The 277,787-nt window shown below is 43.0% G+C and overlaps 2 protein-coding genes across 3 annotated transcripts; both read left to right on the forward strand.

Annotated features, from left to right (window-relative positions):
- Nucleotides 1-5,726: 5,726 nt before the first annotated feature.
- Nucleotides 5,727-45,587, forward strand: DGAT2 (diacylglycerol O-acyltransferase 2). The gene is made up of 8 exons (XM_048839996.2): nucleotides 5,727-5,942; nucleotides 22,255-22,374; nucleotides 23,627-23,734; nucleotides 25,041-25,111; nucleotides 38,324-38,528; nucleotides 41,311-41,485; nucleotides 42,599-42,801; nucleotides 44,073-45,587. Exons 1-8 carry the CDS (start codon nucleotides 5,900-5,902, stop codon nucleotides 44,225-44,227), a joined length of 1,080 nt encoding a protein of 359 aa, XP_048695953.1. The 5' UTR covers nucleotides 5,727-5,899; the 3' UTR covers nucleotides 44,228-45,587.
- Nucleotides 45,588-70,541: 24,954 nt separating this feature from the next.
- UVRAG (UV radiation resistance associated) lies at nucleotides 70,542-234,868 on the forward strand. Of its 2 annotated transcripts, none has more exons than XM_048839927.2 (15): nucleotides 70,542-70,782; nucleotides 89,296-89,413; nucleotides 90,426-90,460; nucleotides 95,629-95,790; nucleotides 97,620-97,694; nucleotides 109,878-109,963; nucleotides 138,563-138,668; nucleotides 144,838-144,964; nucleotides 149,535-149,619; nucleotides 150,139-150,226; nucleotides 151,203-151,263; nucleotides 161,110-161,275; nucleotides 187,077-187,155; nucleotides 206,668-206,759; nucleotides 232,984-234,868. In XM_048839927.2, the coding sequence occupies exons 1-15, from the start codon at nucleotides 70,702-70,704 to the stop codon at nucleotides 233,684-233,686; spliced, it is 2,064 nt and encodes a 687-aa protein (XP_048695884.1). In that variant the 5' UTR covers nucleotides 70,542-70,701; the 3' UTR covers nucleotides 233,687-234,868. The 2 variants fall into 2 exon arrangements, with proteins under 2 accessions (XP_048695884.1, XP_048695894.1); XM_048839937.2 differs by lacking the exon at nucleotides 70,542-70,782 and adding an exon at nucleotides 75,075-75,201.
- Nucleotides 234,869-277,787: the final 42,919 nt, after the last annotated feature.

A 277,787-nucleotide genomic window follows, 5' to 3' on the forward strand; every position in this document is an offset into this window, starting at 1 on the left:
TTTCTTGCCTGACTTCTGTTGTTGTTCCAGATCCCTGCTTCTATGCCTCACCTCTAGCTAGTGAGTCTGGCTCCAGCCCTTGGTTTGACTCTGTCTCTGACCCCCTGCTCTGGTTTCTGACTCCTGGTCTGCCCACCAGGCCTGACTTCCTATATCCTGGTCCATTGCAACAGTTCCCAGAAAGCTCACAGGCTAGGATTAAGCAGACCCGTACTAGATCTGAGGCCAAATTTTCAAAAATTGGTCTCACATTTTGCAATTGCAATTACAGGTGGAGTTTGGTGCTGTGTTACTCAGGCCCCCCACTTACTGTCACTTGACAATCTAGTTACCTGGTTTGTGGCTGCAGATTCTTAATTTTAAGGGACCAAACTGTTTCTGCAAATAAACAGGGGTGGAAAATTATACTCATATAATTAATGGGGTGCAGTGACCGAAACCTGACAAAGTTAGCCCTGGAACACCACATCTCTATCCATTACAATTATTTGTATCACTGTGGCACCCAGAAGCCCTAGTTATGGACCAGGACCCCATTGTGCTAGGTGCTGTACAAACACAGAACAAAAAGACAGTCCCTGCTCCAAAGAGCTTACAATCTAACTCAGTGGTTTTCTAACTGTGGGTCATGACCCAGTACTGGGTCGCGGAATGGAAGGCACTGGGTCATGGCAGCTCTGGTCAGCACTGCCGACCGGACCATTAAAAGTCCCATCGGTGGTACTAGCTGTTCTGACACTGCGCTGCGGCCAGAAGCCGGACCTGCTGCTGGCCGCTAAGACTAGGAGCCGCACCTGCTGCTGGCTGCTTCTGGGGCGCAGCGTGGTCAGTGGTGCCAGGACAGGCAGGAAGCCTTCCTTAGCACCCCCACTGTGCCACTGACTGGGAGCTGTCTGAGGTAAGCCCGAGCCCCAACCCCACACCCCAATGCCCTGCCCCAGCTCTGAGCCCCCCAAACCCAAAGCCCCTTTGTGCACCCCAAACCCCTCATCCTTGGCCCCACCCCAGAGCCCTGACCCACTCCTGCACCCCAACCCTCTGCCCCAGCCCTGAGCCCCCTCCCACACCCCAAACCTGGCATCCCCAGCTCCATTGGGTCGTGGGCATCAACAATTTTCTTCAACTGGGTCGCCAGAAAAAAAGTTTGAAAATCATTGATTTAACTACAAAACAAGACACCACAAATGGATACAGACAGACTGATGGGGGGAATAAAAGGAAACAGCATGGTTAGCCTGATAGGCAGTGAGACTACCAGTAGCCTAACTGTTGTCAAGTTTTTTTCGGCATCATGGCAAAGAGGAGTTTTGAGGAAAGACTTGAAGGAGGATACAGAGTTAGTTTTGCAGATGTTTATAAGGAGCTCCTCCCAAGGGGAAAGGAGTCCAGGAGAGCTGGCTGTATTTCAAGGAATCCCTGTTGAGGTTACAGGGACAAACCATCCCGATGAGTCGAAAGAACAGTAAATATGGCAGGCGACCAGCTTGGCTTAATGGTGAAATCCTAGCGGATCTTAAACATAAAAAAGAGGCTTACAAGAAGTGGAAGGTTGGACATATGACCAGGGAAGAGTATAAAAATATTGCTCGGGCATGTAGGAATGATATCAGGAGGGCCAAATCGCACCTAGAGCTGCAGCTAGCCAGAGATGTCAAGAGTAACAAGAAGGGTTTCTTCAGGTATGTTGGCAACAAGAAGAAAGCCAAGGAAAGTGTGGGCCCCTTACTGAATGAGGGAGGCAACCTAGTGACAGAGGATGTGGAAAAAGCTAATGTACTCAATGCTTTTTTTGCCTCTGTTTTCACTAACAAGGTCAGCTCCCAGACTGCTGCGCTGGGCATCGCAAAATGGGGAAGAGATGGCCAGCCCTCTGTGGAGATAGAGGTGGTTAGGGACTATTTAGAAAAGCTGGACGTGCACAAGTCCATGGGGCCGGACGAGTTGCATCCGAGAGTGCTGAAGGAATTGGCGGCTGTGATTGCAGAGCCATTGGCCATTATCTTTGAAAACTCGTGGCGAACGGGGGAAGTCCCGGATGACTGGAAAAAGGCTAATGTAGTGCCAATCTTTAAAAAAGGGAAGAAGGAGGATCCTGGGAACTACAGGCCAGTCAGCCTCACCTCAGTCCCCGGAAAAATCATGGAGCAGGTCCTCAAAGAATCAATCCTGAAGCACTTGCATGAGAGGAAAGTGATCAGGAACAGCCAGCATGGATTCACCAAGGGAAGGTCATGCCTGACTCATCTAATCGCCTTCTAGGATGAGATTACTGGTTCTGTGGATGAAGGGAAAGCAGTGGATGTATTGTTTCTTGACTTTAGCAAAGCTTTTGACACGGTCTCCCACAGTATTCTTGTCAGCAAGTTAAAGAAGTATGGGCTGGAAGAATGCACTATAAGGTGGGTAGAAAGCTGGCTAGATTGTCGGGCTCAATGGGTAGTTATCAATGGCTCCATGTCTAGTTGGCAGCCGGTATCAAGTGGAGTGCCCCAAGGGTCGGTCCTGGGGCTGGTTTTGTTCAATATCTTCATAAATGATCTGGAGGATGGTGTGGATTGCATTCTCAGCAAATTTGCGGATGATACTAAACTGGGAGGAGTGGTAGATACGCTGGAGTGGAGGGATAGGATACAGAAGGACCTAGACAAATTGGAGGATTGGGCCAAAAGAAATCTGATGAGGTTCAATAAGGATAAGTGCAGGGTCCTGCACTTAGGACGGAAGAACCCAATGCACAGCTACAGACTAGGGACCGAATGGCTAGGCAGCAGTTCTGCGGAAAAGGACCTAGGGGTGACAGTGGACGAGAAGCTGGATATGAGTCAGCAGTGTGCCCTTGTTGCCAAGAAGGCCAATGGCATTTTGGGATGTATAAGTAGGGGCATAGCGAGCAGATCGAGGGACGTGATCGTTCCCCTCTATTCGACATTGGTGAGGCCTCATCTGGAGTACTGTGTCCAGTTTTGGGCCCCACACTACAAGAAGTATGTGGATAAATTGGAGAGAGTCCAGCGAAGGGCAACAAAAATGATTAGGGGTCTGGAACACATGAGTTATGAGGAGAGGCTGAGGGAGCTGGGATTGTTTAGCCTGCAGAAGAGAAGAATGAGGGGGGATTTGATAGCTGCTTTCAACTACCTGAAAGGGGGTTCCAAAGAGGATGGCTCTAGACTGTTCTCAATGGTAGCAGATGACAGAACGAGGAGTAATGGTCTCAAGCTGCAGTGGGGGAGGTTTAGATTGGATATTAGGAAAAACTTTTTCACTAAGAGGGTGGTGAAACACTGGAATGCGTTACCTAGGGAGGTGGTAGAATCTCCTTCCTTAGAGGTTTTTAAAGTCAGGCTTGACAAAGCCCTGGCTGGGATGATTTAACTGGGAATTGGTCCTGCTTCGAGCAGGGGGTTGGACTAGATGACCTTCTGGGGTCCCTTCCAACCCTTATATTCTATGATTCTATGAACTGAAGGACAGCATAGGAGAAAGCACACAGGCGTGATCTCATTGATACAGTTAAGTCAGTCAGCGCCAAACAAATGGCAATAGATGTTCATAGATAGATGATCATAGATTCCAAGGCCAGAAGAGACTATTGTAATAGTTTAGTATGACCTCCTATATAATGCAAGTCATAGAACGTACCATAGCACTGCTTGCTTCAGGAATCCATACTCCTTGCCCATCCTCTTTTCTATATGATAATATTAAAGTATACTGTAACTATGGGTTTTTCCATCCAGGACACATCGCTGTAGCTTACACCCAGGAGTTGCTGGGCAAAACAGAGCTTCCAGACAGACTGTTGCAATATTCCTTTTTGGTACATATTACAACAGAATATTGGGACTGTCAACAGGACAGTTCAAATGCTCTTTTGGCACCGAATGGTTTATACAGTAATGGCTCAGGGGATTGCTTATGGGAAATCCAAAACCTTTCACCTCTAGGTCACTGATTCGAGTCCAGCACAGGCTGGTAGCGACCAAAAGCTATAACCATCTGTTGACTCTCTGGTCACTTTATTGTGAAATGAGTTGTTGATCTCACGCCAGATCCTAACAGATGGGTATCCCCATGCCAGAAAGTTATTGTTTCAGCTTGCCCTCCTGCCAGCAGGGATGCTATGATTGCATGGGCAAGAACATAACTCAAGCTCACTCCTAAAGGTAGTTGCTGCTAGGTGAGGGTTGAAGTGGCTCGAGGAAGCTAGCTAGCACTGCTGCAGCCCATGCTAGAAGTGTGGGGAAAATACAGAAAAATAATAGCAACGTTCAGCACTAACATTAGATCTCAAATTGCTTCACAAAGTTGGATAAATATTATCCCCAAGTCAGAGAGATGGAGTGAAGGGCCTGAACCTGCTCTCTCTAAAGTCAATAGCAAAAACTCCCCTTTCAGTGCAGGATCGGACTCTAAGGACCTGACCCAACGCCCACTAAAATCAATGGCACATTTCCTACTGGAAGCAGATTTGGTCCAGATTTTGAAAAATATGCTGGTGCTTAAAGATGCACCTACTAGGATTTTCAAAAGGCATCTAGCTCCCCTTGAAACTCATGGAATTAGGCATTTGGGCACTTCTGAAAATCTCACTAGGTGCCATCTGCATCTTTAGGGGCCTAAACACCTTTTGCCCAAGTTGCCCAAAGAGTAGTTAATGCCAGTGAAGGATCAAACCCTAGTAGAGCTGGGAAGATAACCAAGGTCTTCTAACTTCTAAAGAGCACTTTGAACTCTAACACAAAATTAGCGCGCACACACACAGAGAGAAAAGCAAGAAGCTAAAAAGTATAAATAGATTCCTCATCTGGAATTAAATCTGTACAGCATCCATAAAGGATTTCAGAGTAATATTTTCTTAAACACAGACTTAGTACGGATCAGAGGAGGAAAAAAAGTGTGCCCAACAGCAGAAAAATATTCACTATTTGGCACGTATTTTTTCATCCAAAAGCTTTGTGGGGAACATGAGAGGTACTCCATAATCTCCAGGCTTCTGTAATGCTGTTCTCCCAACGCTCTGAAAGCCCTTTACATAACACATTATACAGCGCCTAGCACAATCGGTTCCTGGCCCAGGGCTAGAGCCCCTAACGATACCGCAGTAATAAGACGAATGATAAACAATACCGCACCGCGCTCACACCAGCCAGGGGCTGTTCCTCCCATTCCATTGCACATTAAACCAAGGCGCAGGAAGCGGCTAGTGCCCAGTCACACCGGTGTGGCTCGATCCACAGAGCAAGAGTTCGCCCTGCACCCCTGGGCCCGCGCCACGAGTCAGCAGCAGGGGCAGGGAGGACACCCACGCGCCTGGCTCCTGCTGCCTGCGGGCCACTCCCCGGGGGGGGGGGGGGGGGGGAAGGGGAAGCCCATGAAACTTGCCTGCGGTTCGGGTGGCCCCCGGGGCCGCCCGCGGCCATTCCGCCGGCTCCAGGCACCGGCCACTGGGGACGGAAGAGCATTTCCTTTCGCTTGCAAGAGCTTGCCACCGAAATTGCACACTCCTCCCGCCCTTGCAACACACGGGCTCTTTTTGCAACACCATTGTTCGACATACCTATTTTTATAAAGCGAACTCCCCCCTCCCCCACAGCACATCCACACACACACACACCCCGTGCAACACCCCCCCGTGCATCCCTGGCGAGCAGCCCCTGCCCCCGCGGCTGCATCACAATCCCCGCGGAGGGGCGGGGGGACCAGGCAGGGCGCCTGCGCGCCGCCTCCCTCCCGGCCGGCCGATATAAAGCGGTGCGGGGCGGCCGGCCGGGCTGTGCGGGGCTGCGGGCGGTGCACGGGAGGGGCTGCGCTCCGCTCGGGTCTCTGCCTCCCACGGACGCCCCGGCCCCAGCGGGGCGCGGTTATGGACCTGCCTGGGGGGCGCCGACGCTGAGCCATGATGAAGACCATCATCGCCGCCTACTCGGGCGTCTTGCGAGGTAACCGCAGCCTTCCTAGCGGCCGCTCCCGCGGGGCCATACGCCTCTGTATGGACCAGCCGCCGGCGAGCCTCTGCGCAGACGACCCAGGGCGATGGAGTGGGCCGGCCTCGGCTCCTGGCTGTCCCCTTCTCCCCCAGCCCCGCAAAGTCTGGAGGGGGCTGGCAGCCGCATTCGGCATTCTGCGCCCCCCCCCCCCCCCGCCCGCGCCCCCTGCGCTGGGTTTTGTTTTTTTTTTCCTGCCTGTTGACTGTGTGACTGACTAACATGCCTGCTGGAGGGGTGTTTGGAGCATGGCTCTGGGGCAGGTGCACTGGCTGGCTGCTTGGCTTTTCGTTTGGGGAGGGCTGCTGGGGCCAGAGCCTTGGAGCTGTGTGTTGTGAGGCTACTGCTCCCTCTCCCCCAGTAGCAGCGTGGCTGTATCTTAAGGCAGTGGGTCTCAACCTGGGGTATGGGTACCCTGGGGGTACACAGAGGTCTTCCAGGGGGTACACCAGCTCCTCTAGGTACTTGCCTGGCTTTACAGCAGGCTACGTGAAAAGCACTGTTAGTACACGCTGAAATTTCATACAGACAAAATGATCAAGCTGGCCATTTTTCAGTAACCATGTGGCTGTGACACTTTTGTGTTTTTATGCCTGATTTTGTAAGCAAATAGGTTTTAAAGTGAGGTGAAACTTAGGGACCTGTAAGACAAAGCAGACTCCTGGAAGGGGCACAGTAGGCTGGAAAGGTTGAGCGCCACTGCTTTAAGGAAAAGAGAAATACTTGGAGCATTGTTTGCAGCTTTGGGAGGCTTCCCTGGGGGGGGGGGGGGTCTGTTTGGGGTCGACTCTTCAGCGAGCCTTGGAAAAGATGCTGGGTTTGTCAGACTCTGATGCCTCACAGCCTGTCGCAAGAGTCTCTTTCTGGGTTTGATGTGTTCCTGAGGTTCTCATTTTCCTAATAACGCATGGGATTTTGTGTGCGAGGGGAAGATGAATATAATAGCTTTTATTATCAGCCTTGTGGATGCAAATGACCATTTCATTGGAAACTAGCTGTGAAAACTTAATTTAGTTCCTTAAATGCTCCTATTCCTATACTCGTGGCAGGAGGAAGAAGCTGGAAAGAAGTGACTGATGTCCATCTCCCTAAAACATCTTAAAGATTAAGTTTTTAAAAATAGGCTTTTATCCAGGGCAGCATGGGTTAGTGGCTAAGACTTCCTTTCACCTTTACCCACCAATACAAAACTCTCCTCTCATTTCTGTAGTGAAATGGGGTTGGTGACCCTCAGCTGTGGTGAGGAGAGAGACCTGAAGGAGACTTCCAGCTTGACAAACTATTGGTTTATATGTTTCAGAGTAACAGCCGTGTTAGTCTGTATTTGCAAAAAGAAAAGGAGTACTTGTGGCACCTTAGAGACTAACCAATTTAACACGGCTGTTACTCTGAAACCTGTCATTATGCAAGGCACTGCATTTAGCCGTATGGAGTGGAAATCTATCAACTGCATGAAAATATTAAATTGGTTAGTCTCTAAGGTGCCACAAGTACTCCTTATCTGTTTATAGACCCTGAACACTCCATCTAGGGAGGGTCGAACCTTTACCTCAGGGTTGAGGTCACTGGACGGGCAATGTGCTGAAGCTCGTGTTATAGCTGCCTTGGGTGTCAGTAAACAAGGCCTCTGAAGGTACAGCAGCAATAAATTAGCAAGTGCAAATGTTTACGCCTCAGAGCCTGTTCTCTCCTCTTTAGAGAAACCGGTTTACTGGCGTTTTAGCAGTGATGCGGGGCTTCCACACAGGTAGTTTTACATAACTTTGTTAAACTGAAACTTTAAAAATCACCCACACTTGATGATCTGTACCACAGTGTGGCCTGGAGACCCCCTTGTGCTGTACACGTACCTGTTGAGATGGCTCCTGCTCTGAAGAGCTGAGTAGACACTGGACAGAGAGTGGGAAAGGAAATGGCAGCCCTGAGGTAAAGTGACCTGTCCAGGCAGGGTTTGCCAACATGAAGAGCTGTGTGGGAGGGAACTCCCACTCTTCTGACTTCTATTCCAGTGCCCTGTCCACTAGCATGCACTCCCTCCACTACTGTCCTTGCCTCTGGATTTCTGGTCTTCCATGTGTCTCTTGGGCTCCCATCCTGCAAATAGCTTTGATGTGGATGCCTGTGTAACACCGACAGACCCTGCTTGTTGGTGGGTGGGATCGAACCTGGATGCGGGGAGGGATAGCTCAGTGGTTTGAGCATTGGCCTGCTAAACCCAGGGTTGTGAGTTCAATCCTTGCTATTTAGGGATCTGGGGCAAAAATTGGGGATTGGCCCTGCTTTGAGCAGGGGGTTGGACTAGATGGTCCCTTCCAACCCTGATAGTCTGTGATTCTGTGATCTCTGGAGCTAAATGCTTGAGCCTCTACTGCATGAGCTAAAAGCCACATGGCTCTTAGCTGAGGCTGTAGCAGACTCATTAATTCTAAGTGGTCTCAGTGCCACTAGAGGGGACAGAGTGCCACACGCAGGAGGTGTGTGGAATGGAATCAGGAGGCACCTACACAAGGCTCTGTGTGAGCAGTTCTGATTGCAGGGTCTTGGAAAAGACTGTATTTTGCTCTCCTGGTCAGCACTAAGAACACTGTTGGCCCTTAATAAATAAAATCAAGAAGTTGTGGTAAACTGACAAAAGCAGAGATTTTCCCTGGTGCCATTTGGAGATGAGAGCCTGTGACATGAGCTGACAGTGCAGTGTAAACTACACTACTCCACTTTTGGACTTCACTTACTCTGTTAAGAAAAGACTAAATCATTCATGGAAGGTATCAGATATGTAGCACTGACCTGATAGACCACAATGGCACCTCCTTTGTGAAGCCCATTCTGAGCCAATATGTTATTAATGTATTTAGGGCATGTGCATATTTTAAAGTGGCCTGTTTACGTACAGTGTAGTTGGCCTTAACTCAAAATAATCTGATGTAGAGATGGAAAGCTGTCTTAATTCTCCACGCAGGTGAGTTTCCCTTCAGGCCTGCACTGGTGCATTTGCAAATTCTCTTCTACAAGTATGACTTGTTCATCTTGGAAGGAAGGTATTGCTTTGGTAAGTGTAGCTTCCTTCCAAGGTGAAGTTAATTAAATGTCGCCACTTTCTAGGCTTGCAAGCTGTTCACAGCTCTGTAATTAGTCAGAAGTGACTGATACCTTTGTGGGGGGGGGGGGATTTTAAAAGCCTGTCTGTAAAAAAACAAGGAGGACCTCATCCAGAGAAAAGCTGTGGAACCTTGATTCCTCCTGTACCACTGGAATGAGTTTTGTCTTTTACAGAAACTGTTTGGTGGGATTCACCTGGCAGAGCACAGGGAATTTAGAGGCAGTGTGACTTAGTGGGTAGTGGACTGAGCTGGTAGTCAGGGGTCCTGGATTATATTTCCCAGTTCTGCCATTGATCTGCTGCGTGACACTGGGCAGATCACTTCACCTGTCTGCCTCTGGTTCCCTCTTATCCTCTGACTTTGTCAATCTAGATTGTAGCCTCATTAGGGAAAGAACTGTCTCTCACTGGGTGTTTGTGTAATGCCTAGCATAATAGGACCCTAGTCTGCCATAGCTTCCAGGAGCTGCCCTAATACAAATAGTCACTTGGGGTCTCCAGGCTTGTCCTCTGAAAAGAAAAGTTACCCCACTCGAATAGTGGGATCAGCAGTGATGCCCAGCACTGAGTCTGTTTTTGTTTTTTTCCTTCTGCTCCGGAAAGAGGTGGGCAATGGAAGTTTTTGGAAAATGTAGGGGACAATTTCCTGGTGCAAGTGCTGGAGGAGCCAGCTAGGGGGGAGCTTTTCTTGACCTGCTGCTCACAAACCGGGAAGAATTAGTAGGGGAAGCAAAAGTGGATGGGAATCTGGGAGGCAGTGACCATGAGTTGGTCGAGTTCAGGATCCTGACACAAGGAAGAAAGGTAAGCAGCAGAATACGGACCTTGGACTTCAGGAAAGCAGACTTCGACTCCCTCAGGGAACTGATGGGTAGGATCCCCTGGGGGAATAACATGAGGGGGAAAGGAGTCCAGGAGAGCTGGCTGTATTTCAAGGAATCCCTATTGAGGTTACAGGGACAAACCATCCCGATGTGTCGAAAGAATAGTAAATATGGCAGGAGACCAGCTTGGCTTAACAGTGAAATCCTTGCGGATCTTAAACATAAAATAGAAGCTTACAAGAAGTGGAAGATTGAACAGATGATCAGGGAAGAGTATAAAAATATTGCTCGGGCATGTAGGAATGATATCAGGAGGGCCAAATCACACCTGGAGCTGCAGCTAGCAGGAGATGTCAAGAGTAACAAGAAGGGTTTCTTCAGGTATGTTGGCAACAAGAAGAAAGCCAAGGCAAGTGTGGGCCCCTTACTGAATGAGGGAGGCAACCTAGTGACAGAGGATGTGGAAAAAGCTAATGTACTCAATGCTTTCTTTGCCTCTGTCTTCACAAACAAGGTCAGCTCCCAGACTGCTGCGCTGGGCATCACAACATGGGGAATAGATGGCCAGCCCTCTGTGGAGAAAGAGGTGGTTAGGGACTATGTAGAAAAGCTCGACGTGCACAAGTCCATGGGGCCGAATGCATTGCATCCAAGAGTGCTAAAAGAATTGGTGGCTGTGATTGCAGAGCCATTGGCCATTATCTTTGAAATCTCGTGGCGAACGGGGGAAGTCCCGGATGACTGGAAAAAGGCTAATGTAGTGCCAATCTTTAAAAAAGGGAAGAAGGAGGATCCTGGAAACTACAGGCTAGTCAGCCTCACCTCAGTCCCTGGAAAAATCATGGAGCAGGTCCTCAAGGAATCGATCCTGAAGCACTTACATGAGAGGAAAGTGATCAGGAACAGTCGGCGTGGATTCACCAAGGGAAGGTCATGCCTGACTAATCTAATCGCCTTCTATGATGAGATTACTGGTTCTGTGGATGAAGGGAAAGCAGTGGATGTATTGTTTCTTGACTTTAGCAAAGCTTTTGACACGGTCTCCCACAGTATTCTTGTTAGCAAGTTAAAGAAGTATGGGCTGGATGAATGCACTATAAGGTGGGTAGAAAGTTGGCTAAATTGTTGGGCTCAACAGGTAGTAATCAATGGCTCCATGTCTAGTTGGCAGCCGGTATCAAGTGGAGTGCCCCAAGGGTCGGTCCTGGGGCCGATTTTGTTCAATATCTTCATAAATGATCTGGAGGATGGTGTGGATTTCACCCTCAGCAAATTTGTGGATGATACTAAACTAGGAGGAGTGGTAGATACGGTGGCAGGTAGGGATAGGATACAGAGGGACCTAGACAAATTGGAGGATTGGGCCAAAAGAAATCTGAGGTTCAACAAGGATAAGTGCAGGGTCCTGCACTTAGGACGGAAGAATCCAGTGCACAGCTACAGACTAGGGACCAAATGGCTAGGTAGCAGTTCTGCGGAAAAGGACCTAGGGGTGACAGTGGACGAGAAGCTGGATATGAGTCAGCAGTGTGCCCTTGTTGCCAAGAAGGCCAATGGCATTTTGGGATGTATAAGTAGGGGCATAGGGAGCAGATCGAGGGACGTGATCGTTCCCCTCTATTCGACATTGGTGAGGCCTCATCTGGAGTACTGTGTCCAGTTTTGGGCCCTACACTACAAGAATAAATTGGATAAATTGGAGAGAGTCCAGCGAAGGGCAACAAAAATTATTAGGGGTCTGGAACACATGACTTATGAGGAGAGGCTGAGGGAACTGGGATTGTTTAGTCTGCAGAAGAGAAGAATGAGGGGGGATTTGATAGCTGCTTTCAACTACCTGAGAGGTGGTTCCAAAGAGGATGGTTCTAGACTATTCTCAGTGGTAGAAGATGACAGGACAAGGAGTAATGGTCTCAAGTTGCAGTGGGAGAGGTTTAGGTTGGCTATTAGGAAAAACTTTTTCACTAGGAGGGTGGTGAAACACTGGAATGCGTTACCTAGGGAGGTGGTAGAATCTCCTTCCTTAGAGGTTTTTAAGGTCAGGCTTGACAAAGCTCTGGCTGGGATGATTTAATTGGGGATTGGTCCTGCTTTGAGCAGGGGGTTGGACTAGATGACCTCCTGAGGTCCCTTCCAACCCTGATATTCTATGATGGGGGTGGAATGAATTCAAAATGTTTCCTCTAAGCATCTTCTGTGCAACGATTTACACCAATGCTAGGAATGGGTTGAAGCCCAGCTGAGAGTTCCCTGCATGGATTTGTCTAGTATAGACACACTTCCTGTGAAACTGCCTTTGGGCTGAGGAGCAGTACCAGACTGCTGCTGGCACTGAAGATGCTGCAACTGACTGTTCCTCCCCTGCTGGTTTTTGGCCCAGTGGAACTGTACTGTTGCTGGGTCTTGCCACGCACATGCTTACCTGAGTGGTGCGTTGCACAGCCCTACGACCCTAGAGTGTGCAAGTGGTGCAGAGCCCTGGACAATCCTGATAAGCTGAAAGTCCAGGATATGGGGGCCTCTGAATGCGGCAGGGTCATGTGCACATTTTGTTGCCTTTTGGGTTCCTGTCTTGGAGAGGTAGGAGGGAACAGCCTAATGTTCACAAGAATGCATAGATTGCCTCAGGTCTGCATCTAGGGGCTGCTGCTTGGGAACCGTTGGGGAAAAATTGCTTCCGCTTTTCACCCACTGTCTGTTCACTTGCCTCCCGCAGGGTCCCCTGGCCTGTGCTGGGTGCTGTTATTTTCAGCAGGCGCTAGATTCCATCTGGGAAGTAGCAGCCAGCAAGAAGCTGGGAGAGGTACAGCTGTATGTAGGGCGGAGCGGCACTGTAGCACAGACTATCTTGTTTTTCAGCTGCATCTCTTCTTTTCTCCTTGCTCAAGGAAGGGCCCTTGCTTCCCAGAACTCCTCAGTGGGTCCCCTCCAGCTCCTTTCCTATCCTGATCCTCCTGGCCAACTCCATCTTGACCCTGTGTAACCACCTTAGCTCCTCTCCTGCCTGAGCCCTTCCCTCAGCTTGCCTCTCTGGTTTCTCCCCCTCAGGCAATCATGCCTTTGGGGGTGCAGATCAAACAGGATTAGTGAGAGCTGTGCTGCTGGGGTATATGTGCAAATCGATGGGCTGCCTGTGAAGTCTGTGAGTGTTTGTACTGTGCTGGTCTGTTGCGCGCAGGCAGCGCTCTAGAGCAGGAGGTGACACTGTAGCTGGACTTGAAGCTTAGTTGGCTTGGGCAAAGTTTCATTCTAGATCCAGGCTCCGGACATTTGCCCCCAGGCACTATAGGCTAATCTGGCCCTGCTTAATGCTGTGTCCTCCAGCAGCCCCTTCTTCCTATAGTAATTCTCTGGCTTTTAGCACTGGCTGCTGCTGGACTGAATCTGTTCAGAGCTAAAAGTGGAACCTATAAAATAGCTGTGATCTGCATAAGTCTAGCAGTTTTTTCTGTTGTGGAGTCTCTGGCTCCTATCCCTTTTTTGGGGGTGGGGGGTATAAATTCTGCTTGGGGCAGTCTGTTCTATAAGGGCACCAATGTAGAAGACTTAAAGGTATTTACACTAGTGCAGTTTACCCAGGTTCAGCACCAGGATAAGATGCACTAGTACAAATGAAAATGCACTCTTGTCAATTGTGTCTTCACTAGAGTTTGCACTGGTGGCTTAAAAGTCACTATAGGACAAGGCTTAAGGATCAACAGCTCTTCTGCTTGTAGTTTCAGATACCAAGTGTGAATGGGAAGAGGCTGTAGTAGGAACCAGAATAGGTGAGTGATTTGACTGCAGAGAGGGAAGTGATGAAGCCAGGCAAAAAGGCTCTAGCAACTCTGTATCATAGATCACTTTAAGATTTTACCTGTTTCTGTCAAACAATCAGTAATGCCACTGGAGTTCCTTATGTGTCTGTCCTTACTATTCTTTGCCTCCACTTAAAGGAATAACTCTCCATCACTACTGTCTTCTAGAAAATACACTTCAGTGCCTGCTTCCTTACAGGATGGTACTATTCAGGAAGTCTTTAAGATCGACCAGTCTGTTTCCAGGTCTGAGCAGCATGCAGTACTTGAGGCAATATTGCAACATATCTACTCTCCAAAGCTCTTTGGATCCTTCTCACCAAGGGAATTCCGTATGAAGGCTATACCAGCTGTAGATTATAGTCCAGCACAGTTCATAATCCTGCTGGAAGGCTATCTTTCAGAAGCTTAGAAATGGGCAGGCTGCCACAGAGGATCAGTGGCTGTATAACTGCTATTCAAGCTCAGGCTGAATTAGAATATACAATCTTGTGGAACTTGCCAGAGGAGAAAAGGAGGACGGGGTGGAAAAATGGTGTGGAAAAATCTATCCATAAGTACCTATGAATCACTGAGTTCAGTGCTGCTGGTGGTGGTCTCCCCAGTCCTTCTGATTTACTGTCATGGGGTGGGGGTGCAGGGTCTTTGAGCCTCATGTGATCTTTACAGAAAGTCTACTGCATACATATTCAAGCCTGAAGGGAATCTGTTCTTCCTCTTTAACTTTCCTTCAAGTTGACAAGCAGTGTGGTTCCTTAACTGAAAACAGAGGTGCCTGGTGCTTTTTCTGCAAAACTTTCAGCTGTTCTTGGCCAGAGATAAAGCAAGGCAGATGCATCTAATTTTTGTGCCCTTGATAAAAATGCAGAAACTGTCTTGTTGCCTAGGTAATTCCCAAAGTGCTAGGTGATATAGAGAAGTGCTTCAATTGTTCCTGCAGTTGGGCATGGGCAGTGGTGTAGATCAGTGTCCTGACCGTGTCACCTCAAAGAGCTCTGCCTGCTAGACAGGATTGCTAAGAATGTGCTCCATATTATTGAATGGGAGATTGTGCTGTTGGTAGTCCCATTCCTGAAATGGTGTTCTGGAATGGGCGGCCATAACTGCAGCCAGTAAACATTCCAAAGTGGAGCAGATAGCGAATGGGACCAAAGAACAGTTACTAACTGTCTTATTACTGCTTCAGTAGAAGATGATAGCTCCTATTTTTGCAGGATTAAATTTTGGACCCAGGGAAGAGATTAATGTAAATGGTGATCAAAGACCAGGTCAGTCCATATCTTCCTTGCTTCCCCTCATAAATGGGCTAACCCTGGATGTCTAAGTAGAACCAGTCTCATTCTCTTCCAGACATGGAAAGGGGATGCTGGGGGCATGTGGGCTTTTTTCTTAAATTCTAGGGAAATACATTCAGACTATACACTAGTAGCTTAGAATATAACACTTATGGCTGAACTATGAGCAGTCCTTCTGATCAAGTCAAAATTTGTCACCTCTGTTACTCATGTAATTTGCAACACCTAGTACTTGGGTTGGGGGAGGGGACTCCTTGGCAAACTCCTTGCAATTGTTGAGAGATTCCCTGTGAAGAGAAGACAAGGAAGACTTACACTTAGTTACTGGTGGCACTAAACTGTGTAGAGTAGCCAACTTGGAGGTATGTTGTAATTCACCTTTACAAATTATCTAACCTCCTCTGGGATCTCTTAACAAACCTAGTACTACCAAGAAGTCTTACCATGAACTGCAGTATCTCTGATATCCCAGAATACATCATTCTGTCCCACACTAATGGACTGGAAAGTACTAAGTCAGAATTCTAAATAAGTAATCTAAAGCTTTCCATGCCAAAAAGCTGGTTAAGCATTCAGCACAAACTTGAGTTTACAGTTCAGGTTATCCCTCTTGAAAAACCCTCTGAATTACTTCTGATTAAACACTTCATAATTGGTTTTTATTTTGTTGGATTAATGTTTGTAATTGAGTAACTTTCAGAAAACCAAACACTTAGCAACCTGTTAAATCTCCTTCTGATAAATAGCTTTTCATTGCTGTGCATTTGCTCTGGAGTATGTATCACTTCACCGTGAAGCAGCAAATCCTAGCATACATGATGCATAGTGCAGTTTCAAGCATGGGTGTGTTGGTGGTAGCATATTACCAATCTGCAGTATCCAATATTAGGGGTTGTCAGTTAAGTAAATAGCCCATCTGTTTGTTAGTATCCAGGAAGAGCTGAAGAAGTCTACAGGAGATTAAACAGGTCCTTGGTTCAGGAGAAAGAGGGTAGGACCCACTCCAAAAGTGGAGTGTATAGAGACTTACTCAAGGTAAGTAAACATACCTCTGAATAGCAGCACCTTCAACTATACTGTGATAAAATTACAAGGATTAGGTTTCCATGCTTCTGGTATAAACTAATTGCTGGCCGTCTCCAGAAGGAAACGGTCTCACAGGGTAAGGTATTGTGCACCTATGTCTTCCTCTCCAGTAACTGGCATTGAGCACTTTTGGAGGCAGGATGCTGGACAAGAGTGGTCTGTACCACTCTGATGATTGCAGAGGAGCTGTTCTGTTAAGGCTTACACTAAGGCAGTTTGGCTTTTGCAAAAACTACAGCAGTAGGAATTCTCCTGGATCTGGATATGCCAGCAGCCATGCTCCTGGGGAACTTTGCTGGATGGTATAAGGTATACCCTAATGCCGAGTTCTTCATTGTTTCCAGGTGTAGAATCTTTCTCTTGTCTCAGACTTGAAGATGCCTTTGGTTTAAAGGATTCAACAAAATATCCTCTGACACAATATGGCTACTGCAGCGGGCAGTGTAGTAGCCTGGCTTGCAATTCCACAATGCATTTGACTTATAAAGACACCCCCCACCCCCACCCTCTTTTTTTTTTTTAAATTTTGCTGCCTTCATCTCTTTACGATTGTGTTGCAATTATCCCTCTTAGCAAGCTAAAACAAAACCAGTCCTGAGAAGCAGTGATAGTCAAGCTATCTGTTTTAGATGACTGCTACCAAAGGTTTCAGAGTAGCCACTGTGTTAGTCTGTATTCGCAAAAAGAAAAGGAGTACTTGTGGCACCTTAGAGACTAACCAATTTATTTGAGCATAAGCTTTCGTGAGCTACAGCTCACTTCATCGAAAGCTTATGCTCAAATAAATTGGTTAGTCTCTAAGGTGCCACTAGTACTCCTTTTCTTTTTGCTACCAAAGGAAGATCATTCCCCTAATTTTAGGTACATAATTATCTCAAACTGTAATCCTAAATCTGCATAGTTTCATTCACTCCCCCCGACTTCTAAATGCCTGTGATTTATTGAATTCCTTTACAGACTTCAGTTACAATTCAGCAGATGCTAATCATGTACTGTTCAGCCTCCTTTTCAGACAGGGGGCTGGTTCTTATTTGGATGTGTCCGCTTGAACACATGGCTGTTTATCCCCAGCTAGGAAAGTTTCCCCCTCCTCTTGGGAGGACAGGTTGCTAGGCAGACTTAATGGAATTTCCTTCAAGCTGATAACCGTAAGGAATAGCTACATGTTTAACTTTCTTCTAGGGTTTGGTATTGCTAGCATCAGAAGTGAGATGAATATCTTGCATCTCAACTATAATACAAGAATCCAACCATACTAATGTTACTGCTAGAGGCTCTTTACAAATATTAATTCTTGCAATGCCATTACATCAGGAAAGTATTTTCCCACTTCTGTAAGCAGAAACCTGGTCAGCTCCCACTTAAGGCAGAGTTTTTCTTATGGACTTAAATGGAAGCAGGATCACATGCAAGATAAGCAAGATGTGTGGGGGAAGGGAGGCTAAATAACATGTTGAAAGACATGGTCATCATTGTTGGAGCTGAGCCTCAAATTAGCATTTACCTCCAGTACAGTGCTGCCTCTCTTTCATACTGACTTTATAACTAAAATAGTGAGGGGACACAAAGGATTACTGCAGAGTTGCTGGTAACCTTCCCCACCACCCAATACTAGCTGGGAGTCTTGTGTCTTTAAAGGGGCACTGCGCTTCGCTTTGACTATCTTACTGACTAGCCTTACTCGCAGCAGCTGAAATTACTCCAAGGTACTTTCAGTTTGTTTATGCACCTTCATCAAATGCACCCACCAGCTCCTCAAAACAAGAAGCTGTGAGTCTTTGACAGCAACAGGGAGAGAATGTAAAAATGCAGTTCTAAAACCCTGCCACGTTCTGTTGGATTTGGGGGTCCAATCTTGTATTGGAGACTACTTCAAATTCATTTAACTTCTCAATTAAACCTAACTACTACAAAACTGGCATCCCTCACAAAACTGGCGACGCTGTCTTCCCTTCTCTTGTGCTGCCTCTAACATCCTGTCTAGTATGCTTGCAATGTCTCTGGTTAGCTACTTGCAGCTTCTGTCCTCTGAATTTGGACCTGCATCTGACTGTTGTATTTGCATGTGAATTGTAAGTGCAGGGAGCCCCTGCAAGTATGACAGGTAGCAGTGTGCTTACTGCAACTCTTAGAAGGTCTGCATGCTCACACCAGGTCAGTCACATTCCAACATAAGGATTTCCTCAGATTTGCCTAGTAGCAACCTTCAAAGGAGGTGGGTGAGGTGAATCCTTTCCCCACAAAGCAGTGTCACCCTCCCCACAGTCATGTAGACTGAAGAGGATTAGTAGCACTTTTCTGGGTGGACCATCCAGAGGCAAGGTGCTCCAGTGGATTGAATTGGGAGTCTATTCCCAGCTTGATCACTGACCTGCTGGGTGACCTGTGGCAACCTCTCTGTTCCACTGTTTGCACACCACCTATTGCAGTGGGGCCCTGACTGGAACCTGGGTGCTGCTGTAACACAAATAATGGGAGGCTCTACAGAGGCTTAGTTCATTTGGGCTGGGGAGGGAGGAGAGACCCAGTTAGGACTTCCTCTGTCCCTGGGAAGTGCCATTGACACCTTAGTGACCTCTTCATAGCCCCCGTGACACTGGAGCACATGCTCCATAACCAAGCAAGGGGCTTTGTTTCCTTGCTCCTGGTGCCTGCAGAGATCCTATCCCCCAGTGACAGCTGCAGAGGGGGGGAGGAGGAGGAGGAACCTTGAGAGTTCAGTGGCCTCCCAGTACTATATGAGAATGGTGCCCTGTATGGGGAGGAGCTTGTGTGGCTGGGAGGTGTCCTAGACAGTAGATGTACTTCTAGACCGTATATATGTGATGTTACAAAGTCATATGCCTATTGCCCTGTCAGTGACACTTCTGTTGAGTTCTGTTCCCCCCCCCCCCGGCACATGTCTTTCTAGACAAAGCTCCCAGTAAATTGAGAGATCCCCACAGATCTTAGATAATGAGTGGTATGAAGTTGTCCCCATGGCCTTCCCTGTGCTGTTCCATTGATGTGCCTTAATACTCTTTCAGTCCTTAATGCCTCTGCTGGGACTGTCAGCAAGGGGACCAATTAGTATAGACTGAATTTAACATGTCCTAGGAACTGAACTGAGACTCCTCCCTCAAGCTAACAGAGTGCTTGTCTGCCTTATGACCATCTTGCGCTAGATTGAGGCCAGTGACCTGCCATAGGAGGAAAGCTGGTAGGAGGAAAGCTACCTATCCAATTACTAAAAGAAAAGGAGGACTTGTGGCACCTTAGAGACTAACAGATTTATTTGAGCATCAGCTTTCGTGAGCTACAGCTCACTTCATCGGATGCTCATGCTCAAATAAATTGGTTAGTCTCTAAGGTGCCACAAGTACTCCTTTTCTTTTTGCGAATACAGACTAACACGGCTGCTCCTCTGAAACCCATCCAATTACTAACCCTTGTACTAGTTCTCCCTGTGGAATAGTTCAGTGCCACCAAACACACTTCTCACCTCTTGTGGAATCTGACTTCACATAAAATTGCATGGCTCATTTCAAAGGAAAACTTAAAAATGCTTGTGAGCTTCTGGTTGGACTTATGCATTAACACTGGCTTCTAGCTAACCTTGGTGAATAGAATTTGTGGTTTAAATCAAACTAATTGAAAGGTTACATCTCAAACTTCTAGTGAAACAGGGCATTTTTTATCTAAATCCTATTAGAAGCGAACATCTTCTTGCACGAGAGGAAAGTGATCGGGAACAGCCAGCATGGATTCACCAAGGGAAGGTCATGCCTGACTAATCTAATCGCCTTCTAGGATGAGATTACTGGTTCTGTGGATGAAGGGAAAGCAGTGGATGTATTGTTTCTTGACTTTAGCAAAGCTTTTGACACGGTCTCCCACAGTATTCTTGTCAGCAAGTTAAGGAAGTATGGGCTGGATGAATGCACTATAAGGTGGGTAGAAAGCTGGCTAGACTGTCAGGCTCAACGGGTAGTGATCAATGGCTCCATGTCTAGTTGGCAGCCGGTATCCAGTGGAGTGCCCCAAGGGTCGGTCCTGGGGCCGGTTTTGTTCAATATCTTCATAAATGATCTGGAGGATGGTGTGGATTGCACTCTCAGCAAATTTGCGGATGATACTAAACTGGGAGGAGTGGTAGATACGCTGGAGGGGAGGGATAGGATACAGAAGGACCTAGACAAATTGGAGGATTGGGCCAAAAGAAATCTGATGAGGTTCAATAAGGATAAGTGCAGGGTCCTGCACTTAGGACGGAAGAACCCAATGCACAGCTACAGACTAGGGACCGAATGGCTAGGCAGCAGTTCTGCAGAAAAGGACCTAGGGGTGACCGTGGACAAGAAGCTGGATATGAGTCAGCAGTGTGCCCTTGTTACCAAGAAGGCCAATGGCATTTTGGGATGTATAAGTAGGGGCATAGCGAGCAGATCGAGGGACGTGATCGTTCCCCTCTATTCGACATTGGTGAGGCCTCATCTGGAGTACTGTGTCCAGTTTTGGGCCCCACACTTCAAGAAGGATGTGGATAAATTGGAGAGAGTCCAGCAAAGGGCAACAAAAATGATTAGGGGTCTGGAACACATGACTTATGAGGAGAGGCTGAGGGAGCTGGGATTGTTTAGCCTGCAGAAGAGAAGAATGAGGGGGGATTTGATAGCTGCTTTCAACTACCTGAAAGGGGGTTCCAAAGAGGATGGCTCTAGACTGTTCTCAATGGTAGCAGATGACAGAACGAGGAGTAATGGTCTCAAGCTGCAGTGGGGGAGGTTTAGATTGGATATTAGGAAAAACTTTTTCACTAAGAGGGTGGTGAAACACTGGAATGCGTTACCTAGGGAGGTGGTAGAATCTCCTTCCTTAGAGGTTTTTAAGGTCAGGCTTGACAAAGCTCTGGCTGGGATGATTAATTGGGGATTGGTCCTGCTTCGAGCAGGACGTTGGACTAGATGACCTTCTGGGGTCCCTTCCAACCCTGATATTCTATGATTCTATCTGCAAGTGTATTCCTTCAGACTAGAGGCTGCTTGGCAAGCCATGAACAGCTGGCCTTAATTTAAACCTGCTATGATGTAGTTAGCAGTACATTTCTTGTCACTTGTTCATGCTACGTTTTATCTTATAAAAACTAATCAGGACTTGATGTTTGGTTAAAGCATCCATGTTGCTGTAGGGTAGAACTCTCTCCTAAATTCATACTATACCAGTAATCTGTCACTGACTTCTGCAGCTTTTACACTCCTGGTCAGTGCTTTGGATACATATTGGTACCTACTGCAAACAGAAGATTTGAATGCTGACAAATAGCATTGTATACACTTTTAAAGCTTGTTGTGAATTTTTAACCAGAAGCCAAATTCCTTTTACACTTGTAATTTCCTGTCTTGATGGATCTGTAAATGTGTAACTTTCCAGCTGTCATCTTCAGGTCAAAAAACTTCTTGTAAGTAATCAACAAGACTTTAACTTCCAAAAAATCTGGAAGAGTGTCTGAATGATGGTGATCAATGTAGTGCAGTTGTTTGCTTTTTGTGGTTTGGTTTATTGGTCTGTTTGCAAACTTGAAGTTGACATTGTCTCTTTAAGAATAATTCTCAGTAGTTTGATCTAGCATAGGATTACGAATATGGATTAGTTTTTCAAGTTGTAAACTGGGGAAACTGAGCAAGTTGCCTTTGGCCTCAGGGTGTCACTGCAGTTGGCAGTCAGGTATGGAAAAGATTCCTGGGCAAACCGCTGTACGTGTTAGTACACCTTGCAGTGTGACCATCACTGGCTTATAATGTAAACTTCAAAGTTCAAGGGAGGCTGAAAGGACACTTGGAGTTTTAATGTTTACTATATAGGTTTTTGGTTGTATGCTCCATTACTGCACTTGGGAGCACTGAAGAGGATTTCTGCTGCTTTGTAGCAGTAATGGCAAGTATTTATAAAACTGCTCTGGTTAGTTCTAATATAACAGGTTTCCCCTTCAGGCTTTTTTCTTAATGAGATGACATCCAAGAGACTAATGTAAACTACATAAATCCTGTTTAGTCATCTTAAACCAGAAGTGGTTCCTGTAATCCAGCACAGACTTCAATGTTCTATGACTTCTGTTTTTCACTTCAAATGAGGCTTTGTTCTAAATGCATGTACAGAGTAACTTTCTTTTTATTTTTCTGTTCTTAGGTACTGGGTCAAGCATTCTCTCTGCTCTGCAGGATTTATCCTGGTTGTCCAAGTCCAAAGTAGAGAAGCAACTTCAGATTATATCTGTGCTGCAATGGATCCTTACTTTCCTTGTCCTGGGTAAGAAATAACTTTCATTCAAAAATGAAGGTTCTTGATTAAAACTGTCCTGGCAGAAATCAAATCATGGTCATGAACAGCTAAGGTAAAACCTATTAGGTCTCCCTCTGTTGCTTAAGAACAGGGTGTTACTATTGCTAGATAAACAGAACACATAGGAAGGATTACTACACACATGTAAGCAGGGCTGATCTATAGGTACTGGAGCACAAGGAAGCAGATTTATTTTAAAATCCTCCCTTCTGTACAGTATGTGCTCTGTAGATAAACGTATGTGTTGCCATGAATGCTCCAAACATCGTTGAGAAAAGTAACAAATCTGCATTTCTAGTGGCTGCTTCTTACAATATATTCTGAGCTTTGTTCGGTCTAGTTTTTAATCATCTCTCGCAATGTGACTCTTCTCTGGAGATTCCAGTCTAGTAGAACTCACTGTTGGGGAGTGCTTCCAGCTAGCTGTCTTATTGGTGACACTTGTGCACCTGCCATGTCAGTTGCAAAGACTCTTCCTTACTGCTTTAATACCTTCTTAGTTAAGTGGAGCTCTGAGTAGGAGGAAGAGAAGCATTTTAGTTTTTTGTCTTGATTAATAATGCTAGTATTAAAGTAACTCAAAGTTGGCTAGTCTCTCTGAGCACCTGGATTGCATTGTCCATCTCACCAAGTCCGATTTGAGCCACTATCAGCATGTCTGTTGTCAAATAATTCCTATATACTGCCTGTTGGGAGTTTCCAGCTGAATTTCCTCTTGTTTCATCCCAGACATGTCAGTGGGACATAGGGAATTTTTTCCCCCTCTCCTAAATTAAAATCAATGCTAGCTGCTTTTATATGAGAAGTCCCAGCATGGTGCAAGGGTGTGTGTGAGGAACTTTTGTGATGGGAGACATCCAGTGCACTGAGAGTCTTACCTGTGATGCAAGAAAGTTGAGCCAGCAGCAGAATCTCCTCCACATGAGGCCCAGTGACCCTGCTGCAGTTAGAGGGAGAACCTGTGGACTCTGAGGTAGGGACAGGGAAATAACTGCTCTGAAGTAGGCTGCTCTGGATGAAGCTGTGTCTCAGCCCTACTGAAGGCTTAGTCTCAATGTGATGTCACTAATCTGTAACCACTAAATCTGATTTAGTTTAAAAATTCTTAAGTATGGCAGGGTCAAAAGTCAAGGGGTGTTAATGCTGATCGAAATACCCACTCTGCAAAAATGAGACTTTAATGCCATTTCCCCTCTTTTTATCCCTCTGGCAACTCCAGGTGTGGCTTGCACTGTAATCCTCATGTACATACTCTGTACAGACTGCTGGGTGATTGCAGCTGTGTACTTGGCATGGCTGGTGTTTGACTGGAATACACCAAAGAAAGGTAAGTTGTCGAGACTGCAGTATGCTGACTCTTCTTAGAGTGGTAGAGGCTTTACATAGGACATGCAACCAAATGTGCAAGACTCCCCATTATAGAAATTATGGAAACATGTATGTGTTGGGGGAGAGCGGGAGGAATAGAACACTTGTTGGTTTGTGGCTGGCTTGCCGTCTAATGTGGCTTGTCTGTCCATGGCGGGGGCAGCCTGCAGTTACTCCACACGATCTTTGTGTGGACGCTTACTGTGCCCTGAGCGCCTTTGTGTGCATCAGCCTAATGCACTCTGGAAGTGTGCAAAACTAAAGCACATGAGAGCACTGTTAGTGTGCAGCAGTGTTCACACAGGGAATTAGCACAGAGTGGCTAATGCACTTTAAACTCACACCCTAGCTTAGTGCGCACTGGCTTCCCTGTGTAGACTAGTCCGTGTATCCTGCCTAACTGTCCTAGGAAGTGACTGCAAATTTTCTTATCCTTATAAATGTGTAGCCCTTCTCTAAATCCAACAAAGACCTTGTAGCAATGTGTTCCACAGGCTAATTACTTGTCTCTAAACTTTCTTACAAGATTCCAAAGTCCTCTGTTTGAATCTTGCAAGCCAAATTTTCCCTGCGCTTTTGCCAAGTCAGGTTTTAATTTGAAGTCTTTACAGTTAAGATCAAGTGGCTGCTTTGGTTAGTGATGCACATGTCAGGGGTTTTGTTTTGAGTTACTATCTGATGGGAAATGTGTATATTGACCTACTGTTCTCTGGAAACTAATTGAGAATGATCAGCTCTTAGTTCGGTTGACACACTTGAATACAGTTTCCCTCTGCTTGTAAGCTTTCTTAGTAGAAAAAAGGGCTTTTGTAAACAGAGGGCAATTAGGACTTAATGTCTCAGCCAGACTTTAACTCTACATAGCTTTCAATGCAAAAAGATCCTGGTTGAGCTAATGGGACTTCTTCAGCTGAAGAAACTGAGGCAAAAGATGGTAAACATGGATGTCTTGACACTACAAACCCCTGTGTTCAGTTCTTCTGTTTACATGGCACTGGAACTTGGGGACTTCTGGGTTCAATTGTTAACTCTGCTATGCTGTTGTTGCTTGAGGCCTGACTCTCTTCAGAAGTGCGGAAGCCAAGGAGAGGTGCAGGTGTTCCATACCTCTGAAAACGAGGCCTGAACCTGCTTTGTGCAAGTCTCTGCCTCCCAGGGCTGTAGGGCATCTGTGCTGTCCTGAGATCTTCTAATGGGCATCAGTGGTGTTGACCTTCCAGACTGCTACTGATATTCTCAACTGCACTTTCTTCCCTTTTTTCAAGGTGGAAGAAGATCCCAGTGGGTCAGAAACTGGGCCATATGGAGATACTTCAGAGACTATTTTCCAGTACGGGTAAATAACCTTTTCTTGCTCTACTCCTGACTGTACAAAGGGCTCTTCTTCTGTTCCTCTTAAAAATTTGTCTTGTGATAACCTCTTGGTGGTTGTGTGTTTTTTTTTAAAAAAAAAAACAAACAAAAACAACAAACAAAAGAACAACCTCTTTGACATGAGGAAACTAGCTCTTGTTCTGTACACAGGCCTTATTTTATCCTTATCTGAAACTGAAAAACCAAGATAGGAAAATGTGCTTTATTTAGGATCCCATCATATGATGTGTGTCTCTGAAACAGTCTGTTTGCACTGCAAACTTGATGCATCCCTAATCGATTCTGATAGGAATGTCGTTTGTTTGAGATGACTCTCCGTTGACTCAAGGCATCAATTTGCCTTGGAGAAATCTGGTGGTACAAGATTATCCTATAAACAATGGATTTTCCTGTTCACACGTGTTTCGCTGGTGGGGAGGGGTGAAGTGAATGCTATCCTCTCTGCATCTTGTACTCTTAATTTCAGAGAACACTACCTAAGACCAAGATCTAGTCCATTGCCTATAAGGCTCCCTGGTGGAATAGGGGGTGATCACTTCTAAACTTCAATTTTATTTTTAATATGCAAAAGCCCTTGGAGGGGGGCAAGAATCATTTTTATTGCACCTGCTTGATGGCATGGTAGCCTCAATAAATAGCTGTTCTGTCTCTGGGCTCCTGAGATGCTGTTCAAGTTATTGGTAGCCAGGGTTGAGACTTAACAGTTTTCATTAAGCTAGAGCATAGCACTTTACAACTAAAGAATTCAAGGCTTCCTGTATGCCACTTGGTAGCACAAGACCTTGGAATTAGCAGGATTCCACTTCACAGCACAGTCAGCAGATGTCGGTGGTAGCTGTGGAAAGGTCTTGGAGTTAAAGGTCTTTATCTCTAACAAAATGGACCTGCACCCCCTGGAAATAGCAGCCTGCTCCACTTCAGCAGTGGCCAAGTGTTTGTAGCTAATTTGGGAGGGACTCCAGCACTGGGGAAGTGGATGTGACGTGGATGTGGAATCCCTCTCCTCTTTATCTTGCAAATGCTCTCTGATCCTGTAGCCTATGCTCCTCCCGCCCCGTGCAACCAGTTTCTCAGCTAATAATTCTGACCCAACTAGACTCCTTGCTTGCGGAGAGGAAGGACTGGCAAGTTCATGAGATGGGGAAAACATACATGGAAGTAACCCTGCTGTGCAGCTAAGGACTCTTCAGGGCTAGTTAGAAGGCTTGGAACTGGGAAGAGGTCTGTTCTCAGAATGCCTGTTGGAGGAAGGGTATGTAGTTCTAGGTACTTATTCTAGGAATGCAGTGGTAGCTATTAAAAAGTCAGTATTTGCTTACAGATACTATAGATCAATAATATCGAAAAATGCTGCCCCTATACTTTGAATAGATGATGTCTGTTGGCTTTTCAATGGTGAGCCTTGCTGGCCTTGGCAATCAGAAGCATAGCTCAAAACTAAGCACATCAAACAACAATAGCTTGTCAAAACTGTAACGCCCAGGGTTTTCTACTGGAAGCTTGTTGAACACTTCCTATGGGATTTCTTAAACCAAGGTGACTCCCTGCTGACTTGCCGACTCCCTACAGCTACCCTGGAGAGCATGTACTGCTACTTCACTGATCCTTGGGCCTTGCACATAGATGGTGAATCTAGATAAACATTTGTCTATCAGCCACATAAACAGTGGAATGTGAAGTCAGCAACTGATTCAGCACAGAGTTGGAACATCTCAGCAGCAGGCAGGCATGGGGGAAGAGGATATTAAACAGAGGAAAAGCCATGAGCTCGATGCTTCCGGCTGTCCTCCACTGGCTGTGGATTCAGTCTTGGCTAGGTTATCCTCTCACCCTGAAGTCTCGGCACCAGACACCTGCCTCTTTGACTTGTGCAGAGAGCACAGCTCTTACGAAAAGCCAAAGTGGCAAATGGGCAGGACCCCTTCAGGAAGGGCTGTCAAATCTGTGGCCACAGATCCCTCTTGCTGGATCATGCAGGAATGCTGGTGTGATGCCTGCTACTCGGACTGCAATACTGCAGCATGTGTAGTTCTCATCCTGGGTTCTCTTGAGCGCTCTTGTGTATCCAGATGATTCCCTATCTATTGTCTTTGTCATGTAGCTCTGTCTCTGTCCTCTGGTCTTCATTCCCTCCATAAGGACACATGCCTGATCTAGGCATGCTACCCAGCCCTGTCAGACTCAACACTCCTGGTATGATAAGGGTGTAAGAAGGCTACATGCAATCCTGAGCTTTCCCATTGGTGGGGTCCCACTTCAATGGTAATGCAGGGGTCACTCTATAGAGAGCTGGGGACAAAGTCCTGCTTATCTAGAACTGTGCAGCATCACATAGCTAATGACCATGGCTGTCCCATGTAAGGAAACAAATGGGGGCACCCTGGTGCCTCGGCTGCCAAATGGCCCTGGTACATTTAGAAGCATGTTTGGAAAAATGCCTGTTACCTACATGACTGGGTAAGGCGTTCTGGGGGTGGGGGGAAGAGCTACAGGCAGGGTGGGGCTATCGAACAGCTAGCAACACAACTAGCCCTTTCTCTCCAGAGTTTGGAAGCCATGTGTACCTTTTTAAGCAAGAACCATATTCCTGTACTCCTGGTACTCTGTGGCCTTGTCCATGCTAGGAACCTGGCTATAATGTCCCGCTGCTGATGGTTTAGCTCCACTGGTGATAGCAAGTATCCTTCCCTCCAGGCTGAGCATTCCCACTTCCCAGAAAAGCGATGTTCTGTGCACAGCCCCCAGAATGTTCATCATGTGGACCTGCTCTGAGAGTGGCTGGAAGACACTGGCCTTAACAGCAGAGCCTAGGAGTGAAGCTGAAGCTCTGAGCACTGGTGGGAAAGCTTTCCCAAGGCTAGTGCAGACATACTCCTAGCTACTAACGCTGAGAGGCAGGAGCATGCTATGGTGTTTTAAACAGCTAATATTGTAGTGGCCTGATCAACTTCAGTGGGGAAGAACCACCCCGGTTCTCTCCTGAGTCTACTGCCTAGAAAGTGTCCACTTTGCCAACAGCAGCCTATCTGCTCTCTGATGGGAATGGTGACAAGCCAGCATGGGCAGACTTAAGGTGTTAACTACGATGTCATAAAAACTTGCTTAGGACAGGCAGGGATTGGTTGGTGTTTTAAAATCAGCCAGATGTGCACCTGGGTGTGATCCGAGACTGGTACTCTGCAGAAGTCCGTATCAGTGACTCTAATTAGAACCTGGGTTAATCTGTGCTGCCATCAGCTGTGGGGGAGTTCAGCAAACTCCAACCTTAGGCTGGAAGGGTTTATATAAATGTAAAATATATGTATTAAAGAATTGCTGGATGCTGATTTGGGGCAGGGGGGTTACCTTGGGTATGGAGGGACTGAGACCAGTTCCTCTAAGTATTGAACAGCTAAACATGCCATGAATAGCAGGACTCAAAAGTGTTATGGCGTTCGCTTTGTCATACATGGCTCCTGTGTAAACCATACTCTCTGGTCTGCATATGGGTGATACCAGACCAGCTACTGCCTCCTCCTAAAATGCTGGCAGGAGCCAGCTCTGACTCTGATCACATTCTCTGGAATCAGATTAAAATTTGCTCAGTGTTTGTCTAGGTCCCACTGCGGCCACTGAAATACTTCACTGGGCTGCCTGTCACCACATGGCTGAAAAATCATGACAGTGAGCTTGCTCTACTGATCCGGACAGCAGACTGAATTTAAAAGGCAGAAATGACTCTGTGAGACGGAGCTCATACCTGTAGGGAGAGGTGTGTGACCAGGGAGAGAGCATAAATAGGTGCCACCAGCTAGGCTGAGTCCCTACACGTAAGGGATGTAGGCTTGGGAAGAATCAGGACCTAGGACAGCGTTTGATCCCATGGCTGCTTGGGAGTAGGAGGAAGCACAAATATTCTACGGGAAGGTGCTCAAATCCTACAGCGAATGCAGTATTAAAAAACCTGTCCACAAGGTTGCTAAATGGCTTGAAAACCACCTACACAGGCTAGTGACTCCCTAAACCGACCCCTGACTTGTGAACTGCTTTAGCTAGTTCAGAGGAGGGACATTGGGGTGGCAAATATGCTATGAGGACGTGCCATCTGTTTTTCAGCCCTTGCACAGCCACATAGTGGGTGAAGTGCCCAAGGGAGATCATATGGGTCTGAAAATCCCTTGTGCTGTTTAAGGTGGAGACGGGAGGGGAAATCACACTGTGATGCAGAACTTTGCCCTGTATGAATCATTCCCATGATCACTGAGCAACAGTGTAATCTTCAACGTCTGCCTCCAGTTTACAATCAGTGTTTAATTCTCCTACTGCATCTCTGCTGCTCTGAGCTACACAAACTACCAACATGTTTGTTTTGTAATAGCAAACGGTGTGGTAGTACTGAACAGATTTAAAAGCAAACCTGCTTAAAGTGCATAACCATGTAAGTGTTTGCATTCCCATAGGGGAGCACTTACTGCCCATCCCACCACCATCACACTTGTATCTCTGCCATAAGCAAACTGCTATGAATGATGTATTCCTAAGCTGGGTATCTGGCACTAGAAACAAGGTATAAAATGGAGTGATTCAGGTATAGGACTGAGTCCAGAGATCTAGGCTTTACACCCAGCTGTGTCATGGCCCTGCTCTGTGACCTTCACTGTGTCACTTCAGCTCCGTGCTTCTGTTTTTTGGCCTCTCCCTTGTTACACTCTCACCCCATTTTTTTCATATCCTGTCTCTTTAGGTTGTAAGTTCCTTAGGACTGGGGTTCCTCCTACCTCCCACTATGTATGTACAGCACCTAGCACAATGGTGCCTCTCGCTTCTACTGTAATCTAAATAACTCTTAAATCCAAACAGTTTAAAACACATGAACACTGCTTGAAGAGCTGACTCGGCTGGGTCTGCAAATATGCAGGAGCATGCTATAGGAGAACCTGGCTAACTCCAATAATGATGGGGGTGGGGAGTAAAACCTTTTGTGACTTAGTAAGGAAGCCAGCCAGAGTAATATTCTCATCAAAATGTACAAGTTGGGTTTTGGCAATCCCTGTAGCCAAGCTTGCTATGCTGCGGAGTGGAATACTCATGGATGTGGACTGTTTCATTTCTTGTGTAGCACTTATGAAGTCTTATGCCTAAGTCTCTGAGAAGTGAGGCTTGGTTACTAGGCTGTCTGTGCTGCAAGGTGCATGTAGGGGAGGTTGTACTGTATTTTGAAACTTCCAAGGCTTGAAACAGAGGATGCTGAACATGAATCCTGTGTCCTCTCTCTCCTCTTTCAGTTAAAGATCATGCCAGATACAAAACTGACCTGCTGCCAAAGGTGTAGGGAATATATTTAGTGAGGTTAGCATGTAAGGGAGCAGAATAACATGAGTTAGTAGGGCAGTAATAAGCTTAGGAAGCTGTTGGCTTAGTAAGGCTTATGTCTGCTACGACTTAGTGACTGGCCCTGGAAGTAGGAGTTCTTTGAGCTTAGCAATGTAGGTAAACTGCAGTCCTAGAACAATTTCTGGAGTTCTGCAGCCTGAGGTGTCTGTCAAGATAAGGTCTATACAAGGCCTAACCTTTACTAATGTCCATCTAGACCAGGTGCTGTGACTAATATTTACCTGTATCTGTTAGTCTGTTGCGGTCTAGAACCACTAGACTATGCTTTGTTGGATTCTAGAATCCACTTACCAAGCATGCTCTGCTAATCCTTGCTTATCTATTTATGATAATTACAATCTACTGATGATTGCATAACTTTGTCTTGTGTCATAAAGTAAAGGCCTTCATTTCACTCGGGAAAATTCTCCGTAAATCAGCATTGGTGCACATCAGCACTTACACTGTTTATCTCTCTAAACCAGTGGCTCTCAACCTTTCCAGACTACTGTACCCCTTTCAGGAGTCTGATTTGTGTTGTGTACCTCAAGTTTCAGCTTGCTTAAACTACTTGCTTACAAAATCTGACACAAATACAAAAGTGTCATAGCACACACTTACTGAAAAATTGCTTACCATATAATTATTTAAAAAAAAAAAATCGTGACCCTCAGGTTTTGAAATCCTGATGTACTATGTAGGGAACTATAAACACAGTCATGGTCTGTATGAAATTTTAGTTTTTACTGACTTTGCTAGTGCTTTCATGTAGCCTGTTATAAAACTAGGCAAATATCTAGATGAGTTTACATATCCTCTGGAAGACCTCTGTGCCCCTGGTTGAGAACCACTGCTGTTTGTGCATGTGAACCCTAAAGGGCTCAGCTTTATAAAGTGCCTGCTTGGTCATAAGAGATGCACAGTCAAAACTATGAATGGGTGTAGCTTAATGCTGGCAATTTAAAGTTCTGCTGAAGCTATTCAAGAGACAAGATTGCCGCTGCAAACAGCCTCTGCTTAATATGACTATTTTAAATAAGCACCCGACAATTATCTTGCTAGAAAAGTCAAAGGTGGCTGCAGGCAGCCTTGCACCATTTGTGCAAATGAGGCTTGTAAGAGCTTTTCCAGCTTGCTCCCAAATCCCTTTGATCTGGCTGGCCTAGTTGGCATACAGAAGAGTATTTTCCTTCTAAGCTGGACTACTGCAGCAAAATTGAAGCAGGGGCTCATGCATCCTGCACTAGATGTAGCAGATCTCCTTTACTCCCTAATTTCAATAACTTTCAGCCACTCTGCTGAGACAGAGTAGATGGGTGTTTCTGCTAAAATGGTAGCCAGACCCTGGGTCTTAACACTCTGTCCCCAGCTCGAGGGATTGGGGTATGGAAGAAGCAAGGCAGGACAAACTCCAGCCTCTGGGGATACAAAGGGCATTCACAGCACCAGTGAGACGGGGAGCTGCCTGGCTGGTATTGCTTGCTCCAGACACCTTGGACCAGAGTGATGTCAGCAACCAGCGTGCGGCACTGGGAGCTCTCAGCCGGCTTTTACTCTCTGCTCGTCGGCTGTTTGCACCAGCCCCTGCCTCAGTCCTCTCGCTGCCTGCACTGTTCTCGCTGTCCCCACCAACCCTTGCTCTCTTCGCTTGTTCTAACGCCCCACACCCACACTTACCCAACTCTTTAGGCTGGACCAGCATAAAGAGGAATAAATACGAACAGGAACTAGCTCTGTGCTTGTGGCTGCGTTCCTTTCTTTCACTTCTGGGGTATGTCTCCATGTGGTGCTGGAAGTGTAAATTCCAGTGCTAGCAGATGTACCCACATGAGGGGTAAGACCCAGTGTCTGGTCGAGTGGGTTAACAATAGTGTATGGTGGTGGGAGGGGCCAGCTGGCCCCAGCCGGTGTCTGGCTGACATGCTAGGGGCAGACGAGAGGCCTCTGGCCCATCACACCCACACTAGCAGGAGAGCACAGTAGCAATGGTATGTCAAGCTGGAAACTGCACCTCCCACTCAAGGGTTAGATGTACCCTTGGTCCACAAATACCTTTGGACAGTAAATGCTTTGGGGATAGCCCTGTTTCTTCCTAGGTCTGGATAGTGTTCAAACCTTTGGACCCTAGGCTGTTCAGGCTCTCTGCTTGGACTGTGTCCTGTTAGTACAGCTACTTCCACTTCTGTTTGTGCACGCTCTGTCTTAGTGTCAGACTCATCAGCTCCCCATGCACCCAGGAGTGCCGTTCACCCCAGTTTTATTCACTACGGGGAGGAAAGTCCACCCTCAGGGCACTGGGCTGAAGGTCGTAGCTTCAGTCTGGGGGTAACCCTTTTTAGATATCACTCGTTAGTAACCGCTGAACAGCGTGAGGCAAGGGGAAGCAGGGATTTCGTGCTGCTGCACTTTGCATTAGGGCACCTTTCTCCTAGTGAAGGCTGTAAAATAAGGGGAGGGGGAAGGTTTCACAGGGAGTGGAGAGTGAGGTGTTGAAGTGGGAGCAACAGGGAAGCTTTAGGACAGGGGTGGGCAAACTTTTTGGCCCAAGGGCCACATTGGAGTGCAAAACTGTATGGAGGGCCAGGTAGGGAAGGCTGTGCCTCCCCAAACAGCCTGGCCCCCGCACCCTATCTGACCGACCCATCCAAACCCCCTGTCCTCTGACCGCCCCAACCCTTATCCACACCTCTGCCCCCAGACAGGCACCCCCACCCTGGGACTCCCACACCTAACCAACCCCCCTGTTCCCTGACCACCCCCCACCCCAGAACCTCCACCCCATCCAACCGTCCCCTGACGGCCCCAGCCCCTTTACCATGCTGCGCAAAGCAGTATGTCTGGCTGCCCGGCCGGAGCCAGACGTGCTACCCTGCATGAATGCGCAGCCCCGCCGCCTAGAGCGCTGCCTGCACGGTGGTGTGGCTGCGGGGAATGGGGGACAGCAGGGGAGGGGCCGGGGGCTGGCCAGCCTCCTGGGCCAGGAACTCGGGGGCCAGGCAGGATGGCCCGTGGGACTGTAGTTTGCCCACCTCTGCTTTAGGATCTCTATACTAAAGTAATATTGTGTGTACAGGGGAAAACAAAACCATGGGCAGTTATGTATTACTCTCCCTCTTAATCAGTAGGCAGGCCCTGTAGGCCTTTGTGGGAAATGCCATGCTCAGAGCAGTGGTCCATCTAGTCCACGGTCCTGCCACTAACCGTGGCCAATGGTGGCCTTAAAGGAAAGTGCAAGAAATTCCTCCTGGGTAACTTGTGCCCAGGGAAAGTTTCCTTCTAGCCTGTGCCAGGTACAGGTTTGGCTGAAGCCCTGACACGGAGCATTTATCATGCTTCCAAAGCTCTTGTTCTTTTAATTATTATAATTTTGGATTTTCTCCCCACCCACCCGAGTGTTGCTCTCAAAAAGCCCCCTTGCTTTGCTAGAAATGCCACATTACTCTGGGGTACAGCTTTGAAGAGCATCATGGTCATGGGCTGCTCAGTGATGAACTCACTAAACCGGCACCTACCCCCTCAGCAAGTACTACAGAAATAACTGACTGGCCTGTCCCATCCTTCTGGGATGCTGTACAAAGGAAGGGCAGTGGACTGTGTTAAATTGAGGCGAGAAGGGGAGGATGTAGTTTTCTGACTCTGACAAGGTTATCTCATGTGCCAGACATCCACCAGGCTGGAGGAGTTGTGGGGAACACCTGTCCATCTGCTGCACATAAAAGCCACACGTGGTGCCGAGATCCCTGTAAATGGCACAGCAACACCAAAGGGGCCTTGAGCTGTTCAGCATGGGGTTGCACACGTCTCTTGGCGGCCGTTTACACTGCTGTCGGGAGGTGTGACTGCAGAATGCATAGGCCTACCAGCACTAGCTTGGATTGAGCGAGCTTGGGTAACGCGAGCACTATAGATGCAGGGGCATGGGCTAGCTGTCGAAGCGTGTACCCAGAGTACTAGGTGGGACTGTACTCCAGGGGCTAGCCGGTTCCACCATAGCCCTGCTGCTATTTTTAGCGAGCTAGCTCGATCAAAGCTAGCTCGGGCCTGTCCACACATGAGGCAATCCCACCTCACGACAGCAGTGTAGACCTACCCGTGGGGTTTCTGTAGGCCATTCACAATTCTCTGAGACGGGGTAATGGAAGACTCCTCATTGCAGCTTCAGCCTCCAGAAGGCTGGCAGGGTTGCAAAAGGGCTTCCTGTCCAGTGGAAGTCCTGACAGTTTAGGGTCCAATGGCAAACTGACACTGCTGTAGAGTGTGGCTTTCAGAGCCCCTGAAGGGTGTGAACTCCCTCCTAAAGTAACCTCTCGGGGAAAAACAAAAGCACGTGGGATTCAGGGTGACAAAGTACAGCTGCTGGGATGAGCTGGCTCTCTTCCGCCTCTCACTGTGTGGTCACTGAGGCATACAGAAGGGGCAGGCTCTGCATATGCATTGTTAGAATTCAGAAATGTAACCCAGACCTTGCAGCATCTTTAATTAGAAGGTCTCTGAGCTGTAACCCCCAAGCAGCCTTACTCATGAGAGAGGTATGGCCCCATCCCTTCACAGCTGCGGAAACTGAGCCACTGAGATCAAATAACTTGCCACAGGTCATACAGAAAGTTCGTCACAGAGCTGGCAATGGAAGCAGCACTTACAGGTTCCCTGTCCTTCTCTATTATCTAGACTACTCCAGCCATTGGAAAGCTGTCCTTAGTGGTTTGTACTGCTAGTTTGTCCCTTTGCCGTCAATCAGATTCACTTAAGTGGATGTTTTAAAGCTCCTTCACCCTTTTAACTGCAGAGTGCCTAAGGCTCTAAGGCTATGAATAAATGTACTACATGTAACTTATAGACTCTGGGGCTGGTTAAACCAAACTGCAGGTGTACTGTGGCCATCTTCCTTGCCCAGGCCTACTAGTCTCTTCTTGCTACCTGTCTCCCTCCCCCAGTACTAGGGCAAGAGAAATCAGGTACTGCTATTTTACCCATAACTGAATTTTCAGTCTCTCTCTACCTATTCCCCTCCATTTGTTATCCCTACTACTCCTGAAAAACCGTCTCCATTTCTAGCCACGTGACTTTTTCTTGCTTCCCAAAGCCATAAGGATGTGGAATGTCCTTCCTGCTATGACCAGGTGGTGGAACAAAGCAAGGTGGCAAACAGGCCCTACAGTGCCAGTTAATGACGCACAGCAGTTTGTTTAGTAACGGAGTTAAATGCAAAAAGATTGCATCTGTTTCTTTTTCTGCTGATGAGACATGAAACCGTTTAGCTTTAAAAACACATGGCGCCTGATTCTCAAAGATTGTGAGCGCTAGAATATAATCTTTGTTCTAGGTTTGTACAGTGCCTGACACAATGGAATCCTGGTCTGTGATTGAGGATCTTGGGTATTACTGCAGTACAAACCATAAATAATTGAGCTTTTTCAGAAAGCTCATCTAGAGCTTATTGTTCTGGGGGCTCAAAATCAGACCTTTGGGGTTTCTTCCTCCGGAGAAGGAAAACAGATTTGCTTTGTGTCATCTTGCCCGGCTTTTCTTTTCATGAGATTAGGGCAATATTTTTTTCAGAGTTTTAATTTATAAAGCGATAAGCTTGAATCTTGGCATGGGGGTGGCACTTAGCAAAACAGGGTCCCCTCCTGCTCAAGAACTCTGGCTGCTACCATATTGTAAAAAAGTCTCTGGGCATCTTAAAAATGCTCCTGGGATATTAGTCAGACATAATTTATAACCATGTAAATCCCTGGGGAAGATAATAATCCATGCATTTAACCTGCTGAAGTATCATTCATGTGCTTTTTCAGAACAAATGTGTTACTGTGCGGTATATTGTTTTTGAGAGTACCTTCCTCTGTTTGATTCAAACTCCTGGGCACTTGATTAATTGCAGAGTATTAGGTACTTTTTGGTGACCTGTAATCTTGGCAACTCAGGACAACATGACTTGATTTCTGTTGCCTGGAAATCTTTGCTTAAAATGTGTTGTGATGGTGCAAACCTACTTTCACCAGATATTTGAAAAGTTTCTGCATTCTTTCAAATGCAACCTACTTCATGTGCATACAAACGCCAGGGCACTAGATTTATTACAACACATTAGGCCCACAGAGATGCGTTTCGGTGCTTTGTAGTTTTGTCGAGTCATGTTGTCATCATCAAGAAACTTCTTGGAGTAAATCAGCTATGATGGTGCAACATTGTCAGTTTTTTGGAAAGTTTCTCTGCTCTTTCAAATACAGCTTATTACATATTCATACCAAGGGCCATATTCTGCCTTTAGACATGTGAGAGATTTGTAAGCTCTTTGGAGAAGAAAATGTACAAACACATAACAAAAAAGATATCACCTAGCACAATGGTATCCTGGCTCATGACTGGGGTTCCTGAGTGCTACCACAAACCTACACATGAGTGCAGCTCCCACTGAAGTTAACCCATTAAACTGACTTGAATGCAAAATGCATGTATATATCTGAGGCCAAAATTTAGATTGTGATGTGTTGTATTGTATACGACAACACAGCAGCTAAAGTTTCTGCTTTTTTGGAACTCAGCAGAATCTGTACAGTCTCTTATTCTGAATGCACCATCTGAAACTAAGCAAATCTCTCTGCTCCTGCATCCACCAAGGAATTCTGTTCAGTGATTCCTGTTTTTGCCTTGTGAAAGACCAGTTGATAGCTTGTATAAGGTATGCAGGCTTTAATGGCAGAAGTCACTCACAGATGCAAAGCCATGCAGTACTCGTATGCTGTGATTACAGGTACAATGAACTGCGTGACAATTATTGGATTTCCTTTCCCAGTCCAATGGCTTTTCAAGGGGTTTTTTGGTGCGCTAAATATTAACAGGTATTTCACTGAGTAAGTGAAACCAGTTTGCAACTGGCACAGCTTTAGACAGGATGTGGATTTTTCTCTGCACTTTGCTTGCTATGTGTGCCGGAGAACTAAGACGCACTGATGAAATTTGAATTTGTCTGGGAGGGATTGATTCTGTGCCAGTCTGTCTTCTCCTGATTTTCAAATGGCCAGAAAACTCTCAATCTTGAATCAAAAAGGTTTGTCACTTGGATTCCTGTACAGTTCCTCCAGGAACTGAACAGTACCAGCCACTGGTTATGAAGGCCTTGTGCATTCACTTTGGGCACTTTAGAAGAGTTGGGGAAGGATGGGATCGCTTAGGAAAGTAAAGATCTCACTAACGTGGGAAGAAAAAAGATACAGAAATTGTCTGCTGCCAGTCAAGTGCAAACCATGTTGAGGCTGCTTATTTGGGGAGGTGACTAAATCTAAACTGCTCTAGAAGCACAAAGCAGCAGATGTGGGTTTCAGGGAGTCACAGAGCCTGCATTCGGGTACTCACAAATTTTAATTTTGCATTTCAGGACATGAGGGATGGCAGGAAGGGCATTGAAGGGAAATGGTTTTTGCTGAAACCCAGTCGGTCCCTTAAACATGGCAAAGTGAGTGTGTGGTCCCATGATAGGGAACACACATTCATTCAATATTTGCCTCTTAACTGTAGGGAACCAAAAGGATTTTCTTGTTGAATCTTTCATTTCCACCATCCTGACTAAATTCAAGATGGTATGTCCTGTATTTCCTTGGTGGTTGGTGATGGGAGGTAAATTTCGGGTCTGGGATAAGATGATCAGCATTGGTGAACTGGACACAAACGCTTTTGAAATTTTGCAGATTTCAAAATTTAGTGTCAAACTTACTTTTCAAAACCTCCTTTTTCTCTTGGCCTTAAGTTGTCTCATGCAAGAGAATTTCTGCATGCAATTTCGCTGGCGTTCTAACTTTGCAACCCTTTCTCTCTTTCTCAGCTGGTTAAAACCCACAATCTGCTGACGAACAGGAATTACATTTTTGGCTACCACCCGCATGGAATCATGGGCTTGGGGGCTTTCTGCAACTTCAGCACAGAAGCCACTGGTGTTGGCCAGAAGTTTCCTGGGATCAGACCGTACCTTGCTACGTTAGCTGGGAACTTTAGAATGCCTATTTTGAGGGACTACTTAATGTCTGGCGGTAAGAGCTCCTCTTCCTCTATCCCTCTTCCCCACCTAGCCGCCCTCCAGATTCTCTCTTTTCCCCCTCCCCCATATCTTGCCATAGTTCTAAGAAACGTTGCCGGTGAGCAATCTAGCAGTGGCACTGATGGATGTGGGCTAAAGGATACAATAAGCCTCTTCCATCTCCTAAGATCTATTGAGCATTTGGAGGTGGCGAGAAGAAACAGGCCAAATTTATGTCTAGCAAATGTAAGTGTTCTCTTTAGTGCTTGATATTTTAATGCTGTGGTTAACTTTGCTTCTCAATCCTATTGTATTTACAGTAATTACCAAAAAGGTTATAGAAAATTGGTAGTTAGTACAAGTTTCCCCCTTAAAGACATAAACTCTGATGGCCCGGAAAGGAATGTTAGGGTAGGTCTGCGCTACAGAAATTACATCGTTGCTGCTGCCCGCCTGTAGGGCTTTGATGAAGAGTGCTCTCCCATTGGCTTAGTAGTTACTCTACCTCTGCGAGACACGGTAGCTATGTTGGTGGGGGAAGCTCTCCTGCCAGTGCAGCGCTGTCTCCGGAGGGGGCGAAGGTCAGTATAATTATGTTGCTCAGGGGTGTGGATTTTTCACACCTCTGAGCAACGTACTTGTACTGAAATAAGTGTGTGGTGTAGACTTGGCCTTAGGAAGGAGACTTATTAGCTCTGGAATGACTCAGACCTGCTCTGTGTGGCGATAGGCTGCGGTGAGGTTACGCTCTGGGCTTGACGACATGAACACTTAGTTTGTGGCGAGCTGGAGGCGTGGGTCTAGCCTGCCATGGACTGTCCGCGTGCAGTGTGATGCTTCGCATTAATAGTCTGCTCATGTGCTTTTATCTAGTCTGTCTTTTTTTTTTTTTTCCAAAGAGGGCTAGCTCCAAGCACTGTAACAAACTCTCTCTCTCTCTCTCTCTCTCTCACACACACACACACACACACACACACACACACACACGCAGAGTGTGCGCAGACAGACAATGACAGCACCCTGGGGTAGAGTGTCACCAAGGAGGGATGGTCTCTTGTTAACCTGTGCGTCAGATGCGCTAGTTAGCGACCCACCACAGATAAAGACGAGGTAATGGTATTGTTTCAGCTTGCAGCTGTTCCATAAAGTGCTTTTTCCTTCAAAAGGAAGCTGTCTCTCCATTTAGATGGGGCTGGGGGGATTAACCAATGAAATTGATCTTTAAATCATGTATGTTGCAGGTTCTAGTGAAAAAGCGGTCAGCGATTTCAGGAAAATTACGAGTCATTTGACTGTGTACTGTTAGTGTATCTGAAACTGAATTTAGGAACAAGGACACTTTTTCTAGGCTATTCATGTTTGTGAGAATAACCTTACCATAAAATCCCTGTATTTCAGGAATCTGAGAATAAACTGCATTTATTTTGAATGTATTTGGCATTGTCAATTAAGTGATACTTAATAAAGCTGGAAAATCCCCCTTTTCTACTTCTGATTGGAATTTTAAGCTCCTTGGAGCATGATGCCCTCCTGTAGGGCTGTATAATGGATGGTATTCACCTACTCTCCTGCAGACTGTACCCTCATCTTTGTCAGTGCAGGGTTCTTAGGAGAATTATGCTGAAGTAATCAAGGCACCACCAGAATACGTTCTCACCATACGTACTTTCTGGTTTGAGAACAGAACAGAAAGTGTCTAGCTTGCCTTAACTAACTTCTAGCACTCTCCACTCTGAAGTGCAGTGTCGAAAAATGCACTCGTGCTTTAGCTAATCGGCTCTGGGATAAAGAGATCCCAGTGTGAAGGTGCATTGTGCATTTCTTGCTTTCCACCCCAGAACGCAACACTAAAGCATCTCTCCAGGGAAATGAGATTTCTTCCCCCACTATTTCCTTCATGGTTTCACACTCTGTCCCCCAGCTAAAACCATCCATGACAATATTCAGAAAATCCTGCAAAATTGACTGAGCACTCGAGAATTTTCTCCCTTTAATAAATGTAAAACTACTCTTTTATTGCCACAAAATTTTGGGGGCAGGATTTGTGCCTTAAATTAGACAGCCCTATGGCTCTTAGACAAATGGGCATTCATCTCTGAGTGCAGAAGTGAGCCCTTATGTGCTAGCAGTTCCAGCACTACACCAGTGACAAATGCTACGAACTGAAAGGGTAAAGTTCAGTGCCTATGTGCCAGAGCAATTATGTGCTAGAATAGCAAAAGGTCATTGGGATTAGGGGCCTTGTACTGATGTAAGACTAGTGCTGCATCTATAGATTTTAGGCCCGTCTTTTTAAAGGTGTTTGGGCATTGCTGTGCCCTGTGTTGCAGCACCTAACTAATTTAGGAGTGAAAATATTTTCAAAAGGGATTTAGGCACTTAGGAGCCCAAATACCATCAGGTATCAATGAAATTTAGATGCTTAAGTGCTTAAATTCCTTCTGAAAATGAGATTTAGGCTTCTAAATCACTTAGATGTTGCAATGCTGAGCTCAGCATGCCCATATGACTTTAAAAATCTTTGGAGAGCCTTTTGGGCTCTGGGGATTTTCATTCTAAATTAGGAAGATGCTCAGCCTACTTTGGACCATCCAGCTGGTCTATAATAGCTGGAATTGAATAAGTGCTGTCTCTCACCCTGGGGGATAGGGGGAAATACTCGTTAAAAGTTGGGGATTGTGCAGAGCTTTGTTTTCAAAACCAAGTGTGTCTCCCCCCACCCACTCATCTTCTGCACTGCAAACAGCAAGTCTTCAGTAATTTCCAGCTAGATTTTTCTCTCCTGCAATGCTCAGGTATCTGTCCTGTGAACCGCGACAGCATAGATTACATCCTGTCCAAGAACGGCAGTGGAAATGCAATTGTCATTGTGGTGGGAGGAGCTGCGGAGTCCCTGAACTGCACACCTGGGAAGAACTCGGTGACTCTGAAAAATCGGAAGGGATTTGTGAAGCTGGCTCTACGACACGGGTAAAGGAGAAATCCGCTGTACTCCAGAACACTTTTTAATTTCCAGCACATCTATGGGAGTAGATTATAACAGCCCCTCCCCCTATGCTCTCCCTTGGTCATTACATGAAGCAATGAACTCTTTGGATTCACTCTTTCCATATTGTGTATGAGATTCTAGGATTTCAGGCATGAGAGCTTGTTCTTGCCTTTCCCTTTGGGGCTGTGTGTACATGGAGCAGTTTGCAGTGGAAGGAACTGACCTAGAGTAGTGGAGATCTTTCACTTGTAGTGTCAGTTTCCCTCGTTATTTCTTTGATATAAAACAGCTTTGGCAACATCTACAGTTACCGCTGCCATCTGCACAAATGCGGTAACACTCTGCTGTTCCAAAGCCTGTATTGTCCTTTACTTTGTTCCACTTCCACGGTATTGTTCTGCCCAACCCTGAAATAGGAACCAGATTAACTTTTTGTTCGTGCACACCTCTATGAAACTGGCAGTGCCAGTGCTTGCTTCAGTCCTTACACAAACAGAGCTGCATGGGAAGTGATTTGTGGCTAGCTCACCATTTTTTTTCTAATTTGGGGGTTGTTTTTTTCACATGTTAAGTACTTGTATTATGCTAATTCCTAGCGGAGATCATTGTGCTGGGCGTTCTGTGCACTGTACATAGACATGGGCAGTCCCAGCCCCGAAGATCTTGCCAGTTGAAGACAAGGCAAAGTGTGGTAGAAAAATGGGGGAAATCCTTCCTTACAGATGAGAAATAGAAAGATTTAAATGATTGGCCCAAGGAATCTGTAGCAGAGCCAGGAATTGAACCCAGATCTCCTGAGTCTGTCTGTCTCTGCCTTAATCACAATCCCATCCTCCCTCTCTAGTTGATTTGTACACCTGATGGGCACCCACTGGAGCTTATTGCATCTTGCAGGCATCGTAACTCCTAGCAATAGGGAAGGCTAGTTTCGTCTGTTGCAGGCAAAGTTGCAGTGAATACAGCGTGCAGAAAATCAGCAGGAGCCTCTTCTGCAGCTCTTCTTTGTTCAGGCATGTGCCTGTTGGCACTGAGCCTAGAAGCTGATCTCCAGACTCGGGAAGGTTTTGACTCATGTCTGGTTTTTTTATTTGTAGAGCGGATTTGGTCCCTGTGTATTCATTTGGCGAGAACGAGGTTTACAAGCAGGTGATCTTTGAGGAGGGCTCCTGGGGAAGATGGGTCCAGAAGAAGTTTCAAAAACACATTGGTTTTGCTCCATGCATATTCCATGGCCGTGGCCTCTTCTCTTCCAACACCTGGGGATTGCTACCGTATTCCAAGCCCATCACCACTGTTGGTAAGCACTGGATTTGAACATGTACATGACATACAGCACCACACTGTTCTGTTGGGCTGGAGAAGAGGCTGGTTTAGTGGACTCTGAGGTTTGGATAACTAGACTCCCTGGATCCAAAGGCTCAGATTCAAGCAGGATGAACTTAGCCCTTTATCCTTCTAAGAATAACTGAGTTTCTTGCAGTTACCATGTTATTTAGCAGAAGTTGTTACACTTGGTCACTCTCTAGAATCCAGATCTGTGTTGGGATCCCACTCCAGACTGAGTGTTCTGACACTGAGCTCCCTCTTTGTTCTCACCTCCCAAAGCACCAAGCTTTTCAGGAGGGAGAAACAGCCCAGTTCTATGCAGGGTTTCTTTTACTGCAGCTTGTATGTTAGGTCTCTAATTCATCAGTTTTAAAAATTACAGCAGTTACTTGGACCTACCAGAAACTGAGACTCTTGAAGTCAGCTACAGGATCCACAGTGTATGAAAAATCCATCCTACGGCAATTGGCTAAGCTCTGCAGACAGTCCAAAGTTATCATTGTTTCCCTACTCTGTCCCCCTTCTCTCCATGTGGATCCTATGTGAATATCCTATTTACAGTATTGTAAAGCCACATCTCCCTTTGTGACCCAGATAAGAACAGCACAGGACCAATAGCCAACTCAGCAGAGTGCAGAAGATCAGTATATTTGGCATGGACCACCCAGGAACAGTTCAGTGAGCTAGATTATTATACCTTTCAGCACAGGGTAATGCATAAGCAGCACTACCCCAGGCATTTCACCAGGAGGCGTTGTATTCCTGAGACATCCCGCTAAGATACAATTCCTCCTCCTTGCTCTTGAAAGGGTAGTAAGTTACCGCCAGTCTGTAACTGCAGAAGTTACTACACCCTTTGGTGCAGTGGCAGCAAAATTTGCACTGATGTAACTTTGATTCTGCTACAACCACTGTAACTGGCGACTGAAGACCCGCTCTGCACCACTGGAAACCAGGGATGTACCAGTGTGACTTGCATTCTGATGCAGAGCTCGCTGAACGTTGTGGGAATCTCCAATAACTGCAGTGGGCTTTGGATAAGCCCCTTAGTGTGTTAAATTGTTCTGGTGCAATCCCTGTCTTACACCATTGCAGGGCATCTACACCGGGGGCTGCACAAACGTAGCTACACCAGTGCAAAACGCCAGCGTAGACAGGACTCTAGACAATGCAGAAACCTCAGACACTCTGTTGGGAGAAAAAGCTAATGTTCTGGTTCAGTTTTCTTTTTTTTCTTTTCAGTTGGGGAGCCTATCACCATTCCCAAAATTGACCATCCGAGCCAGAGGGAAGTAGACTTTTATCACCGCATGTATGTGAGCTCTCTGATTAAACTCTTTGACAAGTACAAGACTAAGTTTGGCCTGCCAGAGACTGAGGTATTGGACATCAACTGAGAGAACTACGTTTGACCTGATGTTGACCTGCTCGAAATCAGAGTTGGAGATGAGGTCTCCAGAAGTCCACATTGTTTTTTGTTCTATAAATCTGAAAGCATGTGTGGATGGGTGTCTGTTTTTAAAGGAAAAAAGTTGTTAAACTATTCAAATGTTAGACCTTTTTAAAAATAAAAAAAATCTTGCTTGAGATGCATCCCATTACAAAGTGCTATCACTATCCGGAAGAATATTATGATTCCCCACAGCTGTGGCAATGAGGACAGAGGAAAACATGATACCCATTGGAATCTGCTATATAATATTTCTGATGGTGGACTTTAAATATTCCCACTGCTACAGGTTCTTACCAGCAGTGGCACAGATTCTGCTGGGAGAGAAGGGTCCATTCATTTTACAACCCAAAGAAAGCACTTACTGATTTGATAGTGAGCCCAGTATTGTAGGTCCATTGCACAAGAACTGCTTTTAGATGTAGTTACATAGCACAAGGGTGTTTCTGGTTGGGAAAAGCCCCCTCTGAAAGCACAAATAATACAGTTTGATGGTTGGACCCAGTTTTATAGCTTCTGCTGTGCATGGTGTTGGAAACCAAAAGAACTTGTAACTCTAATGGACCATGTTATTTCCATACTGTATACTTAGCTCCCTATTTTTAATTTTTGAATGTCTTTATAAGCAGGTCTGACTTTAGATGGTACTTGAATGTGTGTTGTATGAGAAAATGTTGGAAGCGCTCAGTATTAGCCAGCAATACTTTAAACAAACTCTAGAAGTATTGGGAGGTGCAATTTTATGTGAATGTAACAGTGGCCCTGATCCTGCAAACACTCAGGGATGTGCAGTGGGGTGAATCTGATGGGGCTGTTCACATGCATAAAGTGATACATGTGTTTGCAAGATCAGGGTCCAAATGTAAAGTTGGGAATGAATTCTGCTGTTTAAAGAGGAGTTTATAAAAAATTATAATATATTCCATGCTATGAATGTGAGAGAGTAGCCTTTCTGCACAGGATATACATCTGACTGTTTTTTTTTAAATGTTTGTTTACATGGATGTTGACACTTATGCTTGTAGGGAGATGTATTATTCAGAGTACAGTGTGTGTGTGTGTGTGTGTGTGTGTGTATAATTTAAAGCATTGCACTACTGCATGTGTAACCTGCCTTCTTCAACAGTTAATTGTTGAGTGTATTGAAGCTCTGAAACGTGCCTTTGTATTATGCGAGAGGACAGTCCTGGAATCTTGCATCACACCTAAATGTTCCTCCTTTCCTATTTGATGGACTATTGTACCACATCCAAACTTTGTGTACAAATTTATAGAAATAAATTTGAGCAAAAATAGTTCATACCCTCCTCTCCTGTGCCATGGCTCTCTTTTGCATCATCCAGATGTGTAGCTGGGTTCCTTAAATGTTATCTGTGGCTATTTGGTTTATTTTATTTAGACTGTGTTGCAAGTGCTCCTCCAGGTAACTCTCTGGTTACCTGTGCATTAGGGCAATGACAGCCTAGAGATTAACCAGTAGTAAATCTTCCCCTCTCAACTGCTCAGAAATTAAACACTTACTTCCCAGAGATCCTTCATGAGCTCCAGGTTTGGAGTTCAGCCCTGCAAAGTGTTGAAACACCTCTCGTGAGGATCTTATACATCAAGTTACTACTTCAAGTCGTGTCCTGATGGGTGCTCCACTGTAGGGGTCTCTGGATCCCTGTGCTGCTGATTGGAGAGCTTTGGGAGCATGCACTGCTCCTTGCATGCAAACCCTCCTCAGGTCCTTCTCAACCATGCTTGGCTAGAGAGGGAGCTATAGCTGTCCATTCATGGCTCATTAATGCTTTTAGAATTGCTCATTTTTAGCTTCCCCAGAAAGCCTCCTTTCTTTACTTTGTTTACACTTTATTTTAGACATTGCCTTTTTAATAATAATAATAAAAAAAAATTCTTTCACCAACCCCTTGGTATGTCCAGCACCCCCGCTTCCCCCTCCCCGCTTCAAAAAGTGTCTCAGTCGCAAGGAATCTATCCCAGTGACTGATGGACACTCACAAGTGTGTTCACAGCCTGGGAGAAAGACTTCCCACAGAAGTGTGGGTGGCTTGTGTCAGCAACTGAAACCCTTATCCAGGGAAGATGGAGAAGTGAGGCTCAAACTCCTACTCAAGGAGTCAGCCCTTCAACTTCCTGAGCCCCAGTGGGAGCCCTCACCACAACCCTCCACTTCTAAGGGAGGTGAGCGCAGACACCCACAAGCCACTCACGCAAGGCCTCTAAGGCAAGGACTAGGAGTCCCCACGGAGAGCCACAATCGAATTGAAAAGAATCTGAGGAAGTGAGCTGTAGCTCATGAAAGCTTATACTCAAATAAATTTGTTAGTCTCTAAGGTGCCACAAGTCCTCCTTTCCTTTTTGCAGCTCAGTCGGTATCATTGGTATGGACAGAACCAAAGCCATCTAAATCTGGTACCCAGGGCAAACGTGGTACCAGACCAACAGAGCTAGTTAACTCTCTTAATGCCCAAACACTGTATAAAATGTACAAATTATAATGCACATATACACACACCTAATATATAGAACTATAATAATTTGTCCTGGACACTGAAGATGGCTGCCTTGAGCCCTTGAAGTCCTAGATTTAGATCATTCAGGTGAGAGAATATATCGGACAAGTAGCCCAGCCATGAGAGCCAAGCTGTCATACAGACAGTGAGAATGGGAATAGGTGGTCTGTCAAGAATACCTTGAACTGGGCATGAAGTTCAAAGCAATGTGCCAAGGCCTTGCCCTGTGACAGGTGTTAAACCTTGTGGAGCAATAGATTAACCTGCTTGCTTCCCATCTCATTACATAGAGTGGAACAGATTCTGGAGTTCAGTGGTTGAGCTTTTATAAAGTTTACAGCGCTGTCCCACACCTTCCAGTGGTGTTTTGTGTTTTTTTTGGACAGGAACCATGTTTATTTCATGGGATACTGACTTACACTGGTCGATTGATTTCTACACGCACCGGGAACACTCAGGCAGCAACCCCCTCTCCCCCACCTGGCTGGGCTGACAGGAGGGAGCCGAATTCACACACACATGATTATTTCCTCCAGTGGGCAGGAGATCAGCAGGGACGGTTCTATACACCTAGGCTTCTGCGCCCGAGGCGGTGAAGCAATGCCCCTGATCAGGAAATAGAAACATTAAATAAATATGTACAGACGCGCCCGCAGGGGCCCAGGCCGGAACGGGCAGGGGCTCAGTCCCCCATTCCTACTTTAGATGTCTGCAGGATGGCGACTATGACCCTGAAGAGCCCGATGGCGTTGGTGGGCATGCTTCTGGCAGCAAGTGCTTCCCTATGTATACTACAATGCACCCACATCGCATTGGGAGTGACTGCTCTGATTCATGTCACTATTCCCCTGTGCTTACCAGTCATTGGTTTTGTGCCATTGGTGCAGATGCCAATACATTGTGACCTGATGATATCACTTTGATTTTGTGACGTTGTCAAGCAACCAGAAAATCTCCTCCACTGTTCTGGAAGGCAGTGACTGGCAAAACACAACATCGTCCTGTATTGCACCTTTGTAAATATACCACACGTACACGAGAAGGGGAGCGAAGCCTGCCTTGTCCACGGATTCGTCCAGCTGCAGAGCAAAGTGCTGGCTACTAGTAATTGAGTTAGGAGATCGTGGGCCATGTCATCAATGCTGCTGCTATTTGATAATGGCAGGAACTGAATTAATTTTGGGGCCTAGTGCTTACCATGTCTGCAGCCACACGCAGCAGTAGTTCCTCTGCTACGGTGTGAGATTTGCCTGATTTTGCAACATGGACGCTCACTACCTATGGCGCTTCGAGGGCTTTACTGTTGTCAGCAGCAGCCGAGGGCAAAACTTTCTTGTTCACCATTAACTGTGCCGATGTCTGCTTGAAAAATTCTGGTGGTTTGTCCTTTGTGTTCATGTTTTGTTTCCGAGGGTCTGCGTAGAAGAGATGGTTTTAGGCTGTTGTTTGATAGGACTTCACTACGTCCCACACCCTGCACCTGAGGCTATTCGCTGGCTGCAGTTCAGAGGTGGGCAAACTACGGCCCACAGGACCCTCCTGCCTGGCCCTTGAGCTCCTGGCCCGGGAGGCTAGTCCCCGGCCCCTCCCCTGCTGTTCCCCCTCCCATCCGCAGCCTCAGCTCACTGCGCTGCCGGCGCCATGCTCTGGGCGGGGGGCCGGTGAGCTCGTGGGGCAGCGCAGTGATAGAGCCTGGCCTGACCCGGTGCTCTGTGCTGCAGGGTGCGATTGTAGCGCCGCCAGCCACCAGTGCTCCAGGCAGTGCGGTAAGGGGGCAGGGAGTGGGGGGGTTGGATAGAGGGCAGGGGAGTTCGGGGTGGTGCTCAGGGGCTGAGGGTGTGGATAAGCATCAGGGCGGTCAGAGGGTGGGAAACAGGGGGGGTTGAATGGGGGCAGGGGTCCCGGAAGGGCAGTCAGGAAGGAGAGGAGCGGTTGGATGGGGCAGTGGGGGGCAGTCAGGGGTGGAGTGTCCAGGGAGCAGGGGGGGTTGGGTAGGGCAGGGGTCCCGGGGTGGGAGTGGGGCAGTCAGGAATGAGAGGAGGGGTTGGATGGAGCAGTCAGGGCTGGGCTGTCCGGGGGCAGTCAGGGGACAGGGAGCTAGGGTGGGTTGGATGGGGTAGGAGTCCCAGGGGCGGTCAGGGGGAGAGAAGCCGTGGGGGGGGGGGTCGGATAGGGGGTCGCACAGCCTCCCTTAACCGGCCCTCCATACAGTTTTGGAAACCCAATGTGACCCTCAGGCCAAAAAGTTTGCCCGCCCCTGCTCCAGTCCAAGTAAATCCCATGTTGATGTACTTTTTACCATTTATGTCTCTTTGATATAGATCCTGTTTTGTGACTGGTGTCGGTGTTTCGCATCAGAGGCTGAGATCTATATGGTGAGTAATTAGTCAGCGTCTCACTGGCGATTTCAGCAAGTGCACAGATACTGGCAAAAGAAATTTCATCACTTCACTTCTCATCGCTGATACCTTGTGTGTTCTTACCATTACCTCTCTTTAGCCGTTGTCCATATTTCACTGTTACGGACAGATATAGTGCAACACATACAACCAGCCCCCCCCCCCCACCCCCTTAAGTTCTGAGCTCAGTGAGACTGGACAGTTGCTGGACAACTGAACCCGCACTGTGTGGTGATTCGGAAGTGAGGGCTCCATATGCCAGCATCTCTGTGTATCTGTTTTCGTTGGTACATCTTGAAGTAACGACTGTATTTATACAACAAATTCCTACAGAGTTTTAAATCTTCATCTCAGTAGCCTATTATGAAGATGCAATAAATAAAAGAGTTAATAAAATCCACCATTACGCAATTTCCCCCGGCAGAGATGTCTTGTGTACTCCCAGCGATACACATACCGGTTTGGGAACCCCTGCAAGGCTAGACACTGTGCGGAAATAAGAGAGAGCTGTCCAGAGGTGGCCAGTTGCATCTGTGCTGCTCTTTGGCTTGGTTATTGGTTTCTACTTTTGTGTGCAGCCTAGTTAATCCTCATCTTTGGTTATTCGGGGAAACCTTCGGGAAAGAGATGAGTCATGCAGCATGACCTGAAGATGACAAGGGCTGAGCTTGTGACCACTCTCCAGGCGAGGGCAAAGAAAATATGCATCATTGTGGAGTCCTCACTGTACCAAAGACAGAAAGTTAATGCTGCAAGAAATTTGTCTGCAAGCAGGCTCAAATACTATATATTAAAACCAACAGACTGGGGAGCTGGGACTTAAATCACTGCTCCTTCAACACAAAAGAAGACAAGCCTGTCATACTTCAGAAGTCTATCCCACAGTAGTAGATGGCCCCAGTTCTCTAGCAACATCACCAGCTCACCTAGAGCCTGTGTGTGAATGACCTGCCCAAAGTATTGCAGATCTGGGATTAGGAGTCAAGCTCTTGGCTTCAAGCCTTAGCCGTGAGGCCTGGCTGGTCCTCTGTGTACTTTGTTCAACAGATACTCCATTACCAAGGCTCTGAACAGGGAGGAGGCGGCGAACTCCTAACTAAATTCCAAAGCAGGGAACAAACAAAACTATTCCCAGGTATGAGAACTGCTTAGGAATGCTGTAATAGCTTAGGGGAGTGCTTAACCAGCCAGGAGGGAGTCTAGTGAAACCTCAGGTTTCAGAGTAGCAGCTGTGTTAGTCTGTATTTGCAAAAAGAAAAGGAGGACTTGTGGCACCTTAGAGACTGACCAATTTATTTGAGCATAAGCTCTCGTGGGCTACAGCTCACTTCATCGGATGCATCCGATGAAGTGAGCTGTAGCTCACGAAAGCTTACGCTCAAATAAATCTGTTAGTCTCTAAGGTGCCACAAGTCCTCCTTTTCTTTTTGCGAAACCTCAGTAGGCAGGTTGGCTGTTAGTACTAGGCAGGTGATAAAAAGGATTCTTTTCCCCTAGATCAGAGGTTCTCAACCTATTTACCATTGTGGGTCGCATATGCAGCTCTCTGTGTGTGATGTGGGCCATATCCACACTATATACTACCTCTATCCTACAAATAGTACCTGTATGGCCCCAAGGCTGTCACATGGGCTGCAGCTGTGTGCTGATTGGGTCGCAAGCAGCCTACAGGCTGCAGGTTGAGAACCACTGCCCTAGATGATCAGGACCAAGACACCAGACAACATCCGTATCACTCTGCTCTAAGAAGCAAACACGTGCTGTCCGTGAAGACAGTCTGATGGGGCAGCTGATGTCTCGAGGCTAATTCAAAGTTAGGATCCCGGAATGTTTGAAATCACATTCCGTCGGATTTACAGAAAAGCTCTACCAGACCCGTGACAGGCCTGAGTACTGGGGCTTATGGTTAACATCTGATCTGTTGCAGGGGTTCTCTGTTATAACTCATGCAGTGATGGGGCCAAGAGTCCCTGCAATTTGGTTCTGGACCTGGATCTGGGCTTTCCATCTCATGTCCACCTCTGCTTCCTGTATCCTGGAAACAGAAATGGTCAGGGCTGGTAGCCTGGTGGCTTCATGTACAGAGAAGCAGGGAGCCAAATGACTCATCAGTCAAGGATAACAGTAGCTAAGGACCAGCCTGCTCACTTCCTCCTGCTTTACTGACAATGAAGACTATCCGTTCCAGTGTTTGCTTTGCCAGTGAGCTCACCTTGCCCATGAGAGATGAGATGCTCCACGCCCTTAACATGGCTGCCCTCTTGGAAAGGGGGTTTAGATGGATGTTGAGGAGAGGCCCTTTGGTGGTCCTGGATGGGAAGACAGCACCATGCTGGGGCTGCTGAAACATATTGCAGCTTCCTTCCTCTCTGAGCACCTGCACTCCGTGCAGACACCAAGGCTGCTAACCCTGATGGAAGCATCTGAAGGACACTCCACAATGAACCTCACAGAATCCTCCTCCCATGGCTTTTACTCTGGGAAGGTACAGGAGAGCTCCGCGAGGCTTCTGCTTGGTTCTGCAGGATAGCTCTGCGCTATTGTAAGAGCTAAATACTGCACCTGGCACTCACCTGCCCCATGATCATGAGCAAGTCACTTCCCATCTCTGGGCCTCTGTTTCCTCCTCCCACTCTTGGTCTGGCTTGTCTGTTTTAATGGTAAGCTACACTGGGGCAAGGGCTGGCTCTGACCACGCATCTGTACAGCATCTAGTGCAATGGGGCCCTGATCTCAGTCAGGGCTTCTGGGCACAGCCATCATACAAATAGTAGTAAATAGTATTGCTATCTATGGTTTCTGATTAACCCCTATTGGCTTCCGTTATCACCTTATTTTCCTCTACCGCTTTATTAATTGTTACAGCAAATGTCTTAGTATTAAAGGGAAACTTCTTGGGCTCCCCCTCTCTCCTGCAGTGTGCTTCCCTTTCTCCAGTCCACTGGGCCTATATCTTTCCCTTTAGGTCTTCTCAGAATAACTGCTAAGATTATTTCTGCTACTTCCTTTAGGTTAAGAGGAATCAAACCTTTCAGGTTTCATTATGTCCCCATTCCCTAGCTGGTCTCTAATCTGTCCTTGAGGCCTCTCTGTCCCCTTTTAGCTGGGATTGCATTCCTAAGCATTTCAACCTTCTCATTGTCACCTGTTACTTGTTCACCCCAGTGGGTGTGGAGGAGGTGGGGTTGTGCGGGGTTTACAGATCTGGATCAGAGCTACTGCCCCACACAGCACCCCACCCCTACTCCAGTCCCCCATGGGCAGGCACAGCCTACTCATTGGCCCATCTGCACACACAGGGGAGCCCTAGATCTAGCTTTCCAGGATTCCAGCCCTGGCACAGCCCAGGTGCCACAGAGAGGCTGGGAGGGGCCGGGAGAAGCTGCAGGAGGTGCTGACCTTCCTCTGCTGGCCTCCCTGATAGGCTCAGAGCTGAGGCAACAGGGAGGGACAGGATGGGTATGGGAGGGAAGAGGCACCCTGGGAAAGGCAACACCTCCAGCAGGGGTTCCAGGGACTCTCTGCACCCCTAGAGAGACCCCTCGGCCTCAACCCCACTGACAGTCACTGTACCCCTGGCCCAGAGAGACCCCAGTTCTAACTGCACTGATCGTCACTGTACTCCCAGCCCCAAAGAGAGACCCCCCACTGATTCTCATTGTGCCCATCAGCTCCCAATCCCCAGAGAGATCCTCCAACCCACTGAAGCTCATAGACTCCCTCCCCTCAAATTCTCCATCCCCCAAACTCACAGGATGTGTAGAATTGTAGGATTGGAAGGGACCTCAAGAGGTCATCTAGTCCAGTCCCCTGCACTCAAGGCAGGACTAAATATTATCTAGACCATCCCTGACAGGTGTTTGTCCAACCTGTTCTTAAAAATCTCCAATGACGGAGATTCCACAATCTCCCTGGGCAATTTATTATAGTGCCTAACCACCCTGACAGTTAGGAAGTTTTCCCTAATGTCCAACCTAAACCTCCCTTGCTGCAAATTAAGCCCATTGCTTCTTGTCCTATCCTCAGAGGCCAAGAAGAACAATTTATGCATTTTATTTGAATAATTTGTATGAGGCCTATTGCCTCACTTAAAAACAATACCAAAAGGCATCAATAAAAACTACATGTGCTTACCTAGTATATATATAAAGACATTGTGAAATATCTGTATTAAATGCATGAACATTTATTTCACATGTGTGTGTGTGGAGGGGTGGTTATACTTGATCCCAACCCTCTGGCTTCCAAACCACTTGAAACACTGGTTCACCCTTCTTACTAAGTAGCAGTCAGAACTTTCCATTGTCACCTCTTGCCTCTCATGTACTTATTCAAAGTTTGCTCATCCCATTTTGCCACCTCATGCTAAAAGTACAGTATCTCACTTGGTGCCTGGCTCCTACAGTCACGCCCTGAAATTTCTTTAGTTATCGTGGGGAACGCCCCGCTCATTTTTGCTTAACCTTGTAAAAGTAGAATTATCAATCCGATGAGAGTGGCTGAAAGAGTAGGCGGAATGGTCTTGTAGGTAAAGAGAAGACATGGGATGCCAGACTCCTGCATTCTATTCTTAGCTCTGCCACATCACTTAGCCTGTCTGTGCCTCAGTTTCCTCCTCTGCAATATGGGAGATGTAGTCGTAGCTACCTACAAGAGTGTTGTGAGAATGAATTAACTGATGTTTCCTAAAGGCTCTAAGAAAAGGAGTACTTGTGGCACCTTAGAGACTAACCAATTTATTTGAGCATGAGCTTTCGTGAGCTACAGCTCACTTCATCCTAAAGGCTCTGAGATCCACAGAGAGAAGGGGATAGTATTACATTAACAGAAACAGGGAGACTCTCAGGCTATCATATGCAAATATAGGAATAGCGAGTGATTTGTTTATTTATTTTGGTCTTTACAGAAAGAATTGTCATCTCAGTTCTACCAAAAGAGACCAAACAGTAATCATGTGCTGCCCCCCAGTGGTCAATCAGTGTAATGCCACAATAGAATATCTGGTTTTGTGTATGTTTCTGGTACTGAGAGTGGGAAGTACCGGGAAGGTGTTGTTTTTGTTTATTACATGTATTGCAGTAGCACCTAGGAGCCCCAATCACAAATGGGGACCCCATTGTGGATGGTGTCTGACGAACACAACAAAAAGACAGTCCCTGCCTCGTGCGTAAAAATGCATTGTCGTTTTATCATCAACAGTGGGGCTATAATAAGGAATTTCTACAAAGAGAACTCTTCTAATCTTCACTCAATAAAACTGTCCTTCAAAACGCCTGTTCTGTGTGAGTCACCAACACCTCAGTTTAACAGCGTTATGGGGGCTACCGTAAAACAGCACCTTCTTACCCAGAAGACATGCCCCATGTCTGCATTCCAAGCCATATCTGCTTATTTGTCATTTAAGCAATTTTTTAAAAACTAATTTTCAGTCCTGTTAACCCTAAAGCGTCAATACAGCTCTGGGAGAGTGCGATGGCTTTGATTTTGCAGCCAGACCTATATCGGAATAAGTAAGTGGCTCAGGGGTGTGAAAAATCCACCCCCCTGAGCGATGCAGTTATGCTGACCTCCCCCGCCATGTAGACAGCACTGTGTCAATGGGAGGCTCTCCTGTCAGCGTGGTAGCATCTTCACTGAAGCACTACAGCGGCGCAGCTGCATTGTTTTAAGTGTAGACCTGCCCTGGCTCACACATGGTTAACAGAACTGTTCATTAAATTCCAATTAGAGTCTTAGAGGGTAAATGTGCAAGGCTGGCTAAAGCCATTTCTTTACTTATAGACTGAGAAAATTTGATCTGGAGTCACAGTAACCCACGACTATCGTTTTAATGAGATACCTTCCAGACACTTTAAAACACTCTTCCAAGCCAATAGGTTTTACTGATGTGTAGCAAGAGGTTCATGTGAAGGTTGGGTGCATGTCTTGATTGTTAAATGGGTTGATCAACTCCACCTCTCATTGAGTTCAATGGGATTTGTGGGCACTCAGCACTTTGGAAAATCAGGCCCTCTGCTTATATTCAGCAGGACCTCAGTCTGTTTCATGAACTGAGTTTAGTGTGGATTTCATGTCAGGAATCCCAGAGAGCATCAGAGGTTACTTTTTCCAGCTGAAGGGGTGTGAGGTGAGAAGGGGAAATTTAAACAAGCACCTAGATTCTTACTCCGATTGATGACTCATGGGACAAGATGGAGAGATTTTAGTTACAGATCATCATATAAAAGCTATTAAAAACCAAGTCTCTCTGGTCTTATAAAACATGATTTAATTCACACTAGGTTACAGTTGAAAATATTTTAACCCCCTCTGCCAAGCGGGCTGATGTCAGAGTCTTGCAGGTCACTTTCTTGTTGGCGGAGAAATCAGCGACACAAAGGCTGGATATCTTTAGCGTCTCTTGTTTTCTTTACACTACGTTTACCTGTCTCTGAACAGAGGTGGTCACAAACAGCAGGCAGGCAATCCCATTTCTCAGAACTCTTAACTGAAGCCCAGTTACCCACTTTGCTCCAAGAATTGACTCTAGTTAGATTAAGGCTGAATGCCTCAGCTTCCCTCAGAAGAATATCCATCATAAAACTGTCAGCATGGACCGACCATCCCGTGCATGCTAAGAAAAAGAACTTCTAAGGCTATGTACAACGTCATCTGGTGACTCTTGCCGTAACAAATACCTTTTAAAAACAAATTGAAACTGATCCACAAACGCCAAGAAAACAGGCGGAAAAGATACCTCCAGCTATTCATACCAAAACAAAGCACACAGTGTCTATGCCCAGGATTGTTTTCTTTAGTAAAAGTTTCCACCATTCTAGTTTCCTCCTTTTCCATGAATCATCTATTTTATAAGATTCTGGCCTGGTAAAGACAATGATTCCATACATGCAGCAGAACTGACACCTGCTAATGTGTAGGAATCACTCACAAGGTTGGATTTATGGCTACAGAACTGCCAACCCTAAGCATTCAAAAATCAGGAGCCAGACCTCAAAAAAACCATGAGGTTGACTGAAAAAATCATTAGATTTTTTCAAAAATAATACATTTGGGGTTTTCTAATTATTTATTCATTCCTTCCTTCCGGGCTTTCAAGACTTTAGGGTTAATGTTTTCAAGCTTTTCTCTGCAATCTTGACAGCTAGATATCTACTTTTTTTTTTTTAATGAAAGCTGAAATTCGGGTCTAGTCATGTGACTGCAAGAGCTACTGAGTAGCACAAGAGTTGGCAGCACGATGGCTACTTTAAACACAGGATTGAAATGGAGACCTGTCATAAGGAAAATGGAGACCTGTCAGAGGGACACCACTGAGCAGCATGGTTTACCTTATCAGGGGAAGCAGAACAAGAGGCCGACACAGAGCTCACATTACTCCACTTTGTGGGTCTACAGAATAACAAAGCTTGTTACTTCATTCTGTTTGTTATGAAAGAGGCAGTTGCTGGTTAACTGGACTTCCAGCTGTGTTGACTTGGCTAACTGGTAGTCTTGGCCTGTAGCTAATCTACTCCATTATTTCTGTCAGTTCACACACTGAGACATTTTCCAGAGAAAGTTACTGGACTCGTCCCTTCTTCCTACTTCCCTTTGACTCTTAGCAGACACAGGGTAGGACAGGCCTTGAGTCTTCTTCAGCCCCAGGCTGATGTAGGAACTTCAGAAACTCATGTGCCAGATCTCAAATTCCATTTGTATGGCCTTCCAAAAACTCAGTCACTCAGCCTTCCTGGGCACCTGCCTCAAATTCCTATCCTTGTCTCACCAACTTCTTGGGGTCTGACATCTTTGCAGAGTCTCAGGCCAGGTCTACATTAAAAAGTTAGATCGACTGAACTACATCACTCAGGGTTGTGAAAGATCCACACCCCGGAGTGGTAGAGCTGAGCAGACCGAAACCCTAGTATAGGCAGCGCTAGGTTGACAGAAGAATTCTTCAGTCAACTTAGCTACTACCTCTCAGGGAGGTGGATTAACTATAGCGATGGCAGAACCTCTCCCTTCACTGTAGTGAGTGTCCGACTGGAGTGCTACAGCGATGCAGCTGCAGCGATTTAAGTGTAGACCTATCCTCAGCAAGGAGTGGGCTGGTATTCAGTGCTCTTCTCCGTGCTGAAAGAAAAGGAGGACTTGTGGCACCTTAGAGACTAAAAAATTTGAGTATAAGCTTTTGTGAGCTACAGCTCACTTCATCGGGTGCATCCGATGAAAGTGAGCTGTAGCTCATGAAGGCTTATGCTCAAATAAATTTGTTAGTCTCTAAGGTGCCACAAGTCCTCCTGTTCTTTTTGTGAATACAGACTAACACGGCTGTTACTCTGAAACCTCCCCTTGCTGAGTGTACTAGCTGCCATAGCAATAGCTTGGGAACACAATCATTTATTATAGCATTGGGGTTCTTTCTTTGGGGAAAGTCGCCCTTGGTTTCTTATAATGGGCAGCAGGTTTAAAACAAACAAAAGGAAGTATTTCTTCACACAAAGCACAGTCAGTCTGTGGAACTCCTTGCCAGAAGATGTTGTGAAGGCCAAGACTATAGAAGGGTTCAAAAAAGAACTAGATAAATTCATGGAGAATAGGTTCATCAATGGCTATTGGGCAGGGATGGTGTCCCTAGCCTCTGTTTGCCAGAAGCTGGGAATGGGAGACAGGGGATGGATCACTTGATGGTTACCTGGTCTGTTCATTCCCTTTGGAGCACCTGGCATTGGCCACTGTCGGAAGACAGGGTACTGGGCTAGATGGACCTTTGGTCTGACCCAATATGGCCGTTCTTATGCTCTTATAAGAGGTATAATTTATTTTCCTCTGTGCATGAAATGCTCTTTGGAGTCAGATGAGCATGTTTCTGTGTGGATGCAAAGTGTTCTGCCAGCATTCTGAGAGCTTTAACTGATTGAATTTCTCTAGTGCAGACCACGCCTAAGTGACTGGCACAAAGTCACAAAAAGAGCCCGGGTCAGAGCTGGGATCAGAACGAAGAAATTGTTTGTTCTTAGTCCTTTGTCCAGAGCACTAAATCATGCTCTTCTCTAAATAAGATGCACCGAAATTACATGAACAGCTGATCCCAAAGGAAAATATTAAACGATGTCTTCCCCATCCCATGTGCTGAAACTAGCCAAGCATAACAGTTAAGCCCAGGGCATGTCTGTATAATAGATTTTCCTATTTACCTGGAAAGTTTCTGCAATGTATTGTTTCAGGAGAACTTGGAAGGTGCCAGTGAAAGGTTGTCATCCAGCCCAACATCACCCAAGAGGACAAAAGCATGGAAATGAGCATTGTTGCAGCAGGAAGTTCTATAGAAGGGCGCACCCAGTTTGCTCTGCACAGCATGCAGAGGGATCCCATCGGATAGAATTCAGCCCTGTGTAGAAGGCCAGCACCTCTTCAGTTCCATGTAAGCCCTCAAGCATGCACCTCATTGAGTCCTCCCATGCACAGCGCCCCCCCCCCCCCAAGAATTTATAACCACTGGAACTGTGAGAAGGCACCTTGAGGAAAAATTCTTTCCCAACCCCAAATCTCGCCCTCCCTCCTGCTCTTTTGGATTCTCTTTGGATCATGAAATGGTTAATTGTCAATTTATTCAGTAAGCTTAATTACCACGTTGAGCTGTATGTACCATCTAGTGGATGTCTGTATATTTACTAAAAAAGAAAAGGAGTACTTGTGGCACCTTAGAGACTAACCAATTTATTTGAGCATAAGCTTTCGTGAGCTACAGCTCACTTCATCGAAAGCTTATGCTCAAATAAATTGGTTAGTCTCTAAGGTGCCACAAGTACTCCTTTTCTTTTTGTGAATACAGACTAACACGGCTGTTACTCTGAAACCTGTATATTTACTAATGAGCTATTCATTTAGCACCACTTGTCCTGGAGCATCTTTAGTGACTATCCAGAGTTAGGATCTCAGTTTTACACCTGATCCAAAATGGTGCCTTCCGCAGCACGCAGCCCCTAAAGCCATGTTGTAGCAGTGTTTCAGGGGGAAAGGGGGGGCAGAGTGCCACCTAGTCAGGCCCTGAGTCATTTGTTAAACTTTTGAATGCCTTATTTTTATTGCATTTTTAGCCCATTTCATGACTTTGATGCACGATTTGCATGCATGATTTATCCCTGTCATATAAGACAATAAATGTGCACACTAGGATCTATAAATCTGTATTTATTCATGCCATACAGAAGCAAATTAAAAAAATCATTTCTTCTTATAGTAACTTTTTAATCTGAAGAATAACTTTTTGCATCTGAAGAATAACTGAAATGTACTAACATCAAGAAATTGACCTGTGCACCAACATTGGGTGGACCAGTATTAAAGAGTGTTACAGTGGGTGACAGCCGTAGAATGTTTACCTTAGTCCTTTAGTTCAAAAGGTCGCTTTTCTTGCCTTTGCCCTCGCAAACTGAAGCACAGCATCGGAGATCCAAAGACTGGCCAATGGCATTTTCAAGGAATAAAATAGCCAGCAATGTGAGTCTCTTCTCGGCCATCGTTGATCGAAGATATGTGTTAATGAGCCTGACCTTTGAAAAGCTGCATTCACCTCTCGCAACTCTGGCTGGCAGCGTGAGCAGATTCCTCAAAGCTATCCACACATTAGGAAAAGTGTCCTTCAGCTCTCTATCCTGAATTAATTGGAGAACTTGGAATGGAGAGTGCTTCCCATGCAAAATGTGATGGATGTTGTCCAATTCAACATAGAGGTCTTTCTTTCTTTATGATTTATGTCCAAACATTCCCCATGTGTCAGTGTCCGATGAAGGTCCATACAATCATTCAAGGGTGTTTTCCTGTCCACTAGAAGCTTACTAATGTCCTACATTCCCCGCCCCTGCCCCAGGTCTTTTTGTGGTGCTTAATTTGTCTAAACCTTTCTTCAATGGACATTCAAGCAGTATCAATGAGTGAGCAAAAAAACTCCCTCTTGAATTTTATTTCCAAGCTTCCGATCACCTCATCTCTGCCCTCATAACCAAACTGTCTCTTCTTCCAATGAATACGAGTTTCTTTGAAGACAGACTCAACTTCTAAGTTTTCTGCCATTTCTTTAGTAGCAGTGATGGCCTTTTCAAATACATTGTCTCTGTAGGCCACAACGAAATCAAGCAGCTTCTCATCAAAGTAGTAGTGGTCGTGATGTCCATCGACTGAGTTTGTAATGCCTTCCTGAAAATGTGTATTTGGAACAGGATATCATGCCAAACCACAACTGAGACCAGAAATTTGAAGTCATTGTCTGTGAGGATCTTCCACATGACAGTTGATGCTGAAAACAGGACGTATATCCTTTGCAGTACTCCACAGAGAGATACTGAATCAAAAGATAATGATGCTGCATCTGACACAACCAGGTTAAGGGAATGGCAGCCACAAGGCAAAGCTCTTGGATTCAGTGCAAGGATCCTTGCCTGGATGCCACTCTTTCTTCCCTTCATGTTCACACCATTGTCATAAACATGGCTGAAGCAGTTCTGAAGCTTTATTTTATTCTCATTCAAAGAATTCATAAACAGTTCTGCTAGGCCTTTTCCAGTAGAGTCATCCACAGACAGGAAACAGATAAAGTGTTCCTTTACTTGGATACACCCGTCCTTGTCGTCAACAAATCTTACTATAAATACCATTCAGTTTCTCACCATTCTTGAGCACTCTTTCACAGTGTCACTTTGAGAAGAGTTGCTTCTACTCATTTAGTGGAAATGTCATATCCTCGATTTTGCCCAGCCTGTTCAAAATTGTACGATCAATATCAGCAGAGTTTAGGATCACCAGCCATAAAGCAAGACCTGATATATCGATTTGTGGTGTGCAATTTTTCTCACTGCTGTTTCTGTCATCATGCAAGGCTGATTCTTCTTTATCATTTCTCTCCTTTTCATGTAAACCAGATTTTTCATTGTCATTAGTTTCCTTTTCATGTGAGCCACATTCTTCTTTATCATCATCCTCCTGTACGCCACCAGGAAAACTGGATGAGTCTCCATTACTTTCCTCACATTTCCATTCCTTATCTTCAGGTATATCACCTAATTCCTTAGTAATAGGACTTCCATCATTTACTCTTCGCTTCCCAATTTTTTCTGCACTGGGACAATTGCTACTGCCTAAAGCCTGGTCTATGTTGTTCTGTTTCAGATATTTTCCCATCAAATTTGCCTTGCTTCAAATTGAGCTTTTTGTTTCCTATACTGAGCTCCCGAAGGCTTCTTTGGGGGCATCTTTTATTTTCTAAAGGGTAAAATAGACAGTATAGGGAAAGCAAAAGTCTATGTTCCGCAGTCTTAGAAAGTCATCAAACATTATGTGTTAAGCATGGCAAAAGAAGTAACAGTATTTTTTTCACATTGTTGCATAGATAGGGGTTTGATAGATATCTCTGGCATCTCATTAAATATGTCCTTTATTAGTTGCTACTTACACTCTTCAAGTGTTAAAATACAAGTACACTTTCACAATTTCACAATAAAACAAGGTTCATGATATTGCAGCTGGGCTCTCACTGCACTTAACTTCGTTCTTATATCTCATTGACTGACTGGTGACACCCTACCCCTTATATACCCGCGAGGGCATGGCTGACAACATTCTAGGAGGTTCAAGGAAAATGTAGTTTTCAGAAAGTCTGGAAGGTCCCATGAGATTCTACAAAGGTCCAGAACATTTTAGGAGGTTAGTGAAAAATGAATCCACATATGGAATACCTGAAACATTTTACTTCCAACATTCTATTTTCCTTTTTGTAGCTAATAATAAAAACAACACCTGGAGCCTGGCTCCCCCCAAGCCCAGCACCCCAGATGATCGCCTGAATCAGGACACCCTAAATCCAGCCCCGGGTGTCCTGATTCAGTTTCACTTGTGGAATCTGGTAAGATTGCAACACACCAGTATATGATGGCAGGAGCTGTCATTTGCCCTGTGAGAAGACTGAAGATTTTTCAGTTTTCTTGTTCTGTATGAAATGCGGGAGTTTTGTAGGATTCTTTAAGAATTAATTTTTTAAACTTTCCTTTGTGGGTTCTTTTTTGTTTTAACAATTATGAGAAAAAGCACACTTCTGAGTACTATCTTATAGACTTCCTGTCACTTCTTAAAACAAAAATCCCTCAGAGACCTTCACATGACCATAAAATGGTCTGCTCTAACTGGAACAAACAAAATCCAAAATAATTGGCAATTCTTCAACCTTTAAATTAAAATCACATTTCCGAAGGGAACTTTTTCAGGCTAGCACACGAGATGGTACCTGTTACATTTAACAAGCGGGTGAGTCTCTCTTAACAAGTCTGAGTTCCAGATTGCCCACTGGTGTCAACCCGCATCATAGCTCCATCGACTTTGGACGATCTCTGAATCTAATGCCCCGAGCACTGAGGAGTGACCCAGCACATGAAAGCTCCTGGGTTTTCAACATTCGCCGTGTAGAACATTCTGATGACAATTCCTGAACACTAGTATAATCCTGATCTACCTCCCATAATGCCCCAAGCTTTCCAGTAAGATAGGTCTGCCCACTATCGTGGACCAGCTCTCTGAAATATTGCAGAATCATTCCAAATTTAGGAGGCTGGTTCCCCCCTTCATTAACAAAGAATGCTTCAGAATAACTTTACTACCTTAAAAATATCAGCCCTGAAAAACTGAACTGCGCTGTATTGCCGCTGTGATGCCATGGTGATTTTACGTAATCTTTTACATAACCCTTATGTGACACCGCATCACAATATGATGATGTTTTTTACGCAGCCTCACATCCCTGGGGGCCTGATCCAAAACCCAAAGAAGCCATGAGGGGTCTTTCTGTTGACTTCAGTGAGTTTTGGATAAGGCTGTGTGTCATGATATGATCACTTTATCCTGCAAACAAATTTCTCAGGCTACTCCAGTAAAAACATTGATTTAACATATTTAGGGCTCCAGAGAATTAATCTTGTTTAAAAAAGTAATAAACATCATGCAGATACAATGTTTATTCTGTGGTCTGTCACTTAGTTTTCTTATTTGTATTGCAGTAATGTTTTGAGGATCCCAACAGGAACCGATGCCCCATTGTGCTAAGCAACATGCATGCATGTAACAAAAAGATGGTCCCTACACCAAAGAGCTGAAAATCAAAGATATTCTTGAGCAACCTATCCAAGTTTGGAATAAGTCAGATTTTTACTTTTTGATGCAATGCTCATGCTCTTGTGAGATTCTGCTCTTCTGTTTAATGGGACATCTCGCCACAGATTTTTGTCTTTTATATTTTGTAAGACCCATACGCTTGTTCCGGGGCTATTGAAGGAGACCTCTTCCATGCAAAATAACAGATACTTTATGTTCTAAAGCACTCAAAAATCTTGTACACCAATCCCCTGGAAACTTGCTAGATAGCCGTGTAGTATTGTTATTTTATGTATTGTAATGTGATGGCTGGTGTGCATGTGTACCACTGCCCTCTACTGGTTGGAATTGGAATGTCTCAACTCTGTGCCAGGTATAATGCTATCTCTACCCATCCATCCACCTTAGAGTTTTCTATAGCACCTATCATCATTGCTGAACTGGTCAGGTAGCTGTTAGCAGATGCAGATCTAAAGGAGACTCCTCTTTTAGTTCAATGACAGGGACCTATGTTTCTGGAGCAGGATGATCTGACCTATCTTTCTAATCTCACTGTGAAGTTTTGAGTGTGTGTGGTGTGCAGATTAATGACAACTACGGAGTCCTCGGTGGTCTGAGGTTTGTTACAACATTTTAAAATCAAACCAGGAACCTTGTGCTGTGATCTTGTCAGGTCTCATAAATTCGCCCTACGCCAACGCTTCTAAAAGCCAGACTGATGCTTTTTCTTAATGTTCCTAATTCAGGTCATTGCTCTGGAAGTTGCAAGAATTGATACAAAGACATAAGCTCAAGAATGCTAAGAGAGTAAACAAAGACTAATGGGCCATTTCCCTTTAGGGCTCTAATTTCAATAGCCAAATATTTTCATTAAGCTACAGCTGTTAATCTAAATGCAATCCAGATAAGACAAAATCCAGAACCTCAAATCTGAAATGTTTGGGATTTTCAGGGGGCTTGGGACTCCATTTCCAGGATCAGAACCTGTGCCTATGGTTTTGGTTCCAGATTGCATCTAAAACTGAAAAGGGCCTATTTTCACCTTCAGGTCTGTGACTGAAAATTATACTAGCTCATAGCTGTTTAGCAGCTTATGTGATATGAATTGGTGGTCTCTGTCTAGTTCCTGGTGGCCACGTGTTGACATCACATAAATAATACTACCACAATTGTCACCTTGGTTGGTAGTTGCACCAGAGAAGCCAGAATCTGAATGGGAGTGGAGACTGAACTATTCTCTTACCCTTCGAGGTGGTGCATACAAGTCAGGCATGAAGCCATTGCCTGTACTGACTGTATTTATGCAGTACTGCCAACCCCAAGCATTCAAAATTCATGAGTCAGGACTCGAAAATCATGACAACTGCTTAAAAATCAGAAGTTTTTAATAATAATCTTGTGATCAAATCAAGAGAGATGGCAACGTTGCTTACGCTGTAGAATAGTTTGGGTTGGATTATCAGAGGAACAGTCCCCTGGATTTGAACTGGAGTCATGGGTGATCAGCACCTCTAAAAAAAGCAGTCCTTTCATCATATAGGATTGCCATTCCAGATCAACAAAGCAAACATGTCTTAACCAAATAAGACATCTTTACTTTGGGAATTTATACTGTTACCAGAAAATGATAAGATTAGAAGTGATTCTGAGGATAGTATAAAGAAAAGGAGTATTTGTGGCACCTTAGAGACTGTGCAACAAGTACTCCTTTTCTTTTTGCGAATACAGACTAACACGGCTGCTACTCTGAAACCTGAGGATAGTATGTGTGACAAAGGAATTAGAAAATATCCTTATAAATTACCAGTACATTATCTCATAGAAATTTAGGATTTTCCAGATTTCCAGGCAAATGAATACACAGGAGAACATACAGGGACAGACTTTCAGAACTCTGCACGTACTTTGCCATGAGCAAACGTGTATTTATTTGTGTGCCTAAATTGTGCATGCAATTGCAGTGACTGCACATACATTTGAGGGAACTGCATGCACGAATGGCTAGGGTGGGAATTAGACTGAATGCAATCACCTGATTTGGAATTTGGCAAAAGCACTGTCATTAACACATCTAATCTTGCAAAAAATGCCATGGAATCTTGATACAATCAGTGGTCAGAGCTCCTGTTCTACATTTCATCTTAAAGACAGCAGCCTGTACAGCAAAGCATCCCCTAACAGCATTGCATTTGATTCAATGCCACCTAACTGAAAGGGCATTGATATACTAATGATTCAGAAGAAAAATACATAATAAATTAACAACCACTTCTATCAATGCCTGCCTACTTCTTAGTGGCCCCCCATCCAATTTCCTTGAGCAGTTTTTTGAGACATGAAATATATTTTTTCTAAAGGATGGTTTGTTCTATTCCATTAAAAATGCTTCTTAAAATTCTCCTAATAATCATTCTAATTTTTTCTTGGCCTTATTTTCCAAAAAGTGACTGGAAGAAATAGTTTCTGGCCAGCCTTAGTATTGAAATGAATAGCCCTCTTATCACGGGGATTTTGTGAGCTTAGTTCTTACATGAACACAAGACTCATAAGCTTGTTAAATATTTACATTCCCTGCCTGAAAGCAAGTTGATTATTCTGAAAACATTGTTGCTGTAGCAGTATATTGGATTCACATGAGCAGAACTGAGGATTTGTTGATGGAGTTATGAGTACTACATATCTGTATATTTGCTGCAGCTACAGAAATGTTACCTGAAGAGTCCCTTCATGATAAAAACAGATCAAGGACTATTCCTTCTCTTGGTATTGTCTCACTCCTTAATTTAGGTAACTCTAGAATCATCAAATGTGCACAAATAGACATCATTATTGGTAGAAAATTTCAAATTACAATTTGCTAAGTCTTTAGCCAATTACAAAGGATCTGATGTAATTCCCAGTGCACAGCTGAGATTTTCAGCACTGTATTACCGTTATTATTAATAATTTAAGTGCCTTCAGAGTGGTTGGTACTATATAAAACATAAAGGAAGTCACAGTCTCTGCCCAAAAGAGTTTATAAATTCTACGATGAAATATATTCAGAATATGCTATTATTATTCGCAGGCCACATACAATCTACAGATCCATATTAAACTATGTAAAGTTCACACTTAAGCTATCAAAAGCAAAGAAATCCCATCCTATCATCTTGTAATAAATACCTTGGTATTACAACACATACGGAACTGTAGGTACTGACTGTTTTGGTGCCTCTGGCAATAAATTCCTTCTCACAATGAGTTGGAAAAGGGCAAAATTCTAATCTGAACTATGAATTAGGATAGGGTCAGCTCTTCAACTGATATAAATTGTATAACTCCATGAACTTCAGTGGAGTTATTTTGATTTACTTTAGCTGAGGATCTGGTCCATTTTCTTTATTATGTGGACAGAGGATTTGTTGTTGTTGGCTGTGTCTTAATTTTCTTTCAGAGGGAGAATTTTAGTTTTTAATGGTTAAATTGTTGAATAGTTCTCCCAGTCTCTGTTTAGCTGTAAACAAACTCCTTCTCCAGCTACGTATTGTGTTAGAGGCTGTAAGAAAACACCTTGTACCTGAACCTTTCCAAACAACACAAGTAATTCAAGAGTATTTTGAGATTCTCATATCTTGACATACAGTGAAAAAACTTGTTTTGTTAAATAACAAAAAATCAAAAGCAGACTGCACCGTCATTACATCATGCCAGCCTGGTTTTGCCATAGGCTGCTACCTACAGTACACTAGTCTTGGACTTTTCATTGATGAAACACTATAATAAAATACAGAGGAAAATCACACAAACAGTGAAGTGAGAGCTATGTTATACAAAGAAAAGGTATAAAGAAATGCTTCTCTCACTGATGTCAATGGCAAAACTCCCATAGATTTATGTGCAAACAGGATTTGCCCGAGGATTAGTAACTCCAATGCTTTTTCAGTGCTTTAATCAAATCTTCTGGGACTATGCCATGACAGCTTTTATATTGCTCTTGTGGATTAAGTTATTATTGAGAGGTTCTAGCTTCTCATTATAAACTCAATTTTCAGAACTTCATCAAAACATTCAACCTGAAATTGCATGTACTGCATGAGGGTACTAGTTGATGTCTGCTACAGACCACCAGATTACACCAGGAAAAGGATGATCATCTCTTTACACACCTACCTATGATGTGAAAGAAACAAATAGGGGATTTCAGTTTGAGTGACATGCTGGAGGTCTCATGTTGCCCGTACTAAAATATCCTTGGAATTTCTAAACATTACAGATGACAATTTCCTAACTCAAACAGTGTTGCAGCTGTTAACACAGGAATTCGATGTTAGACCTTGTCCTAACAGATAAAGAGGAACCGATGACAGAATTAAAAGTTAATGCTAGTTTAGGTACAAGTGATCATGCCTTGATCAGATTTATAATCTGCAAGCAGAATAAAGTCCAGACCAGTAATATATATACTTGTACTTTAATAGATTCAATTTCACAAAGCTGAAAACAATTATAAAACCAATCAGCTGGGAGGAAGAACTTAATCAGAAAGGAACACCTTACTAGATGTCTAAAATGTCACAATCCCATATCTGAGGAAGAAGACTGTGCTGGTTAAAAAACCAAAACCAAAACTTGTTTATACGGGAAGAGAAGGCAGCTGTAAAAAAATAAATAAATAACACAACAAACGGAAGAAAGAGGAAGCTGATAGTAATGGATATAAATCAGAAGGTAAGAATTGTAGAAAATTAATAATGGAAGACAAGGGACACAAGGAGAAATCTAGGGCAAGCAGACTTCAGGACAATAAGAAGGATATTTAAAAATATACCAGAAACAAATATATTTCTGACAATGGTACTGGTCCATTACCAGATGGAAAGGGTAGAATTATCAGTAATAATGCAAAAAAAGCAGAAGTTCAATAAACAGCTATACCTACAAACTGGAATGTGCACTTCTCTCCTTTAGCTAATAAGCAGAATTGGTTTTAAGAGTATACTGTGTTGACAACTAACTCCCATAATTTTAACACGAGTCTTTTGATTTTGGGTTTATTTTTAAGGCCCCAACTTCTGGAATAAAGAGATGGCAAAAGAATCTCAGCTTTCATTAAAAAAAAAAAAGTTTCTAGCCCTCATTGTTAAGGAGAAAAGCTTTAGAATGCAACCTAAGGGCGAAGAAAGCAGAACACAAACAAAATAAACCCAAAATGTATTATTTTTTAAAAATCTCATGATTTTTTGTGCCTGGATTAATGATGTTTTAATGCATGAGGTTGGCAATACTGGCTGAAAATGTTGAGATATACAGTAGAACTTCAGAGTTCCAAACACTTTGGGAATGAAGGTTGTCTGTAACTCTGAAATGTTCATAACTCTCAACAAAACATTATGGTGGTTCTTTCAAAAGTTTACCGCTGAACATTGACTTAATATAGCTTTGAAACTTTACCATGCAGGAAAAAAATACTGCTTTTAACCATCTTAATTTAAATGAAACAAGCACAGAAACAGCTTCCTTCCCTTGTCAAATCTTTTTTTTTTAAACTTTCCCTTTATTTTTTAGTAGTTTATGTTTAACACAGTACTGCTCTATATCCTGCATTTGCTTTTTTTGTGTGTGTATCTCTGCTGCTGCCTGATTGCATACTTCCAGTTCCAAATGAGGTGCATGGTTGACTGGTCAGTCCAGGCCATGGTAAGAGCTGCTCAGGGATCCCAAGCCACTGTAGGGATCCCCGAAGTCTCAGACCCTCTGCGGGCTCTTATCACAGTCCAGCTTTGGCCTGGTTTGGCAAGAGGGCAGGGCCTCAGGGGGAAGAGGAGGAGCAGGGGTGGGGCCTCTGGGGAAGAGGAGCTGCAGGGGTGGGGCCCTTGGGGGGAGCGCTCCTGCATGTTTCCCGCTTTTGCCTTTTGAAAAGGTGGTCACCGTACCAGCACTGTTTTAGATAAAATATAAAGCAGATTTATTAACTATAGAAAGATAGATTTTAAGTGATTATAAGTAGCAAGAGTAGAGATCAAAGTTGGTTACGTACGAAATAAAAATAAATGCACAGTCTGAGTTCTATAAACTAAACAGGATTTGAATCAAGCAGTGTCTCACCCTGACAGATGGTACAAACAGATCAGATCCTCAACACACAGGCTAGAACTCTTTCTTGGCCTGGGACCACCCTCCCCCAGTTCCAACTCTTTGGACTCCAGATGTGTTTCCAAGTATTGAGTTGTGGGGGTGTGAGGCCAAGCAATGATGTCACTGTCTCTCTTTTGATACCTTCTCCCTGCTGCTCTGACATGCGGGTCAGGCAGCCCCTGTTGGGCAGGCAGTCTCCATTTGCCTATATGCTCCCTGTGAGAAGTCTTTGGGACAGAATCATAGACTATCAGGGTTGGAAGGGACCTCAGGAGGTCATCTAGTCCAGCACCCTGCTCAAAGCAGGCCCAATCCCCAATTTTTGCCCTGGATCCCTAAATGGCCCCCTCAAGGATTGAACTCACAACCCCTGGGTTTAGCAGGCCACTGGGCAAACCACTGAGCCATCCCCCCCCCCCCCATTGGGAGAGGGGATTCCCTTTTAATGGGCCACCAGCAAATTTGGCTGGTCCCTTTTTGCAGCTGAGAGGCTGGTGGTGGGTGTCCCCCAACCCCACAAGATATCTCCCTCACTCAGATGGCAATTCCTCCACAGACAAGGGAAGTAGGTGCAATCCCACAGGAGATTGACGTGCAAGGGATCAAGACTTTTAAAAGGAGGCCTCAGGAGGCACTGTGGGCGGGCTGCGCTGCCTGCTGGGCTCCGGGGACAGGGAGGCGGGTGCACAGCATGGCTGCACCCTGGGAGAGGCTCCTGGCCTGTCACCGCCAGGGCAGTCCCAAGCAGGGCCAGGCCAGCCTAACGGGCTCCTCTGTTGCCATGGTGACTGGCTCCCTCCCTGGACGTTACCCTGAAAAACATTTTTCTCATCTCACGTGATAAAAACACGTCCCCACGTGATGGGGTACAGCTATCTGTCAATTACAACCAAGTTGTCCAATCAGCATCGCCATCCTCTGTTGTCGTCCCGCCTCGCCTTCGAAGTACTTCACCCAATCAGGAGGCTGTTGGAGGCATATACCTTTCCGCGGTTTGACAGAGAGGGGGCTTATCTGAAAGCACCGTTGATTGACTCCTGCAGCTACCAATCGTTGTGTGGTCAGGCAGCTCGGAGTCCCACCGCTTATATCCACGGGCCAATCAGCGGTCGGATCTCTCCCAGCACTGCGGTAATATGGCTCCTGAGTGAGCGGTCCCGGCTCGGTGCTGCTACCGCCATTAACCCCTTGGTGCTCGTTTGTGGTGGAGGGGCCGCGGGGCCGATGCGCAGGCGCCTCCCGCGCTCCCGGGCCGCCGCCCTCCCGTGAGGATGAGCTCGGCCGTCGGCCCCGCCGCGCTACCCGCGGGCTCCAGCAGCCGGGCCCTGCATGTGGAGCTGCCCTCGCAGCAGGTAGCCGGGGGCGGGGTGGGCGCGGGGCCTCCGGGGGGCCTCCGGGAAGGGCCTGGGAGTGGTAACGGGGGTGGTGGTGGTAGGAGGGTCTCTGGGGCGAGCGGTTGGAGAAGAGAGGGGACTGTTGTTGGGGGGGGCGGGGACTGCGCCGGGGGGGCGCTAGGGGTAGGTGGGGGGGGCGGGGACTGCGCCGGGGGGGCGCTAGGGGTAGGTGGGGGGGGCGGGGACTGCGCCGGGGGGGGGCGCTAGGGGTAGGTGGGGGGGCGGGGACTGCGCCGGGGGGGGGCGCTAGGGGTAGGTGGGGGGGGGCGGGGACTGCGCCGGGGGGGGGCGCTAGGGGTAGGTGGGGGGGGCGGGGACTGCGCCGGGGGGGGGGCGCTAGGGGTAGGTGGGGGGGGCGGGGACTGCGCCGGGGGGGGGCGCTAGGGGTAGGTGGGGGGCGCTAGGGGTAGGTGGGGGGGGCGGGGACTGCGCCGGGGGGGGCGCTAGGGGTAGGTGGGGGGGGCGGGGACTGCGCCGGGGGGGGGCGCTAGGGGTAGGTGGGGGGGGCGGGGACTGCGCCGGGGGGGGGCGCTAGGGGTAGGTGGGGGGGAAGAAAAGGGGAATCTGTGGAGCACTGAGAGGAGCGGGGCAGATTCATTGGGCTTCATAGGTGGCAACATGGAAACAGTTGTTTTTTTGAAGGCGTGTGTGGCATTGCAGTATCTAGCAATCTTTTCTGTTTCCCAGACCCCCAAGTTAAGTTGTTTTACGCTTTTTTGCAGTGATTGGACAAATATTATTGTTTTAATGGAATCAGGGAAAGAAAAAAATCTTTCTGGAGTGTCTGTCAGTAAAAATGGTTCCATTATTGCTGTTTAAAAACCTGATGAGACTCTGCCCACCTCCTACTCTCTCTTTCTGATTACCCCATCTTTCTTGTTTATTAGTTTGGCTGTTGGCTCACTGGGTGAGCCTTTTAATCTTGGAGAGTGTGTTTAAAACAAGGTTAAGTAAGTAACCCAATTTCTTCTGTTATAATCGTATAAAGGTTTAGCAGTGTGTATTTAACAAAGCTCGTGCTTTTCTCTCATGAATACAGATTCTTGTAGCTCATTTATTTAAGAATAACTCAAGGCCTGGTCCACACTTAAAAAAATTAGATCCACCTAGATACGTCATTCAGGGCTGTGAAAAGCTTCACGTGCTGAGCACTGTAGTTAAGTCAGCATAACCCCTGGTTTAGATGTAGCTAGGCTGAAGGAAGAAGTCTTCTGTTGACCTAACTAGTGCCTCTTAGGGCATGTCTGCACTTACCGGGGTAGATTTAGCGAGTCTAGTGAAGACCCGCTAAATCGGCCACAGCTCTCTCTCCTGTCAACTCCAGCATGCCACCGGAACAAGAAGCGTAAGGTAAGTCGACAGGAGAATTTCTCCCATCGACCCAGCACGGTGTAGACACCGCAGTAAGTTGTTCTAAGCTACATTGGCTCCAGCTACGTTATTCACATAGCTGGAGTTGCCTGACTTAGGTCTACTTAACCCCATAGTGTAGACCTGCCCCCAGAGAGGTAGATTAACAACAACAATGGGGAAAACCCCTTCTGTTGCCTGAGGAAGTGTTTATGCTACAGTGACATAGCTGCAGTGGCTGTACTGTGGACATACCCAGTGGCTCAGAATGTGAATTGGAGTAGTATAATGTTAGAAGTCAAACTTCAAAACTCTTACCTTTATCAGTGTGTATAATTAGTGACTGAGATTATCCTTTTCTGTTTTTTTTTCTTTGAAGCCCTATCAAATAAGACTTTAATCTGCATCCTCAGAAATGGGTGTGTTACTTTTTGCTCCAGTTGTAACTGACAGCTAAAGAACAGAAGGAAGCTGCATTTCTTAGTTCTATGTGCCTGTAGATAAGTACCTAAGCATGATTCAGAGAACATCAATAGACATCAAAATCAGCTGAAGAGAAAACTAGCTCCATTGTAAAACCGCTCCCTGCCAAAAGATCTGGAAGAGACCTAATAAAAAGAGATTGATGCTTACATTTTTGGAGGGTCCACTTGTGTGATGGTGGTTAATATTAGAAGGGTTAAAGTAGCATCTATGAGCCTGCGGGCCTGTTGTGCTAGGCATTATACAAACGCATAAAAGCCATGGTCTGAAGAGCCTACATTCTAAACACACAGGAATTCTGTGACAGAGCTTGGAATTGAAGCCAAGGCTCTTGAATACTAGTCCAGTGTCTTAACCTTAAGACCAGACTTCCATCCCCACCATAGTATCTGGCCTTGATGCCCATGGTTTAGACTGAGGTGTAAAACGTTTTTCATTTTACGCCTTCAGGGCAATAACACCCTGCAAATGTCTCCTTCCTTTCCCCCTTAAAAAATCCTAATAATCATAGGAGGCAACAATGGTGAAACTTTTGAGCCTGTACTGTGTTTTTGGCACATAGGTGAAGGAGCAGTCAATTTTGTTTTTATTGTATAGCTGAAATTTAAATCTAGGCAAAAATACAAATAGATACTTATATTTTTAAATGCTTTTCATTTCTCTGTTAATGAGAAATAATATGAAAGTCATTCTGACTTAATAGCTGTATCTTATTCTAATGTTTGTATAACTTTAAAAATCTGAGTGCAATCCCACATAACTCAGGCTGATTTTCTACTGCTAGCACAGAGCACATATGTACACTTACTGATTCATGTACCAGTACTTGGTGCCTTATTAGAACAGTCGGTGCCACTCTGGAACTGTGCAAACAAGAGAAATGGTGACCTGAGTTCAAAGCTATTTATCCCAACAAAGAGAAAAATGCTTAAATTGTAGCATATACCAAATATTGTATATGCATGTGTAGTGTTTGCACTGTTTGAGGATGTAATTAGCCTACAATTCTTTCAAAATGTTAGCGTCTATTCTTTGGCTAAAGAACAGGATCAATGAACCTAAAAACTGTCGAAACTGACATACTTCCTCATCTGAAAAATTACTTCTTGAAATAAAATAGTCCATTGAGTTGTCTTCATTCTAGTGGCTGAATGCTTCATCATGCATGGAGCAGCTAACCGGGGTCAAGAGGACCATAAGGTATCTTTCTAGCCTTGGTATGTAACCACATAAAACAAGTTTTCTAGTCCTTATTCCTTCCTTCAGACAGCCTATGACAGACTTCTAGGCTTGCAGTTACGGAAGGATCTGAACAAAAATGCAGTCTTAACATTGGGAGCCAGTCATGCTTCAGTAAAGTGATTTGTTGAAAGTTGCTGTACTAATTACTGATTCTTGATCAAACGGAAAGTAATGTGTAGTTATTTAGAGAGAGGAATGCCCCTTTTCATGGTTTCATGTAGCCTGTGGTCCATTTCTGCTCGTGTTGAAATTGCTAAGAATTCTGCCATTGATTTCAGTATGAGGTGGTTTGGAGATCTTAATGAACTTTTGGTTTTTTTTGTTTTTATTTGCTTGTACTACTTAGAAGCTCCAGTCAGATAGATGTAACTTAGGTTAGTGCATAGAGTTACTCTAGCTTGTTCTGGGGACCATTGATTAAAGATTGATGTCCCTCTAATTCTATAGTTGTCCCATGATCATTTTTAGAGACTTGCATTGAACTCTGAAACCAACCACAATAAATGGTCTTCAGGAGGGTTGGGGTAAAGAGTATATTCTTAGATTACAACCATACATATTAAGCAGTATCCTGAAGTTCTTGCCGGGGATTGGGGCTCTCTGTCTCCTCTTTGAATAGTGAATTTCTGGTGAGTAGGAGATCTGAATCCTTCTGCTGTTTTACAAAAAATCTTAATGTCCGTAAAAGCACGGCTCCTGTCTGCTCTGAAGTTTTATGTGAAAGACCCCAACACAGTAAGCTACATATTATGTAATCTGCCTCTTAGGAATGAGGGATGAATTGATCCTTTTGGGATTCAGCTCTCATTCCAAGGTGTCTGAGTATATTAAATTTGAAGTTTATACTACTAAACCATTCCCCTGGATCTTGGGTTCAAACAAACCTTAACAAATTAACATAACTTTTATAAAGTTATGGCTGGAATTCCAGTCCATTGAGTCTATTTTGCTGAGCTGTGGGTTCCCTTAGCGGCCCCATAAATCCAAATACTTGGCTAGATTTCTGGACTCTAATAATAAAATACTAAAATGCAATCCCTCACCTGAAGGGCATACAGTCTGAAGTCAGACATGACTTAAATGGATATGAGAACAAATAATGTTTTAGCAAGGGTTAATTCCACACGGTCTCTTAAGGCATATACATAACTTTTCTCTTCTTGTAAGCAGTGTGACAGAATTGAGATTTTTAGCATGGATATGAAGAGATGTTGCTGGCTTGGTGAATGTCCCTTCTGCTTGAAACAAAAACACAATGTGGAGATGGGAGTGGAAGCAACTTTTGTCCAAATTTGAGAACAAGTATGTGTGAGCCACTAGCTTTATTAACTACAAAGGAATGGCAAAGAGACTCTTTCTGTTATGGTATATAATTTTATTAATCTGTAGTAAAAAATATGGAGTAATTTTTTTAAACTTTCCTACTAGTTATAGGACACTGATAGCTTTTGTATAAAAGAGGAAGTGAAGTGTTAAACAACACTAGAGGAGAAAAATGAATGGCTGAAAGGAGACAGGGAATTTAGCATTTAATTGGGGTTTCCACCTTTTTTGGGCTTGGAATAATTATTTTAGTAAGGGGTTTGATTTTTCCCTTCCTCCCTCAATAGTTGTAGTGGTAAAATCCCTAGTATGGACACAGTTGTACCATTAAAGGTGCCTTATGTTGGTACTTCCCTTCCTGTTGGGAAGAGCTATACTAGTATAAGGCACCTTTATAACAGTAAAACTGCATCCACACTAGGACGTGTATCTCTAATTATAGCTAAAGCAGTACAACTTCATATATAGACAAGGCTTTAAAACTGTTACAATTTGGGACTAGATTCTTGCTGTATACACAGTGCAGTTTTCAACTTTGTTATTCTTCTACTCCCCCAGTCTATTCCTAAGGAGGGTATAGATTGTATGCTTAGCATTGAAATATGATACGTAGCTTAGTGCTAACTGCTAGTATCTTCTAATGATACAAGTGGTTTGATATCTTGATGCTTTCATAGAGTTGCACGCAAGCTTTTTTAAATTACAAGCTAATTATAGTCCATATATTAGCTACTAAGGACAAAACTAGGTGATAAACTCCTGTCGGGTCGTCTTTGTCTGCTCTACCCTTGCTTTGTGTCATGACAGCATTTTATCTTTATTTACAAATTTTATTAGTAATAACTAGGCATGCGCACCCTTTAAAAGCGTATATAATGTAGTGCATGCAGTCTGTTTGTGTGAAATCAGGTGGCTCTTACTAAGACTGAAACTGCCTTGTTTTGAGCTGGTGATGCAAGCTTGGTATCACAATTAAGTGCATCTATTTACACTTTAAAAGTCTTCCATCTGAGGATCTTAAAGTGCTTTACAGGCATTCATAAACCTGTCAACACCACCCTGTGAGGTAAAGGAATATTACAGGTTGGCTGTGGAGGAGACAAACTTACACACAGAGATGAACTGACTTGCTCAAGCTTGTGGCAGAGTAGGGACTGGAACCAAGGGTCTTCAGTTTGGTCCCATTTCCTAACCACTAGTATCCTTGCCCCATTGTAGCATTGAACCAAGTTCCTCCTTGCCCCATTGTAGCATTGAACCAAGTTCCTTCTTTGGGACTTCATCTTGTAAAAGGTAAGCCTTTTATATAGGTAAAATAAAAGGAAATTCTTTAGAGAGCTTGTTTAAAATACTTTTAAGTTTTCCTTGTTGTGGAACTAGAGAGATAAGTATGCATATCTTTCCTATTTTCATAAGATATGGAGGGCAAAATTGATCTGGCTGAGAGCAGGGTTGGGGGCAGATATTATTTAACTTATGGTTGCATTCTTCAGATATCTGTTGTATGTTGGTCAGTTTCTTATCTATCACTTCTCATGTAGAATTGTTTTGGGTCCTTATCATTGCAGTGACTACATGATAAATATAGCTGTTGGAGTGATATGAGGAAGGAAGTCAATTATTTGCTTTAAGTTTCTTTAATTTCTTGTTAGTAGTTTTCTGAGCATTTGCTCTTTTCCTTTCCACTCCCAGCTCATGTAGAGAATGTAATGTTTTATATTTTGAGCCTCTAACTTGTTACATCTAACCCATTAATTTGGGTCTTTAGGATAATAAAGTCAATGGTATTCACTGCCCATGATATCTGAAGATCTCCCTATTTCATTTTAACTGTTCACATGCTACTATTTGCACAAAATTTAGCCTATTCTATGTTAATGGAATTTCTGTGGGTCAGTCAGATTTACTGGATTGATATAAGTATTAATAATCTGGATGGTGTATGTAAACTGATGGGGTAGAGGGAAATGCAAATATATGGTCTGGGATCATATCAACAGCTAGATGTGAATTTTAGTTTTGGTCTTGTCTGACTCACTGGTTCTGCACTCTGTTAAAAGGTAGTGTGTGGATTTGCAAGTCATAATTTCTTCTTTGTTTCACATAATTATTTGCTGTTGGTGAGCAATTACCAGCTGCAGTGATCAGAGTTTTGAGACAGAAAACTGTCACTTTTTTTCCAAGCATAAAACTGAAATTGTGAATTAAAGTATTTCCCAAGGAAAGACCCTGGGGGACAACAGAGTTTGGGTACCTTTTGAGGGGAAGGGAGGATGGTATATTAAAAAGGCCAAAGCAAAAAAAAAAAAAAGTGTTGTAATGACTGCCTGTGAGGAGGTAACTAGTCCTGTTTGGCTTTGAAAATCAGTGTTGCAGTTCTCCATTAGGATTTACATCATCTGCTATAGACCAAGATGGTTGGTTGTTCTGACTTTAACAAATAGACTTTATTTGCCTCTTCACAAATCCCAGTTTTAGCTAATGAAGCATTCTTCCAGTTCCCAAACATACACAATTATTCTCAAAGAACCCACTTCCAAATGGGCCATCTCAAATACTGACGTCCTTCTTACCCAAGGGGAGTTCATTTCTCCTTCCCCTTATCTGAGTTTTGTTAGATGTTATCTTAAGCAAACCTCTTGACACATTAATTGGGTAGACCTCTTAGCTGATTTTTCCCAAACTAACAGTAACCTTTACCTTTCACCTTGTGGCAACTCTGCAATAAGTTTTTTTATTACAGCAGGAATGTCAGTGACAGCTATAGTTAAAGGCTGCATAACTGTCTTAATTCTAGCCCTATGTTTCAGTTCAGATTTTTCAAGCTTGGTTTCTGCTCAAAGTTCAACATCTCTGAAAGCGAAACAAAAACTTTTCAGTTGCCTTTAAGTACCAGGAGAGGGGAAACATGATTTTCTTATTTAAAAATTGCATCCTACTTTTAAACAGTTCTGCAGCTGAACAGCTGGGGATTGAAAGCTGAAATTTTGTTAGTGAAATATCTTTCACTGACAATTAGTTTGTGCTAGTGAAAATAGTTCTTGATTTAACAGTTGACTCTGTGCAAATGATACATGTGAAGTAAATCTTCTCTTGTCTTGCTCAATTCCTAGAGGGCACAAGCTTAAAAAGCTTAGTGGTACATGCATACACAGTGTGTGTGGCTGCATAGAGAAAAATGTAGTAAAAAGTGGACGGGGTGAAAGGCAAGGGCTCTTAAGATGCATGGAACTTAGGGAATGCTGCTTTAAGCCCTTTAAGACTTACAGGAGGGAGTGCCACTGATGTATCTTGGGTGTTTTGCAGCTCATAAGGCTACATTTTAGTCATGGGTATTTTTAATAAAAGTCATGGACTGATCAGGCAGTTAACAAAAATTCATGGCCTGTGACTGTTCCATAACTTATTATATATCCCTGACTAAAACTTGGGGGTGGGTGGCCCTGGGAGTGCTATGGGTGCTGGTGGGGAGGGGCAGCCCTGGGGCGCCATGGGTACTCGGGGGTGGGCATGCGGGTATTCGGGGGGGGGGGGGGGGTTGGTGGGCTGGGGCAGCTTCCCTACTTGGCTCTTGGAAAGCAGCGACCTCCAGTTCCTAGCTCCACATGCTGCCTCCACTCCGCCCTAAGTCCCGGTTCTGCAGCTCCTATCAGAGGCAGCAAGTAGAGCTAGGAGCTGAGGGAGGGGAGTTCCTGTTGCCCTTCTGGGGAGCACCCCAACAGGTAAGTAGTGCCCCACACCCCAATCCTCAGCCCGCCCATACCCAAACTCCTGCTGCTGGAGGGCAGAGAGGGGTCAAGACTGTCCCAGCAACTGGCCCCGGGGCTGCCCGAGCTGCTCAGGCAGTTCCTGGGCCAGCTGCACAGGCTGCTCCAGAAGTCACGGAGGTTACAGAAAGTCACAGAATCCGTGACAAACATGGAGCCTTACTCATAGGTCTTGCAGAAGAGGGACTTCATTCCATTTACCTCCTTAAAGTGTGCGAGTCCAGGTCTTTCAGTGGTGTCTAGACTCATAGCTCCAAGTTATGGAATTCATATGCATTATTGAGAATTCTCCTGGTTGCGAAAGAATTTGCAAGTCTTGGACTCTGAAGTTGCTTCCATCTTTAAATAAAAACATTGAAGTTGCATGGCTAAAGGATCAATTTAGGAATTGCAGAGTTAAGGTTGCTCTGTAGCATATGCAAGGTTAAGGGTATGTGCCACATTATACTGAGACTGTATACCTGTAAAAAGAGTTAGCAGACCCTTTGTGTGCTATGGTGGATGTATTTAAAAACTGTAATGCATTTTGAAAGTATCTATTCTAGTGATATTTCGTACACACAACTGAAAATACTGTTTGAACCAGTAATACCTGTAAAACTGGAAAGAACTTTTAGGGTTTTCTCATTGTTACTGGCACCATCCTTGTAATACAGTCTTTCTTCCCTTTAGCCATCCATTATTATGGGGGTCGGCAACCTTCGGCACGTGGCCCATCAGGGTAATCCGCTGGCGGGCCGTGAGACATCTTGTTTACATTGACTGTCCGCAGGCATGGCCCTCTGCTGTTTCCCGCAGCTCCCATTGGCTGGGAACGGCGAACCATGGCCATGGGGGGCCTGCGGACGGTCAACGTAAACAGAATGTCTTGCGGCCCACCAGCAGGTTACCCTGATGGGCCGCGTGCTGAAGGTTGCTGAACCCTGCATTATTTTCACCTTACCCAGGGTAAAGCCTTGGCCAAATTGATCTCAGATCCATTTTTGATCCTCCGCTTGGGAAAGTCAAGACACCATGCTATCTGGGTTCAACTGGAAAGGAGATGTAGCATGCTGGTGGGGCTGTAGTGCCATCAGTTTTGCTGTCTTCTCCAGTGGGTTCAATTGCACGTTGGAGAGAAGGGGGCGACAAAACCCCACAAGAACACCTTTGGTACATGACCAGTTAACCAGTATGTCCTTCAGGATCTCTGCTCAAATGGTTCTGCTCTTGAGCAGTCTACAGTTGTGTTTAAAATTTCATGATCAGCTGTGTCATTGGATTCAAGTAACTAAAAATGTGAGTAACATCTGTGCTCCCAGTTTGCTCTATTTAAACTGGACGCTGATTATAATTAAGGCCTTGTGTACATAGTGGCAAGCTGGGGAATCAGTACAATATTAAAAGTTAAATATTAATCAACTTATTGGACTCTGCTACATTTTCAATCTTCAGAAGGCTGCAAATATTTTGACAACATACAGTACAAGTGCATTGAAGGGATTGTGGGGAAGGTGGGGGTTTTGACATCTGGATAAGGGACGGTTAGTGCTCTTGACACACGGAAATTGTGGGAGGCCACTTGGGACTGTGGAATAAGCTTATTAACTGGCTGTTTCTGGTAAAATGGTTAAGTGACCTAGTTAACAATGTAGTCATTACTTTCCTCATTGTCATGAATAGGGTCAGTGCGTACCTCTCACCTACTTAAGGCTGTCTGCAAATGTGAAGACATTGCACTGGTTGCATTCAGTTCAGATTTAAAAGGCTTTCTTTGGCATCCTAAGGGCTGCAATAATTTGAGACACATTCTATGGCTTTGGAAAACATAGGCCAAATTATGACAAGTATTAAGTGATCTGATTAACTAGCTAAATGTTCTTGTTGCAGGGTTAGTTTGTGAAGTTTGAAACTTCAGCCACACTTACTATAGCCGTTTAATATATTAGTATGCACATTAGTTAACTGTTTGCCCTCTCCCTCAACTCCAAAACAGTTGGAAGGATTTTGCTCATTTTTTCCACACAGTCCCCTTTGGGCATGGCCTAAACATGAAAATTTTTAGCCCAAAATATGAAAGTCCTGGAAAACTATGGACAAACAGGATTATAATGGAAACAGTTTCACACACTAAACCATAGCATGCATGGTCAGCGCTCATAATTTTAAAGGAATTGTAAAGCATCCCCTGTTAGTAAAACATCGTAACCAAAGTGGACTGATAGGAACATTCTCAAAATTTACAGATAGACAAAGGTGGTGGTGGGGTTTTGGCTCAAAAAAGATGAGGTCAGAGGAGGTTTAAAAAACATAGGTCATAGGAGTCAAAAGATAATTATGAAATAAAATCTCAAGGTGTCTCTTAAAAGTGTGGAGAGATGGAACTGAGAGAGTGGTCAGGAATGAGTAAATTCAACCCAGTAGGTCTCACCCCAGCAAGTATGACTGCTTCAAATCATCAGGTAGTTGTGAGAACCCTAAATGATGGATTGTGTTAGGTAATGGGGTAAAACTCAAGGATGAGTCCGGGGTTTATACATTTAAGTTAGGAGCATTAGTTCAAAAGCCTTTATCTATATAGGAAGATTATAAGGGTATAGTCTCTGTGTGGACACTTATTTTGGTAAGAATGGTTTTTTGGGTTTTTCTTTTTTTTTTGGTTTAGCTTAAACTCCTTCCCAAGTGACATGCGGTAAACTGAGAAAAGGCACTTAGATCTGTATAACCTCCTCCTTCCCCAATATAACTATTGGTTTCATTTCACAGCATAAGCTATTGTGAATAAAACTCTTCTGAATCTTTCAGTTGGCTCTGTGTGGATCGAATTTCCGCTCCATTAATCAGTGAAGTTCAGGAATCTGCCCATGCAAATGCAGTTGTGGGAGTAGCCCCTTAGTCAATCATGTGTTAATGTTTTGAGGGCTGTTGCAGACATACCTCCAGTACCTTCCCTGTACTGATCTATAAGGCAGCTAGCCTCTGCTGGATCAACTATAAGCCAATTAATGGCAGCTTGAGAGGGCAGACAGGATTAGTTGACGCACACAATTTTAAAATTGCAACTGCATAATAAAACACACACTTAGAACTTCTATCCTCTTATCCTCATTCACATTGTCTTCTTAGATTGTAAACTCCTTGAAGCAAGAGCAATATGTGTATAACCATTCATCATTCGCACTGGTGTCTCTTTTCTCAGTTAAGTCAGGAAAGGAAGGGCTTGCAGAGGGCAAAGACATACTGAAAGTACCCCTTAAAAAGGGAGGCATCAACTCAACAAACTGAGGGGACTTGGCATGGAACAGAACACAGTGGCGCCACACTGTACACCAACCCACAACCCACTTTGAAGAGAACAGATGTGCTCATGTGACAGAGAAGTGACAAAGGAGGAAAGAAAGGGCACAACACTCCAGCCAACAACTATGTCTGCAGGGCACAAATTGGGCTCCTCAGCCACCTAAAAACCCATCAATGAACCCCCTTGGCAGACATCAGCCTCACGTTGAGGGATAGCCAAAGAGAGCATCCAGCACAAGGGGCATGAATTTGGAGGTCTTACTACTACTGTGATATAAATATTTTGCTGAATAAACAATCCATGATGATCAGTTGCTGCATGATCTGACAAGATAAAACATCTAACTGAGCTTAATCTAAAACTTGAAGAGGGATCAGCATAGCAAAGGCTTGCTCCTCTCCACATGAGAAGTGACAGGACAAGCTTGGCTGCTGGACATTAGCCATGTTAGTTGCATGGGTTCCTTGATTCATACCTCAGGAAGATTGAGGTATGCCAGCTGCCTGCAGGTTGGGTCTCTGAATTAGATCCATAGAGAAGGCAGAACTTTTTTTACCTTGGCAGTATTCCAGCAGTGACTTATGAATATTTATTTTGTTCTGGAATAATATATCATTAAAGGGGATAGAGTTCAGTGGTTAAAACGGAGTAGGAATTGTGACTGCTGACTTCTGGTCCAAGTTCTGCCACACTTCGTCTGATCCTGGGCAGATCATTATGCCTACTGTTACCTGAATTCACCTGCCTGCAGTTTGGAGCTAGACTTCTTCCGCTTTACATTTAAGGTTCAGAATGTTCTTGTGTGGTAGGGGTATTGCCAAGTCATTTGAGATCATCTGATTAAAGTGCAAAATATCAACAGGAACATTGATGAAAATATTTTTCTATGCCTTGTGTTAAGCTTCCTTGTTTATGGCTTCCATGATAGTTCTGGAAAGACTTTTAATGGTAGTATTATTAACAAATAACTCATCAGAATTTGAAGGAGAATCAAGCACTTTCAAAAAAAATCAGATTTATTTTTGTTTATAAAGAATCTCATCAGTACTGCACCCTTGGATGTGCTGTAAAACTTCTAAAAAAGTTTTGTGTAGACACACTAGCTTTAAATTCCAGTAACAATATTGTAACTGCAGAACTAGGTGACAAAACTTGGTGGCATGATTTTTTTTTTTTTTTTGCTCCTCATTTTTGATGGCTTTCAGAACTTCAAGATTCTGTAAAGCTCTTTGGAATACTTAAAGTATGAAAGATAGGACATAATCCTTTAATTAAGGATTTCTTATACACCGTTCAGGATTTGTTTTTCTCAATAGTGGGTTTTGTGTGATGTGGCCACTTGTTCTGAAGGAAATAGAGCGCTAACTTGCTTCAGATTGATTGATTGATTACCATATGGTAGCTTTGGTGATCTATCCACTTACTGCCAACCGGAGCTAGAATTGAAACAAATGATTGAAAGTCCATGTGTCTCATTTTTAATTCCCCCTACTCAACTAGTTCCCTGCAAAGTGCAGTGGACTAGGACAAATATGGTACTCAAAATAATTTTTCCATGTATTATGTTGGTCATGAAAGCCTAGAGGTAGGCTACTAAAATTTGTACTTCAGCCCATTGTGCTAAAATTCTAATAATCAGGGATCTGCTACCTATACCATCATCCTCAATATGTTGTGGAGGCTAAGAAATGTGCCTCTTGTCACTTATTAAAGGAGCAAATCAATTGGAATAATGTTTTGATATGTAGAAAACAATAGCGGTGACATTCCAAAAAAAATTCAATGTAAACCAGAGTAACTTCTTATGAGAACTGTTATTGGGATGACTCATGCCTTGTGTTTCAAATCCTGTCCCCTCCCTATGGTTCTGACAGTAATCTGTCAGTTGATAATGGTGCAGTGCATAGCCTCTAGGAACTCTGTATATGCATCTGTTTTTATCTAACTTATATAAAAACACAATTGATCTGGTTGTAAACATAGTTGGCCTATGTTTATCATGTGACTGCTACTTCCATAGCCTTCTTTCCATACTCATTGTCATCTTAAATTGTGAGCTCTCTGGAATAGGGACTGTTTTGTCTTTCTCTGTATAGTTCAATTGGACTGTAGTTCTGACGGCCTTTTAGATATGACTGTAAAACAGAAGGGACTAGATGCCAGAATAAGTTTATATTCACCCAGATTTTTTTTAATACATTGTCGTGTTGGAGGGAATGATACGTTTTTATAAATATCCTGTTGATGCTCCCGCAGTCCCTTTTTGCTAGCAATATTGACTTTACTTTGACATAGACTTCAGGTTGAGAAACCATTATCCAACTTAATCATGTAAAAATGATTACTCAGGAAAATATTTAATAAAAATTTTAAAGCCAAGATGAAAAATAGGATTATTCATTCCTCTTTGCTCATTTTGTTTGACTTAAAGGTCCTGTCAGCTCTTTTTCGTAGTATTTAAACTATTGTTTTCAACTGTTTTTAGACTTCAGAGGGATTCTGTGTTTAAAAAAGTCGTTCTTTTAAATGTGAAAGCACAGTGCTTAGTTACAGTAAAACTATTCATGCGTGAAGAATTGCTTGTGTGACACTTACACATGTTCAGTTTTTTAGGAGAAGATTAGAAATAAACTCTGTAAATAGTTAACAAAGCTTGCAAAAAAAGTCTGTCTGAGCTAACAAGTGGTCATCCTCTAAATATTGCTTATTCTCCTGCAAGTGGACCCTTTTTTCTTTGGATGTCTCTAAGCAGGGTCCCCTAGAAAAGGTGGTTCTCAAGCTTTTTTCATTTGTGGACCCCTTTGGAAATTTCAAATGGAAGTGCAGATCCCTTTGGAAATCTTTGTCTGTGTATATATAGTTGAATTCTGTTCAGTTTTCAGTTTGTCTTTCGCGGACCTCTTAGACATAGTCCGTGGACTATGGGTCCGCAGACCACAGGTTGAGAACCACTGCCTTAGATTAACAGTGGGGACAGTGACTCTATTTATAAAATGATCAGTTGGTGGAAATAATGTCCCAATTTAAACATGAAGATAAAGTCCTGCTGTTTTGGAAAACTCCATGTACCATGCGAGCACATCCCATGGCTGTTAGCGTCCATAAACCTGTCTCTGTGGTTGACTAGGGCCTGCATAATGATGGAGTAGTGACCTTTTTGGGGTATGTGCCCATAGTTTACCCACCACAAGGAGCACGTGAGTCCCATCGATGGCCCTGGTGCAGTTTGGACAGCCTGTATTCTTAAAACTAGCAGTTATTTCAGGGCCATGATTAATGCACACCACCTTTTGGGTGAAGAAATCAGGACTGAGATTTAAAAACCTTATTACCACAATCTCAACAGTGGACTTGCAACACCAAATTGGTTAGTTACAGACTTGTAATAGTCTGGGGTAGACAGCTTCTGTGTGGCTGTGGCAATTTGCTTCTGGATCGATACACCCTCCCTCATGCATATGTCGTGATGCTGGAGGATTCGGACAAGCTACTCAAAGCTCCAGGAACATCTGCTGCTTTGTGCAAAAGTTCTGGAGCCACTGTTGCATATCCCGAGTCTGCATGATGTGATCCCACCAGTTTATGCTCATGACCCTCATCCAAAAGCACTGGTATATCTATGGGGTATCTGCAGCTACAGCAACAGGCAGGAGGAGCATCAATCGGATGGCATCTGCCAGGTCTCTACCACCTTGTGAGAGGTGTCTTCGACCGTACAAAAACCATTGCTAACATGTGCACCAGTGTCTTAAGGATGCTGTGCCTGACTCCTGAAATAGCATTGAAACGTGAGCTCCACAGGTTCTTCCATCTTGCTAATTCTGATTCTGGGAGTGTGAGGACCCAGAAATGACCCTGCTAGATGTGTTCGTGATCTAAGGCAAGTGCCACGGTACACTCTAAATGACGGCCTAGAGCAGGTATAGCTGACAAGAGTGATAAGAACCCTTGTATATGATCCCAAAAGCAGAAAGTCTGACTCGGATCTGCATAGTGCAGTATGTGCATAGCAGCACAGTTAGGAGAAGCAGGTTCAACAATTGAAAACCCAGGTTTACAATGCAGTTTGGACACTGAAGCGCAGGCTTGGAAACATCAAATCCACAAGCACAGGTCCTACAGATCTGCGTTTACAGTGCAGGCAAACTCTGAGTTGCCTGATATTGCTCCATGGATTATTTCTTGTTAATTCTTCTTAGTATCTCCATGTGACAGTTGGGGCCTACTGTGGGTCTTATTGACTGTGGGGAAGACCAACTTTTAGCCATCACCATTTTTCTATTAGATGTCACATTCTCCAATGTCTGTGCAGTCAAGGACTTGTAGGTTATTTGTTTAAACTGCTCTGGTGGGAGGTATATGTTGGAAGAATTAGGACAGCCTTTTGGAAGGCACAATGAGAAATCTAGAATCAAAGCTATACCATGGGGCTAGAGAAGGCTTCTGAAATGTGGTGTGCCAAGGGCTCAAACCTGATCTTAAATATGCATGTTTGTATACCTTTTTATTGTATAAAAAGTGCTAGCTTTAGAGAGCCAAAGTATCGGTTTGGTGTGAAATGAAAAACTCTTAACTTTGTATTATGGTTGCTTGTGAATCACTACAGTTTGCTTAAAATCAGAAGCTCAGCCTGCTTGTAATACTACCAGTAGTTTCTGTTTCATATACTGCATGAACTGTCCTAACTTTGGTTTTTGGAGTAGTAGTTCATAAGTATAGGATGACTGATCACTTTATTATTGTAGGTGAGGTATTAAAAGATAAGAAAAAATATATCAAAACTGACACACTACAGTGTAACAGTGATGGAAGTTCTCCCTCAATACTTGTATGGCCTCCCTTGCTTTTTTTCCCTTAATTTGTCCTTCTAAGCTTGTATTTTTTTTTTTGCATGAGACTCAAAGTGATGGTTTCCCATATATTCTACAATATTAATATTAAGAGCTAAAGACCACTGTCCTCTGGTTCAGATTCACGATATGGCTGGCCTTAAAACTAATTAAGAATGTTTTCCTGATTCTAAATATTTTGTATTAATGAGAAACTAAAATAAACTGAAGAGTTGTTCCTGTTAAACGGTGTTAATAAGCTCTCAGTCTGTGTCTCGGACAGGGCATAGGGGTATATGAAATAGGTTGAGTGGATGAGGAACCACAACGTAAATCCAGTCGAGGAATATTTGTATCTAAATAATGAACTACTAGTAAACAGACTTTTTTGAAATATACAAGGGATCCAGTGAAAACTTTTACAAGGGTTAAGGATCAAAGCAGCAGCTGCTTAGAGCTGTACACTTAAAATTGGGCCATGAAGTGTTTAACTACGTGACGTATGTTTTTTCTACAAACAAAAATTTATCTACTTGGTTAAAATGACTGCTTCTGGGGAAAAGGTTTTTTGACTTGAGTGTGACTGGAGACTGTGTAAAATTTTGTACATTGTGATAAAAATGGCTGTGCTAAAAGTCTGAGCTTTGTGAGCTTAGCGTGTTGTGAAACTGAGAAGCTTGGTCACAACTGTGAACCATGCTCAGACTTGAAAGGAAACTATCGGATAACCTTGGCCCAAAATCTAGGATTAAGACACAAATTTTGTTGGAACCCAATATAGTACAGTATTGAAATAGTTCAATGAAATCATTTAAAAAAAATCAAGTGTGTTTACTTTAGCTTGGAGGTAACATTTTGTGGAGTACTTGAACCACAAACAACATATTGTGCTAGTCAGAGAAACACACTGAAAATGACCATAAGTGATGCAATCTGTCATTTCATTCAGTATGGACAATGGTTAGTCATTTCCTCTTAGCTTGGACAAAATCAACAAATGCTGAAAAGTAAACTTTATTTTTCATATAAAAAGTTTAGCCAATCCAATGAGAGATTTCTTGAGCCTGTTTCACTAATTACACTAATTCATCATTACAGGGAAATCTGTCTTCCTAGAATGAGATTAATGTCTTTTGTTAAAGAATATGGCAATATAGCTTTCACAGTGCAGTTCTGGTTTCCTCATCTCAAAAAAGGAATATTAGAATTGGACGAAGTACAGAGATGGGCAACAAAGATATTTAGGATATAGAACAGCTTCCATATGAGAGACAAAAAGACTGGGAATGTTCACACTGAAAAAGATGACTGAGGAGGGGAGATGGCTAAGGTCTAAAATATCATGAATGGTGTGGAGAAAGTGAATAAGGAAGTGTTGTTTACCCCTTCACATAACACAAGAACCAGGTGTCATCCAATTAAATTAGTAGATAGCAGGTCTAAAACATAAGGAAGTACTTCTTCCCACAATGCAGTCAATCTGTGGAACTTATTGGGGATGTGCTGAAGGCCAAAAGTATAACTAAATTCAAAAAAGAATTAGGTAAATTCATGGAGGATAGGTCCATCAATGGCTATTAGCCAAGTCTGTCAGGGTCAGCAACCCCATGCTCTGGGTGTCCCTAAACCACTGACTGTCATAAGCTGGGACTGGATGGCAGGATGGATCACTCAATAATTGCCATGCTCTGCTCATTCCCCCTGAGGCATTTGGCACCAGCCACCGTTGGAAGACAGAATGTTGGGATAGATGGACCTTTGGTCTGACCCAGTGTGGCTGTTTTTATGAATTGGGCAGCTTTTTTAACCAACCACATGTCTCTAGTTTGGCAATGAACTTGGTAGAAAAACCTATTTAGAATAGAGGTGGTGCACCAGAGCAGAACTAAGAACAGATTGACTTCTCAGGCAGTCATGGTGCTTGTTTACTCTGAGTATTTAGAGGCTGCTAGTTACAGTTCGTTCCATCTAGCCAATCTATACCTGCTATTTTGTACGTTTGTCTTCATAGCTAGTTGAACTGGTTTTTCTAGCAAAATGGAGTCTCTCTTTTTTTAGAATACTTTTTTTGATGTCTAAACAGGCCCATATTATCAGCTTTCTCCTAGAATAAAGCAGCTATCCACAAACAAAAAACCGTAAATTGAATGTACAGTTTTAACTCCTGCTCCTCAATGTCCTTTTTTATATTTTTTAGCGGCGGCTTCGTCACCTTCGGAATATTGCTGCACGTAACATTGTTAATAGAAATGGTTATCGCCTTCTGGATACCTACTTCACTCTTCACTTGTGTGATAACACTAAGATATGTAAAGGTAAGGGCCTATTGTCAACATTTGTCACGTAATTCCATCTTCCTATACAAACTACACTGATGGCCTTGTTCAATTTTTTTGAAGTTCATTCTATCTTGAATTTGTTTTGTTTCCTGGTGACTTGGCACCATTAAAATTCATTTGTATTTTCAGATGAGCTAAAGATAAACAATGAAAGCTTTTGCGTTTTCTTCATTTTTCACCAGCAGATAGACCCAACTATCAGTCTTGCAGCTGTCAAGCTGAGTGAGTTGTATGCTTAGATTACACCAGTACCACTAGCTGGGCTGCTAGCAAAATAGGTACTCTTATATATAAAGCAGCTAGTACCTGCACAATGGAGCACTGCCTCTCTAAATTTGTTCAGATTAGGGTTTCAAGGTTTGGTCTTTTCTGATGACTCTGTGCAGCTGATGTGCCCCGCACTATTTGCCTCGTGCATTGATTGCCTGCTGCTGATCTTTCAGCTGCCTGACTCAGTCAAGCTGAACAAGTTCTTGAACAAACATTCCATTTCTCCTACATCTGACCTAGAAGAATTTAAGATAGATTGTGCCTGTTCCTGGGATGCAGTAGCTGCTAAAATGCTTATCACCATGGTAACTAAGCTCTAGACAACAGTATTGTGGAATACTGAGTCCCTAAATGGCAATGTATGCTTAGTCTTGCCTGTTTTTGGTGAGCATGTTTGGATGTTTGGTTTTTTCTCCATCTGTTGGTCCTTGCCTTCTACTTCAAGCTACAGGTGGACAGATTGGATGACAAAGTGTCATTAGTGAGGGGAAAAAACTGGTCTTTAGATCTGAACATTGGCAAGCTCTCTTTGATCTCTTTAGGTAGAGTTTGATTCAGTTTTTACGAGAACTAATGCATCAGTTACCTTTGCATAGAATATACTTCTAGGACTTGTTTTACAAAACAGTTCCCATTTAAAAAATAAGTATTTGTACTGTAGCATAAAATATTGATATGGGCTGAATTTCTCTACTCACTTAATTCTTTTCCCTCCTAGAATTTTATAGGAGTGAAGTTATCAAGAACTCCCTGGTAAGTTGATTTAATATTGGTGATCTTGTATAGAAACCCTTGTGCTTCACTTTTATCTCTTAATGTGTAGGCTTACTTCATACTGAAATGTTTCAGAGTAACAGCCATGTTAGTCTGTATTCGCAAAAAGAAAAGGAGGACTTGTGGCACCTTAGAGACTAACCAATTTATTTGTACAGCTCACGAAAGCTCATGCTCAAATAAATTGGTTAGTCTCTAAGGTGCCACAAGTACTCCTTTTCTTTTTGTTAATACTGAAATATTGCACTTAGCTTGTAGTAAAACATCTGAAACAGTCTTTTCTTCCATTTTCCAGACTCAATGACTAAACTAGTATAGCTGGATCTTATTGTCCACTCCCGAAGGTTCATGTCCTTATGGGGTAAAAGTGGCAATGTTTTGGATTAATGACAATCTGAGTCTCCTTGAGGGAGAGGTTATCAACTTAATGTCATGTAAATCTGAATTCTCCAACTACTGTTGTAACTACTGTTCAAAGTATCACCTACAGTTACTAACTGGAAGGTCTCTTTTGTTCGTTGTGCATTTAACAATATCGTGTATAGTCAGTTTAATCATTGCATGTGTTGGCAACAGAGGAAAGCAACATTTCAAAACAACAAAACCCCAGAACATGACAAATGCCTTTGTAAATCCACAGAAACTGATAAAAGGGATTTGGGGCAGGTGTAGTATATAAAACTACTACTAACTCACTTCTTAAAACTGTTTCAAGTTGTACCTTTAAGGTCTAATATTGCAGCTGACACTCTTGGGTAGGAGAAACCTAGCAGCTGAACAAAACAGACTGGAGAAGGGTGAGGTCATCTTTGAAGACACAACTTGAACCTCAAACAGGAGTTGTGGTTATGGTAGAGGGAGGGAGTCAAGGAAATCTTGCTTGTTGTGAATCTAGGCAAAGAACTTTTTTTGCCTTTCCTTTTGATTTGGCGCTTTGCTGCTCTCAATAACATGTTTTGGGTAAACTTTTTTCTTATGTAGCCACCCATTTAAGGTAGTTTTAATTAAATAAAAAATGTTTGTGCATTTTTAATTGAATTTCCATCCAAACAGAGCTTGATATCATTGCAAGCAAAAAATTACCAATCTAGTAAATAAGAAATGCATCAGTCACCATTTTCTAACATAACAAATGTTAAAAAATAAATCTAAGTTATGCGATATAATTTTTGAAAATTATGTTGAGATGTAATGTATCCTCCTGGATAGCAAAACCCACCAAATTTAGTGTAAAGGTTATATTTAGTTGCAAAACAACATGTTTTAATGGCTAGTAACAAATGAGAATCAACATTTCTTAAGAAAATAACTCAAGTACAAATGCAAAACATGATTAAAATTAATGATTTAGATTAAGGCTCCCTGCCTGCTGATTTAATCGTGATTAAAATGGTGATTTATATCACTTTTTAAATCTAAATCGATCCAGCCTATTCCATACCCCAACACTACCCTTCCCAGCATCAATGGAGAGAAGGAGAGCTTCTCACAAGAAAATTGTTTCTAGCCCTGGTACCTGGGTAATGGGGACATCTCTCATATCAGCCTCAGAGTAGTGTGGGGTTTTTTGCAGTTCGAGTCCTGAAGTCCTTAGTACTGAAGGTTTTGTTATACTCTAGCACTGAGGTAGCTCTACCATTACTAGTAATGCTGGCAACATTAAGAAGACCAACACTAGACTGCCCTATCACGTCACAGTAGCAAAGAAGGTGCTCTGTGTGTACTCTACTAACACTTCTACTGGTGCTAGCAACAACATAACTGCACTGGTTAGAGAGTGGAGATAAAAACCAGATAGATGCGGCTGGTGGCTTGGCACCTATTTTCTTATTGCTTCCAAATATAGATGGTTCTTGTGGGTCTTGCTAATTATATCCTTTGGTCACGCTGGTATTGCTATCTGACTACTACTAAAGTGTTAAAGCTCTAAGAAAATAGTGCACCTGAAATGTAACTGTGTGGATAAGCATGGTGCTGCCTATCTAGTCTATGCAGCTATGGAGTATCAACTTTAAGTGTGACATGTCCAGTTCTACTAATCAGCGTCCAAGTGTGTGAGCTGGAGGCCTCAGATGCACTTCTGGTAGCTGTATCTCAGAATATGAAGGAGATTCTTCTCTTCATCCCTTCCCCTCTCCCTCAAAAGATGATCCTTGACCCAAAGGTTGGTGAGGAGTAATGCTGTGAAGTATTGCTTCCTCTGTTAGGAGGGCTTCCTTGAATACTTGTCTGTTCTTCCTTGTACTAGGCATGAGGTACAAGGAGAAGGGGAGGAAACAAACTTATTCCCACTTATCAGCAGGTCACAATTCTATGCAATGTTTAGAATTGGCTTCTCTTGGACAAGTGATTGTCCCACTCTCCCTCTGTTTGGGGTATCTTGGTTATGATTTCCCAGAATGAGTCTCGTAAAGGAAAGCATGTCACACTTCAATAGCTTTGGGAAAGAAAATATCAAATTCTTGTGCTCATTCCAAGTCCTTTTCAAAAGTGTGGCAATCTCTCGAAGCTGAGTTACTGAATAGCAGTAACAATTCAACAAATTACCAATATAAAACATTGCTCAAAAATATTAATTGATAGAACTAAACAAAACTCTAGGCTAATTCACTTTCATGTGTACATTTTTTTCACTCTGTTCCCATGTTAAAAGCTTTACAAAATTTATTCTGTTTAAAAGCTGAAAAGGGTAAATCATCTGACTATGTAAATTATTTAGCAGATGGCTACAGTACTAGCCTGACTCAGTTCTCACTTTCTGGAAGAGCTAGTTGCAGTGGTGGTATATACAGTGGTAGGTATTGTTCGTATTGCATGAACCCTACAATCAAATGTTTTTAATGGGAAACTGTCATGATGTCTAGACTCAAAACGTGACCTACTTTTTCAGACAGCTGTCAGCACAGTCCATAAACTATTGTTTTCCCCTCTTCTAGATGTCACACAACACACAAGTTTAATTATTATTCTCCTTCCTCCCTTGCCTTTAAAGCCAACTTACATATAAAGAAAAGGAGTACTTGTGGCACCTTAGAGACTAAAGTCTCTAAGGTGCCACAAGTACTCCTTTTCTTTTTGCGAATACAGACTAACACGGCTGTTCCTCTGAAACTTACATATAAAAACCAGCAGCCTAATACTTACAACTAATGCCACAGATGCCAATATGAATAGGAGGGAAGAATGTAGGTTAATAAATTCCAGTTAGGCTTTAACTGTGAGTTCAAAATGACTTTGAAAACCTAGTTATCTTGACGTTGATGAAAAAAAACAATAAATTCTAAAAATCTGAGCTATAAAGCTTCTGAATGGAGTTTCCTAGTACTGCTGGCAAACTGTATTGGAAGGACTAGAGCTGTTGCAAATTTTTATATAACATTCTTGTTGTATAGGTGGTAATTAGGGAATATCTGTGTTGTGTGGAAATATGGTCCCTACTTTCAAGAACTTACAGTTTAAAAAACTTAGGTCCTAGAAACTGAGAATTAAAATTGTGTTATGTGCTAACAGTCTGTAGATGGCTTCAGTGTAGCCTAAAGCTTACAAACAAGTATCTGGTCCTGCAATCCTTCCTCTTGCAAATATTCTGTACTCAATGAGTACTTCTGTTGATTTCAGTGGTACTTACATATGGGCTACAGGACTCAGCCCTCAGAGGCTGAAAATGCTGGTGGTTAGACAAGTTTCAGATATTTTCCAAAGAGATGTAAGTCTCTCTTATAGAGTATTAGGGAAAACATAGGTGTTGAAGTAGCATAAGTCAGATTTCTTATCTGTGCACCACTTCGCTGCTAAGTCCAAAGATCTCTTACCTTCCTGGAAGTTTAAATTCAATCTGTGTGCTGAAGTTGGACTTTAGCATATGAGGGTTTGGTAGCAAACTGGGGGAGCTATCTAGCAGGGTTTGAAGACCTTCTGAAGTCAGGAGACCTTGAGCACATATTTGAAGATCTGCTGATTTGACCCACCTCCCCCAATTGTCCAAACCTGTTGAGTTTTCCCTGGGACCTTTTTTATAACTAGAATTCTGCTGTATTTAGTCTGAAATGGAAACTTAATTATAAAGTGGGGATCTATCCAAAGAGAAACAAGGTTAAATGATGCAATCCCTACTAACAGTGCTGCAAATCTTAAAGTAGCACATTTTAGTAAGTTTCCGTATAACTGCCAAGTACTCTACCAGTATTTAATTTCCTGTTATGATGGTAGCCAGCAATAGATATATAAATAGCTCTTTCTTGCTAGGAAAAATTCAAGAGGTGAGTAAGGGGACAGGGACTTCTGTAAAACTTACAGAAGGAAATAGATACCCTTTGGAGTCTTCTCACTCTGACCTATTAATTGCTAGTATGCATGTTTAAGTTTGCAGCATGTTATGACTATTTTTCATAATTTCTTAACTATAGTGGTACTATGATTATTCAAAATTCTTGACACTTGAAACCTTCTCTAGATTTAGAGAAATTAGTCCAGCAGGATTTTAAGTCTGTTTTTTGTCAGATGCTAAGGTCTGGACTTTTCTGGCTGGCTCTCCAAATGTCTAGAATGAAGAGAGCTCCTCAGAAGGTAGGAGCACTCAGGGCTTGGTGTCAGCAATGCAGAACTTGAGGGGTGAAGGGGAATAGGAACAAACCCCCATTAATAGTTAAACCAAATTCAGTTAATGAGAAGTAAATTGGTGTTAATATAAACTACAGCTCTTTTTTAGAAGCCAAATGTTAACAGTGTGGAATACGATCTTCACGCTACTCCCATTTTCTAAAAATACTAGTATTTGTATTTCTTGAAAAAGCGCCTGTTGTGGCAAAAGGCAATTAATGAAGTAATTTCCTGGCATCTCATAATGGAAGGAAGTAGTAGTTGGTCTGAAAGCCTGCAGGCTTTTGCAGCAGCAGATGGAAATGGGAGCCAAACTAGGAATCTTGATCTGGAAAATTGTGAATAATGAAGGAGCAGAGTCTCTGATGGCTTGAGCCTTCTCATGTGTAAATTTGTAGAACGTTGATCTTGCAGGGTGTTACTTCAGTTCTTGCAGTCTGGAAGTTTGACATAAATACTTGGCCTCTTTAAATCTAAACACACTGTATGTTAAACTGAAATAACACCAAAGAATGTTGTTCCTACATCTTTATTGTACTTATCAACAGAATCCAACATGGAGGAGTCTTGATTTTGGAATAATGCCTGATCGCCTCGATACATCTGTGTCATGTTTTTTGGTGAGGATCTGGGGTGGCAAGAAAGAGCTCTATCAGCTGTTGATCGAATGGAAAGTCAATCTAGATGGACTAAAATACTTGGGTCAGCAGGTAAAATAAAAGCATATTTCCTCAATTTGTGGATTAAGTAGCTAAGTCTTTTTCTTAAACAGAGTTGTAAGATCAAGGCTACAAACAGACTGAAAGAAGGAAAATGATAAAATGTAATAAACACCATCTTAATTATGGAATTAAACTAATTAAAAAGGGACTGCTAATATGGGTAGCTCTACCCATTGCAAAGATCTTTAAATAATCTGGATGGGCATGATGATATATTAAAGTTATGTTGTGAAATTTCTTGGATTAAAGTTGCTTTAGCTACTTGAGCTTTTTAATCACAATTGTAGCCCCAAGTGAGAAACAGTGTATCACGTCATTACTCTGTATGTGATCACAGTTTGTTTTCTTTAGCTTTTCTAATTGGACTGTGCTAATGCTACTAGAATGCCAACAATGCCCTTGGCATAAAACAGTCTTCAATCCAATTACAGATTAAGAAACCAAGAGGATAGTGTTAACCTTGGAACCTTTCCCCCATTCTTCTCTAGTCCTGGGAAATCACTTGTCTGACATGGGTTTAGTACAGCAGTTCTCAAACTATGGGTCGGGATCCCAAAGGTGGGTCAGGACCCCATTTTAATGGGGTTGCCAGGGCTGGCATTACACTTGCTGGGGGCTGGGCCCCAAACCCAAGCCCCACTGCCCGGATCTGAAGAGCCCCAGGTGCTGGGGCTCAGGTTACAGGCCCCCCCGCCTGGGACTTAAGCTCTTGGGCTCGGGCTTTGGCCCCCTGATGCAGGGCGGTGGGGCTCGGGCTTTGGCCCCCCTCCTGGGGTCATTTAGTAATTTTTCTTGTCAGAAGGGGGTCACGCTGCAATGAAGTTTGAGAACCCCTGGTTAGTATTTATGGGTCTTATGGAACAAGTGGAATCTTTGGTTATGATTTTACATAAATGCGAGTCATTAACATTAGTTTTAACATATTTTCTTTAAACTTCTAACTGAAGTAAAAGGGAGATACGTAGAGAGCCGTAACTCATGAAACAAATGCAAGGTGTCTGTTCGTCGTAATTACAGTAGGTTGACATGATTTGTTTTAAATGAAGTTTCTTAGACAAGTGTCCTGCCCTGGTCTCTCTTGCTGTTTGAGTTCACTGTTCTAAAATGAATCCACAGCTTTAAAAGATGGAAATGCTTTGAAATGTCAATTATTTATAAAATAGGCTTGTAATGAAAAAGCATTTGTTGGATCCAATACTTGCTGTGCAGAACATGAATTGCAGTGTTCTGTTTCATTTTATTGCACCAAGGAAATAGGCCCCTAGAGACTATTCTCTAACACTATCTTTTTCATTTAGAAGTAACCTTGTCCCCTCAGTTAACACGCTTAATGTAGGACCAGTTTTGTGTTCAGACATAAACAAAAAAAAATGATCTAACTGTGCATTATCTGCTGAAAATTGGCTCCTTTATAACTGAGCTGTCTGAATGAGCTATTTCCTTGTTTGTTTTTTATTATTTTTGATCTTCCTACTATTGCTCTACTTCTGGCTCTAGGAAAGAGGAAGACTTGTTTATCTGATACTGTAAGTAGTTGTAGGTGCTATATAGTGGTTAAGGCAAATATTAAATTTTTATTTTGCATCTTGGAAGATGGACATATATCACTGAGCATATCGGCCATTTCCTGTTTAAAGGTGTGAGAGTCAAGTGTGTTCTCTACAGTAATAGTTCAGTTCCTCATTGACAAGGTTCACATGCTATTAGCACTAGAGGGAAGATCTGAAAAGGTGAGTCATAAAATTAGCAATTAATATTAAGCTTGATTTCACATAAACTAAGTTGACCCTAATGTCATTGGTGTGTGTTTTTTACAGATACATGCTCGAAACCCAAATGAAATAATTTTTGGGTTGAATGATGGCTATTATGGAGCTTCATTTGAACAGAAGGTACGAATACCTAATATTTATGCAAATGATGTAGTAATGATAGTCACAGGCTGTAATTTAAATTCTGTTGGCATAGACCAGAATTTTCAAGGTTGGATGCCTACTGTAAGCACCTAAATAACTGGATGTTGTGGGTGCTCAGCATCTCTTAAAAAATTGGGCCACTTAAATGGCCTCACTTTCAAGGGTGCTGAACCTGTCCCACTTTTGTCTAGGTGTCTAACTTTAGGCACCCAAGCTTCCAAATTTTAGGCAGTTCTTACTGTCCTCTTCATTTAACCTCTGTCTCTGAGGCTCCATGTTGCAGTTTCCATCTTTGCTTTCCCAGTAAGTTTAATGGAACTAGTTGTAGCCAGTCACTGGCTAGTAAATGACTAGAAGGGTCACTGTTCAATGAAACAGGTTACCTCTTTCTCTCTACAAAAGCAGAGTGCCGCAGATAGCGCACTCCTAATTCTTGCCATCTTGGATAACCGGAGGAGTAGTAACCTCGTGAACCTTGTAACTGATACTTGCAATCCCCCATGACCCAAGCCCAACCCCAGATGTACAGTACCTTCCCTCTTAGCTTGTGTAAATTTTATTAAAGTTAATGTTTAAAATCAAATTTTTAAAACTGAACTTTGGTTATCTTAATGGCTGTGCAGAGCACAAATGCTAGATTTAATGAGATTTCATGCAGTTACACAATGTTAAATGCTTACTTTTAAAATTGGTAGGCCCAGCATTTGATCTACATATTTAAAAAAAAATTTTTTCAGAGTCTCTGTAATGTGTTATTTAGCTGCCCAAAAATGCTTGTTTTCATCTTTGAATACTATGGTTTTTAATCAGTCAGCACTCGTGACCACTGACTGACCAATCAGTCAGCACCAACGGCGCACACATGTGAGAAACAAACTTTGTAAAAAGCTTGAAAATGAAATCTGCTTCAAGTGGCCAGTAATCATGAAGGATTACTTTAGATTTAAAATACCTTGAGTGGTTGTATATTTCAAAACACTTAATGACCAGACACACTAATGCTAAAATTAAATCCCCCATCTTCGTCATTTACATTAAGCGCTGTAGCTCTTTCACCCCCTTCTTTGAATGATTTCCTCTCTTTCATGTCTCCTAATTTTAATCCTCTAATTTTTTTTTCGAGCTAATACAAGGCAAGCAGAATAGATAGCATTTTGACCCTGACCACACTATAGTTGAAGCTGTGTTAGCAAAAGACATGTATGAATGTAACTATTGCATTTTCTAAGCACTGACGGGGTACAAGAGCCATACCTTGCAAATGAAACACAGCTTGCCCCAAAGAGCTTGCAACCAAAACACATCATTGTATGCAGGTGGCTCTGGGAAGCCAACAGAAGTAAATGGCTTTTTGAAATACGGCTATTGACTTGCTGCTTGTGATTATTTCAGAGATGAGACTTCGTGAGGAATATGAATAAAGGCTAGTGTCTTTAAGGTCTAGAATCTGGCTGACTATGCACTACAAGCATAACGCCAGTATCCCTCAGTTATGCTGGATATCTGTAAGTTTCCAGATGGAATTCAGGACTCTGGTTTTAGTTTGTTTTTTGTTTGTTTTTGTCTCTTTTAAAAGAGCCCTAAAGGGTTTGGTAATAGGCTAGTTGTGAGGCTGCCTCTCATGCTTGACTGAACTCAACTTGACTGAACTCAGTGGTCTACCAGAACCTGAATTTAACTCTTCTGGACATGATGCAAGACTCATCTTTTGCTCCTGGCAAGGAGAGTGTCTGAAGTGTTGGAATTTTATTTGGGTTTGGCACTTCAGTCTTACAGTATCATGGAAGGATGAGCAATATACCGTGTAACATTTTATAAGGGTGCATAAAGCATAGATGCACCTCTGTTGATATCTTTATAAATTGAAACTGAATTAGAAAATTTAGGCTTAAACAATCTAAAAGAAGAGAATACAAGTTTTAATAAGGCTGAGTCCTGGCTGGGACCTACTGACAAAATTTTTTCAAGGCCTAACGAGGAGGACACAGATTGGGGGATTTGTAATGTTTGTGTTAGAGGAGATCCTTAGTCTCTATCTGTAACTGGGACCTCCAGCAACAGTAAAATGCAATATGGGTCAGTAATAATCAAATCCTGTTGAGGAGCTTGCATATTGTAATTTGAGGTGCTTGGACATAAATGTTGTAGTTCGTTGACAGAATGAGTTTCTCTAATTCTCAGTTTGATTTCTTCCTTACTGAACGAGATTCTTGGAGTCCTAGAACAAAATACAACACATCTCAATATAACTCTAGTTTCCTATTTTAAATTAATCTTGTTCTGAGATGCTGGCCATAAACTAATATATGCACTACTGACACAGCACTGAATGCTAACTAAAAAAAATTCTGAGGATCTTTGCCATCCCCTCACCATTGTCTGCTATCATGACAGTAATGAGAAGTTGGAGGTTGTTATATGCAGGACAGTGGGGTGGGAGGAGGTATTGTTTCATATTCCCTGTGTGTATATAAAGTCTGCTGCAGTTTCCACGGTATGCATCCGATGAAGTGAGCTGTAGCTCACGAAAGCTCATGCTCAAATAAATTGGTTAGTCTCTAAGGTGCCACAAGTACTCCTTTTCTTTATATGGTCACTATTACCCTGCAATTCAGCTAATCTAACTACATTTATCATCCTTGTAGGGGGAAAATAATAATACTCTTCTCCTCCCCCCCCTTTTAACTCTTAAAAAGGGAAGCTACCCAGGAATGAGGATGCTAGTTAGATGGAAGTTAAAAAGAGCAGTCACAAGGGTAAAATGCCTGCAACCAGCATGGAGAGTACTAAACACCATAATAAAGGCTCAGACCAAATGTATCAGAAAAGACTAGGAATACCAAAAGAATGCCACCATGGCTAAAAAGCAGAGTAATGGAGGTCATTAGAGGCAAAAAGCCATCTTTTTTTTAAAATTTGAAAGTCTGATCCTAATGAGGAAAATAGGAAGAAGCACAAACTCTGGCAAGTGAAATGTAAAAGTATAAGACAGGCCAAGGAAGAAATGGAGAAGCAACTTGCTAAAAGATGCAAACACTAAGTGGCAGGATATCTGCGGAACAGGCAGTAGGACCCCTAAACAATGAAGGTGTTAAAGGAGCACTCAAGGAAGAAGACAAGACCGTTGCAGAGACGGTAAATTATGGAGTTAGGTTGACATAAGTCATCTTATGTCGACCTCATTGTGTCTGTGTCTGTCTGTCAGTGTCTATACTACAGGCTTGCTTCTGCTGATGTACATGCCCTACTACACGGACAGAACTCCACCTCCATGAGAGGCGTAGGACTTACGTCGGTGTAGTTAGGGTGACACAGTGTCCGTGTAGATGCGGCACTACTTACTTCAGCTGTTGGCTGTCATTCTTGTCAATTTCACAATTAGATCAGATAAACTGCTGGAGCCATGAAAATGACAAGGGCGGCCGCCGAGGCTCCCTGCTCTGAGCCAGGCGCTCCTGTTGAGGACGTGCACTGACAGAAGGAGGGTAGTGTGGACATGAAAAAAGTCTGTAATTACTGCAGTGGTTGTAATTTGACCTAACATAGGTTGACTTAAGTTTGTAGTGCAAACATACCCGAATTCTTTGCATTTGGTTTTCACTGCGGGGGATGTGGGGAGGTAAGCACATCAGAGCTGTTCTTTTGAACAACAGATCCGAATTGCTGTCCCTAACTGATGCCTCAATAGAAGAGGTTTGGAACAAAAAGGTGATAGTTGATACAGTGTACTTGGATTTTCCGAAAGCCTTTGATAAGGTCCCTCACCAAAGGCTCTTAAGAAAACTAAGTAGCCGTAGGATAATAGGGAACATCCTCTCATGGTCCAGTACAGTAGAACCCCGTTTATCTGATCTAATTGGGGCTGGGGTCAGATGGCTAATCAAAAATTTGGATAATCTGGACAATGGGAAAGTGCGAGGCTATAGCACCATCTAGTGGCCAAAGGACAGATCGCCTGCTTCTGGACCTGCTGGTTGTTTGGTTACTAGGGATAATAGAGGGTCGGATAAACTGGGTTCTACTGTAACTAACTGAAAGATAGGTAACAAAGGGTAAAAATAAATGGTCAGTTTTCACAGAGAGGAACAGCGTTCTCTCTCAAGGACCTGTCTGTTTAACATATTCATTAATGATCTTGAACAGGGTGAACTGCAAAGTTTGCTGATGATACAAAATTATTTGAGATAAGTCCAAAGCAGACTCCAAGGAGTTACAGCGATCTCCCAAAGCTAGGTGACTGGGCAACAAAATGGCAGATAAAATTCAGCATTGATAAATGCAAAGAAATGCATCTTGGGGGAAAAAGATAATACCAAATATATGTATACAATGATAGGTTCTAAATTAGCTGTTACAGTCCAAGAAAGAACTTGGAGTCACTGTGGATAGATTGGTGAAAACTTCCATTCACCGTGCAGCAGTAGACACAAGTATGTTAAGAACCATTAGGAAAGGGATAGAAAATAAGACTGAAAATATCATAATGCCAGTATATAAAACCATGGTGATCCCACATTAAATCCTGTGTCCAGTTCTGGTCTCCAAATCTCAAAATGAATATAGTGGAACTGAGAGGTTCAGAGAAGAACAAAGATGATCAAGGGTATAGAACATCTTTCATACCAGGAGAGACTAAAAAGAATAGAGCTGGTCAGCTTAGACAAGAGATGACTAAGGGGGGGGAATGTTTGATAGGTCTAAAAAATCATGAACGGGGTGGAAAAAGTGAATGGAGAAGTTCTGTTTACCCTTTCCTACAGTACAAAAACCTGGGATCACCTGAGGAAATTAATAAGCAGCAGGTTGACCACAAACAAGAAGTGCTTTCTCACATAGGCACATCTAACTTGTGGAACTTGTTTCTATGGAATGTTGTGATGGGTTCCCCCCAAGGTGCCACCTGGAACTGGAGTACCACTGAGCCCTCTGACCCACCAGCCTGGTCTCCCTTACACTGTACTGCTGTGACCAAACTACAAAGCCCTCCAGCCTGCACTTTTACCAGCATACATACAGGTAAGGGCACACCCAGCTGCAGTTACAAGCAGTGTCTCTGACCAGCCCCTGCATGGGAAGGCTACTCCCAGCTCCTCAGTCATGCACCCCCCTCTGGAGTATAAACCCAAAATTATACTGTCTTGCGCTGCACAGGGAACTGTACAGTCTCAGCTCATAAAATTCACGCCCTCCCTCAATGTGGAGAGGAATATGCAACAGCCTTTTGCCCCTGAGTTATGATTCCCACACACTTCACTCCAACTCACTGGTTTAGATAAAGCAAAAACAAGATTATTAACTACAAACAATACATTTTAAGTGATTATAAGCGATAGCAAATGGATCAAAGCAAATTACGTAGCAAATAAACAAAAAACGCAAACTAAACTTAATATACTAACTAGATTGGATATGAATAGCAGATTCTCACCCTAAGAAATGATACAAGCAGGCTGCAGATTCTTAAGGGGCAAGCTGCACTTGCTTTGCAGCTTGGAATCCCCAGGTGTTTTGTTTCACAGGCTAAAATCCCTTTAGCCTGGATCCAGCAGTTTCCTCCAGTTCAGTCTTTGTTTCTCAGGTGTTTCCAGGAGTTGTCTTGTGTGGGGAGTGAAGAACCCCAGATTGTCACTCCGTGCCCTGTATAGCTTTTGCATATGGTGGGAACCCTTTGTTCCCAAAGCTTGGTTCCCATGCTGGTCAGTGGAAAAACACTGACATCCCAAGATGGATTCTAGAGACATGTGGTCTCATCACATGTCCTTGTAGAGTCATAGCAGCCATTACTCTATAGTGTTCTCAGAAAGGCTCCCTAGGTGGGAGATAAGCTTTTCCTAAGGCCTACTGCTTTTTCCTAATGGCCCATTGCCCAGAATAGGCCCTTCCTTACGCACTATCTAGACTGAAAGCATCTTGTCTAGTGGGTGTTACCCAGGTGTAACTACATTTGACATGGAGATACATAGTCAATATTCCTAACTTCCTATGCAAAAATACCTGCATACAAATAGAATAATCATATTCAGAAAATCATAACTTTTCCAATGACACCTCACATGACTTATCTTGTATAACATGTATTATAATTGTCATAATCATATCCTAATATCACTGCAAAGAATATGGGTGCAGTGTCACAGTTGTGATGCCCCAAAGTATAGCTGGGATCAAAAAAGAACTGGATAAGTATATGGAGGGTCATCATTGGCAATTAGCTGAGATGGTCAGGGGAACAACCCTATGCTTGGGGCAACCCTAAACCTCTGACTACCAAAGCCAGGAGTGGAAGACTGGCAGATCACTCCGTCATTGTCCTGTTTTGTTAGTTTGCCCTGAAGCTCTTGTACAGACCACTGCCAGAGTCAGGATACTGGGCAAGATGGACAATGCTCTGACCCAGCATGGCAGTTCTTATATTCTTATTTAATAGCCAGAAATAGTTTTGTGTATTTGTTGCTACTCCAAATAAACATCTTAACCCACTTCAGATTCAAAAACTAAAGTACACATCCTGGTCTCAAATTGAGTTTCCTGCTATATCAAGTAGATTCGTAGAAAGAAATTAATTCTGGTAAATTTATTGGGTTACAGATACAGTGGTGATACCACAGCATATCCAAACTAAGTATTGGTTTTCCTGTGGTGACTTTTGTGATTTCGTTTCCATTGTCAGGAAGGCTGCCTTGATGTGGCTGGGACTTGACACATTACTGATCTCTAGCCAGCCAGAGGCGTTCATACCATCATGCCCCTCCCCCCCCCTTTTTTTTTTTAATGGACTAACTCTTTGAAAGCATAGCATGGAAAAAAGCTTACATGGCTATACAAAGCTAACACTGACTAAACAGCGAACACGGTATAGCGGTTCCTGAGTATATGGTGCCCAGGTGGTTATAAATTAAAGTCCACTAACTTGGAAAAAAGTTCCAAATGAGCATGCACTCATTTGGAACCATACTTCCTGCATGACTGGGTAAAGCATTGCAGTTGCTGATTTGGAGCTTCCAAGCCCTTGCATCTTTAAGACAGAAGAATAGTCTTGCAAAATTCCCATCTGTGTTCTGCATACCTAATTCCTAGCTGCCACCTTTCCTGTAAAGGAGTGACGTTAAAGGATGTGCACTACACGGACTAATCTTGGTATCTGGGACGATTGGCTGGTCCCAAGCAGTCATCCTCGTGCCAGTGATCGTGCATCCATTTCTTAATAATGTCCAAAGGCTCTGTTTTCATTAACATCCAGTAGGCTAATAACTGACCTTATCAACTTGGTTTGACAGTTGACATTTCTTTCATGGGAGTCTTACTAATCTGTACCTTTTGACTTGACTTCTCAGGGAAGTATTTGGTTCATTTCCCTTTTTGGAGACAAAGAACCTTTGTTAAGGTTTTTTCCCTTAATCTCCAGTTTCTTCTGTTTTGTGACAAAGGGCACTAGGTTGATGGAAGAAAAAGGTTTTGGGGAAAACTTAAAAAGCTCCTCTCTGGTCCCCCTCAATTCCGTGCCTGAGGGATATTCTTTTAGCTGTTGATCCTAGCAGCCCAGTCACTACTGGGGGTGTGAATTCAAAACCATGTGCCTCTAACACTGCTGTTCTGCCTGAGACCACCATGCAGCTTTCTCACTCATCCTCAGGACATAAGAACCCCTAGAATTCTGTGGTCCCCCTCTTCTTGTAGTGTTTGGAGTACAGATTTTATTTCCCTGCCTCTGCAGCAACCCTCTCGGCCACTCAGCAAAGGAGCCTTATGTGCTCTGAGTGGGTTTTTGCTCCCTCCTTGCTAAAACCACCAAGGTCTTGTGGGCTAGACTGCCACTTTTCAGCGCTTCGACTTTCTCACTCAGGAGTGTGAAAAAACACCCCCCCCCCCCCGAGCGCTGCAAGTTTCAGTGGTGTAAAGTGGTGGTGTAGACAGTGCACGAGCACTGGGAGCTACTCCCCTCGTAGGGGGGTGGTTTTTGTTTTTACAGCGACTGTACAGCCGCGACTATGCTGCCACGTTAAAGCGTTGCCATGGCAACACTTTAATGTTAGCGAAGACCTACCCTTAGCCTCCACAGTCAAGTGCTTATTGGATTTTCCCTTCTCACTTCTCCAGGCTGGCTGGGATCCCTGTAGATTCTGCGCCTCCTGCAGTAGCTTCTCCTCTGCTCTGTCTTCCATATTAGTAACAGCAGAGCACTTCCGCATCTCTCCCTTGGGCTTACCCAGTGTCGTAGTAGGAGACCTGAGCCTCATGGCCAGGAAGTTGATTGGAGTAGGTTCTTAGAAGGGTTTCCCTCTTGATGCTGTTAAAACTTCTGGTTATAGTATCTGCAAAACTTTGAACAGTGTTTACTATGCGTTTACTTGACCCTCTCTTCCTATGTGCATGTAGATATTTAACACTTTCTAGTTGTTGTTCATTTGTAGCCAGTTTGTCTTGTCCTGGTTCAGAAATTACAGATGCAGGCCATATCAGCCCTCTAGGGACCAGTTAGTGGGAAGATGAAAGGAGCGGGAGTCTTGGGTTCCACTTGCCTGCTTTTCCAGATCCTTTCCCTTTAAATTGTTTACAGTTGCGTCTTGTCGACAAGACAGTCTCGTGTCCTGCAGGAACACCTTTTGAGAAGCCTTTCTGCATCTACCAGTTGTAAGAACAGCCTTTTTAGTGGCATTTTATTGACTTGCTGGTGTCTCTGAAGGGAAGAAGACAGACAGGTTTTGTATTCCACTTGGTAACTTGAAACCCTTTTACTGTGGCCCAAAGGTCACCCTGTCTTCTCAGACATGTTCTGTGCAGTGATAGGCTTTCAGTCCCATGACACAAGCAGGCAGACAGGACACCACATTCCCTATTGAAGGGTCACACCACTCTTCCCCCCCCCCCCCCCTGCAAGGAGAGGGACTGAAGCCACAACTTCACAGATGTGTAAGGTGATCGCTTGTTTCTTTCCCTGCTTGTTCATCAACCATTATCAGGTGGACCTTGACTGCTCTGGGAAGGTGAATCTATCAAAATGTGTTCCAGACTGCCACTCCAGAAAATCAGTTGTCCCTGATCTAACAGCATGACTTTCTGTGCCGAGTGCCAGTATCAAATATTGCAGTAGGATGGAAGAGGGGAGACCCTCAACAGTGGGAAAACTACTCTCTGACAACTGAGGTTGGAGTTCCTCCTTATTTCCAGTGTGCATCCCTCCTTTTCTCTCCATAGTTTGCTTCATCGTTTTCTCTGCATAGTTTGCACAGTAGTACGAGTGTACAAAATATATCGGAAGGACAGAACAGGTCGTGCTGGTGGGGGAGTGGCACTATATGTGAAAAAGCATAGACTCAAATGAAGTAATTTTAAATGAATCAAACCGTACCATAGAATCTCTATGGATAGTAATTTCATATGATTCCATGCTCTAATAATAAGACAGTAGTAGCGATATATTACCAACCACCTGACCAGGATGGTGATAGTGACTGTGAAATGCTCAGGGAGATTAGAGAGGCTGTTAAAATAAAAAACTTAATAATAATAATGAGGGATTTCAGCTATCCCCATATTGACTGGGTACATGTCACCTCAGGATGGGATGCAGAGATAAAGTTTCTTGACACCTTAAATGACTGCTTTTTGGAGCAGCTAGTCCTGGAACCCACAAGAGGAGAGGCAATTCTTGATTTGGACCACATCCTGTGCTCCACTTAGGACTAAGAGGTGAGTATAGCTGGACCGCTTGGTAATAGTGACCATAATATAATTAAATTTAACATCTCTATGGCGGGGAAAACACCACAGCAGCCCAGCACTGTAGCATTTAATTTCAGAAAGGGGGACTACGCAAAAATGAGGACATTAAACAGAAATTAAAGTACAGTGCAAAACGTGAAATCTGTTTTTTGCATACAGCTGTTTGCCAGAAGCTGGGAATGGGCGACAGAGGATGGATCACTTGATTACGTGTTCTGTTCATTCCCTCTGGGATACCTGGCATTGGCCGCTGTTGGAAGACAGGATACTGGGCTGATGGACCTTTGGTCTGAGCTGATATGGACGTTCTTAGTTCTTTATGCAAACAGCTTGAGAGGTGGGAAGGTGAAGTTAGCCTTCATATACCCTCTCATTCTTTCTTTGGCAGTTACTTTCTGGCAGGTGGCACCATAATGAGGCTACCGTCCTGTAGCAGGATGGGAGAAGAGAAGGGACTGACATACTGATTATCTTTCCCTTTCTGAAATTACTACTTCACCCCCTTCCACTGTCTTAGGGGAGAGACAGGACTGTTTGCCCTAATCTGCTTCATTCTTCTAAAGAACAACTTTGTGTTTCCATGCCCTACTTTTAGACCCTGCATGTGTGAGACCAAACCAGGCCCATTGCTCAGCATGAGTTGCTGATGATCCAGCTGCAATGCCTTGCAAATTTCCTTAATCTTGCAGTAAGATTCAGGTGGTGAAGTCTTGCTTTAGTATCTTTCTAGAAGATGGGTCCTACAAATCAAACTCCTAACATCCGAAAGAAATGGTTTCTCCCTTTGAGAAGTGGCCAGATAATGCATGGTATTGGTTTTCTAGTATTAGAATGGCATATTTGCTATATTGTCATGATCAAGAGTAAGCAGTTCCATAATGTATGCAAGAAAAACATAGTTTAAATGGGAAAGGGGGAAAACTTGCTACTGAATTGCCCATGGGAGATCTAACTGTATAGCAAAAGACCTCCAAATGCTTTAGTATTAGCTAAGCCCCACAACAGCCCTTTCGGGCAGGTAAAGGATGTTTAGGTAGGATTACTTCACTCACATTAAAGTGCAGTTATGTCTGTGGTGGAAAGCAATAGCTGTTTGTTTAAATTTATGGTGTGTGATTAAAGTGAAGAAAATCACTATATCCTGCTGAAACTCTTCCAGGGACCTGGTGAAATTTTAACACTGGTAAATACATAAAGGTAAATGCCTCTCTTTTTTCATAGAATTGTAGGACTGGAGAGGACCTTGAGAAGTCTTCTATTTCAGTCCCCTGCATTCATGGCAGAACGAAGTGTTATCTAGACCATCCCTGACATGTGTTTGGAGGTTTTTAAGAGCAGGTTAGATAATGACAGAGATTCCACAACTTCTATAGGTAATTTATTCCAGTGCTTAACTACCCCAACAGTTAGGAAGTTTTTTCCTAATGTTCAACCTAAAACCTCCCTTGCTGCAATTTAATCACATTGCTTCTTTTTTTATCCTCAGAGGTTAAGAACAGTTTTTCTCTGTCCTACTTCAAGTACCTTTTAGTACTTGAAAACTATTATGTCCCCTCTCAGTCTTCTCTTCTCCAGCCTAAAGAGCCATCAAATCTTTAGTGACCACACATGTCTAGGCCTCTTGTCTTACGTCTTGTCTGACTTTTTATCTCTAGCAGCACAGTGCTGGGACATTGTATTAGTGCTGACTGGGAAGGAAGAGTTCCAGAGTTCTTACACTTCCTAGGGGTGTGTCTGTCAAAGTATGGCACCTGCCTGACACAGACTAGTTTGAGATATGACAAAATTGCAGCACAAGATAATGCGACAGCTCCTTCCTGCCATCCCTGGTGCAGACCTTGGCCATAGTCTTTTGTGTTCTGGTCAAAACTTGTAGGAAGCTCCTCCAGGGATACCTTGCTCATCCCAAGGAATATATGAATCTCTGAAGGGTCTTTATGGAGTGGATAAACAATAACTTTCTAATTACCACTTACTGAGAGCCTATTAGTGTTGCATGTCCGAGGGCAGATTCTTGAATGCATTGTGCCTTGCAGAAAGTCTGTGTTCAAAACTGGTTGAAGCTGGGGAGTTTCAGGAGAGTTAATTTTTGAATCCTTGAGTCTGAGTAGACAATATTAGGCAGCTCATGCTAAATGGGGTTAAAGATGTGCTAAAGAAAATAAAATGGAATACTAAACACTGCTAATAACTTAATGCATAAATGCTCTGCTGTTAGATTTACAGCAGGGACATAACTTGTCTCATGCTGCCGTCACCACCTTCCTAAGAACTAAATTGCTTTTCTTTGGTGCTTTTGAGTTTTTAAATTGTGATATACAGTGTTCTTTAAATGCACAGGCAAAGTTGTGTGGTCCCAGGCACACATTAGTCTTATCAGAAAATTTACTCTGACCTTTTTTTTTTTAAAAAGTGATTTCCTTTCTTTGCCTTAAGGATCACTCAGGCACCCAGAAGAGTAGTCTTCTCCAGGTGGATCAGAACTGTGTCCGTAACTCATATGATGTCTTCTCATTGCTTAGGTAAGACCTTTTAGAATATTGCTGTATGTGTTTTTAACTTCCTCAGTGCATGAGGAAAAGTATGTCTTAAAACGAGAACTGTTTCTAGATTGCTGATCGTTCATTTTCGGAAACTTCTAAATGGTGAAACTTAACCACTGGCAGCAATGCAGGAGTGCTAGTGTCAGCAAGGCACGTGTTTCTCTACCATGGTATTTGGTGGGCGGGGGGGGGGGGGGGGGGGGAGGAGGTAAAGTAAGAAGGGCTTGGATGATCCAGTAGTCAGAACAAAACTAGCAGTGTAGTTCTTGAATTCTTCTAATCAACCACTGAGTTGTGGCTACCTTGGGCCAGCTAAGGCCCTGTCCTTCATTATGATCTGTGTGGACAGAACACACTGCTTGTGGAAGTGCCCCATTGACTGCAGGGGACTCTGTACAGGCACAACAATCTACCTATGCAAATCACAATGCAGGGTTGTGACTTAATTTACCATTGTATGCTTTAATTCCAACCTGGAAAAAGTTCAGGTCAACTGGGAGCTGCAAGTTGTTGGGCTGACTCGGATACAATATTTTGAGAACTTTTTGGTGTGTTAGGTTAGACTCCTCTACAATACTATCACTTAAATATTGAGTGTAGCCTGAATTTGAGATGCTTATATAGAAAGTCTAGTTATAACCTTTCTGTAATTCTTATCTAGGAATGTGTTGAACTTCAGATCTAGAGTAATCATAATATCTGTGTTACAGGGGAAACCCTTGATAAAGAGCTATACATTTAAAAAACTTGAAAACTAAATTTGTTAATTTCTTTAGTTGTAGACATCTAATCCATTTGGTAATCTTACCAGGAGGTGTCACTGTTGCCTTTAAGAAATGTCAATAATATATTCTCCTATAGTGCAAAAGAGATGATAGGAGTTTAGCTGACTCTAGTTTACTTATTCAGAAGCGAAACTATGAGCAGTCTTTTAAATTAAACTTGCTGTTCCTTGATTCTGTAAAACAGTATATGAAAACAAAAGCTGCATTCTGAAATTCTCTACTTGTAGTAGAAAATGTGCAGGGTGCATACTGTGCAGTCTCCAACCTACTTTGAGATGCTATTAGAGACTAATAGAAAAAGTACTTTTATAGCACCTTTACTAAAATAAAACTACATATTTAAAAGGAACTAAGACAGTATGTGAGAGTCACCCTGATCACTCTGCGTATGTGTGGTACCCATTTTCCCCATTCTATTCCATAATATAAATTGTAATTGCAGTGCATAGAGGTTTTGGGGTGTTTATCATAGTATAAATTACTCAGTAAGGTACATGAATGGCCTGAAGTCTATCCTGGCTAGTCTCTAGGTGTGGGCCTGATTGTGCAAGTGTCTGAATGCACATGACTCAAAACTCCCTTTAAGATTAGGGCATTCAGGGTTTTTTTTTTCAGGACCCTCTAAGCTGTTGGTTGGTCAATCACAAGTTCAGAGTGAGAACTTGAACTGAATTACTTCATTTTATTGTTGAAGGAATTCTGACTCTTTTTTTCCTGTCTTTGGGGTGGTGGTGGTGTTTGCTGCTTCGTGCCTTCTACTTCCCCTAAAAGTTTCCTACATGGTGGCTGCAGGTGGTGGTGCATGCTATCGATAATTGCAAAGCAGCTTCCATTCTCTTTCTTCAAGCATGCCTTTCAAAACCTCCTGGAAGTCATGTTTTTTGTGCTTGGTCTTTGCCTGCTGTTGAAATACTTTTTCTGGAAAGTGTGCAGAACTTCTTGCAGTTTAGGGGTTGCACTTTTTTTAAAGCAAGTAATTTAAACAGCTGAGCTCTAAAACGTCAAGCTTGGTATGTAAATAAGCCCTAATGAAAAGCATGTGCTTGGCTACATTTGTGTTTTTTTTAAACTAATTAGTGTTTGTGAACTGTAGAAAACCCATTTAAAGTGTTAGCTGAATGTTTAAGGTGGAGCTGCAGCAGGTGTGTCCAGATACTTAATTCCAGATATTTACAAGCTCCAGCTACTGAAGCAGGTGAAAGGGCTTGTAAGTGGACAGACAGCTCAGCTCTAGAGCAGGGGTTGGCAACCTGTGGCATGTGAGCCAATTTTTACTGGCACTCTGCTGCTAGCCGGGGTCCCAGCTGTCGGCCCCGCTCAGCCTGCTGCCTCCCTGTGTGAACAGAACCCCAGGCCGGCAGCGGGCTGAGTGGGGCCGGCAGCCAGGACCTGCTCAGACCGGCGGGTGGGCCAGGGCTCTGCTCCTGGTCTGGGCCTAGCACTCTGCAGCCCTTATAAAAAATTATACTTCAATTTTTAGTGTAAAATTAGCTTAAACTTTGTGTATTACAGTAATCGTTAAATGTATAATGTTAATAAATACATAGGTTTGGTAAGTACAACTACTTTGTTTCATGTGCCTGGGCTTAATTTGTGTTTTCGATTATTTACCTTCTAAAAAAAAATCTCGCATGTCTTGCACCCCCAGAAAGGGCATCTCGCACCCCCAGGGGGTGTGTGCACCCCAGGTTAAGAACCACTGCGCTAAACTGATAAGATCAGCATTTTAATTTAATTTTAAATGAAGCTTCTTAAACATTTTAAAAACCTTGTTTACTTTACTTACAATAGTTTAGTTATATAGGCTTAGAGAGACCTTCTAAAAACGTTAAAATGTTGTACTGACACGCGAAACCTTAAATTAGAGTGAATAAATGAAGACTTGGCACACCACTTCTGAAAGGTTGCTGACCCCTGCTCTAGAGTAAGATGTTTCCAGCACCTTTTGTAACTTCATAAGAAATCTTGCTTTGAGGGCAAAAGGGTAAGATCCAGAGGCAAACATTGCAGAGCTAATAAGCTGTTCAAGCCAAATAGTTACTGGGGGTGTTTTCTCCTTTTTTAAAACAATGAGCAAAAAATCTTTAAAAGACATGAAATTAAGCACCCAATATGGAAAATTTTTTCCTGGAATATTAATTCTGCCACACTGTGCACATATGTAGTATTGGCTATTCTTTTAATTGTTATTGGTAAGGTTTCATGAGTCTTAAAATCTTCAGTATGTACCTCGTTTTTAGTTGGTGTGCTACAGAAAACGAGAGGTAAAGTGCATTATTGTATACCCTGACACACTGAATTAGCAGTATGACTGAGCTAACATTAAGGCAGCAACTTCTGGCATCTCTTGTCCTGAGTACCATATATTGTAACCTTATTGTAAGGTTAATGTTTTGATATTGAGTTACACTTTAAAAGTAGGTTTCAGAGTAGCAGCTGTGTTAGTCTGTATCTGCAAAAAGAAAAGGAGGACTTGTGGCACCTTAGACTAACCAATTTATTTGAGCATAAGCTTTCGTGAGCTACAACTCACTTCATTGGATGCGTTCAGTGGAAAATATAGTGGGGAGATTTATATATACAGAGAACATGAAACAATGGGTGTTACCATACACACTGTAACAACAGTGATCAGGTAAGGTGAGCTATTACCAGCAGGAGAGTGGAGGGACCTTTTGTAGTGATAACCAAGATGGGCCATTTCCAGCAGTTGACAAGAACGTCTGAGGAACAGCTGGGGGGTGGGGAATAAACATGGGGAAATAGTTTTACTTTGTGTAATGACCCATCCACTCCCAGTCTTTATTCAAGCCTAAATTAATTGTATCCAGTTTGCAAGTTAATTCCAATTCAGCAGTCTCTCGTTGGAGTCTGGTTTTTGAAGTGTTTTTTATTGAAGAATTGTCACTTTTAGGTCTGTAATTGAGTGACCAAAGAGATTGAAGTGTTCTCCGACTGGTTTCTGAATGTTACAATTCTTGACGTCTGATTTGTGTCCATTTATTCTTTTACGTAGAGACTGTCCAGTTTGGCCAATGTACATGGCAGAGGGGCATTGCTGGCACATTGGTGGTAGATGTGAAGGTGAACGAGCCTCTGATAGTGTGGCTGATGTGATTAAGCCCTATGATGGTGTCCCCTGAATAGCTATGTGGACACAGTTGGCAACGGGCTTTGTTGCAAGGATAGGTTCCTGGGTTAGTGGTTCTGTTGTGTGGTGTGTGGTTGCTGGTGAGTATTTGCTTCAGGTTAGGGGGCTGTCTGTAAGCAAGGACTGGCCTGTCTCCCAAGATCTGAGAGTGATGGGTCATCCTTCAGGATAGGTTGTATCATAGAATCATAGAATCATAGAATATAAGGGTTGGAAGGGACCCCAGAAGGTCATCTAGTCCAACCCCCTGCTCAAAGCAGGACCAATTCCCAGTTAAATCATCCCAGCCAGGGCTTTGTCAAGCCTGACCTTAAAAACCTCTAAGGAAGGAGATTCTACCACCTCCCTAGGTAACGCATTCCAGTGTTTCACCACCCTCATAGTGAAAAAGTTTTTCCTAATATCCAATCTAAACCTCCCCCACTGCAGCTTGAGACCATTACTCCTCGTTCTGTCATCTGATACCATTGAGAACAGTCTAGAGCCATCCTCTTTGGAACCCCCTTTCAGGTAGTTGAAAACAGCTATCAAATCCCCCCTCATTCTTCTCTTCTGCAGGCTAAACAATCCCAGCTCCCTCAGCCTCTCCTCATAACTCATATGTTCCAGACCCCTAATCATTTTTGTTGCCCTTCGCTGGACTCTCTCCAATTTATCCACATCCTTCTTGAAGTGTGGGGCCCAAAACTGGACACAGTACTCCAGATGAGGCCTCACCAATGTCGAATAGAGGGGAACGATCACGTCCCTCGATCTGCTCGCTATGCCCCTACTTATACATCCCAAAATGCCATTGGCCTTCTTGGCAACAAGGGCACACTGCTGACTCATATCCAGCTTCTCGTCCACTGTCACCCCTAGGTCCTTTTCCGCAGAACTGCTGCCTAGCCATTCGGTCCCTAGTCTGTAGCTGTGCATTGGGTTCTTCCGTCCTAAGTGCAGGACCCTGCACTTATCCTTATTGAACCTCATCAGATTTCTTTTGGCCCAATCCTCCAATTTGTCTAGGTCCCTCTGTATCCTATCCCTCCCCTCCAGCGTATCTACCACTCCTCCCAGTTTAGTATCATCCGCAAATTTGCTGAGAGTGCAATCCACACCATCCTCCAGATCATTTATGAAGATATTGAACAAAACCGGCCCCAGGACCGACCCTTGGGGCACACCACTTGATACCGGCTGCCAACTAGACATGGAGCCATTGATCACTACCCGTTGAGCCCGACAATCTAGCCAGCTTTCTACCCACCTTGTAGTGCATTCATCCAGCCCATACTTCCTTAACTTGCTGACAAGAATACTGTGGGAGACCGTGTCAAAAGCTTTGCTAAAGTCAAGAAACAATACATCCACTGCTTTCCCTTCATCCACAGAACCAGTAATCTCATCATAGAAGGCGATTAGATTAGTCAGGCATGACCTTCCCTTGGTGAATCCATGCTGGCTGTTCCTGATCACTTTCCTCTCATGCAAGTGCTTAAGGATTGATTCTTTGAGGACCTGCTCCATTATTTTTCCAGGGACTGAGGTGAGGCTGACTGGCCTGTAGTTCCCAGGATCCTCCTTCTTCCCTTTTTTAAAGATTGGCACTACATTAGCCTTTTTCCAGTCATCCGGGACTTCCCCGGATGTAGATCCTTGATGCGTTGGAGAGGTTTATTCCATGTTTATTCCCCCCGCCCCTCCTCTCCCCCCCCCCCCCCCCGACCTTCTTGTCAGCTGCTGGAAATGGCCCACTTTGATTATCACTACCCATCCCCCCTCGTGCTGGTAATAGCTCACCTTACCTGATCACTCTCCTTACAGTGTGTATGGTAACACCCTTTGTTTCATGTTCTCTGTGTATATAAATCTCCCCACTGTATTTTCCACTGAATGAATCTGATGAAGTGAGCTGTAGCTCACGAAAGCTTATGCTCAAATAAATTAGTTAGTCTCTAAAGTGCCACAAGTCCTCCTTTTCATTTTAAAAGTAGTATTAAGGGATAAAAGGGACTGGACAAACAAACTTTTCATGATTGCTGTATCTACAGAAAAACCTTACCAGGAAGATCAGGTGTAGTGGTAAGTGATAAGTGATTAAGTCTAAAAACTAGGACTGTCAATCAGTTATCTCATGCGATTAATTTAAAAAAATTAATTGTGATTAATTGCACTTATAACAATAGAAATTTGTTTCTAACCAATTGAAATTTATTACAATTTTGAATGTTTTTCTACATTTTCAATATTGATTTCAGTTACAACACAATACAAAGGGCACAGTGCTTACTTTATATTTTTATTACAAATATATGCACTGTTAAAATTATAAAAGAAATCGTGCATTCTCTTTCTTGAGAAAGTGTACCTTACAAATGCAGATTTTTTTTTGGTTACATACCTGCACTCAAAAACAAGTGTAAAACTTTAGAGCCTACAAGTACTCAGTCCTATTTCTTATTCTGCCAATCGCTAAGACAAACAAATTTGTTTACATTGACGGGAGATACTACTGCCTGCTTCTTACTTACAATGTCACCTGAAAGTGAGAACAGGCGTTCGCTTGGCACTCTTGTAGCCAGTGTTGCAAGGTATTTACATGCCAGATATGCTAAACATTTGTATTCCCCTTCCATGCTTCGGCCACCATTCCACAGGACGTGCTTCCATGCTGATGATGCTTGTTTAAAAAAAAAAAAGCGTCAATTAAATTTGTGACTGTACTTGAAGGGAGAATTGTATGTCTCCTGCTCTTTTACCTGCATTCTGCATATATTTCGTGTCATAGCAGTCTCGGATGATGGCCCAGCACATCTTCGTTTTAAGAACGCTTTCACAGCAGATTTGACAAAACGCAAAGAAGGTACTGACGTTAGATTTCTAAAAATAGCTACAGCACTCGACCCAAGGTTTAAGAATCTGAAATGCTGTCCTAAATCTGAGAGGGATGAGGTGTGGAGCATGCTTTTAGAAGTCTTAAAAAAGCAACACTCTCTGATGCGGAAACTACAGAACCGAAACCACCAAGAAAGAAAATCCACCTTCTGCTGGTGGTATCTAACTCAGATGACGAAAATGAACATGCGTCAGTCCACACTGCTTTGGATCGTTATCAAGCAGAACCCATCATCAGTGTGGAAGCATGTCCTCTGGAATAATGGTTGAAGCATGGAAGGGACATATGAATCTTTAGCACATCTGGCATGTAAATACCTTGCAATGCCAGCTACAAAAGTGCCATGCGAATGCCTGTTCTCACTTTCAGGTGACGTAAACAAGAAGCAGGCAGCATTATCTCCTGCAAATTGTAACCAATCTTGTTTGTCTGAGTGATTGGCTGACCAAGAAGTAGGACTGAGTTTTACATTGTTTTATTTTTGAATGCAGGGGGGGTTTGTACATAATTCTACATTTGTAAGTTCAACTTTCATGATAGAGATTGCATTACAGTACTTGTATGAGGTGAATTGAATTTTTTTTACAGTGCAAATATTTTAATAAATATAAAGTGAGCACTGTACACTTTGTATTCTGTAATTGAAATTAATATATTTGAAAATGTAGTAAACATTCAAAAATATTTAAAATAAATGGTATTCTATTGTTTAATTGTGCGATTAATCACTTGACAGCCCTACTAAAAACATCTTTCATTAGTTGGCATTGTGGACTAGTGTTTTTATAATAAATTGAATGTCCTGTATAATGACATTCAGTTTATTATTTTCTGCTTATAGTATTTGTGTGCCTAAATATATGTAGATGTATGGAATCCATGCAAAAACGGAATTAAAAATGATAGTGGGGTAAGTATTAGTCTCCAGTTGCATACGACCTTAACTTCCCATTGTGCATATGTATTGATCACGGATATTGTATATTTAAGAAATTTATTTTTTCTATAACTTTAAATGTGTCTAGCAACTTGTATGCTATTGTGCATGAGTCATTTGTAATGTGTGCACCTTGTATACAAAGGTGTCTGTTGGAGAGTGTGGAAATGGAGAAGACACACTATACTTGAGATAGTATGCTATCCTGTAACTAAAGACTAGTAATGCAGATACACAACGGGACAGTTAAGTAACCTGTGTAACTTTAAATTTGGGCATCTCCTGATTTGTGTGTAACACTTAATCTTAATGTAGGAAATTTCATAAACCATTTAGTGTTTTTTTTTTCTGTCTTATCATTTCTTTAAGAAAATGTTCGACACAACAAGCTAGTTATTTGCATTATCATAGTGCCTAGGAGCCGCAGTCATGGGTCAGGACTCCATTGTGTCAGGCATTGTACAAACAAAGACAGTTGCTGCCCCAAACAGCTTACGGTCTAAGGCCTTGTCTACACTAACCCTGTAAGTAGATATAAGTTATGTAACTTAAGTCGACATAATTTACATTGACTTAGCGTGGTGTAGACACTGCTGTATGTCGATGGGAGATGCTCCCCATCAACATATCTTCCACCTCTTGTTGAAGTGGAATACTGAAATGGATAGAGTGCTCTCCCATCAACTTACTGCTTCTTCACTAGACCCACTAAATCTATACCCGCTACATCGATTGCAGCAGCACCGATTTAGCCCATAGTAAAGACAACAGATGGGTGGATACAGGCTGAGTACAAGGAAATAATGAGAACATGCTCCTTATGAAGTGGGCTTTTCTTTAGCACATCTAGTGCTATGTAGTTCTTGTCCTCCAAGATTTGCTGTTCCTCCTGATCCCTATATTGTTGAACTCTGTAGGTGTGAATACACTTTGGCAACTTTCACTACAGTTGTTGAGGTATTTCAACCATGCTGTATTTATCGCTATATGTAAATATAGAAAACACTTGCTTGTTTCTGCACTAGATTTTTTTTCTAAAATGTAGCACTATTGTTACCAATGGAAAAACTAATGTAAGCAGAGCTCCAGATAGCTGCTAAGGCGCTAACCATAATGTCCTCTAACTCCTCTCAAAGCAGGTCTAGATGGCATTGTGGCTAAAATGTCAGGGGTTGCCAGTACATTCCCATTGCTTCTAAAACTGCTGAAGCTGTGGCAGGGTAGCAGTGCTGAGGAAACTAAAACTCCAGAGGGTAAAGCCTTGTTTACTTAAGGATGTGTATTAGTTCTCCCTAAGCTTCAAAGCCAAGAAGACCAACCTGATTACTGTGCTTTCGTGAACAGGTGGGCCATGGTTTTTAGCTGCTAGGTTCTTATACTGAATAGCAAAAGTAATAAACTGCTTCCTCCCTCCAATTCATTCCTTCTCACAGTAATAACTTCTGACATTGTAGCTTACCACTCAGTGGCTTAAATTATTTAAAAAGATGCAGCCCAGGCTGGGTGGGGTCACTTTGGCCTGGAAATGAGGTGTAAATTCTTAAGTGAAGGTAATTAACCACTGGAACAATTTACCAAAGGTTGTGGTGGATTCTTCATCATTGGATGTTTTTCTAAAATCTGCTCTAGGAATTTTTGGGAAAGTTCTGTGGCCTGTTATACAGGAGGTCAATCTATGTATCTATGAAATTCACTTCTCTCCCTGGACCTTTTTCCCCCTGCTCCCTTCGCTCTGTTAAAGGTTCTGTATAGGAAACTGAAGCAAACAGTGATAAGGAGACACACATTCATTGTGCCAGGCAAGTGAGTCATAGGCCTGGGTTGAGGATGTTGCGTATAAGGTTACATCTCTGAAGAATGTTGATAGAGATGAAGATGGATGTAATGGGAAAACAAGTGTTGCCCCAGAACCAACCTAACAAAAAATAACAATTTAGTGGAGTCTGTTGGGGATTGTGATCTCACACATGTGCATGCTTCAGTGATAGAGTTCATCATATCTATACAGTAATCTATCTATCCCCTCTGCATTTCATCTTATTTTCTGTCAAATCTAGTTCCAATTATATATTCTTCACTTCCACGAGTGGTAAATGCAGAGATTTGGATATTTTTTTTGAAGAGAAATTCCTGGTTCACTTCAGGGAATTGGTACCCGAAAGAGTACAGTATCCACCAGCTGGAACACACCAATTCATTGAGGTCTCGGAGCACTGCTCCTTCCATGGAAAACAGGCCTGTTTTAGTCACAACTGTCAACATGTCTGTTTTCGTAATTTGGAAGAACACAGTTAGCCCTATAACATAGAGAGAGATGCTTCTGTCCTGGCTGGACCAAAGTTTTATTTCTATGTACGCGGCCAGTCAAGGTGGAGATGATCACCAAGATTTACGTGGCAGAAGTCTGACTAATATAGTGGCTCCAGAAATCTTGCTTATCAAGATGGGCTGGCGATCAACCTCTTTGCATCTGGAAACAGTAAATAAAGTACCCTGGGTCCTGTGTGTGCGATCCTGGGATGTGAGGTGGTGAGTGACCTCTTGCAAAACTGGGCCTGGTCCTTGCTATAGCTTCCAATCTTTTCTGCTGCTCCCTAGGACGATACAAAAAATTGGAATGAGAGAGCAATACTGATACTGCTGCTTATGCCTTTCTCACTGAAGAGGCTATGACTCTGGGGACTGATTGACCTAACCCTGGATCTTTGGGTGGATAGGAGGTCTGCTACTGGAAAACCAGACTGGTTTAAAATGAATACTTGGATAAAGTTCTTATGGATCCCAAAAGAAAATTAAACAGTACTTATTCTTTCTTCAATGAAGTTGAATCAAAGTGGTTATGGCAATATTTTGCAATTTCAACAATATTTTTCCTTTTCCTGGAGTTGTACTTAAATCTTTGGCTAAAAGATGCAACAGATGAAGACTGCACCCATGTGCTATAAGTTTCAGGTTCCTTTCATTATAGTCTCCTGGATTTCTTCTCATCTTTGCTACATTTGCAGCATTGTCTGATAAAGCTGTGCACTTGACATATGAATTTTTAAATTTTTACAGCTTTTACTGCTACTTTTAAGTATACTGCTGTATGGGCATTTCCTGTTTCAGCTGTTGCTGTAAGATAGACAACCGTATTTTCGGTTGTCTCACAAGCATATGTTAGTGGATCATTGTATACATTGCTCCACCCATCAAGACTCAGATTAATGAGTTTCCCTTCAAAGTTTTTTGCACAGTGTTCAATTTCCTCTTTCCAGCAATGTGTGCTCTGCCAGGTGGAGAGTAGCCTGGTCATAGTGATTGAACCGTCTCCATGAAATGTTTCATCTGAACAAGATGAAAGGAAGAATTTGAACTGAGCAATCTTTTCATCTATGGAGTCTTGCTGGAATTTACTGGTCCTGATTATGAACACATCCATGGGCTTTACTGGACGATGAAGTTTTTTGTTTTGTTTTTAAATGTACACGGGTCATTTTACTGTCTAATGTATGTTTAGTTGCATCGCTGCTGGTTGTACTAGCAGATTACTCTGAAGTTTGTTGACATTGCTGTTGGTGGACATTCATAACCCCTTATGTCAAAGCTGGACCCTGAAACACAATGGAGTAAAGAAAAGTCCGTCACTGAGTATTACTCAGTGCTCTCATTTTGAAAAATAAGATTGTAAATGAGATTCCTCCTCCTGAAACTGTTTGTATTACTATTTATTTAGTCTAAATCCAGTTTTATAGGGAAAAAATAAATCCTGATTTCTCAAACTGGGGGTCGGGACCCCTCAGAAGATCATGAGGTTATTACATGGGGAGTCGCGAGCTGTCATCCTGCACCCCAAACCCCACTTTGCCTCCAGCATTTATAAGGGTGTTAAATATGTAAAAAGGTTTTAAATTTAAAAGGGAGGTTGCACACAAGAGGCTTGCTATGTTAAAGGAGTCACCAGTACAAAAGTTTGAGAACCACTGAAGATTCTAAATCTATTTAACCCCTTACCTCTAGCAACAAACCAAACAGTTTGAAGACTTCTAAAAAATATTAAAATTCATAAATGTCTAAACTTTAAACAGGAAATTTCAGCTTGGATGTTTGTTTATATTGAGCAATAAAAATAATTTCAGAAGTCCAGCAGTAACAGTAAAAATGTAAAAAGAAAAGGAGTACTTATGGCACCTTAGAGACTAACCAATTTATTTGAGCATGAGCTTTCGTGAGCTGCAGCTCACGAAAGCTTATGCTCAAATAAATTGGTTAGTCTCTAAGGTGCCACAAGTACTCCTTTTCTTTTTGCGAATACAGACTAACAGGGCTGTTACTCAGAAACCAGTAAAAATGTAACTACTTCAACAAAGTAATATACCAATTATATTTTGAAATTCGTAAGTAACCTACCCAGAACACAAATTTTTGACAGTCTGTTATTTACTAAGTAGTAAGACATGGTAGGAGGGACACACAAAGGTGCAAAAATAAGTTTTTACTAATGGTTGATCAAGACTGTTAAGACGTCCACATCATTGTCTTTAAAGCCACTGCCTTTTGATGAGTGTCTGTCTTTCATCATGTTTCATTCTGAAAACTAGGCCTTTCATTTTTGTTGCACTGTTTACATTTGGCAAGTATTCCTTCCTCACCCAGAGGTACAGGAACTCCTTGAAAATATTCCCACATAGGGTGACTTTTACAATCTGTAGCCATGGCATTTTTTCCCCCTCCAGTTCCCAGGTGTTGAAATCAGCACTCTCTCTGCTCTGCTCTAAAAAAGCTGTCCTTTCTTCCCGCAGTGCCTTGCTTTGACACAAGTGTTGCTCCTTTCTGGTTGCACACTCTGCTCCTTTTCCTTTTGTTACAGAACTCCCCTGCCCCATTCCTTCCCCCCCTCCAAAAAAAAAACAAAACAAAAGAACTATCTAAGACTTCTGCTTGTGTAACCCACATGCCTTTTTTGCACTGCAGTATTTTATTTGTTTAGAGACAGTGAGGCAGTTGAGAAATTAATGGATTTCTGCTTGTTTGTATCTCTGCCTATGTACATGTGCAAGAAGACAGAGCAAGGCTGTTTGTGTGAAGTGCCAGAAGCAAGGACTGGTAGTTACTGGGCAGATCAGTGTTCTAGCATGAGCTGGAGAGTAAGTTGCCATGGTGGACGGAGTTTCAAGGGAGAAGCCATGTAACGAGTGTAAGACCACCCAGGTGGGCTCAGTGGATGAGCCTGATGAGATACATTATGGTGTCTCCTGGAGTCCAGAGGCCCAATCCCAATGCCTGTGATGACTTTGCCAGTCTCTTGCACCTAGTAGCACAATCCCTGGATCCTCTACAGGATCAAGTCCTTAATATAATACATGACCTATTGTGCTAGCCTTATAAAGCTTGACCTCAGAAGACAGGATGTTTTTCCCTTGATTCTTTCTTGATGGAGAAAAGCAGCCTTTAACTCAGTTTTTTGATTGAGGCTCATGGATACAGCATATTTTTTATCAAATGTGTTGAGATTACAGTAAAGTTAGGCCTTAACATATGTTGTATTAAATTCAGATTTCATTTTAAATAGGCTTATTTTTAAAAGAAACTTATAATTTAAATAAAACCTAATTTTAAAAGATTTTTATCTCCTCTAAATGCCATTTCCTTTCTTTTGACCAAAAAAATCTTACTTGAAGAAAGGAGATTTTTCAGGTAAGCACAGATACATTTGTCCTATTATGATTTTTGACTCTGGCTACTGTTGATTTGAATCCTAGGAGTGAGTGCATACCCACCTCACCTCAAGATAGGAGCTTTTTCCACCCAACAGGAAATAATCTTACATTATGGATTGTCACCCTGAACATTTTGCATTTTCATAGCACATTTCATCCAAGAGTCCAGCGTGTTTCAGCAGCCTACACTTCTCCTCTGTGCCCAGCAACTTCTTCCTTAAAGTACCTTTCTTAAGGTCACACAGGAAGTCAATGTCAGTGCCAGGAATAGAATGTAGGTCTTCAGACTCCATACTTCCTCTTTCCATCACCACTACTTTCTGCTTCTTGGCCCAGGTCAAATTGCAAGGTCATTGGCACATTTCTAAAGGAATTGGGTGATGGTGAGGTTAATTATAAAGCAGAAAAATCTGTTGGATATCGTAGGTGGGAAAGGAAATGAAGAAAAAGTAAATGACATTTTAACGGGGCTTTCTCAAAATATATTTTTTTAAATTGGCTGGAGTCTGGCAGGAGCTTCCTAGAATCTAATCTCTGGACAAATGTAAAGCAATGTTTATACAGGCTTTGTATTTTTATTTAATATCTGTTTAATAGAAGCCTTATTTTTAATAATGGGGTTGGGTGTTTGCAATTTGGATATCCCATATCTCTCTTGTTGCCAGAAAAGCTTTGTTCTATTTTCTAAATCCCCAGTGTCAATACTGTTTAAATAAATTTAGTGTAAACTAAGGTTGTTTTGGCAAATCTGACCTTCAGTATATTTATTTCTCTTGTGAGAGATAGCTGTAGCATGTGTTACTGTTGTATTTAGTCTGGGTAGTCATGGCTGACAACCAAGAATTCAAATACTGTACATGAAAGTTCAGATACAACAGAGATAGAAGGAAGAGAACAAAAAATTGAAACAATCCAAAAAGTTGGATAATCTTTCAAACAATTAACCACATCTATGCATCAAAGAAATAAATGTCTAATAAAATCAGAAATCGATGCTGAATGCAAATCCATAGAAGTATAAAAGAAAAGATTACCAGTCTACAAAATAAAAGCTATGGTCTAACAATTGTGACTACCCTAAATAGCCTCCAAACACACAGAGAAGAAAGTGAATAGCAGATTTCTATCTGTGACAAATGACAACTTTCTTAAGAAAATAGAACTTGATGACCACAAATTTGTATCAGCAGTGACCCCATGGTGTCATTGACATTGTATGGACTGTCAAATAAACAAAGATCGTTCACTCTTCCAAAGTCTTGTGATCTTTCAACTAATTAGCACAAGTGCTTTGGTCTTAAGATATCCATAGCATGGTGAAAGGAGTCCAAAGACTTTCCAGATTGAGGGCCGTATTCTGCAATCCTCAATTCACATCAGTACTCCCACTGATAATGCATCCGATGAAGTGAGCTGTAGCTCATGAAAGCTTATGCTCATATAAATTTGTTAGTCTCTAAGGTGCCACAAGAACTCCTTTTCTTTATGTGAATGCAGCCTAATACGGCTGCTACTCTGAAACCTGACCACTGATATTAGTGGATCTCCAGTATTAGGCCCAGAGTTCACAATACATGCAAAAGAGATGAAATTTAGTCTTACCCTTTGACTGGCCATACCTTGTTCACGCTTCCAGTATGAAGCCTTTTGGCTAATCTAGAAACCAGTTCAAGAAAACAAACTCAGGCTTGAAAAAATTCAGACTACTGTGATTTTTATTAGTCAGCAATAATGGTTTGCTGAGCAGCCTAGTTAACGCTGTTGCTGAGACAAATAGAAATAGTTTGGATTTCTACCAGCATGCTGGTATCCGGTTTAGGGAATCAGTCTTTGATACTAGTTTCTAACTAGTAAAGGTCTCAAGTTTTGATTTTGGGTACTCACCCCATTCCCTTTTCACTTTCCTTTTGGAAGGAAGAAAGAGCGGTTTCCTCTTCCTCTCTCTGAAACATCCTTATTGCTGTGATAAGGGCTTGGGAGGAGGAATAAGGATTCAACTATTTTACCTCACCAAACTACTTTTGGGTGGTCCTCCCCCTGAATGTAGCTTTGCCAAAATGCATGAAATTTACATGATTTTGGAGAATTGTACTGCAGCTCACAGGGCCTAGAGTAATAGTAAAATGGTCACATTTTTTGTTAATGTCACTCTACTGCTGCTTGACAAAGCTGAGTTGCTGCAGAGACACTGGAGAGCAGTCTGCAGACACTGAACGAGAACACAACACTGGCTAAACCATTTTTTGTTTTTTAAAAAGTCTCTACATCCTGTGAAAATTGGCCCAGATCCCCTTGCTTCCAAAGGAAAGTCTGTCCAGTGGATTTTTGAAACCTTGAATTTAGTTTTTTAAAGTGCTAATTCTAATAAAATCCAGAACTACCTAGGACGAATCCCGCACTGGTTGATGACTAAATATTTGTTATGCTATCAGCATGCTCATAGTTGTCATTACTATAAATGAAGCAGATTGTAGTGAAGCACAGATCTTGCTAATTTTAGGATGAGAACTGTAGGGGATGATCTTAGATTCAAGATGACAATGAAACTGAGCAGAAAAGTACTCCTAGATTTCTAATCCAGTTTTAATGGGGAGGTAGCATTCAAATGTGTGGGTGAGTCTGATCTCTTTTGCAGTGGGGTATATCATAAGTAACTCAATGAAGTCATAGGTGTTATAATGGTTGTTTAAATGAGAATCAGGATCATGGTCTGTGTGATGTAGGACAGAGATGATGGCAGTTCCACTACTTTTCTGTAATGATAGACTCTTCTCTGCACGGAATTGAGTCTCATTGTTATGCTAGACACTTCATAAGAGGTCTGATTCATGTTCTAGGAATTGTCTTTACAGAAAATTGAGTTATTGTGCTGGTAAACTAAGTGCTAGCTCTAGCCAAGGCTGTAGATTAGCTAAGAACTAACAAACTCACAGCTGGAAACCAAATCAGCTCATTTGTATGTTAGTTTTGTTCAAAATAGGTATTGTCTTAAGACTGGTTTCAGAGTAGCAGCCGTGTTAGTCTGTATCTGCAAAAAGAAAAGGAGGACTTGTGGCACCTTAGAGACTAACAAATTTATTTGAACATAAGCTCATGCATCCGATGAAGTGAGCTGTAGCTCACGAAAGCTTATGCTCAAATAAATGTTAGTCTCTAAGGTGCCACAAGTCCTCCTTTTCTTACAAGACTGTGTTTAGTGTTAAGACTCTATGAAATGTTGCATATATTAACTCACTTGTAACGTCTGTGTTCCAAGCTATAAGGAAATATGTAAGTTTTGATTTACAGCTTTGAAAATGTTTGCTCTGAATTTGTGAACCTAGGCACAGGAATTGTTCCCCCCCCCCCCCCACCTCCAGAGGACTGTCAAAAATTAAGTGGGCCATTATAAGACAAAAACATTAATTGCCCCATCCACCTGTGGCCAATGCCAGGTGCTTCAGAGGGAATTAACAGAACAGGTAATCATCAAGTGATCCATCCCCCTATCTCCCATTCCCAGCTTCTGGCAAACAAAAACTAGGAATACAATCCCTGGCAAACAAAAACTAGGAATACAATCCCTGCCCATCCTGGCTAATAGCCATTGATGAGCCTATCCTCCATGAACATACCTACTTCCTTTTTTTAACCCTTTTATAGTATTAGCCTTCACAACATCCTCTGGCAAAGAGTTCCATAGGTTGACTGTGGATTGTGTGAAGAAATACTTTTTTGTTTTTAAACCTGCTGCCTATTAATTTCATTTGATGGCCCCTAGTTCGTGTGTTATGAGACGGAGTAAATAACACTTCCTTATTTACTTTCTCCACACCAGTCATGATTTTATAGACCTTTATCATATCCTGAGTTGTCTCCTTTCCAAGCTGAAGAGTCCCAGTCTTATTAATCTCCATATGGAAGCTGTTCTATATTCCTAATTATTTTTGTTGTCATTTTCTGTACTTTTTCCAATGCCAATATCTTTTTTGATATGGGGTGACCAGATCTGCATGCAGTATTCAAGATGTGGGAGTACCATGGATTTATATAGAGGCAATATGATATTTTCTTTTATCTATCCCTTTCCTAATGATTCCCAACTTCGTTAGCTTTTTTGACAGCCGCTGCACATTGAGTGGATGTTTTCAGAAAACTATCCAGTGATTCCAAGATCTTTCTTGAGTGGTAATAGTTAATTTAGATGCCATTATTTTATATGTATAGTTGGAATTATGTTTTTCAATGTGCATTACTTCACATTTAGGTTGGATATTAGGAAAAACTTTTTCACTAGGAGGGTGGTGAAACACAGGAATGCGTTACCTAGGGAGGTGGTGGAATCTCCTTCCTTAGAAGTTTTTAAGGTCAGGCTTGACAAAGCCCTGGCTGGGATGATTTAGTTGGGGATTGGCCCTGCTTTGAGCAGGGGGTTGGACTAGATGACCTCCTGAGGTCCCTTCCAACCCTGATATTCTGTCATTTATCAACACTGAATTTCATCTGCCATTTTGTTGTCCATCCACCCAGTTTTGTGAAGTCCCTTTGTAACTCTTCACAGTCTGCTTTGGACTTGACTATCTTGAATAGTCTTGTATCATCTGCAAACGTTGCCACCTCATTGTTTAACCTCTTTTCCAGATCATTTATGAAAATGTTGAACAGTACTGGTCCTAGTACAGACATCACTATTTACCTCTGTCCATTCTGAAAACTGACTGTTTGTTCCTACCCTTTGTTTCCTATCTTTTTAACTAGTTACTGATCCAAGATCTAGGGTACCATTTGATCTGGGGTAAATGATTGGTCTCATGGGACTGGAAACAACTTGTGTGTGTGTGAGACCATTTATCATTAGTTCATCTTGCCAGGGTGGCAAGGTAGACTGGAGAGCCTAAGGGGATTGTCTGTGTACTCCATGGTAAGACTGGTACAGAGATCCAGGAATTCACATGTTACTGTTTGGTGAAATCGAATTATAGAACATACGACTAGTTTGGGGTGTCTGCCCTGTTTTTGATCGTCTGCCCTGAGGTAGGCACTCCCAGTCATGAGTCCATTCCCAACAGTTTGACACTTCTACCTAAATGGATAGTTCCCTTCTCCCTTGGCATGGGGAAGATGTGCACGTAACTTCCCCAATAATATTACTGTGAATAGTGCACACCTCAACGCCAATAGTTTATTTTATGGGCGTTCAGTTGGCATGTTACTGACAGGGAAATCCCTTAGAAGTTTAATTTTGGAAAGTTTAACTTTAGCTGTGGACAGAACCTTACTGTCCAGCCTTTTTAAAAAAATAAGGCAACACTTAACACACAAATCCTCTCCATTCATTTAGTGTGTGTGTGTACAGACTTACACACTGATACCTTACTTCAAATGGTACTGTTGTGGAGGAATCTGGGCAATCAAATATAACAGTTAAGCAATTTTTGTTTCTTACCACAAGGAAATGACTGGAATATGTCTGCCTGATATTTGGTTTAAATTTTAAACTCTCATTTAATAGAAGAGGATTTGATTGTGGGACTGAATTGTCATATAAAATTATCCTGTGGGCAGGTTGAATAGGTCTGGAATAACTTGCATATAAATTCACTACCTTGAAAAAATATCATGCTAAAATATGTACTGGCTTAAGGAAGCCTGTATGAATATCTGCAATGTTTATTGACCTTACTGTGAGCATGAGACAACTAAAACCTCTCAACATGAGAAATTCTGAAAGTAGAGAGATTCCTGGCGGGTACTAGTTGAAATATTGCACAATGTGCCTGAGAGCTGTGGCTTTATAAAAATACTTCGCTTTAAAAAAAATGAAAATAAAATAAAAAAATATTAGCCAGAGCTCTGTCAATGCATATTATTTTCAAAAGTGCCTAAGTCTTGTTTTCATTTTCTGCTTTTGAAAAATGGGACATAAATTGGATTCTGGCTCCTAAGTCACTTAGGCACTTTTGAAAATTTTACTCAGTACCTTTGCTGATGTAGAAAACTGAGTAAAACGGCCCACTCTTAGTACTGATACCAATTTGTGATGAGCAGCAAATGCCAGCAAAGTTTTGAAAGAAGAAAATACAAAGGGGCCCAGAATGATTTGAAGTTAAGCATAAAAGAACTAAAGGGGGTTGAAGCCAGGGGGAAAACGCAATATTCTGTCTTTTCCTGTGGGCTTGTGTACACTTAAAATGCTGCAGCGGTGCAGTTGCACTGCTTCAGTGAAGACACTACTTGTGCTGACAGGAGGGGCTCTCCTGTTAGAGTAGATAAACCACCTCCCTGAAAGCCAGTCGTTAGGGCGAAGGGAGAATTCTCACATTGATGTACTGCTGTCTACACTGGGTGTTCGGTGGGCTGAACTGCATCGCTCGGGGTGTGGATTTCAGTTATCCTCAACTAATTCCCTAGCATAGACCCAGGCCGCCTCCGTCTGTAGGTAATGTGTGGGGGCGGGGGGAAATGATCCAGACCTTTGAAAAGGAGTATCCTGGAAACCAATGAAGCTGAGACAGCACAGTCAATAGGACAGCAAATTAAACAGAAGTCTGCCCTATGATATGGCAGCAAAATAAGCCAATGCACGTTTGAACTGTATATTTATCCCATCACTGGAACGTCTCTACATGCCTATGCGACATAACTGGAAAATGGTGTTCATTTCTGGGCATCTTAATCCTAGACATACATGGATAAATTGCACTGAATTCAGAGAAACCCTATAGAAAACAGGGTTCTGGAGGAATTGTTTCTTGGGGGGGATTTTAAAGGAATGAAATGTGTAGCTTGACTGAAAGGGTTGGACAGCAGAATCTGCAAACACTTTGAAGAATAAACAAAAGAATTTCAAAGGAATTATTTAGCATAAGATTGAAATGAGGATTCATACCACTGAAGATAGAAGGGAGAGGACATAGATCAAGATCAAAAGCAAATGCTAGTGAGCTTGTTGAATTAGCAACAATTGTTCCTGTGCACTGAAGACAGAACTGAGAAGAGTCTTTTTTTGTGTAGGAACTTTGCATGACAGAAATGTGAACAGTCTGAACTCTAATTGAGAACTCATCTTAACTGTACAGAATTCCATGTGGGTCAGGAAGTTATCTGTGTCCTAGAGAGTCCATGACTCTGGGAAGCAGGCATGTTTGGTTTTCCTGTCTGCTCTCATTACCCCATGGAGTTCCTCAGCTTGCTGGGAACCTGGCTCCCTGTTCTAGTGGTGTGTATTTGCAACCTTTCTCCATAAGTATCCCTTTAGCTGCTTAGGGCAGTTGAATTCTGAGCTAGCTGTGGGTATGCTGGTATATAAAGCTTTGAACATAAAACTATATTGTGCATGTTGAAATTTAACATCTGCTTCCATTGTGGGGAGCCAAACTGTTTTGAAGAATGCTAATAACTATGGATATTTGAAAAAGAAAATTAGTATTTTAGCCTTATTAAAATATTATGAAAGCTGGAAGTGGATCCTTTCATCAGTCTCCGCAAATTTCTAAAAGGAATAATTCCCAATTGTTTAGAATGGAGATAAAAGTGGGGGAAAGTTACAGGGTAACAAACTTCAATCTGTGTGTCTTTATTAGGACAAGTCTTCTAAAATTCATGGAGGAATTACTGGTGCAGACTAACGCATTATCTTCAAGATGCATTGTAGTCCAATATAGATAAACTTACTTAGTTTTAATATGTAAAGTCCTTGGTATAAACAGGTGTATGGGAGTTGGCTCTTTGGATCAAGAACTGTAGATGGTCATTTATTATTTATTTGGTATATGCAATCGGATCAAGCCAAACCGATCAAGCGTTCTTATCAGCAATGTTCAGAGCATAAACACCTCCGGGAAGCTGTCATTTTGCAGTCCTCAACAATGTGCGTCATGGTTTGTGGCTGCCCACATTGACGTAGTGGACTGTCTCTAAAATGCCACTGAAATTCTGCTGCTGCCACTTCTCCATCTCTAAGTATTCTAACTGAATTGCAAGTGTAAAACTGCAGATTCTTGGAGCAGGTGGAGCTACTGTAATTAGTGTGAACGTGTCAGGAAATCCTGACTTCAAAATGCTAACCAACTGGGTTTACTACTTATGAGTAAGTAGAGAGCAGTATTGAGGTGACTGACAGCAAAAAATGTAAGAAAGATTGGCTTTACAAATGCAGCACTAAATCCTGTTCTTAAAAATCTCTAAGAATGTAGTTCAAGCAATTACCCATTAATGCAAAAATTTAAGAAAACCTCTCTAAACTAAGTTATGGAAAATTTTGTTCTATATGGAGCTATCCCATACTTAGCCCTGGTCTACTCTAGGACTTTAGGTCGAATTTAGCAGCATTAAATCAATGTAAACCTGCACCTGTCCACACGATGAAGCCCTTTATTTCGACTTAAAGGGCTCTTAAAATCGATTTCCTTACTCCACCCCTGACAAGTGGATTAGCGCTTAAATCGGCCTTGCCGGCTCGAAATTGGGGTACTGTGGACACAATTAGACGGTATTGGCCTCCGGGAGCTATCCCAGAGTGCTCCATTGTGCCCGCTCTGGACAGCACTCTCAACTCAGATGCACTGGCCAGGTAGACAGGAAAAGAACCGCGAACTTTTGAATCTCATTTCCTGTTTGGCCAGCGTGGCAAGCTGCAGGTGACCATGCAGATCTCATCAGCAGAGGTGACCATGATGGAGTCCCAGAATCGCAAAAGAGCTCCAGCATGGACCGAACGGGAGGTACGGGATCTGATCGCTGTATGGGGAGAGGAATCCGTGCTATCAGAACTCTGTTCCAGTTTTTGAAATGCCAAAATCTTTGTCAAAATCTCCCAGCGCATGAAGGACAGAGGCCATAACAGGGACCCGAAGCAGTGCCGCGTGAAACTGAAGGAGCTGAGGCAAGCCTACCAGAAAACCAGAGAGGCGAACGGCTGCTCCAGGTCAGAGCCCCAAACATGCCACTTCTATGATGAGCTGCATGCCATTTTAGGGGGTTCAGCCACCACTACCCCAGCTGTGTTGTTTGACTCCTTCAATGGAGATGGAGGCAATACGGAAGCAGGTTTTGGGGACAAAGACGATGATGATGATGATGATGATGATAGCTCACAGCAAGCAAGCGGAGAAACCGTTTTTCCCGACAGCCAGGAACTGTTTCTCACCCTGGACCTGGAGCCGGTACCCCCCGAACCCACCCAAGGCTGCCTCCTAGACCCAGCAGGCGGAGAAGGGACCTCCGGTGAGTGTACCTTTTTAAAATACTATACATGGTTTAAGAGCAAGCATGTGAAAGGATTACTTTGCCCTGGCATTCGCGGCTCTCCTGGATGTACTCCCAAAGCCTTTGCAAAAGGTTTCTGGGGAGGGCAGCCTTATTGCATCCTTCATGGTAGGACACTTTACCACTCCAGGCCAGTAACACGTACTCGGGAATCATTGTACCACAAAGCATTGCAGTGTATGTTTGCTGGCGTTCAAACAACATCCGTTCTTTATCTCTCTGTGTTATCCTCAGGAGAGTGAGAGATAATTCATGGTCACCTGGTTGAAATAGAGTGCTTTTCTTCAGGGGACACTCAGAGGAGCCCATTCCCACTGGGCTGTTTGCCTGTGGCTAAACAGAAATGTTCCCCGCTGTTAGCCACAGAGAGGGGGGAGGGTTGAGGGGGTAGCCACGTGGTGGGGGGAGGCAAAATGCGACCTTGTAACAAAAGCACATATGCTATGTATGTAATGTTAACAGCAAGGTTTACCCTGAAAGAGTGTAGCCACTGTTTTATAAAATGTGTCTTTTTAAATACCGCTGTCCTTTTTTTTTCTCTACACCAGCTGCATGTGTTTCAATGATCACAGGATCTTCTCCTTCCCAGAGGCTAGTGAAGCTTAGAAAGAAAAAAAAAAACGCACTCGCGATGAAATGTTCTCTGAGCTCATGCTGTCCTCCCACACTGACAGAGCACAGACGAATGCATGGAGGCAAATAATGTCAGAGTGCAGGAAAGCACAAAATGACCGGGAGGAGAGGTGGCGGGCTGAAGAGAGGGCTGAAGCTCAAATGTGGCGGCAGCGTGATGAGAGGAGGCAGGATTCAATGCTGAGGCTGCTGGAGGACCAAACCAGTATGCTCCAGTGTATGGTTGAGCTGCAGCAAAGGCAGCTGGAGCACAGACTGCCACTACAGCCCCTGTGTAACCAACCGCCCTCCTCCCCAGGTTCCATAGCCTCCACACCCAGACGCCCAAGAACGCGGTGGCGGGGCCACCGGCCAACCAGCCACTCCGCCACAGAGGATTGCCCAAAAAAAGAAGGCTGGCATTCAATAAATTTTAAAGTTGTAAACTTTTAAAGTGCTGTGTGGCATTTTCCTTCCCTCCTCCACCACCCCTCCTGGGCTTCCTATTTGTGTGATGAATGAATAAAGAATGCATGAATGTGAAGCAACAATGACTTTATTGCCTCTGCAAGCAGTGATCGAAGGGAGGAGAGGAGGGTGGTTAGCTTACAGGGAAGTAGAGTGAACCAAGGGGCGGGGGGTTTCATCAAGGAGAAACAAACAGAACTTTCACACCATAGCCTGGCCAGTCATGAAACTGGTTTTCAAAGCTTCTCTGATGCGTACCGCGCCCTCCTGTGCTCTTCTAACCGCCCTGGTGTCTGGCTGCGCGTAACCAGCAGCCAGGCGATTTGCCTCAACCTCTCACCCCGCCATAAATGTCTCCCCCTTACTCTCACAGATATTGTGGAGCACACAACAAGCAGTAATAACAGTGAGAATATTGGTTTCGCTGAGGTCTAAGCGAGTCAGTAAACTGCACCAGCATGCCTTTAAACGTCCAAATGCACATTCTACCACCATTCTGCACTTGCTCAGCCTGTAGTTGAAAAGCTCCTGACTACTGACCAGGCTGCCTATGTACGGCTTCTTGAGCCATGGCATTAAGGGGTAGGCTGGGTCCCCAAGGATACATATAGGCATTTCAACATCCCCAACAGTTATTTTCTGGTCTGGGAATAAAGTCCCTTCCTGCAGCTTTTGAAACAGACCAGAGTTCCTGAAGATGCGAGCGTCATGTACCTTTCCCGGCCATCCCATGTTGATGTTGGTGAAACGTCCCTTGTGATCCACAAGAGCTTGCAGCACTACTGAAAAGTACCCCTTGCAGTTTATGTACTCGGCGGCTTGGTGCTCCAGTGCCAAGATAGGGATATGGGTTCTGTCTATGGCCCCACCACAGTTAGGGAATCCCATTGCAGCAAAGCCATCCACTATGACCTGCACATTTCCCAGGGTCACTACCCTTGATATCAGCAGATCTTTGATTGCGTGGGCTACTTGCATCACAGCAGCCCCAACAATAGATTTGCCCACTCCAAATTGATTCCCAACTGACCGGTAGCTGTCTGGCGTTGCAAGCTTCCACAGGGCTATCGCCACTCGCTTCTCAACTGTGAGGGCTGCTCTCATCTTGGTATTCATGCGCCTCAGGACAGGGGAAAGCAAGTCACAAAGTTCCATGAAAGTGCCCTTCCGCATGCAAAAGTTTCTCAGCCACTGGGAATCGTCCCAGACCCGCAACACTATGCGGTCCCACCAGTCTGTGCTTGTTTCCCGAGCCCAGAATCGGCATTCCACAGCATGAACCTGCCCCATTAGCACCATGATGCATGCATTGGCAGGGCCCATGCTTTCAGAGAAATCTGTGTCCATGTCCTGATCACTCACGTGACCGCGCTGGCGTCGCCTCCTCGCCCGGTATCGCTTTGCCAGGTTCTGGTGCTGCATATACTGCTGGATAATGCGTGTGGTGTTTAATGTGCTCCTAATTGCCAAAGTGAGCTGAGTGGCCTCCATGCTTGCCTTGGTATGGTGTCCGCACAGAAAAAAGGCGCGAAACAATTGTCTGCCGTTGCTCTGACGGAGGGAGGGGCGACTGATGACACAGCTTACAGGGTTGGCTTCAGGGAGCTAAAATCAACAAAGGGGGTGGCTTTACATCAAGGAGTATTTCAGGCAGGACTTCACGGAGGGTTCCAATAAGAAATGGTGCACCTAAGTTATTGTTCTTATTGGAACAAGGAGGTTAGCCTGGCCTCTGATTGATACATGGCTAGATTTACCTCACTGCACCTTCTCTGTGGGTGACTGCAGTGTGACCTAGAGGAATGAGTCCCCTAGACGGGGGAGGAGGCAAATGAGTACAAAACAAATCTGGTCTATTTCTTGTTTTGATCCACTCCATCTATCTTTTACATCTTTGGCTGGCAGCAGACGGTGCAGAAGGACTGCATGCCATCCACATCTCATGGCTGCCCGGCAGAAGATGGTACAGTACGACTTCTAGCCATCCTCATCTCTTGCCTGCCCGGCAGAAGATGGTACAGTACGACTGCTAGCAATCCGTATCGCCTGCCTGCTCACCATAAGACGGTTCAATAGGACTGACTGCAGGACTAAAGAGAATGACCTGGTCAAGTCACTCCAAATTTAGTCCCTGCGCCCATGTCTGCCCAGGCGCTCCCAGCCGACGTGGCCAGGAGCACCTCGGACACAACGAGGACGGCTACCAGTCGTATTGCACCGTCTGCTGCTAGAAGGCAATGGGTTGCTGCTATTGCGTAGCAATGCCGTACCGTGTCTGCCAGCACCCAGGAGTCATAGGGTGACAGTTACCTGAGCGGGCTCCATGCTTGCCGTGGTATGGCGTCTGCGCAGGTAACCTCAGGAAAAAAGGCGCGAAACGATTGTCTGCCCTTGCTTTCATGGAGGGAGGGAGGGAAGGGGGGCCTGCCGATATGTACCCAGAACCACCCGCGACAATGTTTTAGCCCCATCAGGCATTGGGATCTCAACCCAGAATTCCAATGGGCAGCGGAGACTGCGGGAACTGTGGGATAGCTATCCACAGTGCAACGCTCCGGAAGTCGACTCTAGCCTCGGTACTGTGGAAGCACTCCATCGAGTTAATGCACTTAGAGCATTTTCTGTGGGGACACACACACTCGAATATATAAAACCGATTTCTAAAAAACCGACTTCTATAAATTCGACCTTATTCCGTAGTGTAGACATACCCTTACAGTGCAATGGCAGTTACAATACTGTAGTGGAGATTACTAATACTGTTGACCTGTTTTAGTTTAAAATGAATACAAATACCCTTCAGAGGTTCATTCCCTCACCTCCATGCACGAGCAATGCACTTCATGTGTGGGACTCGCGATATTTTTATTTTGATCAGTGTCAGTCATTTCATAATAGGACGACTTAGCTAAAAGGCACTATGGCAGTGGCATGTTTGTCTCACTACAGGGTAGTACCTTTCCATATGAAATTATCATCACCTGAAAATAAGGAAACAAAATATTCAGGTATCTAAGCTATTAAATTACAATTATTACATGGGAACAAATTGGCCAACAGCTCGGCACTGCATCCAGACTTGAAGACAGTTGAGTTCACCTACACTGGATTTCAGATGATAGTCTCTCGAAGGCTTCACATCCCAGGACCTGTCCTCTGGTCAAGAATTAAGACAGTTCTCTCTCAAGTTCCAGTCAATAGCACTTGTGCAGCTGAGTTTTCACTGCTGTTCTGTATACATGTCATGCCACAGGAGCGGAGTGCACTGCCAGTTCAGAAGCAAATTCAAACTAGAATCTCTAGCTGTACTTCCTTTGGGATAACAATCTACACCACTGGCATGGCCTGTCTAAAACCAATCTATGGTACAAACTCGTCATGCATAATGGCCATGAATCCCTTGTATTTCGGAACTCATGAGCATTCACATACTACCATTGTTTCAGGCTGCTTTGTGTTTTTGGCTATACTGACTTTGATTTTAAAAAAATTCTAGTTTTGGAGTAAATTGAGATCCTTACTGTAAGCATAGTCTCACCTTGAAACCTTGTTTAGGTGGATTCTGTTTTGTATCTCTATTCTGAATATGTTTTAACTGGCTGAGGAACAATGTGGCTTCATATAATCATGGAAGTGTAGGTTTGGAAGGGACCTCTAGAGTAATCTATTCCATCCCCTTGCACTGAGGGAGGACCAAGTATACCTACACCATCCCTGACAGATTGTTTGGTCTTAAATAGAAAAAATCTCTGATGGGGCTCTTGAGTTGCTGTTTTTGTTTCTGGACTCATGGTTTGGGATTTCTAAAGGGAACTGAGCACTGAACTCCCCTTTGAATCCTTTGAAAACTCCTCCTATGCTTTATGAGAGCATGGAGTATTGGAAATTTCCCATGTTCTGTTCCCTTGACAGATTAAAGCTAATATGCCTTATTCTCAATCACTTTACACCCCATGTAGATGCTTACACCTGTGCAAAGTGAATATAAAATGCTGCTATTCTGTACGGTCCTTTCTGAGCCAAATTGATAAGATGAACTATCTTGTAAAGCAAACGTTTTCTTATAGTCATAAGTATGGCCCCGTTGTTTTACCAGTTGCTTTATAGTATTGGTGAGTTAATTAAAGCTAAATTATGTGCCTTATGGGAAGTATTTGACATGTTTATCTTTTCAGAGTCCGCTCCTCTTCTCCCGAATAGTATTGGAAGTGCTAGATTCCCCTATGGTACTTTCTAGTGCTCTGGGAAGGAGTTTTAAGCTTTTTTAAAGCTTTTTGTTTTGCCATTACATTCCTTCACAGTTCTTTTAATTTCTAGTTAAAAATAGATTCAGCAGTATGTGGTGAGTGCCCATCTCCCCTCCTGCTCCTGTTAGCTAGATTGAGGGGTGCTGAAAATGTAATAACCACCCCATAATATCCAGATCTTCATCCGCTTAGGTCTCGCAACTTCCAGTTAGTTGTGGCACAGTGGGGGCTCCCCTGTGACAGCCCATCATATCCCACTTACCTAATCTCCTATAGATGCACTATGAAGTTCTGTGATGCGAGTCTCAACCTAGCTAATGGGGAGGACATTTGACACACATGGCAGAGTTAAGACCGTAGGGGTACATTTTGGACATCTAATTACAAAACCTCAGTATCTAAAGAGACCATTGGTATTCTTCCCCTTTTAAAATGGGAGTCAGTAGTTTTGGGTTCATATTGTTTCTGCTGTTTGGAGTAACCAGTATATTCATTACAAGGGCACATTATATAAAAAATATTTCATTCCTTCTATAACTTGTGTTTTATTTTCAGGCTTCATAGAGCCCAGTGTGCAATTAAACAGACTCAGGTAACTGTTCAGAAAATAGGAAGGGAGATTGAAGAAAAACTGAGACTTACATCCACAAGCAATGGACTGGTAGGCTTTGACATTCAACTTTGAAATCTTACTCTTGCAGACTTCCTTAAAAGAATGCAGTTAAATGATGCCCAATGGACACAAGCATCTTTTAAAACTTCAGTATAAAACACCCTTTACATTTAATATCAGCTATTTTGAATGGAAACTTATCTGGAAAGTGCAATGTATTGGATTTTGGATTACATCTACATAACAGAGAAGGTGGGGGGGGGGATTAATAGGTCACTTTATATTTTACATTGCTAATGCGTAAACATCAACTGTATAATGAACACAAAACATTTGCCAGCAAAAATAAAATTTTAGAGATTGGGATTAATGATCTACCAGTGGAAAAAAAGTGTGGTGGTTTCTAGTTGTTTGGGTTGAGTCTAATAATTGTACTACTTTGCAGCCCAGTCTTTTGGGCTCAGCGCAATGCGTGTAACAACTTCTCAAACACACAAATGACACAGCCATTATAAATATTTACTGTGATTTAGTTATAGCTTTGTATTCTTGTCCTCACTGGCTTTTAGAGAGAAGCAACATATTAGCACTAGTTTCTCTCACAGAAGAGCTGAGCTCAGTTCAGAGCTGTGAGCTAATATAGCCAAAACTGTTCATGGTGACTTCATTTAGAAATTTATATTGGCATCCATTGGCAGGCTTCTGGCGCCTTGTATCCATTTGAGAAAAAAAAAAAGCCAAGCATTTTGTGATGTGCTAGGTCCTGGACTGAGAATACTGAACTAATTTCAGTAAGTGTCTCAAACTAGGCAAAGGTTTTGACAAAATATGGAATATCCATGTTTAATCCTGTTAACTATAGAGTGGGTGAAAAGTAATTATTCATTTTACTCACGTGACAAACCTTTAGATCCAAAGATTTGGTGTATATTTTGATGAGTGGCTCTTTCAAAATTTGGTTCATTGTCTTTAGTACTGATTCATAGATTCATAGATATTAGGTCAGAAGGGACCATTATGATCGTCTAGTCTGACCTCCTGCACAACGCAGGCCACAGAATTTCACCCACCACTCCTACAAAAAAACCCCTCACACCTATTTGTGCTATTGAAGTCCTCAAATTGTAGTTTAAAGACTTCAAGGAGCAGAGAATCCTCCAGCAAGTGACCCGTGCCCCATGCTACAGAGGAAGGCGAAAAACCTCCAGGGCCTCTTCCAATCTGCCCTGGAGGAAAATTCCTTCCCGACCCCAGATATGGCGATGAGCTAAACCCTGAGCATATGGGCAAGATTCATCAGCCAGATACTACAGAAAATTCTTTCCTGGGTAACTCGGATCTCACCCCATCTAATAGCCCATCACAGGCCATTGGGCCTATTTACCATGAATATTTAATTACCAAAACCATGTTCTCCCATCATACGATCTCCTCCATAAACTTATCAAGTTTAATCTTAAAGCCAGATAGATCTTTTGCCCCCCACTGCTTCCCTCGGAAGGCTATTCGAAAACTTCACTCCTCTGATGGTTAAAAACCTTTGTCTAATTTCTAGTCTAAATTTCCTAGTGGCCAGTTTATATCCATTTGTTCTTGTGTCCACATTGGTACTGAGCTTAAATAATTCCTCTCCCTCTCTGGTATTTATCCCTCTGATATATTTATAGAGAGCAATCATATCTCCCCTCAACCTTCTTTTAGTTAGGCTAAACAAGCTAAGCTCCCTGAGTCTCCTTTCATAAGACAAGTTTTCCATTCCTCGGATCATGCTAGTAGCCCTTCTCTGTACCTGTTCCAGTTTGAATTCATCCTTCTTAAACATGGGAGACCAGAACTGCACCCAGTATTCCAGGTGAGGTCTCTCCAGTGCCTTGTATAACGGTACTAAAACCTCCTTATCCCTATTGGAAATACCTCTCCTGATGCATCCCAAGACTGCATTAGCTTTTTCACAGCCATATCACATTGGCGGCTCATAGTCATCCTATGATCAACCAATACTCCAAGGTCCTTTTCCTCCTCCGTTACTTCTAATTGATGCATCCCTAGCTTATAACTAAAATTCTTATTAATCCCTAAATGCATGACCTTACACTTCTCACTATTAAATTTCATCCTATTACTATTACTCCAGTTTACAAGGTCATCCAGATCCTCCTGTAGGGTATCCTTGTCCTTCTCTAAATTGGCGGTACCTCCCAGCTTTGTATCATCTGCAAACTTTATTAGCACATTCCCACTTTTTGTGCCAAGGTCAGTAATAAAAAGATTGGTCCCAAAACCGATCCTTGAGGAACTCCACTGATAACCTCCCTCCAGCCTGACAGTTCACCTTTCTGTAGGACCCGTTGTAGTCTCCCCTTTAACCAATTCCTTATCCACCTTTCAGTTTTCCTATTGATCCCCATCTTATCCAATTTAATATTCCCCATGTGGCACAGTATCAAATGTCTTACTAAAATCTAGGTAAATTAGATCCACTGCGTTTCCTTTGTCTAAAAAATCTGTTACTTTCTCAAAGAAGGAGATCAGGTTGGTTCGGCGCGATCTACCTTTTGTAAAACCATATTGTATTTTGTTCCATTTACCATTGACTTCACTGTCCTTAACTACCTTCTCCTTCAAAATTTTTTCCAAGACCTTGCATGCTACAGATGTGAAACTAACAGGCCTATAATTACCCGGATCACTTTTTTTCCCTTTCTTAAAAATACGAACTATGTTAGCAATTCTCCAATCATACAGTACAACCCCTGAGTTTACAGATTCATTAAAAAATCTTGCTAATGGGCTTGCAATTTCTTTTGCCAATTCCTTTAATATTCTTGGATGAAGATTATCTGGGCCCCCCAATTTAGTCCCATTAAGCTGTCTGAGTTTCGCTTCTACCTCAAATATGGTAATGTCTACCTCCATATCCTCATTCCCGTTTGTCATGCTACCATTATCCCTAAGATCCTCTTTAGTCTTATTAAAGACTGAGGCAAAGTATTTGTTTAGATATTGGGCCATGCCTAGATTATCCTTGACCTCCACTCCATCCTCAGTGTTTAGTGGTCCCACTTCTTCTTTCTTTGTTTTCTTCTTATTTATATGACTATAGAACCTTTTACTATTGGTTTTAATTCCCTTTGCAAGGTCCAACTCTACTTGACTTTTAGCCTGTCTCACTTTATCCCTACATGTTCTGACCTCAATAATGTAGCTTTCCTTGTGGATCCCTCCCTTCTTCCACTCCCTATATGCTTTCTGCTTTTTCTTAATCACCTCTCTGAGATGCTTGCTCATCCAGCTTGGTCTACAACTCCTGCCTATGAATTTTTTCCGCTTACTTGGGATGCAGGCTTCCGATAGCTTCTGCAGCTTTGATTTAAAATAATCCCAGGCCTCCTCTACCTTTAGATCCATAAATTCTTCAGTCCAATCCACTTCCCTAACTAATTTCCTTAATTTTTGAAAGTCAGCCCTTTTGAAATCAAAAACCCTAGTTGCAGATTTATTTTTGTTAATCCTTCCGTTCAGTTTGAACTGAATTAGCTCATGATCACTTGAGCCAAGATTATCCCCTACAACCATTTCTTCTATGAGGTCCTCACTACTCACCAAAACCAAATCTAAAATGGCATCCCCTCTAGTCGGTTCAGCAACTACTTGCTGAAGGAATCCATCAGCTATCGCATCTAGGAAAATCTGAGCCCTATTATTATTACTAGCACTCGTCCTCCAGTCTATATCTGGGAAGTTAAAGTCTCTCGTGATCACACAGTTTCCATTAGTATTTACTTTATTAAAAACATTAAAAAGGGCTCTATCCATATCCAAATTAGATCCCGGCGGTCTATAGCACACCCCAAGCACTATCCCAGGGGAGGCTCTAATAGTTTTCTTCCCCAATTTAATTTTTGCCCAGACAGACTCAGTCATATCCATTTCATCGCTTCTTATTTCTTTACATTCTATCTCACCATTGATATACAGTGCTACTCCACCACCTTTACCTTTATTTCAGTCTTTCCTAAACAGCACATACCCTTCAATACCTGTAGTCCAGTCATGACTACTATTCCACCATGTTTCTGTTATTCCTATAATATCTGGTTTCACTTCCTGTACCATAGCTCTAGTTCCTCCATTTTGTTACCTAGGCTCCTCGCATTAGTGTACAAACATCTTAATTTTTGCTGTTTGGCCTCACTCACATTCTGTACCCTATTAGGCATGGTTATTTTACTACCAGTATAACCTATTAGACTTGTATCTATACTGCCCTTCCTCCTACCCATGGCTGTATCTACTCTTACTTAATTTTCTTTCCTCTCAATGCTAAATTCTGGCGTGGAGATTACCTGGACATCTCCCAACCATCTCCCCCTAATTCCTAGTTTAAAGCTCTCTTAATCAGTTGTGCCAGCCTCCATCCTAGAAGTCTATTTCCTTCCCTACTCAGATGAAGTCCATCCCAAGAGAACTGTCCTCTATCCATGAATGCCTCCCAGTGGCCATACATCCCAAAGCCCTCCTTATAGCACCACTGCCTAAGCCATCTGTTGATAGTCATAATCTTGTCACACCTTTGTTGCCCTTCTGTAGTGGGATTCTGCCTGTTCCTAGAGATCACCTGAGCCTCAGTTTCCTTCAGCGTCTTCCCCAGCCTAGCATAGTCTCCCTTAATACTTTCCAGCGAGAATCTAGCCGTATCTTTTGTTCCCACATGAAGGATAATTAGGGGATTCTTTCCCGCTTCCTTTAGAATCCTTTTCAACCTCAGGTCTATATCCCGTATCTTAGCACCTGGAAGACAGTACACCCTCCTATTCTCTGGATCAGCTCTGGTTACAGGCCTATCTATTCTTCTCAGTAAAGAGTCCCCAATCACATAGACCTGTCTTTTCCTAGTGAGGGTGCTATTCTCCAGTCTATCCCCTGTTCCCTCTGGCTGCAAGTTCTTTCCATTCCTGTTCTCCCTTGTAATCCTCTTTAACCCATCCTGTATCCTCCTGGGGCTCATATTTGGTGTAATCTCCATTAACTCTTCCCCTTTTCCTATAGGACTAGCCGCTCTTCTCTTCTTCCTTGCCCTTCCACCTTCAGTGACTACCTGCTGAGCCCCTTCTTCATTTTCCAACTCTGCATACCTATTCTTAAGCTCTGTTTCTCCTTCACTAGCCCGTCTTTTCCTCTGCCTGTTTCTTTTAGTCACATGCTTCCACTGACCACTTTCCTCACCCGGTCTCCCCTCAGAATTCCCCAGTCCTGCTTCCATCTGCAAGTCTGAGCTTTTCCCTTCAGATACCTCATGTCTTTGCTCCATAATCTGCTCAAACCCCTTCCTAAACTCTACCAGACTTTCCACCTGCATCTCCAAACCTTGGATCTTTTCCTCCATCAGCTCTATCAGACGGCATTTCATACAGACAACTCTCTCTTACCAGGTGCCCCCTCCAGAATCACGTACATACCACAGCTTCCACATCCAGTCATCTTCATTGTGTCTTCCGCTACATGGGTCACCCCCACTGCTGCCTCTGTGGCTGTCATTGCCTTTCCACCTAAATCCTGTTAATCTGGGAAACACCAAAACACCACCACCCACAACAAACAACAAGCACCACAAGACAAACTCCCACTCAGACTCCCCTGTTTACAGCTCTGTTTGCTAGCTCCTGTGCCGCTGCAGCTGTCTGTGCCACTGTCTGACTGGCTGCTACCTTTTAGGACCCCTAGTGAGAGAAGCCCCGCCCCCTAAATCAGGGCTCAGCTTCAGGTGTGCAGTGTTTCTAGCTGTCTTTCCATATGCCGTATGTACAGATATATTTCCCTACAGGTACAGATGCTACTGTGCAAAGAAGTATATAAAATATATATACTAGACCCAGTCAAAATGCTGCAGCTTCCCAACAGACTTGCGTGTTACATCAGACAAAGCCAGACTTGATAGGCTAGTTTCTGGGAAATGATGCTGTCTCCATTGATGCCTTTTCCTCTGCTGCCCTTGAAGCATATTATTGTGTGCATGTTCCCGTTAAAAAAAAAAAAAAAATCAATAACTGAAAATCCTATTTGTAACTATAATTTAGGCATGGTTTCTTGGCAACTGGTTAGCCCAACCTTCGGTGCTGCTGCCAGGGAATGCACATAATTGAATCGGTTACTGTGTTTAATTCAGGTAATCTTTTCGGTATATTTATTGATAATCTTCTTTTTTTTTTTTTAATAGAAAAAAAAGAGTGAGTGTTTACAGTTGAAGATTTTGGTGCTTCGGCATGAGCTGGAGAGGCAGAAGAAGGCACTGGGTCGAGAGGTGGCCTTATTGCATAAGAAACAAAATATGTTACTTGACAAAGGTGAGTGCAGAATGAAAGGAATTTTCCAGTGCCAATATTCACAGCTCCCTATCCAAAAGGCCAAGTAGCCTGCTTTGAGAGCATGAAAACTACTACAAAAGTGATATAGCTTCAAGTCAGCGGCACTGCTATGGGTAGCTGCATGGCCCCACAGTATGCTAACATTTTTATGGCTGACTTAGAACAACGCTTCCTTAGCTCTCGTCCGCTAACACTCCTACTCTACTTACGCTACATTGATGACATCTTCATCATCTGGACCCATGGAAAAGAAACCCTTGAGGAATTCCACCATGATTTCAACAATTTCCATCCCATCATCAACCTCAACCTAGACCAATCCACACAAGCGGTCTGTTTCCTGGACACTACTGTGCTAATAAGCGATGTTTACATAAACACCACCCTATACCGGAAACCTGCTGACCACTATACCTACCTATATGCCTCCAGCTTCCATCCAGGACACACCACACGATCCATTGTCTACAGCCAAGCTCTAAGATACAACCACATTTGCTCTAATCCCTCAGACAGAGACAAACACTTACAAGATCTCTATTAAGCATTCTTAAAACTACAGTACCCACCTGCTGAAGAAACAGATTGACAGAGCCAGAAGAGTAGCCAGAAGTCACCTACTACAGGACAGACCCAACAAAAAAATAACAAAACACCACTAGCTGTCACCTTGAGCCCCCAGCTAAAACCTCTCCAGCGCATCATCACAGATTTACAGCCTATCCTGAAAAATGATCCTTCACTCACAGATCTTGGGAGACAGACCAGTCCTGGCTTACAGATAGCCCCCCAACCTGAAGCAAATACTCTCCAGCAACCACACACCAAAAACACTAACCCAGGAACCTATCCTTGCAACAAAGCCTGATGCCAACTCTGTCCACATATTTATTCAAGTGACACCATCATAGGATCTGATTACATTAGCCACGCCATCAGGGGCTCGTTCACCTGCACATCTACCAATGTGATCTATGCCATCATGTGCCAGCAATGCCCCTCTGCCATGTACGTTGGCCAAACCGGACAGTCTCTACTCAAAAGAATAAATGGACACAAATCTGACATCAAGAATCATAACATTCAAAAACCGGTAGGAGAACACTTCAGCTTCTCTGGCCACTCATTAAAAGATTTAAGGGTGGCGATTTTGCAACAGAAAAGCTTCAAAAACAGACTCCAACAGGAAACTGCTGAGCTTGAATTAATATGCAAACTAGATACCATTAACTTGGGTTTGAATAGAGATTGGGAGTGGCTGGGTCATTACACATATTGAATCTATTTCCCTAAGTTAAGTATCCTCACACCTTCTTGTCAACCGTCTAAATGGGCCATCCTGATTATCACTGCAAAAGTTTTTTTTCTCCTGCTGATAATAGCTTATCTTAATTAGCCTCTCGGAGTTTGTATGGCAACTTCCAACTTATCTGTATGTGTATATATATATTTCTTCTTACTATATGTTCCATTCTATGCATCCAGTGAAGTGGGCTGTAGCCCACGAAAGCTTATGCTCTAATAAAATTGTTAGTCTCTAAGGTGCCACAAGTTTTCCTGTTCTTTTTGCGGATACAGACTAACGCTGCTGCTACTCTGAAACATTTCATCTTGTATACATAGCTGGATTCCCACTTTAAAGTTTGCAGCCATATGTGACATCTTGAGTCCAAAAGGCTTGCACTTAGCCTGTGCAAGCTCTGTATTAAAAGAATTATCAAGTCACAGCATACCAGAGTGATATTAGAAGATGCAAGTGAAGTGACATCAAAAATACTTGTCTGATATCAATCAGGCATAACAGCTAAAAACACATAAGATTGCTGTATGTGGAGATCACACCAAGAAAGTCAAAGAACTGGAAGGGACCTCGAGAGGTCATCTAGTCCAGTCCCCTGCACTCGTGGCAGGACTAATGATCTAGACCATTCCTGACAAGTGGTTGCCTAACCTGCTCTTAAGTCTCCAATGATGGAGATTCCACAACCTCCCTAGACAATTTATTCCAGTGCTTAACCACTCTACAGTTAGGAAGTTTTTCCTAATGTCCAACCTAAACCTCCCTTGCAGCAATTTAAGCCCGTTGCTTCTTGTCCTATCCTGAGAGATTAAGAAAAAAAAATTTTTTTCTTCCTCCTACTTGTAACATCCTTTACATACTTAAACTGTTATGTCCCCTCTCAATAGTCTCTTTTTTCCAGACTAAACAAACCCAATTTTTTTTGAAGTTTCCCTCATAGATCGTTTTCTAGATCTTTAATCATTTTTGTTGCTCTTTGGACTCTCTCCAATTTGTCCACATCCTTCCTGAAATGTGGGGCCCAGAACTGGACACACTACTCCTGTTGAGGCCTGAGTAGAGCAGAAGAACTACTTCTCATGTCTTGCTTTCAACACTCCTTCTAATACATCCCAGAATATTTGCTTTTTTTTGCAACAGCTTTACACTGTTGACTCATATTTAGCTTGTCATCCACTATGACCCCTCAGATCCCTTTCCACAGTACTCCTTCCTAGGCAGTAATTTCCCATTTTATGTGTGTGCAACTGATTTGTTCCTTCCTTAATGGAGTACTTTACATTTGTCCTTATTGAATTTCATCCTGTTTACCTCAGACCATTTCTCCAGTTTGTCGAGATCATTTTGAATTTTAATCCTATCCTCCAAAGCACTTGCAACTCCTCCCAGCTTGGAATTGTCTGCAGACTTTTTACTCTGTATGCCATTATCTTAAATCTTTGATGAAGATATTGAACAGAACAGCATGACTGAACCACTGATAAATATTCTCTCTGGGAACAGTTTTCCAACCACTTTTGCACCCACCTTATAGTAGCTCCATTTAGGTTGCATTTACCTAATTTATTTTTGAGAAGGTCATGCAAGACCGTATCAAAAGCTTTACTAAAGTCAAGATATAGCACATCTACTGCTTTCCCCTCTATCCACAAGGCTTGTTACCTTGTCTAAAAAAGCTGTCAGGTTGGTTTGACATGATTTGTTTTTGACAAATCCATGCTGACTGTTACTTATCACCTTATTATCTTTTAGATGTTTGCAAACTGATTGCTTAATTATTTGCTCCATTATCTTTTCAGGTACAGAAGTTAAGCTGACTGGTCTGTAATTCCCTGAGTTGTCCTTATTTCCCTTTTTATAGATGGGCACCATATTTACCCTTTTCCAGTCTTCTGGAATCATAGAATATCAGGGTTGGAAGGGACCTCAGGAGATCATCTAGTCCAACCCCCTGCTCAAAGCAGGACCAATCCCCAATTTTTGCCCCAGATTTCCAAATGGCCCCCTCAAGGATTGAACTCACAACCCAGGATTTAGCAGGCCAGTGCTCAAACCACTGAGCTATCCCTCCACCCCCCAAATCTCTCCCATCTTCCATGACTTTTCAGATATAATTTCTAATGGCTCAGATATCTCCTCAGTCAGCTCCTTGACTATTCTGGGATGCATTTCATCAGGCCCTGGTGACTTGAAGACATCTAATTTGTCCAACTTACTTTTAACTTGTTCTTTCCTTATTTTAGCCTCTTCTGATCCTACCTTATTTCACTGGCATTCACTATGCTGGACATCCAATCACTACCAACTTTCTTGGTGAAAACTGAAACAAAAGTCATTAAGCACCTCTGCCATTTCCACATTTTCTGTTCTTATTCTCCCCCTCCCCCCCATTGAGTAACAAGGCTACCCTGTCCTTAGCTCCATGCTTAATCCAAGCAGTTAGCAATATCCGACATGTACTAAAGCAACGTCACAACACAGTAAGTGATGGTGTAATAATAACACACCTCAAATTAAATTAGTCAAGGATGAGGGATTATTACTAACATTGCAATAATGCCTAGGTTTCACATTATAGAGCCAGACCCCATTCTACTAGGCACAGTACAAAAACAGTCCCTACCCCAAGAAGCTTACTATCTAAGTAAATGCTTTAACCCTCAGTCTGTTGGTACAGAATAAAGCATATTGTTAATATACTCTATTAACACTAAGTGCTGATCTTTTTTTAAAGATCTATGGACTGAGCACCACAAATAAAATAGTTTTGATTTGAGCATGGGACTTTATAGTAGATTGAAAAATAGGACATTCAAAGAATATTGATACTCTAAAAATAGAGGGGTGTGTCATGGTAACTCTTATCCTTAACTCTACTCTTTTTTTATCCTTAACTCTAACGGTAGAAATAATTGAGCTACTTTGTCTGCATACCTCTGTAACTATAGAGATTGGGGTGGGCAGGTGTCAAAGGAGAACTAGGATTTGCCATTGGCTGTATTTGGTTGGTGTACAGTGTGTGTGGACTGAATTTCTCCCTTTACTGGGAGGGAGGTGTGGTTTTTACAGCTATTCACTCTATTCCCTCGTATGGCTGCATACTGTGGAGAACATGCCTAATGGTAATTGAAGAAATTTGTGTACCCAAGCTTGTATCTAATTTTCAGAAGTGTTCCAGTATTGAAGCTTGAGTCAGTTCACTGGATATACAATACTGTTAAATGGTTTTTAATCATTTCTCTTCTCTAGGAAATGCATTTGAGACTGAATACCAGAGGCTTCAAATGCATAAAGAATCCCTGCATGAGTTGAGAAAAGAATGCACTGCTAAGAGGTAAAGGCACCGTGATTCCATTCATCTTTTTAATCTGTAATTGGAAAGAGGCTCTTGTGATTTAAGGCATTTGGACTAGAATCACAAAATCATCTCCCTCAGTTCTTGTGTGACCTTGGGCAAGTCACTGTATCTCTGCGTCAGTTTCCTCATCTGTAAAATATGTAACTATGCTCCCTTCTCCTGTCTTGTTTAGCTTTTAAACGCTCTGGGACGGGGATTGTGTGTGTATACAGAGCATAAGATGATGGGGCCTTTTGGTGCAATTGTAATATAAATAATTGCTTTATAACACTTAAAACTGGTGTCTCAAAATTGAAAAGGGTGCAAGCAATACATCAGCATGACTGAAAATTACAGGCCAGTATTGCTTTCTGTCATTATCTTCCCAACTGCAAAGTTATCTGGGGCTTGCTTTTTTGACAAGCGGGTAGGGGGATGTGATTCCTGGGAATGGTGGGGGTTGATAGTGCAAAGACTTTGAGGTCACTAATGATCTTGGTTTTTCTCTCCCTAAAGAGAACTGTTCTTGAAGACCAATGCACAGCTGACCATTCGATGCAGGCAGTTGTTGTCAGAGCTTTCCTATATTTACTCTATTGATTTGGTAAGTTTCTAACTCCTTAAGAAACCTGCTGAATTAGAATGAACTTTGTCTGCCAGATGTGCACTCTAGCTGCCTTCAGAGTAAAATGCTTCTCTCTTCCACACTGAGCTCCATGCTCATGTAAATTTCTCTCCTGTTTCTTTTCTGATGTTTCTTACTTTGAATCTGACAGTGAGCTTGTCTGGCAGGGACTTCATCTACTCTGGTGTTCCTGCTCCTCTCTCTCAGTCACTGGGTTTCCGATTTGGTAATGTTTGCCACAGAACTTCTCCCTATTCTCCTCACACATCCCAGCCTGCCCCTGCTCTCCCTCTCTTCCCTTGTCTTGCTGCAGCAATTTCTTTGGGAATTGTTGCCACCACTGTAGTCAGGCAAATGAGTCCAAAGAAGGCCTGGGGCATGCTTGGACTGTCAGTGTCGTCATTCACACTGAATTATTTGTCTAACTTAGATTGTAAATGACACAAGGAAAGGATCCTATTGTGCTGCACTGTAACAGGATACTGCTGCCACCACATGGTAACTTAAACTTGAACCTCTTGTGGTGGCATATGAAATGGCAAGTAAAGCGGATAGTGAGAGCACAGTAGAGTAGCTAATAATCATCTTACCAGACTTCACTAACTTAGTTAAACTTTTAGCATACGAGGCAAAAAAAAAATGCTCATCAGAAGATTGAGGTCCAACATTCTTTGCTCAACATAAGTTTAAGATTTTGGAAGTTCTGTTGGATGAAAGTGAATCCATTCCTGTTTGAGAGTTAGTCTTCTCAAAATATTTTAAATTTAATGTTGAGTGAGATATTACTCTGAATTTTATTTAATTTTGAATTTTTCATCTATATTAACTGATGCTTTACAAAGTCTGTGGTCTGATTTTAACATGCCTCTAAGTTTTTTGCTTGGAATTTGCAACTTCTGTCTTATTTTTAAATGTACTATGTCCCATTCTCATTTTCTGCTGTTCAAATCCATAGAATGATCAAAAGGATTACTTTGTCTGCGGAGTCAAGCTGCCTAATTCTGAAGACTTTCAAGGTAGCTGGCTGTTTCTTTCATTTAGTACCTAGAGTTGTGATGTTACTTTAACATCTCATAGGGCAGACTTACCATTTTAGGAGCCACAGTCCACTTTTGGAGACTGATTGAAAAAAATTTAGACAAGCAGACAGTTCTGATCTAATTTTCAATCCTTGTTCACCTCCGAGTTGAACTAGCTGGGACTTTGATTAAACATTTGTCACTGAAAAAGCTGAATTGTTACAACCAAACTGTTTTTGTGGGAAAGGGCTGATTCGAGTGAATTTCTTGACTTAGAACAAATGTTGAAAAACCTTCAGAATTGTCAAACATACCATTTCATCATTTTCTAAATAAAGTTGTGGGTGGGGTTTTTTGTGGTTTTTTGGGGTTTTTGGTTCAAAACAACCTTTTAGTTAAATTTCAAAACTGTATTTTTAAAAACTAAAAACAATAAAGGGTGACATCTAAATGTTTCAAAATCTCAAAATGAAAAATCAGTCTGATCAAAATATAATCTATTTTGCCAAAATTTGAGGTTTTGTACTGGATAAACAACTTTCCACTGAAATTCTATTAATGATGAAGACTGAATGGTGACATCATTTTGAAGATTATCTTTTTATCACAGTTGCCAACTTTCATGTGGTAAATAAGCACCCTGACTTTCACAATAAACCAAAAATCAAGCTAATCCCATTTTGAAACAAGGCCAAAACAAGCCAATCCCTAAGAACCCCAACATTCTGACAAGATCCCCCTGGTGTGCAGTCTGGGACTTTGGAGGGCCCGCAGTGCACCCTGACTCTCCCCCTGCCTTGACCCTGCTTGCTGGGAGCCAATCAAAGAATAAAAAGAAGTAACAAGCTACAACAAGCCAAAAACTAGCCAACAAGCAACTCTTAAGCCAAAAACAAGCCCAGTTTCTGGTTTTTTTTTCCCCATGGGTTTATGTCTGCTTTTTATGCTTTTACACCCCGGTAATCTGCTATAAAACTAACTCCACCTCTGATTTCTGTGGGAGACACAAATAGTGCACAACAGTCCTTCTGGGACTTCCCGCAGACTCAAATGTCACCACAACCCCAGTCTTGCAGAAAACTTTGGACATTATTGGGTAAAGACCAATCCATTGCTGTGAGCTGCTTCTCTCCAGGCCGCCACATTCTGAAAGAATATTTTAAACAGAACAATATCTAGTTGTGGTATTTAATACGTGCCAGGAAATGCTTCAGACCTTGAGTGATTAAAACCCAACCCCCTGTGAGGCACAAAACGGAGCAAATCACACTTTTAATCAGGCAAAAATAGCTAACTTGGGTTACTCACAACATGCAATAAACAGATAAACCTAGAAGGAAATGTTATTTTTGGCTCATGGGAGGTGCTGAAATAGTACTGTGATGGGGACATGTACAAAAAATTGGATTCTGAGCTAAATTACATGACACCATATGTTCTGGTTAATCCTTATATACTGACTAACTTCTTTGTGCATACCCACACAAATATTTTAGCTCTAGATTTCAATATGTTTATCTATTTAAAAAAAAAATTCTAGCTTGCTGTGTATCTATTCATATAAATAATATTACACCAAATAGGCTTCATCAAATGCATACGTTCCTATCTTGTTATGGCAATGCTATTTCGGTTGCCTTTATAGCAATATTTATAATATATCGTAAGTGCATCTGCAGATGTTCTGTATGGCATGTGTTTTTTGTCTTTGTATGCATGCGTCTAACACCTGTAAACAAATTTTGTGCAGTTATCTGTACAAGTATTTGAAAATTAGAATGACTAAATTAATAATTGCAAAAAGAAAAGGAGTACTTGTGGCACCTTAGAGACTAACCAATTTATTTGAGCAAGAGCTTTCGTGAGCTACAGCTCACTAGGAACTCTTGCCTCTCAGCCTTTTGTTCAGTCTGGTAGGGGTGTTGCCTCAGGAAAATAAAAACATGAATTCAAGTAATAAACATAAGCTTGGCCATAGTGGGTCAGACCAGTGGTCCATCTAGCCCAGTATTCTGTCTTCTGACAGCAGCCAGTGCCAGATGCTTCAGAGGGAGTGAGCAGAATAGGGCAATTCATAGAGTGATCCATCCCCTCTTGTCCAGTCCCAGCATCTGGCAGCCCACAGTTTAGGGACACTCAGGGCATGGTTTTGCATCCCTATCCATCCTGGCTAATAGCCATTGATGGACGTATCCTCCACGAACTTATCTAATTATTCTCATAATCTAGTCATGCTTTTGGCCTTCGCTACATCCTCTGGCAACGAGTTCACAAATTGACTGTATGTTGTGTGGAAAAACTACTTCCTCAAGTAGTCTGTATGGGTGCATGCATGTTAGTCAGTCTTGTGCCCCATGCCATTGTGTTATAACATTGCATGGGCAAGCCACCCTCAGTTCCTTCTTTACTGCAAAGCTCCATAGCAGAGAACGAGGCTAAAGGCGTGGTAGCAAACCTAGAGTGGCACACCCATAAGGGGGAGACAACTGAAACCACAGTTACTGTACGGAATGAGTAACTGTTTCTTCCTTTTTGTTTGTATCTCTGCTGCAATGATCGACACCCTCCAACAACACACCTTTCAAGATCCATGGACCCTACACAGGCCTATCACAACATGTGGTAAATCTCATCCAGTGCACTAAATGCCGCAATAACAACTATGTGGGTGAAACCAGACAATCACTCCACTTTCGAACTGTCAGAGAGTTTGTCTTTAAATCATTTTCCTGTATCACTTGTGGGTGAACACTTTCACAAAGAGGTCAGATGTAGAGTGCTCGATCAGTCCTCATCCTCAAAGGAAACCTTCACAATGCTCTCAAAAGATGAGCATGGGAGCTTAAATTCATAACTCTCTGCTAGACACTAAAAATCATGGACTGAACAGAGATTCTGGATTTATGGCTTATTACAACAATCTGTTACCTGCTAACCCCCTCTTGAAGTCCTGTGACTGCAGAGGTGTTAATGGGCCACTCTACTTTGAATGGTCCCTTAGAATATGGTCCCTAACTACTTATGCTAAAAGAAAAGGAGTACTTGTGGCACCTTAGAGACTAACCAATTTATTTGAGCATGAGCTTTCGTGAGCTACAGCTCACTTCATCAGATGCATACCGTGGAAACTGCAGCAGACTTTATATATACACAGAGAATATGAAACGATACCTCCTCCCACCCCACTGTCCTGCTGGTAATAGCTTATCTAAAGTGATCATCAGGTGGGCCATTTCCAGCACAAATCCAGGTTTTCTCACCCTCCACACCACCCCCACACAAATTCACTCTCCTGCTGGTGCTAGCCCATCCAAAGTGACAACTCTTTACATAATCAAGTCGGGCTATTTCCTGCATAAATCCAGGTTTTCTCACATCCCCCCCACCCCCATACACACACAAACTCACTCTCCTGCTGGTAATAGCTCATCTAAACTGACCACTCTCCAAGTTTAAATCCAAGTTAAACCAGAACATCTGGGGGGGGAGGGTAGGAAAAAACAAGAGGAAACAGGCTACCTTGCATAATGACTTAGCCACTCCCAGTCTCTATTTAAGCCTAAATTAATAGTATCCAATTTGCAAATGAATTCCAATTCAGCAGTTTCTCGCTGGAGTCTGGATTTGAAGTTTTTTTGTTTTAAGATAGCGACCTTCATGTCTGTGATTGCGTGACCAGAGAGATTGAAGTGTTCTCCGACTGGTTTATGAATGTTATAATTCTTGACATCTGATTTGTGTCCATTTATTCTTTTACGTAGAGACTGTCCAGTTTGACCAATGTACATGGCAGAGGGGCATTGCTGGCACATGATGGCATATATCACATTGGTGGATGTGCAGGTGAACGAGCCTCTGATAGTGTGGCTGATGTTATTAGGCCCTGTGATGGTGTCCCCTGAATAGATATGTGGGCACAATTGGCAACGGGCTTTGTTGCAAGGATAAGTTCCTGGGTTAGTGGTTCTGTTGTGTGGTATGTGGTTGTTGGTGAGTATTTGCTTCAGGTTGCGGGGCTGTCTGTAGGCAAGGACTGGCCTATCTCCCAAGACTTGTGAGAGTGTTGGGTCATCCTTTAGGATAGGTTGTAGATCCTTAATAATGCATTGGAGGGGTTTTAGTTGGGGGCTGAAGGTGACCGCTAGTGGCGTTCTGTTATTTTCTTTGTTAGGCCTGTCCTGTAGTAGGTAACTTCTGGGAACTCTTCTGGCTCTATCAATCTGTTTCTTTACTTCTGCAGGTGGGTATTGTAGTTGTAAGAAAGCTTGACAGAGATCTTGTAGGTGTTTGTCTCTGTCTGAGGGGTTGGAGCAAATGCGGTTGTATCGCAGAGCTTGGCTGTAGACGATGGATCGTGTGGTGTGGTCAGGGTGAAAGCTGGAGGCATGTAGGTAGGAATAGCGGTCAGTAGGTTTCCGGTATAGGGTGGTGTTTATGTGGCCATTGTTTATTAGCACTGTAGTGTCCAGGAAGTGGATCTCTTGTGTGGACTGGACCAGGCTGAGGTTGGTGGTGGGATGGAAATTGTTGAAATCATGGTGGAATTCCTCAAGGGCTTCTTTTCCATGGGTCCAGATGATGAAGATGTCATCAATATAGCGCAAGTAGAGTAGGGGCTTTAGGGGACGAGAGCTGAGGAAGCGTTGTTCTAAGTCAGCCGTAAAAATGTTGGCATACTGTGGGGCCATGCGGGTACCCATAGCAGTGCCGCTGATCTGAAGGTATACATTGTCCCCAAATGTGAAATAGTTATGGGTAAGGACAAAGTCACAAAGTTCAGCCACCAGGTTAGCCGTGACATTATCGGGGATAGTGTTCTTGATGGCTTGTAGTCCATCTTTGTGTGGAATGTTGGTGTAGAGGGCTTCTACATCCATAGTAGCCAGGATGGTGTTATCAGGAAGATCACTGATGGATTGAAGTTTCCTCAGGAAGTCAGTGGTGTCTCGAAGGTAGCTGGGAGTGCTGGTAGCGTAGGGCCTGAGGAGGGAGTCTACATAGCCAGACAATCCTGCTGTCAGGGTGCCAATGCCTGAGATGATGGGGCGCCCAGGATTTCCAGGTTTATGGATCTTGGGTAGTAGATAGAATATCCCAGGTCGGGGTTCCAGGGGTGTGTCTGTGCGGATTTGATCTTGTGCTTTTTCAGGAAGTTTCTTGAGCAAATGCTGTAGTTGCTTTTGGTAACTCTCAGTGGGATCATAGGGTAATGGCTTGTAGAAACTCGTGTTGGAGAGCTGCCGAGCAGCCTCTTGTTCATATTCCGACCTATTCATGATGACAACAGCACCTCCTTTGTCAGCCTTTTTGATTATGATGTCAGAGTTGTTTCTGAGGCTGTGGATGGCATTGCGTTCCGCATGGCTGAGGTTATGGGGCAAGTGATGCTGCTTTTCCACAATTTCAGCCCGTGCACGTCGGCGGAAGCACTCTATGTAGAAGTCCAGTCTGCTGTTTCGACCTTCAGGAGGAGTCCATCTAGAATCCCTCTTTCTGTAGTGTTGGTAGGGAGACCTCTGTGGATTAGTATGTTGTTCAGAGGTATTTTGGAAATATTCCTTGAGTCGGAGATGTCGAAAATAGGATTCTAGGTCACCACAGAACTGTATCATGTTCGTGGGGGTGGAGGGGCAGAAGGAGAGGCCCCGAGATAGAACAGCTGCTTCTGCTGGGCTGAGAGTATAGTTGGATAGGTTAACAATATTGCTAGGTGGGTTGAGGGAACCATTGCTGTGGCCCCTTGTAGCATGTAGTAGTTTAGAAAGTTTAGTGTCCTTTTTCTTTTGTAGAGAAGCAAAGTGTGCGTTGTAAATGGCTTGTCTAGTTTTAGTAAAATCCAGCCACGAGGAAGTTTGTGTGGAAGGTTGGTTTTTTATGAGAGTATCCATTTTTGAGAGCTCATTCTTAATCTTTCCCTGTTTGCTGTAGAGGATCTTGATCAGGTGATTCCGCAGTTTCTTTGAGAGCGTGTGGCACAAGCTGTCAGCATAGTCTGTGTGGTATGTAGATTGTAATGGATTTTTTACCTTCGGTCCTTTTGGTACGATGTCCATCTGTTTTGCATTTGGAAAGGAAGATGATGTCTGTCTGTATCTGTACAAGTTTTTTCATGCAGTTGATAGATTTCCACCCATACGGCTAAATGCAGTGCCTTGCATAATGACAGGTTTCAGAGTAACAGCCGTGTTAGTCTGTATTCGCAAAAAGAAAAGGAGTACTTGTGGCACCTTAGAGACTAACCAATTTATTTGAGCATGAGGTTTCGTGAGCTACAGCTCACTTCATCAGATGCATACCGTGGAAACTGCAGCAGACTTTATATATACACAGAGAATATGAAACGATACCTCCTCCCACCCCACTGTCCTGCTGGTAATAGCTTATCTAAAGTGATCATCAGGTGGGCCATTTCCAGCACAAATCCAGGTTTTCTCACCCTCCACCCCCCCCCCCCCACAAATTCACTCTCCTGCTGGTGCTAGCCCATCCAAAGTGACAACTCTTTACATAATCAAGTCGGGCTATTTCCTGCATAAATCCAGGTTTTCTCACATCCCCCCCACCCCCATACACACACAAACTCACTCTCCTGCTGGTAATAGCTCATCTAAACTGACCACTCTCCAAGTTTAAATCCAAGTTAAACCAGAACATCGGGGGGGGGGGGGGGGTAGGAAAAAACAAGAGGAAACAGGCTACCTTGCATAATGACTTAGCCACTCCCCAGTCTCTAGCAGGACAGTGGGGTGGGAGGAGGTATTGTTTCATATTCTCTGTGTGTATATAAAGTCTGCTGCAGTTTCCACGGTATGCATCCGATGAAGTGAGCTGTAGCTCACGAAAGCTTATGCTCAAATAAATTGGTTAGTCTCTAAGGTGCCACAAGTCCTCCTTTTCTTTTTGCGAATACAGACTAACACGGCTGTTACTCTGAAACCTGTACTTATGCTAAACAATCTGTTCTACCTTGCATTTAGCTGTGATCTTCAGAGTACCTTTCCCAGACCTGAAAGAGAGCTCTGTGTGGCTCGAAAGCGTGTCTTTCTCACCAACAGTAGTTCACCCACCGTATCTCTCTAATATCCTGGGACTGACTTGGCTACAACTACACTACGTACATCTTATAATTCTGTTCTTTAATATAGTTTCAACCAATTGACCTAGTATTGAAGTTAGGCTGACTAGTCTGTAATTGCCAGGATCACCTCTAGAGTCTTCTTTAAAAACTGGAATCCAGTCATTTGGTACAGAGGCTAATTTAAGTAATAGGTTACATACCACAGGTGGCAGTTCTGCAATTTCATATCTGAGTTCCTTCAGAACTCCATTGACACCTCGGTGGGGGACAGTTCCTCACATTTGCCTCCTAAAAAGAATGGCTCAGGTGTGGGAACCTCCCTCACATCTTCTGCAGTGTAGTTGGGTGCAAAGTATTAATTTAACTTCTCCATAGTGGCCTTGACTTCCTTAAGTGCTCCTTTTAGCACCTTGATTGTCCAGTGGCCCCACTGGTTGTTTGGCAGGCTTCCTGCTTCTGATGTACTTAATTTTTTTTGGCCTCTTTTGGTAGTTGCTCTTCAAATTCTTAATTTGCCCTGCTTAATTATACTTTTACACCTGCCTGAGTTTATGCTCCTTTTTATTTTCCTTGACTTGCAATTTTTAAAGGATGACATTTTGCTCTAATGGCCTCTTTTACTCTGTTTAGCCATGGTGGCAAATTTGATCCTCTTACTATTTTTTATTTATGTGGGGTATACATTTAATTTGAGCTTCTATTATAGTGCTCCTGGCTTCTTTGGTATTCTTCCCCCACACAGGGATGTTAAATTCAATTCCATTATGGTTGTTATGTTGTCACTTGTCCATGACAAATATCCATGATAAAATCGTAGCCTTAGTCATAACTTATTGGTGCTATCCTGAGAGACTGAGTCCTTTCAAGTTTGTCACAAGGAATTAGTCAGCCTGCCCTGCGGCATACTACAGACTGTGTGAATGGAAAAAATGAAATATTGATATTTTTAACTTGGGAAATATTGTTTATCTGATTTCTTGCATGTTAACATAATGTGTTAGTGGACAGCTAGGTTAAAAATAAAGTCTGACGTCCATGACATTAGAGTTCTACTGTAATGAGACCCATGTTTGCTGCAGAGTTGAATCCCTTTGTACAGAATAATTCCTTGGAATGGGTGGTGGTTTTAAATCTGTGTGTCATGAATTGCCTTACTGAGAGCAAGGTATGATTTCATAGATGTCACAGAGGACATAAAATTACTGTTTTTCCTTCCTTGTTCAGGTCCTCGTGTATTTCAGTTAGGGTCACTAGAATTTCTGTTGTCATTGGAAGGGATTTGGGCTGGCTATATCTTCTTTCCAGCTATTCATAGATTCATATGTGTTTTTTCTAATAAGCTAGAAAATAAGATGAAGGTATAGCATGGAAATCTTCAAAAGTTTAATAACTTTTTGCAGAAAAGGAGTTAGAGGGTGGGGCAGAAAAGCCGTAAATAGATCTTCACTGGAGGTAAATTAATTTTTAAATACACAATTTCAGATCTTCCCGTCATCTGCTGAATAAATGTGAAACTTTAACCTTCTAAAACAATGGTTAAAAATCAGTTCCTCCAATTACTGGCCAATACTAGAGTTCAGACCCTGGATTCAGTGTCCCTGCCCAACAGTTGGTGATCTCACTAATGCCTAAAGCAATGTAAGAATGCACCTTCTTTCTCTGCTGTAGGTGTTAGTGAGGTCATCAGCTGCAGCCAGAGAATTGCAGACCCCTGAAGACTTGAACTCTGGCCTAGGGAGCCTTTTTTTAAAAACAAAACCCTACGCTGAAAACGATTTCCCTTGCAGTTTGAAGGTATAGGAGTAGGTCTTAAACTGCAGGCTCAAACCATCACCTCTCTGATAAAAAGAAAAGGAGTACTTGTGGCACCTTAGAGACTAACCAATTTATTTGAGCATAAGCTTTCGTGAGCTACAGCTCACTTCATTGGATGCATACTGTGGAAAGTGTAGATCTTTTTATACATACAAAGCATGAAAAAATACCTTCCCTCACCCCACTCTCCTGCTGGTAATAGCTTATCTAAAGTGATCACTCTCCTTACAATGTGTATGATAATCAAGGTGGGCCATTTCCAGCACAAATCCAGGGTTTAACAAGAACGTCTGCGGGGGAGGAGTAGGAAAAAACAAGGGGAAATAGGTTACCTTGCATAATGATTTAGCCACTTCCAGTCTCCATTCAAGCCTAAGTTAAAAGCTTATGCTCAGATAAATTGGTTAGTCTCTAAGGTGCCACAAGTACTCCTTTTCTTTTTGCGAATACAGGCTAACACGGCTGTTACTCTGAAACCCGTCACCTCTCTGATGTCACCTTTCAACACAAGATACAATAGACGAGAGATAAGCAGATTTAAAACCAGGAGGGGTTTTTACCATTCGCATCAGAAAATAGCACCTCAACCACTATTTTAAAAAATGTTTAAACACTGTATTGGAAACGCAGTACCCCTTTCTATTATTGACTGTTTAAATGTGCTATTATCGCATCGTAAGCATGTCAGAACCATGCATTGTAATGTGTGATAGAATAAGCTTAATAATACCACTAAGATTTCTGTAAGATGCTTGCAGTCTTACTTTATCTTTTTCATTAAGTGTGCAGCTGTTAAATCATTTAATAAATATTATTTTCATCATGTGTAAGTCTTTACTGTTTGTGTAATATGGACACCCTTCTCATGCTAAATTTTCATTAATACTCTTAAAATATTTACCATATCAGTAGAATTCAGTTGGGTAAAGAAGTTGCTTTTTCATTAACAGCAAAAGATGATGGAAGCATTGCTGTTGCCCTGGGCTACACTGCACACTTGGTCTCAATGATTTCCTTCTTTCTACAAGTGCCACTCAGGTATCCCATAATTCACAAAGGTTCCAGATCTGCAATCAAAGATAATATCAACGACAAACTGACAGAGAAAGAGCGAGAGTAAGTATGTAGTCTTCCTATGTACTTTCTAAGAAAGATGCAGCATCTTAACTAGGCAAGAAGGTTGATGGAGTTGCAGTAGTTGATATTGAAATAGGTTATTTTTAGTGCACTCAAGGGTGCAGTTTCCATTGCGGTGTGTGAATCCCATGTGAATAGGATTAGGTTGAAATTTGTAGCAGATTAGACTAGTTTATGTAACTTCATTTTAGTTTTATTAGTTTAGGGGTGCAATGGGGTACTTTCTTTACTTTTTAATTAAATTTCAGTTTTGTGTGGTGAAACTTCATTGTTACACATGTAGACCAGACAGACTGTAATGAATTTTAAGTTTTAGAATATTTTTTGCATTTCTTAGTCTGATCCATACTCAGTGCTCTGTAACCAGCAATGGATTCAATACAACAAATGTCTGTTGGTTTAATATTAGTGTCTGTTCACTATCCTGTGCCATCAGAATCTTAATTCCTGCAATTCTTTCACACACTCTTAGTCAAGGTTGCTAGGTAATATAACTTAGTGAAATAGGTAACTACTGTATTACCATTAGAAAACCTAAGCACTAATGACAGAAAATGGCCAGTTAAAGAATTCACCTACTTGAATTCTCTGACCCAGGATGCCTGCAGGTAATGAATGACACTGATGTGAAAATTCACCTTGCACAAACAGCAACATTATCTTTGACCCACAGGGTGTATATATGAAACTTCTCAACATACACATCACTAATACAAGTCTACCTTGTACGACGTAGAATATATAATACATTTCATTATAGCCATACTGTTGACCCACAATATATACACGAGACATGTAAGGTGAATTTTCACATAATTACTTTATATTTGAGCATATAAACTTTAAGGGTAATAAAACGGTCTGCTCTTTCTCTGCGTACCGTGAGCTGCAAAGTCAAGCTTACAGTATTACCGGCTCTGGTGCTCTTCATTCTGTAGTCAGCACGTACGGATAACAGTGGAGTTGCAGCACTTAGGCAAGATTGAAGAAAAGGCTACGGGGGATGCTGCTGTGCTTGCACTTAGGAAACATTGTCTAGACAAACTGTCTGCATTGGCACAGGGGAGGAAAGAAAGGGGACAAGGAATGTATCCAAATTGACATTAAACTCATTGGAGTTGTAATTTTTTAACAAGCCATAGTTTAGTGTGTGGATTACACAATAAACAGAATTCATATGTAAACGTTAGTAGTACGGGCGAGCTGCAGACTCCATCCAAGATGGATGGGCCCTACAGTGCTAAGGCACTGTGTATCTGATTTCTCAAAATTGCTTAAGTGATGTAGGAGCACATGTCCCATTGAAATTCAGTGACTACACATAGTAAAGACAGACCCTGCTTCAAAGATCTTACTATTTAAACAAAGGGTGGGAGAAGAATAATTATCCCCATCTTACAGTTAAGGGAGGTGATACAAGTGTAGTAACTTGCCCGTGGTCATCTGGAAAGTCTGACAAAGCCTGATGTGAATTCAGATCTCCTGACTCCTACTCTAGTTCTTTAACCACACAACTGTCCTTTATCCAGATTTTAATTAAGGTAGAGAAGCAAATACTGTAGCTGGCTTTCAACAGATTTCTCATGCAAGTGGGGAGAACTATGTTTAAAGTTTCAGAGTAACAGCCGTGTTTTCCTTCCATCCTTCAAATATCTGCCAATAGGACTTAAAGTTCTTCAGGTCATGGTGTTTTGAATTTGAGCCAGTTATACTCAGATTATTTATATAAATGATTATTTTCCCCCTAGCTCTCATGAATTCAACACTTACGTTCCACAATATGTTCCCAAAGAGGGAGAGATTTAGCTTACAGTACTCCAAAAACACCCTCTGGTGTTAACCCTTCTCCCAAGATATTCAGTAAGCTCTATTCTTCCTCAGCTGGCCCTGTCCGAGGTCCTAAGAGTCAGCCTCCAATACTGAAGGGGCAGATTAAGAATAGATGAGACCTCTCTGTCCTGCCATCTTTCTGGGCACTGCAGTCTTGGTAGCTGGCACCACTGTACTTAGTTTTAGTATCTTAACTTGCAGTTGCTTTCCCTCTGCCCTAGCTGCTTCCTTTTCATACACGTCTAGTTGAAATACATGGTGATTAAATGTGCAACAGAATCCAACACTTAGTGTGTGTTTAGTAGGCTTTTATTAAGACAGTTGTTCAACTTCAGTGCAAGGTGTACTATCGAGTAATTGTGGTATGGCTTTCTTCATACTTGGCAGATATAATACACAGCACCCTTTGTTGGCATCACATTTAGGGTGACTCATTAAATGTTTAGCTTGAAGAGGTTCTAATTTAGAATCTCATTTTACTTTGGGCTGAAACTTTGCCTGTAGTATCAAAATGAAGAGTTTTTAAAAGGTTCTGTTTCAAGGATAGGGGAGATGTTTTTGTTACATTAATTTAAAAAATTCGGGTGGTTTGGATTTAGTCTATTTAAAACTTAATACTGTAACAGCAACCTAATGGATGGAAGTAATACTTATTACAAGTTCCTAAAATAAACTTTTTAAATAGTGCCTAAACACTTACATGATAAACCTGTTTCTCTTGGGTAAAATATGCATTCTAAAATGTGTACCCACTATTTAATATAGCAAGCATCTTGGCAATTGCAAATAAAGTACTTTATTTCTTAAAGTGGATGATCCAGGCCACTTATGGTCTTAGGAAAGTATGAGTCTCTAAAATAAGCAGGAGGCTACAGGGTTGTCCTAACACTTGCATACCTCCCCAACTACTAGAGATGAAGTATGAAAATGTCAGCCACTGGTCTTCAACGAAGAGCCAACTTTTGAAATCGGAAACAGAAGTGTTAAAGCTATGGTGTTTCCATGATGTATTCTAACTGCTCCCTCCTTCGTATATTACATATAGTCTTGTAATATTGTGTCAGCAGATAAGTTCCCTCACAGAAATTTCTCAGTCTCAGTTTATAAAACTGTCTTACCTCAGTGGTTTTAGAAAAGAATGCAGTTTTCATTAAATACCTCCTTAAAACACATTTCTTCAATAGTGTCTTTCAACAATCATCTTGAAAGTACAGAAAGTTATTTTAAAAATAAAGAGCCCCAGGCTGCTTGAAGTTTGGACTCAAATTATGTATCCTTTGTTTATTTGGATTGGACTGTCTAAGATTTTAAGCTTCTAGGGACAGTATGTGTTTTCTTCTCTCCAGTGTCCGCCATGCTGATGGTGCTGAATAAATAACCAATTTAAACTTCTTGGCATTACTATGAGAAAATAGCAGCACAACACTTTCTCCCCTCTACTTGTAGGTGTGCTTTTAATCCATAGCTTTAATATTTGTCACATATTCTAATACTTGCATGTAACACTTCCATTAGCCTGCTTCTGGATTTTATAGTAGCACCTGACTTGCTGAAAAGTACAGGAGTTTTTTTGTGCTTTTTCTTTGTAATAGCTCCTGGATCTAGATTTCATTTCTATAATTATGTCATGATTGCAATAACATCTAGGTGTCTCAGACTTTTTTTAAATAAAATGTATCATCGTATGGATGGTAGTTCATCTGACCACAATTTTAGCCTAATAGCTACCTTTGCTAGCTAGGAGCCCATAGATTTCAAGGAAGATACCTCAGTTCAGTTCTCCCCCTCTTCATGATTTTACATGTTGTTATAGTGTATAGTGCCTCATTCACAAGATGGACAGTGCTCTGGAGAGAACCAGGGTTGTGTAGTTAATGAAGCTATTTGTAGGACCCCAGTCTCATTTGTTGCAGAAGCTGGATGCTGTGTGGTGAATGAGACAAGGAATGGTAGGAAAGAATGGTCTCTTGGATAAGGCAGCTGAATGCTACCCTGAAGAACTGGATTCTGTCCCTGCCTCGGCCATAGAGTTTTGTGTGACACTGGACAAGTTCATACACTGAAAATGAGGAGCACAGTGAATCTAAATGGACATCCCTGGGGCCTGATTTACAGAAGTGTTGATAACTTGCAACTGAGGTCACTGGGAACGCTGCTTTATAGTTATGTGGTGAGGGCACCGTTGGGTTGATTGAATAGTTCTCAGATCCAAAGCCATGTGCCAAAAGAACCCCATTCACCTCTGACTAGACCTAAATCCCTTGGTTTCCTTCCATGATCTTGAGGGAGGCAGGAAGTAACCTCAGAAACAAACGTGCTCAGCAATAAACACATCTGAGCACAGACAAACCCTCAGTGAGTATTGGGGGGGCCCTATAAGAAATCACACATACACCTCCACTCTCCAACATCTGCATAAACAGGTTAAAGCTCTCTAAGCTGATTGAGTCCAAAACTTCCCAGTCTAAGTCCTAAACATGGTCCCTTCCAGCCGTCGTGGCAGTTGCTGGTGCTTGGGCACAGTGCAAGCTTGGAGTGCTGAGTTCAGACCTCTGCTGCAATGCCAGGCAGATCCATCCCTGTGGTTACTGTGCTGATCAGGACCCTTCTGGGTCTAGGCTGCTGTCTTACCCTGGTCGTAGTCATGCCCCGGCCTGCTTACTGGGCTGATTCCCTTAGCTGCAAGTTCAGACTGTTTGGGACAACTGCTTCCACTAGCAACAAACAGCAACATGTGCTGAAGCCTCAGCCTGTTCTCTGTAGCCCTCTGCCAAGTGATTGGCCCAAGGGCAATCAGATGGCCTGCAGCCAGTCCTGCTTTTAGTATGGAGTGACAGAAACCCTAGGCTGATAAGGAAAGATGATGGTACAAATAGTAAGAGGCAAGTATCATTCCATCAGCTCTTTAATGACCTGATAATCAAAAAGGGATCCTATAAAAAGTGGAAACATGGACAGATTGCGAAGGATGAGTACAAAAAACTAGCACAAGCATGTAGGGACAAAATCAGAAGGGCTAATGCATTAAATGAGTTATACCTAGCAAGGGACAGAAAAGGTGATAAGATGAGGATTCTTTAAATATGTTGAGCCAAGAGAATGACAAAGGAAGGTGTAGGGGGAGGAGAACTAATGATAGACAACATCAAGATGGAGGAGGTGTTTAATGCCTATTTTGCTTCAGCCTTGACTAAAAAGGTTAATGGTGACCAGATTCTTAACACAATTAATATTAACAAGAAGGGAGAAGGAACACAAGCCGACCCTCTAGGAAAAGAAGAATTTAAAGAATGTTTAGATACATTTATCATAGATCTGGAAGGGACCTCGAGAAGTCATCTAGTCCAGTCCACCGCACTCAAGGCAGGACTAAATATTATCTAGACCATCCCTGACAGGTGTTTGTCCAACCTGCTCTTAAAAATCCCCAGTGATGGAAATTCCACAACCTCCCTAGGCAGTTTATTCCAGTGCTTAACCACTCTGACAGGAAGTTTTTCCTAATGTCCAACCTAAACCACCCTTGCTGCAATTTAAGCCCATTGCTTCTTGTCCTATCCTCAGAAGTTACGAGCAACAATTTTTCTCCTTCCTCCTTGTAACAACCTTTTATGTACTTGAAGACTGTTATGTCCCCTTTTGGTCTTCTCTTCTGCAGACCAAACAAACCCAATTTTTTCCATCTTCCCTCATAGGTCATGTTTTCTAGATCTTTAATCATTTTTGTTGCTCTTCTCTGGATTTTGTCCAATTTGTCCACATCTTTCTTGAAATGTGGCGCCCAGAACTGGACACAATACTCCAGTTGAGGCCTAATCAGCGCGGAGTAGAGCGGAAGAATTACTTCTCGTGTCTTGCTTACAATACTGCTGCTAATACATCCCAGAATGCTGTTTGCTTTTTTTTTTTTTTTGCAACAGTGTTACACTGTTGACTCCTATTTAGTTTGTGATTCACTATGACCCTGGATCCCTTTCTGTAGAACTCATTCCTAGGCAGTCATTTCCTATTTTGTAAATGTGTGCAACTGATTGTTCCTTCCTAAGTGGAGTGCATTGCATTTGTCCTAATTGAATTTCAACCTATTTACTTCAGACAATTTCTCCAGTTTTGTCCAGATCATTTTGAATTTTAATCCTATCCTCCAAAGCACTTGCAACCCCTCCCAGCTTGGTATCATCCGCAAACTTTAAGTTTACTCTCTATTCCATTATCTAAATCAAAGATGAAGATTTGAAAGAACCAGACCCAGAACCTGCAGGACCCCACTCATTTTGCCCTTCCAGCATGACTGTGAACCACTGATAACTACTCTCTGGGAATGATCTTCCAGCCAGTTATGCACCCACCTTGTTGTAGCTCCATCTAGGTTGTATTTCCCTAGTTCGTTTGAGAATGTCATGCAAGACAGTATCAAAAGTCTTACTAAAGTCAAGATATACCACATCTACCGCTTCCCCGCCTATCCACAAGGCTTGTTACCCTGTCAAAGAAAGCTATCAGGTTGGTTTGTTCCCGATAAATCCATCCTGACTGCTACTCATCACCTTATTATCTTCTCGGTGTTTGCAAATTGGTTGCTTAATTATTTGTTCCATTATCTTCTGGGTACAGAAGTTAAGCCGACTGGTCTGTAATTCCCTAGATTGTCTTTATTTCCCTTTTTATAGATGGCACTGTATTTGCCCTTTTCCAGTCTTCTGGAATGTCTTCCATGACAGATATAATTGCTAATGGCTCAGATATCTCCTTAGTCAGCTCCTTGAGTATTCTAGGATGCATTTCATCAGGACCTGGTGATCTGAAGACATCTAACTTGTCTAAGTAGTTTTTGACTTGTTCTTCCCCTATTTTACACCCTGCTCCTACCTCATTTTCACTAGCATTCACTATGTTAGACACCCAGTCGCCACTAACCTTCTTTAGATATACTCAAGCCTGCAGGGCCTGATGAAATAGTACTTAAAGAACTAGCTGAAGCAATCTTGAAATCATTACCAGTTATCTTTGAGAACCGATGAACAGGGGAGGTCCCAGAGGATTGGAGCAGAGCGAACATAATACCTATCTAAAAGGAGAAACAGAGGACCTGTTGAGGTTACAGGGACAAACCATCCCGATGAGTCGAAAGAGTAGTAAATATGGCAGGCGACCAGCTTGGCTTAATAGTGAAATCCTAACGGATCTTAAACATAAAAAAGAAGCTTACAAGAAGTGTAAGGTTGGACATATGACCAGGGAAGAGTATAAAAATATTGCTCGGGCATGTAGGAATGATATCAGGAGGGCCAAATCGCACCTGGAGCTGCAGCTAGCAAGAGATGTCAAGAGTAACAAGAAGGGTTTCTTCAGGTATGTTGGCAACAAGAAGAAAGCCAAGAAAAGTGTGGGCCCCTTACTGAATGAGGGAGGCAACCTAGTGACAGAGGATGTGGAAAAAGCTAATGTACTCAATGCTTTTTTTGCCTCTGTCTTCACGAACAAGGTCAGCTCCCAGACTGCTGCGCTGGGCATCACAAAATGGGGAAGAGATGGCCAGCCCTCTGTGGAGATAAAGGTGGTTAGGGACTATTTAGAAAAGCTGGATGTGCACAAGTCCATGGGGCCGGACGAGTTGCATCCGAGAGTGCTGAAGGAATTGGCGGCTGTGATTGCAGAGCCATTGGCCATTATCTTTGAAAACTCGTGGCGAACCGGGGAAGTCCCGGATGACTGGAAAAAGGCTAATGTAGTGCCAATCTTTAAAAAAGGGAAGAAGGAGGATCCTGGGAACTACAGGCCAGTCAGCCTCACCTCAGTCCCTGGAAAAATCATGGAGCAGGTCCTCAAAGAATCAATCCTGAAGCACTTGCATGAGAGGAAGGTGATCAGGAACAGCCAGCATGGATTCACCAAGGGAAGGTCATGCCTGACTAATCTAATCGCCTTCTGTGATGAGATTACTGGTTCTGTGGATGAAGGGAAAGCAGTGGATGTATTGTTTCTTGACTTTAGCAAAGCTTTTGACACGGTCTCCCACAGTATTCTTGTCAGCAAGTTAAAGAAGTATGGGCTGGATGAATGCACTATAAGGTGGGTAGAAAGCTGGCTAGATTGTCGGGCTCAACGGGTAGTGATCAATGGCTCCATGTCTAGTTGGCAGCCGGTATCAAGTGGAGTGCCCCAAGGGTCGGTCCTGGGGCCGGTTTTGTTCAATATCTTCATAAATGATCTGGAGGATGGTGTGGATTGCACTCTCAGCAAATTTGCGGATGATACTAAACTGGGAGGAGTGGTAGATACGCTGGAGGGGAGGGATAGGATACAGAAGGACCTAGACAAATTGGAGGATTGGGCCAAAAGAAATCTGATGAGGTTCAATAAGGATAAGTGCAGGGTCCTGCACTTAGGATGGAAGAATCCAATGCACCGCTACAGACTAGGGACCGAATGGCTAGGCAGCAGTTCTGCGGAAAAGGACCTAGGGGTGACAGTGGACGAGAAGCTGGCTATGAGTCAGCAGTGTGCCCTTGTTGCCAAGAAGGCCAATGGCATTTTGGGATGTATAAGTAGGGGCATAGCGAGCAGATCGAGGGACGTGATCGTTCCCCTCTATTCGACATTGGTGAGGCCTCATCTGGAGTACTGTGTCCAGTTTTGGGCCCCACACTACAAGAAGGATGTGGATAAATTGGAGAGAGTCCAGCGAAGGGCAACAAAAATGATTAGGGGTCTAGAACACATGACTTATGAGGAGAGGCTGAGGGAGCTGGGATTGTTTAGCCTGCAGAAGAGAAGAATGAGGTGGGATTTGATAGCTGCTTTCAACTACCTGAAAGGGGGTTCCAAAGAGGATGGCTCTAGACTGTTCTCAATGGTAGCAGATGACAGAACGAGGAGTAATGGTCTCAAGTTGCAGTGGGGGAGGTTTAGATTGGATATTAGGAAAAACTTTTTCACTAAGAGGGTGGTGAAACACTGGAATGCGTTACCTAGGGAGGTGGTAGAATCTCCTTCCTTAGAGGTTTTTAAGGTCAGGCTTGACAAAGCCCTGGCTGGGATGATTTAACTGGGAATTGGTCCTGCTTCGAGCAGGGGGTTGGACTAGATGACCTTCAGGGGTCCCTTCCAACCCTGATATTCTATGATTCTATGACCTAGGGAATTATAGACCAGTCGTCCTAACTTCGATACTTGGAAAAATATTGGAACGCATTATTAAATAACCAGATTGTAAGCACCTAGAAGATAATATGGTTATAAGTAATAGCCAACATGGATTTTTAAGATAAAATCATTCCAAACCAACCTAACTTGCTCTGTTAACAGGGCTACTGGCCTATTGTGTCCAGTTCTAGGTGCCACACTTTAAGAAAGATATGGATAAATTGGAGAGTTTAGGTTTTCCAAACTTTTTATCATTTTTGTTACTCTTCTCTGAACTATGAGGAAAGGTTTAAATAAACAAACAAACAAAAAAACTAGGCATGTTTAGTTTTGAGAAAAGAAGAGTGAGGGGGAACCTGATAAACCTTCAAATACATTAAGGGCTGTTATAAACAGGATGGTGATTAGTTGTCTCCTTGTGTCCAAGTAGTAATGGGCTTAATCTGCAGGAAGGGAGATTTAGGTGATAGTAGGAAAACCTTTCTAACTAGAACGATAGTTAAGCAGTGGAATAGGTTTCCAAGGGAGGTTGTGAAACCTCCATCGTTGGAGGTTTTTAAAGATGGGTTAGATCAGTGGTTCTCAAATTTTTGTACTGGTGACTGTGACGGGTTGGATCACAGAAAGCCCTTTGGGACTGCCACCTGATGTGCCTAGAGTACCTCTGAGACCATTTTCCTTGCCAGCTTGGGACTTCAGTACCTTGCCTTGTTTGAGCCAGACATGCTTGCCTGCTGCAAACACAGAACCAAGTCTGAACCACATCCCCCACAAGCTGCAGGCTTAACTGAAAACAGCTTAAGAAATGCTCCTGTCTCCAGCACTCGGATACCCAGCTCCCAATGGGGTCCAAACCCCAAATAAATCTGTTTTCCCTGTATAAAGCTTTTACAGGGTAAACTCATAAATTGTTTGCCCTCTAACACTGATAGAGAGATGCGCGCCGCTGTTTGCTCCCCCAGGTATTAATACTTGCTCTGGGTTAATTAATAAGTAAAAAGTAGGATTTACGTGGTTCCAAGTAATAGACAGAACAAAATAAATTACCAAACAAAATAAAATAACTTGCAAGTCTATGCCTAATACAATAGGAAACTAAATTCAGGTAAATCTCACCCTCAGATGTTCCAATAAGCTTCTTTGACAGACTAGCCTCTTTGTAGTCTGGGTCCAGCAATCACTCACACCCCTGTACTTACTGTCCTTTGTTCCAGTTCCTTTCAGATATCCTTTGGGGTCGAGAGGCTATCTCTTGAGCCAGCTGAAGACAAAATGGAGGGGTTTCCAGAGGCTTAAATAGACTTTCTCTTGTGGGTGGAAACCCCTTCCCCTCTCCTATGCAGAATCCAGCTCCAAGATGGAGTTTTGGAGTCACATGTCCATGCATGACTCAGTTCCTTACAAGCCGATGCCACATTTCCAGGAAAGCTCAGATGTGGACTGGTGTATCTCAAAGTTCATTGTTAGCTTAAATGTTTCTTGATTGGGCACTTACTGAGAATAGTCTTTTCTCAAAAAGCTGACCAACTGCTTCACTGAGTCTACTTAAAATCAAACAAGTACATAGCCAATATTCATAACTTTGAATACAAAAATTATACATGCATAGAAATAGGATGAATATATTCAGTCAATCATAACCTTTGCAGAGATATGTTACATGGCATATCTAGCATAAAACATATGTATGTAAATAGGACATAACTGGAATGAGCATATTTCTATCCAGCATTATGGGGTGCAACATCAGTGACCCCTTTCACATAGCAAGCCTCTGAGTCAGACTCCCCCTATAAATTAAAATCGCTTTAATATATTTAACACCATTCTAAATGTTGGAGGCAAAGTGGGGTTTGAGGTGGAGGCTGACAGCTTGTCACCCCCACTCCATGTAATAACCTGGTGACCCCCTGAGGGGTCCTGACCCCCAGTTTGAGAACCCCTGGGTAGACAAACATCAGGGATGGTCAATGGTTCCTTGGTTCTGTCTCAGCCCAGGGCGCTGAGGTAGATGACTTTTTGAGCAGTTGTACTATTCTATACCTTTTTATTAATTTTTAAATAATTTCTATAAAGCCATTCTAATTGTTAGCTTTGTTAGTGGAAATACTCTGCAGTAATTGTGAAAGTTGGAGTGAAAGTGCAGAAAATGACATAAATGGAGCTAGTTGGGAAAAAAATTAAAGCATTTTTCATTAGAATTTGCCAATTCATCAAAGTCAAAAGGTTGTGTGGAGACAGGTTTTGATGAAATTCCACCGGAAAGCAGGTGTGTTTCTGATGGAACCCTCCCCTTCCTCCCCCCCCCCCCCCCAAGCTGGTTACCTACCAGCTCACTCACCTGGCTCCTCAGCATCCCTCTTCATGGGCTGGTGGGAAGATGAGAGCTCCTGGCTTCTTGGCAGCCTGAGCTCCCAGGGGCAGGGCTCACAGTAGAGCTGGGCAGTGGACAGTAAATCCATTTTGTGGAGGATTTCTAAATGTTTGGGTTTTGTTCCAAATTGGAATGCAACTAGCGTTCCAAATTGGAATGCAACTAGCGTTCCAAATTGGAATGCAACTAGCGTTCCAAATTGGAATGCAACTAGCGTTCCAAATCCTCCAGAACAGAATTGCCATTTTCCACCCAGCTATAGGCATAGTATTCCTTCATAAAACATTTAAAAGAGAGGGAAAAATAGCAATCTTTCCCAAAAGTGGATCTATGAAATCACACATTTAAATAAGAATTGCTATGACCCACTTAAATATAATTCTTAAATTATACCATAATCAAAGCAATCAGATTTTCAGGCTCAGAACAAATAAGCAAAGATTATAGCAATTTTAAACTACTCAAATTTTGGATTTAAACTACTCAACTTGAGGATCTGGCATTGTTGAATATTTATAGATTGTCTGTCTTTAACAGGATTGGGCAGACTATTTCTCTAGCCGTGGGAGGACATTAGGTTAGTTGGTTTAAGCCCAGAATTCGCCCTCATTGTAATTGAACATAATTTGATAGGCATGTGTGAGGCACAGTTTCCATGCAAGTTTTTTTTTTTTTTAAAAGGGCGACTCTAGATGACTGACTCTCCATTCAGTTATGCCATTGATTCCACTGGAATCAATGGAATTAAACCAATTTCATGTCTTGCAACAGAGTGGAGAATCAAGCCCAATGTTTTTGTTCTACGTAGCCTGCCATATAGTCAAATCTTTCTGAAAAGAGTTCAGTAATGGATCAAAGCTGTTAGTTTACAACAGAACACAAGTCTAAATGGGTGGATTGGAGGGTGAGGTCAAAATCTAGGGGACAGATACAGATTTTGTAATTGCAAAAAGCATAGTGATGTGGGGTTCATTTTTTATTTTTAGTGGACTCTACTTTTGTGAGGCAGGTTGTCATAAATATAAAGGGAAGGGTAAACCCCTTTAAAATCCCTCCTGGCCAGAAAAAAAAAATCCTCTCACCTGTAAAAGGTTAAGAAGCTAAAGGTAACCTCACTGGCACCTGACCAAAATGACCAATGAGGAGACAAGATACTTTCAAAAGCTGGGAGAAGGGAGAGAAACAAAGGGTCTGGTCTGTCTGTCTATATGCTGTTTCTGCCGGGGATAGACCAGGAATGGAGTCTTAGAACTTTTAGTAAGTAATCTAGCTAGGTATGTGTTAGATTATGATTTCTTTAAATGGCTGAGAAAAGCATTGTGCTGAATAGAATAACTATTTCTGTCTGTGTATCTCTTTTGTAACTTAAGGTTTTGCCTAGAGGGGTTCTCTGTGTTTTGAATCTAATTACCCTGTAAGGTATCTACCATCCTGATTTTACAGAGGTGATTTCTATTTACTTCTATTTCTATTAAAAGTCGTCTTGTACGAAAACTGAATGCTTTTTCATTGTTCTCAGATCCAAGTGTTTGGGTCTGTAGTCACCTAGGCAAATTGGTGAGGCTTTTTACCAAACCTTGTCCAGAAAGTGGGGTGCAAGGTTTTGGGAAGTATTTTGGGGGGAAAGAAGTGTCCAAACAGCTCTTCCCCAGTAACCAGTATTTGTTTGGTGGTGGTAGCAGCCAATCCAAGGACAAAGGGTGGAATATTTTGTACCTTGGGGAAGTTTTGACCTAAGCTGGTAAAGAGAAGCTTAGGAGGTTTTTCATGCAGGTCTCCACATCTGTACCCTAGAGTTCAGAGTGGGGGAGGAACCTTGACACAGGTAGCTAGAGCTAGGTGAGTGAGTGATTCCATGCAGTACATCAGTTAATATAGCCTGTTCACTTGACAGCTACTAGCTCACTATTTTTATCAATTAACTTCTGTGAATTCTTGGTCTCACTTGTTGATGAGCATTCAGTATATGTTGGTTAATTTTGAGTGGCCACATAGGTAGAAAGCAAACAGAAAAGGAGGACTTGTGGCACCTTAGAGACAAACAAATTTGAGCATAAGCTTTCTTGAGCTACAGCTCACTTCATCAGATGCATTCAGTGGAAAATACAGTGGGGAGATTTATATACACAGAGAACATAAAACAATAGGTGTTACCATACACACTGAAAGGAGAGTGATCAGGTAAGGTGAGCTATTACCAGCGGGAGAGCGGGGCGGAAAAAACCTTTTGTAGCGATAATCAAGGTGGGCCAGCAGTTGACAAGAATGTCTGAGGAACAGTGGGGGGAGCGGAATAAACATGGGGAAATAGTTTTACTTTGTGTAATGACCCATCCACTCCCAGTCTTCATTCAAGCCTAAGTTAATTGTATCCAGTTTGCAAATTAATTCCAATTCAGCCGTCTCTCGTTGGAGTCTGTTTCTGAAGTGTTTTTGTTGAAGAATTGCCACTTTTAGGTCTGTAATTGAATGACCAAAGAGATTGAAGTGTTCTCCGACTGGCTTTTGAAAGTTATAATTCTTGACGTCTGATTTGTGTCCATTTATTCTTTTACGTAGCGACTGTCCATTTTTGCCAGTGTACATGGCAGAGGGGCATTGCTGGCACATGATGGCATATATCACGTTGGTGGTAGATGTGCAGGTGAACGAGCCTCTGATAGTGTGGCTGATGTGATTAGGCCCTATGATGGTGTCCCCTGAATAGATATGTGGACACAGTTGGCAACGGGCTTTGTTGCAAGGATAGGTTCCTGGGTTAGTGGTTCTGTTGTGTGGTGTGTGGTTGCTCGTAAGTATTTGCTTCAGGTTGGGGGGCTGCCTGTAAGCAAGGACTGGCCTGTCTCCCAAGATCTGTGAGAGTGATGGGTCGTCTTTCAGGATAGGATGTAGATCCTTGATGATGTGTTGGAGAGCTTTTAGTTGGGGGCTGAAGGTGAACGAGGTTGGGGGGCTGTCTGTAAGCGAGGACTGGTCTGTCTCCCAAGATCTGTGAGAGTGAGGGATCATTTTTCTGGATAGGCTGTAAATCTGTGATTATGCGCTGGAGAGGTTTTAGTTGGAGGCTCAAGGTGACAGGTAGTGGTGTTTTGTTATTTTCTTTGTTGGGTCTGTCCTGTAGTAGGTGACTTCTGGGTACTCTTCTGGTTCTGTCAGTCTGTTTCTTCACTTCAGCAGGTGGGTATTGTAGTTGTAAGAATGCTTGACAGAGATCTTGTAGGTGTTTGTCTCTGTCTGAGGGGTTGGAGCAAATGCGGTTGTATCAAAGAGCTTGGCTGTAGACAATGGATCGTGTGGTGTGGTCTGGATGAAAGCTGGAGGCATGTAGGTAGGCATAGTGCTCAGCAGGTTTCCGGTATGGGGGGGTGGTTATGTGACCATGGCTTATTAGCACCGTAGTGTCCAGGAAGTGGATCTCTTGTATGGACTGGTCCAGGCTGAGGTTGGTGGTGGGATGGAAATTGTTGAAATCATGGTGGAATTCCTCAAGGGCTTCTTTTCCATGGGTCCAGATGATGATGATGTCATCCATGTAGCGCAAGTAGAGTAGGGGCATTAGGGGACAAGAGCTGAGGAAGCGTTGTTCTAAGTCAGCCATAAAAATGTTGGCATGCTGCGGGGCCATGCGGGTACCCATGGCAGTGCCGCTGATTTGAAGGTATACATTGTCCACAAATGTGAAATAGTTATGGATGAGGACAAAGTCACAAAGTTCAGCCACCATGTTGCCGTGACATTATCGGGGATAGTGTTCCTGACGGCTTGTAGTCCATCTTTGTGTGGAATGTTGGTGTATAGGTAGAAAAGTATTACTTTTCCCGCTATCAGTGGCAGGCTCAGCACCTCTGACAATCCGCTTACTTTCAGTGTCTGACACTAGGGCCAAAATTTTAGAATTGGATATCTAACGCTTCATGGCACTAAATTCACTACTCTCTTTCAATGGTTGCAGTGCAGAGCACAGGAGTGTGAATTGCAGAGCACACCAAAGAGTTGCGCTCTTAACTGCTCTGTATAGACACTGCTGGTGCAAACTCAAAGTTACTCCGTTCACCTTCACATCCTCTTTGAAAGAGGACGACATTAACATGAACCGTGTACCTTTTTAGTTTACACCATCAGGGTCTGCAGTTGGAGCCCAACTTTTTGGTGCACTCTGCAATTTACACCCCTTTAATCCACACTGTGGTGCAGTGTAGACATGCCCAAAGACTCATGTAGAGTTTCCCATACTGCAGTTGCACAATAGTTCATTTGAGTCGATACAGCCTGCTTTTGACAGTGGCCTGTACCTGGTGTCTTAAAGGAAATAGGGAGGCAACCTTTATAACCAGGCATCTGTTCAGTGCTATAGCAGGTAGGCAGATGTCTGCAGTTATTAACCATCACTAGCATAGCTATAGATATTAGAGTACCTGCAACTTTCCAGCCACTAGAAAATTCAGTCTCCGTGTTTGACTTTTAGCAGTAGTGAATTCCACAGACTGATTATACATTCCCACAACCATTTATTCTGAGTTAATTCACTTGAAACCCCATTGGGATTTAATACAGACCTTCTTTAAATGTGCCACATGTCAGTCTGTAGTAAACTAGCTTTTAGAAATGAACAGAATGTCACTATTTCACTTCAGGCTTGTCCAAAGACCTTTTTTGGTGGAGATTAAATTTTGAGATTTCAAGTTCCTTGCATAGGTTCAGTGCAGTTTGGGACATGGGAAAAGGACTGATTAGAAGAGAATAAAAAAAAAATCCAAACCATGTGTTTTAATGCCAAATTGGAAACACATGAAGGCAGTTAAAAATCAAGCAATTGCTTAAACTTTTAAAACCGTTTGTATTAAAGACAGGTGGTTTTATATATAGTAAAAATCAGTCACCAGTATATTGGCACATTTGTGATCTTTTTGGATACAAAATGAGTTCATAAATCAGAAAATCTAGCTATAAAGATGTTTGGACTTGAGAACTCATAAGAACAACCTTAGTGTCTGAAATAAATTTATGGAGTATAGATCCTTTTAGGTTTACTTAAGAGTTAACATCTGACTGACCAAACAGTCCTGTGGAGATTTACTGCAGGTTAGTCAAATATTTAAGCTGCTGTGTGATGTTGAACAGGTACAGATTAGCCCAGTAACAGATATGAGGCTGTAAAATAAATGAGGTTTCAGTGACTGGTAAATACTTGTCTAGGGCAGCCCAAAAAGAGAGCTCAGAGATGAGAATAAGTTGGTAGTTCTGATTGATTATGACACAGTTAATGAACACAATTAGACTAACAACGGTGGTCTTAGAACAGTGCTTAAAAGACAAATTAGTATGGGCATGTCAACTTTTTTTTTACAAACTTGAGATCTGAAAGCACATGACACCAATAAAACTACTGATTTCCCAGGACAGATATTCCATGGGTGAAGCACATCTGCATCAGAAGATCTTACTCTTCCTATTTTGAATACTTTGAGAGCCTAGCAGTCTTTGCTATTGTACAAAATACTTAGCTGCTTCTTAATGAAAATATGCAATTAGAAGATTGGCTTAAAAACTAGTTTGTTTCATGAACTCATGGAAAAATTCCAGCAATCATATTTGAATAAGTATTCTGCAATATGTGCAGTAATTTGTTAGTATAGTATGCAGCCTTTGCAGATGGTTGGTTTTTAAGATTTATTTTGGGAAATCTTTGTGGGAGAGATTTTTATGTTGCTACCAAAACCTTTGACTCCTAACTTACCTCAGTGTGGGTATTTGCTTCTCCCTTTTTCTTCTGTTACTTTATTAATAGAGCATGTTACTCTAAGTTCAACTTCATTGTGTTTGGATTGCAATTCAAGACGCTAATGTTTGATCTTATAAAACTATGTGCTCTGGTTCCTGGCTACCTCAGTCTGTCTGCATGTCCGCAGTTCGTCTGTGTACCAAGGGGACATTCAGTCCTTTGATTTAAATGTCAGAGGGCTGGTGACAGGCCATTTTGATGGAAGACCTTCTGCTTTGGAATTTTTCTCCCCTCACTCACCCACCATAACAAGTGTCTGACCATTTTACAGTGTGACACAAGACATTCTGACAGGTGTCTTCTGGAGGGGCATGGGGTGATTACTTCCTCTGGAGAATTTATTTGAAGAGAGGCATGTTTTTTTATATTCATACCAAAAAGGAAAAGGTCCCTAATCCAAAACTGTAAGCACCCCACCCACTTTACGCAAAAGTAAATTACCTGCAGAATACCAAACCTTCCCCCTAGCTGCTCCCCCAAAAATTGACTTCATAGCAGCCAACCTAAATAGTTGTGCCTTATAGCTTGCCATGAAGGTCAGTAGACTTGTGCTGTTTTTAAACTGAGGGGAAGAAACTTGTTCCAGAACTGGAGGGCCCCCCTCAAAGAGCACTGTGGAACCTGAGAGGGATCCAGTTCAGGTGCCTTTGATCTTGATCTGGCACAAGGAGAGAGGCGGTATCCCAAACAGTTTGAAGCCATTTAGGCCTTGTAGAGATCAAAAGTGCCGTATACCCAATCTGGTCACCTGTAGGTAGATGGTGAAGAATATGGAACACCAGTGACTTCCTGCAACTCAGAAGCATCACTTAATAAGCAGGCTGCTGTATTCAGAGCTAGTTTAAATGCCCATATTATCCTGAACTGTAGTCCCCTGTGGAGCACATTGCAGTAATCTATTCTTGAGGTGTAGCAGTATCACAGTAGTAAGGCCTGCATCAGGAAGAAACAATTGCAATGGCCAGCTGCAGATGGTAAAAAGTATTTCTGCACACTGCTGCTTTCTGATCATCCAACAGCAGCTGGAAATGTAACATAACCACCAAATCATGAAAGCTTTTTAGGTTTTGTGCTTATTCCCACAGACAGGAAAGGGTGCCTTAAGAACTAGAAAGTAAATATTCAAATATCTACCTTGGCTTAGCTAGGCTACTTCTGTTTCACTGATTACATCTTAACTATTCAACTGGAATTGAAGTGACCGTATCCAGCCTCTTTTAGCTTTCCAAGTTGTGATTTGTATTGCATATATTGAATTTCTCTACTTTGTATTTTGTAGAAGGGCTTTTAAACCTAAGTTGACAATGTAAGGTCTTGCCCTAAATTCTGAAAATGCCACTGTCAATTAAAAATATGGCTTACTATATAAAACTATCCTTTTAAACGGTTAGCATCTGACATAGTTAGCATGCAGCTGCACACCTAACGCTTACACTGCATTGTCAGATGTATTCATTTGACAAATGCTTGCTAAAAGTGAAGACTAATTTTTAAGAAATGGCTTCCTAAGATTTCACTTGGCAGAGTAGGTGTGGACCTAAAAATTATCAAACCAATGAAAATGGCAAGTATGTTGCTTTGTGAAGATTGGAAAGATTTTCAAATATTCTATGCATGCTGTTTAAACTTTCAAGTTTGAAGCATTGTGCTATCCATGTTACAAGAGGTCTTCACAGTTAAAACTTAACAAAATATTATGTGGTGCTAATATAGCCAGGCACTTTTGCCACTTCTAATTTATGGAAGGGACAATCTTGTGGGTAAATAACAGTCTTGGGTGTTAGAACTAGGTCATTCCCAGCTCAGGTGACCTTGAACAAGTCACATGACCTCAGCCTGAGTTTCCCCATCTTTTAAAAGTAGGGATTCTTACCTTTGACATGAGTGTAGTGGAGCTGAACTCAGGTTGTGTCTACACTGCAGCTAGACACCTGTGGCCAGCCCATAACAGCTGACTCTGGCTTGTGGGGCTTGGGGTATGGGGCTGTTTCATTTCAGTGTAGACTTCACGGCTCATGCTGCAGCCCAGGCTCTAGGACCTTGTGAGGTGGGAGAGTCCTTGAGCCCAGGCTCCAGCCTGAGCCCAGACATCTACACTGCAATGAAATGGTCCCACAGCCTCAGCCCCGTGAGGCTGAGTCAACTGGCACGGGCCAGCCCTTGGTTTTTCACTGCAGTATAGACATACCCTCAGTGTTTAAATTGGAGACACTCAGTACTATTCAAGTATAAGTAGTATTTGCTAATGTTGGTATCTGTCTCCAATCCCCCTGCCTCTTCTAGATTGAAGGAGGGGGAAGGATTTCTTATCTCTTGGCTATCCCACAATCTGTCTTGCAAATAAATTAAAATGAAGAGGTATTGTTCCTGTTAAGTGTGTGTGTGTTTGGACTGCCATACCAAGGATACTCAGTCTCATTTTCAGTGTGTCTGACTTCTGTGGGAGTGAGAACTGAGACTATATAAACTTTTATTTCAAACTCAAATACATTCTAGTTGTTAGACCTGGGTCATAGAAAGTGGCTCTAGTCTGGTCTTTTGCCATGCTGTCATCTAAATTCAGGCCACATAGTTTTAATTTGAACTCTGCTTTGATCCCCACAACTTAGTCATTTATTTCCTGTGTGGAGAAATAATTGTTGATACTTAGTAGTATTAAAAAGTGCATCTGTTTTGTATATTAATTTGAGTATAACACAATTTAGACTACTTTTTTTCCAGATAGTTGTTCCACCCAAAATTTAAAGTGTTTTCAGTGTGAGCACCACAGTATTGGCAGTTGACCGGCAAGGGCAGACTTGTCACATATGGTGCTACTTAAAATTACAGCAGTCCGACTTCCTGTCCCCTCCATCACCAGCACTCCACATGCTTGTCCGTGGTGATGCTAGAGCCGATATCACACTTATAGCCCAAATAAGGGGCTCTGATGGACCAGGAATAACACTACTGTGGGGGCAGCTGTTAGTGCAGTTGTAACTTAACAGAGGTGGAGAGTTCAATTCCCATCCAGGCAAACATGCCTTAAGATTTTAGGGATTTGTTTGCTACTATATTTAAGAAGGTTTCAGAGTAACAGCCGTGTTAGTCTGTATTCGCAAAAAGAAAAGGAGTACTTGTGGCACCTTAGAGACTAACCAATTTATTTGAGCATGAGCTTTCGTGAGCTACAGCTCACTTCATCGGATGCATACCGTGGAAACTACAGCAGACTTTATATATACACAGAGAATATGAAACAATACCTCCTCCCACCCCACTGTCCTGCTGGTAATAGCTTATCTAAAGTGATCATCAGTGATCAGTGATGATCACTTTAGATAAGCTATTACCAGCAGGACAGTGGGGTGGGAGGAGGTATTGTTTCATATTCTCTGTGTATATATAAAGTCTGCTGTAGTTTCCACGGTATGCATCCGATGAAGTGAGCTGTAGCTCACGAAAGCTCATGCTCAAATAAATTGGTTAGTCTCTAAGGTGCCACAAGTACTCCTTTTCTTTTTATATTTAAGAAGTTAACTTCCTGTGAACCAAAACATTAAGCAATTAGAAGCATGGACTGTTGTAGTCTTGACTAACACACTCTTAAAAGAAACAGGGTGTCTGCTGTTTGTTTTAATTGTAATCAGCCCTGCTTCTTGATTCTGAAGTCTGTGGAATACTTTCTGAAATTAAACATAAAATCATAGAAATGCAGGGCTGGAAGAGACCTCAAAAGGTCATAGAGTCATTCCCCCATGCTGAGGCAGGACCAAGTATACCTAGATCATCCACAACACCCCTTGGAAGTCTGTTCCAGAGCTTAACTACCTGCATAGTTTAAAAAGTGTTTTTCCTAATATCGAACATAAATCTCCTTTGCTGCAGATAAAGTCCATTACTTCTTGTCCTACCTTCAGTTGACATGAATAGTTGATCCCTGTCCTCTTTTTATAACAGCCCTTAACATAGGTGAAGACTATCATATCCCCTCTCCTGCCCCGTCATCTTTGCTCAAGACTAAACATGCCCGGTTTATCCTTTACTCATAAGTCACCTTTTCCTAAACTTTTTATTAGGGCTGTCGATTAATTGCATTTACCTCATGCAATTAACTCAAAAAAATTAATCGTGATAAAAAATTAATTGCGATTAATCACAGTTTTAATTGCACTGTTAAACAATAGAATACCAATTGAAATTTATTTATTTTTTGGATGTTTTTGTACTTTTCAAATACACTGATTTCAATTACAACACAGAATATACAGTGTACACTGCTCACTTTATATTATTTTTTATTACAAATATTTGCACTGTAAAAATGATGAAAAATACTTTCTTTTGTTTAATTCACCTCATACAAGTACCATAATGCAATCTCTTTATCTTGAAAGTGCAACTTACAAATGTAAATTTTTTTTGTTACATAACTGCACTCAAAAACAACAATGCAAAACTTTAGAGCCTACTTTTCGTTCAGCCAATCTCTAAGGCAGACAAGTTTGTATACATTTATGGGAGATAATGCTGCCCACTTCTTATTTCCAGTGTCACCAGAAATTGAGCACAGGCATTCTCATGGGACTTTAGTAGCTAGCATGGCAAGTTATCTATGTGCCAGATATGCTAAACATTCGTATGCCCCTTCATGCTTTGGGCACCATTCCCAAGGACATGCTTCTATGCTGATGATGCGTGTTAACAAATAATGTATTAATTATATTTGTGACTGAACTACACAAGGGGAGAATTGTATGTCTCCGGCTTTATTGTACCTGCATTCTGCCATATATTTCGTGTTATAGTAGTCTCGGATGATGACACGGCACATGTTGTTCATTTGAAGAACACTTTCACTGCAGATTTGACAAAGAAAGTACCAATGTGAGATTTCCAAAGATAGCTACAGCACTCAACCCAGGGTTTAAGAATCTGAAGTGCCTTCCAAAACTGAAAGGGACGGGGTGTGGAGCATGTTTTCAGATGCTTTAAAAGAGCAAAGCTCCGATGAGGAAACTACAGAACCCGAACCACCAAAAAAGAAAATCAACCTTCTGCTGGTGGCATTTGATTCAGATGATGAAAATGAACGTGTCGGTCAGCACTGCTTTGGATTGTTATCGAGCAGAACCCGTCATAAGTATGGACACATGTCCTCTGGAATGGTGGTTGAAGCGTGAAGGGACATATGAATCTTTAGCACATCTGGCATGTAAATATCTTATGACGCTGGCTATGACAGTGCCATGCGAACACCTGTTCTCGCTTTCAGGTGATGTGAACAAGAAGCGGGCAGCATTATCGCCTGCAAATATAAACAACCTTGTTTGAGGGATTGGCTGAACGAGAAATGGGACTAAGTGGACTTGTAGGCTCTAAAGTTTTACGTTTTATTTTTGAATGTAGTTATTTTTTGTACATAATTCTACATTTGTAAGTTCAACTTTCAGTACTTGTATTGAACTGAAACATACTATTTCTCTGTTTTTTACAGTGCAAATATTTGTAATAAAAATAAATATAAAGTGAGGACTGTACACTTTGTATTCTGTAATAATTGAAATCAATATATTTGAAAATGTGTAAAACATCCAAAAATATTTAAGTAAATGGTATTCTATTGTTTAACAGTGCAATTAATTGTGATTTTTTTAATCTCTTGACAGCCCTGCTCTTTATCATTTTTGTTGCTCTCCAGTTTTATCCAAACCTGTCTGAAGTGTGATGCCTAAAACTGGACACAGTAATCCAGTTTAGTCTCCACCAGTCCGAGTAGATCTGAACAACTATTGCCTGTATTTTATAACATTCCTGTTAATACACCCCAGAATATTAGCTTTTTCGTGACTGCATCACATTGCTGACTCATACTCAATTTGTGATCCATTATACTCCTCAGATAGTTTTCTGCAGTACTACTACTGGTTAATCAGTTACTTTTTTATTATTTTTTTTGGTTATACAGATATCATGCAGAAGGATACATTTGAGCTATACAAATATAAACAAATTGACTTGGTCCCATCTCATAGTTTGGTAGCCCTGCTTTTGATGCCTGATGTGGGAACTAGGAAACACTGAGATCTCACCACACCAAAGAATGACTCTGGGTGGGCAACTCCAAATTTAACATAGTCTAATCTTGTATAAAGACTCTTCTGTGTGAAATTAACATCACACCACTCCCAAAAAAAGATGATTTGAACATAAACCAGTACTGCATTCAGGTGTTAAAACAAGTTTTGACTAACAACCTTCTTGCTTCTAATGTGGCTATTGTATGATGCTTTTGCCTATAACATTGGAATTCTTTCCAGAGTGAGTACTCAGTCAATTTTCTAGGTTTTGCTTTCTATTTTAAAGATGCTAAATGCAAACAAGTGGTCAGTCTGTAAAGAACAGAGATTAAGGAAGGCAGGTCTGGAAGGAAAACATGATTAATTGATAGGAAGAGCTTTAGTAAGCCCACAATGCTTAATGTTTCAGGCTTTAGAGATATTAGTCTCTGGGTGGATGGCAATTGAATTGATGAACAGACTTAACTGAAAACGTAATGAACTACAGACTAACTCTGGGCTGCATGGCAAATTGAGAGCATGAGCTTAGCAGCATTGCTTACTATGAGCTAGGAGTACAAATTCACTTCACATAGGCCACCAGACAGCCATCAATAGTCATTATTTGCAGCCACGTTACACTAAGAAGTGCTTAAAAACATAAGAGGACATGGTTCGTGCTGCATGTTTGACCAGGTTTAACAAATGAGTGTGACAGACAGAGGGAAGGGTAGAGGTAGGATTAGGTGAACAAAACTAAGATGACATAGAAATCAGGTAGCGCATTTTTCATTGGGTAGTGCCAAAATGTGCATGCCACTTTACATAGGCTAAGACATTCCCTGACTTACAGTTTAAAATTCAAGGAATTCAGTATTATAGTAATTACATGAGTATATAGGAAGAGATCTTATTAACTTCATGTTTCCCTAGCTCATTTCACTGATTTATGGATCTTGAATGTTAGCCAAATGTCAGAAGGAAAAAACTGGTAGGGAGAGAACTTTAAACTTAATGACTTTAAAGGGTTCATTACAAGAAATTGATTGTGCAGGAGAGAAACCTTTAAGTGCTTGATATTGTCTTTTTCCATGTCCCTTTAATTGAGGTTTCCATTTCTAACAGAAAATATATAGCTCTCATTTTCAGTGACTTAACGAAATACTATCATGTAGTGAAGCATGCTTTGTGTTTTAACAGCAGTATTATTGTCAAGACTGAATGAGTTTTATACTGTTAATTGTAATTGTAGCCTTTATAATCTAAATTCTGCGACAGTTGAGTAGTGTAACTGTAGGTATTGAAATGAACTCATTTTGATTTGTATCTTGCACTTAGTATATTGAGTGGTAGGTTTTTTTTTTGCAGCATACATCTTCAGTTTGAAAGCACTTTTATTTTCCTATGCTGCAGACAGCTTGGATTTATAGATGTATTAAGCAAGGTGAGCTAGATATACTAGTTATGGTGGTCTTTATACTGCTCAACTTGAAGTGACCCATTAAGAGTTTGAAAGTATCATAAAATTTGGAGTTGATGTCTTAATATTTCATCTGCCCGTAATACTGACCTATTAACATTTAGCTCTAATGGCTCTTTAAAATTCTTTTTAAATGTTGCAAATAATAATAGTGGCTGAGCTGCAGTAAAGAAGTCCTTTGAAGTCAAAACAAAATAGATGTTTTGTAATCACATGTCTAGAATGTGTTGCAGATAGCTTATAAGATACTGAGTTTAAAGACAAAAACCTGTATATGGTAGTTTAGATAGATTCTAAAACTGACATGTTAACCACCATGAGCTCAGCCTGTAAAAGTCCCAACTGGCAAGACACAATATGAGGAAGTCAAAATGAGGAACCTCAGGAAAGAGTGCAGTAGAAGATTAAATTGTGAAATTAATGGCTTCATCGTGAACAATCATTTAAATCTCTATTAAGAATTTGCATATCTGATAATACCGTACAGTAATAGTGAAGATTAAACTTGAATAAGCTTCAGTTACATTGGGGCTAAAATGATGGTCCTTATAACAAGCAGCAGCTGAGAACCAGCAACTACCCATGATGATTCTAATACAAAAGTATTCCTGCGTGCAATGTACTTTCCCATTACCTAAATCTCAGTATACATTTAGAGATCATATAGAATGTGCTTCCCTTATTACATACTGTAGAACAGAAATAACCCCTTGAAATACGATAGTTGTGGGCTCTATATAGAGTCACTATTGCACTATTGCACTAGGTGTTCCAAAGCTCTACCCTCAAGGTCTTATTTAGAAGACATTTGCTCCCGGGGGGACTTGAAAAAGGAGACAATAGAGACATTGCAAGCCAAGCCAAGCCAAGGAAGGGTTTCCAGATATAGAATATCTCATGGAAGAAAGTGCATGAAGTGTAAGTGGGATTGGTGAGCAGTTGGTGTGCAAATTGTGCAGGTTCATTGGGATTGGAAGTCTGCAGAAACAAGGCTATGGATTTACTTGCACTCAGAAGTGTTCTTGCTGGTATCTCAGCAAATGGTTCTGCTTAAATCAGGCTAATTTTAAAGGTAAAATATTGAATATGTACTTTCTAAATCTGACTTTCTTTTGACCCTTCCTCATCAGGTTTCCACTGTATCCAAAGGGAGGAGAGAGACTTCAGTTTGATTATGGAGTTTATCTTCTCAACAAAAATATAGCACAGGTTGGTAAATTTTGAGATTTGTTACAGAAAGACGTGGTAAATTCCTAGAGACATTCTACCATGTGATGTCTGCACAGTGGCTTGTATTAAATGAGTGCATCTCATTTTTGCCAAGCGTTTTTTGCATCTAACATGAGCTGCTGCAAGAGGCCCATCGTCAGTTCGATGCAGCTGGACATAATGAGCATCCATGGACTCTGGCCCTTGAACTGTGCAAGACCCCACTTATATGGTGCTGTATATGGCCCTTAAATTGTATGCTAAGCAAAAAACCCATTGATTTGATTATATTACACCTGTTTTGTATACTGACGATAGTGCAAAGCCCAAAAAAGGCTCACAAGTTAGAGTCATAGAATATCAGGGTTGGAAGGGACCTCAGGAGGTCATCTAGTCCAACCCCCTGCTCAAAGCAGGACCAATCCCCAATTAAATCGTCCCAGCCAGGGCTTTGTCAAGCCTGACCTTAAAAACTTCTAAGGAAGGAGATTCTACCACCTCCCTAGGTAACGCATTCCAGTGTTTCACCACCCTCCTAGTGAAAAAGTTTTTCCTAATATCCAACCTAAACCTCCCCCACTGCAACTTGAGACCATTACTCCTTGTCCTGTCCTCTTCTACCACTGAGAATAGTGTAGAACTATCCTCTCTGGAACCACCTCTCAGGTAGTTGAAAGCAGCTATCAAATCCCCCCTCATTCTTCTCTTCTGCAGACTAAACAATCCCAGTTCCCTCAGCCTCTCCTCATAAGTCATGTGTTCCAGACCCCTAATCATTTTTGTTGCCCTTCGCTGGACTCTTTCCAATTTATCCACATCCTTCTTGAAGTGTGGGGCCCAAAACTGGACACAGTACTCCAGATGAGGCCTCACCAATGTTGAATAGAGGAGGACGATCACGTCCCTCGATCTGCTGGCAATGCCCCTACTTATACATCCCAAAATGCCATTGGCCTTCTTGGCAACAAGGGCACACTGCTGACTCATATCCAGCTTCTCGTCCACTGTCACCTCTAGGTCCTTTTCCACAGAACTGCTGCTTAGCCATTCGGTCCCTAGTCTGTAGCTGTGCATTGGGTTCTTCCTTCCTAAGTGCAGGACCCTGCACTTATCCTTATTGAACCTCATCAGATTTCTTTTGGCCCAATCCTCCAATTTGTCTAGGTCCCTCTGTATCCTATCCCTGCCCTCCAGCATATCTATCACTCCTCCCAGTTTAGTATCATCCGCAAATTTGCTGAGTGCAATCCACACCATCCTCCAGATCATTTATGAAGATATTGAACAAAACCGACCCCTGGGGCACTCCACTTGACACCAGCTGCCAACTAGACATGGAGCCATTGATCACTACCCGTTGAGCCCGACAATCTAGCCAACTTTCTACCCACCTTATAGTGCATTCATCCAGCCCATACTTCTTTAACTTGCTGACAAGAATACTGTGGGAGACCGTGTCAAAAGCTTTGCTAAAGTCAAGAAACAATACATCCACTGCTTTCCCTTCATCCACAGAACCAGTAATCTCATCACAGAAGGCGATTAGATTAGTCAGGCATGACCTTCCCTTGGTGAATCCATGCTGACTGTTCCTGATCACTTTCTTCTCATGTAAGTGCTTCAGGATTGATTCTTTGAGGACCTGCTCCATGATTTTTCCGGGGACTGAGGTGAGGCTGACTGGCCTGTAGTTCCCAGGATCCTCCTTCTTCCCTTTTTTAAAGATTGGCACTACATTAGCCTTTTTCCAGTCATCCGGGACTTCCCCCGTTCGCCACGAGTTTTCAAAGATAATGGCCAATGGCTCTGCAATCACAGCCGCCAATTCCTTTAGCACTCTCTGATGCAACTCGTCCGGCCCCATGGACTTGTGCATGTCCAGCTTTTCTAAATAGTGCCTAACCACCTCTTTCTCCACAGAGGGCTGGCCATCTATTCCCCATGTTGTGATGCCCAGCTCAGCAGTCTGGGAGCTGACCTTGTTCGTGAAGACAGAGACAAAAAAAACCTTGAGTACATTAGCTTTTTCCACATCCTCTGTCACTAGGTTGCCTCCCTCATTCATTAAGGGGCCCACACTTTCCTTGGCTTTCTTCTTGTTGCCAACATATCTGAGGAAACCCTTCTTGTTACTCTTGACATCTCTCGCTAGCTGCAGCTCCAGGTGTGATTTGGCCCTCCTGATTTCATTCCTACATGCCCGAGCAATATTTTTATACTCTTCCCTGGTCATATGTCCAACCTTCCACTTCTTGTAAGCTTCTTTTTTATGTTTAAGATCCGCTAGGATTTCACCGTTAAGCCAAGCTGGTCGCCTGCCATATTTACTATTCTTTCGACACATCGGGATGGTTTGTCCCTGTAACCTCAACAGGGATTCCTTGAAATACAGCCAGCTCTCCTGGACTCCTTTCCCCTTCATGTTAGTCCCCCTCAGGGAACAGATGGGTAGGATCCCCTGGGGGGGAGTCGAAGTCTGCTTTCCTGAAGTCCAGGGTCCGTATCCTGCTGCTTACGTTTCTTCACTGTGTCAGGATCCTGAACTCAACCAACTCATGGTCACTGCCTCCCAGATTCCCATCCACATTTGCTTCCCCCCACTAATTCTTCCCGGTTTGTGAGCAGCAGGTCAAGAAAAGCTCCCCCCCAGTTGGCTCGTCTAGCACTTGCACCAGGAAATTGTCCCCTATGCTTTCCAAAAACTTCCTGGATTGTCTATGCACCGCTGTATTGCTCTCCCAGCAGATATCAGGATGATTAAAGTCGCCCATGAGAACCAGGGCGTGCGATCTAGTAGCTTCTGCGACCTGCCGGAAGAAAGCCTCATCCACCTCATCCCCCTGGTCCGGTGGTCTATAGCAGACTCCCACCACTACATCACTCTTGTTGCTCACACTTCTAAACTTCATCCAGAGACACTCAGGTTTTTCTGCAGTTTCGTACCGGAGCTCTGAGCAGTCATACTGCTCCCTTACATACAGTGGTACTCCCCCACCTTTTCTGCCCTGCCTGTCCTTCCTGAACAGTTTATAACCATCCATGACAGTACTTCAGTCATGTGAGTTATCCCACCAAGTCTCTGTTATTCCAATCACGTCATAATTCCTTGACATCACCAGGACCTCCAGTTCTCCCTGCTTGTTTCCAAGGCTTTGTGCATTCATATATAAGCACTTGAGATAACCTGCTGATCGCCCCTCATTCTCAGTATGAGGCAGGAGCCCTCCCCTCACAGACATTCCTGCCGGTGCTTCCTCCCGGTATCCCGCTTTCCCACTTACCTCAGGGCTTTGGTCTCCTTCCCCCGGTGAACCTAGTTTAAAGCCCTCCTCACTAGGTTAGCCAGCCTGCTCGCAAAGATGCTCTTCCCTCTCTTCGTAAGGTGGAGCCCGTCTCTGCCCAGCAGTCCTCCTTCATGGAACACCATCCCGTGGTCAAAGAATCCAAAGCCTTCTCTCCGACGCCACCTGCGTAGCCATTCGTTGACTTCCACGATTCGACGGTCCCTACCCAGGCCTTTTCCTTCCACGGGGAGGATGGACGAGAACACCACTTGTGCCTCAAACTCCTTTTATCCTTCTTCCCAGAGCCACGTAGTCCGCAGTGATCCGCTCAAGGTCATTCTTGGCAGTATCATTGGTGCCCACGTGGAGAAGCAGGAAGGGGTAGCGATCCGAGGGCTTGATGAGTCTTGGCAGTCTCTCCGTCACATCGCGAGTCTTAGCCCCCGGCAAGCAGCAGACTTCTCGGTTTTCCCGGTCAGGGCGACAGATAGATGACTCAGTTCCTCGGAGGAGAGAGTCCCCGACCACCACCACCCGCCTCCTTCTCTTGGGAGTGGTGGTCGTGGAACCCCCCATCTCAGGACAGTGCATCTCATGCCTTCCAACCAGTGGAGTCTCCTTCTGCTTTCTCCCCACAGACATATCATCTGGTCCACTCTCTGCAATGGTACCTGTGGAGAGAACATGAAAGCGGTTAGTTACCTGTGTCCGCGTTGCTGGAACCCGGACATTCCCCCTTCTTCTCCTGGAGGTCACATGTTGCCAAGCTTCTTCACTGGCCTCTTGGCTCCGCTGTGCAATCTGCTCTAAATCTTTAGAGCTTTGTGCCCGTAGAAGCATATCCTGACTTTTGTCCAGAAAATCCTCCGTTTCTCGTATGCAACGAGAAGTTCTGTTTTTTCAAATCATGCAACCTTTAACTGAACACTGTACTTTTGATGTGGTCCTACAAAAACTGTAAAAATGTTTACATTATTAGTCTGAGAAGAGACCATATGTGCTCCAGAAGATCTATTTACCTTATTCCTATCCTTAACTTTATTTTTCACTCTTGAGCTTTTCCCGCAGTACAACCCTAACCAGTTTTCTCTCTCCCCGCTTCTTGATAGTGTTTTATCCTAATCTGTGTTCATATTTGTTGCTAATACCTATGCTTATCTGTTAAATAATTTAAACTCATTAAGAAGTCATGTCCTTGTACTGGTTTCTTACCCTTTGTTTTTTTTGCTATGTAAATTTTATTTAATATATTTTGCTTCCTAAATAACCCGTATAAGTTTTGATTTATGAAAGTACTATTGTCGTACCTGTACTTAAATGAAGAAGTTTGTGGTCCACTAAAATAGTAGTCCTGTTCAGTCTTCCAATACTCCCAATGACTCTTCTTCATAAATCTCTGTGAATGTGAACGGAGGTCTCATTTTAAAGTGTTTCCTGTTCCTAGAGTTACAGGTCTCTTCTGTTGAGGTTGATGAAATAACTGGTGTGTGAAACAGCTAAAGAAAAGTCAGTGAAGACATAACTTGGCTGTATGTCTGTATATGCAATAGAACTTAACATCATAAGAGCAGGTAGACCCAATATTGCTGTTCTTATTCAGCATGACAGTTCCCATTGTACCTGGAAGAAAATGAGCTAAATAACTAGAACCTGTGATCATGCAGTAGTTACTGAAATAACAAACTTTATTTATATTGGACCATCAAATACAAATTAATTGAATATCAACCAAGGGGACATTACCCATTATAGTTTATACGTTGACAAATACTTGTTTAAACACAAATTTCTTTGGTAATTGAAAAAAGTGGGAAGAGTGAGTAGAAGCATGTGTAAAGTGGGTAGAAGTGTTTGCACACTGCCACCTGTGGATCAACATGTTGAACCAAGCAATGACTTATAATCTATAGTAGTTAGCAAAGAAAGCAAGTGAAAGAGGCCTGTGGTTTAGCTTAGCACAAAATTGTAAAGAGGGGGGTGATTGGTGGTGGTCATGTTCTCCAAAATTTCCTTTTTCAGTGTTAAATTATTAATGTAAAGCTGATCACGTAAAGGAAATTAGATTATGTATCCAAACAAAAATCTTGTTTAACTTGTAATGACTTACGTTTCTCCTTGGGCTTTTGACCCTCTTTCAATCCTTGATGTAATGGTTACTGTAATGTAAAAGTTCACAATGAATGAGATCATAGGAAATGAATGTGCCCATGTCTTGGAATCCAGTAAAATAACTTCATGATACTGAGGAGTTTAAAAAGTACTAAGGCATCAACTTTGAAGTTATAACTTAAGCAAAACCGTGGGATAACAATAAAAAAATAGCTTCAGTTAAATTCTGTGCATTTGGGGTTTTTTGGCATTTTTTTAAGCTGGTAACTGCACTATCTAATTGCTTTTTTAAATTTATGCTGTGAAAAATAATCATGGCGTATGAGACACCTCCGTGAGGCCCCTGACTCTGTACTTCATCACTCTTTTTATAAGAAATCTACTAACCAGCAAGGTTTATAGGAATACTTCACTTACATAAGTGGCCTTTTCCCCCCAATCTTTCATTCACAATTGTTTCCCATGTCCTTATTAGGATACCAAATAAATTCAAACTGTGAACACTAATATAGGCTACCTCTCTGGAGGGGTATTGTGTTTACTTTCGTGGAAGATTTCACTAGTATCTAAGTCTGTGGGTCCAAGAGGAAATGCAATTTTTGGCTCATCGAAATGATTAAGTATACAGTGTGTTGTGCATGCATGCAAACACATACTCTTATTTCCCATAACTTTATTTACTTAATACCTATGGGCAGTCTCCACTAAACCAAATTGCAGTGAAAGCAAAATCCAGTATTAAATGTCAGCTTTTCTCAATTTCAGTTTTAAGAATTATAGAACCATAGTTCTGTTACTGTCTGGGAAACGATTGCAGATCACTGAAATTTACAAATTAGAGATTAAGCAAACAATCGAGGGTGGTGCGTCACGATCAGCTTTGTTCAGTTACTTTGACAATTGTGGTTTTAATTTGCTGACTTATCATAATGGATCAGAAAATGTACTTTTAATTATTTTTACAAAATGCAAATGCCTAGTAATATGAGACTTCCGCAGTGCTCTAGTGTTAAAGATTGAAAGATGGGGAACAAAAATCAATTATGTTTGTGGATTATAGTCAGTAGGTTAGTGTAGTTTTGCTGTTCTTGGAAGATAAAGCCAAACTTTCCCCTTTCTATGCAGAGTACTTTTTCCCCCCAAAAAATTTCTATTGCTGCTACAAGTGAATAGTAAAATCATAACCTCTTAGGTAAAAAGGATACCAAGAAAAACAGTTTAAAAGGTTATTGGTCACTTAAGCTGCATCCACATAGACCGTACAAAAGCAGTGAAATAAAATTGTAAAGCACACATTGAAGGGTTGTACAAAATTTGAAGCAAGTCAAACAAAGCAAAAGGGATCTCAGTTCGTCCAAATATACCAGTAAGGATATTGTAGGTTGGTTTCTCAGTCAGATCAATTTTATACATTGATCTCCCCTGACATTCAGATGGACCATGAACTGAATTCTAAATGGGAGGAGGAGATACAGAAACCACCAGCCACAGTTGTCCCCAATTCGAACCCTGACAATCTCAGTGAAGAGACCAGTTATTGAACTATCTCTTGGCCTCTATTTGTTACATACCAGGTGAGGCAATATGGGGAAATTTGCAGTATCTATTTCCCTTTCTGTACACTTCAAAAACATCAGTTTCTAGAGCTGACAACTGGGCACCTTTCACAGGCTATCAGCGCATTCTAAAGAAAACAAAGAATCTAAGCTTCATTGTTAGAGAAACTGAATTAGGTCAATTACAGCAGTGAACTGTTCGGTGAGTAAAACAGTATCAAAGGTGGCTGCTTTGATTGTTGTATGCTGTATGCATTACTGTCCTTTCAGAGTTCTGATGGAACGCTTTTGGGTGGTTGTTGCAGGTCAGCGGTCAGAACGCCAGCAGCCCAGCATGAGGCACCCTGCGCTAGGCTAGTACCTCGCTCTGTGGATCAATGGAGGGCTTTAGTCTCCAGGGCTGTCAATCAAGTGCCTGTTTTATGAGCTCTAAATTCACAACTAAATTGCAGATCAAAAACCTGCACTTCAAGGTGGCTTTCAGAGAGATTCATAGTAGTCAGATCCAGTTGATATGGGGAGGTAGGGCTGTCACCTTAAGATCCAAGCTAACAAGTTTTTTTTTTATAAAGAGGGGAAATGGTTTTATGTACATGTAGTTTATTCAGTGTTCAAGGAACTGTCACAGAAATGGAGGCAATCCTTGATTTGTTTCCACAACTCTTCATTCAGCTCTTGTCTTTCTGGTTATGTCCTTTCTAAAAGCATACCAGGGATGGGTTTTCATGGTGGGTTTTTTTACTCAAACTTGTATTTTTCTCAGAACAGTCTTGAAGATCTCTCTGTAGCTTGAAAACTTTTTACCAGCAGAAGTTGGTCCAATAAAAGATATTACCTCACTCACCTTGTCTCTCTTTAATAAAATATAGGCAGGCAACATGCTAGTGAGCAAATAATCTGAAGTTTTATAATTTCCCCACAAAAGATATAAACACAGAGGATTGTTTATATAGCAACAGGCATAATTTCACTGATTCCCCAAGGTGGTTTATATAGCAGCAGGCGTTATAACAACACTTTCTATTTTGATTATTGCGTTGCTTAGTCATCCAAATCGTGACCAACACTCTTTCATACTGAGAAAAGAGAACCAGGATCTTGTAAAACACCTAACTCTGCCATTTTTATTTTTTTATTTTATTTTTTTTTTTGGTATCCCAGTATTTATTATATCAGAAACCCTTATAAATGGCTGGCTTCTTACCAACTCTGTAGAATTCATTCAGAGAACATTTTCTGCCTCTATTTCTCAGCTTTCACATTTTTAAATTTGTGGAACATGTTTATTTTCTCCAATTCGTGTGTACCAACAAGAGATTCAGATGATCATTTATCTGAACATACTTGAGAACTACAATTGAGCTATGCAGTTGCAATTGCTGGTATAAGTCTATTAATACTTACATTAACATGCCCAGAGAATGAACAACGCTCTTTAAAATCGAGATAAATACTGTTATAGGGGAAAGTGCTGCATATGTTAATTGTTAAACTTTAACTCTGACATTTGTTTAGTATCTAAAAATGTCTACTCTTCTTACAGATTAGGAAAAAAAGTTGCAAGCTTTCAGTCTAAATTATGGCTTTAAGAAATTTAAGCCATGTGGTAATGTGAATCTAGCTGTCCTGTCTGTGTTTGGAAAAATGTTTCTACACATCCTAGAATAAAGAGAACAAATTAGTATACTGCAGGGGGACCTTAAACAATAAATAAATTTTGAAGAAACAACGAACAGATAAATACAGAGTGGCAGCAATCAACTTAACTCTCAGCTAAGTATGTACTAACCCAGCCACTACATACTTCTTGCTGAACTTAATTAATGTTTTCTATAATATCCTATTAATCATCCCAGTGTTTATCATTCTAATGTTCTATGTTGAAACTGTCTCAGCTTCCTGTGCACTTAAATTGTCATTCATTCTGTGTACCCGTTTTTCAAAAGTGGCAGTGTCCTCCGTATAATACAAGCTATTCTTTCAAGTGTGGCAACAACATATTTCCCAGAAGTACAGAGGACCGTTTAAAAATCTAATTCTTCTAGCCAGCCAGTCTTGGAATCCACAGAAGGTCTCCATAAAGAAACAGAAATACCAAGATTGAGTCTTTACATAAGCTAATACAAAGTAAAGTAAATTCAGAATATAAAAGAGGAAAACGATGTAATATGTAGTGGATAATTATAGAAGTGTAAGCCTGCAATGAGTCACATTTACTGTCTTGCTGTTGTACTCGGGTAAACCATTTACCCATCAGAGTTCTAAAGAGTTGTCAGCCGGGTAAGATAATTGCAATTATAAAAGCTTTGTATAAAGACCCCTTCAGTGCCACAAGAATTGGTGGAAAATTTAAGTGACTGGTCAGGTCAGTTTGGTGTAAGACAAGGGACATGGAATCATCATTGCTTTTCATCGTGCTCTTAAACTGGACATTAAAAATATTAGACAAGTTGGAGAGCATGGCTTTGCTTATGTAGATAACATAGTACAACTGGTAGATATGGCTGAATTAATGATACTCTTTGCTACCTTAGAAAATTGGTGTGGCCAACTTGGACGGATAGTGAAATGCCAAGAAGATGAAGTGGTTGCATCTTGGAAAAGGGACAACAGATAATGTTGAAATGCAGCAGCAGTGTAGAACAAGTAGAATCTGTTGTATACTTTGGAATCTTGATCTGTGTTAATGGTGCCATCAAAGCAAGTTTAAAAGGAGATGTGCCTTAGCCACAAGAGCTGCACAGAAATTGACAAAATTGTGGACTGATTAAAAACATTGTTTGATACCAAAATGAAAATTAATCACACTAGTGTTCCAACAGTCTTACTCAGTAGTCTGGAAGTAGCTGCACTAAAAGGAACAGACATCTGAAAGCTAGAGACAGTATAAATGAGCTCTTCAAAAGATGGAAGGTGTAAAATGGAATGATTTTAAGACTAAGGAGAATGCAATGTGAAATTAGGGTACTATTGCAAAGGTTATGACGGTGGGGACACTGCAGAAGACAAGCACGATAAAGTGCAAGAGAAGATGCAAACACAACCAAGGTCATTTGTACCCAAATGGCAGAACATTGTATGCAGGGACATGACCAGACTGGGCTTAATGGAGGAACAAGCCATGGACAGGAACAAAATGGTGATGCAATATTGCTCCTTCTGTCTGCAAAGATGCTCTGGGATGAAAATATTTTGTAAAGTTAGACTATCTTGTTTAGTAGTCTGTTTTTTCCTCTGAGACTTCAATTTGCCCTGTACTGATTTTCTGCCTATACAACTAATGTATTTTTTCCTTATTTCCTCAAGATTATTTTGTTGGAACTCTGTCATCTAGTGCTGAGATGTTTAAACATCACTGGGCCAAAAACAACTGATGCAATTTGAGGAAGTGAAGAGAAAGCAAAATAATTAGAAAATAAAATGGCAAAAACCTCTAATTTTCATAAATTTACAATTTACACTTGTTAACCAGAGTTAGTTACTTGCCAGAGTTAGATACTTTGGAATACTCTGGAATTGAAAGGTTCTGTACAAATCCCAGTTCTCTCCTAAATGTACTTTCTTGGTTCAGGGAATGACTCTGCTGGTACCTTAAAGAGTTAATATATATTTTAGTAGTTAAAAACCATGTGGGGGGAGGTATGATTGGTGGATTGGGCATTGAATTGGAATGAGTTCTGCCACTGACCTACTGTGTGACCTTGGGCAAGTAAATTAATCTCCTTGCCTGTTCCCCTATCACCCTTTGTTTTGTCTATTTAGATGATTTGTTTGCATTGCAGTATTATCTAGGCAACCCAGTCATAGACCAGGGCCCATTGTGCTACCCGTTGCATAAACAGAACAAAGACGGTCCTTGCTCCAGAGAGTTTACAATCTAAATATAAGGCAACAGATTGGCCTAAGGGACAGGGAAGTACAAGGAAACAATGGGACAGTATTGATCACCATGACATGTAGCGGTCTCAGTAACTGCCTGTTCTGTGTTTTGTTTAGGGCCTCACTGTAAAGGGGAGTTTTAAAGAGGGATTTGACAGATAGTGGAAGGGGCTGTTTCACTGTGTACATGTAGTACCTAGCACAGTGGGCCCCCATCTTGGCTAGGGTTATAGTTGTTTATAAATTTTAAGTGGTAGAATTTAGGAGATGGAGACTTCACAATTCAGTAATGCTCTTTCATTATCAGTGGGACATTTTGCTGCAGTGGTCTCCAAATTGTGGGGCATGCCCCCCCACCCCCAGGAGGTCACAGTGGGGACAAATTTACCTCGCATCCTAAAACAAATGGCCAGTTTCTACTCATTCTTGTCCAAATATAACGGGAAGAGGGAAACCCTGTTGGAATGGGCAACTTTTGGTGGTAGCAATGAAATCTTTGATAGCTGGAAGTTCAATACAGCTGTCAGGACTGCACAAATTCACTCATCCCTACTGTTACTTTTGTCTGTCTCCTTCCTTCGCTTCACCCATGCCTCACACTTCATTGTGCCCCTTCCTGCGTGCTCCTGCTCTATCTTTTTGCCTTCCTTGATGCTTTCTTTGGACCTACCAGTCACTATCTCCATATGTATCTCTCTTTAAAACTCCAGTGGCATAGCCTGCTTGTATTACAGGGTCTCAATAACTTACTTTCTGAAAGCATTTAACCTCTATTTGGGTTTTTTCAAATGGCAGTGCTGTGTTGTTTTTATTTTCACTGAGGTTTTTACATTGGGATTTTGTTTTTCAGTATTTGAGGCTGGGTTATGGCATGTTGTAAGGAAGAACCTCATTAAATTGCCTTAATAAAGGGAAGACCAAGTTGGGAAATAGGACTAAATATGTAGTGACATAACTAATGGCTTTACTACTTCAGCTGAAGGGGTGAGAATTTAATAACAGCAAAAAAAAAAATTCAAATAATTGAAGAGCCTTTTTTTCTGATGATCCCTGTGACTAGCTGTAGTCTTGTTTTATGTTCATGTAATTATCATCTAGTACTAGTTGCAACATTTAAAGCACTTTTCTGTGTAATTGCCTAAAGATGTCCATACAGAAATAGATCATGTAGTTTTCCATGGGGAATAGAAAACAGCCCTTCGATACAATAAGACATACCTAAAAACTGTCCTGGATTTAATTTGACAGATCTCCCAAAATTTGGGAGGTGGGGAAGGATTTTATTTTGCTGCTGACCCTTTGGTTGGATTGGATCCACGCCCCATTCAGTCTTAAACCCATTGCATGTACAAAAACCCTTCTATGCACTCTTAATTTCTTCTGTTAAACTGTACCATAACAGAAGTTGGTACTACAATAAAGAATATCAAGAGCAAGCAGTAGTGTCTCTATGGAAATGGCTTAGCAAGTATCTTCATCTGGAACTCTCTGCTCTGGTGTAGTTGTGTTTCTGTGGATCAGGTTCTATACCAAAGATCCATTTCGTCTTGGTCTGAAGTGCAGCAAAGCAATCGCGTATTAATTGTATTGCTATTTTTCTTTGTGCGTTGCATAGCAACAAAGAATACTTCTGGGTCAATGTAGTCAGTATGGTTTATGACATAGGACACTTCTGTCCATTTCAGCTTGCTACACCATTCACAAGTACTTAGTCAAATAAGTATGGTAGTGGTGTTTAATTTAGAATTAAAGAGTTTAGAGCAGGGGGGGCAAACTTTTTGGCCTGAGGGCCACATCTGTGTACAGAAATTGTACGGCAGGCCATGAATGCTCATGAGATTGGCGGTTGGGGTGCAGCAGGGGGTGAGCGCTCTGTGGTGGGGCCAAAAATGAGTTCAGGGTGTGGCAGGAGGCTTCAGACTGGGTCAGGGGGTTGGGGTGCGGGGGGTGAGGGTTCCGGCTGGGGGTGCAGGCTCTGGATTGGGGCTGTGGATGAGGGGTTTGCGGTGCAGGAGGGTGCTCCGGGCTGGGACCAAGGGGTTTGGAGTACAGATCAGGGCTGGGGCAGGGGGTTAGGGCATGGGTGAGTGGGGTTCAGAGGTGCAGGCTCCCGGCAGCACTTACTGGAAGCAGTGGCATGTCCCCCCTCTGGCTCCTACGTGGAGGCACGGTGCCGAGTGGCTCTGCGTGCCTCCACAGCCACCGTCCCTGCAGCTCCCACTGGGCACGGTTCCCAGCCAGTGATCACTTGGGGGGGGCATCACTTGGGGTGGGGGCTGTGTGCGGAGCCGCCTTGTCCTGGCTGCCCTTACCCATAGGAGCCGGAGGGAGAACATTCTGCTACTTCTGGCACGTGCACGGAAAGGCCCGGACCCTGCTCGCCGGCTGGAGCGCGGAGCGGGGCAAGCCCCTGGTGGTAGCTCAAGGTCCGGCTTAAAAGGTCCGACAGGCCAGACGTGGCCCATGGGCCATAGTTTGTCCACCCATGGTTTAGAGGGAATTGATCAAGCTTCAGGAAAGATTAGTGGTCTTTTTGTTTGTTTACCAAATGAACACCCTTAAATTTATACTTCGGCTGAGAAGATTTGAAGTTCAAAGCTAAGAGTCAGCAAATACCATAAGAGAGGAAGATCAGTGGGTGGAATTCATCCCATTGCAAAAAGCACTTAAATAGGAATTAAGGGTCTAGGCCCCTCGTACTGGTCCTGTATACTGTAGTAAATCTGACCCCAGAAACAGGCAGTCATCAGCCTCACTGCTTGCATACCTGTGAATATTTAAGATTAAAATGAAAACAAAATCCTCAGGATTCAAGGGCCGTAAAGACCTGCCAACACCTCACAAAACCTTAGATGGCTTAGATCCTGATTATTTGGGAGAGACCAAGAAACTAAGGACTGTTCTACTCGAGAAACTTGGTGGTTTAGTAAATTCATAAAAATAATCAGATCCCTAAGTGACATTAATGTACTGGCAAATTTTCTACTGTAGATGTAGTTATATTGGCAAAAATGTGTTGGTATTGCTTACTTTGTTTGGGGAACTGGTATAAGCTATGCCAACAAAAGTAGTTTGCTGGTATGGCTGTGCTGGCAAACCTTTTCTAGTATAGACAAGGCCTAAGGCACTTGGATTTCTAGATTTAAACATTTCAGTGTTACTAATGGTGAGTCCTTTAGTAGCAAGTTCTCTTCCCCTGCTGGTCAGGCAAAGCCCTAATTTACTGACATAGCAGGTATAGTAGAAAGCTCATTTCTTTACAAAAACATGGGGCATTCACAAGCGTGTATTTTTAATCGGTCACTTTGATTCTTGATTTTGTTAGGAAAATGTTAAGAGTAAAAATTTTGGTATAAGATCTCCAGGACCCTGGAAAACTAAATACTGATTGACATGTTATACTTTTGCATTTCTTTTTATTGCTTCGATAAATTGCATGAAAATGTACCCTACTTCTGTGGATTTTATCATCACTTTCCTTGCTCTCTGCTTGAAGTTTCATTAGTTAATGGTTGTACATTTCTCTGGAGCTGTAAAATACTATATACTTGTTTACCTATTTTTATTAATTTTATTCTGTATTTATAAATTCTTTAGGTTTACTTACATTAAAATATTCATACACTTGTCACGTGACTTGTCACACAACACCAGAACTTTCCTTAACTTTCAGAAAGAACCTTCCTCCATTAAGTCACAAACTATAAAAGGAATTTAGCCAGATTGGTAATTCCTAGGATGCTCTGAATATCACTCCTCCTCTTATGAAAGGATTGTGGATCTTAAATTGCCACAAGTGATTAGGACTACATTTTTTTTATATCTCCTCTGGAAAAAACAGTACCTCATCACTACCTCTCTGCATCATGCTGGGTTGTTGGTTCACAACTGAAATTTAGTTCCTTTCCTTACTAACTTGATTCCTTTCCTTTAGTAAAAACAAATATTACCCCTTGCTCTGTTCTTGCAATCTAGACAAGAGTACAGGAGATGGATTTTATGGAGTTTATACGTAAGTTGGTGTGGCCCATGGACTCCTTGGTCCCAACTGACAGAGGGCACAGGGTTATACAAGGATCCTTTGTGTCAGATATATGCATAATAGTTCAACAAAGGGTGGCATGTAAGGTTGCTATCAAGAGCCAGTAACCCACTGGTCCTCATAATCAGATATATGTACAGATAATCTTAAATCATAGAAATGTAGGACTAGAAAGGACCTCAGTAGGCCACCTAGTGCAGTCCCCTCCATGGAGGCAGGACTAAGTATTATCTTGATTTATAGGTGTTTAGCTAACCTGTTCTTTCAAACCTCTAGTGATGGAGATTCCACAGCCTCCCCAGGTAACTTTTTCTAGTGCTTAAATACCCTGACAATTGGGAAGTTTTTCTAATGTCTAACCTAAATCACCCTTGCAGCAATTAAAGACCATTACTACTTCTCTTGTTTTCAGTGGTTAAGGGGAACAATTTATCATCCTCCCCTTTGGAACAACCTTTTATGTTCTTGAAGACTGTTGTCCCCCCTCAGTCTTTTATCCAGAATAAACAAACCCAGTTTTTCAATTTTTCCTCAGAGGTCATGTTTTCTAGCTCTTTAATCATTTTAGTTGCTCTCCTCTGGACTTTCTCCAGTTTGTCCACATCTTTCCCGAAGTGTGGTGCCTAGAACTGGACACAACCCCTTCAGCTGAGGCCTAATCAGTTCTGAGTGGAGTGGAGGAATTTCTACGTATGTCTTGTTCAGAATGCTGCTGCGAATACATCCCAGAATGAAGTTCGCTTTTTTTGCATCAGTGTTACATTGTTGACTGATGCTTTGTTTTTAATCCTCTATAAACCGCCCCTCCCATCCCTAAGCCCCCCTCCCCCCGCCGATCTTTTTTCTGCAGTAAATCCTCCTAGGAAGTAATTTCCCATTTTGTATTTATGCAGTTGATTATTCCTTCGTAAGTGTGGTACTGTGCATTAGTCCTTTATTGAATTGCATCCTGTTTTATTTCAGACCATTTCTAGTTCTTCCCATTTATTCCCAATACTTTTTGCTGTAGTATACCGAAATCTAAGATGTTTGTTAGATTTTTCCTTTTTGTTCCCTCTTGTATGTCCTTTGTCCTTGCATTGAAGTAGTTACATATCTATACTGAAAATTAGGTGTTGGAGTTAGGGCAGGTCACCAGAAGGTGACATTCCTTGGAAATGTTCCATTCAGGCAGGAGGAAAGACCCCTATCCCTGTCTGGCCATTTGTATATGCCTCACAATGTAGGCCTGTTTGCATACTGGGCCACATGCAAATTATGAGGTTGTAAAAACTGCAAGAGGAAATCTACAGGAAGGGAGATATATAAAAGATGAAAAAATTGTTCTGGTATATCTTGGAATGTAAAAGGACGCACTGAATCCTTCACTGAGGCCAACTTTTTAAATAATGACATCTAGAAGAATTCTTGCCAGGAGTTAATGCTTGAGTTATCACAAAACCTAAAGTAGCCAAAATAATATTTAACAGCTATACTTCATATTTACCTTAACACATTTCAAAGACCATGAATTATTCAGATGGACTAGAAAGGAAGACTTGTTCTAGCAAGACCTGTTTTCTGCTGCATGCTTATTTCAAGCAGTGTACCACTTCCTAAAGATAAAGAGCTGACTGTGTCAAATTTTGTTACAATGTATAGGGTCCCACAAGTTCAAATTGGTTTTAAAATCAGCAAATTATTCCTATAGTTATTCTTATAGGTCACAAATATTTAATTTATATTTTTAATACTCCGAAACCACTGACAGAAGTTATATATGTAGATACAAAGAAATAACATGATTCTAATAGATACCATAATTTCAAAGCAGCCATGTGGTCATTGCATACCTTCTGCAAGATGGTAAAAGCAATTATGCAAGCTATACGTCTGATGGTATTCCTAACTAAAGAAATTTAAGTAGGATTGAAAGTCCACAAGTATAGTGACACTTGCCAGATGTAACTTCAGTTAATCTTCTGCAATATTGACCATAAATATCTAAGGGTAAAAGAGTCTACATATTGAACTACACTAGAAATAATGAAATTTGCTCCATCAGATGTCTTGCTAAGGCTCTGTACTGTAGTATGGCAGATATTAATCCCGCATGGAGTTTGCAGTACAGCATATCTGCATAAGAAAAGGCCAAATTTTTAACATGGGTCCAACTGGAAGACTGTTCCGTGGCATTTATGAATTAACCTGATATAAAATTGAGTTAGAAAGAGTGCTGTTGTCCATATTTAATTTTGGAGAGTCTTTCTTATCTACAGTCTTCTGATCCTGACTATTCAAAATGGGTGCATGCCTGCCTTAAAGGGAAAAAATCCCTTAATCCTGTCCTTTTTATGTTATGAAACCTTAGAATTTAAGAGTGACTTAAAAAATTGGGTATTTTGCAAACATTTGGCTGTGATAGTAAGGTCCAAATGTAATGTCATTAGCATTTTTTTTTAGTTTAATGTTTTCCTTTGCTCCAAGCTAGTTCTTTGTTTAGCCAAATCCAGTGTAATCCTACCAGGAGAGTGTGGATCATTTGGTAATTTACATTGTATGGTTGTTTTAATCCAGGTTCTGTCACTGGAGTGGAAGGTATGCGTCACAGCCCTCCATAGTATATAATTTCATGTCCATATGGAAATAATAAACTCTGCATTAAGTGGCCTCCTGTCACGCAATCCAGTATTTGGAATTTATTTTTTCCAAAGCAATTTTTTCCTTCTTAAGCGCAGATGACAATAGAAATAATTCTCAGTGCCAAGATTTTTTTTAAGAACAAAAATTGTATTTTAAAAAAAGAAAACTATCAAATAAGAATTATTTGCTGATTTGAGCATACTCAATCTCCATGGTTTCCCAAGGTATATTCATTTACGCCCCAGTTCAACAAGATATTTAAGCAGGTGTGTAACTTTAAATATGTGAGGAATGTCTTTGACTTCAGTGAGGCTTACTTGCATGCTTAAATACCTTACTGAATCAGTGCCTATGTGCAGGTGTAAAGCAGTTATTTCTCAGAAATGCAGGGTTTTTTTAATGAGACTTTGAATCCCACTTATGGCAATGTTCATTAAATGTAAACATCATTTATCAGACTGAGACTGGCTTATTCCAACAGATTGTGTTCTAAAAGTTTAATTTTAGGGATGTCTTTCCTAGTATAATCCAGGGCAGGAGGATAAATTTGACTCCAGAAGCCTCCCTGAAGGTTTAGAATGTAGGAACAAATTTTGGGTATGAACTTCTAGGAAACTGCTATAGCAAAATGCTGTGCAGAGTAGTGTTTAACAGTTTAATAAGCACAAATACTTAACAGTGTAATTTTAAAAATATTGTATCTATTGTGTAATAAGGCATTTAGTGTGTTATGAAGTGACAGATTTTTTCTTCTGATAGAGGCTGTTCAAGACCGGATACCCAGGTAGTAGATTAATTGGATTATGGCATGTAGGTTACATATTTAGATTTACCCAGCATTATCCACTCAGAGTTCATTGTCTAAAATATTCTTGCAGCCTCTCAAACTCCCCTTCCCTCTCCCCCAATTCCCCACTGTCAACAGTTGAGTGTGTGTTAACAAATGAACTACTCAACTTAATTTGTATAACTGAAGGTAGTTTCTACAAATGCAAACTTGATTAAGACCCTAATGGTCTTTCATTATCCAAAGGCACTAATCTTAAAAGAACCTGATTTTTAGTTTCAGGATGACTAATAATTTTCCAAGTGGATAGTTAGTATTTTCTAGTCACTGACATTATGCTAGCTAAATTAAGTTTATGCTTCAGTTTCTCATTTATCAGAGAGAGAGAGGATTGAAGTATTTCACAATTTGATAAGAAATAGTGCACGTAACCGTGTGAGCCTCTTTGATCAGTTGACACACACATGTGAGTTATACTTTGATCAAGTAATCTTTAGTTGAGCTGTCAGGAAACACGCTTTCCCCCCTTTTTTATTACTTTAAACTACGTTGTATCTCTATTTGTGATGCCAGGTTTGACAGAACTAGTAGGTAGTGCGTCTGCAGTGAAATAGACACAATATAGCCTTACCTAATTTTGTTGATTATAAATAGATCACAAGGAGTCATTTAAGTGGCACGTGTGGGGGAATTACCGACAGGGTTAACTATCAAAAACTGTTGATGCTGGGGTAATTTCTAATACGCTATACCAAAATTATATCTCATACTATTCAGCATAGAATTATTTTCATTGTTTACACATGGGTATTCTCAAACTATCTGCTTTTTTAAAGCTACGAAGGTAGGAATGCACTACTGAAATATAAGCCCCAGCCCATGTTTTAATCAGTCTATTTTACAAGGAGAGCACATTCATGCTGTATGCAGAAAACAAAGTAGTTTGAGTATGTAACAAGGATTAATGATCAGATGAACTGATTATTTTATCCAAGTCATCGAGGGGTTTTCTAACCCATTATTGTGGGGATTCAGTTTACATTTAAAATATTCCTAACTAAAGGAGAGCATATTTATTATTCTCCCTTTTCCCCATTTTGAATTGATTGGTTATCCTTCAGTTCTAATTTGCAAAGCTAGTAAATTTACTATGCAGCTTTTTATTCTCCCACCTTTGAAATACAGTCTAGTGCTCAGCAAGCCCTACTAATTCTAACAATTCTTTCTTTGTAGCTTAGATATCAACATGGATTGGGTACTCCAGACCTAAGGCAAACTCTTCCTAACCTGAAAAACTTCATGGAGCATGGGCTAATGGTCAGATGGTAAGTGCCTCTGTTTCACCAATTAACGTAAGTAATACAAAAGTAGGGAGAACACAGTGAGGGCTACGGCAGTTGTCACAGAGAATGAGGCTTTGGAACCAAAAATGAAGCTGGTGAGGATATCTTAGTCAGCCAGAGCCCCATGGCCTGATTATTGCCAATATATACATTGTAAAGAGAGAGGAACATTTAATTACATACAAGAGCAATGCCAAGAGGTTCCAGATCAATTATTTTCTGACAAGAAGAAGAGATCTAAAAAATGTCGGACTGTAAAGTGATACTAGGAGCTAAGATTGTGGAGCAGCATAGATTGCTTGTAATGGACTTTTGGGTGAAAGGCTAGTGGGGAAACAAAAGAGCTGCGGAACAAAGGCTGAAGTGGTGGAGGCTTGTGGATAGGAAAGTCAGTCTGAGATTTAAGGAAGAGGTGCCATGGAGATTGGACAATGACTGACCATGATGATACCACCTAGGCTTGGGGAGAAATATCCAAACATGTTACAGAAAGGGCACAAGCTGCTTGTTGCCAGCTGAAGGAGGGTAATTTCATGGCATTGAAATGTGGTGCTGGTGCCAACTATGTAATGGAGGCAGTAATGAAGGAGGAAAAAGGGTTTACGTAATGACCGAAAGAACAGTGGAAAGTTACGAAGAATACAAGCTGGTAAAGAAAATAGTAAAAAGAGTGGCTGTGGAAAGTAAGGGTCAGGCATTTAAAGCCTTATATGCAAGAATACTAAAGAAGGAAGGGGTAAAATAAATATATAGATTAGGCAAAGAAGCACAGAGCACTTGAGCTGTGGTGTCAAAGATGAAAATGAAGAGTACTGGTGTAGGAAGGTGGGATCATTAGGACATGGCAATGCTTTTATGAGAAACTGCTCAGTGAAGAAAATGCGAAGAAACCATTGAGGGGAAGTATGAGCAAGCACCAGCCTCATAAGACCTATTACCATGGTGGAGATGATGCTGAAGTGCTAAAGATGATGAAATGTGGGAAAGCAGCAAGACCTGACAGTTCGCCATTTGAGGCATTAAAGTATTAGTCCGTGAGGGAGTGGTGGTTAACTTTTTCAGCTTCATTCTCAACTGGAGAATGCCTGAGTAGGGGAAAAGCACATTGATATCTACCTTCAAGCGTAAAGGAAATGTGCAAGAATGTAGCAATTACTGACCCATCAAGTTAACGAGTCGCACAATGGAAATGGCTGGAAAGAATTATCGAGGAAAGATTTCATGAGGAACTGGAGCATCGACGAACTGACAACCAGTTTGGGTTTATGCCAGGAATGTTGTCAGTGGATGCAGTGTTTGCACCTGAATATTGTAGGAGAAGTATAGGGAGAAACTCAAGGAATTGCACTTAGTGGTTTTGGATTTAGAGCAGACTTATGACAGAGTTCCTAGAGAATTGTTATTGTGGTGCCTGCAGTCATGCTCTCTGCTGGAAACGTGTTCAGACTATCATGGACACACATGAGGGTAGCACAACAATAGTGAGAAGCAGCTGTGGCTACAGGGAGTCATTTGCTATGAGGGTATGTTTGCATCAAGGATCAGCCTTAAACCCGTTTCCATTTGATTGTAATGGACTCCTTGACCTAAGAAATTAGGGGAAGAGGCTCCATGGAGCATGGTTTTCACTGATGACATGTTATGAACTAGAAAAGAACCTAGAACCATGGAGGGCTCTGTGACTGGTTTACTCCTCGGAGAATTCTGCTCCAAAAAAATAAAAATTCTACATTAAAAAAAAAATTCTGTACACAACATTTGAAAATTCTGCATATTTTATTTTTCCAAATGTGTGTTATGGAAAATTAAACACAATTACAGTCAGTCAGTCATGATTGAGAACAACATTGCAGAATGTGCAAAATAATTTGTCCCTATCCGCATGCAGTTTTGTAGGGAATTCTCTAGCATGAGAAGCTGGTGTAGCTGTTTTTGATGCATGATGTGAAGGCCGTTCATGTCGTGCAAAAGGACGAACATCCCTTTGCCCTTTGGTAACTTCAAAAGGACTTGGCTAGGTACTTCAGAAAGTGCTTGGTTGTGATTGTCCTAACATTATATTGACTGCTTGATAAATGTTTTATTTGCCCTCAAAGTCTTTTATTTTTAATGGGTAAGTAAAATAAATTCTGACCTGTAATCTAACCCCATTGCGCCACTTTTGGCACAGGAAAAAAGTGAGAGAGCACATAATCATCTTAGCTGAGGATTTCCTTACTGTCATTTATAATAAGGCTCTTCTACATTACTCTGGCAATGTAAAGAAGCCTTAAAACTTTTACAGGTTTTATGCTCCTAGGGGAATTGACTGAGAATGGGAACAGTTAACTAATAATAGGAACATTAACAATGTTACTATGTAGGCAGGCTGCTACATTTCTGCCTCAGAGAATGAGATCAATTAACTATCTATAGCACCATTAACAATGTTTTTTTCACATCAAGAAGTGTGTTTTATTTCAAACATTGAAACAGTTTTGTAGGAATTCACAGAGCAGACACTTTATTCTTCCATACCGTATCCTCTCTCAAGCAAAAACTGACTGAATTTTATTTCAATCCAATTCCTGTTATCGGCTATAAAATGAGCCTCCAGGAAATTTAAGGGATAGCACTGGCTGATTTCATTTCCAACCCTGGCAAAACAGCTGCTTGCTTCGTTGCAATGAACGAATATAGGCAGGCAGGCTGTTACATTTCTGCCTCGGGACAGAGCCTGCCTTATGCCTAACAATGATATAAATGGTCACCTTTCTTAAACAGCATCACAGGGTATAATTGAAGAAAATGGCTTATGAATCAACTGGCAAAAGATGGAATACATGTCATGCTTCGTTGAGGAGGCAATGAGAATCCAGTAAAACAAGATGGTTTATGGGGTAGTCTGTGCAACAATTTAAATATCTTGCTTCATTGTTGAGTAGTGATGGGAATGTGGATGCAGGTTTAGGAGCCACAGAAAGAGCACTTAACATAAATGGAGAGAGTTGATGGGAATTTTCTGCCATAAGAATATACCAAATAAACTAAAGAGCAAAATGTGTATGATCATGATTAGACCAGTCATGAAGTAAGGGTCAGAATGCCAACCAGTGAGGAATAGAGAGAACTACTACTTCACACTGCCAAAATGAGAATGCATAGATGGATACTGGGTAAGAATAGAGCTGATAGACTATGCAATGAACTGGTATGAGCCATGATGCAAGTAACCCCTATTATGGAAAAGCTGAGGGAGTATCACCTGAGATGGCTATTAGGCAGGATGGTCAGGAGTGCAACCCTTTGCTCTGGGTTTGTCTCAACCTCTGACTAGATGGTTCAGAAGCTGGGGCTGGACAACTAGATGGATCACTCAATAATTGCTCTGTTCTGTTCATTCCCTCTGAAGCATCTGGCACTGGCCACTGTTGGAAGACAGGTTCCTAGGCTAGATAGACCATTGGTCTGACCCAATATGGCCATTCTTATGATGTCTGGGTCATGTGAAATGATGAAATGTGGGATATGTTGGCTATAGTAAAGAGCTAGTAGTCATGGGCCAAAGAACACAAGGAAGACCTAGAAAAAGGTGGTTTGACATGATGAAGGTTGTCTCTGAAGACACATTTGACAAGTGTGCTAGGAGACTAACAAGAGCTGCTGACCCTGACTGATAGGACAAGGCGAAGAAGAAGAAAGTAGGTGGATAATAAAATCTCCACAGGAATTTAAAATTTGTTTATGTACTTTGTAACTTCTTTACTTTGTCAGGCAATGCACAGTCAACCTATGGAACTCCTTGCCAGGGGATGTGAAGGTCAAGACCATAACAGGGTTAAAAAAAAATAAACTAGATAAATTCATTGAGGCTAGGTCCATCAATGGCTGTTAGGCAGGATGGGCAGGGATGATGTCCCTACTGTCTGTTTGCCAGAAGCTGGGAATGCGCGACGGGATGGATCACGCGATTACCTGTTCTGTTTATGCCCCCTGGGGCACTTGGCATTGGCCGCTGTCGGAAGATAGGATACTGGGCTAGATGGACCTTTGGTCTGACCCAGTATGGCCACTCTTATGTTCTTAGTGTCTAAGAAGAGAGAGGTATACTTTAAAGAACCAAAGACCCAAATGATATGGCTTTAGATTGGTCACCACCTTGAACAGAATTATAAAGCAAATCAGAAGCCAGCGCAGTCCATGGAGAGCCGGTGAATTGTGCTCCACATAGTTCATGTTGCTAAGTGGTCAGCCATGTTGTATTAATTTAATGACTTTTCTCGATCGATTTAAAGATCGTACAGAGGCATCAGGAGTATAAAGTACATATGTTATACAAGCCTCTTACATTAAGCAGGTTTTTCCATGCATTGTCACTTTCATAAATCACTTCTTACCCTCTCTGACTTTTTTCTTTTGCTGTAGGGACACATGGTGGTGCTCTGAGTTGATTAAATGCAGGCTCCTTTACTGCTCCAGTGAACCCAACAAGTTACCTTACTCTGAAAGTTTCCATTTCAGCAAAGTAAAACTAGTAGTGTATATATGAGTTCTTCATTCCAGTCTTTTCTAAAGGAAGCCAGTGTTTTCATAGGAACACTAACCCATTAGCACTGTGATTGTCATAACCTTCTTAACATTTCTGGGTCTGTTGCATGGCTCTAAACAGACCATTCAGAGCAGGTGCTATTTAAAAGCATCCTTTTTTCTTTGCATTGGATGTAAAGTGGTACCGCTTACTGATATATTGATTTTCTTTTGATTTTAATAACCTGGATGTATCAGGAGATCTGTGTTGCTGCCCATCACTGTAGTATCTGAGCACCTTCCACATCAAATGAAATACAATAGTAAAAACCCTAGTGGAAGTATAGAACAGTCTAGTCCACTGTCTACACTGGTGTTTTTTTTTTAAAAAAAAAAAGGCATGAGATGTGTTAAGAGTCAAACTACAGGTGGAATATGGGAATGAGGGAGATGGATGGTGAGAGGCTTGAGTCTGAAAGCTGGTTCTGGCAGTGGAGAGGCTATTTTGGTACTTAGGTATACAGATTCTTCTAGTTTCTCAGCCTTATGGTGTATCTTGATCTCGGTTACATTTCAGGAGCCTTCCAGAATAAAATAGGCAATATAGCAACCAGAACCTTTTAAAAAAAAAAAAAAAGACCAAGCACCTGATACCTTGTAAGTCATTAGTTCTCTCTGCCCACAATGGCCCCCTGGCAGCCCTGATATGCCATTTTGTAGAAAGAAAGATCAGTCTCTTCCAGGCCAGTGATTAGATCATTACCACCCTCTTTGTCTCCCTTAACTGACCAGAGTATTATACTTCGTTAATTCTTCGAAAACACTTATCAGTAATGGACCCAGATTAGTCTCCAAATGTAATTTTACTTAGGGTTGAAAGAGAATGTTGGCAATAGGGAAGAAAAATACAAAAATAGAAAAGCCATAATAAACTTCATAGATGGGAATAAGCATCTAGATTAATGCAATCAAAAGCATTTCTATGGTGGTACTAAACAATCTACAGAATATTGAAATTCTACTTTAGTATCTTTCAGGTCCAAATTAATCCCTGGTGTAACTCAGTTGATTTCAGCAGTGTTAGATCAGCTGTGAAATTGGCTCACAGCCTAAAGCTTTCTCCATTTGCTAGCTCTGACCTCCTAACAAGTCACAGAAAGGAGGAAAACATATCTTGGTTATTTATATAGTATGTATCTCTGTTATGTCAGTGCTAACATGATCCACGGTTGTCTACCACTGGGCACGCTAGACCTGTGGAAAGAGAGAGGGGTCTGGCATGATTTCTGTAAGGTTTGAATCCATTTAGTAATAGTGTATACAGGATCAAAATTTTCAATCTTAGCTGAGCAGAGGTAATGTGTTTGGGACTATTAAACAGGAGTAAATTTACTCGTATAGACATAGTACTAGATACCCTTTTCCCCCTTTTTATACATAGTAGGCTTTTGAAGTACTAGTTGTGGAAACCTTCATTATCCTTTAGGGACATTGTCGTTACACAGGCAGGTATTTCCTTAGTGATGTACGGTCATTAGCAAGACAAAATACATTTTTTGGCTAGGTGATATTTCAAAACATGTATGAATGTTAGGCATGGTTCTCGGGGGGTATCAAATTACCCCAGTGAATATCTATGCCTCATTTCCTTCTCACCTCTAAGACTTGCATGCATAGTCATTCTTTTTTAGGGCTAATGATTCTAAACAATACTTCTTAGTACTTCCTTATAAAATAAATGGAAATGGTTCTTTTCAGGAAGCATAGCTCAAGGGGGAAATTATGGACTAGATTTTCAAAGTCAAGCACTTGCTGTTGTGCACTTAGTCACATGACGGCAAATACTCAGTGTGTTTGGAAAATATCTAGCTCTTGATATAAAGCCCACATACAACACCAGCTGTTAAAATGCTGGTAAGTCACTCGATAGGCTGACTTGATAGACATACCCTATGCAACAGACATAGGGTAACTGTCAAGGCTTTTCCAGGTGTCTCCCAACATGAGATTGGAAGCAGCTGAGATGGTCTTTCTTGGTTTTCTTAGTTATAAGTCTTAATGAATTTTAGACTTTCATCTATACCACAAACTTATTCTTATAAACTTCTTCAGTATTCGTGTTGATTTTACAGTTTCTCTTTTAATAGGATAATTTTTCAAGGATCTTATTCTTTTGGTTGAATTTACACAACGGTTAACTGATGCAATAGTGACCTGCATTAATGGCAGTGTTTTTCTGATAATGTGGCATCAATGACTCCTCTTTAGTGCTCTTTCCAGTTCTTTCCTATAGAAAGAAGGCCCAGGACCAGTGGGGAAAAAATCACAACTAAAAAAGAATTGAATTTTAGTATGGATCAGGTTCATTTTTAAAATGCCACTTTTAAGGTGACATATCAGTTCAGCTAATTCATTTTGTAAATTAATTCTTTTTGAGTGATCACGTTGATTCCAATCAGTTGTGCATGCACTAGGTGTGCAGTCAGAAACGTTTTCCCTTAGCAGCTCCTGTCGGGTTGGCCAGGGAGCCTCTTGGAGTGGCGCCCTCCTGGCGCTCAATATATGTCCCTGCCGACCTGACCCCCCTTCAGTTCCTTCTTACTATCCATGGTGGCGTTGGAATTGCATTTTGCTTGCTTGCAAGTGTTCCCTTAGCTATTACTTAGTTCTACACATTTTTTTGTTTTGTAGTTAGTTTATTGTTCAGTAGTTAGGGTAGTCTTGGTGAGTGGGTTGTTCTCCCCTCACCCCGCCTTGGGCTCTGGGGCATGCCTTAAGCCCAAGTATTTAAATCTTGTGGTGTATGCAAGAAGCCTATGCCTAATAGCCACCCTCACGACTTGTGCTTGAGGTGTCTAGGGGGAGGCGCATCAGTCCGAGTGCTGTAAGATCTGTAAGGCTTTCAAATCCAGGACTAGGAAGGAACGTGACTTCCGTTTGAAGCAGCTATTAATAGAACCCGCACCCTGTCCAGCAGCACCCGACCACCAAGTCCTGGGCCTGAGCTCGGTTCAGAGTGTCCTGGCATCAGTCTGCGAACCAGAAGAGGAAGGACTCTGGTGTTAGAGACCCTCAGTACTGAAGATCCCCGGCACCACAGCACCCTGGCACCGGTCAACATCCCTGGTGCCCCATAAATGCCAAAGGCGGCGGACAGAGGGCGCTCTCCTCAGAGAGCGAGACCATCCAGGGAGACTTTGCTGCCTCAGAGGAAGGACTCAACTTCCAAACAACGAGATCTCGTGCCATCAACTCCGGTGACCCAGTTGACACTGTTGAGTCTAGCACTCAGCGACTCTCTGATGCGGCACTGCTTGGTGAAGGAGTCGGAACCCCCCTCCACCCCAGATACTTTTGAGGCTGCAAAAGAGCTGATAGAAAGTACTGCACCTAAGCCTCTTTCTGTTAGAGAGAAGCCTCCAGCACCGCCTAGACGGGTGCCATCTAGAGGCAAACCTGCAATGAGGCCCTGTTTCTCATCAGACTGGCACCGTTGTATAGCCCACTCCATTCACCTGGAGGAATCTTATCTCCTGGGAGCATACAACGAGCTTGTAGACCACCTCACAAGGTCATTCCGCAGTCACGAATGGTCCATCTGGATGGAGGTCATACATTCCATCTTCCAAAGGTGGGGGTTTCCCCAGGTAGACCTGTTCACCACTGGGAGCAACAAGAAGTTTCCAACATTTTTTTTTCTTCCAAAAGCACAGTCTGGGATCTATCTTGGACGCATTCACGAAGCACTGGGGGAACAGACTACTGTATGCCTTCCCTCCGATACCACTCGTCCACAAGGTTCTCCTCAAGATCCGCAGGGACAAGGCAGAGGTAATTCTGCTGGCTCCTGTGTGGCCACGCCAACATTGGTACACCACGCTTCTGGAGCTGTCAGTGGGCGCCCCGATTGTGCTGTCGCTCCTCCCTGATCTGATTACACAGGACCCCGGCCTCCTGCTTCACCCAGACCTCCCTCTGAAGGCCTGGAAGCTTCATGGTTAAATGCAAGGGAGCTCCAATGCATGGAATGAGTGAGGGAGGTGCTACTTGGGAACAGGAAACCTTCCACCAGCGCCACCTACCTGGCCAAATGGAAAAAGTTCTTGTGCTGGTGCGATCACAGTCACATATCCCTACTTCAGGCATCTATACCATTCATCTTGGACTGTCTACAGCACCTGAAGCGGCAAGGCCTGGCTGGATCATCCATCAGGGTACACCTCGTGGCCATCTCAGCGTTCCAACCGGGAGAGTTGGGGCGTTCAGTCTTGGCCCACCATAGGGTTGGCAGTTTCCTTAAGGGCATGGAACAGCTACACCCACAGTCCCGCCCACAGGTACCAACTTGGGACCTCAACCTGTGTGGTGTTCCCCTCTGGTGGTATCTGAACCAGTGATCTTCTAGGTCACGCCAATCCTTGACTCTGGGAGCCAGCCTTACCCTGTTCTGCTGTGAGAACCCCCACTCCTGGGCTGTTCACGCATAGCCTCTGGCATGTAAGCCGCTCCTTGGATTCTGCAACCGAATGACGCTAGCCAATATCTCCTGTCCCAAACACAACCCTAGGAACTTCCGTCTTGCAGTGTCGAGTTATGCCCGCAAGACGCTGCAAGCTTATATCAATTCATCAATTTAACAAAGAAATTGATATGTACCAGGCTTGTTGCCCCAAGGGGAGTCTCTGACATTCTTCAAACCAAACACACTGCTTCAGGTAGAATAAGCAAACAAATGTATTAACTTATTAACATTATAAAGATAGATTAAGTGATTATAAGACAAAGCATAACAAGTCGGATTTGGACAAATGAAGTAAAAGCAAAATGCAGTCAAAGCTGATCTTAACACTATCAGTGTCCTTACAAACTTAGATGCTTCTCACCACAGGCTAGCTGGTTGCTCTTCAGCCAGGCTCTCCCCTTTGATCAGCACTTCAGTCTTGGTGTGGTGTCTGTAGATGGAGGTGGAAGACAGAGCATGGCAACTGTTTCTCCCTTTGATCATGTTCTTTCCTCCCTCTTGGCTTTGCCCCCCCCCCTTCAGAGTCAGGTAAGCATTACCTCATCGCAGTCCCAAACTGGGGGTGACTCACTCGAGAGTCCAACAGATCCTTTTGTTGCTGTGCCTAGGCAAGTGTCCTTCGTTCCTGTGAGACTGGGCTGGGTTTGTCCCATACCTGCCCTGATCAGGTGTGAACTGCCTCTCTGCTCTTGGGGAGTTTTTGCCTGGGCTTATTTTAAGCCATGAGGATACATTTTCAGCCTCATAACTACATACATATGACCTATAACATTACTATATCACTAATCTAACAATGCTCAGTGCATCATGACACCCGACATGACAAACTTTGCATTGGATACTACACAATCATTTTACAAGGATGAAGATGGGGGTGTAGGGTGATCCCCTGTCACAACCTGGTCCTAGCTAGACTAATGGTAGCCCCATTCGAGCCACTGGCTATATGTTCCCTTCTGTATCTCTTGTGGAAGGTGGCCTTTCCGGTTGCTATCACATCGGCCAGGAGGATGTCAGAGTTAAAAGCACTAACCCCCAACCCCCCCACTCTGTCTTCCACAAGGATAAGGTACAGCTAAGACCACACCCAGCTTTCCTGCCCAAGGTGGTATCCCAATTCCACCTCAGCCAGGACATTTTTCTACCAGTTTCCTATCCCAAGCCATATGCCAATGTACAGGAGTCGAGGTTTCACTCATTAGATGTGGGGAGAGTGCTAGCATTCTACATTTGAGTGCACAAAGCCTTTCAGGAAGTGAAACCAGCTGTTTGTAGTGGTGGCAGACCGGATGAAAGGGCTTCCGGTTTCCTCACAACGCATCTCTTCCTGGATTACAGACTGCATCAGTACCAGCTATGACCTCGCCAAGGTCGCAGCCCTGACTGGTATGGCCCACTCGACAAGGGCTCAGGCCTCATCCACCGCTTTCCTGGCCCAGGTGCCCATGCAGGAGATCTGCAGAGAGGCGACCTGGTCCTCGGTGCATACATTTTCCACCCACTGTGCCATCACCCAGCATGCTAGAGATGATGCAGCTCTCTGTAGAACAGTGCTCCAGTCAGTGATTCCTTAACTCCGACCCCACCCCTGTAGGAAAGCTTGGGAGTTACTCAGTTGGAATCGACATGAACAATCACTCGAAGAAGAAAAGACTGTTACCTTCTTGTAACTGTTGTTCTTAGAGATGTGGTGTTCACATCCATTCCAATACCCTCTGTCGGAGTAGCCGAAAAGAAGGAACCAAAGTGGGGTTGGGTTGGCAGGGTCATATATTGAGCGCCATGAGGGTGCCACTCCAGGGGGCTCCTGACAGGAGCTGCTAAGGGGAAAAGACCACCGTGCACGCAGCGTGCGCACACCTGCTTGGAATGGATGTGAACAACCCATCTCAAAAGAACAACACTTACAAGAAGGTGAGTAACCATTGTTTTCTGAGTCCATTGCCATCAACTCTGTATTGAGAACTTCAGTCATGAATTACTCTTTCAAGGTTGAGATCCTTGGGGTTTGTCTACACTGAGGTTTTTTGTGCACAGATTAGAGCTAGTCGCACCACCTGTGCGAACTCTTAGTGTAGATGTGCTGCAGTGATGTAAAGGATAACTAATACTAGTGCTGCTAGCCTGAGGGGTACTCTAAGTAAAAAGCAAAATTGAATTGTTCTGTTTTAAAATGAATACTTATAACGATCTTGCTCATTTAAAACAAGTTTAACCTTTATAAAACAAAATGATGTTGAAATGTTCTTGAAATTCAATGATTTGTCTTTGCATTTTAATTGGTTTTATAAGTAGAAGTGTGTGTGTGTGTGTGTGTGTGTTACTATTTTGACTACTTTTTAAATATGTATGTATTTGGCACTTATGATGCCTTTCATCTGAAGGTCAAACTGCTTTAGACAGCAATCAGACTTCCTCGCTCTTCTGAGGTAGACATTATCCCTGGGTCACTGATAAGTTGATTAGCCTGAGAAGTCCATGATGAGCCAGTGGAATAACCCAGAGGGGAGGGTAATCTGCTGGAAAAACACTTTTAGTGCTGCCCTGCCCCCTACCATGGAGCAACCAAGACAAAAAACAAATAAAAAGGCAAAGTTGTAGCAAAGGGAAAAAGAAAACCAGCCAAAGATAGCTGAGCAATGTGGCACCCCCTGGATGTGGTTTTGGTGCCCCTGGAAGTTGCCAACTATAATTGTCTGCCTGCGAGGCCTGCCTTGCCCAGAGGTCATGATCTAACCACTAGACACATCCACATTATACATAGTTATATTCGAAAGAAAAATAAAAGCTGGTGGTGATGGCTTTCCTAGCAAAACTACACACTCTGTGTGGCACAGTCTGGGAATGCAAATTAACATGAATCACTGACAAGCTATTTAGGGTATAAATGGTGGTGGTGTTGAGGTAATACCTAGGAACCGAAGTCATTTATCAGGGCCCCGTTGTACTGGGTGCTGTCCAAACCCATAAGATGTCTCTGCCCCAAACAGCTGACAGTCTAAATAATTAACATTAATATTTACAGTATATGATTCACATACATCATAAACTCCATTCAGTTTATTAAGATAGTTGTACCAGTGGGATGAGTTTAGCACGATAGCCCACTTCCATATTTTTATAGGATTTTTACTGGGCACCCAGTGCTGCTAAAAATCTGCATTCTTTGGGCGCTCTTCAGCCTGGGAATTTCTTAACATTTAGAATAATGTTTTGTGATTAATCTGATTCATAAATTACACTGAGTCCTCCTGTCACCTTACAGCATCTGTCTTCCACATTTCAACGCAGTCCTGCATATTTTATACATTTTTGTTAAATCAACCTTAGGGCTGGTCAACACTGAAAATGTACATTGGAAAAAATCCACCCCCCTGAGATATGCAGTTAAGCCAGCCTAATCCCAGGTGTAGACCTCACTAGGTCTAAAGAAGAATTCTTCTGTCAACCTAGCTGACACCTCTTGGGGAGGTGGATTAACTGCAGTGATGGGCAAACCGGACCCGTCACTGTAGTGAGGGTCTACTCTGAAGTATTACAGCAATGCAGCTGTGCTGCTGTAGCGTTTTAAGTGTTGACATACCCTTAAATGACCACTAGGGTAGATTTGCACCTTTTGGCTTGAACATTGTCCTCCTTGTTAAGATCCAGGTACAGTGTGCTGTTTGCTTGTCTCCCTACCCCTTGCCTTTCTGTGAGCTTCTTTAACCACTTTGTGGATAGTTTGTTACATCCACTCCTAATTTTATGGGCTCTCCTGCTGCTCCTTTTAGTCATGGGTGTGATATGAACTTTCTCAATGCTGCTTGTGTTGGCAGCATGCACTCAGCTGCCAACCTCACTGAATCGCCTTGGTGCCATAGAAATGTTGGGATAGTTTAAATGACACTATTGAAATAATTGATATTTATCTTGTGAAATGAAGTTGCTCAGTTTGGATTTGAAAATAACCTGCTGTCCCTTTAAAAAAAAAAATTTGAACTAGGCTGTGGAAGAGCCTCCCCATTTCAGCTTTGTATCCAAATTAGTTTGGCAATCGCTTATTGAGAGTACCTGCTTCAAGTACCTTTCTGATACTCTGCGTCACGGGGTCACTCACCACACTGGCACCTCCTGTTGGGCGTTTCGAGAATTAGCTCAGTCCCAGTGGGTGTGCCCTCAGGTGGTGGTGGCTTTCCTGTCCCCTCCTCCGCCTGCAGACCCGTTACAGCACCTTTCTCTCAGCACCTGCTCCATGGAACAACCCTCCGGCCATGTCACCATCTGCTTTCTCCCCCCCCGCCCCCTTCTGGGGGACTCCTCGAGCAAGAGTCCAGCCACTCCTCGCAGCATCTCAGCAGTCCCCAGTCGGGCCGCTCCTTCAGCTGCTAGTGCGGGGGAGGGGGCAGGCCTGCCCACTACTCCAGGCCCCAGCATAGAGACCCTGCAAACAGCAGCTTCCTGCTGCCTCTTCCTTCCAGCTCACTGTCTCTATTCCCTGGGCCACTTTCCTGCAGCCTCAGTTCCTTCTGCTCCTACCTCTGGCTCCAGCTCCTTTGTCCTTTTCCCAGGGCCTTGAGCCTGCAAGCCCTGGCAGCTGGTCAGGAGCTCTCCTTAGTCCCTGGTCCCTGCTAGCATCTGCTCTTCCCAGGGTGCTGGCCCCTCTGTAGCTCTCTAGGAAGCCGGTCATCTCCCTAGGGCTCCCTGCAGCAGACTAACTTGCTCTGGTCTGCAGCTTCCTTTTATATGGGCCAGCTGGGCCCTGATTGGCTGGTCCAGCCTCTTCCCTAATTGACTGTTTCCCCTGCAGCCACTCCTTTGGCTGCCTGCTGCTGAGCCTCTCCAGGCTGGTTTTAACCCTCTCAGGGCCAATGCCGGGCTGGCACCACGTCACACTCTGTTTCACAGAATCCATTCTTCAGCTCAGAGCCCTGAGACTCCCTTCGGCCCTATTAGAAATGTGTCTTTGCATTGGGGTTTGATTTTCCTGTTGTGTTTCTGCTGGATCTCTTTGCCTGGTGAGATCTGTATTGTTTTGGTTTCTTAAAATGATACCAAGCTGGGAGAGGTTGCAAGTGTTTTGGAGGACAGGATTAAAATTCAAAATGATCTGGACATACTGGAGAAATGATCTGAAGGAAATAGGATGAAATTCAATAAGGACCAATGCAAGGTACTCCACTTGGGAAGGAACAATCTGTTGCGCGCACAAAAAATGGTAAATGACTGCAGAAAGGGATCTGGGGGTTATAGTGAATCACAAGCTATATATGAGTCAGCATTGTAACTGCTTCAAAAAAAGGAAACATTCTGGGATGTATTAACAGGAGTTTTGTAAACAAGACATGAGAAGTAGTTCCTCTCTCCTCTGTGCTGATACGGCCTCAACTGGAGTATTGTGTCCAGTTCTGGGCGCCACATATCAGGAAAGATGTGGACAAATTGGAGAATGTCCAGAGAAGAGCAACAAAAATGATTAAAGGTCTAAAAAAAATGACCTATGAGGGAAAATGGAAAACATTCGGTTTGTTTAGTCTGCAGAAGAGAAGACGCGGGGGAAACATAACAGTTTTCAAGTACATTTTAAAAAATTGTTCTCCTTAACCTCTGAGAATAGGACAAGAAGTAATTGGGTTCAAATTGTAGCAAAGGCAGTTTAGGTAGGACATTAGGAAAAGCTTCTTAACTGTCAGGGTATTTAAGTACTGGAATAAATTGCCTAGAGAGGTTGTGGAATCTCCATCATTAGAGATTTTTAAGAGCAGGTTAGACAAACAACTGTTAGGAATGGTCTAGATAATACAGAGCCCTTCCATGAGTACAGGGGGCTGGACTAGATGACCTCTCATGGTCTCTTCCAGTCCTGCGATTCTATGATACATACATATTTTCACATCTCCGCATGAGTGATTTATTGCTTCAAACTCGTGTCTCCAAACTCTCTCAGCATCTCTCCTGACACCTATATTCTGCTGTTTACATATTTTCCTGCAAAATATTTCTTGTGCTATGTGAAGACAACATCAAGACAGATTTGTCCGTTTCTGTGCACTCTTTTATGGCTCTGAGTGGCAAGACTTGCCTTTCTGATATAGAGGCTGGACATTGGCTCTTTCTTAAGGTGAAAGATTATGAGGCTAAGTTGTTAATTATCCTGTAAATATTATCCATAAATATTATCCATAAATATTATCCATAAATATTTTTGTTTCCTTCCCTGTTTTGAAATTTGTTTAGTCTTGGAGCTTCATTGGCTTTCAGAAAAGCATAGTTTTTGCTGATGTCGAGGGCCCAGAAATCCTATTCACATATTTTAAAACTCCTGTTCTCCTTTGGCATGCCTTTTGCTTCAGCTTCTGAGGATTGACACTTTCTCATGTTTTTAGACTGTATAATTTGTGGCCAGGATACGTGTTTATATTCCACTTCATTTATGGAGCTCTCTTTCAAAAGTTAGGCACTTTAACTAAATTTAAATCAAATCTAAGGATTTCTTTAGTTTCACTATTTTCTAATCTATTCAGCAATTTAATTTTAGTCAAATTTTGTGTAGCATTCCAGGAACAGCATAAAATGTCAAAGGGAAAGTGACTTTAGCACCAAGTGAAGAATGCACTTCAGCAAACATGGGTATTTCTTCTTTGTTAATAGAGTGTAGATGATATGCTTACACATCTGCGGTAAACATGACAACCCTTTTGACTTTGTCTGATCAGGCAGATCTTGTTTTTAGACCACATATTTGAAAGCTTTATCTCAAGATATCATTCAGGGATAGTCTATTTGTTAAATCAGGTTCTTCTTTGAGCGATAGCATGTCCATTCTACTTCAGGTGTGTGCACATCCAGTGCACAGTTGTCGGAGATTTTTCCCTCACCAGTACCCGTTGGGGCAGCACATACGCCCCAGGAAGCTTCATGCTGCTGTGCAATGATATAAAGCAGCGGTTCTCAACCAGGGGTCTGGGGCCCCCTGTGGGGCTGCAAGCAGCTTTCAGGGGGTCTGCCAAGTATGGCTGGTGTCAGACTCACTAGGGCTCAGGGCAGAAAGACAAAGCCCCACTGCGTGGTACTGCAGTCTGGGGCCCTGAGCCCCACCACCGGAGCTGAAGCCGAAGCCTGAGCAACTTAGCATTGTGCTGCCCCCTGTGGCGTGGGACCCCGGGCAATTGCCCTCCTTGCTACCTCCTAACACCGGCCCTGGCTTTTATATGCAGAAAAACCATGGTTGTGGCATAGCTGGTCCATGGAGCTTTTATAGCATGTTGGTGGGGGGCATCAGAAAGAAAAAGGTTGAGAGCCCCTGATATAAAGGGTGGAACCACCGCCAACCTCATTTACTTCTTTTCACCCAAGACCGTTGTGGAGCATCTTGTCTTGCTATCACAAGTTTCCTTCTATTGGTATATAGTTCATACCTGCTTGTACTGGCTTAGTAGTTAAAGTGTTAGAGAAGTTTTCTTTTAAGTGTTTTTTCAAAAACCTTGGTTCCAGTTACTAGGTACCGGGGCACAGCTCAGACGTCAGTATTCAAGGTTTGCCACTTCTGCAAGACACTGATGCCAGTGAATGACTCATACTCCAGTTGCCTGAAGTTTCTTGGAGAGACTCACATCCGCAATTGATGTCTAATTTGCAAAGACTTTAAGCCTAAAACCAAAAATGACAGGGAGGCTAGGCTTAACTTTCTGCTGATGAAGGCAGCCCTGTTGCCACCCTTGGACCTTCCCATTCGGAACAGGTACCAAGCATATCTACATCTATCAGAAGTATTCTTTCTGTTTTGACTGAGCCTCAGGGCCAATTGAACTACCACAATAGTTCATAATTGCCTCAGGCTTCTAGGGCATATGACCCCTCTCACTTAATGGTTCGACATGCCAGTCTCCATGTCAGAAAACTGCAAGGGTGGCTAGTGATGTACACAACAATTACTCATCCTTTAGGCATGTTAGTTTGATTACGAGCACAAATCTTGGCCTCTCTGGGTTGGTGGACAGAACTTTCCAGTGGGTTTTCCATTTGCTCCTGGTCAGCCAATTTTCGTTCTAGTCACAGATGCTTCTACCCTTGGTTGGGGTAGAGGGGGTGGCGCACAAGGAATCCCTGCAAGCACCAAGTTTATGGTCTGGCCACGCTGTGACTCTTAATGTAAATGTCCAAGAACAGAGCCATCTGGCTACCTTGTCAAGCTTTCCTTTTCTATATCAAGGCAAGAAATTTGGTTGCGCTTACAGACAAGACAACAGCCATGTTCTCTGAACAGACAAGGTGGGGCCTGGTCAGCTCTGCTGTGCCAGGAGGTAATGAGGCTGTTTTTCATCGCCAGGTCAATCCACTACAAAGCTTCTCACCTTCAGAGTGTGCAGAACAGTCTGGCAGATGAGTTAAGCAAATCCTTCACCAGTCACCACAAATGGTTGCTCTAACCAGATGTTCCCAGATTCATTTTTAGCAGTGGGGGACTCCCTGTTGATTTTTGCTGTGAACAAGTCTATGTGAGAAGTGTCCTCACATTTGTTCCTGAGCAGATCACAGCCCAGGGTCTGTGATGGATGCTTTCCTATTACCCTGATAGTCAAGCTCCTGTACTCATTTCCTCCAGTCCCATTCCTCCCTAGTGTTGAAAATCAGGCAGTACCATGTTCAAGTTATGCTCATAGTTCCAGCGTGGCCTCAGCAATATTGGTTTTCCACTCTGCTGACCCTTTCAGTCAGAGTTCCATTGACACTACTACTGGATCCAGAGCTGATCTCTCAGGACCACAGTCACCTCCTCTACTCCAATCTGCAGGCCGTCTATCTGAGAACCTGGATACGCCACCGCTGATTCCTCAGGAAGAGATCTATTCAAAGGTGGTTCAGGACATACTTTTAAATAGTAGAAAACCTTCTAAATATACTTAGTTGTAGGGGGGAGGGATAGCTCAGTGGTTTGCGCATTGGCCTACTAAACCCAGGGTTGTGAGTTCAATCCTTGAGGGGGCCATTTAGGGATCTGGGGCAAAAATTGGGGATCGGTCCTGCTTTGAGCAGGGGGTTGGACTAGATGACCTCCTGAGGTCCCTTCCAACCCTGATATTCTATGATCTAAGGGGAAAAGGTTCCCTGTCTGGTTCTAGGAAAAAGGTGTTTCTCTATTCTGGGCTCTAGTCCATCATGTGTTGGACTATTTGTTATATCTGAAACAGGCCGGTCTTGCCATTTGTTTCATTGAAGTCCATGTAGCACTTATCTCGGCTTTTCACCTGTCGATCACTTTTCTCCAATCCTATGACAATCAGATTTCTAAAGGGTTTGGGCCGGTTGTATCCCCAAGTGGAGGATCCCCATCCTCACTTGGGACTTAAACCTGGTGTTAACAAAATTAGTGGGTTCTCCTTTTGAATGTTTAGCCACTTGTTCATTACTCCACCTCTCAGTGAATGTAGCTTTTTTGATGACCATTATATCAGCCAGGAGAGTAGATGAATTATGAGCTCCAGTGTCTAAACCTCTGTATACTGCCTTCTTCAAGGACTAGGTGTACCTACACCTTCATCCAAAGTTCCTTTCCAAATTGGTGTCTGTCTTCCGTATTAATCAGGCTATCTATTAACCAACTTTCTTCACTAAGCCTCATGCTCATAAGGATGAGGAACTTCACACATTCTAGAATGGTATTAGGAGACCATTGGCATTTTACCTGAACAGGACTAAACCATTTGGGTCATCTTTATACAGTTTGCAATTGCCACACACTGAAGTGCTGTCAAGTCTCTGCTCAAAGAATCTTGTCCTGGATCTCCTGTTATATCAGTTTGTACTACAACTTGGTCAATGTAACCCCTTCGATCAGTGACTTAGCATATTCAGTGAGGGCACATGCAGCCTCTACAGCCTTTCTGGCCCAAGTACCCATTCTGGACATTTGCAAAGTAGAAACTTGGTCCTCAGTGCATACCTTTGCCTCACATTATGTCATCTCTCAACAGTTTAGAGATGATGCCAAGGAGGACCTGTGGTCCTTCAGTCTTTATTTAGGTAGGCTCCAATTCCACCAGCAGATCAAGCTGTTTTTGAGTCATCTGAAGTGGAATGAACATGTGCAATCACTTGAAGACCGTTACTAATCTGTTCCATAACTCTGGTTCTTCAAGGTGTGTTGCACATGTCCATTTCAAAACCCATTCTCCTTTGCCTCTTTATCAGAGTCTGTCTGGTGCAAAGGAACTGAAGAAGGGTGGTGGCAACTCTGCCCTTTATATTGTCACCTAGTAGCACGATGCAGCAGAAGACTCCTGCATCGTCCCAACAGGTACCATTGAGGGAAAAATCTCTAACTGGGCCCCAGGCATTTACGCACCTGAAGTGAAATGGATGTCTGCAACACATCTCAAAGAATGGCAGTTACAGAACCAATTGGTAACCATTTCTTCTTAAATATTGCTTTTTCTTTCATACTGCCTGATGCAAGGAGAAAAGTAAAACTGAAGTTACTGAGCTTAGAAAACTCTGGTAGCTTAATTTATGAAGTTTTAAAAAAAATTGTCAATTTCTTAGCTGCCAAAAAAGACACAATTTCACCTTAACTTCATATTGGCAGCCTTCTTTTGGCACCTTTTGCAGCCCTGTCATTATTGTGCATTATTTAAGCAGTAATCTTTAAGAAGGTGAGAAACTATTATTGCTTTTTAGCACAGTTGACATGATATTGGCTTAGAGCTGTGCCTGGAGTTCAAATATTTCAAATGGCTATAAACCAACTTAAACACCTTCAGTTAGCGTTCTTATTACCATGAGGTCATAGTTTGCAACCAAAAAAAAATCAAATGGTGTTTAAGTTATTTTTTTAAAGTATTCTCATACCATAGAGCATAGCTGTGGATTTTGGCTTCTGGCCAGACAATCAGGATTTAGTATTTTGACCAGCTGTGATCTAGTAATGTTCCTCGGAGGAAACATTTTGTAGGGAGGGAAAGATACATACTTGAGACTGTGAATTGTATTCTGTCTTCCATAATACATTATTGTTTGAGAGACTGTTATAGATAGAATAAATAATCAGAAGTGAATCTGATTGAAAGAACTTTTTGAACAATAAAGCTGTGAACAGATCACAATTCGCATCTCTTGACTGGAAAAAAAATACTTTGAAATATTGTAGATTTTAAAAAAATCTCTCTGAACTCCCAGGTTGCTGCACAGCAGAATTCCTGTCTCTTGCACAATAGGTGCTTCTGAGGGTGTCGAAAGGTATTACTAGCAATCAGTGAAGAGAGAACACTCTAAACAGACTTTAAAGGAAACTGCTTTATTTTGGGCTGCTCGTGAAGTAACTTTATGTATGTTGTAAGGCTTACAACCTCATTATGATATGGCTTTTTGAAATCCAGACACAATTGGAACATTCAGATTCTGTCATTGATGTAATATGCTTATCTATAATGCTCAGTAAATGTCAGTTTTCCCAATTTTTATTTATAAATTCCACTTCATAATAGCATTTCATTTTGCCCCATATGTCACTGACTCCAGTCTGGTCCAAGTTGATGACTGAAAGTCTGATGGCAATTTACCAAATCATTTCATATACTTCTCTGGTCTCAGACCATTCCTAGTGGACAGGGGTCCACATCTGTTTACAGTCTCAGAAGATGAGCCAAGTAACTGGGATTGGAAGCTGAACTAACTTGTCCTTAGAAACAGTTTTTGTCAGGGTTGTACCTTAGCAGGGCAGCCTGGGAAGTCTTGCATTGCCACCAATTGGGTAGATAGACGTCCGTCTCTATAGCTGCTAGACAAACGAATTTCACATCTTCTGAAGTAACTTTTTAAAAAAATCCTCTGCCAATTAGCTTTAGCTTGCTAACGGAGTACATTATTTAATCGGTTGCAAAACTAAGTAACCTGCTGTTTGTCTAAAATCCACAATCTAGTCAAATATTGTTTGCCATCCATGGGGAAATATTTGAAGGCTTAGAATGGAAGACCATAAGTCACACCATCCAGTTAAGGGAAGGCATATTCTGTACAATCCCTCACTTTCGCACTTCATTTGTACTGATTTTGTAGGAAGTAACTTGTATATACTCCTCTCTAGAAGCCAGTACATATTTAAGGTTGTAGAAAAGAATCAACCTTCAAGTTCTTGTGCTTTCTCTTAGGTTATGATTGTAGAATACTATAAATACTCTTAAACATAAGTTCTAACCATTGCAAAGTAAAACAAAATGCTAAGCCATTGGTGTGACTGGGGTAATATAATAGAAAACTGGAGACAAAGGAAAATATAAGTATGTGGGCTCTGATGGGCCTTTATTTAAAAAAAAAAAAGGGGGGGGGGACAAATTAATCCCTGACTTCAGTGGAATTACACCAGGGATGAATTTGTCCTAAACTTGTTGCAGTGAGAATACTCACATGATATTTTTCCAGCACTTTTTTGTAATTTTAATTATTCTAGTTGTGGATTTTTGGCCCTTAATTGTCCTATTTGTTTTATTTAGCTATTTGCTCCTGTATGTTCCCTAAATTTGTATATTTCATTTAGCCTATGGCCAGTCTGAATCCAGTGCAGAATAGGGAAGTATAGTACCTTTATTTTAATTATTGAACCAGAAGTATAGGGACACAGCCCTGCCCCCAAGGAGCTTACAATTGAAACACCTGGCTTGTGGCTGCAGTTTATTATACTGTTTGCCCCCAGTCTCCAGTCTGACCATCATTTTGTGAATACAGTTCATTGATCATTCTCCCGCCACCCTCCTTGATGCACATCATGTTCCTAGAACAGCAGTACACTTAGCCCTTTTTTCATTGTTCTGCTGACTCCAGATGGGATGAATGTCCTGCGGCAGAATGATCAAGTTGATTTCCTGCTTAGAGCAATTTAATATCTGTAAACTCTTCTAAATGTAAGCCCTGTTTTATTTACATGAACTGTGTGTTAGTGTGGTGAACAGTAGCAAATGCCAAATAACTTAGCAATTCTCTCTGTAACCCCTCTCCCAACTTCCCAGCTCTGATTTTTGTCATATCTGAAGTTAGACCTGCTCCTACGATCAGATTCATATGGGTAGATTCCCATTGGCTTCAGCAGAGTGGCTTAAGATTCTGCCTTGATTAATCTGATTGCAGGATCAGGGCCTTAAATTGTAAACTGTTGAGGAGGAGGGACTGTATCTTATGTACTGTGGCCCCTCCCATAATTTTGAGCATTGTAAAAGTGTTCCGATGCAGTGCATTCGTTCTTCTGTTTACTGTTCAAGAAATATGGCCAGACATGACTTTTCTGTAGACCTAGAGAAGCTACAGCAGCCAATGCATACTCAAATTCTAAAAAAATGAGAAGTAACTTCGTAATCATTAGAAATTAATTTTGCATTGCTGCTGCATTAGACTGTTAGGATCATTTAGTGTACATCTCTGTCTGCACACTTGATCTACTTGCAAGGAAAGGAAGTTACTTATTTTTGCCGATGAACAACCTCTTTTATCGCATCGACCCATAACGTGTCAGTGAAAAAGTCTGGTCTTATAAATGTGTTCCATCGTTTTAAAAAAGAACAAACCCAGAAAACTTTCTCTGGTTTTATTAAACTTGTTTTTGACCCTTTATTCACTAAATGTCTGCAATATAGTTAATGTGGCATGTCTGTTTATGCAGCTGCCATTGTGTCCTAGCACGAACAAGTTTTCTAAAATATATGCCCTATCTTGCCGTGTTTTTTCCTTCTGCTGTAAGAGGCATGCCTTATTTTGTTTGAATATTTTGGCTTAGTTCCACAATTGCTGGTCTAGCTCTTTTTGGTCTGAAGCAGTATTTTCTTTCCCTTCTTTGGACAATGTGGTTCTCCTGGGGTTCCAACTAGCAGGAAGAGATTCTTGTTTGACTATTGACCCTGACATTGTTATAGAACCCAAGGAGCATGATTTCATCTTTGAATTTTACAGAATAAATTAATGTTGGAATCAATTGATGGAGTGGCCTACCTTTTTGAAGGGAGGGGAAATAAGAGTTGCACTGGAGGTTGAAAGGATTAGTGCTGGGCTGCATATAAATGATTTCCCCCCCCCCTCCTCTGGCATAGTTTTTTTTAAACATTACCATTTAAAATAGATTGTGTATATATTTAGTGATGGAGAAGGCAGACTTATCAAATAGATCAAGACATGAAAAGCCCATTCTAAACAGTGGTCACTCTGTCTTCATCCAGACTGCACAAAATAATTTTGGAACATTGTTCCTGGGGTGCCCCTTTGTGAAGTGAGATTGTAAGCCATGTGCAGTTTGTGCTTTGAGTCACATGGCATACTCTTGGGCTGTGTAAATAATGGTGCACATGTTCTTGGTCCTGCTCCAATGCTTTTGATGGTCTGGACTAGTGGGTTTCTTTCTGCAGTTTGAACTGTTAGTGACAAATCACTGCCTTCCATGTCTCTTCTCCCCACGCAGCTGAGTGAGTTCCCTGTACAGACTGGCTCCTCCATTTTCTTCTGTTCAACTTCTGATTCTGCTGAAGACAGATGCCATACACTCCCTGTAGGGCAGGCAGATGACAAAGTGTCACAAGTGTAGCTGTACCCAAATTCCTGCTTCACTAAGCAAATGGTGCTGCAATTGTGAAGCTCTCGTTCACCACCAAGACTGATGGGAAAAGGCCAGGCTCTGTCTACCTCTTCCTCCCAACCGACAGATGGGCCTCTTCCAGCAACGCTCATGGCAGTGGCATCAGACTAGGAAAGTCTATTCCCCTGTGCTCTGCACTTCAAGTGGGGCATTGGCTCTCTTCTGCTCAGCCCCTCACTGGGCAGCCAACATTCAGAGTTCAACCCCCCCCCCCCCCACCCCCGTCAGGTCAAGTGGCATGTGCTACTAGATCTGTTGGGAAAAGGATGTAAGAAGGGACCATTCACTAGATGCATGAAGGAAATAATTTTTTCTACCATGTAGTTATCCAGTATATCTAGAAATAGGCAGAAGACAGTATTCTCATTTATCAATACGTAAGCTTTCATTTTATACTAAAAACTAGCTGCTATTTCTTAAATGACCAGACAGACCCTTGCAGTTAAACAGTGAATGAGCAGTCAGATGTGACTGTCTTTTATAGCTATTTATTTATTAGATGAGAATATTACTTCACATAAACAACTTCAGAATGACATGCCCCTTTCCGTCAGCTCCAAACAGTTTGCCAAGGAATGCTTTAAGAAATGTGGTCTGGCCTTGAGTCTTCATAAACCCTCAGGGCTCAGAGTAAATCTCTAAGATATGTAACATAGCCATAAACATGTTACAGCTTCATGCGGAGCAAAATGCTTTATATAAAACCTATTTGACTATATTTTTTAAATGGGCGGCGTGAAACTTCCTGAAAACACAGCAGTCCGTTCTTCCCCTCTGTTCCTTTGTTTCTCAGACTAAGGCTCCCATCTCACAGGGAAGGCTCAGCAAACCCAGAGGAAATGAAGGAAAGGAAAACTTACTAGGATTTGAGGAACCTAATATCTTATACTTAGTGCTGAGTATTTGGTGGTGGTTTACTGAATCCAAAGCTAAAAGGAGTAACAAAAAAAGGTGAAATAGACTACCCCTGGTATACTTGACTAAAATATACAGCCTGCTTGCAGTCTTCATCAGTTTTTTTTAAAAAAGGGGGTTGCACTTGGTATGAAGGTTCTATTTACAAATCGATAATATAAAGGGTTGTTAAATGGTTGGCGTTTTAACAAATGGCTAATGGTTGGAGTCCACCAGGTCAGTAGGGATTGCTTATGATCATCTATAACGCCATCCCCTGGTGTGCTGAAACCCTCTAGAACACGTTACTCTGTAAGATATTTATAACATCTATTCATTTATTAACTGTTTGTAAAAAGTTTATAAATGGAAACTTAATGAAAGGTGTGTTCAAAAAAAGCTTGCAGTAAGGGAGGCCCGAAGCAGCACTGAGGTCCGGAAGATAAGGCACTGGCCTGGGAATTGGGAAACATGGGTTTTGTTCCCAGCTCTGTCACTGACTCTCTTTATAGCTTTGGACAAGTAATTTTTCTCTCCGTGCCACATTTTCCCCAAGTTGGGATTCTTACTTTTTTTTGTAAAGCGACTTGAGTTCAAGTGAAAAGTGCTGTGTACTCTCCACAGTAAGCATGGAAGTAACAAAGCGCATTGAATGGAAAGGGGATTATTGTTCAAACTTGACTGATTTTTGGAGGTCACATGTGCCAACAGTGTTAGGGGATTGAGTTGTTCAGGGGATTGGTAATGGCTGTATTGGAATTGGTTACTTGGAGGTGAAATGTGTTCTCTATATCCCAAGAGCTTTAGTAATCAAACAGTTTACCAAAGAATGTCTTTTTGCCAACAAATATGAACTGAGTCGCTGACTTCAGTTTCCTCATGGGCAGCGTTCCCACTATTAACCACTGCCATATTTGCTTATTGCTATCATAAATTTGCTTGCGAAGGCTGTGTTGCTAATGTTCATTTAATGTAAAAAATAAATACAGATAATTGGAGCATTTGAAGTATTTTACAAATCACTTTTCAGAAACTTATTGTGGAGTAGAGTAACATGTAAACTGATTTTAATCGATAGTGTGGCTCACCACTACTCATTTCTGTCTTTGCTGGTCAGGAGCTAATGCTGGCTTTTTGCTAACAATAACAATACTTAGAGTTCTGATGGCCATAGTTTCTCTGTAGTGTTTACAAGCCCTTATACTGCTAGCACAAGTTAATTTTATAACAGTCAAGATCCTGTGCAATACCTCCTGAAATCTCACAATAGGCTATGCTTTTGGGAACTTCTGCTCGAAATAGTGCTTCCAACTGCGGTGATTGCTTATTGAAGGATTTCATGATAATGAAAACTTTAAGGTAATTATATGAATCAGTGTAACATGATAGTTTCTTGGTTGGTTGACATTTAGACAGTGGGAGTTTTCTACATACACCCCAGCTGAGCTTTAGTTTTGTCAGTGAAGTTGTAACTTGGGATGTCTTCTACAGTGTACAGCATTAAGTGATACATTTTGGGTGCCAACACTCTAGGGCCAAACTTGCTGGTCTTGCTCTAGAAGTCCTCAAGTAATAGGTTGTCTGAGCTCAGTAGTAATTCATTTGTCATAGCCCTGAAATGATGCTCTTCTGGCTATAACCTCTTGTGCTGTGATCACACACTGACTATGATTTTGTCATTTTTTATCTTATAGCGATCGGCATCATATTTCTAGTGCAATTCCAGTTCCAAAGAGACAAAGTTCTACCTTCGGGGGCTTGGATGTTAGTTTATCTACTGGGCCCCCTTCTCCAGATAAGGGACACCGGAAACGAGCGAGCTCGGAAAATGAAAGACTACAGTACAAAACCCCCCCTCCTAGTTATAACTCTGCATTAGCACAGCCTGTTGCCATTGCAGCCCCTGTAGAAGCGTCAGATAAAAAATCTGGATCTCCAGCCTCATCCTTAGATACCTCCTTGGACTTCTCAAAAGAAACCAACAAAAAAAGAGAGGATTTGTGTGACAGTTTAAATGCAGAAAATGGGAGTCTGAATAATGTCCAAGACCAGCAGGAGTCTTTCCTGGGACGTATTAGTGCAATAAATGGAACATTTCTGCCTAGTGAATGCACTGGCAGCGCAAGCAGCGAGCAGCCATGCGAGTTCCATCCGCCCCTCAGCACTGATCTTTGTTGCACTGTCGAGCAGGCAGAGGAAATAATTGGGATGGAAGCAACAGGATTCAGCACTGGCGATCAGTTAGAAGCCTTTAACTGCATCCCGGTGGACCATGCTGTGGCAGTGGAATGTGATGATCAAGTTCTAGGGGAGTTTGAGGAGTTCTCCCGAAGGATCTATGCACTGAATGAAAACATGTCCAGCTTTCGCAGGCCGCGCAAAAGTTCGGACAAGTAAGCTTCAACAGGAATTCTGTAGTGGACGGTACCACGGTGATCTCCGCAATCTGAAATGAAGATGAAGTTGCACTTATAATCCTTTGTTTTAATTATGGAAAAATGATTAAAGCTGTTCCTTTGGTGTTGGAAAATTAACTTTGTAACTGAGAGTGATAACACAGGATCATGGTATATTCACAGTCCAGGTAAACTTTGACTCTGTTTCCAGTCCTTTCTTTGTCTGGTATTTATAAGCTGTTTTTCAGGTACCAGAGTCCATTCTAAATACTTTCTTTGAAAGAGATTTTAGTGCCAATCAGGCCCTTGTATGAATCTGTCTGCTTACGTTATTTAGTTATATTTTATTTTCATCTTTTGAGGGGAAAAAAGTTAATTTAAAAATATATCTATGGTAAGACCAGCAGTCATTATATTTTTACCTTCTCCAATATACAGTTTCTCTTGAGCAATGTAGTCAGTATTACAGAAATACCATGAATTTGCTACTTTTGAACAACGTCTTATTCAGTTGAGTTTTGCAATCCTTAAAATTTTAAGATTGCACTGATGGGTTTTCTGTTCTTTAAAGCCTGGTGGAAACATGCATCTTTTATAAGCATCTAAACAAGATTCACACAGTTTCTCTCCCCACGTAAATGATACTCACACCAATTCCCTCCCCTCCTACACTCACTGCTACTACCAGCAGGCAAAATTTCTGGGTGGAGACATTGATAACTTAACTATTCAACAGTCATCTGTTAATTTAACCAATGGAAATTGCCCCACTACTGGTTTAGGATTAAAATAGAGCTACTTCACCAGAGGCAAAAGCCTAAAAGATGCATTATATGAGCAGGCTCCACCTGTCATCTGTAGTATGAGATGTCTGGCTTTCAGACATCAAGGTGCTGTGATGGATTTCATGGACACTCTCAAGTAATCCAGACTATGTGCAGTCAGTACATGGGAACTGTTATGCCGTTTGATTGTAGATAGGTAGTTTACCACTGGCACACGTGTTTACAACTTCACTAATGGCAAAACAGATTTTGCAGCCTGTTCGTGATTTCCTGGTATTTGTCTGAGTTCGATTTCATTGCTCTTGCTTTCTATATTGTATACCCAAGAATTTGGGCTCAGTTGTGAGCTCTCAAATATAAATCTGTATAGCAGAATAAAAGTTTAATTTACTTCCTCATGCCTGATTTTTCTTTCCCACTTTAACCTTTCTCTTGGACCGATAAGCTAGTCTGTTACTTTCTAACTTCACCATAAGGTTAACCCACATTAATTTAAACTGTGGATATGTGTAGGTTGACAAAGCAACACATTGAGTGTGAGATACAGTAGACACAGTTGCAGTCTAGAAGCTGCTTTTTCTGTGTAACCCCTTAATGAGGTATATTGAAATCCTATTTATATTTTCATTAAAAGTTTCAAAAGTTTGTTTCTAACTGCATTAGTCAACCTAGCCTTTCTACAGCATTTCACCTACTTTTAGGATATTGCAAGAAACATTTAAAGACAGGCATTCAGAAATTAAGGCCAAGGTATTAAGCACGTGTCTAATGTCAAGCACAAACATATTCCATTTAACTCAGTGGGACTGCTCAAATGCCTAAAGTTGGGCACATGCTTAAGTACCTTGTGAAATTGGGCCCCATCTGCCCTAGAAGATGGGGCTTCAGTTCTAACCTCATGAAAAATTCCTTTGCATTCTAAATAAATTGTCTGTATTTCCATAGGTAACAGCTGTTTTAAAGCACTATTACTATGCGTGGGGAAAACTTACAAAATATTTTTTATTAAACCCTATGGACAGCAGAATGAGAGCCAAATGTGAATGCACAGAATTCCCATTGAAGTCTGTCTGCTTCAGATGAGAACAAAGTGGTGGGATGCTCCATGCTAATGACTTCATCTTACATTCTTCCTCCTCTTTGCTAGCCGAGAAATGTAGCAGAACCTCCTACAACCTCCAGTCTGAGCACCAGTGGCAATAGGGGTCACTCATGCACATGGGAGGGTGGAATTTGATTTTTTCTTTTATAAAGCGGAGCACTTCTACTGATACATACATGCATGAGGAAAGTCATTCTATTTGGGAGTGTAATGTAGCCTGTGCTGTGGTGTCTCTAAATCTACCCAAAGAAGAGTTGTAAAATTATGTCCCTTACACAGTTGACTCAAAGCAATTGAACAATGTATGAAACAGGGTTCAGAGAACAAAAGTGTGACGTTAAATACCTTTTGCATTAGTTTCAAATTGATTCTCAGGTTCCACACAACCAAACAAAGCCCAATAGTTGTCTTCCCATATGTTGTGTTGCTCTTTAACCCAGCGTTTCTAGAGTTTATAAAAACTCTCTTCTAATGAACCACTAGTGACCCCCTGTAATTATTATGCTTATATCATAGTACAGCAATTCTTGAGTCTGCATGTTTGTTGCACAAGTTTGCTTTACCTACTTTCTTCAATAATGAATCCTTTCAGCGCACCCACACCTTAAATTGCCACCAAGTTTCTTGGCAGCGTTTTTATAATGTTCTACCTAAAACAGTGTCTTGGGACTAATCAAAGCATTGACAAATGTTTGCCATTATAAGGCAAAAATATTGCACAAACCACCACCTCGGGGCCTTTTTACAGTTTGCCTTGTAAATTACTGAATTTAAAAAGAATCTTGGTGAGGGAGAATGGAGGCAAGCTGTAAAGTGGGATGATAGATCACTGCATTTTAGTTGCCAAGAGCCTTTTAGTTTCTGCACAGCTGACACACTGTAGAAGTCTGCAAGCGTTTTCGAGTGAAAATGTTCCATTGCATTTTCTTCCCCTGCTAGAAATTCCTAAGATTCTCAGAATATTAGTTTTGGAAGGTTGCATCCAGCTATATTTTTATAGCAAGCATGAGTGTGTTGGCTTATCCTTGCCTAGCCAGGTATTCTAAATAACTAAAACAAAATTAAATATCCCATAATAAATGGCATGTTAAAGTTCCATTGGTAATTGCAAGAAATCTCGGCATCTGTATTTATAAAATAAAATTGGTTAGTATTTATCTGAAGAGTTAAGTGTGTGGTTTCTTTACTAGAGGACTATTTTAATCTGTACATTGCTTCAAATTGCATGTCGTGGTGGCCTTTGAGTCCAATGTTCTCGCTCAATAAAGTTTCTTGGCTTTCAATTCCTCAGCCCCACATATGAATAATATTCATATTGAATATAAATAATATGAAAGCAGGTTTAGTTTAAGAAAACATCACCTTGTCTAATTTGATCTGAATTTTATTTCACATGAGATGGCACTGCATCACTTTTTCACACTCCTCGCAAAGAGATGGTACGCAGCTGGAATAACAGAGCCACATCCCATTGTGCTGCTCTCGGGCAGCTGGACACGCAGAGCTTCGCGGATTGTGGAAATGTCATGTTCATTCATAAGGGAGGTGTTACTAGTCTTCTGGCACCTTCTGTGATCCAAGCTAATAAGCAACATATGTCTGTTTGAAGGAGTTTATCTTCCAGTCAAACAAGAGACCACCACTGCAACCCCTAAAAGGGAGTGACTGTGACACGGGACACTGGGTGGGAGGCAGTGTAATATGAATAACCAAAGGGTCCCTCTATGCTTCAACAGTGATGCAAAAGACATTTCCTCCCTTGTCCAAGCAGAAGGTAAAACGCCAAGACCCCAGAAAAGGGTGGGCTTGAGGGAATCTGGAGTGTGAGGGAAAAATGGCTTCTGAATCGGAAACCCAGTAATATACAGCCCTAAACCACAAGCAGAGCTGGGATAGGGAGATTCCAGAGGGTTACAACTCAATAGTATTCTTCACTAACTGTCTTAAAGTGTTGTGTAACATTGCTGTGCCCAGTTAAACAGCTCCCGCACTTTGGTAAAGAAGTGATAGGTATATACCGTATGACTGTTGCGTGGCAGTGACTCACCACTGTGGCGCCTCCTGCTGGTTGTCCAGGGAATTAGCTCTTTTCAGCCAGGAGCACCCTCTGCTGGTCGGTATCTTGCCTGCCACTGGCCCCGTGCCCCTCCTGGATGCTGGTGCTCTTCTAGATTAGGGTTCTGCCCCTGGCAGTGCCCCCTCAGTCTGGGTCCCCCCTCCCAGGTGGAACCCCCATCCCCTTAACCTCAGTGGCTACTGTCAGTCATAGTCTAGCCCCCGCTCCCTGGGGCAGACTGCAGTCTGTACCACACATCGGCAAGAGGGGTCAGACCAGCTGCCTCTGTCTCGGTCTGGGCTGCTCCTCTGCAGCTTTAGTACCCTTTCGTGGGCCTTTACCTCGGCCTGCAGCCTGGGGCTCTGCTAGGCTGGAGCTCCCCAGCTCCCTCTGCCCTTCCCCAGCACTACTCTTCCCTAGGTACCCTCCTTAGCTTCCCAGACAGCCAGGTCCTCCTCTCTCCATGTCTGAGTCTCTCAGCTCCTGGCTAACAGCGCTCTTATAGGGCCCACTGAGGCTATTTCCCCCAATCAGTCTAGTTTTCCTCTGGCTACAGCCCTCTCTTAGGGCTGTTTTAAGCCCTTCGAGGCATGAGGGGGTGACCACCCTGCCACAATGACAAATATAGTTTGTATTGTTTTATAGTCGGTAGAGATCCCTATGAGGTCAAGTGACTCACTTGTGGTCACAGATCAGGCCAATGGCAGATCTGGGATTATCACAGTTCCTAATCTGTAAAATATGTAAAATAACTTCCTTTGTCCATGTAAATTATAAACTTTCTTGGCAGCTACTCATAGGCACTACATGCATATAGTAAGCTAGCACAATGAAGAACAGATCTTAGCAGGGCCCTCTAGGCCACTGTGAGGACATCAAACCCATACTCTACTGGCTCCCAGCTGACTTCACATGGCAATTTAAATTCTAGGTCCTAATGTTCAATACATTTAATGGATCAAGTCCCATCTGCATTACACTGAATTTTGATCTATGAACTGCGTCAGCAGTTGTGCTCCTCTGAGACAAGGTAGATCACAAAGCACATGGGAACTGGGAACAAAACATTCTCGGTTAAGGGTATGGAATAGCAAGGAGACTAGGCAAATCCAGGGGCCAACTATCTGTAGGAAACTGCACAACATTCCTATTTGAAAAAGCTTTTCCACCATAGAAAGAATGACACTCAACACTGACAACATCTACCTAAACTCTACCTTGTCCCCTCACCCCCCCCCCCATGTTAAACACCTGAAATAAGCAAATCAACCAAACAACAACAAATACTCCAAACAGCTTTTGCCAAAGAAAAAAGAAAAATCCAAAGACTCCATGAACTCTTGAAACTTGATCTGTTTTACTCCTTAGATAGAATGGTGATGGCTTCCTGTTTAAAGCTGCTAAAATGGATAAGAGAGGCACTTTCATATTGCTAATTTGGTTCTGGTGAAATAAGATTGGAAACCACTGTGTGTGATTGGGAGAAGATTTCTGATTCTCTTGGTACCTAGAGGACTATGCATATAGTAAAAAGTGACCAATCTTGTTTGATAAAACAGAGACTTTTTAAGTAAAGACAATTCCCTCCACTTGTAAATAACTGGTCTTTAGATGCAATATGTCAACCTACATATTGTGGGTGAAACTCATCCTCTGTGTACTCCATTGACTAAAACAGTAGTATTAGGGATGAATTTGCCTGTTAATTTTCAGTCCAATTTTCTTCTTGTCTTGATTCCAGGTGTGTGTTTTAGATATTCGACTGACCATTTCTAGTAATATTCTATTCAAAGTCACTTTCATTGGCTTCTTTTTGCTTGATTGACAGGTATTGAATAAGAATACCTATCCAGTCTGAATTAAGTCTCAGATAACTTAACAGGTAAACATTTCCTTCCCCTTACACAGCCTTCCTTTGCTTTAAAAAAATAAAATAAAATCTAGAGCAAATGAAACTAATTTCTAGTAGTCTGACTTGCAAAGGGGCATCAGAAATAAATTCAGTCAGTCTTAAGTCAGTTCATAATGAAGGGGAGCAAGGATCTATAACCCTCCTGAACTGGCACATATCTATTCAGGAGACACCATCATAGGGCCTAATCACATCAGCCACACTATCAGAGGCTCGCTCACCTGCGCATCTACCAGTGTGATATATGCCATCATGTGCCCGCAATGCCCCTCTGCTATGTACATTGGCCAAACTGGACAGTCTCTACGTAAAAGAATAAATTGACACAAATCAGACGTCAAGAATTATAACATTGAAAAACCAGTCGGAGAACACTTCAATCTCTCTGGTCACTCGATTACAGACCTAAAAGTGGCAATTCTTCAATAAAAAACACTTCAAAAACAGACTCCAATGAGAGACTGCTGAATTGGAATTAATTTGCAAACTGGATACAATTAACTTAGTCTTGAATAGAGACTGGGAGTGGATGAGTCGATACACAAAGTAAAACTATTTCCCCTTGTTTATTTCCCCTTGTTTATTTCCCCTCCTACTGTTCTTGTCAACTGCTGGAAATGGCCCACCTTGATTATCACTACAAAAGGTCCCCCCGCCCTCCTGCTAGAAATAGCTCACCGTTCCTGATCACTCTTGTTACCGTCTGTATGGTAACACCATTGTTTCATGTTCTCTGTGTATATAAAATCTCCCCACTATATTTTCCAATGTATGCGTCCGATGAAGTGAGCTGTAGCTCACGAATGCTTATGCTGTAATAAATTTGTTAGTCTCTAAGGTGCCTCAAGTCCTCCTTTTCTTTGAACTGGCACAGGTTTCCCTAAGTGCACAAAGCAGAGGTTTTCCATTCTTCCAAGGCAGAAATGGTTCTGTGGATGAAGGAAAGCAGTGGACGGGTTGTTCCTTGACTTTAGCAAAGTTTTTGACAGTGTCTCCCACCGTATTCTTGCCAGCAAGTTAAAGAAGTATGGGCTGGATGAATGGACTATAAGGTGGATAGAAAGCTGGCTAGATTGTCAGGCTCAACGGGTAGTGATCAATGGCTCCATGTCTAGTTGGCAGCCGGTATCAAGCGGAGTGCCCCAAGGGTCGGTCCTGGGGCCGATTTTGTTCAATATCTTCATAAATGATCTGGAGAATGGTGTGGATTGCACCCTCAGCAAGTTTGCAGATGACACTAAACTGGGAGGAGAGGTAGATATGCTGGAGGGTAGGGATAGGATACAGAGGGACCTAGACAAATTGGAGGATTGGGCCAAAAGAAATCTGATGAGGTTCAACAAGGGCAAGTGCAGAGTCCTGCACTAAGGACGGAAGAATCCAATGCACCGCTACAGACTAGGGACTGAATGGCTTGGCAGCAGTTCTGCAGAACAAGACCTAGGGGTTACAGTGGACGAGAAGCTGGATATAGTCAGCAGTGTCCCCTTGTTGCCAAGAAGGCCAATGGCATTTTGGGATGTATAAGTAGGGGCATTGCCAGCAGATCGAGGGATGTGATCGTTCCCCTCTATTCGACACTGGTGAGGCCTCATCTGGAGTACTGTGTCCAGTTTTGGGCCCCACACTACAAGAAGGATGTGGAAAAATTGGAAAGAGTCCAGCGGAGGGCAACAAAAATGATTAGGAACTGGAACACACGAGTTATGAGGTGAGGCTGAGGGAACTGGGGATGTTTAGTCTACAGAAGAGAAGAATGAGGTGGGATTTGATAGCTGCTTTCAACTACCTGAAAGGGGGTTCCAAAGAGGATGGCTCTAGACTGTTCTCAGTGGTAGCAGATGACAGAACAAGGAGTAATGGTCTCAAGTTGCAGTGTGGGAGATTTAGGTTGGATATTAGGAAAAACTTTTTCACTAGGAGGGTGGTGAAACACTGGAATGCGTTACCTAGGGAGGTGGTGGAATCTCCTTCCTTAGAAGTTTTTAAGGTCAGGCTTGACAAAGCCCTGGCTGCGATGATTTAGTTGGGGATTGGTCCTGCTTTGAGCAGGGGTTTGGACTAGATGACCTCCTGAGGTCCCTTCCAACCCTGATATTCTATGATTCTATGAAATGTTCTCACAAGATTTAATCTAGCATCTTAGTGAAGGGGAATATTTAACATAGCCATCTCCATGTTCTCATTAGCCTTGGACGCTGAGCAACTAGACTCCTAGCAGGGGAAGGTATTTTGTGAGGAGCTGATGGCTGTAGCGGCGGGTTTTGAGCTGACACTGAACAACTGTATTGATTGCCGACTGTAATTGAAACAATTTCAGGCTATTGCTTTAATTTCCTTGGCTGGGGTGGATTGGGAGTAAATGTAACACTTGCTCTAACTTTGGATTTTAGACTCTTGGCAACAGCATTCAGGATTTTCATCATACAGCCACCTGCCAGCAATGGGACATGTGCTCGCTCTGGGCACCAAAAGGATTGCGCAATTAGAGTAGCTAGCCATTATAGTCCCATAACATACCTGTCAGAAGGGGTGTTTTTTTGCTGTTAAGTATGGTGTTGATTGTGCCAATAATACCCTTTCCCGGTGCTCAGGGAGAGCAGTAATACCCATCAATAAATGTCACTGAAGGCGGTAATATCTTTCCATGATGTCACCAGAAAGGAAAGCAAAATCCATAACTGTTTAAGTCAATGTTTTCAGTTGTCTTGCATGGTGTTTTATTTCATGTGTCCATTAAAAGCGACTACAGATCAGATTACCTGCTCAAATCTGAATGTCAAAGTGAAATTATGTGTAAACCATGAATTATTATAACTCATTTTTCTAGGCTCATTCTCAACTATCATGGCACTTGATGCTGGGATGAACAGACCTCTACAAATGTGGACTTCAAGGCCAAGAGATAACTTCTATCTGAAAATACTATATCTAATAACAAACCAATTCAGGTTCTAAAGTAATCCAGCTAATTGGATCACATGTTGGAGAGGAGCAGTGTATTTTGAATGTGCAGTCAATAGGGATGGCGGGCAATAAGTAATCCTGTCATCAGCATGGAGAACATGTTGACCTGCATGTGGGAATAGAGCCTGAGGTAAAATGGAGTGTGAGGTCTTTCAAAACATAAACATTGTCCACAAAACTCTGCACCTGATTTCCAATTTCATAGGAAGCAAATGTTCTTCGAGTGATGGTCCCTGTGTATATTCCACATGAGGGTACGCATGTGCACCATGCACCTGAGTTCCGAAATTTTTAGTAAGCAGTGTCCATTGATCCGCACATACACAGAGGAACTCCTCATGCTCTGAACCTAGGGCATAAAGGGAAGTGTGGACCAATGCCTCTCCAGTTCCTTCTTACCACCACATGGTAGAGTCAGAATCTTGTGTCCATTTGATCTTCCTCTTCTTTAAACCTGTGAATGCACTTTGTAAATAACTTAATAGCTTAGTATTTTAGTGTTTGTATTGTTTTATGGTCAGCATATTAGTTTAGTTACTCCCTGGCCTCCAAAGAGGGGCTATGCCAAGGGTTCTGGGGTTCAAGTACTCTCTCCCCTGCTCCAGTTCCTTTTCTGTTAGTGGCAGCCACCAGTGCTGCCTCTGTTTCCTTGTGGAAGCTCGTATCTGCCACTCCTTCCCTCCCTGAACTTGTGAGAAACAAGAGTTCTATTTGCAGAAGCACCAGACGGAGCAGACTATGAGACCCCTTTCAGATTCAGGATGGGGAGGCCCCCTGCCCCCGTACATCATCCTCAGACTGTGAGCAGTGCCCCCTCCAAACACGAGATCTTCAGTCAAGGCAAGGAAAAAAAACTCTCAAGCCTAAGAAACTCTCTTATGAGAGTAGGAGACGTGAACATAGTCATAAGGACAGATCTCTGTCCAGGATCCCTCCCTAGCTGAGTCAAAGTCAGTTGGGCTCTCTTGTGTGGGTCATAAAAAAGTAGGCCAGCATAAACCTGTCCAAGAAGGAAAGGCACAAAAGAAGGATACAGTGGTACTGGCTCTGGCTCTGCCCTTCAAACCTAAGGAGTGGTACCCAGTAGTTCCATCTTGGAGTTCAGTGCTGGGATCCCATCTGATGGCTTCAACATTCTACGTGTGGCATCCCCTGAACACGAGCCTTTGGGTGAGTTGGATCCACCGATACCCTCCTATGAACCCCCCAAACACCAGGGGGGACCCAAACCTTTACATCAATGGCAGATACCTTCATTTTGTCTTACTCACATCTCCCTTGTTATCAAGTCAGGCTCCTCCTAGAGACAACCCTACATCCAGGGAAACCACCTTGAGGGGAACAATATCACCTCCTACTACATCTACATCTAACATCCTCCTACCAGTTCCGTCGGTGCCACCAGTAGAACAGGAGCCTATTGTTTCGTCAAGTGTGTCTGATGCATGTGGTGAGGTTCCTCCCGCACCCAAGGGAAACAGGTCTGGTCGGAGACCAAGGAAGGTATTGGAACAGCCTGCCTCCTTCCAAATACTCCTATGCAGGGGATCACTGGTGCCTGATGCCTTGGGGTCCTCTCTGTCTGGTCAATTCCTGTTGGTCTTACTGGGGTCCATGGGATCCATACAGCAGATGCCTGTGATCTATGTGGGAATCATACCGTCCCTCCTCTCTCAGCTGATACCAACCAGCTTCATCAGAATTTGCAGAGGAGAAAGAGATCAAGCTGGTTCTGACTGGTACGTGGTCCCCTTCAGGGATGCAGCGGTTGCTCCTTCATCCCACCATCCTCCTGATGATCACAAGCAGTACTAGGATTTGTTGTGGAGGGCGGAAACTGGGCTGTAGATACCTCAAAGAGGTCCAAGACAACAGGGCCTTTGGGACAATCTCCTCTGGCCTTCCAGTTAACCAAGCTATCCTGGAACCCCTGCCTCTTGGGCCCTCCTACTTCAAAGAGAGTGGAGAAATGATATTTCATACCAGCTAAAGGGGCAGAATTTCTATTCCTCCATCCAGCACTCAACTTCTTAGTGAACATTAAGAACGGCCATATTGGGTCAGACCAAAGGTCCATCTAGCCCACTATCCTGTCTTCCGACAGTGGCCAATGCCAGTTGCCCCAGTGGTGCGAGTGGCTACAGAAAGGTACTCTTAAGACTACCCCCAACTGATAAGGGCATTAAATGACTCAATCTCTTGGTTAGGAAAGTCTTCTCATAGTTTAGTCTGCAATTCAGAGTCTCTAACTACCAGGCATTGTTAGCAAAATATTATTTCCTTAATTATGCCAAATTTAAGATTTTAAAGACAGACTTTCTCAGGAGGACAGGGCTCAGTGCCAAGCCCTGATTGATGAAGGCAGGCTAGTGGCCAAAGTGTCACTTCAAGACTCATCAGTCTTTGCACACTCTAAAAGACTCTAGAACAACCTTATGATCAGTGGGCATTTACTCCCCAGCCCCAAAGAGGAAACATCATAAGCAACCCTTTAGACCCTGACCAGCTCCAGGCATTCTATCATCACCGCTCATATGAACCCCCATGTAAGAAGCAAAAGACTCAAGGACCCAGACATACAGCTTCTCCTACCTCTACAACTAAGGGAGGAGAAGCTGTATGTTTGGATCCTTGAGTGGAGTCTGGAGTACTGAGGCCTCATCTGGAGTAATGTGCCCATTTTTGGGCCCCACCCTACATGAAGGATGTGGAAAAATTCGGAAGAGTCCAGCGGAGGGCAACAAAAATGATTAGGGGGCTGGAGCACATGACTTATGAGGAGAGGCTGAGGGAACTGGGATTGTTTAGTCTGCGGAAGAGAAGAATGAGGGGGGATTTGATAGCTGCTTTCAACTACCTGAGAAGTGGTTCCAGAGAGGATGGTTCTAGACTATTCTCAGTGGTAGAAGAGGACAGAACAAGGAGTAGATGTAGATGTAGATGTAGTAGGAGGTGATATAAGGGTTCTGGGGGGCATCCAGACCACACTCCGGCCAAAAAAAAAAAAAAAAGCGGAAAAAAGGATCGGGGCCACCCGAGGCAGGGGAGTCACCAGGTCAACCCGGAGCCTCCCCCGCGGGCTGGGCCAGGACGGACCCCGCTCTGTCCGTGTCCCGCTGCCACGGGGTCGGGGCTTCCTTCCCGTCTAGTGTCAAGGGCCGTGAACCAAGTCCCCTCTTCCTGAGAGGGGATTATCGATGCCAATGTAACCATGCAGAATTTTAATTTTTGGATCAATACATTCAGTTGGCATCCACCACTGGATTTCTTCCTTCCCTGATATTGAGGGGGCACCCATTCTATGTCCCCTTTCCGGAGAAGAGAATTTACCTTGACACAGACTAAAACAGGTTGCCCTCAAACCTCAGGCCACAGTCAGGACTTGCTTTTCTCTTCTTGGCCACATGGCTTCATGCACTTACGTTAAGCCATTTGCCAGGCTCCATCTCCACTGCCTATGGACCTGGCTTCAGTCCATTTACTCACCAGAAAAGGACAACACTTTAAGCCCAAGTATCAATTCCAGACAAGGTTTTGGTCTCTTTCGCCTGGTGGACAAAGCCGGAGACAGTCTGGGTGGGAACTCCTTTCCTAACCCCTAGACCCAAGTGACTATAGTCATGGACACCTACCTATTAGGTTGAGGAGCTCATATGAACAATCACACCGCACAAGGCACCTGGACCCCTCAAGCATGCACATCAATTTACTGGAATTAAGGGTGGTCTGTCGGGCCTGAAACACATTCCTCCCACTCATCCAATCCCAACATATCCAAGTAATGTCAGGCAATATGACAACTATCTTCTTCATTAAAAAAAAGCAGGGGGCAACAAGATCCCTCTCCTTGTGTGTAGAGGAAATTGAACTCTGGAATTGGTGTATCAGATATCACCTCACTCTCTCAGCAGTATACCTACTAGGCGCTCAGAACTCCCTAGCAGACACTCTCAGCAGGCATTTTTCAACAGACCACAAATGGGAGATTCACGATTCTGATCTCAGTGAGATCTTCAACCAATGGGGAATACCACCCTAGGATTTCTTTGCTTTACAAGGGAACAGAAAACTCCCCCTGTACTGCTCCAGAGCAGCTCTGAGCCGGGGCTCAGGGGACTATACCCTTCTGTTGCCCTGAACAGACATAATGTCTTTCCACCCATCCCATTGGTACCACAAGACCCTCATCATGACAGAGCTTGGGTCTTCCTCATCATGCCCCTTGGCCAAGATAGTTCTGGTTCTCACGCCTCCTGAAAATGTCAACCCATCGACATCTGAGCATTTCCTGATCTGTTTACACAACACTATCAGTTCCCTATGGATGCATCTGGCAGCAGTCAGTGCTTTTCATCCTCCTATTAAGGACCATATTATCTTCACTCATCCTACACTGACTAGATTTCTCAAAGGACTTATTAGATCTTTTCCACCAATGGGGAAGCCACCAGCCCAATGGGATCTCAACCTCATTCTTTCAGTTTTCACCAAACCGCCTTTTGAACCATTAGCCACTTGCTCTATGTCCCATCTCTTGATGAAAGTTGCCTTTCTAATCACCATCACATCACCCAAAAGGATAAACAAGCTTGGAGCATGGCAGATCCATCATATACCACCTTTCATAAAGAGAAGATCTCCTTTCACCTCCACTCGAAATTCACTTCTAAGGTGATTTCAGAGTTTTATGTAAATCAAACCATCCCCTTACTGGTGTTTTATCCAAAACCACATGCCTCTGATGACAAGAGAAGGCTTCACTCCCTGGACGTCTGATGGGCACTGGCTTTTTATCTGCAGAGAACAAAAGCAATTAGAAAAACACCCAGATTTTTTTTATTGCCGTCGTGGACTCGATAAGTGGATCGCAGGCTGCGTCATCCGTTGCTACCAATTAGCTCATAATCCCCTGACACATCTGAGATGGTGAGAGCCCATTCCACCAGAACTCAAGCGACCTGTGTGGCATCTTTGCGAGAGGGACCTTTACTGGAGATAAGGGGCAGCTACCTGGAGCCACTTACATACCTTGAAAAGACACTGTGCTTTGGTCCAGTCTTCTACTACAGATAGAGCCACGGGGACAGCAGTCTTAACAGATGGCCGTAACATCTGCATCTTCACACCCACCTTCTCACACCCACCCACCTTGCTAATCTCACACATGTGGAATACACATAGGGCCAATCACTCGAAGAAGAAATGGAGGTTACTTACCTGTACATGGAGGTTCTTCAAGATGTGTGGTCCCTATCTGTATTCCACTGTTCATCCTCCATCCCCTCTGCTGCGGATCATCTCTACATTGGTGGTCAGAAAAGGAACTGGAGAGATGTTGGCTCTGCACTATGCTTTATGCCCTCTGTTCAGAGCTCAAGGAGTTCCACTGCACATATGCACACCAACGGACAGTGCTTACTAAAAATTTCCAGAGTCAGGCTCATGGTGCGCTTGTGTACCTATGTGTGGAATGGAGAATGTTCCTAGCATGTTACAAATGCCCTGAGGACTTCCCATTGCAGCTCTTGCACTAATTTTTCAGAATTCCTCTTATTTCATCCACCCTTTACAGAGTGCTTAAAAGGATGCCAACGGCTTAGCTTTCCGGCGTTGAAACCAAATTAGCACAAACTGTTTTTGAAAATGGTTCATGTAACCATGGCTTTCGGGCCAAGGTAATGAGGCCTGAGCTTGTATAGTGACAGATGTTAGTGATCAAAATCATCCAGCTCCTTTTTTTAGAACCCAGCACCACCATTTCATTTATGCCCTTCCATAACGCTGAATTGTGAAATAAGACACTGCATGGAAAGACATCCCCACGTCTTCTGCTGTATTTCCTAGCAGCTGTACAGCTTCAGTGTTCTGTTACTTCACCTCTAAAATTAATCGCTGATGTGCTGCTTTAATATTTTTTCACATTCTCACTACGGACAAATTGCGGCAACGAATGCTGAGCTGATCCTTCCCCTGAAGAGCTCTAGGACTCGTTTTATGGTCTGGCTGTGATTGTCTAGGGTTGGTGTTATGTGGGAGGAAAAGGTGTGATGAGATGGCTTAGTAATGGAATCAAATCTCCGCTGTGGTGCTGGAATTACATGTCGTTCTGGAAGCAAACTTGCATCTGAGTGTGTGTGTGAAAATATTGCACAGATTTAAAGGTGGAGAGGAAGGACAGTAGCTCTTGTTCATTTCACACAGTCTCTGTTTCCCAGGACGCTGATTACCTCTCTTGGCATTCTGATTTGGAAGGAGCTGGATTGTGCTTTCAATGCACTGGTTCCCCAGTCTTCCCTTTCCCCATGATTTGTTAAATAGAAAAGGATCTCCACTCCCCTGACGAACCAAGCAGGAGACTTCTCTCATTTTCTAATTGCTGATTGTACGGTGAAAACTCCCTTGGGAATTCTCCACACCACAAACATACACAGTTCAAGCATATTTCTCAAACGTCCCTCCTTTCTAAAGTCACCCACATTCCGCACAAAGCTGGTGCCCCTTCTCTGTCATTACTGGAATTTGTTTCCATCAGAAAGGCAGAATTGTGTCAGTGAAATTATAAAGAGCTGTTTGTGCTGAAGGAAGGGGTCCTGCTACAATGTAAGTCTCTGGTGTGAATCATTTTCTGTCCTTCACTTGGAATGTTTGTCATGTATTATGTTCTGCATCTGGGCCGTGGCAGGTTGAGAGATATGTATGTCTCCATGTCTGTACCCTCTGTACGAAGGGGTCAAAAACAATGATGTACTGGAGTCGAGGCTTTTGGAAGTCTCTTGTTGAAATGCTGTCACCAAATTAAAGGGAAGGTGGAGGAGATCTTCTTGCTGCGTACTGCACAGCCTTCCCCATCATAGGAGAGCTGTCCATGGAGTTTGCGACAAAGACTTCAGAAGAGCAATTATCTTGCTTTTAGAATGAACCAGCTTGCAGCGGGTAGGTATTTTTTTCCACCCATTTTCTCAGGGAACGCTTCCAACAGATCCCACAGGAGGTCTTCACCCCACCATCCTTCGAGTTCCAGTACTTGAACTACTTTGCCTTACTATCAGTGTGCCTCATGCTGGTTTCCCAGAACCAAAGAGAGAGATTTCCAGAAAATGCATTCTCTGGATGGTGGTTTGCAGCCTGCCTTTGTAACAACACACTCTTTCACTGAGCACGGACTTTAACCAGCAAAAACAAACTATTCTGAAATTCCCTCTCAAATTTCTGGGAAGGTGCAGAAAACCCTCACCAAGACTTGAGCTCTGCACCTGCCACGTAAAAGCACAGGCTTCTATCACGGGAGCTAAAGGAGTAATTCATTAGACAGCAGCAATGCTTGGCTATTAACCTCAGTGTTGACCAGCTGGTAGAAGGAGACATGACACGTACTTTACAAGCCTGTTTCAAAGCCACCTGACTCTGAGGAAAGGCCAAGAGGCATTGAAACATTGCTCTGTCTCCACTGAGCTGAGTCTGCTCCACTTCAGACAAAGAAATAAAAGTATGGGGTTGTAAGATTGCCACCGCCACAACCCCCCACACGTTTCCTCCCACCTCTAAAGTAATAGGTTTTAAGGCTAAAAGGGACTATTACACTCATCTGGTCTGATCACCTGCATAACACAGGCTATTGAATTTCACCCAGTAATTCCTGCATCAGGTCCATCGTTTCTGCTTGGGCTACAGCCTGTTTTTTGGTAGCTGTGGACACAGTATTTCAGTAATAGGTCTGGAAACCTTAAAGCTGACCCAGTAGCTTCCACAGATCTTTAAGGCCGGAAGGGAGCATTATGATCATCTAGTTGGTGACCTCCTGCATTAGGCTGGCTAAAGAAATTCACCCAGCAATTCCTGCATCTAGTTCAATAATTCCTGGCTGACCCACAGAGTGTCTCTTTAAAAGGACAGCCAATCTTGACTCAAGCAATGAAGAATCTACCAAGTTTCTTGGTAAGCTGTTTACTAATTAATCACCCTCATTGTTAAATTTGTGCTTTATTTAAAGTTCGAATGTGTCTAGCTTCATCTTTCAGCTACATGGTAGATTAACTAGGTGCGCATTACGTGGTAGATTAATGAGCCCTCTAGTATCAGATCTCCGCACAGTAGTTGCTTAGATCATTGAGCACTTGTATATGGAAAGTGGCATCCATTGAAACTGATTTATGCATTTAGCATGCACATTTATACACTGTAGTTACATTAAAAGAGAAACAAAATAGCCAGTACACAACTTTCTTTAGCACTATGGTAATGTGTTTTGTGAATATCTCCCCTCTCCCCCCATTCCCCCCCCTCGCCCCCATTTGTGCTAACAGAGCTATGCCTGTGTTGGCTCTGGGTTGTTTATAAAATGATGCTTTTGTCAGCAGTATATACTGTGACAATGCAAAAGGAGTTGTTTAGCTACCACTGGCCCTGATGGATTTCTCAAATCAGGATAAGATTTCTTCTGGGTGACAAATACAAGATGCTGTCAGCTTTGCTGGAAGCTGTATATGGGCTAAGAGGAGAGCCTTAACTCTTATTACACTGACATTGTCCAGACTTTCAGGGAAATAAATTCTCAGAAAGATGTTATATGTAGCATGCACTGACTCCATTCAACAAAAATGTTCCAGCATTACTGAAATGTTCCAGTGGAGAAATCAGACTCTCAGAAAGTCAGGAAATTCCACAACTTAAAGTTGACCACTTAGCCTTAACTCTGCCCCCTTGTGCATTTGCCAGTGAATTATTATCTTTGTCTCTCAATATTCATCTGATTGTGCAAAAATGTAATAGACTGGAATTCCCCCCCCCTTTTTTTTTTATTTTAAGTCTGTATGTTTCACAATCCTCAGCCACAATAACATTTTAAAACACACAGAAAAGCACTAAAATATATCCCAAGCCACAAAAATGTCTAAGCTGCTGTGTACCAAAGCGAAGGAGCCCTACCCATTCAACCCCCTGTACTGTTTGGGGAAAGCCAGGGTAAACAGATGGTATTTGCAACATGATCTGAGAGCCCATAATGGAATTTGGGTGCTGGGTGGCTTAGCAAGAGTTGAGTGAATACAAGAACGTCTCTCTGCAAACCCCCTGGTGAACGCCCTCTCTGGAGCACTCATGCTGAACCTCAACTGACAGGTAAGAATGAGAGAGTCTCTAAAATAGCATGAATCAAATCATTCAAAAGTCAGTGCCAACCCTTGAATTTCTCCCACCGACAGCGTGATCTTTAAAGTGCAGGTGCAATGTGCCCCATCAGTGGGGCAACAGCAACAGCATGACACCTTCGTTGATCTCCCAGTGGTCTTCAAGTGTAGCCCCAAGTGGAATGCAATGCAGCGATCCAGGCTGGAGTCAGTAACTCCATCAGTAAGTGTGTGGTGAGGTCCACAGCTGGAAGTGATGGTTACAAGCTTCCAGCCAAAGGCAGGTGGGGGAAAGTGCTGTTGGCTACTGCTGCTGTGGTTGCCTTGAAGCAGGTGGGGATCTGAAATGACTCTCAGCTTCTCAGCCAGAGCGTGGCGTAGCTGTGTGTCTGTGGTTTCTGGATTGTGGGCCAAACCCCTCTGAGGAAGCCAGTACCACAAACTCCCTCACATGATGGGGTCTGTGTAGCTTCTACTGCCTTTCCAAGTTGCTTCCCCAGCCTGCTAAGCTTGTCTCCATCTGATGTCAACGGCACCTCAATGGGGTGAAGAGCAGGAAATAAGAGCTAATGGAAGGTAAAACTAAGCCGGAGAAAGGATATCAGAGAGATGGGCAGCAGGGGGTGGAGGGGTGGGATGCAGGATGTTCGGGTTTTCATTGATTTATGGAAAGTTTGATAGAAAAGTTCCTTTATTTCTTTCTCTCTCTCTCTCTCTCTGTGTGATTTTTATATCCAAGGGATCATGTTTCCATAGAATGAGAGAGGCTGAGGAGACCAGGTTGAATGAAAGATGAGTGTGGGACCACAGTGGGATAATCTGCCATGGTGTACTTTAATTAGGGTGCTGTGTGCATGGAGAGAGAGAGGTTGATCCACGAGGGTATTGGGCTTCAAGGAGGGCAGGGAACTGTGCATGGAATTTCCCACTAGCAAACTCCTCCTTGTATTGAATTTCAGGAAATCCCAGGCTGGGGTTTACAGATTTCTTTGCAAAAAAATCTTCTTTACAGATTTCTTTAAAATTATCTATACAGGGAATGGCACCCGGACTTTCAAATTTTTCTGATATATCTTCCTCTCACCCCTTTATAAAAAAAGATATTTATACTGTGATAGCTTCAGCTGAGAATGAGGCCTCGTGCTGGGTGCTGTACATACACATAGTGAGAGAGAGCCCCTGCCTGGAAAAATTTAGTCAAAATTGACAGGGCAGCCAAAGGGTGGGAGAAAAGAAGGGTTATTGTCCCCATTTTACAGATGGGGAACTGAGGATCAGAGAGATGAAGTTATTTGCCCAAGATCACTTAGGGAGCCTGTGACAAAGCTGGAAAACACACTGAGATCTCCTGAGTCCCAGACCAACACCTCACCTTTGGCTGATTACAGGCCTGTGGAAAGGAGACTGAGGGACAGCAATAAACAAAGTGTAGCTTCTGGGGAGGGGGGGGTCTCCTACAGATCCTTGGCTTGGAAGACAGTATAAATCTTCATTGTGATCATTTACTTCTATCTTACATCCCACACCCTGTGTCTATTCCTGTGTCTCTTTTATTGCTAACTCCCTGGGGCAGGCATGGTCTTTTCACCTATGTGTAAAGTGCTTGGTCCATGATCCTGACCGTGATCCTCTATTTAATGAATTACAATGATTCAGATCTGCACTAGTAGAGACTAGAAAAGTCTACAACTGCATTTGATTAGTTGTGAATGGGTTTGGCCAATCTCTTGTTGACGCGTGTCTAGGTAAGGACTCTGTGCAGTGAATGAGAAGGCATGGTGCACTGATAGCCTGCAGCAGCAGCATTTAGCCCTAGCTTTTGTGGATTTGCATGGAGGAATTGGGAGTGCACTATCCTCGATCTTAATTTCATTTTGGAGTTCCTGCCAGGTGACCCAGGCGTATAACTGCATGCTCTTGGAGCTTATTTTGACATTGTAATCCAAATTGACATTCAATGCTTGAATATACAATAAAATCATTACAGCTAAACCTTCTGGCTCTGGGGTTTCCTGTTGGTAAATCAGGATTCCCTGTGGCATTGCATTGAAAACGTCTGCAGATAAAAATCAAGTTTTTTTTTTTGTCAGAATCTTCTTAGGTCCTAACTGGAGCTATATTTTACTGACTGGGGCAGACTTAGATTATCTCCTTCTATTGCCCTGGCCTGGAGACTAAGATCCTAATGCAGCAAAGCGCATGCTTAACTCTAGGCTTATAGGTAATTCTATTCAAGTCAATGGAAATATTTGTGAACTTAAAGTTAACCATGAACATAATTCACATATACCAAGGTCAGAAAGGACCATTGTGATCATCTAGTCTGATCTCAGGTATAGGCGCAGGCCAGCAAACTTCCCCAAAACAATTCTTCAGGCAAATCTTTTAGAAAAACATCCAAACTTGATTTTAAAATGGTCAGTGATAGAGAATCCACCACCACCCTTGGTAAATTGTTCCAATGGTTAATTATCCTCACTGTTAAAATTGTACACCTTACTTCGTCTGAATTTGTCTAGCTTCAACTTCCAGCCATTGGATCATGTTAGACCTTTTTCTGCTAGACTGAAGAGCCCATTGTTAAATATTTGTTCCCCAAAAAGGTACTTATAGATTGTAATCAAATCACCCCTTAAGTTTCTCTTTGTCAAGCTAAATAGACTGAGCTCTTTGAGTCTATCAGTATAGGACATGTTTTCTAAACTTCACCCATTTATCAACATCCTCCTTGAATTGAAGACGCCAGAACTGGACACAGGATTCCAGCAGTGTCAAATACAGAGGTAAAATAACCTCTCTGGTCCTACTTGAGATTCCCCTATTTTGTCATCCAAGGATTGCATTAGCCATTTTGGACACACTGCAAACTCACATTCAGCTGATTATCAACCCCTACCCCCCAAATGTTTTCAGAATCACTGCTTCCCAGGATAGAGTCCCCCATCCTGTAAGTATGGTTACATTCTTTGTTCCTAGATTAATACATTTAGCCAAATTAAAATGAAGATTGTTTGCCTCCACCCAGTTTGCCAAGCAATCCAGATCGCTCTGACTCAGTGATCTGTCGTCTTCATTATTTACCACTCCCCCAGTTTTTGTGTATTTTGCTGACTCAAGGTCTAAAATTGTTGTCCCTCAGCCCCTCTCTCCTAAGAGCATGAGGTGAATTAAATGTCCTATTGTCAAGGCAGCTATGGGCAGTGGTGATCAATTTAATAGTGTTAAAGGTCATAAGGTACAGGTCAGTCTAGATCAGGGGTGGGCAAACGTTTTGGCCCGAGGACTCCATATGGGTATAGAAATTGTATGGCGGGCCATGAACGCTAACAAAATTGGGGTTGGGGTTCGGGAGGAGGTGAGGGCTCTGGCTGGGGGTGTGGGCTCTAGGGTGGGGCCAGAAATGAGGAGTTCAGGGTGCAGGAGGGGGTTCCAGGCTGGAGCAGAGGAGGTGGGGTGAGGGCTCCAGCTGGGGGTGCAGGCTCTGGGGTGGGGCTGAGGATGAGGGGTTTGCAGTGCAGGAAGGTGCTCTAGGCTGGGACTGAGGGGTTCGGAATGCGGGAGGAGATCAGGGCTGGGGCAGGGGGTTGGGGGCGCAGGCTCCCGGTGGCGTTTACCTTAAGCAACTCCCGGAAGCAGCAGCATGTCCCCTCTCCAGCTCTTACATGGAGGCATGGCCAGGCGGCTCTGCTGCACGCTGCCCCATCTGCAGGCGCCTCCCCTGCAGCTCCCATTGGCTGCGGTTCCAGGCCAATGGGAGTTGCAGGGGCAGCACTTGGGGTGAGGGCAGTGTGTGGAATGGAGCCCCCTGGCTGCCCCCATGCATAAGAGCCAGAGGGGGGACACGCTGCTGCTTCTGGGAGCTGTGCGGAACGGCCCCCGACCCTGCTCCCCAGCTGGAGCGCCGGAGCAGGACAAGCCCCAGACCCCGCTCCCCAGTGGGAGCTTAAGGGCTGGATTAAAACAGTTGACAGGCCAGATGCAGCCCGCGGGCTGTAGTTTGCCCACCCCTGGTCTAGATGAGACTAAACTGTTGTGTGCCACAGGCAGAGAACAGGAGATACCGAGGTGCCAGAAATGCCAAGGCCCCTGCAACAGCAGGAAATTGGTGAGGGGAGAGATGCCCCTGGCAGGTGACCCACACCCATGCTGCAGGGGAAGGTGGCAACACACAGGTAAAGCCTGGAGTGTACACAGGAATGCATCCAGCACAGAGCCCGAGTGACCCCAGTGTGTCCGGTGGGGCCCATCACAGACAGAGTCTGAGCGGGGCCAATTTCACACAGTCTCTGAGCGATCAGAGAGCAGCTGGTGCCCCACAGCCCTGGAGTCAACAGGAGTACGGTACCGCTCAGTGTGAGTAAAGGAATCCCTATGGGGCCCTAGATGCTGTCCTACCTCTCGGCCCACAAGATAATGTTCCTGTGATGGGGTACGTTGCCGCCTGGCTCTCCTGCGTGCCCTGGGCCGGGTTCTGATACCCGTAGGGATGCCGAACAGCACCTTCCTGAATTGAAGTCAGTGGGGCCAACTCAATAGGAGTGAGGATATTGGAGCCTCACTTTGTGCTGTTGGCTTAGGCTCAGATTTTCAAAGCACCTACACCAACTAGGTGCCGAGCTCCCATTTCACAGGGAATTCATGTCTGGCCCTGTGGGTCTTGAACCTGGGTCTCTGGAAGTCACCAACTCCAATCTTCCACTTGGCAGCTCACAGATAGCAACTGGGATTGGGATCTCTAAAGCCCAACTGGGGCACAAACACCACCCCTACACTCTGATTGGGAGAGTTTCGAGGCTCCTAAGTGGGCCTCAACCCCTATATAAGCCAAGGGAGGAAGCAGGAAGTTGACCATACAACTACCTTGCCATGGACTACTGGTCTGGGGTTTACTGGTTCCAGCCCTTTGATCCTGACCTCCTGCTATCCTGACTTGGCCTGACTTTTGATAACTGCCTCCCGATATCTGACCTCTGGTTCTGTCACCTGATCTGGATCTCCTGATACCCTAATTCAGCCTGAGTCCTGGTAACTGACTCTTGATCCCTGCCCTCTGCTTTGTGTTTTGATTCTGATCTCCTGGTGTCCCAACCTGGCCTGATTCCTAGTAGGTGGCTCCCAGTCCTGGTCCTGGTCCTGGACCCTCAACCTGTGCCCAACACTAACTTCTATGCAAGGCTGCCCATGCCCTAGCCCTGGCAGCTGGATATCTGTCTCCCTGAAGCCCTGCTGAAAACCCCAGCCTCTGTGCTTTCCTTTCAAAGCTTTCCCTGTATAAAATAATTCTTGCACCCTAGTGAATTCGTAATATGAATGCGCGGTTGCGCTTAAGTCATTATTTCATTCATCTCTGGGTCATGAAAATATGTTATTACTGTAGGAATTCAATAAAAAGCTTGGAAAAAAGTTGCCATTCATTTCTCCACTTGTGTTTTTAAACTTTGCACATCTTAAACACCATCTCGTTCATTTCTCACTGGAAAGGCAGCATCCTCTCTGGTTCTGGTGAGAGACTCGCATGATAAAAGTGGGATTATCACTTGTATAAGCGGTGGAATGGCACAGGAATGGAAGTGGTAATTCCTCCCTCTGGAAATCTGGGGCTCTGTTAAAAAGACCCAGGTACATATGGCTCATGGAAAAACTCTGAAAACCGTTGTGCTAGGAACAGTTCTTCTACTGTGTTGTATTGTCTGTAGTTTTCTTCCCTTGGTTTTTGTTGTTGTTCATAAATGGTGAAAACACGAAGGCCCAGGTAAGGCCTTCACAACCTTCCTCAAGGATATTTGCATATAAACAAGATCTTTAAGGTTTATTTTTAATTTGTGTTATATTATTGCTGTGATGTTGCAACTGAGACTGGGGCCCCCGTTGCGCTAGGCAATTGTGTTTGCACTGTGAATAGCTTCATGGAAGTCAACGGGATTCCTCACACTGTGTAAAGTTAATTGTGTGTGTAAGTCTTTGCAGGACTGGGGCCAACGAGGTCACAGAAAGGCTTGTGAGGTCAGCAGGGAGAGGTGATTCAGGAGGGAAGATAGCCTTCAAGAGGCTGTTTTTTGCAAAAGCCCTAAAGGAAGGACTAGAGACCAGCAAGGACCTACCTTCTGAATTCTTGCCACTGAAAGATAGTTTAGTAAATTGCCTGTGTCCTGGCTGCATCTCCGTGTATCCCAAGCTGCCCCACTTACTTTGGGTTTTCCACTCGCGCTGGTGTGACTCGCCCCCTTCCCTACACTCTCAGTCTAGACTAAAAGAAAATCACCATAATTAGTTCTAATGCCTTAGGGCCTATTTTGCAAACCAGTCCATACATGTGGCCCTTTTCTCCCGCAGGGAGTTCCATTGGTTTGATGTATGTGGCTCTTTTCCCCCAGATCTCCCCTCCAGAGCTAAATGCATGAGCTGCTACAGCTTGAGCTAAAGAGCCCAAGTTCCTTAGCTGGGGCTATAACAGACTCATGTCCTCCTCTGTGGATCAGCCATAGAGGGGGACCTCACCAATGTGTTGTATATGCAGATCTCTTTGCAGGAAAGGGCCATTTACTGGCTTAAAGAAACAACAACTGAATTACTACATCCCCTGTCTTGCCATTGAATCGGTAGAGGCGTGCCCCTTGGCTTGTGTGGATTCCCATCAGGGCATTGCAGGGGTCTGTCCAGGAAGGTCTGGTTCTGCACATCCCTGTTGTTTTGTTGAAAGTGGGGTAGGGTATGGATTGGAGACAGGAGCTTTGGTTTGGGCACCTCTCTCACTTATAACCAATTTTAAGACATGCCTGGGCTGGTTCCTCTATCTCCATAACTGTTACTTTACACTGAAGGGGTGCAGGGCTTAACCCTTAAAAGCGCCTTCATTTGCTGTCTCTTCAGTGTCCCAGAAGCAGCCCCCTCTTGGCCTGGCTGACAGGGTCCTTCAGCAAACCTTGGCCAAGTTGCTGGTACTTGAGTCACTGTGATCGTGCTGCAAACCAGGGACGTTTTCGGTTCTAGGGCACGGTACTGGAGCTGTTGGGAGCCCATTAAAGACAGTGGGAGTTAAGCATGCTCAATATCTCATATAGGGCTGGACCCTAAACGTGAGAAAGGACGGGAGATGCTTTCAGACCCCAAAGTGCCCTAACTAAACTCTCTGGAATCTAGGGAGCAAACCAGGAATTCGGGCAGAAGTGGTTCACGCAAAGGGTAATTAAACATATGGAACAAATTACTTGCAAAGCAATTGAAGCAAAGCATATAAATGAGCTGATGAGAGCTCTAGGTTTCTGTCTGAAGAAGGAAGGGATTAAGGAGCCTGGTGACAAAGCAGGAAGATAGGATTAGGATAACCCTGAGAAGGGCAAGCATGTTGGACTGGATGGCCATCACCCTACTCCGAAAATTTATGATCTTCACATTCCTTTCTCAGATGTTGCCGCTGTGCGCTAAAGGGCTTTGATCTATATCGTAGAGTGGCTGAGCAGTGGCCGGGGCGCCATTTGCTTTCCGAGAGGCACCCCTGACAAGCAGAGAATGGACTTTGGAATGTTGAGGGTAACGGAGGGCGCTGATTGGTTTATGGTGCGTCAGTCACCGCTAACAGCAATAATGATGACTGGAGATTGACTGGCCCCGGGGGTGGCACTTTGCCCTTTTAGAGCGACTTCCATCCCGGGATCTCAGCACTCTTTACAAATATTAATGGAATTGGCCTTGCAACAACCCCCTCATGTTTTTACAGGTGAGGAAATTGGGCTCAGGAGAGATTCAGTGACTTATCTGTGGTTACACAGGAGGTGAGAGGCAGAGCTGGGCACCAAACTCTGATCTCTGGATTCAAGCCCCATTCATTATTCACAGGACTGTCATTCCTCATCTCTCAAGATAAAGCTGAAGTGCAACAGTTCCCCTGAAAATGCCTTCCTCTTGTTACACGTGTATCATTCTCCAAATACACGGAATAAGTGGTAGAAGTGGGCTCTGCCACTTACCTGCTGTGTCACCCTCTAGGTACCTCTGTTTTTGCTCCCACCCTTAGCCTGATCTATTTAGACTGAAAGCTCTTTGGATCAGTGACTGTCTCTTACAACGTGTATCTATAGTGCCAACCCATAGGTCCCAGATCTCAGATGGGGCCTCTTGGTACTACTGTAATGAAAATAATGAATAATTTGTCCATCTGCAATGCACAAAATGGAGAAGAGATTGGAACCATTTTCTAATCTTGGTTTATTTATAATGCTAACTTGTGCATGGATCAATCTTTGTTCCAAGTGCAAACTGGCATTATGTGTATAAGTGACCATGCAACCTGGAATGTATTTGGACGTCTAATTTCATAAGTGTCCTCTCTATAAATTACTGTAGATGATGTCATTTCTGCAGGATGGAGGTGCTGGATTTCATTCAGATTTCTATATTACTTGAATTAGAGTTGGCTGGATTTTTTTTTCCTAGCAGAATCCAAGTCTTCCCAAAACCTGGTTTCTTTGTAACTGTGATAAGTAAAAAAACAGAGTTGTTTTTGCTGAACCAGGACAAACACCAGGAGTGATTGGATCACAGTTGTATTTTACCTGAACCCTAAAAGTTCAAAGGACCAAGCTAAACAGTCTTGATCCACGTCTAGTCATTAGATTAGACTGTGAGAGTGAGGTAGAGGATGAGACCCATTCTTCAGTGGGGCTATGGACAGGATACGCAATGTGTGGCTCTGTTCTTGTATATTGCATATGTTTCAGTAGTCAAAATATCTCCTGTATCAAACACAATTTGACAACCAGACTTGGCAGTTCCTTCCGTGTTGCCCAGGACAGTGATGTTGAGAAGCCGTTATGACATGCAGGATATGACCCAATCATATAATTTACTGTTATTAATCAACCCAGTCAATGAGGTTCAGTTGAATTCCCAACATGAAGGCAACAGTCTTTTGACCAATGGTCATCACAAGGGTTGCACAGTGGAAAGGACGGTATCTTGAGGTCAAGGGAATCTGAAATGCCCTTCCCAAAATTTGAAAAAGTAAACAAATCTGTGTTGTCACAATTAGTGATGGCTCCAAACCAATCCCTGGACACAGACAGCCCCAAACTTTTGAGGTATGGGGTGGTGAGGGTTGAAAGATGGATCTAAAGTTTGCAGTTAGGGCCTGATCCAACTCCTGTTAAAGTAAGTAGCAAGACTCACATTACTTCCAGCGGGAGCTGAGTTAGATTCTTGGAGCTCATCTCTGATGGCAATGCTGGACACCATAGATGTGCAAGTGTACCAAAGTGATATGGTCTGATTTTTCGGTGGTGCTGAGCACAGACACATCTTACGGAAGTCGATGGGAACTGCAGATGCTCAGTGCCTTTGAAAATCAGGCTTTGGGTTTTTATAGTGCCATTTCCCTGAGCAGCTCAAAATACTTTTTAACAGTGAGAATCTTTAGCCATTGGAACAATTTACCAAGGGTCATGGTGGATTCTCTGGGTTTGCTCTTCCATGTTGTAAAATCTTCCTACGTGGTGGCTTATTTTTCACATCGCACAAACAGAGAAGTTAGCTGAAAACAAAACACACTTGTCGGAAGGCTGCATAATTACATTACTTGATTCCTTACAATTTAGAATGATAAAACAGAGTGAAAAGAAAAGGAGTACTAGTGGCACCTTAGAGACTAACCAATTTAGTTCAAATAAATTGGTTAGTCTCTAAGGTGCCACCAGTATTCCTTTTCTTTTTGTGAATACAGAGTAACATGGCTGCTACTCTAAAAACAGAGTGAGAAAAAGCAGGCTGCTCCCTAAAACAGAGGGGCACAACTCCCCACACATTACCCTGGGCTGTCTGTTTGCAGCCTGACTGCTGAGACCCAGAATAACAGGCTTCACTGCAGAGTCCCTTAGCCTGCAAGCAGGACCAGGTGGCCCCTGCCTCCCACTCTGAAAGTGGTAGCTTGCAATTCCAGCACAGTCCTCAGACCACCGTGTGATTGACCCAGTGTTGCCATTGTTGTTGAGATTTTTATCATGAGTCTAGCAATTCTGGGGTGTTTTTTCACTGATGAAAGCATGATAAAAGGTTGCTAACTTACATTATTGGCAATGGGGCTGAAGCCAGCAAGATAGATTGTAGGGAAATGGAGGCCAACATAAGAACAGCCATATGGGGTTAGACCAGTGGTCCATCTAGCCCAGTTTCCTGTCTTCCGAGAGTGGCTGGTGCAAGATGCTTCAGAGGGAGTGAACAGAACATGGTAACTTATCAAGTGATCCATTCCCTGTCATCCAGTCCCAGCTTCTAGCAGTCAGATGTTTAGGGACACCCAGAGCATGGGGTTGCATCCCTGACCATCTTGGCTAATAGCCATTGATGGACCTATCCTCCATGAGCTTAACTCATTCTTTTTTTAACCCAGTTATACTTTTGGCCTTCACAGCATCTGCCGGCACTGTGCGTTATCTGAAAAAGTACTTCCTTATGTTTGTTTTAAACCTGCTGCCTATTAATTTCACTGGTGACCCCTGGTTCATGTGTTATGTGAAAGGACAGAGGTAAATAACACTTTCACTTTCTCCACATCATTCATGATTTTATAGATCTCTGTCATATCCCCCCTCAGTTGTTTCTCTTCCAAGTTCCAGTCTTTTTAATCTCTCCTTATATGGAAGGTGTTCCATACACCTCATCATTTTTGTTGCCCTTCTCTGTATTTTTTACATTTCTAATATATCTTTTTGGATATGTGCCAACCAGAATCGCATGCAGTATTCAAGGTGTGAGTACACCATGGATTTATATAGTGGCATTATGTTTTTTTTCCTTATTATCTATCCCTTTCCTTATGCTTTTTTAACATTCTATTAGCTTTCTTGACTGCTGCTGCACATTGAGCAGATGTCTGCAGAGAACTATTCATGATGACTCCAAGATCTTCCTTGAGTGGGAACAACTAATGTAGACCCCATCATTTTGCACATGTAGCTGGGATTATGTTCTCCAGTGTGCATTACTTTGCACTTATCAACGTTGAATTTTGTCTGCCATTTTCTTGTCCAGTCACCATGTTTAGTGAGATCGCTTTGTAACTCTTCACAGTCAGCTTTGGATTTAATATCTTCTGTAGTTTTGTATCCTCTGCAAACTTTGGCACATCACTGTTTACCCTTTTTCCAGATCATTTGTGAATATGTTGAACAACAGTGGCCCCAGTACAGATCCTTGGGCGACTCCTCTCCACTGTGAAAACTGACCTTTCATTCCTACCCTTTGTTTATTATTTTTAACCAGTTACTGATCCATAGGAGGAACTTCCTTCCAATCCCATGACTGCTTATCTAAACATGGAAGTGAAGTTTCCCTTAATAAAGATGGCTTCTACCTCCCACTGTTTTCAGTGAGACTCAAGCCATGCCCACAAGCAAAATGGCTGTCCATCTATGGGACAGGAGGCTCGAGAGAATGCTTTTGGGACTTCGGGACTGTGAGGAGCAGCAGAAGTGCTGTGAAAGGTGCATGGGAAGGCTGGGGAGAGTAGGAGGCAGAGTGAGGGGCTTCAGATGAATTGAGGGAGGGGCGTGGGAGACTACTTAGGGGAACAGGGTAAAGTGAAGAGCAGAAGGGAGACTGAGCGGGGTGCAGAGGATAGTGATGGGGTAAGAGATGGAAGGGATGGGATGACAGCTCCCCAACCCTGGGGGCAGTGGAGTGTAAGAAGAATTCCTTCCCATCAGCCAGTGGGAGGGACCCATTTTTGCATGTGTATCTGAGGTAGCTTTCCCCAAAAGCTTCAAGAGCCAGAAAGCAAATATCCTTCCCATTTACTATTTTAGAAAAATCTCATGATTTTCAAGGCAATTTCCTGATTTTGGGGGGTCTGACTCGTGACTTTTGAATGTGTGGAGCTGGCAGTACTGCCAATTGAACTTCTAAGTCGAGGGTAGAGAAATGAATGAGCCACAGGCTGGTTTTGCCAATAAGTTCCATGCTGTTGAATTCTCCCTGCCTGGACAAGCCAGGTGAATTCCATGGTCTTCCCTTGCACATCTATATTCCCTGTAAGGCCCTGTATCTCCTGCACTGTCAATCTGTCAGGTTTAACGGATTATTACTACATTAAAACCATACACTGGAAATCCTGTAACCTTTGCATGTTGTTATTTCAGGTGCGTATGCAGAGAGAATTTAGGAATTAGAGGATAAAGTTACCGAACAACCTGGAAGCTCACAGCTGCTGTCCAGATTGAGTATGTTAAGTAAGGATTTAATCTCTAGAAAATTGTGATGAATGAACATATTTATTTTAAGGAAGTGCCTAGAGGCCACAGCTGAGATCACAGCCTCATTTGTGCTAGGCGCTGTACAAACCCATAGGAAAAGCAGCTTCAAGGCAGGCATTGTTGCTATGTGACCTTAGTAATCAACACCACAGGCTTGTCCACAAACTGCTCTCCATCCTGCCTCCTACAGTCCCTAATGTCCAGTCCCGAACCATTCTCCCAACTGGCTAGTCCTCAAGTACCCCAACCTCACCCAACTAAGCTGTCACCCCCACCTGCAAGCACTAGTGGCTGCCTTAGCATACTTACTGCTTATATTATGGAAACGCCCACCATGTGCTAGGTGCTGTCCACACAGATAGAAAGACACAGTCACTGCTTCAGACCGGTTGAGCAAACAGATGGGAAGGGCTGATGCTCTTGGGGAAAACTGCAAGCTCCATTGAGGCCAGAAAAATACATGGCTTGCCAACGTTTGCCAAAGGGGTTGGACTAGATGATCTCCTTAGGTCTATTCCAACCCTAATCTTCTATGATTCTAACTGTTATAATGGGATGAAATGAACAGAGGGAAAATGTAACGTGACTATCAGGAACCACCTCCCGAGAGTATCTATTCTATGTATCTAATCCCAGGGCTATGGAAACTGAGCACCACAGTATCTCAGATGTACCTGGCTCTGGAATAACCTCCATCAGAAGTGATGGAATCCCCGTCACTTGGGACTTTGAAAACTTGACTGGACAAAACACTAACAAGAATCCCGTGGTAGTGGAAGAGCTGGACTGGAAGGTCTAATGGGACTTTTTCCACCTCTAGCATGTGATACAGGGGGGGCGCTGGGCCTTGTACAATGACAAGATCTTCCATGTCTTGCCTTTTTATCTCCCAAACAATATAATGACATTCCAGGAAAGGAGGAGAAGAAAATATCAAACTAGTACATTTCCCTTTGTATTGCTCTTACTCCTGTTGAAGTCAGTAGGAAAAAAAGGATGGTCTGTAGGGTGCTAGCTTGGGATTTGGAAGACATGCGTTCAAGTCCCAACTGTTGCACAGTCCTCCTATGTGACCTTGGGCAAGTCACTTAGCCTCCCTGTGCCTCAGTTCCCCCTCTGTACAATGAGGATAACAGCACTGCCCTGCTTCAGAGGGGTGGTTGTAAGGGTAACTACATTGAAGATTGTGAGGTGCTCGGATACTCTGATGATGGGGCAATAGACGCACCTAAGATAGGTACAGGTCAGGGTGCATTATGGCTGATGCTGGGGTGAGCATGTGTCTCTGGCTTGCTGCTTACCTCACAGGAGGCCATGGTGTTTATCAGATTTACCTTGGCCACAGAGATGGTGTGCGGTTTGTATGGAGTCACTGAAATGCCCAGGATGCCTGCTGAGTGCCAGTCAAATTAATCGCTTGGCTGCTTTTCTGGGGTGGCCGCTGGCTCAGAGACACTTCTGGAAAGAGCTCTGTGATGAGCCCATCTGCGGTGTCTGAATGATGGGCTCAGTGAGCAGCTTTTGGGGCTGGAGGAGTGAAAAATGACTAATTTCCTGCACATGCCAAGTGAGGAGAACCATTCCCCCATGGAGTTTTATGAGGTTGCAGGCCCTGGAAATTCATTAAAGGCAACAGAGCCCCTCATCTGAGGAGGGAGATCGAATGAAAGGAGTTGCTGAAGCTTCATGGAAAACTTAGAAAAACTTTCTATTTAAAAATACTGGACCTGGGTCTGTTCTGATGCAATGGAGAGTAACTCCATTGACTCCAATGGAATCAAGTCATATAGTCCATGGAGGCCAAATTGCAATAACTGTTGGGCTGTGTTTCCATGCCCAGTTTAGGACAAAAGCTGACAATCTGAATAAGGGCTGGGGGAAAGGAAAGATTATTATCCCCAGTTTACAGATGGGGAACTGAGGCCCTGAGAGAGGAAGTCACCTGCCCATGGTCACACAGGGAGTCTGTGGCAGAGGCGGGAACTTAGTCCCAGCCCAGTTCTTTAACCACAAGACCCTTCTTGTGTCCCAGGAAACAATATTCTTTTTCTATTGACTAAGGTACTTATATGGCCTTATTTGAAGATGGCACCATAGTATCTGAACAGAACAGGCAATCTAGGTTCAGGTCTCCTAAGTCCTACATGAGTGTCCTAACCACTGAACCATCCTACCACTCCTTCCACTACCTGTCCTAACCTGTTGGGCAGTGTTTTCTGTACACAGAAAAGAAGCCAAGCTATTATTTTGACTGGCATACTGGGATCTTGATCTCAGCTGAGGTTTCTAGGCGCTGCTGTTATTCAGTAGAGCTGGGTGAAAAATGGAAATTCTGTGTGTGGAGGGGGGAAATGAAATGTCATGTTTAGGGTGTTTTTTAAAATCAGTTTTTCTTTAAATTATTATCAAAAATACTAATTTGCCATAAAAAATCGGATAACATTCTTGATAATAGTTCTGAGCAATCTTTAACAAAAAAAAAAAGTTGACAATTTTTTGAAGGGGGGGGGAATTGTTTTTTATAAAAGGCCACATTTTCCCATGAAAATTGTTTAATTTTAAAAATGCTGACCAGTTTTAAATATACAGTTTTTTAAAGTACCCAGTTAAAGCTTGCAGGAGTTATTTAGAAAGATGGAGTGTAATTATCCAAGCTGGAATGGAGTCAGGGCTAATTCCAGTACTACTTTTGCAGTAGTAATGAGCAAAAGTGTCAGGACCTCAGTGTTGTATCTCTTCTGAAAGCGAGGAATCTTTACTAATTGGTTAAGTCCCTTCAGTGATTTCACCCATGAAGTGCCAAGTACTTTGTCCATGTGTTAATTGAAATAATTAATATTAATAACTATTTCTTAACTAGTACTTTTCATCTGGGAATCTGCACTGTACCAAGGAAGAAAGTAGTAATATCCCAATTTTGCACATAAGGAAACTGAGGGATCTGGTGAAAAGTGACTTGCCCAAGGTAATCTAGCAGGCCAGTGGCAGAGCCAGCTATAGAATGGAATTCAGGTCTTCTGAGACCTAGTCCAATGTTCTACCTATATATCACGACCACCTCCAGCTTGGGTTCAGCAATTTCTTTTTCTGCTGGAGAACTTTCTTGGGTGGAAAGAGCTGACCCACATTCACTATAATGTTCATTGGAGAGTTTCCTGAGTAATGGTTCTGTCACTGTACAACCGCTAGCAAGAACACTTTGCAAAATGTTGCAATCTTTAAAATTGACCTGACGACGGCACCTAGCCAGTGGTTTTACAAGCATCTGCTGCAGAATAACAGGCCCTGGAACTCAGTGCTGGGTGAGCAAAAGAGCAACTAATCCTGTGCAAACTTTCTTTCATTCCAAGTTTTTAATCTTAGCACATGGCCTTGGGGCTTTCTCCTGCAAATATTTACCCAGGTTAGTCATCCCACTTGTGTCAGCGGAAGCTGCAAATGCTCAACACCTCAGGTCACTTTTATTTAGGTGCCTGAATATGGAGTTACATACCCAACTTTCGTTTGAATGTGGCTGATCCAAGGCCACCAAGCTACTTAGTGGCAGAGCCAGGTTATGAATTCAGGAGCTGCATCTTCACCCCGCCACCAGCCTTACACACCCACCCTCACCGTCGGCCACTGGAACCCCCTGCAGGCGAGCTTAAATATGGGACTGTCCCTTTAAAAACAGGACATTTGGTCACCCTGCTGTTGGCAATCCTCTGAGCCACCCAGTCTCTTTGAGACTTTATTATTAATATTATTCATTCTGTAGACGGCAGCAGCCTTCCAGTTGTGCTGGGACAGGGAGTCACAGTCCCTGCCCCAATGAGGTTACAAGCTAAAAGCCAAACAAACAGATGAGGGTGGATAGAGAAGGGGCACAACACAAGTGAGGTTGGCCACATCTTTGAAGGGTGTGTTTGGTTGGTTTGTTTTTAATGTGATGTAAAAATATAAAAGTACCCCCCACTGCCCTCTGTTAGATGGCTAATTTCTTGTAGGCACCGTAGCAAAAGTAGGTCTGGATGGGGGATTAGAGTTCAGAGAAGACATTAGCCTGGAATTCCATCTCAAGAAGGGGATTTCATGCATAGGGGAGGTGGGGCACTAGATGGGGAGGGCTCCGAATTACTACAGAGAATTCTTTGCCAGGGGTTTGGCTGGTGGGTCTTGTGCCCATGCTCAGAGTCTAACTGATCGCTGTATCTGGGGTCGGGAAGGAATTTTCCCTCAGGTCAGATTGGCGGATACCTTGGGGTGTGGGGTTCACCTTCCTCTGCAGCATGGGGTACTGGTCACTTGCTGGTTTGAACTTGAGTAAATGGTGGATTCTCTGTCACATCAAGTTTTTAAATCATGATCTGAGGACTTCAGTAATTCAGCCAGAGGGTATAGAGCTACTGCAGGAATGAGGGTCTGTGGCCTTGCGAGGTGCAGGAGGCCAGACTAGGTGATCATGATGGTCCCTTCTGGCCTTAAAGTCTGTGAGTCTTTAGAGGCAGCATGGGAGAAGGAGACTAACAGGGCATAGAATACAGCATTAACAGGATACAAGGGCTAACATGCTAAGAGTCTAGGGCAGGAATGTAGACTGAGGCACCATTATACAGGGCCTTGAAGATCAGCACAAGAAGCTTGAACTTCGTGTGCTTTAGGCCACACCATCCTCACTGACTCTAAGTGCAATTACTGGGTCACACCTTTGGCTCGTTGGGTGGGGAGTTTCAGCTGGAGTGAGTATACGTCAGCGACCCGAATGTACAAGTCATTAGCACCTTACACCACAACATTATGACAATATAAGAATGTGTTGTAACCCCTTGGTTGGAGTGTTGGTTGATTTTGGGGCCCCTTGCAGCAGGTTAAATTTCCATTGTCCGAGAAACCCATGACATGAACTTAGGTAGAGTGTAACCCCCTTGTTTATGCTACATACATATATTATGGCTTCTCTCAAATCAGAGGTGGACTGGTCTGCCCAGAGGCAATGCTCTCTGCCAAAACTAATGCTCTGTTGCCACCGCCCTGATGACCTTTGACCCATTTCCTCTTGGTCTTCAGCCACATAGAGACACTGTTTCCCTCACTGACCCAAACCCCTGGGCTCCCTGTCTGGGACACCTCCAATCCAAAGCTCCCGCTATGAGAACAATGATGCCGTAACATTGTTTATGATGATCCAACCTGTAGTAAAGGAGCCTGTGCTTTCATAACCCACTTCTACCCAACGGGCTCTGTATCTACTGAGGAATTTTGTGGCAGGGGAAAAAATAGTGAGAGTTGATATTAAGAATTAAACAGTGGAGCGTCCTGGGTATGAATTGTTAGTTCACAAACCTTGCCCTATATCAGCTGATAATGAATTGCCTCTGAAGATTTACTCCGAAGGCTTTTGATAGGCAGGCAAGTCACCCCTGGGACACCATAGTAACAATAATAGTCATTAGAGCCATTGGCTCTCCGGTGTCGTTCACCATCCAGACTGGAAACCTGACATCTGATGAAGGCAGTTTATGACTATAGAGGGCCTTAGGAGGGATTTTGCAGGGGGATATCATTGCAAATAACTCAGCCACTCATAGGTACGTCACAGTAAATCTTTCTCAGCCTCCCTGCCATGAGCCATTTCCCTGTCTCTGGTTCCAGTTGGTTTTAGTCAAATCTTTGATGTTCCTCAGCCACAATCATAAATATTTAGAACAAATGTCACCTAAGCCTGTAGAGGGTTGGGCTTGCGGGGGCGGAACCCCAGGCCCAAGCTCATAGTGGCCATATAGGAATGTCACCTTTAGGTCTTTGAAATACAGGAGGAGAAACATGAAAAATATTACCCTTTTGCTTTCCGGTGTGCATTATAAATAAGCAGTGATGGGCTGGAGTCGGGGTGTCTGGCTCTGAATCCAAACTCCCTAAGGGGTCGGTGGGCAGGAGTTTCTCTGTCCGACCTAACCGCTCCCATCCAGCTAACAAATGCTCTGCAGTGAGACAGAGCTGATAAACCTGCAGCCGCATCCAGGTGGGTGGTGGGGGGTGAGGAGAATGGCAGTAGGGACAGGCTAGAATGCTACCGGCATTACTATTATTAGTGAGTTATTTAATCATGGACCAGGACCCCATTGTGCTGGGCACTGTACAAACACATAACAAAAAGCCAGTCCCTGCAGTGTTTGCTGCCCATGGAGAATCAGAATCTCTCTTCCCCCTTTATCAGAGCCCAGCCCAGGGCATGTTACAGTTTCTCCCCATTTTGTGGCTATTCTTCTAACTGCCTCAAAGTCACTCATTTATGCTCAGCATGGTAACAGCTAGAGGCCCCATAAGGTCAGGGTCCTATTGTGCTGGGCGCTGTACATGCACACACGGAGAGACCATCCCTGCCCTGATGAGCTTACAATCTAAATGGGCAAGACAGCTTGAAGGTGCGAGAAAAGGGAGTATTATTATTCCCATTCCACAGCTGGGGAACTGAGGCACAGAAAGATTAAGTGACTGGTCCAAGATGACGCTGGACGTCTGTAGCAGAGCCAGTGCTTTAACCAGAAGACTATTATGATGTCTTCCCATCACTAGCTGTGACATTACCCTGTGCTAGCTAATGAGAATAAAGGCAGAATATTGAGTGAGAGAACAAGATTTATGAAAAACTTGAACACATGAGGTTATTTAATCAGTACATCTTTCACCTTAGATTAATAGTTTTCAGGCCTTAAACCCACTGGTCTATAGGTCCCTTGCTATGGGAGCTTTCGGCTTTCCCTACTGCATTCATCTTACTTTTCACTTTGGAAGCAGTGAAGCTTGACTAGATCCATCATGAAAATATATGGAGGCCCAAAAGGATCTTTAATAATTGCTACCACCTTGGGCCCTTGCTACTCCATTTGAACCAGGGGTTCTCATGCAAGCTGTGTTCTGAAGTGGAGCTAAAGTACTTTCCCACAAGGATTATAGCTCCATTTGACTTAATTTTCCTTGATATTTTTCTAGTCACGTCAACTGCTTCCTTGGAAATGTTCTATTATATAGCTGAGAACAAGTTTATTATTTCCTGTCAAGGGGTAAATAAAGCTATGGCATCTCTGACGAAGTCTATAATGTATCTGCATAAGGTGAAGGTTAAAATAAATCAGTAAAAGAGTTACTCTCCTGGGGGCACTATACTGCAAAATATTTCATCAGAAGGCCTGGATATTATTATTCTAGTAATTAATCTTCCCCGCTAATAGCTCTGATTGTGTTTTTCTGTATCATTAGTTGGTGCAGTACCGGCTGTGGCCACTAGGTGTCATTGGGAAACCCTATACAGGGTAGCTTTGCAAATGGGAATTTTCCTGAAGGGAGGATGGAGGTAACTGGAATTCCTGGAGTCTAACAAGTGTATAGTGTTTCTGAATCAGAGGTGCATCCATGAGTCATTTCCTTCAGTCATTAGATTTTAAACTTAAAAGTTGACCTGCATAGAGGCTTCAATACATAGCAGAATATTAGCTGTGTTAATTGTCCTTAGTATATAGCAATGGGTAAGGCTTATTACAATGCCAGTCATAGCTTAATGACGCTGTTATACTAATAACAACACTTAGGATTTATCCATTCAGTGGCTTCTCTCACCTTCTGCATCTGAATAGGGTGACTAGATAGCAAGTGTGAAAAATCGGGACAGGGGGTGGAGGGTAATAGGCACCCATATAAGACAAAGCCCCAAATAGCGGGATTGTCCCTATAAAATTAGGACATCTGGTCACCCTCCATCAGAATCATCCTGATTGCAACCTCACAGAATTTTACCTGGATTTTAAACATACTCTTTCCTGATCGTTCTTAGATTTTCAATTCTTGTTTTGTGCTGGTAATATTATTCCAGCCCAGTAGAGGCCCGATATTTCTGTTTGTGGAGGGCAGCTTGTGCCTGCCAAATGAACGGTGGGTGCAAATCTTGTGCCTCTAACTGCTTGATTTGTACCTGCACTCAGGAGGCCAGGACTCAGACTGGTACCTGTGAGCCAGTCTCAGGTGCAACAACACGGGCATGTGTTTTGCTGGCACGTCTGGCTCCCAGCAAAATAAGGCTGCATTTCTGCAAATGTTCCCTTTGTCTAACCATAACACACACTCGAAACTCGGATCTGCAACCGGGCCCAAAAGTCCCTACTGCTGTGACTTGTACAGGGGTTTCATTTGGAAACCCCAGATCTAAATCTTTCCATAGATTCTAAACTCCAGGTTGGATCCAGAACTGAAAGGGTGACCTTTTCTGGTTCGGACGCAGTGAAAATCTCATGAGTACAGCTGTTTTCCTGTAACTTTGCTTCAAGGCAGCGGGAATCCCATAAGAATAACTGATCTAGTGAGATGTCCAGCATTTGGAGCTGAAATCTTGCAAAAATAGCTCATCAGTTTTTGGCGCTGTTAAATCCAAACCTGAACCCCAGGTACTGCTGAGGTACTGTGCTGATGAATGTGGTATAAACACATAGAGAAAATAGATAGAAACCTTAACTCGCCCTACCAGCACTGGACCACCCACATCTAGAGTGGGCACTGTTCATACTATTAGCTGTGAATCAGTTGCCTCTTGATTTCTCGGACAGTATGTTACAGATATTGACTCAAAACCAGACATTATTTATCATCTACTGTAGGGTTCTTTACTGCTGCCAGATAATGAGACAATAGTGATAACGCAAATATATTTGCAGAGATCCCTACAAATATTGTGCTACGTAATACATTTTAGTAGTTCTTTTCAAAGACAACAGTAAATTTGTAGAGAAATGACTGCAGAAGGAAAGTCAGATGAGGAGGGATGTAATATATATATTTCCTAATGAACCAGTCAAACTTTTGCCCAATATATGAACCATTTTTTGTTCTGAAGTTTAAAAAAGTCCCATTAACTCTTCCCTGGTTATTTTTAGTTTTGGGATCTCACTGCATTCCGAGGTACCAGGCTGGAGAAATGAAAGCAGAGAAATGTCATTAGGAAACCAGCTCTTGTAAAACTTCCAGATGCATTATGAAGCTGTTGAGCCTGGTTCTCCACATTATACCATTTGCCAGCCAAGCAAGGGGAGCATGGAATGCTAGCAAATTCAAAGGGTCAAACTGACTTTAACTGGAGCTATGTGTTCTCATCTCCTCTGAAAATCAGGCTACTTACGTAGGCACCTAAATATGGATTTGGGCCTCTAACTTAAGACACCCAAGTTGGAAAATATTCCACTTGGCTGCCAGTGGGTGCAGAGCACCCGCTAATTTTTCCCTGTGGGTGCTCTAGCCCCACAGCACCCACAGAGTTGGCACCTATGGTGCCTCCGACCAAGGAGATAAAGGGAGAGGTGACTGCCTTGCCAGTTCCTTCTCAGCGCCGCATGAAGTATCTGAAGATTTGGCTTTCTCCTTTATCTGTGAATATACTTAGATATGCGTAAATAGTTTTTATAGTTCTAGAGTTTTAACATTTTTATCTGACAGTTTTAGTGTTTTTTAGTTAATTGGTTAGTTAGTCTGCCTGATCTGGGGAGCACCCCTTCCCCTTTATGCCCAGGACTTTGGGTTTCTAAATTTGTACTTCCTGCCCATGATCCTTCTCAGTCAGTGATGACCACCACCACTGCCTGTACTGCCCAAGGGAAGCCCATATTGCGGCAAGGTGCAGTATGTGCCATTTGTTCGTCATCTGTAGCCAGGAAGGGTGGGAATGAGGCCATGGTTGGACACAGGCTAGGGGACCTCCCCCACCCCTGTACATCAGCCTGACTCAGCAAGGGACTTTGCCTCCTTCCCTGAGGTCCAAATCAGGAGCGAAGGCATCTACCCCCATAGATCCCTTGGCAGGGTCTTGTCGGGAGAGCAGGAAGCATTCTTTGAATCATGACGCTAAGGCTTCCTCCAAATCCACTTGGAAGCTGTGGATTCAGCCCTGCTTAAACTGAGCATTCTCAGCCCAAGAGAACTTAGGACATCCTAAATCTCAAAGGCATGACAAGAAAGCTCATGAGTCTAGGGCTCCATAGGCACTGGTTTGCGATCCAGTGGCACTGATGCCTCCGGTACCTTCCCAACACAGAACTCAGGAACAATTAGCACTGACAAAGACCGATCGCCAAGAGCATCAGTTACCTGTGGTACCATCTTTGCCTTCAACAGCTGTGTCTCTACTGCAATGCCAGTGATTCAAGTGGACAGGACCCCTCTCATCCTGGAAAGAGCTGAGACCTATGCTCCTCATGAGCACATCTTCGCTTTCCCAGATGCCAAGTCTCCCACTCCACTGAGTCTCTCCCTCACGAGAGAAGTTATAACTCCACCAGGGAAGCTGGCCTTTGGAAGGCTGTCTCCTATTCCATCTGTGGGCTATGATTTCCCTCCAGTGGCAACTTTGGTACCACCGTTGGAACTGGAATTGGCTTTCTCTTCATTGGGAGATATTCTAAACAGACCGATGAACCATTATCCCCTCCTCAAGACCCACCTTCTTGGTCAGAAGACCTGGATCAGCTTAGGAACAACCTCCACCTCTTTGTTTGCCTCAGAGTCATTGGTACACTAGGTCATGGGGACCTTCACAACCCCTATTCAACCCATCTTATTGGCTGTACTGGGGGGCTGTGGGACAAGTTCCATCCCCCAGAATCAGTTTTGGTCTGTTTGGGAGTCTCCCCTTCCCTCCTCTCTGAGAGAACAACCAGAGCTGCCTTGGATCCTACTGGAGAGGAGGAGTAAGCATCGGATCTGGCAGTTCCACCAGAACCGACAAGATTGTCTCCAGATGAGGTGGTGACTCCAATGTGTCCTTCCCCCTTCATGACTAGAAGCAATTCCAGGAAACTCCTTCACAGAATTGCAGGAGAACTGCAGATTTCTCTTGAGGAGGTTCAGGATCCTTAACACAAGCTCCAGGACATCCTCCACTCCTCTGGTTCCAGTCGAATAGCGCTCCCTGTTAACACCTTCCACAGCAGGTTCCTCATCCTAATCCCAGCCCTTGGCTAAATGTTATTTTGGACAGGAGCTTGAGAGCTGCAAAAAAATCTAAGTCCAACACCTCCCGACTCCCATGCACCCTTTGGGGGTCGTTCAGAACTTTTTTTCAACACTTTGAATGTAATAACAGACAAATGGGTGCTAACCATCAACCATTCTGGCTATATGATAGAGTTAAGTCCCTGCCTCCTCCAAAATCCCTTTCTACACCCTCTCTTGGGGGGCGCGGAGAGCGCTCTTGTGAGAATGTTTTTAGGTAAGAAGTGGAGTATAACGAGGAGTGACAGAATCATAGGGTTAGACAGGATTGCAAGGGTCTAACCCCCTGCCAAGATGCAGGATTTGTTGTGTCTAAAACCATCAAAACAGATGGAGAGCCTTCTCAGCAGTGGTACTGCCAAGCCAGTTACCCCCCATTCTATATTTGTGCATTTGTTTTTTCTTCTCTAAGTGCAACACCTTCCATTTGTCTTTGTTGTATTTCATTTTGTTGTCTCTAGCCCAGTTCTCCAGTTTATCGAGATCCCTCTGAATTTTAGCTCTATCCTCCAAAGTGTTGTCAATTCCCACTCCTCAGCTTTGTGTCATTTGCAAGTTGGATCCATTTGCTGTCTAGTCCTACATTCATTAATAAAGGTCATTAATAAAGATGTTAAACAACACTGGACCCAGAACAGATCCCTGTGGAACCCCACTTGATAGAGTATGTTCCTCTGGAGTAACAAGGGAGGAGTTTTTATTCAACATACTTCGTACTCAAAAAGAAGGGTGGTTGGAGACACATTTACCACCTCCGCCACCTCAACTGCTTTATTTGCAAACTCAAGTTTCATGTGGTCATGCTGGCATCCCTAATTCCATTCCTGGAAAAAGACATGTGGTGTACAGCTCTTCACATAAAGGGTGCCTGCTTTTACTTGGACATCCACCCTGCTTTCAGATGTTTTCTCAGATTCATGGTGGGTTCTGAGCACTTTCAATACAGAGTACTCCCTTTCAGAATTGCTGCCATGCCCAGGGCCTTCACCAGCGTGTTCTTTGTGGTAGCAGCTTGCATTGGAGGCTGTGATTTCACCATCTTCCCCTACCTTGATGATTGGCTCCTTGTCACCAAGTCATGCCAAGAGGCCCATCAACTTTGACAATGCTGCATCTCCTCTCCTGTTTGTGTGTAAACACTGAAAAATCCATCCTCATCCCTACACAGATGTTGGACTTCTTCAGAGTGCCCTTAAATTCAGTCATGGTAAGAACTTACCTGCTGAAGGACAGGTTTCAGGCTATTATAGATCAGGTCATAAGCAACCCCTGAGTGCCTGTCAAGAGCTGTCTCCTTCTCCTAAGCCATATGGCCTCATGCACTTATGTAATGCCATTGGCAAGACTCCATCTTCATTGCCTACAAGCGTGGCTCCAAACTGTGTACTTGCCAAAGCAACAGTCCATGAGCACCATAGGGACTGTTCCCGCCAAAATGATGTTGTCCCTGTTATGATGGAAAACCCCCCTCCAGGTATGTGTTGGCGTTCCCTTCCGAGCTTCTGCACCGGACAGAACCATCATCACCCACACATCCTTGTTGGGTTGGGAAGCTCACTTGGACAACCGTATAGCACAAGGCACCTGGACATCTCGAGAGTCCAGGATGCACATCAGTGTTGTAGAGCTGCAGGTGGCGCAAAGGGCTTGTGAAGCCTTTCCCCCACTCGTTCAAGGGCACCATGCCCTCTTAACGTCAGACAACATCACAACCGTCTTTTACATCAACAAACAGGGAGGAACAAGATCCGCCCCCCTGCGTGCAGAAGCGGTTAGTCTGTGGAACTGGTGTATTGGTAATCAGATCGGCCGTCCACTTGCCAGGAAACCAGAATGTGCTAGCACACTCTCTCAGGAGACACTTTGCTGTCCATCATCAGTGGGAGCTATGCGACTCAGTAGTGAACAATATTTTCGCTTGATGGGGAACTGCAACAAAGGACCTGTTTGCCTCCCACACAATGCAAAGTATCCTGTTCCTGAGGAGCCCTAGATCACCACTTACAGGGCAACACTCTACTCCTTCCATGGTCAGACCATCTGAGCTATGCCTTCCCTCCAGTGCCGCTCCTGCCTTGAGGTTTGTGCAAGATTTGGCAGGACAGGGCTCGAGTCATTCTCATTGGCCCAAACAATTTTGGTTCCCGTATCTCCTACTTATGTTGTCTCAGGCACAGATCATTATTCCAACAGTTCCTGATCTCCTGTCCCAGGGGAATTGCAAAGTCAGGCATCCCAACCAATGGCTGCTTAATCTCAGGGCCAGGTTTTTGGATCATCCTTTGAGTGATCATGTTCTGAAGCTGTACAGAGCATCCTTTCTAATAGTAGGAAGGGCGCCACTTGAAAATGTTACCTAGTCAAGTGGAAGCATTTTTTTATCTGGTTGCATCAAAGATGTATATCCACCGAAGCTGCAGACATTCCTTTCATTCTTGGCTATATTCTTTCCTTATAGACAGCAGGTTTGTCCATCATCTCTGTATGGATCCGCTGGGCAGCAATCAGTGCATACAATCCACCTTCACAGGGTACCTGATCTTCACAGACCCACTGAATACCAGATTCTGGAAAGGCCTAATCAGAACCTTTTCTGCCTATAAAAAAGCCAACTCCACAATGGGACTTGAACCTTATTCTCTCAGTACTCACTAAGGCTCCTTTTGAACTATTAGCTTCTTGCTCCATGTCTCTCTTATCCATGAAGATTGCATTCTTGGTTACCATCACCTCAGCCAGGAAGGTTGGTGAGCTTGGGGCGTTAATGGTGGATCCTCCTTACAGTATATTCTATAAGGACAAGATTTCATTATATTTGGACCTTAAAGTCACCCCCAAAGTAGCCTCTGAGTTTCACCTGAACCAGTCAATTCATTAATCTTTGTTCTTCCCAAAACCACACG

The sequence above is a fragment of the Caretta caretta genome, chromosome 1 (assembly GCF_965140235.1).
Source record: "Caretta caretta isolate rCarCar2 chromosome 1, rCarCar1.hap1, whole genome shotgun sequence".
NCBI classification, from domain to species: Eukaryota; Metazoa; Chordata; order Testudines; family Cheloniidae; genus Caretta; species Caretta caretta.

What these genes read in the sequence shown, in the direction of transcription:
- DGAT2 (XM_048839996.2), top strand. Translation starts at nt 5,900, where the DNA reads ATGATGAAGACCATCATCGCCGCCTACTCGGGCGTCTTGCGAG. An exon ending in GGACTACTTAATGTCTGGCG is followed by an intron (nt 38,529 to 41,310) that starts GTAAGAGCTCCT and finishes TGCAATGCTCAG; the next exon opens with GTATCTGTCCTGTGAACCGC. An exon ending in CAAGCCCATCACCACTGTTG is followed by an intron (nt 42,802 to 44,072) that starts GTAAGCACTGGA and finishes TTTTCTTTTCAG; the next exon opens with TTGGGGAGCCTATCACCATT.
- UVRAG (XM_048839927.2), top strand. Translation starts at nt 70,702, where the DNA reads ATGAGCTCGGCCGTCGGCCCCGCCGCGCTACCCGCGGGCTCCAGCAGC. An exon ending in TAACACTAAGATATGTAAAG is followed by an intron (nt 89,414 to 90,425) that starts GTAAGGGCCTAT and finishes TTTCCCTCCTAG; the next exon opens with AATTTTATAGGAGTGAAGTT. An exon ending in AAGTTATCAAGAACTCCCTG is followed by an intron (nt 90,461 to 95,628) that starts GTAAGTTGATTT and finishes ACTTATCAACAG; the next exon opens with AATCCAACATGGAGGAGTCT.